General features: G+C 42.1%; 14 protein-coding genes and 1 long non-coding RNA gene across 34 annotated transcripts in view; 8 read left to right on the top strand and 7 right to left on the bottom strand.

Annotated features, from left to right (window-relative positions):
- plekhg4b (pleckstrin homology domain containing, family G (with RhoGef domain) member 4B) overlaps positions 1-20,957 on the bottom strand; it is a 21,391-nt gene extending 434 nt beyond the window's left edge. Inside the window, exons 1-22 of the mRNA XM_076109530.1 lie at positions 20,889-20,957; positions 15,687-15,884; positions 13,421-14,654; positions 9,473-9,652; positions 8,605-8,728; positions 8,103-8,196; positions 7,515-7,601; positions 7,198-7,314; positions 6,712-6,810; positions 6,322-6,464; positions 6,058-6,196; positions 5,846-5,968; positions 5,571-5,735; positions 4,519-5,390; positions 4,047-4,296; positions 3,642-3,731; positions 2,725-2,949; positions 2,332-2,502; positions 2,067-2,244; positions 1,837-1,953; positions 1,147-1,425; positions 751-974 (exon numbers count right to left, since the gene is read on the bottom strand). Of these exons, the coding sequence (XP_075965645.1) occupies positions 751-974; positions 1,147-1,425; positions 1,837-1,953; positions 2,067-2,244; positions 2,332-2,502; positions 2,725-2,949; positions 3,642-3,731; positions 4,047-4,296; positions 4,519-5,390; positions 5,571-5,735; positions 5,846-5,968; positions 6,058-6,196; positions 6,322-6,464; positions 6,712-6,810; positions 7,198-7,314; positions 7,515-7,601; positions 8,103-8,196; positions 8,605-8,728; positions 9,473-9,652; positions 13,421-14,654; positions 15,687-15,884; positions 20,889-20,957 (5,178 nt within the window). The remainder of the gene's footprint in view (positions 1-750; positions 975-1,146; positions 1,426-1,836; positions 1,954-2,066; positions 2,245-2,331; positions 2,503-2,724; positions 2,950-3,641; positions 3,732-4,046; positions 4,297-4,518; positions 5,391-5,570; positions 5,736-5,845; positions 5,969-6,057; positions 6,197-6,321; positions 6,465-6,711; positions 6,811-7,197; positions 7,315-7,514; positions 7,602-8,102; positions 8,197-8,604; positions 8,729-9,472; positions 9,653-13,420; positions 14,655-15,686; positions 15,885-20,888) is intronic.
- A 13,701-nt stretch (positions 20,958-34,658) lies between these two features.
- nkd2b (NKD inhibitor of WNT signaling pathway 2b) lies at positions 34,659-55,926 on the bottom strand. Its single transcript, XM_076109514.1, has 10 exons — positions 55,902-55,926; positions 55,757-55,783; positions 55,549-55,640; positions 38,204-38,264; positions 37,609-37,736; positions 36,286-36,381; positions 36,060-36,201; positions 35,669-35,726; positions 35,441-35,565; positions 34,659-35,281 (listed from the first exon to the last, which is right to left on the bottom strand). The coding sequence occupies exons 1-10, from the start codon at positions 55,924-55,926 to the stop codon at positions 34,659-34,661; spliced, it is 1,377 nt and encodes a 458-aa protein (XP_075965629.1).
- A 4,180-nt stretch (positions 55,927-60,106) lies between these two features.
- On the bottom strand, positions 60,107-64,929 carry trip13 (thyroid hormone receptor interactor 13). Its single transcript, XM_076108912.1, has 14 exons — positions 64,796-64,929; positions 64,539-64,622; positions 64,132-64,291; positions 63,877-64,003; positions 62,982-63,037; positions 62,806-62,896; positions 62,627-62,699; positions 62,476-62,539; positions 62,298-62,384; positions 61,993-62,099; positions 61,663-61,816; positions 61,088-61,200; positions 60,889-60,958; positions 60,107-60,808 (listed from the first exon to the last, which is right to left on the bottom strand). The coding sequence occupies exons 1-14, from the start codon at positions 64,798-64,800 to the stop codon at positions 60,713-60,715; spliced, it is 1,287 nt and encodes a 428-aa protein (XP_075965027.1). The 5' UTR covers positions 64,801-64,929; the 3' UTR covers positions 60,107-60,712.
- A 22-nt stretch (positions 64,930-64,951) lies between these two features.
- On the top strand, positions 64,952-70,522 carry brd9 (bromodomain containing 9). Of its 8 annotated transcripts, none has more exons than XM_076108903.1 (17): positions 64,952-65,117; positions 65,753-65,973; positions 66,062-66,190; positions 66,273-66,447; positions 66,552-66,609; positions 67,310-67,454; positions 67,568-67,678; positions 67,848-68,029; positions 68,126-68,258; positions 68,437-68,512; positions 68,588-68,683; positions 68,799-68,931; positions 69,018-69,129; positions 69,244-69,300; positions 69,388-69,493; positions 69,850-70,035; positions 70,233-70,522. In XM_076108903.1, the coding sequence occupies exons 1-17, from the start codon at positions 65,069-65,071 to the stop codon at positions 70,322-70,324; spliced, it is 2,061 nt and encodes a 686-aa protein (XP_075965018.1). In that variant the 5' UTR covers positions 64,952-65,068; the 3' UTR covers positions 70,325-70,522. The 8 variants fall into 8 exon arrangements, with proteins under 8 accessions (XP_075965018.1, XP_075965020.1, XP_075965019.1 ...); XM_076108905.1 differs by having other exon boundaries at positions 69,850-70,020; XM_076108904.1 differs by having other exon boundaries at positions 68,591-68,683.
- A 144-nt stretch (positions 70,523-70,666) lies between these two features.
- zdhhc11 (zDHHC palmitoyltransferase 11) lies at positions 70,667-77,780 on the top strand. 3 transcript variants are annotated; one of them, XM_076108914.1, is made up of 11 exons: positions 70,667-72,542; positions 73,015-73,193; positions 73,304-73,405; positions 73,514-73,638; positions 73,751-73,906; positions 73,998-74,110; positions 74,196-74,245; positions 74,330-74,393; positions 74,481-74,553; positions 75,254-75,290; positions 75,464-77,780. In XM_076108914.1, exons 1-11 carry the CDS (start codon positions 72,324-72,326, stop codon positions 75,507-75,509), a joined length of 1,164 nt encoding a protein of 387 aa, XP_075965029.1. In that variant the 5' UTR covers positions 70,667-72,323; the 3' UTR covers positions 75,510-77,780. The 3 variants fall into 3 exon arrangements, with proteins under 3 accessions (XP_075965029.1, XP_075965030.1, XP_075965028.1); XM_076108915.1 differs by having other exon boundaries at positions 75,201-75,290; positions 75,464-75,486; XM_076108913.1 differs by lacking the exon at positions 75,254-75,290.
- A 1,270-nt stretch (positions 77,781-79,050) lies between these two features.
- tppp (tubulin polymerization promoting protein) lies at positions 79,051-92,288 on the top strand. 2 transcript variants are annotated; one of them, XM_076109068.1, is made up of 6 exons: positions 79,068-79,187; positions 79,280-79,321; positions 84,935-85,015; positions 85,612-85,947; positions 89,969-90,122; positions 90,207-92,288. In XM_076109068.1, the coding sequence occupies exons 3-6, from the start codon at positions 85,002-85,004 to the stop codon at positions 90,414-90,416; spliced, it is 714 nt and encodes a 237-aa protein (XP_075965183.1). In that variant the 5' UTR covers positions 79,068-79,187; positions 79,280-79,321; positions 84,935-85,001; the 3' UTR covers positions 90,417-92,288. The 2 variants fall into 2 exon arrangements, with proteins under 2 accessions (XP_075965184.1, XP_075965183.1); XM_076109069.1 differs by lacking the exon at positions 79,280-79,321 and having other exon boundaries at positions 79,051-79,187.
- A 229-nt stretch (positions 92,289-92,517) lies between these two features.
- cep72 (centrosomal protein 72) lies at positions 92,518-97,304 on the bottom strand. 2 transcript variants are annotated; one of them, XM_076109066.1, is made up of 14 exons: positions 97,205-97,304; positions 96,824-96,951; positions 96,457-96,649; positions 96,265-96,373; positions 95,473-95,624; positions 95,329-95,378; positions 95,193-95,235; positions 94,561-94,761; positions 94,283-94,464; positions 94,072-94,165; positions 93,808-93,986; positions 93,584-93,710; positions 93,157-93,268; positions 92,518-93,031 (listed from the first exon to the last, which is right to left on the bottom strand). In XM_076109066.1, exons 1-14 carry the CDS (start codon positions 97,278-97,280, stop codon positions 92,971-92,973), a joined length of 1,707 nt encoding a protein of 568 aa, XP_075965181.1. In that variant the 5' UTR covers positions 97,281-97,304; the 3' UTR covers positions 92,518-92,970. The 2 variants fall into 2 exon arrangements, with proteins under 2 accessions (XP_075965181.1, XP_075965180.1); XM_076109065.1 differs by having other exon boundaries at positions 94,561-94,653; positions 97,205-97,282.
- Positions 97,305-97,762: 458 nt separating this feature from the next.
- Positions 97,763-110,151, top strand: LOC142969229 (kinesin-like protein KIFC3). The gene is made up of 21 exons (XM_076109000.1): positions 97,763-97,913; positions 98,024-98,140; positions 98,660-101,428; positions 101,653-101,749; positions 101,919-102,073; positions 102,199-102,451; positions 104,451-104,623; positions 104,804-104,869; positions 105,101-105,238; positions 105,350-105,547; positions 105,657-105,830; positions 106,363-106,510; positions 106,758-106,888; positions 106,997-107,108; positions 107,185-107,366; positions 107,443-107,547; positions 107,677-107,807; positions 107,912-108,032; positions 108,139-108,268; positions 108,592-108,821; positions 108,916-110,151. Exons 3-21 carry the CDS (start codon positions 101,321-101,323, stop codon positions 109,039-109,041), a joined length of 2,778 nt encoding a protein of 925 aa, XP_075965115.1. The 5' UTR covers positions 97,763-97,913; positions 98,024-98,140; positions 98,660-101,320; the 3' UTR covers positions 109,042-110,151.
- On the bottom strand, positions 99,022-104,183 carry LOC142969231 (uncharacterized). Its single transcript, XR_012959103.1, has 3 exons — positions 101,882-104,183; positions 101,621-101,791; positions 99,022-101,466 (listed from the first exon to the last, which is right to left on the bottom strand). It is a non-coding gene; the product is annotated as an uncharacterized LOC142969231 (long non-coding RNA).
- Positions 110,152-110,342: 191 nt separating the features above from the next.
- ccdc12 (coiled-coil domain containing 12) lies at positions 110,343-116,375 on the bottom strand. Of its 2 annotated transcripts, none has more exons than XM_076109002.1 (7): positions 116,242-116,375; positions 114,552-114,625; positions 111,672-111,751; positions 111,458-111,519; positions 111,336-111,370; positions 111,149-111,225; positions 110,343-110,722 (listed from the first exon to the last, which is right to left on the bottom strand). In XM_076109002.1, exons 1-7 carry the CDS (start codon positions 116,323-116,325, stop codon positions 110,643-110,645), a joined length of 492 nt encoding a protein of 163 aa, XP_075965117.1. In that variant the 5' UTR covers positions 116,326-116,375; the 3' UTR covers positions 110,343-110,642. The 2 variants fall into 2 exon arrangements, with proteins under 2 accessions (XP_075965117.1, XP_075965116.1); XM_076109001.1 differs by lacking the exon at positions 116,242-116,375 and adding an exon at positions 115,389-115,427.
- A 1,808-nt stretch (positions 116,376-118,183) lies between these two features.
- nbeal2 (neurobeachin-like 2) lies at positions 118,184-148,636 on the top strand. Of its 4 annotated transcripts, XM_076109181.1 has the most exons (55): positions 118,184-118,747; positions 124,984-125,072; positions 125,277-125,441; positions 125,850-125,931; positions 126,279-126,391; positions 126,637-126,719; positions 127,408-127,493; positions 127,592-127,895; positions 128,031-128,137; positions 128,415-128,501; positions 129,392-129,475; positions 129,681-129,779; positions 129,951-130,585; positions 130,683-130,815; positions 131,190-131,309; positions 131,425-131,755; positions 131,953-132,035; positions 132,156-132,248; positions 132,421-132,592; positions 133,002-133,135; positions 134,207-134,366; positions 134,678-134,780; positions 134,968-135,118; positions 135,385-135,540; positions 135,687-135,846; positions 136,171-136,259; positions 136,399-137,109; positions 137,223-137,407; positions 137,604-137,760; positions 138,800-138,943; positions 139,416-139,739; positions 140,806-140,955; positions 141,072-141,229; positions 141,389-141,513; positions 141,602-141,716; positions 141,867-142,024; positions 142,118-142,251; positions 142,338-142,445; positions 142,532-142,627; positions 142,766-142,890; positions 143,030-143,170; positions 143,253-143,383; positions 143,485-143,594; positions 143,682-143,799; positions 143,957-144,054; positions 144,152-144,265; positions 144,346-144,432; positions 144,553-144,662; positions 145,156-145,328; positions 145,432-145,526; positions 145,630-145,746; positions 146,516-146,677; positions 146,778-146,926; positions 147,024-147,159; positions 147,380-148,636. In XM_076109181.1, exons 1-55 carry the CDS (start codon positions 118,673-118,675, stop codon positions 147,485-147,487), a joined length of 8,433 nt encoding a protein of 2,810 aa, XP_075965296.1. In that variant the 5' UTR covers positions 118,184-118,672; the 3' UTR covers positions 147,488-148,636. The 4 variants fall into 4 exon arrangements, with proteins under 4 accessions (XP_075965296.1, XP_075965293.1, XP_075965294.1 ...); XM_076109178.1 differs by lacking the exon at positions 128,415-128,501; XM_076109179.1 differs by lacking the exon at positions 128,415-128,501 and having other exon boundaries at positions 137,226-137,407.
- A 4,563-nt stretch (positions 148,637-153,199) lies between these two features.
- On the top strand, positions 153,200-162,343 carry nradd (neurotrophin receptor associated death domain). Its single transcript, XM_076109235.1, has 6 exons — positions 153,200-153,719; positions 157,617-157,749; positions 157,932-158,285; positions 159,328-159,535; positions 159,655-159,797; positions 160,510-162,343. The coding sequence occupies exons 1-6, from the start codon at positions 153,681-153,683 to the stop codon at positions 160,821-160,823; spliced, it is 1,191 nt and encodes a 396-aa protein (XP_075965350.1). The 5' UTR covers positions 153,200-153,680; the 3' UTR covers positions 160,824-162,343.
- A 1,630-nt stretch (positions 162,344-163,973) lies between these two features.
- Positions 163,974-183,044, bottom strand: setd2 (SET domain containing 2, histone lysine methyltransferase). 3 transcript variants are annotated; one of them, XM_076109119.1, is made up of 22 exons: positions 182,662-183,043; positions 181,154-181,275; positions 178,195-178,216; positions 174,087-178,105; positions 173,827-173,958; positions 173,356-173,484; positions 173,112-173,235; positions 172,923-173,000; positions 172,741-172,838; positions 172,446-172,578; positions 172,142-172,276; positions 171,923-172,051; positions 170,691-171,770; positions 170,512-170,560; positions 170,111-170,435; positions 169,165-169,999; positions 168,649-168,774; positions 167,931-168,067; positions 167,731-167,842; positions 166,584-166,658; positions 166,337-166,438; positions 163,974-165,697 (listed from the first exon to the last, which is right to left on the bottom strand). In XM_076109119.1, exons 2-22 carry the CDS (start codon positions 181,180-181,182, stop codon positions 165,536-165,538), a joined length of 8,031 nt encoding a protein of 2,676 aa, XP_075965234.1. In that variant the 5' UTR covers positions 181,183-181,275; positions 182,662-183,043; the 3' UTR covers positions 163,974-165,535. The 3 variants fall into 3 exon arrangements, 2 of the variants coding, with proteins under 2 accessions (XP_075965234.1, XP_075965233.1); XM_076109118.1 differs by lacking the exon at positions 181,154-181,275; XR_012959117.1 differs by lacking the exons at positions 163,974-165,697; positions 181,154-181,275 and adding an exon at positions 167,528-167,620 and having other exon boundaries at positions 166,374-166,438; positions 182,662-183,044.
- A 747-nt stretch (positions 183,045-183,791) lies between these two features.
- On the top strand, positions 183,792-189,932 carry rbm12bb (RNA binding motif protein 12Bb). 3 transcript variants are annotated; one of them, XM_076109122.1, is made up of 3 exons: positions 183,792-183,944; positions 185,460-185,588; positions 187,281-189,932. In XM_076109122.1, exon 3 carries the CDS (start codon positions 187,303-187,305, stop codon positions 189,175-189,177), a length of 1,875 nt encoding a protein of 624 aa, XP_075965237.1. In that variant the 5' UTR covers positions 183,792-183,944; positions 185,460-185,588; positions 187,281-187,302; the 3' UTR covers positions 189,178-189,932. The 3 variants fall into 3 exon arrangements, with proteins under 3 accessions (XP_075965237.1, XP_075965236.1, XP_075965235.1); XM_076109121.1 differs by lacking the exon at positions 185,460-185,588; XM_076109120.1 differs by lacking the exon at positions 183,792-183,944 and having other exon boundaries at positions 183,951-185,588.
- Positions 189,933-190,060: 128 nt separating this feature from the next.
- gra (granulito) lies at positions 190,061-193,176 on the top strand. The gene is made up of 7 exons (XM_076109123.1): positions 190,061-190,595; positions 191,249-191,388; positions 191,504-191,562; positions 191,705-191,762; positions 192,218-192,324; positions 192,418-192,491; positions 192,768-193,176. Exons 2-6 carry the CDS (start codon positions 191,307-191,309, stop codon positions 192,448-192,450), a joined length of 339 nt encoding a protein of 112 aa, XP_075965238.1. The 5' UTR covers positions 190,061-190,595; positions 191,249-191,306; the 3' UTR covers positions 192,451-192,491; positions 192,768-193,176.
- Positions 193,177-203,862: the final 10,686 nt, after the last annotated feature.

Here is a 203,862-nt window from a genome sequence, read left to right on the forward strand (position 1 = left end):
GCATCTTTAAGCAAATAATCAACATGGTGTTAAATTGTTTTCTAATCGCCCTTTCAAACCTCACTTTTGTTGCGTAAAAGTAAAACTACATTTAGAAAGCAAGAGCACCTCAGAACAATATGATGATATGCAGCTTCAATTTAACTCCAAAGAGAATAAAGAAGTACAATGAATAAAAATATATAAATGTATGTATTTAAACGAGATAAAATATACCAAAGGCCCCAGACTTGAATGCATTTTATCATGTACCAGTGGGAATACAGTACATTTTGGGCTGAATTATTATCCATACTAGTAGTTCACAGCTGGGCTTAAGGTGACTCACAAGATCAATAGTAAAAAATATATAATATTATGGAGTAAATTTGGGGAAGAGTTAAAGGTCTAGCATGTAGGATGTGGCACCATCTAGTGGTGAGGCTGCAGATTGAAACCAACTGAGTATCTTTTAAAGAAAGACGTCTTGTAAGTACTTCATGTAGTTAATGAAGTACTTTCCCTGAACCAAAAAATATGCAAATGTTCTGGGATGAAGTGTTCACACCTCTATATAGACCTTAAATAAATAATACATTTACTTGACTTGAGAGGGAGCAACGAAATATAAATGGGTGTCACCCCAGTTGTGGTTTATCTGAGCTGTACTTCTCATTATACACTCTCATGAAACAACGTGATGTTAGCAGAGGTGTGACTTTAGTTAATCTTAGTACAAACAGATAACAAGGAAGATAATCAAGCACTCACTGCTGTGATGAACTTGGTGCCCTGGGGTTGGAGCTCTTCCTCTTTCTGGAATATCGAAGGAGATGCGATGGAGGAGGAAGTCGGGGAGGAGCACAGGAAAGTAGGAGACTCGTTGTTGTAGGAGTCCATGACGATGCTGGCGTGCCCGGGTATAGTGAGGGTACTCAGGCCTGTTACACTGTCACTGGAGGTACACTGGGAGGACGTCTCTGAGCTCTCAGTGACTGCAACACAAAGAGAAAGTTACATCAATACTGTAATACTGAATAAAGCAACAAATGACTCCATTAATGTCCTATTGAGGCAAGAGTTCAAGGAATTTAAACAGTCTTTTATGTATTTTTATGCAATTTAAAAATTGCCTTGGGTTCTACAGAAGATATAGTAGCCACTCACTCATGGAGGGCTGGCTCCCGGTGTCCTGCTCCAGCTCATCTTCCTCTATGCAGTCATAGGGCCACTGGGCAAAGGAGGGAACACTGGTCACTAGGTATGGATGTGTGTGCGGGTGAGAGGGTGAGGAGTAAAGGTGAAGATTGAGCGAGCCCAGCAGGGAGGAGGAGGACTGGCTGCTGGAGGAGGAGGTGCTGCTGTTGGAGATTGTGGAGTGAGGTCTCTTGAACGAAGTGGTGTGATCAAACGAAGACACCGCAATGGACGCCCTGGTCCTAGCCTCTGTCGGCAGAGACAAACACAGTGAGCTGTGAGATCATGGGAGGGATGAAAAGTGACAAGAATGTTTGAACATTCCTGTGGTTGTTAATGATGATAATTGAGGCATGAATCAGCATCTCCGGTGAGCCATGAAAGAGGGGTAATGTAAAATAGCTTACTGCGGTTGTAATGACTTCAAATCAGTATGTTTAAGATTACAGCTGGTGGGTTAACTTCACAAAACTGTCATTATACTACTGGCATTAAAACACTTGAACGCAAGAGCCAAGTTTTTGTGGTTTCAGCCAATTTTGTGCATAATTACAACGTGAATCATGAAGAAGCAACAAACTGTAGAGAAGGAGAAAAAGGGATAAGAATAATAAAAGTATACTGAGGCTCAAATACATGAAGTGTACAAGGACAGCTCACCTGTCCCCTTCATGATATAGTCAATGGCTCTGTCACTGATAGCTGCATCACTTGGCTTAATGTCCATAAAAGGCTTGCTTCCAATCCCCATGGACACCATCTCCTGCATGCGCAACTCTGGAATCCAGAAAAGGAAATCTTTAATGACAAAACCTTAGTCTTACATGGGATAAAGGGCCTGAATGTCACATATACATATATATTCAGATCAAAATCACAATTAAATACACCTCTGTTTCTGAGCGCCTGTCTCCACAGAATCTTCCCTATGATGGCTGTCCACACAGCCTTGACCTCTGCGGAGCTGGCTTGGAGTATAAACGTGTCCTGTGACTTCCTCCGACGGAACCAAATCTCAAAGCGTAGGCCGCTGTCGCCGACATTTTCAGTCATACCTATTTCTGCTGTCTAAATAGAACAGAATGGAAAAGAAACATTAACTCAACCATCCTTATTCAAGGGACCAAAAGTGATCCTCAAACAATAAACTCTTACTTTGAAGGACTGTTTATAGATGTAAAAGTCATATCCTCCTTCTATCTTCTTGGTCTTGCTGAAGAGGATGAGGTCTTCAAACAAGAAGACGTGGCGGAGGTATTTCCTCCGTCCGCACCAGACTATGAATTCATCCTGGCAGCGGAGATGACCCTGCTCTTTTAGGTTCACCTGGAGAGGAAACATGGCCGTTCACATGCGTCAGAGAGAACAATACAATTCCTGGTGGGACTCTGACCCCAATCTGCTGTATACATAACAAGATGACCTCAAATTCCAAAATAGTTTAATGTCTTGCCAGAAAATAATGTTAGGTAGCATTTGGTTTTCATGCTGACATCAAAATATTCATCACAGCAGCACATGGCTCTGGGCTCATGTATTTCTTCTTACATCACAGGCCCGAATGGCATCCATAGCCAGCAGGTCATTGCCATGGCGAAGCTGAAACTTGACCATCTCCTCTGCAGTGCGGAGGTCGCTCAGCTCCTGCTCCTGGGACTGACTGCACTCCTTGATCAGGTCTTTCAGCAACAGCGCATATTTACTCATCCTCTGGATGGGCTTCAGCAAGTAGGACGCCAAGTCCATCTTGTCTTCGAGCTCCATCTGCTTATTCTGGGGAGAGACACAGCGGGGATTATTATTGTGTAATGTGTCTTTTGAATATAGGGATGCAAATGTTGTGAGTGAGTCGAACAAATGTCAATTCTGTTTATTAGCCTTTAGCTAATTGATGTTGATTTAATGCAGCCATGTTGATTGTTGGACATGTATTAATTAGATTATAATCAATGCTACATTTTTTTGGCCCATGTTTAAAATTCGAGTTTTAAAAAGCAACATTTCAGCCAATATTAATTTTTCAACATAAACTAGTAAACAAAGAATCCTTTAAACATGATTATTAAATAAATGTGTCGAAAACTTGAACTGTGTGGCACAGTTTACATTAGAAAAAATAAACGTTTCAGTGCTCACTGGTGGGCAAACACTGACATTGTATCTACATTAAGTCAAACATCGGTCACGCCTATCATCTCCATGAAAACTGAGCAGCTCCCCCTGCTGACGAAGGCCATGAGATGTGAACAAAACACTCAAAATCATGGAAGTTGGACCTCGTGTTGAGAATTTTTAATATCATGTCATTATAATTCAGCCCAGTAATATATTCCGATACTAATTTATCTGTGATTAGCTATTGCTCAGAATCTAATATGTTTACATTTATTTAGTGTACAACCAACATTCAATGCCATGTGACCTGCCACTCTATGAGGAATGTTATGGTGAGTTTCCAGACGCACCTTAAAGAATTCGTTCCCATGGCTGCTGAGCAGAGCGTCGGACTGGGGCTTATTCTTGCTGTACAGGGCATACATTCCAAACTGATCCTCCTGCACACAAGATGAACAAGTTACGACACTGACTACAGTAAGAAGTAAGCATTTCAGTATGCTTTGCAAAACACAATCATTTCATGGGTTCATTATGCTGCTGATGAGTGACTATATGGGTATTGGAACAACAACAGTGTGACAGTGAAACCCTGACACTTTGCATTTCGTTGTTTTGAAAAACGTCAGTAACTACAGGTCAACACATCATTACAGTCCCTGCTGTTGGGAGCCACTAGACCTAAGTGCTGTGTTTAGGCTGCCCGCGTGCCGCCTCGGGACACTCTGACTGACTTACTGACTGTCTGGACTCACGTGTCTAAGAAAACAGCTACTGATGGACAGCGGGGAGTGGGCGCATGACTCCAGCTCTTTCAGGAAGTACTGACTGTGGAAGTCCCACAGTTTCTCAACATTCCCGAAAATGATGCTGCGCTTCCCCCGCAGGTCCTGTGGCAAGTCCAGGCGCTCCATCTCGGCGAAATAGTGCTCAATGATGTAGCTGAGAGAGCGAACGTACTCCCTCTCTGTGGAGATCATCTCATCCATTATGTGCTGTACTTTACTGGACAACAAAAAGACACGATAAGCTGTAAGAGTACTCATGATGCACTGGTAAAATGATTAATACAATACTAAACTTTAGATAATAAACCCAAAAATGATTTCATAGTATTTGTTTTTTCTGGTATTCTGTCCACGCTCTCTTCATAAATTATATACACTTTTTAATATGTGTAAAGCAACATCCCAGGTCTTGTTTAGTATCAGTGGTTCATTTCCTCACCTGCTCTGTTTCTTGCCCTCTCCGTCACTGCGTCTGTTGTTGATCCTGGAGGGCGTAGACATGCTGCGGCTGCGTCCTAATGCAGGGCTCATTAAGTCAGGTCTCTGCAGCTTCTTCTCTGCAGACACGTTATTAGCCACCTCCAAGCCCTTGATGTACACACCCGTGTAGCCATTAATGTGGCTGACGTCTGAGTGACCACTGTCCCTCGGGCTCAGCTCATAGCTCATGGTCTTCTTCATGATCTTCTTCATTGGCTGCTTGCGGAGGCGGGCTGCACCGGAGTAGACGGGCTCCGAGTGGCATGAGATGGTCGAGTCGATGGTGCAGTCGCTGTCTGTGTCCTCAAACATGGATGGACTCTGCCTCAGTTTGCTGTCGCATTCGGGGGGAAAGGTGAAGTGTGAGGAAGAGGAGATTGAACTGGTTGGGCTCTTGGAGAAAGGCCCAGCAGAGTGAGGCTTGTTGTCCTCAAAAGTTAATGGTGTAATTATCGCAGGTAACAGCACACGCGGTTTCGCTCCATGCTGTTCTGGAGTGGCGGTCTGGCTTTCTGCAGTCTTTAAAGAAGCCGCCGTGTCATCAGCCGTGGAGTTAGGGGCTGCTGTCATGGCTCTGGCCAAAGTCTCTTCCAACTGCTGTTTGGTCCGCTGGCATTTGTGCCACACGGTGTTCCACTGCTGCAGCTGCTGAGGACTCTCCAGGGAGAGCACCATGTTGTTGAGAGTGCTGAAGTTGTCCACGGAGAACTTGGAGGCCTCGGTGTAGTAATCCTGGAGGATCTGCACCACAGATGGCAAAAGTCCAACAGCTGAAGTGTCTGGACTCAGGTGGCCAAAATAATCCTGGCAGTGCTCCATCCACTGGTTTGCCTACAGATTTGAAAGAGTGTTTAATCTTTATAATATAGTTAAGAGACGCAGCGTGGTTAATCCTGAAAAATGCCTGGCATAGGTTTCAGATGTAAAGGAGATTTTAAGATTTTAAGTATATGCTAACCTTAAATGCTCATAACTTCTGACAGCATATCCACATTAGGTTTAAATACTTACTGAGTCATAGAATTCATACAGGTTGGTTAGGATGTCAAGCTGGGTCTTCCTCCTCTCCACTCTGCTTAAGATGGAGCCCAGATGTTGCTTAAAGTCAAGGAGAACCGAACCTGGAAGGGACTCTGGAGACTCTTTCACCAGCTGCAGGCCGTGTCTTTGCTGGTGCTGTCAGGAAACGGACAAAACTGATCAATTTAGCACGGATTGTCTTCCCAAAATTACACAAAGGAGGTGGTCCAACGAGGAATGTATTTAAAAAGTGTGTCCATATTTACCACTGACTCCTCAAGAAACTGGCCCAAGCTCTCTCGCATCTCCTTAACTTTGGCCACAGACAGCGTTAGCGATTCCAACGGTGTGAGCTGCTTCTCTCCTTCGACGCTGAACCACAGTTTGATCTGGAAAGAGAACAAGAATATCCCGATTGTTGAACGAGAAAAACTGCAGCACAGATAACAATGTCAAGAGTGAAATAGTTGAAGCTCACCTGTTGGGTTTGCTCCTCAAACGAGCACACCTCCAGCAGGCTCTCCAACTGTTTCTGAGACTTGTTTGAGAGGATCACAAGCTTATGGACTTCTTCGTCTACTTGGTTGTACAGTGCATTCAACATGTCGACAGCATCTCTAAATGCACAAAGAAAACAATAACAGGACAGAGCGGGTTATGAAAAGTCTGTTTTATTATCACCACAGGTTTCACTCATGTTGGCTCGTGTGGTTGAGAGTCTAACCCTTTTTTTCTTCAGTACCTGTAGTTTTCATTCTCACAGGCCTCTTCCTTCCTGATGCGGGCGAGGACAGTTCCTCCTTCGAGACGCAGTCTGTTTAGACGGGTGTCCTCTAACACGCACTTCATGAGATGCCTCTGCTGTTCCAATACCTCAGACACCTCCTGAATCAAACATGCACAGTGGTGAACAAAATCAAATGAAGAAAGGATGTAAAAACGAATGAAGTGAAATACCTGCTTCATTTAAAACTCAAAAGAAAAGCACAAAGATCATGGAAGGTAACCATAAAACAAACTCCTGAACTGTTTACTCCAGTTAAGAGGCCAGAGGCCGGCAGAGAGCTATTGTGAATCAGTGGAGACACATAAATCAGTAGGAAAGAGTGTCCGCGGGGGGGTCGGGTCTGACCTTCGAGGTCTTCAGGTTGCCGCTGCCGCTCAGTGTGCTGATAGACTCCTGGAGGGAGGAGATAGATGCGCTACAACTGCTGGCAAACGGGTCAATTTTCTGTGAGAGAGATAGAGAGAAAGAGATTGAGGGAGATTATTAGCACTAGCAGTGTCAAAACATCATAAATGACTGGAGCCCGTCACCATTCTTAAAATTGACAGGATGTTTTGGAGAAAAGTCAAAGATTGGTCCTCGTCCCTGCCTGAAATGCAAGGGATCAATTCAAGAATGGCCAAAGCTGGCCCAGAGAAGCCATTTCTTGTCACTACACATAACTTTTGGCAAAACACAAGTATTATAATTTAAATTTTTTTCTTAGGAACAACAAACACCCAACAACTGAATTTTCTTTTCTTTTTTTCGAAAGGTACATCCACGCTCACCAAGCTCTTGAGTAAGTTTACAGATATGTTTAAAACGCCCAGCCACCTCCGTCACACCCACCTGTCTGAAGTGGATCCAGTGCTTGTGGTCGTATTGGAAGGTGCCCTCCATGTCTCGTGTGAGCTGGGTGTGGTCGATGTGCTTCAGCAGGGCTTTTAGAGACGACATTGTTTCAGTCTGTGGCAAGAAAAGCACGAACACGCACTCAGTTTGATAATCTGTTTCATCACAGCCTACAGCGACAACATTAGATAGGAATTCATCAAGTCTCAATCGAGTAACAACTAATTTAATTATTGCAAATCCCTTATCAGATCTAAATACATCACTTAATAGAAATACCTCTCATCAATCTGATGATGAGAGTCTTTATCTACCTGTACATCGATGTCTCTCTCAGATTTGGCTGCGGTCTCCTTGTCCACCAGGAAGAGAACAGTGTAAAGTGCATTTGGTGCTAACACCTGAGAAAAACATGCACAAACATTTGCATAAGTGAATAAGATAAAGAATTTGTACAGCTAAACTGACTTACAGCTAAACTGACTTACAGTGCATGTGTTGTGGTTTACGAGATTATCATCCCGACATCAGTAAGAAAACTCATCATCATAGCATGATGATATGTCTCTTGTAAGTCGGCTGCAGCCGGCCCGCTCCCAGTGTGCGGTTAAAAACAGACAAGTAAGCACAGGCTTCTCGACTAGAGCCCTGAGGCCAGCCTTTTCTTAAGAAACATGTCTTGGAACTGCAGTCAATACGAATTTAAAGGTGTGTTACTTTTAAAAAACAAACTGAGTCAGAGACTGAGAGGTAGAACAATAAGATATGTGTAAGGAATGCCATAGTGTTATCACCTTGAGACATAGCAATACAGTTCAGAAGACAACGGAGATTTAGCAGGGCCTGAAAACTCTTTGAGTGTGTGTTGGAGGGTAATTACGTGTTTTCCACTGCGGGCTCACCTGCAATTCAGACAGAGATGACAACAGAGCTGGAACAGGCTGCTGCCTCCTGCTGTCTATTACAACAGTTAAGCCGTGATCACGCCTTTCTTTCCTGAAACCAAAGTATTACCGTTAGTGTATTGTCTTTGTCAAGCGCATGACTGCATAAAATACAACATATTTATAGATTGGGTCAGAGACATTTTTAAATACAATAATTCCAATTACACTTGAAAGACAAATATCTAAGAACAGCTACTAGAGAGACCCTGTGAGACTGACAACTGACCCCTTTTTTCATTCTCTAGTTTACTGATAATGCTCTATTTAAAAATACTGACTTTTTCATTCATCTACAAGCTCTGAATAACAACTACACTGTTGAGGAACATTGGAAACATGCTAAATGCATTAATAAAGACTGCAAGCAGCCGCATTCACCTCAGGTGTAAAAAGACAGGTGTGGAAGTTACTGGAGTTATTCTTAACATACACAAAACCCAGAGTATGCGTGACTTACCGCAGTGTGGAATAGTAGTAGCCCAATAAACAGGTGAGGTCACTGACAGTGCAACTCTCACCTGCCCACACCTGAGCCCTTGTGCACACCTGTAGCACTGCCCTCCCACTGCGATCTCTGTTTCCTGGAAGAGTAAATGCCAGCAGGGGGTCAACACTTTTTATGTCAGGAATGTTTAAGCTTTAAGGAGCTCAGTGTTATCACTCGTTAAAATACTTTGACATCAATATTACGTAGTCATATGTTATGTTTATTCATTTTGTGTTCTCTATAATATTGTGAAATTTTGACATTATTTAGGTGGAGGCTTCAAATAAGCCCAGTGGGTTTCCTGCCTCTTCCTGCACTGTAATAATATGTATCTCTGTTATGTTTGTGTATTCTTTAAATTGTGCAAATAAATAAACTAAAACTAAACTAAATCACGTTAATGTTATTCTCTATGTCTAGATTAGAATCTAAAGTTACTTCGAAAGAAAGTGCTTTCTAAGTTTCTTAAATATCTGTTAAATTAAAAATGAAGGGGCAAAAAATAATGGCCCGAAAAAGAATACCCAGTTCTGCATTTCTGCCTTTTACCACAGTCCAAACAGTCCAGAAATAAACAACTATTGCTCAAAATTCCCACAAAAGATCATGAACTAATTTGAGGAAAATGGCAGTGTATGTCAAGGCCTGCTGCTATTTACCAGCAGCGGAGAAGACGTGGGGTACATCAGGAATTAAAAGCAACTTTTACAAAGTGATTAGAAGGTAATAAGCAATGGAAATGTCGTATTTCATTGTAAAGTGAATGAACTGAAATGCATAAAAAGAAATGTATCAAGATGAATGAAAGCATCAGCCGTGTCCGCATCGCTAACCCTACCTGGCAGGATCACGGCACCCGATGAGAGTAGCTCTTCATTGACCTCTGACACCAGTTTGGGGAAGGCTGATGCTGAAGCCAGCCTGATGGCCGTCCCATTGGCAGCTTTTGGACTGTATGGCTCTTCTCCACTGTGCCTGTGCCGTCTGCTCTCACTGCTGATGGTGTCATCGCGCTGTCCTGAGGAAATAAGTATAAATAGTGGGCACACTTTGTCTAAGTGATACTTACTATGCCACAACTGTACAAAAATACAGAGCAATCAATATAAATGAGAAGCTTTCTTCCACCTGAGTACTAATCGTAATACGTCATGAAGCAAGTGTTTGTTAGTGTTGACACAAGTGTGCTCTAGTAGTGAGTTCACCCTGACTCATCACAGAGACCAGGTGTTCAGTCAGCCTGAGTCACGGGTAACTCACTCTTCACATCATCCTCGCCAGTCTTCTACCTCGAGGCTCTGTTTATAGGAATGCCCCTGACACAGATCCTATTCCTGAGGCAGCGAAACATAGTATCACTGTATACCCAATGGGATACGTCACTGTGCCTTGGCTAAGTACTGAAGGAATGTCAAAATGGATAGCACAGTATGCACAGTACACGGTAAAGCTGCAACAGTGATTTAGTTAATCGACAATTTGATCGTCAGAACATTAATCAGCAACAAATTAGATAATTTATCAATCATATCAGTCATTTCACAAGCTCATTTTAAGAATCTCTGGTTTTAGCTTCCAAGCAAGACATCTGATTATTTTACTTTTGACTAGAACTGTAATTTGCATTTTTAACAATTCTCTCAAACCTCTTGGCAAAACGATTCATCAATAAAAATAACTGGAAATAATAGTCATATTATTTGTTAATAAAAATAAACAAACATGATTTGCAGCCCCACTATGAAAGCAGAAAAAGACAGCTCCAGGTATTTGATTTGTAGTAAAAAAGTGCCACAGTCCGTCTGTTTTGGTTGCCATGTTTGCTGTTTTCCTGTTTGCAGGGGTTGCGACATGGTACACACCTGGGCCCGTAGTGCCCCATGTTTAGTAGACCAGAGAACAGCAGAAGATCTCCTCTACCAACACACCCCTGAGTTGTGGCTTCTTTGTTGGGTTTTAATTCATAGTTTGTTTCTTTTAACTGTTTTGTGGTCTTACTTTTTTATTCAATGCTTATTATTGTGGATTAAACACTTTGGGATCTTGCTCTGTGAAAACTGCTGTACTAAATAAAGTTGACTTACTTACTTACTTGTTTTGGCAAGACAAAGCAAATCTTTGGTCATCTACTTTCTACCCTACCGATATCGCAGACCTGATCTACTCATTCATTTCAACTCATTTTTAGTAAATACTTTGATTTCACTATGAAGTATACTCTTATGTGTGCCATCCTTCTTAGAGTCTACAAACTGGGCTGTGACAACCTTATATTTACAAGAACATCTAAAATCCCATATAATAAGACCTGCTTGTGGCTTTATATCAGGCTATAAAAGCTTCAAAGCTAGTACCAGCATGCTAACATGCTGATGTTTAGCTGGTGTAATATGTTCTGGGTTCACCGTCCTAGTTAAGCATGTTAGCATGCCAGAATTTTCTATTAAGCTCTAACACAAAGTGAAGCTGAGGCTGATGGGAATTTTAATAGCTATGCCAGTATTTGGTCATAAACCAAAGTACTATACAATGAGAAAATTTGACCTGGTGGTGTTGGGATCACCAAAAGGTATAAGGATTCATCCTCTAGGGACCATGAATATGGATTTGTCCTTTAGGGACCTTGAATGTCTGTTGCACGCTAATCCCTTCAATGGTTTTTGAGATGTTTCAGTCTGGACCAAAACGGTGGACTGAACAGCTGACCAACAGAGACATTCCTGTTCCTAGAGCCACAGTAAGCAACTAGGTCCTTTCTAAACATCAGACATCGAAGAATGAATAGCCTTGGAAAATAAACATAAATCCTTGATAGGCCATTGCTCAACCAGCTCTGCCGATATATCTGTGTCTGACGGACACCTGTTGTGTGTTGTCTTTTTAAAGAGTTCGAGGCCTCTTGTATTGTCCTGCTCTGTTCTGTGACAGTAAACCCTCCCAGCTCAGACTCTATTGTCTTCAAACAGTCAGTGCATTTCCTGTGCGACTGTGTGGCCAGGATTGTGTTTGCTGCATGTTTCCTAAATAGCTTTGTTTTCAGAGGAAGTGACAAACGTAGAGTAAAGCCTCTTGAGTATTGTCCTGTGTGAAAGTCTGTTTTTCGTGTAGTCTGCGGGACACGTTTGTAGGCCGTCAAAGAGGCTAAATCTGCACTGGTTGCTGGAGCTTTAAGTTACTGATCACATAAATCACGCAGGAGGTTTTTTGATACTGCAGAGTTTACTGGCTCATATAATGAGTAATCTAAGCCGTCTGGAGTATTTTTTCAGAGTGGTGTGAGTCAGCGCAGGTTAGGTCTTGTGTTTCTGGACTGAATGGTCTCTCCAAAGACACAGGTGTAGTTTGAAAGGCCTATTTTCGTGAACCCCCAGTGGCTGATTTGATTCACAAAGGACACTTTTGTAAATGAGGCAACCCATCTGGGATCAGTACAGCCCCCAGCCCCAATAACACTGTAGGGTCATCTCATTGTGGGATGCTGGGGTCCCTGTGGTTGGTTTACAGGGTTTACAGGATCCTTTGTTGCCTTTGAAATGTCGTTGTGGGAAACCTGCTTTACAACAGCTGAAACACAATCCCCTCTGAGGTAATCTCAGGAATGCAACAAACAGTGATGTGATTTAACTACTATATTTTTGCTGCAAGGTGTGTATTTAACATATTTAAATGAACGTATAATCAACTTTATTTATAAAGTCAGTACTAACTATGGTCTAGCATTGTCCAAAGTTAGGATTGAGAGATTTGAAATAACTCTTCACCGCACATTTCAATTCACGGAAGAATCTGTGTTTTGAAAAAACAGCATGATTCCCTAGGTGGTACTCTCACGTCGCCGCTTTCCTGAGCTACCCTGTATGAACCAACCCAAAAACAAAGACTGACAGTAGCAAAGAAAACACAGGGTTGTGAGTAAGTTCTGTTTCCAGGGGAGGGCTGTACCTGTACACTGAACGTGCCAAAAAATACACAGTGGGCTTTGAATAGCAATCTGGCACGAATGGCAGCGCCAATGCTTCAGAGTTATGTGTTGTCTCAACTTAGACTCCAACTGCAGCCACCTGATGAATAACCGCTCCTGCTGCGGGGTATAATTACACACCCTCATGAGAAACCTCCATTATCTGGCTATTACGGGTGATAGAGTGGTTAAGAGTGGTTTTAACACCCTCAGGTGAGATTATTTGATAAGCAAGAAATGATGAGTCATGGACTGTTATTATGATTCAACCACTGTTGGAGAAAAAAAACATATATTTCCATAATATATACAACACTCATTCCTACTGAAGATTTAAATCTTGAAAGAATCTTAAATGTATAGTTTCATTTCCCAAAAAAAGCCAACCAATCTCCCAAAATAGCCTTTAGTTTTTAGACGTTTATTGGGGACTATTTCAGCCATGGGTGTTAGTGAGTTTTTATGGAAGCACCATCCTGTATATCGGATAGACTTTTAAAAAAACCACAGTGCCCATGTTCATTGTGATGAAGGAACATGCCCCCCCCCCCCCATACATCAGTGTTGTAATACATGTTATTGCTAGCTAAAGCTGTGAAATAAATGCAGTGGAATAAAAAATATTACTTGAAATGCAGTCTGAAATGTAAAGTACAAGTATCACAAAACTGTGCAGTACTTGGGTAAATGTACTTTTGTACTTTCTACTGCTGGTGAAGCCAACAGACAAAGTATTTGCATGTAATATTAGCAACTTAAATGGGATTTTTGTACAATGAGACATTAAGAAAGCAAAAGGTGAAACATCAGTGCAGCATCACATACCTGACTCCTCTTTGCTGTTTCTCCTCTCAGAGCCAGGAAAAGCCGCCTCCAAATCGAGCTTCCCAAAACGCAGAGCGTAGCCGTTGATAAGCTTTTTGGGGGAGGGGCTAGCTGAGCCTCCAGAAGAGGATCGTTCCCGGTGGCCTTTAACCTGGCCTGCCTTGTTAGTCCTCTCCAGTGACTTTGAGCGTCTTTCCGCCCGTCTCTCTGCGCTCCTCAACCCCCTCTGTAAGTAAAGTAAAGGTGTGCTGGGTCTGGAGTCATCCCCACTGAGCCAGCTCCGGCTACCCAACCTCCGAGATAAATGTTCTCTGGAGGAAGACCGGGTGTCGGGGCTGCTCCCCGGTGTCACCGAGCTCTCTCTTAGACCAGCACCGTGCTCTGGGCTTTCCTCCAGAATGGATTCAGAGCTGGACCCGAGGCTCATGGGGTTCTGCAGGGCCTCCATGTAAGATTTCCTGAAAAGTCTCCTGCTCTCAAATGCAACAGAGTCCCTTGGGAGGCGTCGTCGAGGGCCAGGGTTACTGAGGTCCGTACTAAAAGATAGCATCTTGGACCCTGGCCTGCTCTCTCTCCCACCACTATCCTCACTTCCTATTCCACACTCTTCAGTGGATCTTTCAATTGTAATGATAGGTATAGTAGTGTCCGGTGAATTAACACTGTGGTTCTCACTGCTGGGGTCCAAGTGGTGTCTGTTTGGGGAGGTGCGCTCAGAGAAGATTGAGTCAGCTCCCTGAGAGTGCAGAGACTCTCTGGAGCTGCGGTGGCTGTCCAGAGTGCCTGTGGATCCGCTGGTGCTGCAGGTGCTGAGATGGCCGCGGAAGCCACCTCTGCTGCAGTGTGCTTGCATGATGGCGTCCGCCGTGCTGCTGACAAACAGTGGGTTGACCACGTTCTTCCACGGCGTCCTGTACACAGCCGTACCAGTGGTAAGCAGACAGTTCTGTAGTGGGTGCAGGTTACGGTCACGTGTTACATTCTGCAAGAACTCAGCTGTGAAGACACTGCCATACATGCTCTCTGCGACGGTGACTTCTGTGATGGCCTGCCCACTGACCGACAGACATTTTATGACTAGCTTAGCAGTCTTGCGGCCTAAAGGAACAATCTGTAGGTAGAAGTCTCCTTGCTTTAGTCGCACTTTGTGCAGAGGGGCGAGCTGCAGGACGACTTTCTCGTGGATGCAGAGAGGCCACCCCTCATGATAGAACAGCAATCCTCTGAACCTCACCTGAGAGAAAACAGAGAAATCAATCACTCCCACAAAAGATTATCATCTGTGCGTCGTGGCTTAGCTGTGGTATGACTGACATCTGCACAGCTGTGTTCAAACACATGTTTAACTTTAGTGGAGCGGCAAGATGTTTTCATGGGACGCACTGGATGAATCACCGTCAGCGATCACTCGACGAAGGAGGAAAACCTGTCTGATCAGGCCTGGTTTCGCAGCATCCACAACACAAATCTTTACTGTGACAGAATAAAAAACAGAACCTAAGAGCTAAGACACTGTGCTCAAGGGTTGACTTTTTTCATCTCGTGTCAAAGACTGAGGATGTGATCTTCCTCTGAAGCCTCTCATATTGCCTGCAATACAAAGACTCTCAAGCACTGCAAGCTGTTCTCAGGGGCTAGGCTTAGGTGAAACTATTGCTATGGCTATCGTCACAGTGTAATCACAGCGGAGATGAATACAGAGGAATAAAGTTACAGTGCTTTGGTTGTAGAGCCCTAACCCACAGCAATCAAAGCTTGTGAGAGAGAATATTGAATTTCACTTTGGGCCCAAGAGTCCAAGGCAGCCTCTCAAACAGACCACAGTTTCCCTCTGTTTCCCTATTCAGAGAAAGATGGCTGCTTTTCAGCTTGTTTTCAGAACAATAATCAACTCTGTCTCAGTCTGATGCTCCCCCTTCCCACTCAAAAAATATATTCCCACTCAGCAGCACTGTTCTCACATTCTTTTATCACAAACATGTTGTCTTATCACTTCAGCTGCTTATCTATCAAGATATTTATAATTGAATGTTTGAAGTGTTTCCGGAAGGACATGAGTTGACATGTCCTGACACACGGATACATGTTTTAGTGGGACTATTGGTTTTATTTTTTATTGTTGAGTCCTTCAACATTTGATTTCCAACAGTCCTGCAGGAAATCACTAAGGTTAGTACCTGGTAAATCAGTTTGAAATGAAATCTGAAATAAATCACAGAAGGTTATATCGATTTAACCTGAGGTGACACATCTAGCAACAACTCACACAGGTTTCTTGTTGGATGACCTGCAGGATTCTTTTGGCAGGGAGCAGGAAGTCAATGAGGCAGCGGAGGCCGTCTCCTCGGTACTGCCTTTCCACCACACTGAAGAGCTGCCACAGGACCGTGGCAGCGGTGGCACTGAAGGGGCTGTACAGGGCCGACAAGGTGCTCTGGATACAGCTGTCCAAAGACTCAGTGTCCTGAGTAAAAGAATATCTGGATTAGGTTGGACGTCTTTCTTCAGATGACGTTTGTGCGAAATGTGTCATGGTAACAGAAAGGCCAAAAGCCCCATCAAAGGCCATTTTTTCAAGATTTAGCAAAACACTAAAACACTTTCTACATGGACATGGAAGTCAACCAGTGGTCTCCCACCTTTTTGGCTTGTGATCCTCGACAAAGTCTATCTCGACACAGGTTATGGCCTTGGTGTGAACATGGGCTGTGTGCAGGCCGATCAAAGAATTATATTTCCCACTCAGGGTTTCATTCTAGGCGTGAAGTGGTGAAAGTATCCAGCGTTTCAAACACACACACACACACACACACACACACACACACACACACACACACACACACACACACACACACACACATACACACACACACACACACACACGCACACAAACACAAACACACACACACACAAAAACAATAGAGAAAGTCAGAAAATATAACATTAATTCTGACAGATTTTCTTTCCCGCATGTATTTAATCTTCCTGTGATCCTGTGTAAAGAGTCTTTACCCATGCTAGTGACTCAGTGAGGCTGTACTTTCGGGGCTTAGATCTTAGTTTAATGCTAAAGTTCTGCATGCTAACATGCTCACAATAACATATTAACATGCTGATATTTAGCACTTATAATGCTTACCACATACATCATTGTAGTTTGGTACGTTAGCATGCTAGCATTTGCTAATTAGCAGTAAACACAAATTCCATGGTAATCCATCGAATAAATATTTCAATAAATGACAACTTTTTGATGGCCTTTGAGGAAAAGTCAGAGCATCACAAACATTGTTATGATTCATCCTCTGGAGACCATGAATGTCTGTACCAAATTTCACATTGATCCATTCAATAGTTGTTATTGCAGTAGTGGACCGATCAAACAACAGGCGGACCATCACAAGAGCCATGCCACTGGCATGGTTAAAAATATCATACAAAGGCTGCACAACTATAACCAAATAACAAGGCATCTGCCTACTGTGCATGATTTCAACCAGATAAACATGCAGTTGCATATGCCCATGAGTTACTGAGCAAGATCCCACTTAGCCAGACAGTCAGGAAGTTTGAACATGACAGGAAATGTCGGCCATGATGGTTTTTCCATCAGCAAGAGGGGAAACACCCGGTGGGAGTGACGTCACTGTCAGCGGACACAAACAGCAAAACTGGAAAGTACAGACTGGACTCCAGTTGAGGCCGGGACGGTGCAATGCTACCCATTAATAACAACCATGTCATCGCTGACTTTTATCTGACCCATACACGACCTGGCCCACCACCACCTGTTCCCACCAGAAGAGATGACATGTCGGACACTGTTAGTTACAACTTGTCCGGGGGATGAGAAGGGACATTTGGGATTACAGCAGTCCTGGATGAGGTTGACCTGGTCTTGTAGTTATGCTCACGGTTCAGGCTATGACCTTCCTCTCAGCAGTCGGAGCCAAGGCCAACATCCCTCGGCTATCTGGCCTTTTCCGAATGGAACACAACAGTGGAATAGAGACATCTGCCTCCAATGATAACCACACAGATAGATAGCAATGCCAGGCAAAGTCCCACACTATGACAACTGTGTACCATGCTGAGGAACGCAGGGGTTGAGGACGCAGCTCCTAACTTTCACTTGAATGTCTTCGCTGCATTTACATGACAATAAAAGTGTGTTAAAAAAAAAGGATGCTTAGAAATCAAGAGATCGCCTGTGCTCCGGTGAATTTAGCCTGTCAGACTGCCCATGTTTCACCCTTTGTAGGATCTGTCCTGTTGATCTAAGCAGCTCAGCACCATCAATTAGAGGAGAGAGAGTACAGTTCAGTGCATTGGTACACATGCCACGACTCTACTACAAGGCGCTCATTGTGTACTCCGCCTCTCTAAGTGGTATGTGCCGTACAGTGTTTGGTGCCCTGAAACAAAACGCCCACCTCCATTAGCAGTCAGCCTGCTTTCAGTGAGACAAAAATGTCTCTGGGCATTAGTCACTGTTGCACCCGGGAGGAGAAGAATAACATGGTGTTTTATTGGAGGAAAGCTAACAATGGGAGGAAAGCCCTCACTACATAGTTAGGACACACCAGTTTCTCTTGAGGTTCCCGAGACAGAAAAAAAAACAGTGGTAGTGACATGAGTAGTGTTTTGATGAACGATTACTCAACATAGCAGAGACCTGTGCTCAATGATCAATCAAATGCTATTCAGCCTGCTGCACAAGAGTGGCTGTCCATGTAATCCGATGCTACAATATGGACAAAAAAAACTGCACTTATCTGAACAATAACACCATGTTTACATTGAGAGTCGTGGGAAATAAACATTACATCGTCACCCTGTAGATAACATCTTAGATAAGGTACAACATGTATCGCTTTCTATTGTCCGTAAGCATTTGAAGCTTTTCAAAAAGTGTCACCTGGCTAGTGGGAGACATATCTGCAAGTCTCAGCAGAACTACTGAGCTTATAGCCACCAGAGCTGAGCTTCCCATCCGCTCTGAGCCACAGAGGAATGCAGTGTGTATGGTTGTGTGTCTCTAGCCTCAGACCCTCAGCCAGGACAGGAACAGATTGGGAAGTCCCACCCTTTGTGATGCCAGGTCTTTGTAAGAGGCCGCCTGTGTGATGGAGGACTGAGGTGGTAATTAATGGCTTCAAGCTCCAGGTGGGACACCTTTGTCTGCACCGTCAGTAAACCAGCTGTTCAGAAGGTGCACAGAGCGAGTAAGCGAGCTGAACGATGTGGATTTTGTCTCTGAATGAAATTCACTCTTTATTATTTCGAAATATTGCAATGTAAGTAAACGTTTGTGAGCCACTATAAGTAAATTATATAAGAGACATTAAATATACCATGTGAAAATGTTATATTAGCTAGTAACTCTAAAAGTACAGCACCTTTTAAAGCATGTGTCAGACTATAAAGTGGAAGAAGAAATGAATCAAGGTCAGAGATAAGGGGTGCATCACGGAGAAAGAAAGAGCGAGAAACCTTAAGAGACAGAGAGAGAGAGAGCGGGTGAGAGGTGGTCACTGACACATTTAGTGGGTCAGGGACACAAAAGGCGCTGCCTACCAGGCCTCCAGTGGAGCATGAAGCCACCAGGGGAGTGTAACAAGAGAGCCCTGGAGCCCCCATACAGACTGCTCACTAACCAACCTGCTAACAGCCTCAAAGGCCGCAGGCTGACAAAGACCACAGGTTGCTCAGACCTGCCTCGCTGCCAGGTGCCAGGACGTCAACAAAAGAGCCTAGTGAGACCTCACCACTGAACCTACAATTTGATTCAGCATTTGATCCGGAGCAATAGAAATCCTATCTTATGAGAGGAGGAGAGGAGAGGTGAGGAGAGGGGCTGTGGTATAAAGTCAGAAAAAAGACCTAAACATTATGTAAACAACTCCCAACAATTCAAGACGTAACATTACTAATAATGCCTGACAAAGATCTGAAATAAAAAATATTGTTCTATTAAATTGAACTCTGTCTCTTCCTGTATGAACACTACAGAACACGATCTTCAGTGGACAATGTCACAATATTAGAATGTTGTAAAAAGACACTTTAGTAAATGTTACAATGCTATCTCAGCAGATGAACTTTAACCCGGAGAGGCCAACACTGATTGTGTTGCAAACACAGCTGGGTCTGTGGGGTGACAGCGGGATCAACAACGATGGAAGTCTGGAGGTGATAAACTGGCCCAACATTCTCAGCAAACGTTGCTATATATAATTTCCCTAATTCACATAAGAGAAAGATGTCTGCTAATCATCAGGCTATATAATAAGATGTTAAGTGTACAGCCTACATATTTCTTCAAGCTGGATCATTAAATAATACTGCACAAAACAAGATGCAAATGTTCCTTTTTAATTAAGACAAAGAGAAAACTGAACCCTAATGAAGTAGAGGGAAAGATTCCCACGTTGGTTATCAGAAAGACTTGATTTATGTATAGTCAACTAATGACTTTGTCCTACAGGATGCAAAAACACTGGCAGGATATTGTTCCTCAGCAGCACTGACAGACCCTCTAGATAGATGTTGCACTTTATACAACAAACGTGGATTCTCACGTTTGATTAGGCCTTTGCATAAAGGAAACCCCAACAAAAAGAAGACAAAAAGTGAATGGAGGTCCTTCAGCCAATCAGAGTGGTGATGAGCAGTGACAGGAGAGACAAAGGAGACTAACAAAAGTCTGTTGATACCTCTGCAGAGTAAATATAGCATGGCTGCATACCAAAACAAGTGGGAGGATGATAAAAGAACCTGACTTATCAGAAAGGATACAAACTTGTGTATTTCACTGACCCCATTCTTTTGTTGTTTGCAGATAAAAGCCCACCATTGCTGATGATGGCACACAGGTTAAAAACATTAATGTCTGTATCTACTGAAAATAGAAATTCAAGATTTAAAATATATGTTACTTATCTGGTCTTCAATTCCAGTGTTTAGCTCCCTGTCAAGACTGCACACCTAATGTGTCTTTAATCACGCAGAGAGTCACAACATTCAGTTTGTAATTGTTGTGCAACCCTTGGAGAACATGTTGAGGGGCCATCAATGAAGAATTACACTGCCAATGTCCTTCGAAGTGAACACAGATGACTACAAACAGGCAAGTATCTGAGAGCAGCAGACGAAATGCAAACATTTACACACAGTGTGACTTGTGAAATTCTGTTGCTGAAGCAAACAAGAAAATAAAGGCATAATATAATTGAAACTAAAAGAAAATTAACTGATACAAAATATAATACCCGCTATGTTTTGGCTACATAGCAAGAAGTCAAAATATCAGCCAAGTACAAGCTGAGCCATTAAAAAACGTCCCCTGAATGTGCACAATAACACACAAGATTACAGAAGAGTTCAAACACATAAATGCACAGAAAGAAACAGAAACTTCTAAGAAGTCTCAGTAAAACTGTAATGAAGACATATTTAAAGCTCGTACCTTAATACTCAGGTAGTTGTCACAACTCCGGGACTTTGCTCTGGAGTGCATTTTGCCCAGTGACAGCATTTAGGCACCAGACGAAATACCAAACTTCAATGAATAAATAAGTGTCATCAACTCCAAGCGCCAAAATCCAGTGTACAATCCACTGTGTAAGTGCTGTAAGTCATTGCTGGTGATATCAACAGGTCCCGTGCCTTTTTCTCTCTCCAGCTCTCTCTGTGTGCTGTGGTGAAGGCAGCTGGAGCAGAATAAACTCCTGTCCGGAGCGTGAGAGAGGCAGTGCGCTGGCTTCCCCATCACTCACCCTCTCTCCCTCCCTCCCTCCAAACATAACCTCCCCCGCCCCGCTGCTGCTCTGCTACCGAAGCCTCTTCCAGCTGGATAAATGCACACTGCTGCAACTTCAGGCTCATCATTCAGATAGAGAGAGAAAAGAAAAAAAAACACGCTACCTGACCTGCACACCCCCACCCCCAACACTCCACCCAGCATGGGTCAGACTCTGACTAACTCCTCTCTGCCCCCCCTGACCCCTTGCACCCCTACCTCCACCGGCAGCTCCCCTCCACCCCTCCTGCCACAATGGTCTCTCTTTGTCCTGGCAATACAAATGGACTAGGGTTTCAGCTTATTCTGCTGCTTTTCAAAAGGAAAAAGAAAGGAAGACATCAGCATAGGCTTGGTGGCTCAGGTCACTCACTACAATGGCGTTCCCCTTAAATATTATAAGGGGAATACCCAAACCTTAAACTGGCTCCTACAAACCACTGACATATGCGGGATATCTCGACTCGAAAACAATATATAAACTGTTCTTTTCCGAGCAGAGTGTTTTTAAGTTCAAGACACACACGTAAACTCAATTATATCATTAGTTAACATTCCTTGACAATGACATCTGATAGGCATCAAAAGAAAACCCTCATGAGACACAAAAACATAGGAGAGGTGAGCATGTTTTTACCGCTGGAATGCAGCAACGTGACAGTTTGTTAGCTCCTTCCCATCTCTTCCAAAACACAGGAAACCGTTGTCGCTCGGTGAGAATGCACACTTTGTGTGAAAATGTGAAGATCGTATTAAGCCGGCTTGTGTACACAGAGACAGTAGTGAGCATCGGTAATTGGGTTTAGTTTATATTTGGAGAGAGGCACTACTTGGTTCACAATGACCCCGACGGAGACAAGAAGACACGCCGTCGCTGGCTGCAGTCTCACAGCACACGTGTGCTCACACAAACACACTGCGGTTACTCTCATGTTGACAGAAATATCCAGAGACATTTACACTTGTCACAAAAAACGTTACTGTAAAATAGGTAAGACCATAAACCAGTGACAACACCTATTGTTATATATACAGTAGATCTACATTTAGTCTTGTATATATATCTACAGTATAATCTGCTATATAAACAGACACACACGTGCCTCGCGTATGCACTATGCAAATATACAATCCTCTCGCTCCAAGTCCCATAATGTTGGTGCCATGTCTGACCCTATAATTTCTGTCAGTGAGGGCAGATCTCCTCCCTTTATTTCTTCTCCATTCCTTCTGTTTTTCTCCTTTTCCTTCTTTTTAATTCATACTTATCGCATTGGGTTGAAATTACGGCACATGAGCAACAAATGTGTGTATATATATATATATATATATATATACACACTTTTTTTTTGGAGATATATATATATTTATACTTATATTGTATGTAGCTGTTAAATGTTTATACCTACATCTGTTCTACTTTTTTGCTGCCCTTTTTTATTCTTTATATATTTTTCTTGTTTATTGTAAAATAGTGTATGTACATTGAGAGCGGAGTGGAAACCGGAGGCAAATTCCATGTATGTGTACGCATACATGGCCAATAAAGCTGATTCTGAAAACGGTTCAAGTTGAAGTCAACAAAGGTCTCGGGTCGGCACATGTCCAAGATGCAGGCGCGTCAGCCAACTGAGCCAGCAGGATGCCCACTTTTAGTCAGCCCTGTGTAATTTTGGCCAAGGGAAGTGAGGCTGCAGCCCTTTCTGTCATGGCCACATGGTGAATAGTTATGTTTCATAGATTTTGAAGTAAGTTAAATTAAGCTGAGAGTAGAGAGAGGACAGGAAGTGAGGGAGAATAACATGCAGCAAAGGTCCCCCGAGGCTCTCGTACTGGCTCTCGAACGTTGTGTTCCATGGCCGGCGCTGAAAACCCCCTACAGTCCACATGGCCATCCTGATTATAAACTAAACTGTGCTCCAAAGTGAGCTCAAACTTCATGACGAGTGTGTTTTTTTGAGATTATTGAACAATATTTAGATTTTTTAAGTAAAAGTAAGGCCTCTAAATGAGTGTACTACTGCCATGTTAGATGTACACTGTATGTTACTTAAAGGCAAGAATGAATTCAAGACAATTGGCATAGTCAGCTGTTTCAAAATCCTTATGATTGTGATGAAACTATATACTTAGAGAAAAGCTATGGATACAAAATGTATGTATTTGTCTAAGTGTAAATTGCAATATCAGTTCATATCAGATGTGACATTGTTTGAAGGATCAGACAAGCACCAACTCCTTCCATCTATGTTTTCCCCTCTTTATGTAAACGTCCTGTTTGAGAATGCAGACATGTGGTTCCTCTTTGGCCACTAGAGGAGGCATCAGCGTGTGTTTTATATTGCTGGTGATGTCAGGATCAAGCCCTGCTGCACTGAGATAAACAGTAAACAACGTGTATTTATGGAGCCGACACCTGTTTAAATGTGTGGTGATTTTGTCCACAGTGCTGATGTCCCTGCGCTGAAGACAAAAATAAATCCATGTGTGGGCTTCATACGCTCGTATCTACTGCATGTTCTGATTCAAATCAAGGCAGCAGTAAAGTTGTGGACAGTAAAACCTCAGCTCCTTTTAAATTAATATGTTTGTACAACTACAACAATTTAACTTTTCTTGCTGTTTTTCAATGAGCAGCCACAAGGTTTAAAATAGCCTTGCTTACGCAGACTGCTGGTAAACAATATTTATGTGATCTGTAAAAGCAGATAGGGCGGTCCCAGGGGTGGTATGCCATCTGATAAAGCAATCAGGGGAACAAATTAGTCAGATGACAGGAGAGCTGCAGTTTCATCATTTTTCATCGTCATATCTTACCGTAACTCTACAGATAAAAATACGAGACAGATTTAAGGGGGGAGGATGGACCCAGTAGTTGTTTGTTTGGACTAAGATTGAAAGATTTTGCACTCCATTTCAGATGCACACACACACACACACACACACACACACACTTTCAACCAAACTTTAGCCAGAATAGATAGGGATTCAGTTGAGGTTTAACTATATTTCAAATTTCACTAAGATTAGATCAAGTGCATGCACAGTTGTGAGTAGATGGGTGGTCATTTGTGATGAACACACACACACACACACACACCAAACTGTGGAATGTGACACCTTGGTTCTACCTCACTTCGTACCAACCTCACAGTGCCACACAGGCCACCCAACAACAGCTGTTATAAAAACCTCAAACGTCACCCCTTCTCTTCCTTTTAGACTCTAGCAGGATATTTGAAACTGGGACAGTTGTGGCAATATGTTGTCAGTAATCACAGCATTATAGAGTCATTTAAATTGACATGTGTGTCTTGTTTTGTCTGATCAACAGCAATAACTAACCATTATCAATTTACTAAAATGCTAGACAAAGAAAAGCAGTAATTTCTCACATTTGATAAACTGAAAACATTCAATTTTAACATTTTTGCTTGTGACTAAAACTCAAACGACTAATCAATCATTAAATAGGTCGCTAATAAATACATACACTCGCTCTAACTCTCAGTGCATGAGAAATGAAATATTACACAATTCCAACAATTCCCATATCCAATTCTTCTAAAAGGATAAAGCAGAAAGTCACAGTTTAACCTGTAAATAAGACAGAGGAACTGTGGGCACCTGCATACAAAATGAAAAGAAAAACTTTTTGTAAGAAGTTTTATACTTACAGGTCAGACTGTAAAGCAGCTGAGTCCATACGGAGGACAGAGTTAACGAGTCATCACTCTCCCTCTGACTGCCTCACACAGCCATGGGAACTCACATCACATCACCATCCAGGTTCACAGAGGCTGAGCTACTGTCCCCTCTGCCCCTTCTCCAGTCGTCCCAGCAGGCGGGTAAAAACAGTAACTGGGGGCCCTGACTAAACCGTTCCTCCTCTCACAGACGAACACAGTGGTGCTGTGGCACACTTTAGGCTCCGGGATTCAGATTGGTTACCTCTCTACACAAATGCACACAGCTACACAAACACAAACACCCACATGACACCTTAACCCCCAGCCTCCCACTGCCATGCAAAGAGAGACCCTAGATCTGTATAGAGGCATGCATACATTGCACTGACAAAAGAAATGTGTCTTAAGTTAAATTTAAAGATCCTGTCTTTTTCTGATGTCTTTGTCAGGAGAGAGATTCCCCCCCCCCCACCTTCAGAGCAGTGTGGTGCAGCTGTTCCACCAACAGCCCGACCATATCAATGCTCTTTACTGCGGGGAAGCACCGGAAGAGTATGCCACCTGTCATAGCCGCCTAATGTACCTTAGCCCCCCTGCTGTGTGGACGTCTCACTCCAACACAAAAGCCAGTGTTTTCTCTGAGCACGCGAGCACAGGTGGCTGGAGGAGGCAAGGTCGAGTTACAGCAGCGGCTCCCACAGTTGAAATGAAGGAGTCAAGGAGAGGACAAGCTCAGTCCGACCCAAGTATACACTGCAATATGTACTGTGGACATACAGTACAGTATGAGTCACCTTCATTATTTAAAGAACAAGTTTTATATGTTTAAATAAGTAATTGTTGTTATAAAACTATAGAAATGCAAGCTTTCTTCCTCTTTGATGTCAAATTGCAGGAAATCAAATCTGATCCGTGCTGTCGGGCTGAAGAACAGACCGTGAACAAAATCTTTCTTTTATTAAACACACTGATGTTAGATTGAACTATCCTTGATGACTTGCATGAGCACCCACGGACCCGTAAATCTGTTTCAAGATTTGTATTTGTATACAAGAATGTAATACACATATCATCTACACACTGCAGACTGACTTACTATGTCATATAAAGCATGTAACTTGGCTGTATCCTGTATTTCTTTTAAATATCACTATTATATTGACAATAGAGTAGTCGTGTATAGAGTAGATGGCAGGTCAGAAGACGTTTGAAACGATTACATTTCTATCGATTCATGTGGTCATATGGTTATCAAACTAACCCAAAGGGCCAGCAATACCCTCATTAGCAGCTAAGCATAACTTCTGATTTAATATATTTTAAATCCCCTTTGAATATTTCAACACGGTCACATACACGGTCATAAAATACTGTGCAGCTGCTCAACTTCTCCCTTTAAGAAAAAAGGTTATTTCTTAGAACAATGAACACACATGCCAAGACTGAACACTGTCCCAAAGATCACTTAACACAAGTAGACTCAACAGCCCGACACAGAATCCAAATTAATCCCAGCTAAAACTGTTCAATTGTTTTTTTCAAACTCACCTCGCTCTGCTCTCCTGATCTGAAGTCTCCAACAACACATGGAGGAGTCTCTGGTTCTCTCGGCTCTGACCGACTGACAGCTGTCTAACCAGAGGAGAAGACCAGCCCCCAAGTCATAGAGGAACCTGACATGTTCCATCAAACGCACTGCTTTGTTGACTGAGGAGATTCACAATATTAAGGCTAGCCAAGCAGAAAGTTTCCCAGCCCCCCAGGCATCACAATTCCTCGGTGGGGCGTAACCCAGTTGTTTTATCTGCACCCATCTCCCTCCCGTGTGTGCACTGTGAGGGCAACCGAGAGCAATGCAACTCAACTGACCTGCCGTGTCAACAAAGTCTAGACAACTGCGCTTTACCTGTGCTTTATGTCGTGGTGTCTTTACAAAAGTTTTGATTTGAGGGAAATATAATTGTTTTTGACACATCAGTTCCATAATTTTATCCTGTTTTCTGTCAATTTTAAAAAGACGCATCATCTTAGATGTGGACTTTATTGTGCTGTCAGTAATAAAAAAATAAAGGATGAAAGATAAATGCCACAATAAAGAGGTCAACAGCATCACAGCCACACTGATCCGTAGGGACAATGCAGCGCCTGTCAGAGCAAACTGCCTCGAGTGCTCCTGATGGCACCAGATGTCAGCTTGCATTGTTATATGGATTACTAGAGCCACTCAGCAAACACCTCCAGGTGTGCATTCCACACCAGGAAGGGGAAAGGTGGGAGCCGCTCCTTTGAATCAATAAAATTGGCTGACTGTTCTCTCTCTTGAACGCTGCGTGTCTGTGCAGATGGAGAGACTGTTGGAACTGGGTTAAGTGCTTGTGTGCCTATTTTAATGGACAGTAAAGAGAAGCTTCCCTGCTCTAAAAATATAATCTACGCACCCTCACCGAGGCAGAGTACGGTGCACGAGCAAGTCGTTTTTTGTGGTCGAAGATGAGAGGGAAGGGCGATGGGGCGCTAATCTTTGGTCTGAACTGTACACCTGGTCTCCGCAAGGTCTGTAATCTTTGGAGGAAGGAACAGAAATTAGAGGCCCCTCTCCTACATCCCTCACATTGGGTTAAACTACCAAGGGCGTGTAAATATCCACCACAAATGAATGGTAGTCAAAGCCAAAGCATTGTGATACAAGTCGAGCTGAGGAGTGTGGGATGAGTGAGGTTCAGACAGCCTGAAATTGCAGTAATTGTCATATTAGTGACGGACATCATCAGGACTCGGAAAATGATATATTTGCCACAGCATGGCAACTAATGCTCACACAAGTAGTCAATTATTCGATTGGTCGACCAACATTTACAGTGATTTATCAACTCATAATACCAAACAATTGGTAGTAAAAGCTTCTAACATGTGAGATTTGGTTGTTTTTCAGGGTTTCATATCTCTGTAAACTGAAGGTTCTTTTGGGCAGTTAGTTATAAGGTAACACTTCAATAATGGCACTTGTTTTTGACAATAGAAAAAAACAATTCTACTATTTAATCTGTAAAAACATAACTGGGTTTTCCTTCAAACAGGCATATAGGTGAGAGCAAAAAAAGTCTGTTTTGCTAAATTGTCCAAACTGAATCTACAGCTTGTAAATTGCTTTGTGTAAGAAAGAAAAAAAAAAACAGGCACAAGCCTTGCCCTCATTTCCAGTAAAACCAAGGACGTAAGACATACTGATAACCATCACAGGACTCATTATGGGCCTTACTCTACATGTCTGCACCTGATAATTTGTACAAATAAATGCACATCTGAGAGGAGGGAGAGAGAGAAAAAGGGGGTAGAGAGAGGAGGGAGAAGACGATAGGGAGGGCGAGGTGTTTCCTGTTTCCATAGCTCTAATTATACCTGTCTCTTGAGGATATGGCCTATCAGGAAGAGGAATTCTGTCATTGAACAACCCCTCAATGACAAAATGATGAGTTTCTATACTTTACTATATCTATGTTTACATATCTGGTTTGGATAAAGAATTACACAAATGAGCATAACATGGAAAACACGAAGACCCCAAAGGAAATCCATATTATTTTAAAATCCACGTGTGCAAGAGAATATTATAACTATACGATTTAAAACTTTCTTGTGCGAATTCATATGGAGAAATTATTTACTTTGAGAGAAAAAAGTTTCTGAGTCCACCAGGTCTATAAAATACCAGCGAGCTGCTTTAATCCTCATTTAAACAAGGACTAATAAAACAAACAGCAAATGCCTATGCTCACTAAACATACATGGTATTACGCTAACTGTTGGTGTCTTGGTCTCCCTTTGCAATTGAAAGCTCCTGTTTTTATATTAGCTAAACACATCAACTCCATCTGTTTGTGAGTTGTTGTCAGAATAATGATCCCTTCCTGTTTAAAGATGCGGAAGAGATAGTCCCTTCTGAAATATTGCTGAGTCGGGGCAAAGTGTTTGTAGCTCCCAAAGACGTTTCACCAACATGTTATCAGAGCACATCACAGCAAAAACAGTTTAAAGTAGGTCTACTACTCTACTGGGTTTACTGCTTCTCAACAGGACTGAAACACTGCCGTCCTCTGGTGGACAACATCAAGATGTAAAAACTCTCCTGCAGAATACTAGCACATGCACCTGACAGTCACTGCCTACTGGTAGACGTTCTGTCTACTGTAGTTAGTGAAAACCATAAATATAACAAGTAAGAATAGAGGAAGTTCCCATAAATTTCTGTCCCTGTAAACCGACCACAAAGCCAAAGAATATTAATAATCAGTTTGACAGCCATGGTTTGTAATCAGCTTTTTGTCCAGCTATTAGTATGCAGAAGAGGAGAGGCAAGCTGAGAGGAGAGGTGGGGGGTTGCGAGACAGAAAGAGATGGAGAGAGCAGCCTGGGGGAGAAAAAAAAAGACCCGTCTGAACAGCCTTGATCCAGCAGCTCACATTGCCTGGCAACCTCACCACCGGACAGAGAATGTGTACAGTGGTCTGCAGGCTGCTCCTGCGTACTCTCACCATTAGAGATAATTGGTTGCAAATACGGGCGAATTAATAGCGAGGAATGGATTTCAACTGCGCTGCTGGTATCTGAGCTTACAGTCCATATCTAAATAACATGTAGATTGTCCATGCATTCTTTATGGATTGTTACACATGCATGATAATGTAGTATGCTTGATAATAAACATCTGATGTAGTTGCAAACGTTCTGCTTTTGGTGTAAAACACAACCAAAATAGCAATGCTCACATGTTGATGCTGTCGTTAACTTACAATCAGGTGCACTGGTTTCACGACACAACGGGTGCATTTCTGCTTTAATTGATACAGTATTTGCATTTGTGCATCTGGAACAATAAAGCAGGAGCTGATGATTAACCTGAAAATATGAAAAAAATATGGCTTGCTTCCAGTCATCTGTGACGTCTTCTTCGTGCGTCTATATTTGTACAACAATATGGTTTTTCAACCCTGCAGGGAAAATTATTGTCAACTTATTGAATCAAAGCTGAAATTAGAACAGAGAGCACAGTCTTCCTTCTATTGTGTCAGAACTTGTGAGTCAGAATTAGTGAACCATTTTCCCTCCAGATTCAACTCTGCTCAGTTTAGGGCTTAATCAAGTGGAAATTGGGAATAGGGGGTTGTGTCTGTGTGTGTGTGTCTGTGTGTGTGTGTGTGTGTGTGGTGGGGTGGGGGTGCAGGGTAGAATGGAGCAATTGTTCAGATAAAGGCCTCATGTTGAGTCCGCTTTGATGTTTCTTCTGGGGGATATATGCTGGGATTTTACAGTAGCATTTCACTCCATTACTTTTTGCACACCACTGGCAACAAGTGCAGGCTGCAGCAGAGATGATGCATAATGGGGCTTAGAGTTGACTTTTTTTTTTTTTTTTTACCAAATGCTCACATTTAATAAACGCCAGAGGGTCAATTTAATATTTTGCATGAAATGCTTCTGGAAAAAAAAAAAATGTGTTTTCTGTTTTACACCCACAAATATCAACATTCAAGTGAGATCCCCCTCTATTCGCCCCACGTCTACACAAGCAGACAGGCTCCCACTGATCTATTATGTTGCAAAGCCTTTCTCATGCATGTCTTGAATGAAAGCCAGCGTATCGATGGTATGGGGATAATCACGTTTTCCTGAGACAGGCTTAGCTGCACTAAATAAGCCGAACAGAGGGGAGAAAAAAGGTGGGTCGAACAAGACTGTTGTATATTGGGAGAAAAAGCCCAAAAAGTTTTCCACTGAAAGATTCGTACAGATAAATGAAAAGTAGCCAAGCTCGTGCTGAGGAATGCGAAAAAAAAGGGGGGAAATGACTAGTATGTTGAAACTACGGAAAGGAAATGGAGGTAGTGGAAGTACTTATACAGTAAAGTAGACTACTACATCGGGATGCTGCACTTGCATTTGGAGACTATTCGTTTCCTACCTCTCTGGTTCGTCCTTCAGCAGGTGCACTTTGCACATTTCAGAGATGCTGCAGCGTCCTGTCTCCAGAAACCGTCTCCACTCCGCTCTCCCACTTGTTGCTGCACCAAAGACGCCTTCATGTAGAAAAAAACTTGGTCCGTAAATTGTATGCAAAATAGAGCGAGAAATACCCAGTTTTACAGTCAGTGTCTGTAGTACCTAGGATACTTCCACTTTGAGTGGAAGTTGGTAGTTGTCACTGTTTAGTGCAGGTTCTCCAGGGCGCACAAAGTGGACATTTGCATTAGGCCGACCCTCCCCTCGCCTTTCATAGCTGCCATTGTTTGTCTCAGTCGGGGCTCGGATTCAGTCCTTCCCTAAATCCCTGACGACCGGAGCAGGGAATGCTGCTTTCGCTGAGCTGGGCTGGCAATTAACAAAAGCGCGTTGATATGAAGCGACACAAAGAAACTATTATGCCAACAGTTTTTAAATTATAATACATTAAATAATCTGGCCGGCAGGAAAACACGAGTGATAAATAGCTGAGAATTAGCTCACATTTTGCTGTAGGTGGCTGGACTACGTTTTATTTTCGTCTGTTTTTGCTTGAACGACAGGTACACACTGTTACATCGGTGGTCACGTGAAGCAGGCATGTTCAGGAAGGTGACAGCTCGAGTTGACCCGGGAAGAAAAGATAATCTTTGTAATTAAAAGCCCAATTTATGTTGACACCATACATTTTAATTATATTCACTAATACAATTGAGTTTCTATAAACTATTTACAATGTGTTTTAGGTCTGTTTAAATAGTGTGTTGTTTACAAACATTACTGATGTAAACAAACGGGTTCAGAAAACGTTATTAATACCGAGTTGAGGTTCAAAGTGAACTCTTGACCCTTGGACACAGGAGTTGACAAAATAATATTATTTGGTATTGAAGCTTCTTCCTTTTCATCCGCTGATGAAGATCATGTTATGTGATTAAAAAAAACTCCAGAACAGCTACTAAACAGACCTTAAGGTGATATTGTTTTGTCAACTGTCAAGAATGAATACTGAACCTCAACTTTTATTCCAAAATCAAGTCCTTATAGTGCCCAGAAAGATTACATTTAAACTTCTACCATGACAACTTTGCGAATTATATCAGCTGATCAAGATGTGATATGATTGAAAGCTCCAGAACAGCTACTAAATGGACCTTGAGGGGAGATCGTTCCATCAATTAATAACAAGATTTCACTTTTGTCAGGTCAATTTGAGAGAGCCAGCAGAGCACGTTCCTGTATTTTGCTGGTGGAGCAACTCTTTCGTTTACATGTGAATCAGACACTGACTCCGTTTACATGCACACTCATATTCCACTAGTATTCCACTATGTGTCCTCTTTAGCTTTATTTAAATAAGGACATAGTTTGACTGAGCATGTATCCTCCCCCACGGTGATAAACTCTTTATACTCACTTCATGGATTCAGCAGATCTACAACTGACCCACTGAATGTCACAGTATCAGTAAGGAACACTTCGCTGATTACTTCCTACAGTGTATTGTATGTATCATTGATGGCTATTTGTTGCCACCTAGTGGCTGACACAGAGACAGACCTGGTGACCATTGATTATTCAAAACAAAGCAAAAACAGTTGTATTTAGATGGAATTAAAAGGCCAACTGCATGACTTGTAAACTAAATTAAATTATCAATTTGAAATACCAAATTAAATCTTTCATTTATGTTCCATCTTAATTTAGTCTCACCCCGTCACATAGGGATGCGTAGACCTCTGCAGAAATTTCACAAGTGTTACCTTCCAAGATTATTCAAATAGACCTTGGAGTTGCAGAGATTCACTCTACTTATTTTGGGCGTGTCATTCTTGAGCAGGGGCCTGAGCCGGAGGCCTGGGGTTTAAGAGGTTTTAAATGTCTTGAATCAAGGTTGCTGATTTCAGTTTGTACTGTCCTTACACGGTGCATATTGCTAAATTAATCTGCGGTTAATCAAATTGCCACACACTAATTGACATACAAGTGGCCAGATGCAGCAGATTGTAGGCACCTCCATGTGGCATAAGACTATTCCCGAGGCATCCCTGTACTAATACAGAACCACCAGGGGGAACGTTTTTAGTCTACAGTATAAACCCTGTAGGGAAATCATATCATATATTTGTCAAATATTAAAGCTCTCTTCAAATCACCCAACTTTGTGTTATGACCTCGTACTGACTGACTTTTCACTCTGTGGAAAGGATCGACCAAAACAGCCAGTGCTCTGTTTTCTCAGAGAACGAGAGGGAAGTGCAAACAGAAAGAGACATGAGACACTTTGACACACTGTTTTCATTGATAAGACCTTTTTCTTATGATCACATTTGCGATAATACAAATTTAGTGCTTTTACAGTAACCAGATGGTGTGTGATTGTCTGGCAACAAAGGTGACTAAAACAAAAATGCCTTATTTCTCAAAGCAGAAGTGTCTCATGCCTCTTTCTGTTTGCACTTCCCTCTCAATCATACACAGCCGGGTAACTGTTAAAGCACTACATTTGTATTATAGGTAGACAGTTACTGCTGTTCCCATATATTTATGTAGCTGATAATAATTTTAAACTTTTCAGTTGCTGATGATGACAAAGAACAGCTGTCTGTCTCTAACCTTTAAATAACTTGAAAGCTGGTTATTCATCTCCTTGTGATAATTACCATCACATGAGGTTAATCAACCTGATCAAATAACTTTAAACCACAAATCACTGACAGGACATTGTTCTAATTTAATTAATTATCTGAAAAACATCAGCCTTGATTCCAAATTGTTCCCATTAATAAAAAAATACTTGTTTTTTAAATCTACTCTCAAACCACAATTATGTTTTAATTAGAATATTATAATTTAATGGTAAATCACAATAAATAACATCATACTGATTGATTTTGTGCTATTTCTATGCACACAGTGGTGGGCAGCAGACAACATAATCGAGGGTGTATGAGCAGAAATAAACGAACTGTTGTTGCAATAATTTAAATGAACTATATAACGTTTATTAAAATATATAAAAGACAAAATACATATATGCATAATTATATCCATGATGAGATATGCATATACGGTATAATAATTATACAGTAAAATGTGTTGACATATATAGATTTTTTATACATATAGCAAGATATTTTTGCATTAAAACTGGCAGTGGTGATTTCATAATCCCCCCCCCCCCCCCCCCCCCCCCCCCCCCAAACAGGAAACCCCTCAGTCCACAACAGGCCTTCCGGAGGAAAAAGCCTGTGTGAAAAGCTCGAGAGCAGCAGCACCTTTACACCTGAGATCCATGTTTTGGAAAGGTCTCACACAGAACAACACAGCTACTCTGACATATAGCTTACAGGGACTTCAACCCACAGCATCAGGAGGGAAAGGATGTCACATCAAAAGTCCTCTGATCTGTTCCTTTCTGGCATCTGTACCTTTACTGAACATGGGTAACGATCACAGCAGTCCCAGCAGAACATCTACAAAAACTTCAAAAACTGTGCCGCACATCTTCTGTTATTACATAATAACCTCAGAAAAAGCATCCTTCTGGTCTAATATCATCAACCATCGCAGTACACGATTCCCCAGTACATCTAATCTCAGGATATATCTGTATAGCTTGCAAGAGAAGAGTAAAAAGATCCTGGACAGAGCGTGATACACTCCTGCGGGATGACGTTAAGTCCTTCAGACTGGTGTGGTTGGTTGTGGTTGGTCCTGTACAGTTTCAGTCACTGCACGTTGAAGGCGGTCATGTCTGATGGTAATGGTGGTAGTGGTGGTGGTGGTGGTGTTCATGGTGGTGGTGGTGCTCGTGACGCTGGACCACAGGAACCACAAACCCTGGGCTCCCAGGTGGGCCAGATGCCTGCTCTCTCTCCAGGCTTGGCAGTACAGAGGGCACAGGGGGCTGTTGCTGGGGGTGGGACTGAGGGGACAGCGGGGTTTTGGATGGAGACATGGCCTCTCGGGCTTTTGCCCTAAGGCGTTTGCTGTGGCTGTATTGCAAAGGGTGCTGGTGGTGGCCAGAGGATTGGGCTTGGTGGGGCAAGTGGTACACATCCTGACCCCCGTGTCCTGCTGCGCTGCCACTGTGCAGCATGCTTTGCATAGGCGGGTGGTGGCCGTGACATTTAGTGGATTTGCCGCCTCCGCTGCCCCCGTTATTCCCTCCGCCTCCCTTGTAGGTTCCTTTGGGAGATTTGACGAACTGTGTGCCCTTGCTTCGAGACTCAGTGGGGTTGTAGCTATCGCTGATGACCTGTGAGCGACGCTGGTGAACAACTTGGGCTTCTGGTTCATGGGAGCGTGAGCGACTCTGGCTCTGGGAGCTTCGAACATGAGCCTCTTCTGGAGGGAAGGCAGGGGTGGTTCCTAAAGGACAGGCACAGGGTCAGTGGTTAGTACAAATATGATGTATAACACTGTACTTTGAACTGCTGTTACACCTCAGCTTCCTCATAGTCAACGTTCAACCTGTCATTGTAATAGAATAATACAAATTTGAGGGTACAACAACCAGCAGGCTGTTACCTTCAAATCTGGAGGTGTAGTTCTCAATACCAGCCAGGTCCAGGTAGTGATTCCTCCTCTCTGTGTTCTCGTCCACACAGTAATGCTGACCGTCTGTGGGCGGCGCCTCATTGCTCTGCCCTTTGCTGCAAACAATGAGTAAAATGAGTAACTCTCAATTATTTACACAAATAAACTAGAAGAAATATTAAAACACACACAGACCAGCCTTCAAAGCAGAGGACTGACCTGACGTAGGAGGACAGTCGCTTGTCAGCTGAACGTCCCTCTTCTTGGTGACAGCGATCTGAAGAGGTCAAATACAAGAACTCAGACCAGGAAAAGTGTCCAGTGACATTCATGCTTACAGACATAAATACTAGGCAGGGTTTTTTTTCCCATTCAATTCATGCCTTCAGAGAAAATGTCAAGTTATCAAGTTATGATATTAACAATTCAAATTATTTTGTTTGTATTTTATAGAATAACCAGGTCAGACATTGCAGTAATGGCTACAGTGCTTCTACAAAAACACCACAGCATCTAAACTCTACAAATATACAGGCAATGCTGAGTTGGCTCACAACATACTGGGATAGTAAATAATGTGAGGTATGATGCTGTTTTTGTTGTCATGTACCTGTTCCTGTTTCTCTTCTGTTGCACTTGGGCTCTGGAGTGACAGTCAGTTTGACACGTAGAGTCTTGCTCTTTTTATGGCAGGAGTGATTCACAGAGGCATCCACCACATCGTAGATGGTGTGCATCAGACTAGACATGTCCTATAGTGAGAGATAAAACACAGTTAGGACGGTTTGTAGTCTGACCTTTGACCAAAAAACAGCTGAAAGGTAAGAAACACGCACATCTTTTGTAACTTTCCCACTGTTGTCAAAGTCATAAAGCGTGAAGATCCACTCCTGACGGTTGTCATCCTCCACAGAAACGGCACACTCCAAGTCCTGTGGAGACAAACATTATCATACTTGATATACATTAACATTTGAAAGGTTTCAATCTACATATTTATTTAGATAATGAGCAAATTGATAGTAGTTCTACAGTGTGTCAAAGATGGCGTTTATGACAGCTGGGGGCAGCAAAGTACGTCCAATTTAATCGTCACAGGCGCCGTCTTCAGTGGGATTCATGAACATTGTTCAAAAGGAAATTTGTGATGTTTTCATTCTTTCTGCACAAGAATATACTGTTAACAAAAGGGGGTATATTTAAAGACTGCCTTCCTGTGCATAAGAAAGTGTTGGTTAAAAAAAATAATTTAAAGCAATAGAACAGAGGCCAACTGAAAGTCTGGTTTTCAACATGTAAACAGATCACTTCTCTGCTGCCTTTACCTTGTGTGGGGAACTAAGTCAGCATGGTGGGCCCTACCACTCTGACCTTTTCTTTCTACTTTCTTCCAGGAAAAATGAGCACAACCTCAATTCTCAGTTACAACTTTTTGGCAGTAACTTTGATTCAGATGTATCTAGTAACATGGCCATAATTGGAAAAATAAACATCTGGAGTATAGGCCCTGCTGCAGGCATGGTGGAGAGCTGACACTGTGTGAAAGGCGGTGTGCACTTACAAGGGAGGAGTCCCCTGGGAGAGAAGCAGCCCTTTATGGTTCTATATTATCTCCTCAGCTCACATAACCAGGAGTGATCACCAAAGAGCAGATCCAAGCAGTTCTTTAAAACATAGAAGTCTAAACACTGCAATCTATTTATTCTATTTATTGGTCCCTAAATTCAATCAGGATATGGTCTGGAGCAGGGTCAACATACAGACAGATGTTCTGTGCACAGGAGTGAAGGCATACAGCTGCGGCTAGGATAGAGGTTACCCACCATGCATTTATTTTCTAACCTAAGCTGAAATCATTTCTCACTCACTGGAACACAAGACTATTGCAACACTCAGGTCTCTTGACCTTTTTCTGACCCAGGTCCTCAGACCACCAAAGGCCTAACACAGATAGAACTCCCTTTAATAATTATGAGCAGTTTAGAGTCCCAATCTACCTGAGCTGTATGTTTTTGGAATAACTTTGACAACATTGGCTGGACATGCACCTTCCAGCATGCCGAACAGGCCTGGTTCAGAACCCCGTGCCACCACTTTGTTGCATATTCATGTTAAACGTGTGACTTTAACACATTACAGAATTGCACATAACTGCTTACATCCAGACTGATGCGTTTTTTCCCGGGAGCTTTGGTCGAATCTCGAAGTATCTCCCGCACTCCATCCTCAGAGTGCAGGTACTGCAGGTAGCTTTCACAGCCCTCAGCTTTCTCTGGAGGAAGAGCCACTGTCAACACAGAAGGACACATTCAAGTTTAGACACATACAAACATTGGGCAACATTATGTGTGGTTTGGTAGCTACACTTTCAAAGAAAATCTCAAAGATCATACACTTTACTTTATATGTTGAATGTGTTTAGCATTACAGCCTATTCATTCCAATGAAAACTGCTCACCAAACACATACATCCCTTTTTATGCTTTTGTGTCAATATAACATGCATTTGTGTTCTCAAAAATGAAACCGGAATATCTCAATATTGAACTTAGCTGCTTTTGCAAATTCTACATGAAAGTATCTTGAAATAATAAATGCATATGATTATATCTTACAGAGCTGTTTTATTTAATAGATCATACATACTAATTGCAGATACATACAACCATACTACGTTAGATCTGTTTTCTGCCTCATAAAGCATGGTTTCAGCATAAAAGCTTATCAATGAGTGAGACATCCTTCTCAACCTACCCTCTAGGGGACAGTGTTGATCTGTGAATTGTCTTTCCTTCAGCTCACGGTTTGGAAACCCCTGGGACAAGGAAAGAAATGAGGAGAGAGGGAGGAGGGGGAGGGGGGGGGGGGGGGGGGGGCAGAGATGTAAGTGAATCTACAGTTCAGACCACAGACACAGAGAAAACAAACAGTTCCAGCTAAAGCATTTCCTACTCAGATGAGAGGAGAGGGCTGGAGGCTCCAGCGCGGCCAAACCCTTTGAACATCTGCACGCTTATTGTGTTTGACTGTCTGGGACACGACGAGTGCGGCCAAAGCCAAGCTTTCAAGATTCCTCCAAGCCCTTCAGATGGACCCCTCTTGTCCATCAAAAAACCCATAATGCACTTCATCGCCTGAGCTCTCTCTCTGAACCGACCTGTTTATTATCATCCTGCTTGACATGAAACCCAGCATGGAGAGTTTGATGGAAGAAGTTTAAGGAAAAGATTTGCTGTATTTCCCATTGCAAAACGTGATTCCGAGAAGTTTGGTTTATGTTTCACAAACCTCGCAATAAACTCACAGTAACATGTGTATTTATTTTGAATGGAGAATAATTGCCAGATGGAAATTTCCATGCAGATAGGATGGGACTGATTAAATACACAATTCCATAGCCATAAAGCAAAAGCATGACAAAGGGGTGTAAGGGGGAAAACGCTCTGCTGTCATATGTGACTAATCTATATCCTGCATAAAACAGAACCACAATGTATTCATAACCATCCCATCCACACATGTGCTAATGCAAAGGCGCACTGAGGCAAAGGCAAAAGGGTCTCAATGCACACAGAGCCATTCTTTAATTACGACTGGATTGTGGAAACACAGCCCCTAAACCACAAGTATTTAAACAACAAATGATTCATCTTATTTACGTCATCTCAGTCCTCTAAGCTGCTCCACACACACTTTGAAATAAAACCCCACCAGATTGATTCAAGGAGACCCAGTGAAACGAGACAAATAAAAAACAGATAGATGCTAGAAAACAAAAGAACTCCGTGTACCTTCAACAGAACCGAGGCTCAAGCGAGAGTCTGAACATCTGCATGCGTTTAGGTGAACAAGCCCCCCTTCCCCTTCCCCTCTTTCTCAGAGTAATGACAGCGCCAGGGCCCGTGGTTGTATTTAACAATCTCAGAGCCCGTGATTATTCCTCACTTCAGAGGATGATACCTCCAGCCTGTAATCTGGCCCTGACCTTCACCGCTGAAAGGGGGGAGCCGGTTGAGTCTCAGGGTCAAGGCTCGGACACCCCCTGCAAATTGGCCACCGGAGACATTGAGAGAAAACAGCAAAAATAATGGGAGTTGAGCCTTGGGGAGAGGAGGAGATGGGAAACAGGAGAGGTGCAGGAAATAAGCGGGAGGAATAAAGAGGAAAGAAAGGAGCAGAGGAAAGAGGGCACAAAGGGGGGGGGGGGGGGAGAGATGAAAGATAAGAGGAACAAAGATGAGAGAGTGGAGAAGCAGATAAGAGTAAAGCAGAGGAGTATGTGGTTTGTTAAAGGGGAGATAAGGCCTATCTATTGCTTACTCCAGACCCAGTGGGAGAGGTGGAGGTGGGTTTTTAACAGACTCTGGAAGGCTTCTTGGGAAAGGTGGAGACAACTGGTACAAGCTGCAGTCTTTAATCACCAAATATACACACAAGTTACCAGACGAGCATATGTGCATCCCTACACAAAATCACACAGTTTCCGTCTTTGTGGTTTCTGCTGCCAAGTTGTTGTTTCCTTTCTGCACTGGATGCTTTTATCTCCCCTCTTTGTAGGGCAGCCCCTTAATGAAGGGCAGTATGTAAGGAAGAGGCAGTTCACACAGACACACTGTTCTGCAGCTCAGAGGAACATCAAAGACAACCATTGACTCCCCTTATCCTCGTTCCCATGAGGATGCAGAGCAAGGTATGAGCACCTCTAAATGAAAGACTCAGGATTCAGCATTAAATATAATGAAACAAATCAATCAACCAACTGGCAAAAGTGAACCTTGTCTCTAATTAAAATTCTGATATCAGGAGACGTCTTGCTGCATGCAAAAGGAGGGGACCAGCAGGGCTCGTGTTGAACACATGGCTCCCCCTCACCACCACCACCTCCATGCTCATTACATCCATCGGGGGAGCTAATGAGAGAGCAGGCTAGATCCGACCGCAGTCTGCAGTTTAACGTCTAAACACATGGCATCTCCTTCCACATCGCCCACGGTGTCGGGCTCAAATCTGCCCACCACATGTGTAATTAACTGCTTTCTGGCATCTGGCTGTGCTCATTCTTTCACTATCAGATCACAAACTGCTCTGTAGGCTACGCAAATGTGTTTTTGGTGCAAAGTGTTCCTTCTATTCCACCAGTGGCGTACACCTGAAAGCCCATGATAAACACATCCACACTGTGTGTGATATTAGGTATGAGGGAGACAGATGGAAAACTGCATGTGTGGGACGGGCGCTTCGACAAGAATGACAAGAAGATGATAAGGTATTAGATCTGTTGTCTTGAAGAGAAAAAAAGTGCATTGAAAGTATGCACTGACAGTGTTCTTCCATGTAAACAGGTTCTGTCTCCCAGACGCCTGGACATAAGAGACAGACAGCGAGGTGTGTGATGTTTGTTCCTGTTTAATGCAGCAGTTCTGCCAAGCTTACCTAAAGCCTCAGCCTACCGGCAGACGTTTATATGGGATACGGTAACCAGGGGACGCTTTCATAGCTCCCTACCAGGTGACATCAGACAGACAGACAGACAGAGAGAGAGAGAGAGAGAGAGAGAGAGAGAGAGAGAGAGAGAGAGAGAGAGAGAGAGAGAGAGAGAGAGAGATCCTCCTGCTGGAAAACACTGCACATCTTTGTTCTCACACCCCCCTCTTCTAGCTCACCCCCCTAAATATAAGTGTACACATTTTTAATATCACATCTTCAAAAACAAGGAGGCTAACGGGAAGATTGTTTACAGAGTTCCTCTAGCCTCAGGGTATGAAATACGGCAATGTGATCAGATGTCTGGATGCGTATCCAAGTACATACATATGCTGGAAAAAACACAAACACAGGATACTGTCTGGACGCTTCCTCGTATAATTTAAAGCAATGTGGTTTTCTTAAATAGTTCAGTTAGCTTACTTTTTAAAATAAAGTGTAATTAGTTTTGAAACAACTTTTACATTAGGTGCTACAACAGCACATTACATTGTGTTTGTGTCTGTGCAGTTCTTTGTTCAAACCACACCAACAATCTCAGTTATTTCCTTAATTTCTCCAGGATGTACACAGTTTCTAGAAATACAAAGTCACATGGAACTGACACTAAGGAGGGCGCCACAGTAAAGCTTTGACGACCACCAGTCGACCAACATTCCCGCTGCCATTGGCCAATAATAGGAGATGAATGTGGGGTTCCCCCATGATGGAAATGAGGATTGAGTAGAATCAATATAAAGAAAGGAACACCACTTCGTAAACAAACTGCATACTCTTCACCGCAGAATGAAACTGGAGATGGAGTAGGGCCATTGAGAAATAAAAGCCCTCCATTCCAGAAGAAACCAACCTGGCCTCGACTCAAAACCAGATGTGAACTGTTACACTGAGGAAAGGCAAAGTAGAAGAAAGGGAGATGAGGGGGGAGAGAGGGGGGAAGGGGCTGGGGCTGAAAATACGGAGAGCTAAAGAGAGAAGGCCAATTGCACAAATTCTGTCTCTTCTCTTGCAAGACAGTAAAAGAACAATATGTTGGTTTCTTGACGGCTGCACAGAGACCTCTCTCTCCCTCTGGTTCATCAGGCATCAGCTTTCAGTCACAGGCAGGGTAATTATGGTGCTCAGAGTCAACAGAGCAGATTGGCCTCAGCCTGTACTGAGCAGCAATATGAAAACAAACAGCACTGCAAATACTGCTGGGTTTGAGCTAGCCTGCCTAATAATGTCCATCACAATATAAACACAAGCTAAAAGCATGTTATTATGATTCAATTTCTAACCGTGCACCGTTATGACATAAGTCTGGAGCATTTTCAAGTTCAGCCTTGCCGTATTGATCCTTGCCATTACTAAAATGTGCCTTTGTCCACTAATTGGGGTATTTTATCTATGTAGTATGTGCCCTGACATCTCTTTCTATGAATGGCAATGAGATCAGAGCAGAATGCCATCCTGTCATCTGGACTGGACCCATGTGGCCAAGATGGCCCAGATATGGCCCTTTCAGGGTAGCGGGACTCTCTTGGAGGTCAAACAGGAGGCAAAACCTCTCCCTTGGCAGGACATGAATCACTGAGGGCGAAGCCTCTTCGTTCTTAATATAACAACAGCTGTGGGGAGCGATGAGCATGCATGCCTGTCTATGTAAGAGCAGCACGTAAACCACTGAAAGTCACCCGCTCATATTCAATCAGGAGAGACTATCTCCTAAACTCTGCACGCCCCTCCAGTCTCCTCCTCACCCTCTCACTGATCTTTCTCTCACTTAAATTGTGACCTGCTGGATGGCATAAACAAAGATTAGCATCACTGGCTGACCACCCTGCATCTGTCACCGATGCTGTAATCAGCTTGCCTTCATTAAAGTGGGCTTTGATAGGAGTCTGATGTAATGGAGTGTCCTCCTCTCAGCTGTCACACAAGCAGCTACTGTAGGGACTTGGAAACCATGTGCTTCATACCAGTGACTGGAATCACACTCATGAATCTGGGTTCGGCAAATGTATTAAATTATACAGAGGCAGTCGATCATAACACTATTTGATCAGTTACTGGAAAGAGAAAAACACAAAGTGGCTGTCATGGTTCACTTTATGTGAAACACAAAACACTGAAATAAAGTTTAAAATGCGGTGCCACACATATAATGACTGCACCACAGAGAGCATGTTGCTTTAATTCAGAGGTAACAGGTCTTGGTGGTGTAATGCAATAGTCTCTGAGTGGACTTATATATATGACCAATGCCATATGTTATATGCACTCACACATTTAACGATCTCCTCAAACAAAAGTTGAGTGAAATGGGTTCTTTTAGCAGTCAGAACTGAAGCTGCATGTCTTTTTCTTTTATTTTGTTCTGGGATTTTAGGTGCAAACTCAAGACTTGAATGTTTTTGTTCAAAGTTTTGACTCAAATCTTTAGAAATTCCTCAGTCCACGTGTCTTGTGATGATGCATACTGGTTAGGTATTAAGATTTAAAGCTTAACTTACTATGAATAACCAAATTATTGATCAAGTTATTAATCATTTCAGCACAAGACGTAAAAGAAAAAATACACAGAAACTAGACAGGATATAAACAGTCAGGATTTCAAACATGCACACCCACCCTGACAAACAAGAGAGAAGCGAGTGCACAAGGCGATGGCATATCAAAGCCAGTGTGAGACAGGCGGTTAGACTCAAACAGGATGTTCCTCTGTTTCTGGCCTCCATGTGAAATTCTGTAAGCTCCCGCGCAGGCCCCTGGCTCTTAAGTCCAGCCAATGGGGAGCGTGCCCGGGCCGATAAAGCTGAGGGGATTTGTTCCACATTCCTCAGGCCCTTTAAACAACACAGTGGATATAAGAATGCCAGGTTGTGGGTGAAGTGGCTGCAATGCCAATCCCATTACTGCCTAAAGCAACTCCACCTCTCACAGTTAGGTGCTCTCCACAAGTTTCCAGCTGAGCAGGGTTTGAAACTGATCAGCTGCAATGACCTCATATAATCAGGGGTTTAGGATAGATTAACTCTTCAAACTGGTTGTATGTCAGTTACCTGTCCGACTTGCCTGCTTCTGCTGGGTGAAAACCATTTCAACACAATCACTCCCACCCGTAAAGGACACTTTTTGTGAAGTTAGCGTCAAGTTTCCAGCCGTCAGTCTAGTATTGAGATGTCAGTTATAATTGCTCTCACCTGTGAGATAACCACCGACGCCACTGTTTTCACTGCTCGTTTTTGTTAAGCTACAAGGGATTTGAGTCACAGCTTTGAAAACCAGGCCTGGCAGTTCATAGGGGCGAGGCTCTGTGGTTGGAGGCTGGTGAAACTACAGGCATTGCAGTGCTCCTGTGGGTGACTGAGAAATGTAAACAAACCCTGTTGGGGACGGACAGCTGCACGTCAACCGTTTTTTGTCTGATGTACCCCAACGGCCCGACATGAGCTGAAGTACCTCTTAATCAACACCACCCGTCATGTTACAAATATATTCTTACGGATGGATTATAAATTGGTTGCTCAATGGATATTGTTACAATATTTTTTGTCAGTGTGTAGGTTGCTTTGGTAAAGTTCACATTTCTACTGCTAGTTGCAGAGGCTCAACCATGTATCCATTACTTTTAACTGTTGAGTTTTAGCTAATGATTCTAGTTTATCCACACATTTAAATAAAAATCCACTATTTTAAAAATATATCTATTTTAACTATTTCCTTTATCCATTACTTGTTGCGTGTTTCCTCACTCTCAACTGCAACACGTTGTGACAGCTGGCTCAGGTTATTGTGCAGCTTAAACACTAAAATTACTGAAGATCAGAGCCATAATCATTTATAATCCTTGTTGGCTGTTTATTTTCCTCCTTAACATAACATGTGGATATATTTCTTCATCGAAATTACAATTTCTATTTTTATTTGAGTGAGTTGAGTTTCTTTGAGCTTTCCATGTACCCATCGGAGCCCACACTTGAATGATGCTGTTAATCTAATCCACGATGACTTCTCTGCTCACTCCTGCTGGACTCCTGCTGTTGAGGGCTTGTGAGCTGGTGGATGAGCTGCCTGCTGGTTTCCTGAACACGTCTTCAGGCAGGAAAACAACAGGTTCAGGGTCAAAACCACAGCTCTACCGTCCACTAGTTACGGCTCCCTATGGGTAATTTACACAGAGAAGTAAAGATCCATATGACTGACCACGATAAGAGGAGCTTTTGCAGCCGTGACCAATCAGCCGGTAATGTAGCATGAACTCTCAACACATCCATCTGTGAGGCATTCTGGGCAAACAGAGACGGGCGGCTGTTGCGCTGAACTATTATTGCATTCAGCCCTCGGGGAGAATTGGGCTTGCCGGTCACAGACTGCCAAAATACAGAGTTCAGTGCAGTAGGATGCAACAAATAACCAAGGTAGACAGGCAAGCACACAAGCAGAGCCCATGATAACTCATCTGCGATTCTCAATGACACTTGCCAAACCTCAAGTCCCAGGAGACACCGCTTGTTTGCATAATTGGTACTGATCCTCCTTACTATGAAATATTTAAGACTCTTGGCTTTGTCTTGGCTATGCAGACTGCTGCACAGTTTTTTTAAGCCACATATCTTGAATCTGATATACAGAAAAAAAAATACCCTGCATATTTAAAGTGGCTGCACCTCTTTTATCTCCTGTCTTTCTCTGTGTTTTTGTGTAACTCTCTTTGACTGTCTCCTCCAGCCGGTAGGGATTGCCAGTTTCGAAGACCACGAGAATTCTTGACACTGCAAGACCCGTCTTAATTCCAAGCTGTGAAGTTCCTTACAGTCCTGGAACTGGACAGGGGGTCATCCCTGGGTTAACACCAAGTGTTTTCCTGAGGAGTCCTAAAAATACACACCTGCTGGGCACAGGAAGCGGAGGAGACTCCACGATATTCAGATGATGTGAAGGAAGCCTGGACATGTAAAATGGACCATTGCCAAAGGGCCACAGGCTGTAATGCTTTGGCATATGAGACGCAACTTCCCATGAAAAAAGGGGACAAAGTTGAAAGCTGAAGAGGAACAGATGAAAAAAAAAAAAAAAAGTAGCACATGGGCCAATTACTGATGCACCAATATCATGCAAAGCTCATTCATATATCTGTTGACTTATTCTCAAAGAAAATTACTGGTCGAAAAACTAAAAAGGATATGAGGATATGATGAATTACTTTTGAAAACGTCATGGTGCAAACCAGGAATTATAATTTTCATTTGTGACACATCACAGAAACATGCCAAGTGGAGATTTTGAGGCCGCAGTCAGCGAGACTGTAACATCTGTGCTTCTTGCTTTTGGACTGAAGCTGCCATGTGTGCACTTTAGTGACCTGACAGACTAGCTGTGTGTGTCTGAAGCACAGTTCCCCAGTGTGAAATTCTGGAACGTAATTCATCCATGGCACAAGCAGAGATCAAAAGGCTATGGTGCAGAGGGCAGCTCAGCAAAGCGCACAGAGAGCTGCTGCTTTCACAGCCATAATTAGTGGAAACCAGGGCCGTGAGGCAATATGAAAGAGCACTTAAACATGAGCCAAGTTAGCTTAGCGTAGCTGCTCGTATATTCTTATCTTATCTCAGTATAAAGCTACAAGTCGGATGGAGTCTTGTTCTCTGTCACACAGCACGTCCGGAGGCAGTCCACTTGAAAGCGCTAAGTGTGACACTTAATGTTTGATAAAAGTTCTTGAAAGATGAATTATGCTTCAAAATGCCGAAGGTGCTGATGTGCAATAACACCTTAAAAGCTATGAGATGCTGCCAGGATAGAGCAGTTCTCAAAGCTGAGCACATGACACTGGGGGTAAAAGTTCAGATATTCTGATACACTGGCATTCTTTAAGTGATAGGATCAGTCAGCCCCTATCAACATGTAGAAGTGGGAACTTCCAGAGCTGGTATATCTGAGAACTTTCCTGTATTCATTTATAGGCAGATCTACTACCAGAAAACTGTTACTGTTTGGACCACAAACTTTTAAATGCAGATATTCTATAAGCTAGTGGTGTTTTTTCTGACTTTTTAACACAGCTTTTAACACATTTTGGTCCACTATACGCTTTTTTTGTAAAGCCACATGCCACAAAAGTCACTCAGCAGAAATATCATGAAATAAAAATCCTGTTTAGAAGAGTGCGTTTTCTCAGTAAAGCACCTACAAGCAGATGGTGTCTCTGAAAGGCTCTCAGTGAGGGGGGCAGGCATCTCAAGGAGAACCGCTGTTTATTTGAAATGAGCCTTTAGGTAAACAAGTTACACGGCGCACACACAGGGCCAGGTCAGCTTTTGAAGTGGACGGGGCTCAGGAAAGAAATGGGTGGGGGAAGAAAAGAAAGCGACCTTCAGAGGAAATGAGAACAGTGGCCTCTTTCAGCACTGTTTCATCCTCTCCCTCTCTTCTTGTCACATATAGGAAAAGCACAAAAGGTGTTTCAGTACATAAATACACCAGCACATAATGTGAGTAAAATCATTCCGCAGTCATTCTTTCCCAATTTAAATTCCCCTGAAAAATTACCACCTATGACAAAAATAAACCACTTCCTTTTAATGGAGACCCATTGAGGGTTTTGATGATGGGAACAGGTTTGCAGCCATTCCCCAATGGAGAAGAATGTGATGTGCAGAAGGGAGGCCAGGCCTGTGCTGTCTGCAGAGCCTGGATCCAAGCTTTGAAGCTGCTCGTGTGTTTCAACAGCTAACCACTTTCAGATGGGACTGTGGCGTTTTATGAGCTGAGTAATAGCGATACCTACACATGTGCAGGCTCGGGGTCCCAAAGAGGGGGAGGCTGAGAGAAAGATGCCTAGCTCCTCAGGGGTCTGGGTTTTGGGTGTGTTGATAAATCTTGTGCTATGGCATTCTGTATATGAAACTGGAAGACAGGAAGATGGATGTTGTGTAAAGTCTGTTCACCTATGAACACAGTTCTGCTATAAATTCCACGTTTTTTTTCAAGGTTCTTGAACATCAAATAAACTGAAGGTATTGACTCCTTGTATGGAATAAACATTCAAAATCATGGCAGTACTCCTAAATCTCACAAGGGACACCTGGTGTGCATACTATAAGCATGACAACCTTGCAGAATGCTTGATCTATATGTAGAAAATACTTCAAGCAAAGGTTTTAAATAGTGCCGCATCACAACAATGACAGACAATGCCAGCAGTGGCAGGAGTACCCACCGCTGGGCTTTTTTTTCTTTCTTAAGCATAGAGGAAGCCAGGATTTGTGGTGTTTCACTCTCAAACCTAGCAGGGCGTCGGGTTCAGGAATGTGGAGCAAGAATGGGGTTCCGAAGCGTTCAGGGCTGACTCTGAGAGCATTTTGTGCTTTAACAATACAGAAAGCGAATGTAATCTGCCAAATGGCCAAAGGAGATGCATATGACATCACAACATGAGGAGTGTCGATGAGTAGCTTAAAACATAAAGGTTCAAATTAATTTTACACACATTTTAGAAATGATATTTCTTCTGGCAGTGTTGTCCTTATCATGTTCTACCTATTCAATTCTGTTTTGCACTGACAACAAAATTTGAAAAGCCAAAGATGTATCTTCTAAGTTACTCATATCTATCAGTGCATTGTGCTGCACAATGCTATTTAGTTTCCCTGGGCTTGCATTGTGAAATATATGTCAGGTCAGCATCTGACCTTTGTGGAGGCAATCTCAAGTTTCCATTTGTTGAATTTCATAACATAACAAACTTGTGTCCAAAAGAGGAATCTCCTGTCCTCTTTAAACAAACAAGCTAATCTTCCGTCTCCCTTTCAATCTGCAAATATTCAAAGCAAGAAAATATTGAACAAACATAGATCTGCTTTGGCTCCTCTGAAGATATAGTCTGAAGCTTTCTGTCTCCTCCCTGAGCTCCACACAGGCACTACGCTCACTGAAGATGTCATTTCAACAATTAAATCAATTAACAATGGCTATACTGACAGCATATAATAACACTATCAACAACCATAACTGAAAAAATATGATATTCCCCTGGCTGCTCTGAGGCTTGCGAAATGAAGTCCACTTGGAAAAGAGCTAAAGCTTTCTAAGGGGGAACAGGGGTTTTATGTGGAAACATACCTTACACACTAAAATGTAATAACCTTTGAGTCTCCCGGTGTTTTACTTGGCTGGGAGAAGCATAAGATCAAACACAGACTTGGATCCAGCATCCTTTGCCAAAAATGTCAGCGCTAAGCACTGGGCTCCAGCTTCAGGTATTTTCTTTCCCCTGGCAGGCAGCGATCGAGAGCAAAGACACAGACCAGTGTTAACCCTAGGCGGGGCTGCCCCAAGCAGCCACCAGCACACTAACCATGAAGGGGAAGTGAGGTCTCCCTGCTGTCATCACTGAAAACGCACGTCTAGGTCATGTAGTGTCACTGAAAACCTGGGATGGGCTCCATTCAGGAAGTTGAGATATTCACATACAATTGCATGCTGCAATCCGGTCCTGTAAAGCTACACTATTCCCTCTGAAGCACTCAATCAGATATCTCATAAATATCATGAAAAGCAGTGACAAGAAGTGACTTCAAAGCGGCGCTGATGGGACTGAGAGATAGCTCCAAAGGCTACAGAGCTTCATTCCATATGTCTGCAGATAAGAGCTCCAATAATGAACGACGCGACTGTCATCTCTCTTGTCTAAATATATACGATTCTCTCTTGAGCTGTAAGCTGTAAATTCAAATAATTATTTATGCCATCAATAAGTGGATGAAATGTGGATGTGTTATAGCTATTTTTACTATAACCTTGGCAAAAAATAGGCATTAAGACATTACATGCTTATATTATTGACTGATGCGACTCTCATGTCTATTCAGTGTACAGTAAATATGAAGCTACAGCCAGGAGAAATGGTTAGCTTACTGTAGCTTAGCACAAAGATTTCAAACAGGAGGAAACAGCTAGCCTGGCTCTGTCCAACAAGAACAAAAATCTGTGTACCAGCACCTCTAACGCTCAATAACTAACACGTCATATCTGGTTTATCTGGATTATTGGTGAGCAGGAAACAGTGTCTTCCTGAACAAAACAAGATAACGTGTTGATTAATGACCTTAGGCGTTGGTAGGGGCATGTTGTGTTAGGTATTGGTGAGATATGAAACCAGTACCTGCTTTTCATACACAAAAACACTGCACGGTTTGTAATACTCTGCCAGAGGTAAACTGTAGAAATACAGTGTTCACGTAACAAAGTAATCCATCAGAAATGTAATTTTGTGTGTATGTGGTTGGCCAAGTCAGCGCTGTGCTACATCAAAAGTTGAGCCATAGGTTTAGTCTGTCTGCGGCCTTAAGGTGCTTTCGGACAGTGGCAGCCACTCACTGTCCGAAAGCACCTTTAAAGGGGCTCGTAGGAAATTTGTAGATTTTCTTATCTTTGGAAAGTCAGGCTAGCTGTTTCCCCCCGTTTCCTGTCTTTATGCTAAGCTAAGCAGCTTACTGTAACGTCATATATTTAAACCAACTTAAACCAAAGGGGTGGGAGGGTCAATAGCTCATTTGTTACTTGACACACAGGTTTGTACTGAAGGATTGTGAACCAATGTGTGATGGCTCTTTGATTCCTCCTGATGGCCAGAGAGAGGCCTGCTCCCTTCACGAGTTCAGGTCACAGAGGAATTGCGCAAACTGCTTCAAAGTACTTCAGACCGTATAAATATCCTCAGAAAAATAAACATTTAATCTTCCTGCAGTGTTTCTGATGTCTTTCTCTATTAGGCACAAACCACACAAACCACTCTTTGCCTCTCACTCAGCCATTCACTCACAAACACACAGACAGAGAGGGGGAGAGGGACTCGACCTCTGACTCACAGGCGAAGCCATGTGGTGAAACACACTTAAACACTCCAACACGAAAGAATGGCTAAAACAAGCATCTCACACTTGTGATGAGTGTCTGAGCCGACCAGGTGATGATGTTTACACTGACAGAGAGGTGAATGTTTGTTCTGGACAAATGGCAACCAACATAGAGAAAAACAAAAACGCCCAAGAGAGCGGTGTGATTTGGTAAAGTGAGGTCAATGATCAGCTCCCGCCCCCCAATACGATGCAGTAGACCAGGCGGATGAGACTCTCCATTACTCCCCTTACCCCACTACCTTTAAAACCCCTGAAATATCTCCTCCATGAAAAAAACCCCACCTTTAAACCCCCCACTCCTCCTCCTCCTCTCTTCCTTTCCCCACCACCCTCTCTCTCCCTCCTTCCCACCACAGCCCCTCTCCCTGCTCCAGGATTTTGCTGTACAAACCAGGAACAGATGTCTGCTGGGGCCGTGCTGAAAGACCCCGCTGTTCTGGATGCCAGCCACATGCTTTTCATTCAGAGATGAAGGCTCACAGCTCGCTTCTTGTGAAGCCAATTTCCCCCCAAAAAAAGAAGGGTTGGAAAAAAAAAAACTCTCCAAATGCCTTCAAGTCCCTTCAAAAGCAGTACATATTTGTGCACACCTTTTTGTCTCCTCTCCACCATGTATTGCTCCCTGGTGGTGTCGCGTCAGGGACAGGCTTTTTTTTTTTTATCGTTTGTGTTTGTATAAGAGAGGCGGAAGGGAAAAGTCACGAGACGTTGCTGGCGAGAATAACTTCTTAAGGGAAGTTTTCAAGCACTCAAAGACTTCAGGAGGTACAGGATTGTATCCAGTGCACACAACTCAAAAGCAAAAAAAGAGCTGACCTCAGTTTTAAACTTAAAAAATAAAATGTCATTCATGGCCAGTCTTAAGATTACACAGATATCCCAGCCTCAGATCCAAATCAAATACTGCAAACTCAAAATGAACATGGTGACTAGAAGATATACCCAAATGCCCAGCGGCAAAATTGTCCAAACATAACATCCATTGTGAGGAGGATCACCAAATGAGGATTTGTATATAAGGGGAAAGTCTTATTCACAGACTCCAAATGAATGTTAAAAAAACACTAGTTTATAATTAGTTGAGTGAGCTGCTTGGGAACTCTGCTCTTAAACGAAATGTATTATTGAGGAGTGCAGTGCTATGTAACTCTCCACAAGTCAAAATAAATGTCTTGGAGCTTTTGGCACATCATTACATCCAACTGAATCCCTAACCAAGCCCTTTTAACTTCAAGTGTGATATTATTAACCTTTCAAAGTGGAATAATAAAGGTCATTGTTGTGGAATTTAAAATGTTGACACACTCCCTCTTCACGGGCCAAGTCTGTGGGGAGTTCCGAGACAAAAGATGGTGCTGAAAGGCTGAATTAGCCTGTCATTATTTGGGCATCCAAGCATATCTGTTTGAAGCTCCAAAATGAAGCCGTGTGGTTGTGTATGTGAGGGTCTGGACTGTTGATGCTTCCAGAGGTGAAACACAGTGAACCTTCACAGAGCTCTTCCACTAATGAACGCAGGTTTGGATAAGTACAGGGTAACGAGTATTCTGCATATTACATATTCAATAACCGACTAGACTCGTTTTTTGAGGGTGGGGTGGGCGATTATACGTTGGACAGCCTCTTCTGATCTCACCTGTTATATCTTTACATTACACCAGGTGTTTGAACAGGTACGATTTGTCTTGAGCACCTGCAAAGAGGTGTCAACATCTTGATGACTTTAGCCTGGATGAGCCAAGTCATCCTGCTGAATCACGCTCTCTTTGTCCACTAATACCATCCTTTAAGGAGACTATAGGGTTACAGACTGAGGGCAACTCGCCAGCTGCAACCTTGAATCATGGTTTGCGGCAATGTCAATATTTAAACAGGCCCTTGCATCCTTTGATCTTTTGTAATATCTTGCTAAAGTGCGACAATTCATTCACAATCTGCTGAATAGATATGACAGGTTTCACAGGTTTACACAAACTGATGTTGGGCACTGGCTATCGTAGCGCTTGCTTCTTTTCCCCCGCCTGGCTATACTCCATCCCTCAGCCCATCCCCCAGGACAGGGCAGGGGGAAAGAGGGGTGAGGGTTCGGAGGCTCCACTGATATCAGAGCCCTTTTATAACTCCCAGCTCTGCGCTTTGAAGTCACAGCCAGACAGCTCAGGAATCCTACTCCCCCATTTGACAATGAGGAGGGGGATGGTCAGAGCTAAACAGTGTGTTCGGCCAATCTTCTCCTGTACAAAATCATAAGCAATTTATACTGTCCCTGCTGCTCATCAACCAGGACTAAGTGATGTAACTACTGTCTGGTGTGAGCTAGATGTCAAAATAAAATGTGGCTGAGATCCATCTAAAAACGTCAAATTCCCTTATCCCCTTATATATATACACATACATATATATGTATATATATATATGTATATACACATACATATATATGTATGTGTATATATGTATGTAATTGCTATTTTTTATTTGACTTGGACTTGTTTAATCACGGTCTAAACCCCAGAGATCTAACAACTCATAATCCAATAATTACATCTGGATGTGTGACAATGTAATCCAATCCTGGTGAAGAATTAATTAAAGGCGGGATCAAAAGAGGAAATGGCGCATCGTCCTACAGCAGAGATAAATGTGTTGAAAGTCACTCTGTTTGATAGGAAACTATACGGCATAAGAGGTGTCCCTGAGGACATCATCTATCTTTACATTAACACAGACACAGGCTCAATTCAAACACCGTGAGTAGAGCTGTCACTGCATACGAGCAGGCAGTCACATATTGCCTCTGCGATGCAATAGTGAACATAAATGCAATGCATCGTCAAAGTATCAATAGTACATTCATGCTACTGGATCATTTGGCATTTGATACTTTGCATCAGGGCTGCATTAACCAATATTTTCATTGTTGGTTAATCTGCAAACTGTTTCACATGAATCAATTAATTGACTAATTGCAAATGTCCCCGCTGTGGAACTAATAAAGGATTATCTTATATTATCTCATTGTTTCAGCTTTACTTTGCATCATGCTTTGGGTTATCACAGCTTAAAACATTGATAAAAAGTGATGTAGAAATGTTACCTGGCTTAAAAATAACACTTTGCACCTACATTATTTTCTCCAATTGAAAAACCAATGCTATATAATACTTTTTTTATTTTCCTTTTTTACTGATGTCTCACTGTTATTAAGAAAAATGTCTGTAGTAGGCCTAGAAATGATTGCCCGAATGATATAGCAAACAGTGAGTTACATGAGTAAATGGAAATGCAAGTCAAATATAATTATCATGTTATTTTCTGCCTCAAAAGCATTACTTGCTATTTACTTAGCAATATTTTGCCATAAATACATATCAGGACCACATGCCATAACAGACATGACTGCATTGTGGTTTGTCTCCTCTCAACCAATTCCTAAATTAGTCTCAAAGAAAGCAGGAAAAGTAATAGGCTGGTTAGTTGTGGCCTGAACGAGCCTCTAATATAACCAACTAATGACACAAAATAAATCAGAGGCCTGACTTTGAAAGAAGTGAGGGTGGGATCAACCTATACTAATAAGTGCCAAGCTTATGCCTTTGGCGGTTTTCCTTGAGGGGAGTGTGAACTCAAGACTCGTCTGAAGCAGAGTAAGTTCTCTTTTAATTTGCCATAAGTGGGCGGTTTATAGCCCGATATAATCCATAGCTCGTCCACTATTACAACCACCCACCTCACAGACTGTCAGTACCTCTATGTGAACTTCTTGCAGTTCATGTCTGAGAGCTTGAGACTCTTGTGCCCCTCAAAACGACACACTAATTGAAGTGATGTAATGTTATGCCACAGAGGGCTGCCCACTGGGAGCCGCACTAGAAAGGGAGGCATTGAGGGAAAAGACACGGTCCTGACTCATGATGCCAGCAGCCACAAGAGCAAACGTTATATATCCCTCAGTCTGAGAAACGACTACCTTTCCATCCAGTCTATGTGTGTGTGTGTGTGTGTGTGTGTGTGTGTGTGTGTGTGTGTGTGTGTGTGTGTGCGGCTTTGCCAAGCCGCTTAACACACATGGCTCATGGCTGTCATAACTCGCCCAGTGATGCTAGCAGGGGAATGAACGCTGTATGGTGTTGTGCCGGAGCCAGACATGACAACCATACAACCTACAACTTCAGCGTGTCCTCACACATGCGTATGAATACAATTTGCCTTCCCCTCAAGTTCTCAGCTCTTCTTTCAAGAAGAGGGAATGTAACAGCTTCAACCTGACAACTTTGAAGTGCTTGACAGGCCCATCCCATCGGGAAACACACATACAAACACACACACACACACACACACACACACACACACACACACACACACACACACACACACACACACACCTGGCATACTTCTTTTTTTTTTTTCCAGTAATGAATTTTGTTTATGAAAAACTCAACATGAATGTCGCCCATGCAGCATTACAAGATAATTATTTCTGAGAGTAACAGTCACCAATTTACCATTTAGACAGAACAGGATTAAAGAATCATATTAGAGAATCGTTTTCATTTTTATTGGATGCTAACTTTTTGTTTTACTCTTGGAAATACTCAGTCAGTATTCAAACTTATTTCCACACAGTCTTAGTCATTAAAGGGGACTTAAACAGACGTTTCATTTCATTTCAATTAGGTCTAGTGAGAAAAAAGAGGGAAAGGTGCCCGATACCTGCATGTTCTTCAGCTTGTGATCCGTCGCGCTGTACCGCTCACATTCCTCCATCCCTCTCCGGAGGAAGGCGTTCACAACAAAACTGTCTCCTGTAACATTGAGAAAGTACACCGATCAGCAAGAATACATCTCAAGCTCAACTTACTTCATTAGATTACCATAGTTTATCAACCTTCATTATACAAAATAATCGGTTTATCCTCACCTTCAGGGTTTTCTCTGCGCTTGCACGCTTCAGATCAACAGAGACAGGGATGCAAAAACAGACAATCGTTAGTTTGTGTGAGACTTTAATCGAAATATTTTAACATTTTTGTTATTCAGTGGTGCAAAACGTCAACATTTCTTACCATGTTTTGACTGATGTTTCCCCATTCTTAAGCCCCTCTTCCCCTGGATCAATAAAGGTACTCCGATATCGGAACAAGGACAACACAGTCACTGCTTCAACATGGTCACATTGTGTTTGTTCTGCAAGAAGAAAACTCCAACTTCATCCAAAGGCAGGTAATTAAGTCGCATGTTCATTGAAGCATCAGCTGTATGTGTGCAGAAACGAGATACATCTGTGAAAGTGATCTGTGGAGGAGACGGGGGCAACACTCGCTGTCTGTCCACGGACCTCCCTTCAGTGCAACTGAATGTGGAAGCGCTTTGAACACAGCAGAGATCACGGAGTGTCAAGACACATAGAGCAGGTACAGTGGTTCCGGTTGGTGCTTTTACAAAATAAAATATTACCTTTGACGAAAATGTTTCAACCACTGAAGTAATAAAACATCAAGCAAATGTGGAGAGAAATGTATTTATGGAATAAAAAACAAAAAGAAAGAGCTCGATAGCTTGATCTAGCCTACTTAACCATAGTTAGCGATGTCTACCTTGTTTTCTTTATTTCATGAGGGTTGCAACAATAATTCTGTGGTGATTAATCTGGGACAATAACTTTTTAACAATTGATTCTTTAAAGGGTGTCTTAAATGATAACAAGTAGCCTAACTAAAAAATCTTACAGATAAGCCAAAGTTAAGGCTTAAAATTAAGTAAGAGTATGGTCATTGATTTGTAGTCCTTTATAAAGTGCATGTTTTTATTGTTTTTTTGTTAAATTATAGTGCAAACACAATATTATCATAATTAAAGATTGCAAATCAGTAGATGTGCTCGAGCTTTTAAAGTTTGTCCTTCATCTGAGAGGTGAGTAATACAGCGGCACGCAGATTCTAAAATTCATTACGTACGCTCGCTTTAAAGTGGTTTTATTTCCTCTTATCATTAAACAAAAGAGAAAAACAGGAAAAAATGTACTTAAAAAAGTACAAAAAAAGACCCTACTGAAAGATGTGTGGAAAAACCCCAAAGTCTTCAGTTTGATTTGCAATCAATACAGTTTGTGTTTACCATCTAACTATTTATTTTCTTTAGACAATATGTTGTTTACTCTAACCATGTGAAATTGGATCTCTGAACAGACTATGTTAATCATTATTTGTTCCTACACCCAGTTATATTTTCATTTCTAGTTTTTCCAAACGTAGGCTACTACTATTTTCAAAAGCACCTTAATTGGTTTCCGGTTTTGTTCAGCTTGACGCACTGAACTCTGGTTTGGCAGCTCATGTGACGTTGAATGTGAAACCGCGTCCTCTGTTGGTGTGATATTTCGAACAGCTCCATTCATAGTTTTCATTGTAGATATGTATTCATGAAGAGGACACTTTTATTATTTTGTAAATTATTCAATATCCTATTAGGCACATTAGTTTGTAGGTCACGTTTCTCTCAATCAAACAATGTAAAGGTGTACCATTAAAGTTATTAAGTTTAAAACACGGCTAATTAAATCTGCCTCCAAATAGTGCTGTGATATTAACCAGGATTGGCAAAACATCATTTTTGGTGGACTACTTAAACCCAAATGAGATTCTAAAGAACTGAGCTTTCACATTCTTTCTGGCGCGTAAAGATAAACACAAAAGGTGCAATTAATAACATTATTATTCAGTAAATGATTATTCTACTTGTCTGTTTGCTAACCATACACTGATAAGCTTCCCATAAAAATGTCCGTTATTTGTTTTAGTAATGTACACAACAGATACTAAAGATAAACTCTTGTTTATAAAAGAAAACCAGGAAGAACATGCTGTACTTTGACCCACCAGACATCAAAAGCTCTTCAGCAGTTTTACAGTTTGTGTCCTTTGGCAGGGCTTTAAAACGGAGCCGCCCGCAGGACACATGCCAAGAATTATGACTATTCACCTTTAGCTCAGTGTGAAAACAGGAATGTTATGTTAGTGTTTAGTAAATATCCCACTCCTGTGCAAATCATATTCAAAACAAGGGTAGATGTTACTTTGAACTTTATCGTGTTATAAGGCATAAACTGTTATTATGTGCTTAGTGTCAGACGCTCACTCGCTCACTGCTCCAAAGTGCTGCAGCCATATGAGAAATCCCGAAACCTTGTCCTTTATTACCTAAACAAAGCAGCTCTGCCTGGAGGAACATAAGAGACATGTATTCATACATCATATTTTCTGTCAAAATGGTACTTTATCATAGTATCCCAGTTACCCTACCGTATCTTGATGAATGTAGCGTGAAGCCTCATTGCTCTTCCTGTCAATTTGTCTGCCATTTGACTTTTCACAGACTTCTCTGTGGATGACAGGATGAGCCGAGATTTGCATAGCTCATTGATGGCGGCTTCCTTTGATCCTACTAGCCGTGCCTAATTATCACCATTTCTTCATGCAGCCTGGATCCCAGGATTCTGCCTCTTTACAAGGTATCTCTCTCCCTCATCCTCTTTCTTCCACTCCCTCTAGCGTCCCACTCAAACGAATGACATACATACAGGATGCAAAAACATCTCAAGCAGAAACAACTGTTTCTGTTTGGATTGGGAACAGACATAGGGGTAGTTGAGGTTGTCTTATACTCACTTGGATACAAGTCCTGGTTTATCAGCAAAGGCTGTCATGTCGATGAAGAATTGAGAAGCCCTGACACGGCGTACGTTTTATGGGCTGTTACGTATGTGCACAAAGGATGTGGATCACTATACTTGTGCAGGGTTTTTTCTAAACGTGCTTCAATCAATCAACTTTAAAATCCTCCAAAATATCATATCTATGTAAATCATAACCTCTTTAAAACTCAATCTGTGATTTTTACGAAGACATGAGTGAAAGTTTCCATGGTTTGGTGTGCAGCTCTGTTCAGTTTCTTCTTAACTTGCCTATAAGCATGTGTGTAAGTTAATTCCCTCACGATGTGAATCACCATTGGCACATGCAGCGATATTCCATTGCTTTCAGCCATACCTGAACAACGGTTGAGAGGATAAACATCAGGCTTGTTTGTTTTGTTTGGAGTTTTGTGACATTTTGAAGCTGCTTGAAACGGTGATAAAACTCTGTAACAATAAGGCTTTTGACTTTTCTTCACGCTGCGTCTTGATTGCTCTTTAACAGCTGCCTGGTTTTGGAGCAACTACAGTCAAAAGAAGAAGGAAAATGCCTCCAGACAGAGCAATTATGGTTTTATTTACCATGCCCGTTCCTACAGCTCTCCCTTTCTCTATCTTGCCTTTTTCTATTTTCTTTGTGATCACTGATGAAAAGCTTGAGCTTCATTGTGTGACTCGTCTCACATAAAAACTTGAATGACATGCCGTGTAAAAATAGTGGGCGCCTAACAATTAGGTGTAAAAGATAGAGGCATTAAAGGGATAATTCACACAAACAAAAGTTACGTTTCTTGAATGAAATGAAGGCTTTGAGGGGAAATCCATTCTGGGTTTCTTGTAAAACTCGATACTTAAGGATACAATGTTGTTCCAGGTCTTGATTACAGTAGAAGTCTTTGGCTTGATCTTAACGGCAGACAGTAAAATCGAGTGGGAATGAAGATGAACTTGTGTGAACTGTTTCTTATCCTTTTACAGTCAGGAACAGCCTACAGAATCAACCTTTGAAGTGGAGTGAAAAAGCTGTTGCTCAACAACAAACAAAGGGCACATTGTCTGAACCCGGCAGCTGACACGCAAAGCAGCGGAGCATTCACAGAATGCAAAACATGTTCATACGAACAATGGAGCCCCTGATCTGTTCGTGTAAACTGTGCATATGATACGTTTCAGAACTGAATCCTCTTTCAACTGTTTTACTTGTAGGTCAAATTTGTGGCAACCAGTCGTGTTTCCTGTACAGAACCCCGGGATCAGCTGTTTTTACTACCAGATGTGCAAATGTACATTTTATATCTGTGAAGGTTTATTACTCAATAAAGATATTTAGATAACCAACATGAGACAGGCTCAATGTCCACTGTAATCTGTTTTTTTTTTCTGGTATTGTGGGCTTTTTCACTTACTGCCTTTATTGTATTTATCACGTGTCTCATAAAAGAAACTATATAAAATCAGTCTTTCCCTGTTTAAGACTGTGTGACAGTATCTGTGCGCCACCTAGTGGTGGCCTAAAGGCTTTGTTAAAATCTCCAAAATGAATCTGCAGCATTTCAACAACACACAAGAGCATAAACGATACTGTTTATTACAATGCTATATACACAAAGTAACTTCGTAATGAACACATGCACCCAGAGAGTTTGAAGACGATTTGATGTTAACATAAATATAGAACTGACAAAGATAAAGATCCAAATGAGATATCCTCAATAAAATCCATACACTGAGCTAATGTGTACAGAGGGATTTGAATTAAAGTTCAAATAACTGATGGCGATACAAATGTGAGCCATCCCTTTAACATGAATACCAAAAGAAGCCGGCACTGTTAAGGTTAAAGCTGAACATTACATAAAACTACCACTTTGAAACTAAGAACAGAGTAAACACAGAGAATTCAAGCTTCGGGTTCTCCATCCTAAACCAAACTGCCTGTACTGAAACCGACTTGGTGGTTTAAGGTGGTAGCACCAACAGAATTTACCTGAACAAAGACTTATAATATAGATAGCATTTGTTAAAACAATGTTACTTGCCAATATGACGTTGCTGCCAAATGAAACGATTAACCTTTATAAAAAAAGATGTAAGGGTTGTAGTTTTCCATACTACAAACGAACAAGGCATGGGATTGAGAGCTCACAAACAATCATGTGTCAGCCTTTGGGCATTGTAATAAGTTCAGACATCATTGACCAGGTTAGCCTTTTCCTCCATCTGTTTATCCACTGCTTGGTCCATCGCCTCCAGAAACCTCTCAAGAGTTACCATCGGTGTCTGCAGGCGAACAAACTACATTAAAAAAACAATACGAGTCTTTTCCTCCTTCAATCCGTAGGACAAAATCAAATACTTACCTTTACAAACAGTGCGTGGGCTAGAAATGGTAACTTCCTGAGAGCCCGTCCACTCAAACCTTTGCTCTTTCTGGAAATGAAAAGAAAAACGAAACATGAGCCCCTGGCTGTTTCAGCTCTCACTGGCACTCAGTGTTTAGACTACAGCACGGAGACGGTGTGATTTGGGTTCTATTGCATTATGGGAGGCTTTACTCACACGGCAATGTTCCTCAGGTTCAGGCTGTGTTCGGACACCTCACTCTTTGCAAAGCCCATCGTCTCCAGCTCAAACATGGTAAACAGCTGCTGCCGGGGGTAGATGATCTGGCACTGCACGTATCGGAGAGATATGGGAAATCTATCAACTCACCATATTAAAATAAAGTGTTGCTTTTTGAAGCATGTTGATAATAAAGTTAAATATTATAAGCATCTTTTATATACAACCGCCAACCTTTTAATTAGTGGACAACCTGCTCTACCCGCTGAGCCTTGCTCCCCAAGGCCATCATTCCCAAAACAAAGATAATCCCCCAATAAACTAGTAAAACTATCATACCCACTGGCGCCTAAGTATTTTGGTTTTTTTAAGATGAATACGTTTGAAATTGTTACAGCAGATGTGTTTTGCAAATAATTGCAAAATATTTTTTTCATTTTTTATGCATCTATTTTTCTATTCGTTTCTAATTATGTCATTTTTGTTATCGATTTCCAATGCATGTCCTGAATATCAATAGAAATGTGATCCCAAAAAAGAAAAGGAAAACGGTTGCTCGATTGTTGGGTCACCTTCATCAGCTCCTCCAGGCAGGAGAGGTAGATGTTGTAGATGCCCTTCTCAGACGGAGGTCCGATGTACTGCTTGATGTCCGCTCTGTCCACAAACGCCAAGTCGATCTTTTCTGTCACATTGGAGGTCGTCAGGATCACCACGTTGGAATGACTGAAACATGAGACCGAAAGTCAAAAGAAAACAAACTTGTGTAAATAAGACAAAAAAAGAAAATCAGATGGATAGATTTCAATTAAGCGATCGTAAGGGGAAGAAACGAAGGCTTCCAGTGTCATGTGCTATCAGAGAGGTTTTAAAACAGAACATAGACCGATTTGCTTCCTGACCGTTTGATCTGGTCCAGTTGAGTGAGAACGGAGTTGACCACTCGGATGGCGTCAGAGGGCTCGGTTCCCGCCTGGCAGGCACTCCGGGCTGCTGTCAGACTCTCCACCTGCCAAAACACATGTTCACAGAAGGAGCAGTATTAGTCACAGCAAAGACACTCTTGAACATGAAATGACTTGAACAAAGCTTTCCGTTTTATCTCAAGCTAATCAATGAAGGAATGTCATGAATACATTAATTGTAGGGGCTCAGATAAAACAGATTCCAAGAATCAAGTTCATTTCCCTGAAGCAGATTTTTTTACCTCATCAATCAGAACAAACACGAGAGCATCTTTGTCGTCTATCAGTTGTTGGATCTTTTGAAACATCTTGGTGACCAGCTTACCGCTCTGTAACAAAGAGGCATGGCGGGAATACTTTCAGCTCCATCTGAAACATGCTTCAATCTAACAATGGAGCATAAAAAGAAGCCAGGTGTACCTCTGAGAACCACTTTGAGAACAAACTGTGGCTGTTTATCTCGACAAATTGCCCATACGAATACCTGCAGGGAGAAGAGGTGTCTTTTGAAATGAAAAGAGCAGGTGCACTTCCTGCTAAAGCGGTTTCACAGAAATGAGGATTGACTTACCGACTCGACAGTCTGATTGACAGCTTCTGCGCCAGAGCTTTGCACAGTGACGTCTTCCCTGTGCCCGGGGGGCCTGAATGTAGGCGCACACACAAAGTGATGAATCGGTTGTATTACGCACATCCTCCCTGGGATGACCTCAACTGATAAAAATGACTGATTTCTCACTAGTTATTTACCGTGAAGCAGCACAACACGGTTCCACGAAATCAGGTTACTGTCGACCTTTTTGTCTGAGAAGAAAATGGTGGTTGTGATGTAATCCAGGAGCTGCAGGAAAATGAAAACAATTGGAAGTTTAGCAGTGATGGGTGATGAAGTTATGCCATCATTTTCTCTAAACTGCTATTTTCACCTGGGTTTTGACTCGACTGTCGTACACCAGACTCTCCCAAATCCCATGGAATTCAGCTGTTAAACAGAGATTAAGTCATTTAAGGGGAATATTCAGCCAAGATTGAATTATAGCAAACCAAAGTTAATAGATAGATGCACATTAACATAATGAAACATAAAATATAACTCACTTATTATTATTACTTTAACTGTGCCTTTACATTGACGCTTGAGCTAGCCTTTATCTCGCTTAAAGCTTTAAATGATGAAAACGTATCCCGTATAAGCTTAAAAGAACGTTATAAAACAATTGCAGTTTTTGTCACAACAGGGAAAGAAGGCTTTGGTCAGGTTGGATTCATGTTGATTAGAATGGATTCCAGTGACATCAGCATATGCCAGATACATAGCGGAGGCAGTCTGTAAGAAATTACAGAAAATAAATGCCAAAATAGGTTGGGGGTCATTTAGAAACATTGTTCTGTTTATGTTATCAGATGTTTAAACTCTCAAATATCAACTGCAGTATGAGATGTGATAAGAAAATTAAATTTAAAAAAAACTTTATAAATAGAGAACGTAAAAGAAATAAATAGTAAGAAAGTGTTGAGAGAGCTGCTGCAACAGGCTGCCTACCACTCTGTGCCCACAAGCAGGGCGGGCAATAATTCATATTCTTATGTTTCACACACTATTGTTTTTATCAAAGGCGCCTCCATTCAAGCTCTGTTGAAAATATAACAGTTTGTGACATACTGAGGATATGGACAGCATGAATCCAAGCTGACCACAGCCACAACAAACGTTCTACAGCCACCTTTGAAGCCTACAGGGAGTGTAAATCCAGTTCAACTGGAAATAAATCAAACTAAGAAAGCATGAATTTCTCAACGCGTGTTATTGTGCAGCATCACCTGCTGGCAGCAACCAGTGATTGGCTGCTGAAAGCTCCTCATCCTCCTCCAAGCTGAGCGTGCTGGGTCCATCCTCATTCAGAGTGAAGATGTGAACGGAGACAGAGCAGCTCTTCAAGTCGAGGGGCTGAGTGGGTGAGAAAAACAGTTAATGAAAAAAGAATAAAACAACTGGAAAGCAGGATTACTTCTGAAAAAAAGAAATAATAATATAGATGGTGGAAAACATTCACAAAGCAAACCAAAATAACAGACCTGTGTTACCAGCTCCTCTTGATCAACTATAGCCACAGCTTCCACGTGTTTCTGCAGGAAGTCCTCATCAAACTCTGCCCATCTGTAGTTCCCAAAAACCATGCTGTGGCGATTCAGCAGACCCAGAACATGCGTCCTCACCTCAGACAGTTTAGCTGTGCTGAAATGTGAACAAGAATGGGAGAAAAAGTCTTGCATTTACATAATTTCCCCACATGTGATTACTGATACCATACCAACACCAATACGAATATTGGTTTAGAAAAATAAGACTTCAGGGATTTCCCAATGTAATTGTTTGGAAAATGTATTCAGTTGTTAAATAGTCGAATAACCCAAAACATGATTTCTCAGCGTCTATCTTTTCATACACGTATTCACTGTTTTGAACTACTCCGCGAACCCACCTGTGAGATTTAACATGGACCTCCACATGAATGTTTTGTTCCTGGTTTCCAAACTCCATGCTGTCACCGTCCATCCCTGTAAAACTGTGGACAAACGGGAAACATTCAGAACTTTAAAAGCATTTATATTTCGTTAAGCTAAGCTAAGTGTAAGTTGGCGATGTTGTAGCTAGCTACGCAGCTGGCTAACGTTAACAGCCTTCAAATAGTGACGGTAAACACTTCGCTACGTCGACAAAACGGAAACCATAACTTACACCATTTACGTTATCAATATGAGGACTTGCATCAACACAATTTCTGCTACTCGAGAAACTATCGACAGTTCGCTGTACTGTCAGAAAGCCGACAGTCACTCAAAATCAGCGCGCTGATTTCTTCCACCGGAAATACGTCATTTGTTTTGGGTTATCACTTCCGTCTGTCGCGAGCTTTCTTGTTGCAAAGGTTTGTTAGGTCTGGACCGACGCTAGCGACCATTAGCAACGTAACTGGAGTAAACAAGATTATTCTTCTATAAACACGGAGAGATGGGGAAAAAACACAAGAAACATAAACCGGAGTGGAGAACAGTTGATGGTACATAAATGTATATTTTACTGTCAGTTATCGCACCGCTTTTGTTCCAGCTAGTTAGCTTTATGTTAGCTAGCTTAGCTGGCTAGCTCAACTGGATAAGACAGCAGATTTGCTTTGTTGTTGTTGTTGTTTGTGTGAAGGTCTTCTCTACCACCACGATGCACATGCCACATCTATCTGGTTAAATGTCCTGCTAAGATCCCGAGTTAATCAGTTCTTTGTAATCAATATATTATATAACTTACCATTTATATATATATATATATTTTGCTGTGCCAGTAATTAATAACTTAGGTAAGACAGCAAGTTACTTAAGATATGAAATTATATTTATTTTTAAAATAAATTTACTTTGGTCTTTAAGTATTATGGAATTACTTCCAGCAACACAATGCAGTTAAATGCAAAACAACCCAGTCACACAATACACAGCAGGGTTTTTTCTTCAGATAGAAAAGCTACAAGTTAATATAACGTTAGCTACTCTTTTACAATACACAACCTATTTGGCAAGTAATAGCAGACTTGACTTACAGTATTCCTACCATACTAATGGCAACATCATTCTACAAGCTCACCTACTCCTCCCACACATTTCATCTTTTCTATCTCTTCTATCCCCTGTTTGGTTGTAGACAATGAGGACAAGACTCTCGAGAAGCCCCTGAAGCTCGTGCTCAAAGTTGGAGGAAGTGAGGTGACCGAGCTCTCGGGTTCGGGCCACGACTCCAGTTACTACGATGACAGATCAGACCACGAGCGAGAACGCCACAAAGACAAGAAGAAGAAGAAGAAGAAAAAGTCTGAAAAGGATAAAGACAAATATGTGGATGATGAGGAGAGAAGACGGCGTAAGGTTAGTTTACAAAATAACCTTTTAACTTATGAATCTGTGTTTCGTGCCACTATAAGTTAAAACAAATGATTTTAATCTCATCCTATAGGAGGAAAAGAGGAAGAAGAGAGAGCGAGAGCAGAATGAATCGGAGGCAGCAGCTTCTACTGCTGCCAGCGCCGGTGTACCTGTTGAGCCTTTCACTTTGCCAAAAAGTATAATAAGTATTGGATTGGAGGTGAGTAAAGTTAACTTAAGCCTGAGAATATGATCAATACATTCTTAATGTTGTTGCTGACATCATGACCATATCTCATCAGCCGGAAGAGAAGAAAAAGAAGAAAGAGAGAGAGAGAGAAAGAGAGAGAGAGAGAGAGAGAGAGTTTGAGCTGGAGCCGGAGCCGGAGCCTGAAGTGGATGAGTTTCACCACAGTGTGAAGTTTGATTTAGACCAACAAGGAGACAGGCCGGTCCGAGCTTGCAGGACACAACAAGGTAAGAATGGCTGTCTATGAGGACAAGATAACATTTTTCATTTGTAAATGTGTTTATAAATATCTGTATTTTTTTTTTTTTTTTTTACGTTTGCCCAAATGCAGAAAGTGAATCCACTCCTCGTCAACAACTGCTGGAGCACTTTCTGAGGCAGTTGCAGAGGTGAGGAACACTGATTCAGTCTAATGTCTGCATCCACCGGTGATGCAGACCTTCTTATGCTCCTTAAGACACCGCCCCACACAAGTAGACAAGAAATATCATACATTAATTAGAATATTCCCGTGAGATTTACTGAAAAATATAAAATCTTTCCATTTTTCGACACACTCTAAGCGTTTCCTTTTTACATGACTCTCAGTCCAAAGTTTCACTTTTGCATACAGCACGGTCAAATTGACAAACATTAAATAACCTGAGCACACACATTGTCCTCGGGGCACAAACACATTTGGTTTTCATGGCAGTCCTCTAGTCTAGAACAATAGCATTTGTTGTTTTTTCCATGCAGCACCCACATATAAAATGTTGTAGGGTGCAATAAACATTGCTGCCTTTATGGGCTGTAGGCGTTCAGTCTTTAGTCTATTTGAGCATTTATTATTGTGAGTGGAGGGGGGGGGGGGGGGGAGTCCTGTTGCTATCAACACTTGTAAAACATCACGCTAAATGTAAATCAGGCCACATTATGATGTGGACCGGTTCATCAAATCACAGCACAAGCAAGATCCATTCATATTGATCGTGTTGACCCGACAGATAACGCGCGCTGACATGATCAGAACACTCAACAAGACAACTCTCAACTAATGTTAAGGTCGGTGCTGTATTGAATAACATCATGATTGTCTTGTCTGTACAGGAAAGACCCCCATGGATTCTTCTCCTTTCCGGTAACAGATGCGATTGCCCCTGGTTACTCAATGATCATCAAACATCCCATGGACTTCAGCACCATGAAAGACAAGATTATGAACAATGACTATAACACGGTTACAGAATTCAAGGTGAGGATACTTTTCAACACAAAGGGAGAGTTTGTGTGTATTATAAATGGTAAGAAAGTGTGTGCAAACCAAGTTTGCCTTCATACCGGTTTGAACACTGTTTTTGCCTTCAGGCGGACTTTAAACTGATGTGTGACAATGCCATGGTGTACAACCGACCAGAGACTGTCTATTACAAGGCTGCCAAGAAACTGCTACATACAGGATTTAAGATGATGAGCAAGGTAAAGCGGGAGAGAGGGTTTTAGGGTGAATTTCTCCATGAAAACATCACCGCCATCATCAACGTCCCGCTGTCCCTTTCTATTTTCTTCATCATACCCTTATATCCATACATTTCCAATTAAGTAGTCGCAATTAAGTGGCCACTTGTTTCCTCCGCCTTGTGCTCAGGAGCGGCTGTTGGCTTTGAAACGCAGCATGTCTTTCATGCAGGAAATGGATTTCACCCAGCAGGCAGCCATTTTGGGAGATGAAGACCTTGCAGCTGATTTACCTCCTCCAGAGATCATCCACAGCCCAGTGGAATCAGCTAAAAAGTCCAAGAAACAGCCAGTTAAAGAGGAAGTCATCAGGTATTCTTTCTTTGTAATATCTGGAATAAATGTGGGCTTTGTGTATGTAGTATCAGTGTAATGATCTGGTAACGTTGTCTCTTGTGTGGTCTTCAGTTACCTGTTTGAACCAGAAGGAAACGCTTGCAGCTTGACTGACAGTACAGCAGAGGAGCACGTCCTGGCACTGGTTGAGCATTCTGCAGATGAAGCTCGAGATCGGATCAACAGATACATGCCCAACTCCAAGGTTTTCCTCTTTAACTTATTGTGTAAACATTGCCGCTCATACACACTGTTTCTACAAGCTATAGCTATATTTTCTTCCATAAAATGACAACGTGTTAGTGAGGCTTCCACGCTTCAAGGAGATTCTTCTTCAGTGCAGTTAGTAGTGACAATATATTTTCTCTCGTGTGTGTTTTCAGATGGGCTACTTGCGTAAAGAGAAAGACAGTTCTCTTCTATACACTGTTGTCAATCAGCAGGAAACTGATGCAGAAGGTTTGTTGTCATAGTTTTTTAAAACATCTTTCAAATATTCACTACATTAGTGTAATTATTCTGAATGTATTGCAGAAGATGAGACTCATAAAGTGGACCTAAGTTCTCTGTCAAACAAGCTTCTACCTGGATTAACCACCTTGGGTTTCAAAGATGACAGGAGACACAAAGGTATGCAGTAACGTGACCTGTTGTTGATTGAATTCATATAAATAACAATGACTAAAGTTTGCCACAAAGTCTATGACTTCAGATGGATAATGCTTTTTCTTCTTGCTCTGTGTAGTGACGTTTCTGAGCAGTGCCTACAACGTTCAGACCCTTCAGAAGAACTCCATCTTTCCAGACCTGCTACCCGATGAGGTGGACACGCTCTATTCAGCCTATGGCGATGACACGGGGGTACAATGTGCTCTCAGGTAGGGGGGACTTCTCTGTCATCGGTTAAACTCTGATCTGAAATGATCTAGTGAAAATAATGTGTCCCCCTGTTTTCACCCCGAAGCATACAGGAGTTTGTCAAGGGCTGCGGAGATGTCACGAAGTGTTGGGTCGACAAGCTTCTGGACAAGATGACCGCGGACGATCACACTAAAGCTGTCAGTCAAATCCGACAGGTATCTGACTTCTACCTAATGCGCAGTATTACACACACATTACTTCCATAATTTTCTCAGTCTCCAGGCTGGTCTCCCGCCTGTTATCTATGTGATGCTTCATTTATGTTTCAGAAAAGAAACATCACGCTCAAACCCGATGAAAGCAAATCCAACATCTGTGACATGCAGGTATGCTGTAGTTTTTTGAAAACAGTGATGCTACGTTTAAGTAGTTGGCCCGGCTGTCTGATTGACGCTGTGTGTGTGTTTGTTTAGATGGTAGATGGCACCGGCCTGGGAGAGAGTGGCTCAGTCCTGGACTTCATGTCAATGAAGAACTATCCTGATATGTCTCTGGAGTTATCCATGCTCAACTCATTAGGTGATTATCCCCATCAACACTCGGAGTGGCTGCATGTACATGTACACTTAAAGTCTTTCATAACATAATCATAGTAGAAATAGGATTATGGCGGACTTGCATTAATGGGATAAGGCCCTTTGTCGCATTAAGCGTATGTCATGTGTGGAGTCGCAGTATTAGTGGGCATTATAGCCACGTAATCACCAATCCTATTAAAATTCTTAGGCCGAGTTTTTACTACATTTTGAAACACAGCAGTCAAAGTACTTGAAGGATACATAACATAAATATTGGGTAGGATGCTCCACTCGGAGGTAGTTGCATTTATTTGTTCACTTGCTGTCCTACAATGATCTTCCCTCTTTCTTTTTCAGGTAAAACTGTGAAAAAAGAGCCGGGCAACGAGGAGGGCCAGCAGCAGTTTGACGATGCAGACAAACTCCTGCAGGAGTTCCAGGAGGCTCAAGTGGACAGAGTCGGCTCCAGGCCCTCGTCCAACCTGTCCTCCCTCTCTAACGCCTCAGAGAGGGATCAGCACCACTTAGGTATCTGCAATAGGAGTAAGACTAAAAAAAACTAGGTGGACTGCTAATGCTTCTTAGCTATAATTTAAACATATTGTCATTTGCATGCTAACGCGTCATAATACCGTGTTGCTAGATATCAACTAAACCTCCACTTTTCTGCAAAATTGTCATTGCTAGTAGTAGTAACACCAGTGCAACAACGTAAGAGCCATGTCTTCTTTATTTCACAGGGAGCCCACCACACTTGGACCAGTCTGAAATGGTTCATGATCCCTACGAGTTCCTGCAGTCTCCGGAGCCAGAGAGCGCAGCCAACAGCTGACCACACACACACACACACACTGCCATGTTGTTGTCTCGGTGTTAACAGCACCGGGTACTCGCTCTCGGACTGTTTAAGCACTGTGGAGACGGCAGGAGCCTCTGACCTGTTTTAAAGACTGAATGTGATTGCACCGAGTGTTTGTAGTGTAATTGTATGGTTTTGTATGAGTGCAACAAATAAACGCTTGCACCTGTATACATGTGTGTGGTTCAATAAGCATATGAAAAACTATTATATTATGTCAACAAAGGACCTGTGAACCAGTAATAGTCATCCAAACTTAGTGCATTAAAAGCATGTTTTAAGATCGTCCAGCTGTGGTAAAGATGCACTGCTGAGTCCTCAGATTTGTGCAGCAGTAAACTCCCATGAATGGGCTTTCATTGAGCAACGTTTGCTATTGTTTCAGTACGAGAGAAACAATAGGGAAGTGAAAAGAAAGCAACATGCATGCAGTGTACATTGACACTCATATAGACATTTGAGATGAGATTCCGCTGTGAAAGAATTGGGCTTTATTTTTGAAAGCAGAAGTGTCGTGTTGATATATCTGTGGTTGCAGTTCGCTATTGTTCTCATGGGAATTCTCCAGATTGAGTTTGATCTGCACGCTAGATGCGCAGACACTCGGTGACAGAGTCAGTGGAGGGCCACAGTCAAAACAAAGAAAGCTCGGTATCTTGAGCAGAGCTGTAGTGCACATGCGCAGTAGGGCCGTTTCCATAGCGCCGCTCCGACCTGCTGAGTTGATTCTTCAACTTCTGATTCACGTCCTTCGGTGACACAAATCAAAGGACGTCGGAGCATTTTAATCGTCTTTACGGGTGTTTTTTAAGCGCTTTTGTCCGCGCGATGTGTTTTGCATATTCGAGCACGTGCTCTACTGATAAACTAATCATTTGGTATCAAGCGATGGTTCTCCGTCTGTAATTGAACAGGAGCATATTATTTTAACCTGATGGTCGCTTTCTTTCAACGGCAAAAGTAAGTGATTCAACATTGCTTAAAACTCTTTATAGACTGTGCTATTGTGATATGAAACCCGTACAGGTTATTGTTGGCATGACTATTTAGATTTTCAAGCCGTAAAAAAGATTTGAATAGTGAATTTGACACAATGCAGAGTGAGCTAAAGCACACCACCTTTAACTCAACATCAACGTTAGTTACTTCATAAAACAAACATCCGGACCTTTATTAGCTAACATAAATTTCACTAAGTAGTCTTATTCAGTAATAAAATTAAAACATTAATTGCTAAAAAGTCCACAAATTATAGTTTATTTCCAGGTTTTGTGGATGACTTGGTGAACTTTGATCATAGTGTTGTGTCAGGCATAAGGCCAGGAGCAAAACATATGAGTACAAGACCTTTTACAAAGAAAGAAAGAAAGGAATGTAGCACTTTGTGTGACTCTTTTACTCTGGATCAGCTGTTTTCTTTAGGCTATGTGACAATATCCTCCTTGGTGTACATGTGTATATATATATATTTATGCACTGATGCCTTTGCCATTTGTAAAGATGGATAAGGCACGGCCTCTGCCAGTATATTAAGTAAAGTTATCTAAAACTAATGCAATACAACAGTTTGGTATTTAGTCCAACTGTACCTTCATGAAGTTTACGATGTTCAGTTTTTGTTGCAACCGTTTGTTGGTTAAACTTTATGTTCATGTACTTTTGTTGACTAATATTCCTGATATGTTGTCCACCTCATATATACCAATGAGGTTAAACTATGACTGTTGACATATTTGCCAGTGTATTAGGCATACCTAGCTAAATGCAGTCTGAGTGTAGGTCCATAATGGCTGAACAGTCACTGTATCATTATGCTCAACTCATTTTCCTAACTCATTTCCCCAGCAAATACAGCCACGCTCTGCTGGAGCTAGACTTGCGTGTAATGTGTGGACTTGCGTGTAATGTGTGGATGGATGTGTGAAGGCGCCGGGAAGAAGCTCCTTCTCATCTGACTGTGTTTATTCTCTAGATGAACTGCTTCAGCCAAAAGCTGAGACGCACATCTCCCGTGCGTGGCAGCAGTAGAAACGAGCTGGTCCCCTCGAAGCCTCCCAGGATGAACGGATGGTCATGGCCCCCTCAGGCTTTCCAAGTGGTTGGCTGGCTGGTGTTCGGCTACCTCACCATAGTCAGCTTTGGCATCTATATCCCTCTTCTGCCTCTGCCGTGGAACCATGTGCTCTATGCTGTATCCTTAACACGCAGCTGAAATGTTGTTGTTGTAGTAGTAGCTGGCTGTTAAGTGTGCATCAATGGGTATTTAACATTAGTCTCTGCTACGCTTTTTGTTTGGACTGCAGGACAAGACAAGGATGTTGTTGTGTGGCCTGTCTGTATGGGCTGCAGTCACACCAGACGTGACTCTGTCTCTGTTACTGTGGTCTCTATTAAGCCCAAAATACACAATCAGTGGTGTTTTTGTCACATGTTGAATGCTGCATGATGTCAACACTGGTTTGTTTAACTGAGGCTTCACTCAGCCATAGGAACAGTTGATTTCTTCAGAACGGACTTCATTTCTCACACAAAAGATCCACTTGTTTGCAACAGATTGCAGTTTCTTTTACACTTGGGCCAATTACTATTCTGCACTGTATTGTCACATATTGCAGTATCTTTCTAATGTTATTGCTGTTTTCCTCGACTCTTGTTGTGTGCAGCTGACTGGCATAGCATTTATCGTACACTTTTTGGCCCATATTGCTACTGCGACAATAGACCCGGCGGATGTCAATGTGAGGGCCAAACGGAGCTATTCCAGTCCAATGGCGCTTTTTGACAGGACTAAGCAACCGCATGTCATCCAGGACCTACACTGTTATCTATGTGATATCAAGGTGTACGTATTCTCTAATGGGATTTAGCTTTCTCTAAATTAGAAGCAATATAGTTTGGCAATCGTGCAAAAGTTGTGTATTATGACGTTTAACATAATCAATCTTCACGTAGTGGGCCCAAAGCAAAACACTGTGGCGTTTGCAACAAGTGCGTGGAGGACTTTGATCACCATTGCAAATGGCTGAACACCTGTGTGGGTGGCAGAAACTACCGGTAAGAGAAGGTTGTGGATGGACTTTGTGTATCTGACCTCATGTCTGATGTTTAAATGAAAGGTGGAATGCTTTATGAACTAACATCAGCGTTTGTGTGTGCCTACAGGTGCTTCTTTGTGGCACTGTCCTCTGCTATGCTCGGCGTCTTCCTGCTCGTTGTTGTGATTTTTTTCATATTTATTCAGCATTACCTGGATCCAAACAGCCTGCGGACCGCCCCACAGTATGATAGTGAGTCACCATAATATTGAGCTTTTTTAAAAACAGCTTTGATCACATTTTGGTAATTGCATAATCAAAAGCTGTTTGAGTGTTACTCTTCTTTTTGTCCTTCTTTCTGTAGGTATGCTGGGGAATGGTACCTGGCTGGTGTTTTTACCCTTAGCACCCATAAAGACGAGTTCGGCTGGTCTCCTTATATTAGCGTTCACAACAGCCATGCTGAGCATCGCCTGCATGCTGCTACTCGGTCATCTGCTGGGCTTCCACTTCTTCCTCTGTGAGTCACAATCTTCAAGACACACATTTTATAGGGCTCTTTTCACCTCAGCCAGTCATTATTCCTCACTATTCTCCTCTCGGCTTTACAGTTTATAAAGGCATAAGCACATACGATTATGTGAAGAGGCAGCGCCAAAAAGAAGCCAGAAACATCGAAGCAGGAAATCCACAAGATGCGAAAATCAATAGCAAGGCCCCACAGGTGAGACCTGTCCTTTGCTTCTCACGGACAGTAGTTTGTTCATTGTGCCATGTGTGTAAAAATGTTTCCTTTTTTCTTTTTAAAGATTGAAGAGAGCTCAATCGACTGTGAGCCAGCATTATCACATAGTTCAGGGTAAACATCCTTAAAGTTCTTATTATACTATTTGTAAGGCTAGTTTTGTTTAGAAAAAATAATGCCATTCTGGTTTTCCTGCAGTACCTGCAAATTTGACGATAAAGGCCCGCTCACAAGCCGACTTTCAGAGTCTATATGCACTGAGGTAAGCATGTCTACTTATATCTCACTTTAATTATTTTACATGCATCGAATGGGTAATGCTACATTAATATTCTGTTTTGTTTTCTAGGTGGAGAACTTTAGGAAATCAGCAGATAAAGAGAATAGCTATGGCACAGAAAATCCCACAAAGAACACAGCAAGTAAGTATTTGACTTTCACTATAGAGTGCTGCAGGAATGAGTGCATTTTTGCCCTTCTGGTCCCCTTGTCTATAAAGTCATTGTTCTTTTGAATGGGTTTTTGGTTAGATGCCTGAAATAATGTCTGTGATTAACACAAGCTTGAGAGATTCATGTTCTTTGATATAAAATACGTCAGTAGATACCCCTCTCGTGAATTTTTGAGAAAAAGGTGGTTGCTAAGACGTGGCTAAATGAGACTACTACATATCATCACACTGAGTAGTCGGCCGTCACAGCCTCGTTGTGTATACTCGCGCTCGTGCGACCGTGGTGTGGTCCGTTTATAACCCAATGTTAGGACTAAGTCTGGGACTATAGCTGAAAAATAGCCTCTTGGCTACAGCAATGTTTTATAAATGTGCACTGTCCCTAACCAAATAAACCAATAAATAAATGTTAGCTTGTTATTTCTGCCGATAGCATTCACTCTTCAAAAACCATAACAGTGGTGTTAATTTGTGAAAATGATCTTGCTCAACAAAACATGTAGATTACAAACTTGTGTTTGCCACAGAGCTGCAATATTCCAAAATCCAATAGAAAACTCCCATTGGCTTTTTGTCAGGGGAACCAGTGCAATGCTAACATCTGTAGTTGGCCTACAGGAATACAACATCCCTGCAGCACTCGTGTTATTGTTCTGACCTCATTTATAAAGTTCTAGGAGGAAATAAATACACCACCACAAACTACAGGTAGGAAAAGTTTCATATTATATATGTAAGAGGGTTACTTGACTGCATTGTAGTGTAAATTAAATGGAAACATAGGATGCATGCAAATTCATTGCACACAGATAATTTTTTCTGTCACGTTTATTGCAGTTTGTAATTAATACTTGTCTCCTTTTGTTTCCTGTGTCTGTAAGGGGAACTGTCTGTGAGCGGCAACAAAAGCTGGAGGCCCGACACTAAAGAGGCTCAGAGTGCGAGTGAGAAGTCTGTTCACCGTGTTCCTGGAGTGCAGGACCCTCTGGGAAGCTCAGTTATGACTCCACATGATACTTAGCAGTAACAAATGTTTGCATGGTGGTGCATCAGGATATGCTGCTCTGAGAAATTAGGAAACAGAGGACGCATTGGACTTGAAACCACAGTTTGAACATGGAACAGTTATTTCATCCAGAGGACATTTTGTATGCAGTCTGAATAGCTGTGGACCCGTCATGTTTTTAAAAAAGCCGACACTGTTTTTTTATAACGGTTGAATTATTTAAAGCATTGTTTTATCTCACTTACGTGTATAGAGAGTCAAAGTCCAGCCCCAGTTTCATGTTAGCCTTTGTTCCACTAGCCTGATTCAGATAGCTGGATGTACTCTGGCATCTTCCTGAAAGGCTGGAACATGATACTGGATGTTACAATTCATATTGTGAGCCAAATGGGTATCAAATAATGTAGACAGTAACTTTTAGCATCTTGTCATTTTATCCGATGGCCAAAGAGAGAGCCTTTTATAGCTAAATACATTGTCATTTGTGAGCCACCATATTGTTTTATAAATGTACGCATCTATTTTATTCAAGAATTTGAAGAAGGGACAGTAGCAGGTAAATCAAATGTTGTCTAATAGTGTTGTAGTTTTTGTCCATTTGTAAGCTGTCACATATTGTTACCACTACAGGGCTGTGTTGCAACCTGCACTTGATGTTCAGGGGAACACAAGGAGTAACCTTTGAGGAAAGCAAAAGATGGGGCCGACACAGAAAGTAAAAGGCTACTACCTACTTTATTAACAAATGAAGAGAGCAACAAACAGAAGTAAAAAAGCTGTTCGGGTCTCCAAGAGCAAAACAACAAACAAAAGAAAGCAAACTAGCTAGAAAACAAAAACTCAATGATTCTACTGAAAACAAAACGACTACTAAACTCCCTTACTAGCCACGAACCAGGAAACAAACTAGTGCCAAAGAAATGGCAGAGAACCCCTACAAGGCTTCTTTAAACAAAGTCACCACAACTTTTTAAAACAAAGTATCAGGATTTTAGCAGAGCTGTGTCAAGATGCAATCAGTTAAACTCCAACACAGAGCAGCAACAACAGACAGCTCAAGGGCCAAAAGGGGACAAGACCTCTGACTCTGGGATTAGATATGCAGATTCACTGATTGTTGAACAAGATGCAGGTGTGAACAGGCACTGAGAAAGGGGCTCGGCAGACCTGAAACACAAAGAGAGAGCTCTCTCCCAACAAGAGCCCAGAAAAGAATCTGTGGACACAACAGGCTGGTTTTTAAAATGATAGGGGAACAGTTTGAGTGGAAATGAAAACATTTTGTTTTAATCTATATCGTTTCAGAGTGGGCTGCCTGTGATGTGACCGATATAGGAGAGAATATTCTTTAATATCATTTATTATATGGCTTTAATAAAATATTGCTCTTCAAATTGTGAGAGTCGTATACATCATGTCTTTACTTGTTATTTTTATGTGATAGAAAAGTGAGCATGTGTAGTTCATGAACGTTGTACTTTTTTGTTTCTCATTCATTTTATTTAAGTATGATTTTGCTGGTTTTGCAACAAAAGGGAACATAATACACTCTTTCCAGATTCATTTTATAGTCATTTACAACACATGTAAAACATGTGTGAAAGGGAAAAGTCCTCTCAAAATCTCTAAGACCTGAATGACTGTATGAGAGAGAGACACACAGAGAAAGATAGAGAGAGACTGAGTGAATGAGTGTGAGTGAGAAAGACAGACAGATGGACTGAGTGGGAGAGAGACAGGCAGACAACAGAGACAGATTGAATTGTTGTTGCTGTTCTTTATTCGTGGTATTGTTCTGAAACAGGATGCGTGTTGCAGTTCCTCGAGCCTTGTGATTCAGAAAATGTCAGTCTTTAAACATAAAACATTTGATATACATGCTTTAAAACAAGTTCTCTTGATGACTACAGGACAGCTTCTCGTACAAGGCTCTGTTACAAAACCATAATGGTTTTCCATGTTTAAACCGGAAAATGGTTTTACAAAAAGTTCATTAATTGTAACGGATGTAAATTGAATAAAGCAAAAAGTGTTTCTTTGCAAGCATATTGTACAATGCAACAAGTGACTACATTGACATCTGCTGTAAAAAACAAAATATATTTTAGAGAATTAAGAGATTAAGAGTGTTTACCATTTCTACCACTAGATGGCAGTATACGTGTATTTAAACCATAGATTTGTTATATTTACCTGTGTCTTTGTTGTGTTATTGATACAGATGTATTTAATGCAGGTTATTTCATCTGATATTTGATGTTGATGGTTAATTTGCAACATTTCCGTTATCAAATCCTACATAATAGTGTAAAGTGTGACACTGGGCAAATGTATGGGAGGTGTACTGTGTGTATTTTGGTCAACACTGAGGCAATAGTCCAGAGCTTTCTTTTGGGCATTAGTTGTAATATAAATGCAAGAATCCTTTTTTATTATTTGCAATGTCTGAAAGGAAGAACATATCTGCAAGCAATATCAAAAGCCTGAAACCTCAAACAGTAACATTTACATGTATGAGCTTACAAAATAAGACCATTAATACAAACAACTACACCCGTTATTAATTATTTTCCCTTCCAATTATTTATTTTCCATTAAAGGGGAAATTATTGAGAAACACCAAATGGGGTGAGGACTGCTATTAACCACAAGGTGGCGCACTCGAAGCAGCTTTAGATAGACTATTAAGTCATCAAGTGATTTCTCCCAGTTCAGGTTGTTTTTTATCATGATCTTTTGCTCATAGAGATGCATGTTTTTGCCACTTGCCCCTGTCTTTGAATAGTATATCCGAGAGCTTGGAATTACTGTATTATTTGGACCATCAGTAAGGCTAGAGGTTACATAATGTCCATCCATGTCCAACCATTGGGCTACTGGTTATGTAACACATTTGCACACTGGACATCAGATGAGTAAGATTCAGAGGGCAGTCTTGGCAAGATAAGCATCCTGTTTGCCGACAGAGAATTTCCCATCTTGATATAAAGTGAAGTCCTGCGAGTCAATTCCCTCGAGCCAACTGACCAACCGGAACATTCAAAACTCCTGTGCTTGAACAAGTCATGATCAAAGTGCACTAATCTTAAAAATATTTGTATTGCTTGTATGTGACCCTTGGCCTCTCATTTCCTCCCTCTGTGGCTCATGGTCTCACACACACACACACACACACACACACACACACACACACACACACACACACACACACACACACACACACACAGGGGCTTCATACTGGTTGTTTATTAATAATGAATGCATCAACATAAAACCATCCACGTCCAGTGTGTACATCTTCCTTCTCCACCTCTCTAAGCACCAAAAAGTTGCGCCGAGCTCCGACCACTTGTTTATGAGCGCTCCACTGAGCACTGTGGCACCATCACAGGCAACAACACCGAGGCAAGAAGAAAACAGCTCGTCGCGCACGGCGGGCAGCCAATCAGCGCGCTGGTTTCTCTTCAGCATCTCGGAGAGAATCAAACCGTCGAGCAGACTTGAGTTCAGGCAGCGCGGACGAAAGAGACTTCAGGACTCCGCGACGCGCAATTATGGTTTTGTGAATTTGACAAGAAGGGGGAGGATTACATCACCAGGTGATTATAACTTTATTTGCCATCATTTCTCAAATTGTTGCTTGTTTTGGCTCATGCTACACCTGCATGTTTTCACATTATGACAAATGCAGATTTCGATGACAACCCACACACAATTCAGCTGATTCCTGAAGGTGCTCTTTGTTTTGTTTTCATGTCTTCGCATGCTTCCTGTTCATGCTACTGCATTCGCAACATAAGATGCCTTTAAATCTGCAAGGGTGTGTGGCAGCATGCTCTGCCCAAACTTGAATCAAATTTGAAAGGGTATTTTCCTAAAATGCCATGTTCTGCATTGGCAGACACCCATCAGGGTCTGACAATATATCAACCTGATCACGTGGACTCAGTGTGAATCTGGCATTTGCAAGTTTATGTAACATGTTTCGCACTGACACAGCTGCCGCCATGTCTGGAAACATAAACACGAGCTTTTTCTCCTCTGTTTATCTTTTTTAAAGCGGGCTCGATGAGAGCCAGAGTGAAGGCTTCTGCAATAAGCATCGTTACTTGTCAGAAAGAATGCCAATGTATTTGGCATGTTGCTGCAGCTTTCATGCCAAGCTGCTGGCTTACATGTGTAGTTACATAATTATGCATGAAAAAAAAAAAAATGACGCCCTCTTTTATTAGCATCCTGATCTACTGTGAATTGCTCTTAGGGATAATAAATAGGATATTAGGAGGCCCTTCAAATACAGTACATCTAAGGAAGGTATGTTCATTTTTTTCTCAGTAAATGGTTTTGTAGCAGCATTCCCCATAGGTTAAATTAGGTATGCATGAGAAGAAAAAACAGTCACTGACTTTGTCCCATATTTCACTGTCCTAGGTTTCATTGCATTGGTCCAAGAGCCTTTGGGTTCTGTCACAAACAATTCATCTCAGAGTGTAAATTACCCTATTTTGTTTATGGTGACTCAAATTCAGGTCAGGTTTCCAAAATAAAAGGGATGCTTCTGGGCAAAATGAGGTGTTGCAGTCCGACAGCATTTTCTTTACTACACGAAAGGGCACATTTTGTTTTTCTGTGTGTGTGTGTGTGTGGCTGCAGGAGAAGATAACAAAGACACTACATGGCATTTCTTTGTCATTACAAAGACTTAAAAATGACTTATCTTGATTGACTAAGAGAGACATTAAACAACACAGTCTGGCTTCAAAAAAAATTAAACTGGACTCAGAGCTAATTTGCTGCTGGATCAACAGACCTCTCTCCATCTGAGTCATGTCAGGGACACTTATGCTGTTTATGGCATAATGTATTCCTCACAAATGCGGGGGTTGCATAAGGACCCCACGGCTGACTTTACACTGCCTTATACCTCTATTTGGCTTGCTGCTGCTGCTGCCAACAATAACCACTGTAGCTGCTTGTTTCAAACATCTTGTTTTTCTACTGCACACAATGCTTGCCAAGATCTTTGACTCACCGAGCAGTGAAAGGGCTTAGGGAGGCGAGGACTGAATAGAGACGGCGTGGTGGTGACCTCAGACCCGGTCTGCAGCATGCTGATGTCATACTCGCTCTCCTTATGTCTTTGGGGGAACAGTGAGGGTGGGGGACTGTGGCCAAACTGGGAAATGGTTTAGAGGTTCTATTTAGTGGTGTCAGTGCCTGAAACAGACCATGTCGAAGGATAAGGCTTCCGTATGTTTGCCATGCTGTCTGGCACTCACTTATTGCTTTCTGCATGCAGATGTAGATATTAAAAAAGGGTCACAATATCTTGTTTTATTTTTATAAAGAGACAAATATTTTCTTTAAACAGCTGGGCACTGTAGTTTTAAGTATACGTTTGTTGGGATCTATTTTCTGCAGAGGAGTAATGCACCTTAGGTGCACTAGAAACTAGTTATATTATGTGTATATATATAAATAATACATACACACACAGACACACATAATTATGTCAAAATAAACCACAACACACACCTTCATTGTAATGAAGGAACTTGTTTTGTCTCAAAAAATATCAAATTTATTATAAATTCTCAATTTTGAGGAGCTGGAACCATCAAATGTTTGCTCGTTTTGCTTGAATGATGACGTTAACAGTTAATCGATGATGAAAATAGTTAGCAATTCATTTTCTGGTGATCTAATAGAATAATCCACTAATCGTTGCAGCTCTATGGCTCACTAATGTGTTTTATTAGTTTTAGGTTAATAATGGAGGTACGGCACAGAGGAGTAGTCACTAGTATACATAGCAGAAAACTGGTAGATATGGTGGACTATGGATGGAGATACGTTTTGAGGACACTGGGGGCTTCAGTGTAGTAACGATGGTCTCTGTTTTACATTTTGATTGACTGACACGTCACATTCCTGAGCAGCTGCCTGGAAAGGACACTGATCTAGATAGAAAGCAGATGGGATCTCTGCATGCCCACTCACCACGTTGGAGGAGTAGGCCTCGGTCAAACTCTCATCTCACACACACACTCACATCACACTGACAACAGTGTCATCATTTTGTGGGTGAAACGCCATTTGCCAAACTGAAAAACAGTTTCGTTTTTTGGTATTTCAGCCTGCATGTTATCTACCGGCTGATCTCCTCCCTTGAGAATGAATAGAATGTTCCAGCCATGGCTGCGTATTGTTGCTATGAATAGATGCAGTTAAAAATGGGTCAATTTATGGTTAAAGCACTCATCTGTGCAGTGTATTGCCAGAAGGCGAGTGTATGTAAGCATGCTGTCATCCAGTTACAGATTTGTCTCTGGAGATCGGCCCTTAACCAAATGGCTTCTCGTGAGTATGTGGCAAAGTGGGGCAGGAAAAAAAAGACACAGGACAAAACCACTACCACGATGGTCGTACTGGTCTCATTTTTAAAATACACAGAGTAGGAATTTGGCCCAAAACACCGTATTGGTAAAGTACAGCTTTACAGCACCAAATAATCTGTACTCCATACTATACAGTTTATAATGGGTTTATAGTCTATCAGAGCACTACATTTCCTTTCATCTCTGTTTGTGTTCTACTTCAGGCCACTGAACTGTGTTAATGACCTCTCCTTCATGTATTGAACATGATGTGGTTTGAGGAGGCTTGTTGTACTGAGGACTTGGACTCTTGAAACTACTGACTATAAATTAGAGGAGGAGGAGAGGCAGTAAAAAGATTCCTTTGTTTCTCACAAAGATGTGTCTGCTGTCATTTAAGCACAAAGGAAAACACACAGCAAGTAGTTACTCTATTTGAAAGGATGTGGATCTCCACTAAATGACTGTTTCGTTAGTATTAGATGGAACCTCAGTATCATATTATTTTTATGAATATTAGTTGAAATAATATAATTTCCTTTTTGGAATTACAGTGAAATTCTATTGATTATAAGTCAGTAAATCTCCCACATAAAAAACCCAATGTGTGTGTGTGATGACCTAAAGGGACTTATTTGATTTGTCCAATAGAAAATGAATTGCCAACAATTTTGATAATTGATTAATTGTCTTTTAATAAGTCTTCTATCATATAATATTTGGTCTCTGGTTCCAGCATCACATGTGACAATTTTCTGGTGGATTGAATATTGTTTGTAAATTGAATTTATTTTGGGTATTGGGCTGTTTGTTGTACAAAACATGTACGTTAAAGATATTACCTTGTGGACATTATTTTCTGACATTTTATAGACTAAATGATTGAGCGAAAAGAAAATGATTAATTAGATTTGATGCTTGAATATTTATTCAGATATATTTAAGTTTTTTTTTAAGTTATTTTTTCTTATTCCACATGTAAGCAATGTTGTTGTTTTCTTTAAATATTAAAATGGTTAAAGTGCAAATTCTGGGCTAAATTGTAAATTTAATTTACTGTTATAAAATGATTGACCTAAACAGACAAATAGTGGTAACATCCCATTTATAACCCCAGCATTCCCATAACATTGAGTGCAAATGTACACATATTCACTGAAAATAGGCACAGCTACAAAGATCGATCATAGGATGTTAAAAACGATATGTAACCATGTTTTACGTGTACTTTGTTAATGGTATGTATACTAGATAAATAAAACCTTGAGGCATCAACAACCTCAATAACTATTTGGATTGTCTTGGCCTGAGCCCTCGATGACATATGACTACAAAACCCCTTCCATCAATCGTGGTACTCTGCGATGTCACCATGCGTGTATGTGTGAATAAATGGGCATGGGTCAGACAGAGAAGCCACTAGCATTGGACAATGGGTTCCCAGTGTCTGTTGCTCTGAATGCCATTATTCATAGACATTAATAATCTCCTTTTTTGTCCCTCTAAGAATTGACATCGTGATTATAATGGCTTTATGCAGTGTCAATCTTGGACCTTTTGTACCCATTCAAGTGTCAGCTGTACTTAGCAAGGTCACATTCGTAATTGTTGGCCACAGGGTCCACAACCCTTCGCTTTACACGGGGCCACTGGGGGTGAGTGAAAGTCTTTATTGGCGACTTGAGGGACTTGCTTGAAACCTTGGTAGCTGGAGCAGACGGTTAGGTCCACAGGACACGACATCTCTCTCTAGTTGGCATCTTGTTAGCATCTAGTTTAAATTGAAGCAAGTGCAGTTACTGGTTTTAGAGACTTTGTTGAGGACGGTGTACTTTGCCATGGCAACACAGGTCCTTTAAGGATGCTGAGCTAAGTATGGGGACAGCTGAAAGGTGAGCAGAGCACCATCACTTGGATTACATTTTCTTATTAATAATAGCAGAGGGGCTTTTTGATATTTTGTATGGCAGTAAAGTTACCTTAATGACTAATGCAAGCACTTCAGTTGTGGTTTAAGTGTGAGGCTGAGTTGATGGTGAGATGCTGCTGCTCTATACAAAGAGATGCAAGTCAGGACGATGATGTGTTTAGAGAGGAATCCCTAAAGTCAGACTGAATGAAATCATCTTAAGCTGGAGAGGAAAGCGACAATGCTGCTCAGTGTGCAAATGCAACCTTTGAGGATCTGTCACAACGAAGAATAGCTTACAGACAGACGTTATCTGGGGTTAATTTGGAGTTAATGATGATTTTGTTCCTTTTCTGTGGTTATTATTCACTTCATTCTGAATGTGTCACACCCGAGGGGCAGATCGGAGACTCAAACGCAGACACAGACACTGGAGACGAGGTGAAGTTTAAACTTAGGAATCTTTACTGGTCCAAAAGGTCATAAACAAACTTAAAGCACCTCCAACGGAGCGGGGGAAAAGATCCAAAAACACAGAAGAAAGGCAAAAGGATAAATCAGGAGCAAACGCTAGAGCAACGAGCAAACACGAGGGAGACACAATACTGGGACAGACAGGGGAACGAACAAGGACGATCTGACAACCAGAACAGGGAAAGCAGGGGAGTATATATGTGTGGGGTGATGAGAAGATTGAAGGCAGCTGGGTGGACTGGGCAGGTGAGTAGGATGAGTGCAATCAGGGGACACAGACACAGAGACAGAGACACAGGAACACAGGGGGCAAAGCCTAAACCGTGACAGAATGTTTTCCTTAAATATAGTCCTGTCTGTGTGCCAGACTGGATTAGACATTATGTCGTAAATAATTGTGTTTTTATTGGAGCGCGATTAAAGAGTGACAAGTATATATGACGAGCATATATGTGGAATGTACCTTTTGTTGTGCTGTGTTTATTGCTTTGGTTTAATTTGTTTCATCCCTTCCACTCTCTGGCACTCGCATATGTGCAGACACATCCTCTCGCAGTATTCACCTCCATTCTCATCTTTTTCACAGCACAAAGAGAAAACCAAAGTCAGCTAATTCAAGCACTGCACAGAAGGAACCAAATTCCCGCACAAGCATGGCAGACCAGAAGTAAGTTTTTGTTTTTTTAGAAGTCATGTTATGAGCCTTCACCTCACATTTTCGTGTGTTTGTTCAAATGTCCATCTGCTCTCTTGGTTCTTGATTTGTGCGCCTTTTGAATTCCACAGAGATCTATTTATATCCTTCACCTCTTTACTAGAACAAGCAAGACATCTGCCTCATTCAGAGGCAGTGTGAGCACAAAAACAAACTAATTGTACCAGAAGTAGCTTGCTGACGAGCTGTGTCTTGACCTTCAGGCATCGTCATCACACACTGTTATCGTTCTGCCGAAGAGTTTTTCCGTTAGATCTCATGTTCTTTCTACTTGCTGTACAGACTGTGATTAATTGTCCCTTTTCTCTTGAATCTGTTGATTGTGATCAACTCCATTAACTTTTCCTGTAAATCTTGATAAGAATTATTTAATGCTGTTACTTGATGTGAAGCCAATAGGACCTCTTGTGTTCTGAATACTTAGTTGTGTGGTTCGAAAGAGTAGCTTCAGTGCGTGTACTACATTTTCCAATATATCACCTCAACTGAAAACTGCCACGTACAGCTCTTACATCATGTGGATGATGTATTTTTTCCCCCCCCTTCAGAGACAACATAGACGACTTTAAAGTCCAGACAGCCAAACATCCTAACATGGGCTCGGCCCCTTTACAGCCGCACAGTGAACAGTCTAGAGACCGGCTGTCCAAAAGGCTTTCAACTGAGTCTAATGGGACCAGTGACGGAGGCGCGGGCTCGTCCACACCAGTGGAGGTGACCGCTTTGGAAGAGTCGTTTCGCCGCTTCGCCATCCACGGTGACACTCGCGCCACCGGCAAAGACTTGCACGGCAAGAACTGGTCCAAGCTCTGCAAGGACTGTGGCGTGATTGACGGCAAGAACATCACCCTCACTGACGTTGACATCGTCTTCAGCAAAGTCAAGTAAGAAAGACAATATTGTTTATTTGAGCCTATTTAAGCTACCTTTCACTGCTTAAATGTCTTTTGCTTTCACTTAATCTGCCAACATCTGAACCAGCTAAGATCTTGTAACAGGCATGCCACTACAGGATTCTTTTACTTCAGTGTTACTTCACGGGTGCAGCGGCTGAGATGACTACAGGCTTAGTCACCCAGATCAGCATGCCCAAGAGGCCACTAAAGTGGTGCAAACAGGGTACCATTATGGTTGTTAGGAACACAGAAGTGGAGAGGAAAACTGTCTCTGGACTGCACTGTAGCAATGTTTCTACTCTATTTCATTAGTGTTCAGAGAATTGAATCTGTGGTATCGTCTTCACACACACAGTCAAGTAAAACAGGCCCCGACCTTATTAATAATACCTAATTAAGATGTCAACTGTTTCATTAGGGCCTGCTCCAAGGAAACATTAAGCAAACACTATTTGACTTTGTCAAACTGAAATTGGCACAAGCATGATAGAAACAGCTCTGAGGCAGATCTTTCATAGTTACTGAATTCCATGTTTTCGGGCTTTGTTTTGGAAGATGCCTTTGTTTCTTATTTATCAAGTTGGCTCGGCTGTAAATCAGAAGCAGCAGCCAGAGCAAGAGGCCATGATGGCTCATCCTGTATCTCCTTAGGCCAGCTTGATTCATCCTCTACTGCTTTATTTACGTGAAGTAGAATCTAATAATAAGCTGTGACCTCAATATCACTTCATCAAAGAAGAAACACTTTTCATCTGTACAGCTGTGCTTACATTGACCAACTGTACTGAATGTATTTGGGCTGATAACATATTGACAGACGTGTGTAGATATCTTCCCCACCACATCCAGGCTGGCTCACACCAACTCCTTTAAATCACGGTTTACCTTTCAAACTAGCTAAAAAAATTAAGAAATATAAAATTCAAACCTCTCTTTAAACGTCAAGTTAAGTTTTTACTCAAAAACCTAGATTAAATATAATCAAGTTCCTCAAAGAAAGTTAACAGGCAGTGTTATGGTGCTGCTGCTGAACTACTCTCAGGATACCGGTTCAGCAAGCAAACTGTAACCGCTGAACAGAAAGATTGAACCAACAGGCAGGTCTTACTTGGTGAAAAGGTTTTTTCCTTATTATGCTGTTGTCTATTCATCATGAGTCATGTCAGGCTACTTAACGGACTTTTATTGTAGCTGGCAAACAGAGTAATGTTTTGTAAAGGAAAGCAGAGCGGCCAAAAGTTAGCCACATACAGTAAGGTGACGCATAATAAAGCTGGTGTAGGAAAGGGCAGGGCTTTTACAATGTGGGTTTGTACATTTATTTTGCGCATGATTATTTATTTTCTCTTCATTCATACACAAAGCAGCTTTTTATTAATCTTTTTTTTATTCTGGTTGGATGTTATGAACCAGGATAGAAGAGTGTAGCCACTCGTCATCAAGTCATCAGGAGTGTGAATCTCACACTGATTTAATATATTTTCCATCTCCTGCTGGTGTGTAACCGTAGCTCAATCTCAGTCACTTTGTGTACATACTTATATACAGGAGATTCCAAAGTGGTTTTAGTGGGATTTTTCAATTTGAAACTGTTTATTCCTGTCTTTATAAAAAAACAACTGTGTACAGGTAAAATACAATATTTCAAAAAGCAGCACCAGGAGCTCCTGAAAATTTAACTCTACAAAACTAGGACCTACTTACCACTACTGTTACAGACATAGAGTACAGCAGAAACTAAAATTGCTTAAAGTGTATCATGTAGAAAGATATTTCAAGGTATTGAAAATGAATTGTTCCTCCTATGAAATGGATTTGATAATGCATGTTGGTTTCCGAAATTCAAAACTTACAAAACATGTTAAAGGAGATACACAAGAAGGCAGTGGCAGGATTCAGGCCTCAGCTATAGCCAAACATGCATGTGGCTTCAGATACTCGAGACTTACACTGACTCACATATTTGAATTTATTTGATGCCTTTATCATACATTTCCTCTGCTGAAAGATAATAAGCAACGTAATTACTTCAGCCATGACGTCTTACAGTAAACTTGACAAATCTTTCTCCATTTGTAAAGCAAAAGGAGCACCCTTGTTTTCCAGGACCGTGAGTCACCCACATCAGCACTTTCACACAGTTGGCATGGCAGTGGGCGTTCATGTTTGCTGCTGTGAACATTTTCCTTGGCAATACTAGAGAGTGATCTTAAAGCTAACTGCAGGATTTACGCCTGATAACATCCCACTCCATTGGTGAGCAATGCTTAGAAATGTGGTCAATTTGAGCAACGTTGTATACATTAGATGCTCAGATGTGACGCTTGCATATTAAACCACAGCTGTGTCGAGGAGGATTGTACAGTGGAATCCGAACAAAACGTGTGGCGTGCGAACACTTCAGTCAGCCACAGGATAAAAAGAGGTACATACTGGGGGGGGGGGGGGGGGGGGGCTCGTTTTCATGTGGTTTCTGACTCCAGGCATGACTGAGCCTGGCAGGGCTGCCATGCCAAAGATCTCCATGCAGATCTCCATGCAGATCTCCACTTTCCCTTTAATCAGTGTCAAAGCTCTTTGCTTGCACACGAGAAATTAAACATCTTAATGAGCACTGGCTAATCACAGTACGGCCGAATGAATCCATATTTATTGTGGGTATATGGAGGTCTGTTGCAGCACATCGAGTCTCTGCTGTGCTGTCTGCCTGCTTGGAGCCAGAACACCACAGCGTAAACTATGGATGAGGTAGAAATCTGGTGTGGACTAATTGGTTACTAGCATGGTCTTATGGCGGCTTCGGTTGCGTTTCCTTATCACTGAACACAGACGTAGGCGGTGAAGGAGCATCTTGGCATGAAACGGATTCAGACAACTACTGTTGTGTCAGATGCACATGGATCATGTACTGCAGATGGTTGAACTATAATAAACAGTAAGTCAGCTACCGCAGTATCCCGGACTGAAGCAAAGCTCAACTCGCCCTCTAAACCTTTGTCCTTCTCAACCTTATCGCAGCCTCCTCAGAATTTGATTTGCTGTTTATTTACACAGCTTAACCCTTAATACTTTGGAGAATCAAATGACTCAGTATGGGGAGATGTGCACAGAGAGCACAGTTAACTGCCCCGGACAGAAACGGCAGCTGGAAATCCAGTTTCCCTTCTGACAATAGACAGCATGGAACAGGCGCAAAGGAATTGGAGCTCTCAAATGTTCAACAATGATGGATCGCCCAAACAAAACCTCTCAATGGATGAGTCAAATTAATAATAAACCCAAACATCCCTGTTTACTGTAGCTTGTTGCTATGACAGCAGGTTGCCCAGGAAGACTGCAGGCTTTACAGTCTGTTGTTTAGGTGATTCATCACCACGGCAATGGCTGTTTGTGTTTGTGTTACTATGCACTTTTTTACATGGAAGTGCAAATGGCCAGTTAAACAGCTGGAGCACTCTCAGAAGGAGAATAATTGATGATGATGATGATGATGATCTGTGGTGTAGTATTGTCAGCTGTTTCAACAGTTTGATCTTATAAATGAGAATACAGGTCTAAGGGTCCCTAGCTTGAATTAAAACCATCAGGGCTCTGGGTGCTGACTACTGCAGCTGGACACAATATGATACATGATATGAAGACACACTCACATATACAGCCCACAGGTGCGTGTGTATAAGTCTGTCCGGTTGCTCAGACAACAGTGAAGTACAGGGAGACGAGATCCAAACAGTGAACGGTTTCTCACTGTTTATCTCAGCAGGATACCATCTCCATGCTGTGTCTTACATCTGCTATGTTGAAGTGATCACACATGGCTCTGTGTACACTACCGTCCGCTCTCATTTTAAGCTTTCAAACTCCGACAGGCTGTAGAGAAGTTGATACAGCGAGCCTAAATACAGCGTTTCTTTCCCCGGAGACACAGTTGAGATCATTTCTTTGCGGGGGTTTTATGTGCTATTAGGTGTTATCCCATACTTAAGCTACTTTTCCACCTTCATTTCAGGAAGAAATCCTGTCGCACCATCACATACGACGAGTTCAAGGTTGCACTCGGAGATCTGGCCAGGAAGAAATATAAAGAAAAGGCTGGAGACGAGGCTGAGGCCGAGGTCTTCAAGCTGATTGAGGGGAAAACACCCGTCATCGCAGGAGTCACGGTAAGACTCAAAGCGTAAATATTACTGACTTTTCATACCAGCAATCGCAGAATTTACTCAAATGTTTTCTTCACTTCCTCGTAGAGAGCCGTGGCTTCCCCGACAGTGAGCCGTCTGACAGACCCCACTAAGTTTACAGGGTCACACAAGGAGCGTTTCGACAACACCGGCCGCGGGAAGGGTAAGGCGGGACGAGTGGACATGGTTGACACTTCGGGATACGTCTCGGGGTACAAACATCGAGGGTCATACGAAAAGAAAGTGAATAAACCTACCGAGGGCAAACCCATGTGAGGGCGAGCATAAGGAAATAAACATTCGATCAACTACTAGGATAATTTTCTATTAAATGAATAATCAAAGAAAGCACAAAATAATAGGATTTCATATATTTTCCCACCCATCTATGTTGTGTCTGTGTGTGTGTCTGTGTGTGTGTGTGAGAGAGAGATGTTTTTAAGTTCCTCTCTTTGAGAAGTGTGAGAACTGGAAAACTGTTTACATCTATTTTTACCAAGTCGTCACCAGCTGGTACATTCCTGTCTGAATGCAAGTTACTGCCAAACACGGAAGAGTACAAGAGAGAAAACTGCTATGCTATGAACATTGAAGCTTTGTTCTTACGATAGGGCCTTCTATTTATTGAGCACAATGAACATGCCAAGAAAAACAAAAGTGGGACAACAGTTTGAGTAATTAACAACATTGCACTTTCTAATGGAACTTCTTTTCCAATCCCATACTTAGCTGAAGAAATGCATTTTTAATGTGTTGAGTTTAAGTAAGAATTGGCACATTTGTGACAGAGATACTGTATTATCAATGTTTATTTCTTTTGAAAACTTAAAATTGTCCATCTTCCGTGTTCATTGTCTGTCTGCCATCCCTTCTAGTGACTTTAAGTCTTCATACATTTCTGCGGTTCATTTTATTTTATAAGCTCGCACTGTCATTTGAATAATTTGCCTTCAGCTCAAACCAAGAAAATATAAGGGTTTTATCAACTTTTTAAAAAATGTTTGCAAAGACACAATGTAGTTAACTGTGACTGAAGATTTTTGCCGTATCATTTTACTTTTGTGAATATGTAACACAAAAAAGCCCCTACCATGTACACCTTTTAAATATGCCTGCTTACAACACTTCAACTAAAAATACAATAGAATCCATTTTCTCTTTCGATGTCTTTATTCAGACTACAAACCATTTTGCCAACATGCATTTAAATTTTTTTAATTGGTGTATTTAGTTGAAGAAGGAAGCTCTAACCACAATATACGAGCTCAGTTGTACAAGATTGTATTTTTAACATTTTACTTATATTTCCTCATCGGATTTCTACAGTAGTTCTAATATATTTGTGGTAAGATTGTGTATATTCTGAAAAAGTTATAGCCACACGGCTTAATTTATAACACTGGCTTCCTATGTTGTGTTTTCTGTATTGCTGTACTTTGTGCATGTTTATGTATATTGCATTTGATTCAGAAGCATACAGATGACAGGAGTGTGTCATATCTGAACTGCTGTGAGTACAGACTACTGGACAGACTTAAATAATTTATTGCTAAAAAACAGTGAGTGATGAAATTGTGGGATCATGATTAAAATCTTGTTTTGCTTGAAATCAATATGTATCAACTTGTACATACAAAGTCAGCTACGCTGCAATGCTATTATATTTGTCTGTTGGTAAAGATTCAGAGTACCTTTTAAGCGCGGTACTCTCATCCAAGGCACAAATTCAACTGAAAACAAACGCAGGTTTTTTACGGTCGTATTCTGTATGAGATAAAAGGGAAAATTGCAAACAATACTTTTGTAGAATATTTTTCCAACATAGTGACAGAGTTTGTGTCACACACTACCTGTAGCCTCAGCTGATGAAGAATCATGCATCAATGCAAATCTAGCAGCTATTGAGTTTTTGTCTGCTGCAGTAGCGTGATCTGTTTTCTGTGCTTAATGCCAAATACTGTGCACCTTCAATGTGGAGGAACAATATTGTCTTATTTTTTAATAACTTTTAATGTACTATTGTGCCCCGGTGCATGCAGTGTGTTTTTGTTCTATAGATCTCTTAACGTGTGTTCATGATTTGTAATGCATTACTTAAAATAAAAAACCCTCCGCTTAGTCGGTTACCGGGTGTCAGTCAAAAGACAATGTTTTATATTCTTATGGCTTTTTCGGGAACACATCAGAACTCCCTACTAGCAGCGACGGCCATTGAGCCGAGCATTCACATAAAAACAATAGCTACACTCAGTACATGCAGGGGCACCAACGTTTGCCAGGTCTTGCATTAGTGTTTGTGAGAGGGAAGTGTGTGTGTGTGTGTGTGTGTAGCTCTCCAGCCCTGAAGGCAGAGGTATAAATAAAGTCACAGTGCAGCTGGAATCTAGAAGCATTCATTCCACTGCAGCGTACAAAGCAGATGGAGACACAAGTGACCTAAAAAAAAAACGTGAAAGCAGCCAAGAGAGACACAATCTTGCCACTGATCCAGAAAATACATTATGACCTCCTCACTGACATTCTCCCCCCCTTACATTCATTTAACATAACAGCCTTGTCACACACTTATACACAAACCTCCTTGAATTAATTGCCTTTCCCCGTTACGGTTTACATCAACCAAACGCTGGCTTTTTTTTTGGTTTTTTTTAAATAATGAAACATTTTCAAAAGGGCAAGGAACACACAAATGACATGTACACTGCAGTGATATAAAGTAAAAAATGATAAAAAAAAAACAGTCTGTAGCTGCTGGGCCTCGTGCAGCGAAAGCAATGTTAATATGACGTTCAGCATATTCTTGCTTTGATATTTTCATTCAAATTCCTCTTCAAAGTTCCCCACTTCCCTTCAGCTCAGCTAGCAAACACTCGTTGGTAGCCACCAGGGACCTGCAGTACATACGCAGACACAAACAACACAGTAGGGCTGGTTTAGGTGTGAGAACTTCACGGGTTGTGGTTGTGGTTGATACAGCAAAACAAAGTGCCAACACTAAAATGGCCTGATTTCTTACCTGTGGCTTTCTTGCAGCATATTTGACAAATCCTTGACATTCTCAGCTTCCTGCACCTTCACCCTCAACCCCTCGATCTCTTTCCTCAGCTCCTCCACTTCAGTCTGAGCCTCTGAGAATGTGCAAGCACAAAATGTGAGTTTGTAAGGAAAACAGCAAAATGATCACTCGTTCAGTGCATTGCAAAAGTATTATTTATTCATCCATTACAGCCTGGAATTTAAATGATTTGTTTATTTGGATTTTAAGTTAATGGGCCTACACAAAATGGTCAAAATTGGTTAAGTGAAATGAGAAAAACTCTAAAAATAAAGAAACTGGAATGTGATACGTGCATATATTCACTCACTTTAATATGAAGCCCCAACTAAATTGGAAAAACAGCAAGGAGGCACTCTACATGTCTCCCATTGGCCTTCACACTCACCTTTGATCTGAGTAACAGGTGAACTTTTCATCATAGACTTGAGATACTGTCGTTCTAACTTGATGAGCTGTTTCTGTAGAGCGACATTTTCCCCCAAGACAATCCTCAGCTGCTCATTTAGTTTGCCCTGTGTTAGAGAAAAGACAATAAATACAGTGCGCTCTTCCAAAACCATCAAGGCCACCTGAAGATCAACATCGTTTTCTCGTGCTGAATCCACTCACAACACCACTGCCGGCTACCTCCAGCTGAGCGGACAGGCTACGGACTTCACTTTGGTGCTCTTCCTCTCGTGCAGCCGCTTGAAAGCTTAGTGCGGCAGCTTCCCGTCGTAAGGTCCTGACCTCGGCCTCCCGACTGGAAATATCATTTTCCATCATAGAGAGGATCTGGACCGCCCGAGCTAGAGCCACAAATAGAAATGATGATGACAGACATTATCTTCAAGCTTCTGTAATCAGATACCACATTCCCCAAACCAAACTCACACAGGAAGTTGTTGTTATGATGCAATGACCTCTCTCCGGTCCAGTGTTTGTCCACGAGGTTGAGGAGCATCTCCAGGGGTTTCCGATAACTACCCTGGGAGATGAGATAAGAGACGAGTTCGTGAGAGAGAAAACAACCTCAAATATGATGTGTACAATTAGTAGGAACAAAATAATAATGATTCAGTTTCAGACTGAATTCACTTCCCACCCTTTTTTTCTTGTCCCCTTGATGCGGCTGGCTGGAGCCCCCCTCAGTCCCGTTTACGCTGGAGTAGGTCAGTCTTGGAGGATGTAAGATGGGGTTTGAGAGGTCAGACACATTCAAACCAGGACGACGTGGACTGGGAGGCCGGATGTTAGCTAATGAGGAACTATGACCGTGACTTTGATCTGCATTCAAATATTGAAAACACACATTCAACAACATGTATTTGTGGATGTTGAAGTCTGACAGAGGATTTTATGAAGTACAGACACTGTTCTTACCAGGATTGGGGGTGTAATGTCCCTTGGCTGCATGTCTGCTTTGATTGGGGAAGTCCTTTTGCTTTTGTTTTCCAGGCACAGGTCTGCGTGTCTCTACATAGGGGCCAAAGGACACCTTTGGTCTTTCAGTGACTTTTAATGAGGTAGAGCTTCGCTTATGAGATGCTTCTTTCATGTGTGGCACTTTGGACCTTGCGATATCTGGTCAAATTACAAATGACATAATAAATCACTAATATTAATTCACCCTAGATGTGCATGTTAAAAAAAAGAAATAATTGGCTTCTGTCTCCACCTGGTGGAAAAGACAGGACAGTGGTCGGGGTACAACTTATTTAGTCTCCGTTATTATTTCCATTTCTGAATAAAGTATTGTATCCTGTGTTCACCCAGCTCTGATTACCTATTCAAATCCACAGATAAAAAGTACAGATCTTTTGATTAATTGCTTGTGGAACATGATATCGTTGATCCACATAAAGTTGGGACAAAAGAGGAGACAATGATCATTGAACCACAAACTGTTATCCCCGTCATTACAACAGTCTTCATCCTCTTAATAAACCACTAACATGCACTTTCCCAACTCTATATCTCCATGACTCTCTGTGAAGAGAGCTGCAAAAACTTACCGTATTTTGTAGGAGGATACCTGAGGATGGATTTAGCGGTTTCCTTAAAAAAGAACAAGAGGGCACATTCAGTATATATGATAATGTAAATGTATAACTGATAATATTGTTTGACCTACAGTGAAATAAAAATCACCTGTTTTGGAGTAGAACACCTCTGTTCTGTAAAGTCTTTTGATTCCTCCTCTTTGGGTTGTGAGACAGAATGAATAGAAGTTTGAAAAGAACACAAATACTACTAGTTTGGTTTTGACTTAGCTTTTACACTTTGACATCTTACCTTTGGCCTCCTTGAGAACTGAGTGGGCCTGGGTTGCACTTTGGTCTCCATGATTCGTCGCAGCAAAATTCAACACAATATCATCGGTGTCAGTCAGGAGAGAGAGCCTCCTGGTCAAGCGGTCAACTAAAGCCAGTCTCTGATCACTGCTTCTGGGAACCACAAGCAAGACGGTAAAGATACAACTCCAGAACATGTCTGAAAGGAGTTCATTGTGATAACGGTGATTCTTAGTGGGTGTTTTTGGCACCCGAGGTTTTAACCTGCAGACTGTATATGATAAGTGGACGTAGTCACAGTGACGTCACCCATTGGTTTGTGGACTACGGGTTTGAAGCATAGAGTTTGCCATCTTGTTTTTTTTTTGCAACCAGAAGTGACAAATAAAAGGTGTCGCTATGTACAATTTGAACACTGAGTAAGACATTTTTGGGGCGACCCAAATATTACAATTAACTTTCAGAAGCTGAAAACACACTGAAAAGGGTTAAAGTTGTAAGATGAAAACACAGACGACAGCCACACCGGACAACGCCGAGGCTTTAAAACTCTACACTGATCCACATGAGACTGCTTTCTTTATAATTAAGCAGGTGAGTCACTCCCTTTTTTAGGGGGGAAAACTTCAATCAAACATCCCCAAAGATTATATGTCCTTTTTTATACGATTCATGAAAAACATTAAAATCAGTTGTGTTTGTTTCCCGTGTTCTCAGGGTCCTTGGTGGGGCCCTCTATCAACTCAACGTTGAGCTGAAACACCTAAACCGAAGCATCTGACAATCAGCGTACCTCTGGTCAGCAACCTGAGTCAAAGACGAGCTCTTCTGCAGAGGTAGCAGGTCAGAGGAGAACTGCATTATGGCAGCTTTGCGCTCGGTGTCTCTGACTGAACAACCATCTAGAAGGCAAGAGGAGGACACTTAGTTATGATCAAAGCTTACCTGTGGTTAGCACAACCTGGGCGACGTGGCTATATCTTACCTAGCTTGCGTAGGTTGGGCATGGCGTGCACCAGACAAGGACGGTATCGTGGGTAACTTTTGGCCAGAGGGTTGAGCCTGAGGTCAAGCTCTCTCAAACCTGGCAGCTCGAACAGCACTTTCACCTCTTCAAGGGAAGGTATGCAGTTATAGTACAGGATCAGCCTCTCCAGCACTTTCACATGTTGAACCCCCTGGGGAGGAAACCATACAGTATTAAAAGGGCTTATTAACACCACGTGTTGTCAGAAACGTGCATACAAATGTATAATAAGGAAATAAAAAGGGGATAACTGGACTTTAAATGGTCGACCTTTTTCCCAGCATTCATCTTGAGGATGTGGTAGAGCGTTTAAACCCAACGTTACCTCAATGGAGACCAGCGCATTGCAGGAGAGGTCCAGAGACTTCAGACGGACAAAGTTATTCAGTGCGTTTCCCAGAAGTCTTATCTTCTCCTCGTACGTCCCCGGGAGGCTCAGTGAGCGGACATCACCTGTTTAAAGAGTTTAATGTATACATGAGACTGCGCTCAGTTATTTGCTTCTGGTGCTGTGGTTTGCAGCAGGTGACAGTTAATTGCTAGAGGCTATGTTAGCTTCCGTTAGCTTAGCCGCAGATGCTAAGGCTTGGGAAAGTAACTGGCTAATTGAGTTTTAGTGACAAAAGCTAAACTGCACGACTTAACCCGTAATTCAACTGACATTTACTCCGACACAACTACTTGTATTAGCATGACATAATGTTACCTAGACATGGATGTTTTAGTTGTAATCTCTCTCGTATCCATTGCTCTGTTATGGTTGTCAAACACACCGCCGCCATACTTTTCGAACTTAAGCTGCCTTCAGGTAACGTTACTGTCGTAGGAAATCAAACACCTCTTCCTGCATTACTGCTGCGTACAACCAGTAGGCTGGAACTCATACTAACAATGGTTATTATTTTTTACACACCATTGAAAAAATCCTGTTTGCCATAGTGCTAGATATGAATGTGCCTTTAATTCACATAACCTAATAAGGCAGTCTTATCAAAATCCGAATACACTTTTTTAAAGAGTGAAAACAGTAATGATTTTGAATAAGTTTGGCTGATCATCGTTTGTTGGCTACAGCACTATTTAAAATGTTAGTTGTGTAATACAGATATATATAATAATAATACAGATGGGTTGTAAACGTATTTTAAGTTCGAATTTATTTGCAGAGCACAGTCTCATATAAAACAAGGAAAATCGCTTTAGAAAATAATTAAAACTTAGAAATGAATACTGAAGTAATTCACTAAACTCCATTAATTCGCTTTGGCCCGTGGTACATTTTACGCGTATTACAGCTGGTGCAGTGGCAGTGTTTACGAGGAGCTATGAAGGCATCTCTTGGAGCATGCGCACTGGCCATATCCGGACTTGTCACGTGTCAAAACAAACCTGCAAGTGTTCCTGCGCAAAGTTTGGTTTGTTTGTGCTCTGTGTTTATTAGCTGACTTTATAAAATACTATCCGATATTCAGATACATGCAACAGTTTTAGTAACTAAAGTTGCAAAAATCGTGGATGTTTACAGGAGTGTCACTCGTCCTCAGGATCAATGGCGGCCTGTGTAACAGAGTGGGTAACAACATCTTGTTCCAACATCATTTTGTCTGCCACAGCATTGTACTCTTCTTACAGACTCTTTAAGGTACGTGTCATTCACCATACTGCCAATGTAGATGATGTTAAAACTTACTAACAAAGTTTTAGAAACCATAGTCGATTCAGCAATTAACGCTAGTCGATCTACAGAAAAAATATAATAATTTAGATAAAGTAGTGCTCTTTCAAGTCTTTTTTTTTTTTTCAAGCAAAATTGCCAAACATTCTCTGGTTCCAGCTTCTTAAAAATGTTATACATTTTCTCATTAATGCTTATCCTTTGATTTTGAACTTCTTTTTAGCAAAACACGTGATGGATATTTTTCACTACTTTCTGACATTTTAGTATCAATTTTATTTACTGGTAACGGAACATAATTAGTAAGCTAAGTTTTGTTTTAATCTGTTGAGTATTTTGCAGCTCAACTGCTTATTTGTAATATGTAATGAATGTGTATTCTGGTCACCCCATTGTTGAGATCTGTTATTTTTAGTTAGAAAATAGATGATCAATAAATCTATGTGTAGAATGTCTCACTCTTTCATTTTGCTCCTGTCTGTGCAGGATCACAGGGCTCCTTCAGTAGGCCTCTTCCTGCTTGGACTCTCTGCAGCACTTTGCATCCTGCTTCCCTCCAGCTCATACCTCGCCTCCATCCAGAGAGAAGCAGAGTGGGCCGGCGAGGTTTTGGCTCCAGCGCTGTTCGCCTTTGAGTTCCTTTGGCTCAGTGAAGACCACAACACGGCACACATCCTCCTTTGTGGCTCCTGTCTGCTGCTGGGATTGAGTGACTGGCTCTCAGCAGACGCTCTCACGCTTATGACACGCTGCCTCGGTTTGTCTTCCCTGTCCTGCTGCCTGACGGTGTGTCTGTTTGCCGGTAATGCTTTAGGGGCCTTTGGCGGTGTGGCCCTCAGCCTCCCGTTGCTTGTGGCTCAGAGGGTCGGAACAAACACTTTTGCTCTGCTCATTTCTCCGGCTGCAACTGAGGGTCTCACCAAGAGTCTGTTAAAGGGCTCCATGTCTGTTGGCTGTTGGGCCTCCACACAGGCCCTCAGCAGGTTTCTGTTGGATGTGACTGACCGATGTAACATAGGCCTTTAATAAACCAGTAGAGATATTGGCTGTGGGACAGAGTGACGAAATGGACCTAGGCACATTCATTTTTGCATAACTTAAAAGCATTTCAGGACATTTGTGAAGAAGATTTGAGTTGTATTAATTGTATTTCCGTTGCCATTTGAACTCATAGTGCAACAGAACTGTTTAGACGAGCTATCTGAAGATTTCCCTTTTGGAAATCACTGGCATTGTTAACACTCTCTGAATGCCTTGTAGATGCCTTGATTCATTTGTGAATCAAAACAAATTATCAACAGAGTAATCAAAAAAAGAAAAAAAATGTTAGTCGCAGTACTAGTTCCTGAATTTGAGTCCACATGCACTACAGAATAACATGCTTTTACATATGAATGTTTAATATATGTAAAAACTAATACGATGATAACTGCTTTTCAAACGGGATCTTGCTTTGTGTTTTAAAGTCGTCTGCATGGTAATGAAAAGTCTTTACAACCGGTAGCCCACGGGGACATTCTGCGTCACTGGGACGCAGCAATAACCTTTTTAGACATAATGAGAGCCCTGATGACACTAATTATGCATTTCAATTTCAACATTATGTGGGCATTTTAATTAGCTTTGTGATCATTTCCAAGGATGTCTAGCAGGCACTGCTCCTCTTTAGGCTATCGACACCCTCCACATCATGTCTCTCGAGCAGTTTTAGTGTTGTAAATTCCAAAAACATCCAGCTGCCTCAGAGTACGGGTCCTATTTGTTCTGCAGCCTCAGCGCTATCGCTGTTTATATATCTGCAGTGGTCTAAGCTCTGGGCTCTGCTCTTACCTCATCCTCGTTTGATACTTATTAAGACACTTTTTTATTACTTACTTGGTTTTTAGGGGTGACAATGTTATAACATAAATTACCTCATCCGTTTAACTCTTTGTCCATAGTGTTGTCCTTGCAAGATATTAATATTCCTTACAGATATGTGTAGGGTATGTACACTGCAGATTCTCTCTCTCAGGATTTCAGAGCTGTGATTGGCTGCCTCAGCAGTTTTACTGCAGTGTAACAACAAGCATTCATGGCTGTGTTCCTGTCTGTGGGACGGACAGGGGACCAGGAACATTTCATCATGTACTCCTTTGTAAGTTTGAGGTGCCATGATAATGATAATCATGCTGCCTGTGCTTTTTTTTTTTTTTTTTTTTTATGATTCATCGAGTTCATGTATTTTTTGGCAATGTGGAAGTATTTAAAAGTTTAGAAATGTCTCATGTAATTTTTATTTAATTGCTTTTGGTTGATACAAAATGTAAATGTACACTCAAGGAAGATTACATCGACATAACATCTAAATATATATTATAATAAATGATGTAAATGTTTATCAAAATATCACTCCAGTAATGTCATTTTACATTGCATTTGAAAGTTCTCTTGGCTCATGTTCAAGTGTCCAATTGTTGTACCGTTTACAGTCCTTGCAAACATCTCAATATTTAGTGCATTATGTTGTAGTTTATGATTTGTATGAGCACCTGGCACATCTCATCCACCGCTGTCTCTGGCTGCTGGTATCAGCGTCAACCCCCTCCTGGCTCAATTAGTCTCCATACCGACTCCGTCACCCCTCCACTGCAGCGGATGAAGAGACTGCACTGAGCATGCTCGCTGCAGATGCAGCCTGTAGTGGAGATGGAACAAAGTGGAGGGGAGGAGAAAGGGGAGGAGAGAGAACGGCAGAGAGGGAGTCTCACACACACACAACACTGGGATGCTGTTGCAGCTCTGAGAACAAGGGCTGCATGGGAAGACACAGATGGAGTGTGAAGGGGGAATACAAATGACTTGGAGGTCAGATTGTCATCATCAAAGAGGAAAAGATATGTAATAAGGTAAAATAAAAAAAGAAATATTTCAGCATGTTTGAGCGGGATGACGGTTAAAATAGAAAATAATGTAGTCTCTTGAGAAGTCCTGATGTGTCGAGACCAGTTTTTACATTCATGCATCCTTTGATTATAGTCAAGCCTTGAGTGTTATTATCAGGGTGAGAAATATAATATTTTGTCTGCTTTTCTGCTGCAAGATCTAGAGATGTATGTGATTATTTAGTGAATCTGTCATTTACAGGGGGACTTGGACGGTGTAGAGATGTACGCCTTCTACTCCCTCTTAGTCTACATCTTCTACACTGTCTTTAAGAAGGAGGAGGAGGAGGAGGATGAAGCTTTGGAGGGGGCGCAGGGATCTTCCTCAGACGTAGGTCTAGCCCCATCATGTCCATCATTGGGGTTCCTCTGTCAGAAAAAAAATCATTAATTTTCTGGGAACATGCATGCGTCATCTACCACCTGACTGGACAAAAAGGCTCTGTTTTAAAGGACGAGGACATTGGTGGTGTCATTGTTCTGCCTTTCTATGTGTGCAATGTGTAAATATTATGCCTATTACCGTCTGACCCTTATGGATGTTGCTTTGTTCAGCAGCCAAGACCTGTTTCCATGGAAACAGGGACCAGGAGGAAAAATGGCCGCACCTCCAAAATGGGAAAAAAGGCTTGTGTTCGGCTTGGTGAATCCAGTGAGTGCTCAAATAGCTTTTATTTATAGTCCAACATAAAGGCTGTGATATGATATAGAAGGATGATATAACATTCATTATAGGGATAGTTTCTACTTATTGATTATTCAGTACATACATCCCTTTACTCACTTATGATTTTATGTTTATGTGATTTGTTGTCATCCAGGCAGTAGCAGTGACAGCGATGAAATGTCTCTGAGTGACGAAGGTGAGGTACAAGGCCCGGACATCCCAGCATGCACTCCTCTGGCTGCTTTTCTGTCCTTTAAGCAGGAGGCTGAGAAGAGGAGGGCCTCGCAGGTTCAGCTGGAAACAGCAAAGGTAGCAAAACTATGTCATCACCTTGACTGAGCCGCTCACCTGATACATTAATGAGCAGTTCCCCAAATAGGAGCTTCTGCTATGTTAAACTTATGTATGTGTGTGTGTGCTTCGGTACTGCCCAGTTGACGGAGTCTCCCCTGGTGGCGGTGATGTCCCACTTGCTGAGTTTTCTGGAGCAGTACTCCCACTTCCAGCAGCTGCAGCAGCAGGCCGACCAGTACCGGGTCCAGCTGAAGAGGCACCGCGTCCAGCACCGCCGCCAGATGAAGGCCCTGCGAGCGTCATACCGCCAGCGCCTCAGGGACAAGAGCAGCATCATCAGCAGCCTGGAGGAGGCCTTCAGCCAGCAACAGACGCCCAGTCCGCTGAGCGAGGGTGAGGGAGAGAAAGGGAAGGAGGCGGAGAGAAGAGGGACGGGGATGGGGGGGAGGGGGTTAGGGTTTACATTCCCATGTGGTGGGTGTGAGGATGATGAAAAAGAGGGAGGTATAGGTCATAACCACACACATAAGTAGATTGGTTTGTGTGAAAGGAGAAGCAGAAAATGGTATTGCGGACTACAGGTAGATTTAAAACGATATGAGACTTCAGAGTGGATGAGATCATCTGATGGATGGAGAAAGATGGATTACAAGGACAATAAAGAAAGAAAGACAATTTCACACGCTCGCCATAATAGCTGTATATTTACCGGGTTACATAATATATATTTTGTGCTGTCAAATCCAGTCATTTTCCATGACTGTTTCCATGACTAGGAGCCATTGATTCTTAAAACAGTGTCCTGGTTTGTCCATTGTTGGTTCACCCTAGATTAGATTTTTCTTCAACCAGCAACACACTGTATACCTTTTTATAGAAGAATACAGTCATCAGCAGAGGAGCAGGCTGATTAGATTTATGTGGCTGTTGGTCAAGAGACCAGACAAACACTGTACAGCTGTGATTGACCTGAAGGCTTTAGATGTGGGTATCTGCCGTGTTTCAGATTTGACCAGATGGTTCTTTGACCAGAAGGGTAGCGATGCCAACTGCACTATCCTACATCACTTTTCTGTGCATGAAGCTGTAGACAGATCAGATTCCTGTCCTGAGGCTGAGGGATCCAGCCTCAGAGAAATACGTCATTATGTATGATAATGTGTGTGATAGCCAGATAGGGTTATATGAATCTCAGTGTGTAGGTGTGTTTAAGGAGAGGACCTCATGTGTACTGACTCTCATTAGTCACAGGACATAGATACAGTATTCTGGGGCGCAGGTCTTTGATACTTGTCTATTGACTCTAGTGTGGCTCTCTGTCATGAATTAAACATGGCTTAGAGTGCTGTTTTAGTTCCTGCAAAAGCCCTTGCACATGGCAGGCATCACGTGTACTTGTGCTGGCCTAAAAATAGCCTGAAGTTCATGTCCCAACTGTTACGAGGCTGTTTGGCTTGTTTGTTTACTGTAATGCAACTTGCAGGCATAAGTGATGCCTCTTGGATGTGCAGTATTTCAAGCAATAGTGCATTTTGTCTGTGTTGTGATCTGTTATTCGGTATATGATTCTAGTGAATGACTGCTTCTCCATTCAGTTGTCATTTATCAAAAATGTAACAAGAAATCCCATTTTTTTAAATCTTTATCATCTGTTTTTGAGTTGGAGGAAGTAAGTTTTTCATCTTTTCAAGCTGTTGTTTTAAAACGTACAAAGCTATCTCAGTGCCTCTGCAGACTTTTCTTGCAAGCATGTTTCTTCCAACACCCCTGATGCTCAGCTGTATCCACTTCTCCATGTTTTTTTTGTTTTTTTTAAATCTTCCTTGCACCACCACCTTTCCCTGCACCATTGTGACACAGCAAACTTGACATGGCGTGTTGATAGAATTAGAATAAGGCCTTGCCATGAAAATCAGACGATAAATAATTGAGGATGAAGAAAGTATAAACGATGCTATTCAGGTCCCTGATGAACAATAGAGCAGTTTTAGCAGGTTGTTTTGTTTTAACACTCCTCCTCGCTCCAGGCTCCACGTGGGAAGCTGCCGTAATCTGTTACGGTGCCCAGGAGACGTGAGAGTGGGAACACACGGCAACGATAATGTTAACTTCACTGCAATGCACGGTGACTGCATGGTGTGTAAAAGAGCTCTAATGTCCATTAATATTACGCACGCACAAGCATCAACCGGAAACATATAGAAAACCGGTCAGAAGAAGTTCAAAGGATATTGGCTGGTTCTATTTCTCAGTGGCGTAATATGAACATGGGTCAGAAGGTGACAGAATATGATTATGGTTATTTTCTTCTGTTAGTTATGGGTCAGTATTCAGGCTGATGGTGATGATATGCAGAGGCTGATTATAGTCTTGCTTATTTAATGTCCCCCAGGCGAGTCCAGCAGCGATGCAGGGACACAAGCTGGGGTTCACAGGCTGGTTGAGTCTCTGTACGGTCTGCAGGGTGAAAGGAGTAAGCTGAGAGGAGAACTCCGTCTGCTGCACTCACAGCTGGAGCTGAACGAAAAGGACAGACACTCGCGTATACAGGCCTTTCAACAGCAGGTAAGCGTCATATTGGTTGAATCCCAAATGCTACATCCATTTAGGAAAAATGCGCAACCTGAAGTCCAAAAATAATTGATCAAAAAGTAGAATTTATTGTGTTGAAATTTAATTTAATGGAACAAAATCTTCAACAAGCATCCTCCATTAGACTTTTAACCTTTCTCATTTCTTGCACAGATCGATGAGCTCAAGAGTTGCATAGAGGAGCGCGAGGAGGAGCTGTCTAGACTGAGAACAGCCACCGTAAGCATTGTTAACTATTGATTTAATCATTTGTCAAGTCTTTGTCACTTTACACGTCATCAGCAAAGCTGCAACCGCTGCCCACATACACCCTATGAAATGCCATGCTGTACAAATGCCACACATACTTTGTGTAAGATTATAAATCCATCTCATCCACAAGGACATACGTATGTCTGGTTTTGATGCATCTCTCATTGTTATGCTGAACCTCATGTTCAATTTCCTCAGGGGGCAACAGACTCAGAGAAGCGGGTTCTGTGTCTGTCAGCAGAGAACGACAGTCTGAAGCAGAACCTGAGCGTAACCCAAGGCCTCCTGCAGCAGCTGTCAACCATCCCCTCCCAGTCCAGCACCATGCTCATCAAGGTGAGGCGCACCAACACAGCCGAGAGCTCGCTGACGCGCTCCCGAGGCAGCCATCAGTAACCGCCAACACAAATATTTTAAGATGTGCTTTTGTTTTATGTGCTCGGCTAGGAGAATGAAAACCTCCGCAGCAGAGTGCAGCAGCTTGAGATGTCCCTACAGCAGCGTGCTGAGCAGCTGTCACAACTGGAGCGACAGAGCGAACAAAGCGAGTGGAGGAGAGGAGAGGAGCTGAGGAAACGAGAGGACCGAGTGAGGGAGCTGCAGCTGGAATTGGACAGAGAGAGAGGCAAGGAGCCAGTGGTGAAGGTAAATCTTACCTTCGACTCAGAGTGAGATTTGTTAACTGGAAACATAACAATGTTTAATATGAACTAATACGAACTAGTACCCTAATCAGATGTTTTCTCTCTCTCAGTATGTCACCCAGACTGTGGAGGTGGAATCACCGACCACATTAAAGCAGCTGACCAAAGCCAGACAGAAGAATGAGCTGCTGTCCGCTAAGCTGTCCAATCAGAATGAGCGGTGCAAACAGCTGGAGGAACACATCAGGAAGTCCGATGAATACAGCTGCAATCTGCAGCACAAGGTAACAAACAGAGGCCATTGAATTAATGTTCAACCAGTTTGGTGTGAGTTTTCACACACAGATTAAACAGATTTTAACATGCAGTATAACACTGTAGACTTGGGTAAATAATTGTTCCACACCATTTTTGAAAGTGTCTCAAGCAGCAACAAGTTGGATATAAATTGCAAGGTGGGCTTTTGACAATAATGCTCCATCATAATGCTAAATAACCATCAGCACATGTGTTATTGCTGTTGGCTGGCAACAAATCCCAAATGGTCCTCCTGATGTCATCAACTCTGATTCAATAAAATTAAAGAGACAGAATTGGAGAAGTCCAGAAGGGTAAATAAACCACATGCTGTTTTGAGAACAGATGATGAAAGGAGAGAAAATGAAAGGCAGAAGGAGGAAGTTTACACTTAGCTGCCGGAAATTCACAACCTGGATCAATTTCATTGACAGATGAACTCATTACAGAGCTGAGCCTGCACAGATTGGACCAGTCGAGCTGACAGATTGACAAATTGCTGCGCTGAACCTTTTACAGATCGCAGCGTATGAGCGAGAAATCAGTAAACTGAGAGAGGACCTGCTGAAAGAGATTGGCCACTTGGAGGAGAAGAAGGAGGAGGCTGTGAAGGCTGCAGCCACCTGCTCAGCAGAACACTTTCAGAACCTGCAGGAGCAGTTTTTCAGTAAGTTACACCAAATAATCAAACCTCCAAAGAGAGAGAAGAAAGAAACAATAACCGTAGTCTTTAAAGAGATAGTTCAACATTTTGGGAAATAGATACCACTCTCTATGAGGACAGTAATACCAATCTTCTCATTTACCTCACAGCAGGAAAGCAAATAACTAAATTCCCCAACATTCCTTTAAACTTTTCCTTTACTATTTCTTTCCTCTATGTGAGTTTGATTCTTACAATTAATTTTTGTCAGGCTTGCAGAAGCGTCTGACTGCACTCCCTCCAACTTTACGCTCCATGAAAACAGACTACACCAGTCTGCGGAGCCAGGTTCGAAACTTCTCAGACTTTTACGGAGCAGCTATCAGTGACGCAAAAAAACAGGTATACGTACATGATATCACACCATGATGTCAACGCAGTGCGTTTAGGCGAGTGATAAATCAACAAGCCTAGTAAAGAACTTCTTTTGCTGTATTTTGTCTTTTTCAGATTTCAGCAGCTATTAGTGAAATGTCTGAGGCCAACAAAGATCTCCTGGAGAAATATAGGAAGGAGGTGGCACTGCGCAGGAAGTACCACGAGCAGCTGGTGGAGCTTAAGGGTACGCAGAGAAGACGTAAGAAAAAACCGCTGCAGAAAATAAAACCTGTATCCTGAACGTGACCTTCTGTTTTTAGGCAACATCCGCGTGCTGTGTCGTGTGAAGCCTGTGCTGAAGGAGGACCAGCACGAGGAGGGCCAGTCTGTGGTGGTGACGACGGACTCCAACAATGAGTCCTCACTCAATGTGCTGAACAAAGGAAAGAGTCGCATTTTTGAACTGGACAAGGTCTTCCACCCACAGGCCACACAGGAAGAGGTATGGAAGCGAACAGCAGCACATGCAGGAAATACAATCACAACGAGAACTCTAACACTTTGTTTGTTTTCTTCAGGTCTTTCAGGAGATTGAGCCTCTTGTGACGTCCTGCATCGATGGCTACCAGGTCTGCATATTTGCCTACGGACAAACTGGCTCTGGAAAAACCCACACAATGGAGGTAAACTCTCTAGTTTTACAGCATTATTGGAGCCAAAGAGTAATAACAGATATTGGAGTCACTGAACATACCAGCACAAGTATCGGGTCCATAATGTAGGCTGCAGGCTAAGTATCATTTGATTTTCAGGGCAGTGTGGAGAACCCAGGCATCAACCAGCGAGCCCTGAAACATCTCTTCAGTGAGATTGAGGAGAGGAAGGACATGTGGTCTTACACGGTCACTGTCAGCTCTGTGGAGATCTACAACGAGGTGCTAAGGTACAGTATGCTGCGCCTTCCTTCGCATGTCTGTTTAGTCTGCAATATATTAGACCGACTAATAGTCACTTGTTTTATTGTTGTCCTCATATTGTGTTTCTCAGAGACCTGCTGAGTAAGGATGGAGATAAACTGGACATTAAGATCAACCCGGATGGAACAGGACAGCTGCATGTGCCGGGCCTCAGGGTCATCGAAGTTAAGAGCTTTCAGCACATCAAGAAGGTGACACAGTGTGTTTTAAACGATCTGTACTGATAGGATACTGAATTACCAATGACTATAACAATATATTGTTATATTTATGCTAATTATTCTTGTGTTTGTTAAGATTTTGGCGACAGCCCGAAGGAACAGGATCACCTTCGGCACTCAGATGAACCAGCATAGCTCCCGCTCCCATGCTCTGCTCTGCACCACCGTTCAGGGAACTGACCTCGCCACCGGCTCCAAAACCACCGGTCAGTCACACGTGTGTTTCTCCCGCTACAGGGACAGTGTTTAAAAGGCTCTGAATTAATAGTTGCTATAGATCTGAATCAGACTTTGGCGTTCCTCCTTGAATTCCTCTTTTTTTATTTAGGCGGTCTAGCTACTGCATAAAGCTAAATCAAAAATAAAATATTCCAAGGGCTGTCCTTGTGAATCTCTTTTTAGCAAAAGGAATGCTGAGAAAGAGAATGAAGAGGAAAAAGTACAAAAGAGAAGCTTCTGATCAGGATTCAGTCAGACACGGGATTTTCTCCATTCCACCTTTACTATGATTCAACTTTTCTTTCCTCAGGCAAGTTGAACCTGGTGGACCTGGCTGGCTCGGAAAGGGTATGGAAGTCTGGTGCCGAGGGAGAGAGGCTGAAAGAGGCCCAGAATATCAACCGCTCCCTTCTGTCACTGGGGGACGTCATACAGGCACTGAGAGCTCGCCAGACTCATATCCCTTTCAGGAACTCCCGCCTTACCTACTTATTACAAGACTCCCTGGGCAAAGGCAGCAAGACTGTCATGGTGGTGCAGGTGAGATTACTGCTCTAAATGTATATATATATGTGACACATTTGCAGTTAATTACATGTTTATGTTATGAGCCTTTATTTTGTTTCTACTAAAGGTGTCTGCTCTGGAGAGTAATGTGGGAGAGACATTGTGCTCACTGAAGTTTGCCCAGAGGGTGTGCAAGGTGGAACTGGGTCCTGCAGCCAGGAAGATAGAATCTGGTGGAGGACATTGCGACTGATAGCCTTGAATCAGCCACTTCCTGGTCTCAGTGATCACCATGGTAGCCATGAATGCACCCGTCAGATTGTCGCCCACCCGACCAACCAATCGTAACGCTGCAGCATCAACAAGATCAACAGCAATCCTGCTCACGGGCTAAATCTGTGGAGGTCTGCGTGCCATCCAAATGCCAACTTCTTGAGGTTAGGTATCGAGGCCTCCTCGTTGCCATTTTCTGCTTCTGACAAGTGATAACCCTTTATCATCAGCTAATCTGCATGCAGGAGTATTTATTCTTCCACTCTAAATGTGCCAAAACAACCTCTGACTCCCGCACGGTCTAAGATTTGACACTTCCTTGAACTACAATATCTCTGTTTCCTTTTATTAAATACCAAAATCCAGGATTTCATCTGATCAGCTTTTCTCGCTGATCACAAAAGTATTTAGAGCAGCATCGCGTTCAAACGGCTTCAACAAGCTTCCAGAGCCACAATATCAACAACTTCCGTTTTTACAGTATTAATCATCTTGCTATAAATGTCTGTACTTTGTAAGCTTCATCTCCAATCTTGTATATTTTTGAAGATTGTCGTGTGTAGGAGAATCTGTTTTGTAGTCAAAGTATGGGCTATTAATCATTTCAACGACACTCAAGTCACACATTCGTGTAGTTTTTGTGAATTTCAGAAGAGCGGTGTTGGAATGCTTCATTTCTCTTTAGTCTTGATAATTTGCCTTTTGAGAACAGAGGAAAGCATTTGAAGAAGCAGTTGGCCTTGGTGTTAAGAGTGGTAATATAACGAACTGTGCAATACCCTGCTTATTGAGGGGACAGCTTGGGCCTACATAGACAGACGATGCACTTTATTGTGAAAGATTAGGAACGTTTCAGTTCATGACAGGTATTTAGGTGCTTGCAATAGATATCACTAGTGAATGTCATACCAAAAAACATCTTATCTGTTCATTGTTCTTCTATTTATCACCCATTGGATCGAAACTAACTTGATTCAACAGTAGCAAGACATCAATGTTGCAGTAACTATCATGAGTGCATAGGGGTCACTTGATGATGTTTAGAGAGTGAATTTTCAGATCATTTTCTGAATAAATATGTATTTAAAAAGTGTCTTCTATTATTGGATGCTGAGCAACAAAACATTTAAAAAATCTTAAGTAATTTAATTACTTTAAATAATATTTTGGCATCAGTGTGATTAGGTGTTTTCCATACTGTACTATAGCACAATATATGATCACATATTGCTCCACCCCTACTTCCAAATAAAGGCAAAATGCATGAAAATAACAATCAGCCATTTGAAAAACTCATTTTACTTGAAAATGTAAAACTTACAGCAAAATATTGATGTTGCATTACCAATGTACATCAATAAGCCACATACACAGAATGTACTATTACATATTAATATGGAATACTGCAATGATACGAGGCAGGACTCACAAGGGGAAATGAAGACCTGACTGAAAACATTACTTTACTCCCTGCAGCGATGAAAGTAGCCGTCTCTTAACAAGACAGATGTGACGGTACAGTCCCAGTAAACCGAGGCAAGCCCTCTGCAGGCTCCTGTTTCTATCGGTCACATCTGGGATTCAGTCCGAGTCTCCCTCTTCCAATCCTACTGCTCCCACCACTCCGGCCAACTCGTCCTCGCTGCCTCGTAGACGATCCCCTGAACACACAAACACTCAGTCAATTTATTTATTCACTGAATTCTCCGATCACTAGTTACATTCATGTGTAATTGCTGCATATTGACCATAGCTCTGGTTAGGGTCTTATTCAGGTTGAGTGCACCGGTGACTTCCTGTAACCAAACATTCCTGTTGTCCCATCAACAGACGCAACTATAAACATACTAATTGGGTTATTGTGAGTACACATAACATGGCTACCTGCGCTCTCAATGTCGCACATTAAAATGAGGGGGAAAAAACCTTTACATTTAGGAATCGCACCATTGATGCTATCAGATGGCTTCAAGGCTCTGTGGAATCGCAAAGCAAATTGCCTAATAATTCACACCTAGCTCAGACATGCTTGTCTCTGTGGTGTCAGGAAAAGTTGGTGATAAAACGCAGAAACAGGAAATACTAACGGATGAGCTCGGCGATCGCTCTCTGTGTTCTCCTCTCCAACTTCTCCAGTTTCTTTGCAACGTCACGCTTTAGATCCCTAGATTCAGAATCACAATAAAAAGACAATGTCAGAAACAAATTATCTTTAATCATACCAAGATTGTATGTGCCATACAGGTTGTTGAATCATTTTCAAAAACCTCTTACCAGTCTGGTTTTCTCGGGGCGAGGTTGGCCAAATCCTGAGGAAAGAAAACAGCCGAATAAGGCAAAACTACAACTACTATGCTTCTTCAGCAAAACACATCAATACAGAAAGGGGTACTCACCACTTCTTCAATGATGGGCTCTGGATTAGCTGCCTCCAACTGGTCTTTTACTTTATCCTCCACTGCAAACAAAGAATATTCATTATCATTCATAAATTATATGTGATATTAGCAGCAGGAGTCGAGCCGCTCACCATGTGCTATGACCTTCCTTGAGGCAGTGTGATATTTACAAAAGCTTTACAAAGCTTGTCTGTGATTGAAGAGTTCTCACCTGATACAGGTTTTGCTTTGGGCACCTGCCTCTCCTTCAGCTCTTTATCCTCTGGAGTGTAATTCCTCAGCTTCAGCTCTCTGAGGACAGAAATCGAGACGCATTATCAGTCATCGACGCTCCCTTTCTTTCTCGCCGCACTAATGTGACCGTCCAGGAGGTGGCAGTGTAGACAAATATAATTTGTCCAGAGATTAAGGAGCATAGAAGAGCATCTGCAAACCCTTCACAGCTGCACACATGTCTAGAGGAGGCCGGGCATAATGTCCCTCTTTATTCCTATGAGCACGTCTGATCAACACGTTCCACCTGCTCCTAAGGACAGACTTGCGGAGAGCAGCAAACAGCTGAGGAATGCTGTCCTTGATGTTAAATTACGCAGTCTTTCATCACATCTCTGCACGGAGGAATTCTTGGCAAGACTCCCCGACATCCCTGCAGATTATACACATGTACATCTAGAGGCAGAGGTAAACTATTGTCTGACCAAGAGAGCTATCAGCTGCTCTGAGCTTAACATGGATTTGTGATGAGGCTCGAGGGAACACTCTTGATACGTTCATCAAACCTTTGCTGCCAACACAGACCGATGCCTTGTAAGGGTATGGGCAGGAATGCTAGTCTTTGTCGGCCTTTGGCCGACTGAGGGCCACTCTTACTACATCTCTTCCTACGAGGAATAAGTCTTTCTATCCATCTCATCCTTAAATTGAATTCTCCTACTGAAGTCACAATTAATTAAATAATAAAATGTGGGATTTTTAGACAAGTTATTACATTTATTTGAAGTAAAACCAAATATGAATATGATATAAACTCAGTCTATATAACTGTAATAAAATGAATTAAATAAACAGAAGGAAAGTGCATCAATTGTTGTCAAACAAGGCCTGAAAATAATCATTTTGCCAACCTAAGCTCCACAGCATTACAAAGTCCAGACGTGCTGACAGCTTAAAGTAGCCAGAAGGCATCCATCCAGGACTAACTACAGGCTGTCATTCATCAGCCTTCAATAGAGCATAATGTGATGAAATAAAACAGAAATAAATAAAGTTGTCACAAATTCAATCGACACATTTAAAGGGTTCTTCTTCCAGGAAGCATGAATGTGCCCAGAACAGTCTTAGCTATTATTTACTATTGCTTCATTGCAATTAAGCTGCATTATTCAATATATGGCACGAGTGCAAAGGCCAGAGAATCACCACAATCAACAAGTTTCATCCTCTGAGAGCAATGTCTATCAAATTTATTGAATTCTTGAAGTAATTTTTTGTAAAACTAAAAAACATTTCGCCTTCAAGATTGTGCTGGATGAAAGAGCAACTACATCAAATAGACAACGGTCCTCTTGAGAGCAAGTTGTTGTGCAAACCTAGTGATCATGTGTTCTTTAGATTTTAACATTTTGTGTGGAAATTATGTCACGAAACAGAAGGTCAAGGGGTCACCAACCACAACATTAATAAACATCATTTGAGGACTGTGAGTTTAATGGACACTGTGGCCTATTTGTTAGGATCCCTTATCACGGATAAGTAGGGTGTCAAAATGAATCTTTGACCTGATGGCGACCATTATTGCTCAACAGCCCAACAAAACTACTGGATACACAGACTGTACATAACTCCTTCTTTTCTTAACTGTGTCTTAGTTTGGTGTGTCCAAACCTTTAAAGTGTGTTTACACATTTCCACTTCAAGCACACGGTGGCATCAAAGAGAGCCGGTGATGAATTCAGAGCACAGACCCAAGTGTGGCTCTCTCACCATGTTCACAGTGAACTGTGGCTGAGGAGCAGGTGCAGCAGTGTTCAAACGCTCACACCGATATCAAGCAACCTGCTCCATTCACCAGAGCACAAAAACAATCAGCCTTTTATATTTACACATGCGCCACAGACATTGTTAAAACTAGCGTGTAATTAGTCATATCGATATTTTAGAGGCTTTTGAACTTCTTTGAATGTAATTTGCCATTTCCAAGAATTTAAAAATCGACTTGCCTGTCGGTCTATCTTAAAATAAAATAAACAGCAGCCCTGACGACACCTAACAAGACGGAACAGGAAAAGCTGCATGGTACCCATTGGTGCCTTTTGTGGGATATGCTTGCAGGAATGTATGATAACACTCAGGAAGTTGAAAAACTCTCTGGCCAAGTTCCACTGTCTCCTTCATTTGAGTCGCAATAACTTTAGAAGTTGATCGTTGTGTTCTTTCATGCCTGGGTTTGGCAATTGGATCTCCCATGAAATATTAATACAAGATACTCACACTCACACTCTGCTACAAACGTGTATCTTGATTTAGCAAAGCATTGATTAAATAAAAACAGAGTACATTCAACAGTGAACTTTTCGCTTCCCTGACAAATGTCAAAATCAAGCATTTCAGGTCCGCAGCTATTTTTATGCTCATAAGAGATCTGTCCTGTTGGACTGGAGGAAATACAGCAGCACTCCTTCAGTACAGTCATTAAATATAAACAATGGAAAGAAGAAAAAAGAAGGTCCTGTAGGACAGGAAAGATGGCTGCTGCTCCTTCAAACCAGCCAACATACAAAGTTGAGTAAGCTGCAGGATATTTGAGCAGCAAATAGCAGGAAGCTGTGATCCAGCCCAGTGTAAACACTGCATCTCATGACCTGCACTGAGACATGCAATACAGTGTTACAAGAAGATGGTGATCAGATAAAAGGGCAGATAAATGGTCTGATGGTGTGCTGCCGTATCAGTTTCACTTCCGTTTGTGCAGCTTTAAAAAAATTCAGCTGAAGGGGCGAGCAAGCGAGAGCAAAATGGAAGAAATAATGATAAATTGGATTAAAAAACAACAACAACATTTACATTTGTGTGTGTAGTGTGGTGAACCAACCTGTGCCTTTCTTCAGTAGCCTCCTCTAGTGAAGCCTTTTTGTTCTCTGGCTCCCCATCTTCCTGCTCTTGCCCCTGTTAAAAATCATCATGCCATCGTTAAAATAACCCACACATAAATAACGGGTAAATAAATGATAACAGACTTGCAGGAATACAGAAAAAATGATATCGACCCCGAGTGAAAAGTGATAACAAAGGAGATTGAACCCCTCCCGTCTTTCATTTTCCTGAAGAGGCTTCCTGTCTACCTGCTAGAACAATTCAGGGGACCGACTCATTCTTGAAGTGTAGTACAAAAGGAAACCAACCCCCAGCTTCAGGAATGTCAACTGTCATTTATCAGACATTGCTAGTCAAGTCCAGCATGCCACGGCCAAACTCAAGCTCAGTGAAACACACTCCGGTCTAACTGGAGAAACAGTGGCTTGCACACGGTTTCCTGTTGCAAGAAGAATTCATATCCAGAACTGAACGATCACCACAGCAGAGCCACAGAATAACTGTGTAATGCTGAGTTTGATTCCTACTTTAAAACGTTGTCCCCACAGATTCTACAGATAAACAGTTTTTCACCTTTTGTGCAACTGAGTTTTCTCCGTACTTTATTCTAATCCTCTTTTAAAGAAGTAAAAGTTCAGTCTTCCGACTAAGGTTGCTCCATCTTTCACCATATGTGTGTTTTTACTGCCACCGTGTCCAGTTTATAACTGTGTGGCACAGGAGAGCCTTTCTCAATGGTTAGGCATGTATGGAAAGCTGTTAAAAACAGCTTGATGTAATGCAATACCTTTAAGAAAGAAATTGAAAAAGAGACGTTATATTCTTCAGAAACTACCTTACAGTGGAAATTCCCTGACATCTTCAGACTTTGATTATTATGACGTATTCCCCAATGTCCCCACCTGAAAAATATTTCTCTGTGGTCCATTATATACTAAGACCTTTACAGTGAGACGCTGACCTATATTTATGATGCATTCCAGAAAAACTGTGCTTTTGTCATTAAATACTTAACAGACACTTTCCCTTTTATTCAAATGATTCCTATCCCTTTAAGGAAGCAGATATCATTCCACATACAGAGTGTCAGTGCTCTCTTCCCTGCAGCCACCTTCTATCCTTCACCTCTGCCTGTCAGCAAGATATTGAGGCCCCATCTATTACATGTATTGCTGAACATCAACCAAAATACAAGGAATACATCTGCTACTTCAGCTCTGGTTTCACCAGTCTGTAGAGAAGCATACGATTTAAAATATGAAATACTATCAAGTGCATTGGTGAGAGAATAATTTTATAAGATGTAGCTATGATATTACATCATCGCTAGAGACGCGAGTAGAGCTTCAATCACTTTGTTATTGTCTTTCTGAGAAAATATACAAACTTAGTTCGCTTCGGAAATTAGCTGCACAGGCAAACCAGACCTACATATGCAAATGCACTATAATAATTACATATTGAAGTTAAATACATTACATTTGAAATAAATATCCAAACTACATTCTCCAACAGGACGACAAAAAAGCCAAGAACCAAAGTTACGATTGATTTGCTAACTACATACATGTGCTAACGGTGTTAGCTACAAGCTAAGTCGGCTAATGCTACCTCACCAACACAACTGGCTGTGATATATAACATGTTGCATTTATCAGAAACCAGACATCAGCAGACAATACACTTACGTGAAGTTGTTTATCTCTTAGTGCTTTCAGCCTCTCCTTTCTCTTCAGGGCCTGCTCCTGCAGTGACCCAACATTTCGCTCCATGTTTATCTCTACCGCTAACGCTACACGCCGCTCAACGCTCTCTGAAATCCATTAACGGTCCTGACTGAGGATGTAACGACGACCGTCGAGCACATCGATTGCAGTGGCCCACTGCCTATTCGTGTGATATTGTTTTGTTTTGTTGACAAATCTCTTCAAAATCATGAATTAGATTACATTTGAATATTTACAAAATCAAATCCCTATTTAGGGATAATGGGATTTTCCAAATTTTGATTTAAACACAGACCAATTATGTTGGGGTCTATATAGATAAAATAGATAGATAGATAGATAGATACTTTATTCATCCCGCAAGGGGGAATTTGTTTGCTACAGCAGCAAAAATATACTTCAGCAATTAAAGTAAAATATAAAAATATTAAGTATAAAAATGCACAGTATATACAATAAAAATAGCTCAGTAAAACATATTAAATATAAAAAAATGCACAGTATATACAATGAAATAGAATAGCATGAAATAAACTAACTAAATAGTAGTGCAAAGATTAACCAACAAACAGCAAACAAACAACAGTGCAGCAGTGTTATAGTCTATGTTGGATGTATTGGCACAAGGAATAGGTCTACTATCCTGCTTGAATTGATTTAACTGTCAGCAGCTTATATGCTATTTTGAATAGTATTTAAACATACATGTGGACTATTAGCAGACCTATAGATTATAGGAATACATAGGATAGACTGGCACACTGTGCCGCCTGTTGATGGTCACACTGTCAGGTCCTGTTTAGGTATGTAGGCCATCTCCATGGTAATACAGCTGCCTTCACTGTGTCCATCCTTCTACTGACCGAGTGTGTGACAACACAAACCTGATTGTGTTAAAGGTCCTAACAAAGTTTAAGAGGTTAACACTAATAAATCAATACCTTACCCATGTATTCTTACATGTTAGTAATTCATCAAGAGACACATTAACTCCTGTTATAGATTACATACAGTCTACTATAGCAGATAGGAAAAAGTTGCCTGTACTTTAAAGTCAGTACAACAGACACACCACTTGTTTTGCATTTCTCTGGTTTAGTACAATTTAATCCAACTGATAAGGTGGTTTACATATGAAAATATATGCTGAAAATATAATGCTTTGTTAGACTAAGAGATAAATCCCTCGACTGCACACAATAAACCTGACTCCTCTTTCAAGAAGTGTCAATTCCAATCAACTTTGTTTAATAAAAAAAAGGTTTGTATTCAGTATATCTTATATCATAATACGTTTTTTTAGGTAATCAAAGTTTCTCTAGTAGCTTTCAGATAAATGGGTGAGCTGTTGTCAGACCATGCATGTTTACATGGAGTGAGGCCAAACAACATTAAAATACTTCTTACTTACTAAGTTAATGCATTTCCAAACAAAATTCAGGGGGTGGGGGGCATTCTTCAAAATGAGCACTTTTAATTATTTTAATACTTGTGTATATTTATACTGCACATCATTTTACACTTTTACTGTATAGTTCGATTATATTCCTGCATTTTACTTTCAGAATCGATCAACTGTACCAATGTAGGCCTCTCAGTGTTTACAGGATCATTGATTAACAGTCTGGAATGCAATACAACTGTGCAATAATTATTTATTACAGCACCTGAAGATATCACGAGTAGTCGATACAGTTTGAATTGCAGTTGTGTGTGTGTGTGTGTGTGTGTGTGTGTGTGTGTGTGTGTGTGTGTTTTAATGTTATCAGTACTCAGTGTTGCTTACTCTTTAGTCAGTTCGTTAGAGGAGTCCTGCAGGAGGCTGTCACTGTGTGTTTACGTGTGTGCGTGTGTCTTTAAGAATACCAGCCTACCTGTGAGCATGATCTACAGTCAACTCTTCCCTGTATGTCTTGTTACAGAGACACTAGTTGACAATAATGAGCTGCTGCTCATCCCACAGGACTGTCCATCTCTGCTGACTGAATCCACATGGGCAGCACAGTCGTCTCTTGGTCTTGAGCTGATGGCATCGGTCGCTTCCGTGGGAAACTCTCTCCAATAGGAATCATTTACCAACCAAGCTCGCTGTAAATGCGGACATGGGTGTTCCTCCAGACATGCATTTCCACGCAATTTTGTTCCTGGTTTGATCATTTCGACAGCGATCGCACCGTGGCCCACACTCGCACCGTCATGTTTTGCTTTTTTTTGCCACTCTGAGAACTTTGCGTGACAGAAAGCACTTTTGCGTGGATTATTGTGCCTGGATTTCGCAGGAATGGTTCCCAGGAGCGTGCCGCGTCCTCCTGCATTTAGGAAACAACTTCAAACAGCCCCAGCTTTGACCAAGCTCACCCGTTTCATTATTTAACTAAAACAAAAGGGAGATATGAGCAACCACAAGAGCGGCGGGATGGCATCGAAGGAAAGGCTGTATGAGCTGTGGATGTTATATTACACAAAGGTGAGTGTGGAAGAACCTGACGGTGACACCTGTTGCAGCCAGCAGGTCCTCTGGCTAAAGTTTGTAACAAGACCCGATGAAACGCATGACCGTAGTGTGTGTGTGTGTGTGTGTAACGTTACTTCAGCCATGTCTCTGTCGTTTGTGGTAAACGGTTACACGAGGAAGTCGCTTCTGTTTGTACAGCAGCTCTTATTTTACCGAGTGGTTGGGCTACTAGAGCTATTGTAGCATATCATCAGTGCCACTTGGTCATTTAAGTTGTTGAAAGCAGTAGCGCAAGCCATGATGGTAGGCTATTTGAAGCATATTGGCCCAATTCATGAAGTGTGTTTTAATTCTGCAGCCTACCTGCGATGCAGGTGTCACTGAGGCTACTTCCGGTTAAGCATGTCACATGGAAACCATAATGTTGTTATGGAGCCTGTTTTATTGTTCAGGAACCAACTGAAACATGTGTTTTTGACTGGGTGCCAGCAGCACAATGCCTGTTACTCTATAGGCCGACCAATATTAAATACATATCTAATATACATAACAAAAACAGTGAAAACTATTTTGGCAATATCTGAAAAGGAGTGTCAAATTGTTTTATGTTATATTTAGGTCTCAGATGGTGCCCTCTGTGGGTGTGACTGCACCTCATTCCATTAGTTGTGCAACATCTAAGTTATAACGATGCAACAAATTCATAGTCAAAGTATATTGCACATGCTTTCATGTCATTTGTCCTCTTGAAGGAGAAAGTCAGTTTGGCAGTGAATGAATTAAGGATTACTATTTAATGTGTTTGCAATCTGCTCCCATGCCTGAGGACAGAGAAAACAAGATTATTTCCAAGATTGCATGCACTGTATCTTCACTGTGGGGCATAAAGACTGATCTCTTGTTATCACAGTGGATCTAAGGGGCAGGTTTCTTGACTAGAATAATGTCTAGTCCTAGACTAGGATCCTTTTCCTTACACGTCTCTATTGGATGTTGCTTTAATTAAGGCTTACTTTCAATCTAGTAAAATGAAATGCTCTCAACAGGACAGAAGTCAAAGCTGGAATAACTACTCTAAATGCATCAGTGACACACCTCTTGCAGCATCTACTATTAAAGAGGTCATTTGGTGTCTTTCTGATCCGCCCTGTTACTTCTCTGGAAACAAAAGCAAGTTGAAAAGAACTGTCACACATAAACCATGCGAGACAATCATAGTTATGTGTATGTGTGCCTTTGAATCTGACTGACAGCTGTCTAGCAGCTCTATTTGCAAGACCACTTCCTTATTTAGCCGTTTCTTGGCTCTCAATTAGTTTTGATTAGTTGCCCCGAAGGATAACGGAACAAAGTTTACAATATGTTCTTTACACATTTCCCACCAGTGAATGACACGAAGATATCCAAGCGTTCTTGTGGATTTTGCATGTGTACAAATGACCTGCCCTTATTGACAAACTGCGATGAAAGATGGCGGAGGCTAGGGATTTAACTGAGCCTGGCAAGTATTTAACGCCACCACCTTATGTGACTCAGAGGAACACAATAGGCTGCAGAAAGGCAGCAGAACCACTTCAGAGAGCAATCACCTGCCTCTCCTATAGAAATCTACATTATGTTGTTGTTGTCGGCCTGTTTGTCAATTTGGCAGGGACATATCTTCTTTTAACTGGACACATCCCATCTCACACATCAAGGAATGTTTTGACCTTTGCAAATGAGCCAAAGTGGTCAAGAGATCTTAGCTCTGTTTATTAGGCTTTTTGTTAGTGTTGTAAACAAGCCTTTTCTTATAGTGGCAATGACCTGACACTGTTTGAGGGACAACAGACACACCCTGGCAGCTGTAAATATCTCAGACTTGTATGTCTCTGTTGATAACAGGTTTTCCTCAGATGTCTTCATATATTGTTTTAGTTTTTTCCTGCATTCATCAGCCTCTGTATCCCGCCAGCATCTTCATTCAAGTAGCAAACTCATTATAAAATGTAGATGATGGGAGTTACAGAATATAATAAAGCTGCAATGAATCCTAACAGTTAATTCCAACATGTTTGAGTACATTCAGTATCTCAGCCATTGCTCTGTATTTGCAATAAAAAGCCAAACGTGCTCAGGCTTGTCGGTGATAAAGGAGCTCTGCTTCCTCCAATTGTGCAAGAAATCACACACCCCTTGCAAGATTTTTAGATCAAGTCATTGTGCTATAGAAGCATCTTTTTACTTCAGTATTTCCAACATTTTCTGCAGAAATGACCAAACAAACAGGCAGGCAATGATAGGTACATTCATAGTTTTCTGGATAAGAGCTTCTGTTATTGATCAGAGTTGATTATTTGCTATAGTCGAGACAACACTGTATGGATACATTATATCCCCGTCGACATCGTTTATCCTAGACCGGTGAGAGCGATGCTCCGTGCACATCAAGACTCTCATACAATGACACCTTACTGGCACAATTTCAGAGCTCCATATCTCATATCTGAGACTTCTACTCAGACCATCATGAATGCTCGTTCCTGAGAGGTAGGGACATACCCAGAAGAGTGTGATAATCACTGAGGGAGTAACTTAACTTGTCAGATCGTGTCTGACGACAAACCAGAGGGTATTGTTTTTGGATAAATACTGTAAGACTGTACTTTGACAACTTTGTGGAGGACTTAAGCAATTCATTTAATAGGTTATTAATCCCACGTTGCAGATTTTCATTTTCATTCGGGGGTAAGTTAACTTGGGCTGTTTGGACATTTTTCACAATTTTTAAGTAAGCAGGATATATGACTCGGTGATGCAGTGAGAAAGCCTTTATGTTTAATAAGCTCTGGCTAGAGATAAGTGACCCAAGACACACTGAGGTAAAGTACAGACCCTTTAGACATCATTATTCTGGATGAAAGTGAGTGATGAAGCAGCATGTTTGTGTTGATACAGTGAGCTGTACGGCTGGTACAGAGATAGTGTGTGATTATTAGCTTGAGAGACTGTTAGAGGGACTAATTGAAGCCTGTAGCGGTAGAGATGGACCACAGTAACAACCCGACTGTCCCCCATCCACACAGCTGTGAAATCACCTCCTCTGCTCGCTATGAAGAGAAGTCACATTTCCTGGCTTTTGTCGTCATGCTGTCAGTCACCTTGCTGTTTATTTGTCCTAGTTCCTGATCACATATGATTCACATCCATACGAGAGATACAACAACAACAACAGCCACCCCTGCAGCTCCCTTTGACCATCCTGTGAGCCTTGTAATTGAGTTCCCTTGTGTGCCGCGATCTCCCCTGTTTACCAACAGAAGGGCCAACCAGGAAAATCAAAGTGCTCTTTGCTTTCCCTTGTGCAGGAAGCCGGAGCGAAGCAGAATGCCAAGCAGCAGAGAGCGGCACAGCTGCTTGGCCATGTGCAGAGAAAACAGAGATAAATGGCACAGTTTATAGGGGTCGGTACCTCATGGTTGGTTTGTGACATCAGTTCTAATTGCGTCTTTATTGAATAAATCCTTGAGCTAGTTGCTCTGGGCAATGTTTAGGGAAAGAAGTTAATGCAACTGAGAGCAAAGAGTGTGTATTTCTTCTGAGGTGTTGATCAATTTTGTAAGGGAGGATTTCTAGGTCAAGGGCGCAGACATGAAGAAGGGCTCTAACTGGTTTTACTTCTCATTAGCAAACCAGATTCACTTCCTTTCTGTGATCTAATCTTTTTATTATTCTCATACATTTAAATCCAGCGGTGCCAGTCACACCATGCAGCTTGAGTGTACCGCTACAAAGAAAAGGCTACTTTTATCGACAGGGAACAGAAAAAAATGATACTTCCTTTTTACCTGGAACTAGAAAGCAAATCTAACTTGCTACATTTATTTGTACTAAGTGTAAAAACTTAGGGAACATCTCCCACTGTCGGAGGCTGTCCTGCCCACCCTCAGCAGGCAGTTGGCAGGGTCGTTAGCTTGATTGAGCTCACCTGGGCTTTCTAGGCTGTAAAAGCCGTCTCTCTCTTTCCCTTTCTATAGCTACACCTTCAACACTGCCACAGCACATATGCCACCCATCAATGCAGTGCTTTTATTTGCTGACATTGCTGATCTCCAGACTCCGTTGTGCGAGTTAACCGTAGCTTAATAAATTATGTTTGACTTTAGGTTACAACCCCATATTCCCAGAGCCATTTTGTGACAATAAACACCAAATAAACACCAAACACCAAAGTAAATTCCAAATTGTGTGTCACTTAATTGACCCGTATTATTGTGTGTTCTTGTACATTGTGATTTCCAGTAGCCAGAATTAGAATTAATGACATATCATCAACAGCGCTGGATGATTAAGAGTCCTTAAAAATACTAGTTGTTGCATGGTGAGTAATGTTAGGGAGGATTCAGTCATTCAGCTACTGAATCTTTTATTGTAAAGTAAAACGAAGCTGAAGGAGTGTTGCAAATATGTCCTTTCCTCTCCTAGTCAAGTCTCCCGTACCTGATTGTCCAGATGTTGCAGGCAGAAAACAATATGTTCAGTTAGGTTTCCTGTTTTCACAGAGAAAGTACATGCAGAGATTTTATTCAGTATGTCTGTTTTATGTCATTTTGTTATTTTTTCAATAGCTGGCTAATCAGATTTTGAATTTACAGCGTTTGATGACGTGGTAAAGGCAATTGGACTGGTTTTTCTCCAACTAGAAATACAGTATTCTGTAAATTATGACATTCACTGCTTCAACTTGTCACATTTCATTGGCTCAGTCACTATTCCAACTGAGAGAGCTGAATTTCAGTGTTTCTCCTGCAACATATTTTTGCTGTGTCAAATTTAGAAAGCGTAAACAAAGTTTCAGTGCTTAGTTGTTGCTGTGGGAAGTTTTTTTTTTTTCATAGGGGCTTTCTTCATATCTTCTCACAACTATAGTAAAAGCAAAAGAGGAAGGGGTTTGATGAGGAGGCTGCGAATGAAGGAAATAAGCTACGGTTAGAGTGACATGTCATTTCCTGGTTGCTCGTTTGACGTTTGGAAGACCAGAAAGCGAGTCTGACGGAGCGGTGTGCAGCTTCTGAGCTGCTGGCTGGAGACGACACTGAAGGCTCATCTGAGACAGGGTTCCACAAGAACCTGGCACCCTGCTCAGCCACATGCAATGAGAGATGGACTGGCTCATAACTCAGTGCCAGTTGGTAATGTACATTTGACATTAATGCAGCATTAGAAACTAGTTCAGGGTCAACTGCATTAGATTTCCATTTTATTAAACATGCAATGAGCTACAGTTACAGGAGGAGCACTAATACTGCAGCAGCTTTTAAAGTAACCTGCATCAATGGCAGCAACATTTTTGACTTATTTGCCTGTTGGCTTAGGGGAAGTACCGGATTTATTGTTGTGCTTTTTGCTGTTCTGTATGTTATTTGTGTACAATGAGTCAGTCAGTCTGAGACAACTCATGTCTTCCAGCATGCTCTACAAAGGCTGCCTCAAATGTGAGCAACTCTGACTTTGTGCATACTCAGCGAATCAAAATGTTCCGGCGGTTCCATGACACGGTACATCAAGGAACATTTTGAGGTGTCTCAGGTTTTTGTAATTTGATTTTGAAACACTGGGTTCCCATGAGCAGCACGGCTTGTCTGAATCGCCAGGAATTTTGAATCTGGCTTTATATAAAAAGTAAAAAACTAATTCAGTTTAAAGTTGACCCGTGTTACATTTGTGTTGCGCACAGCGGGAGAGTGATGTAAGGAGGGAACAGTGGCAGGATATGTTGCACTGCAGAGGCTGATTAAAGCTGTGATAATGACTGTTTGTATGTAAACATACCTGCATAATTGAAACCATCTTTTATTAAACTATAAGGACGCAATAATGCAGGAATGTTTATGACAATGACATGCATATAAGAAGTTGTTATTGTATGTACTGAGTGTTTGGAACTTATGACTGAAATTTGAACCTCCCTGTTTTGGAAAGCATTGGCTCATGTGTTCCTCTCTGTGAATTACATCTCTTTGCAACATCCTGTTACAAAAACAGGTCATAAGCTTTAGTCAGTGACATGTTTTCCGCCACAGTGTGTCACAGTTAAACGCTCAACCCTTTCAGAGGAAGCAAAGAACATATTCCATTGATATTTATTGTGAAACCGTGCACATGTTTCACACGCACTATTATTTACTAACACTGCATGCTGCATATAATGTGCCTGGAGGCGTGAAGGCCCCTTTCTTCGCTCAATTCTTCTCTCCTCCCTCCTGCAGAAAGACGTGGGCTATCTGCACCAGTGGTTGGAGGCGTTCGTGGCGTCCTTTGAGAGGCTCATTGATGTGCATTCACTGGAGCCTCGGAGGTGAGTAGTAGTAACAAACTACACTGCCAGAAGCTCCCACCGGGTTTTATTCCCCAAAGCAAGATGAACTCTGACCTTCTGTAGAGATGCCGCTTTGACATGTTTATGTTATGTGTAAACGCTGCCCCTGTTACGACGCCCTTTGCTGCTATGCTACTGCCTCCCATCCCCTCTCTACCCACATCTTCCTCTCACATCTTCCAGGCCGGAGGAGTGCAGCTCCGAGGTGCCCTTGCTCCCCAGGGAGGTCCTGGTGTTCCTCGGCACTCAGCTATGGCAGAGTGCCGAGCACCTCTCCGACACTGCTGAGCCCAACAGCACCACCCCTCACCCCCTGCTCCTCATCAAGTTCTTCATCATTATCTGCAGGTGAGGGCCCAGCCTGCTGTGTATATGCCTTGTGGCAGTACTATTTATAGTAAAACTATATTCAGGCAGGTACTAGAGACCAATGGGACTACTGTTTTTTAAGTAAATTAAAGTGTACCTGACTTGAGGTAATGTACAAAATTAGGTATCAATTTCCTTTTATTTAAAATGAAATCTTTACTTATAAAAAAAGAAGCAATGGTAGAAAAGGGAACCAAATGAACTACAGTTTGAATTACATTAATTAAATTGCAATGCAGGTTGTGCAAAGGGGCTGCAACTCCATCACAGGAAGTTGTACCTCACATGTACATTCTGTGTATTTTTTGTGCCTAAAATGGTCATATTGGGCAAACATCAGGCAGATTTTCTTAACACTCAATTGCACAAGTTTCTCTCTACTTCTAGGAATATGGAGAACATCGACCCAGAGAAGACCCCTGATTTTGTTTTCGAAGCCATCAAGCTTTTGAATTTCTGTTTGGACCAGGTAAGGCCTTTATAAGCGTTAGCTCAACCAGGACACAGATTTCAGTGATTTATATCAGGGCTTGGCTCCACTGCATGCTCAGTATATCAAGCGTCCAAAGATTATTTAGTGCCCTTAAAGCCAAACTGTGCAGAAGTGTGATACACAGCAGAGAGACAGTGAACAGTAACATCCTCACACAGAAATAACATAACTAGTTTACACTTAAAAGAGAAATGGGTGTGTTGTCGAACGTCTATTCAATGTACTGGAATGTGTTGTATGAGGAATGTCAAAGACAGGTGTATCTGTGCTGGTCATGCGTTACACATGTGTCAATGTGAGTCCAAACTTTTTATTTTGGACAGCTTAAGAAGGGACAAGGGGAGCAGTCTTCTCTGCAGACGGTTGTGCAGTATGGACTCGTGCTGTGTGAAAGCCTGTTTGACCCTTATCAGACATGGAGGAGACGCCTGGCAGGGTGAGTGTGTGCTGCGTCACCCTGGAGATACACTGCGTGGGAGGTGGGATTCAGTCACAATACCCTTACACTATCGTGTGCATTTAACATCTTGCCCAACCGTTGTGTGATGTGTAACCACCCTTGCTTGTTGCCTCCAAGCCTTGAAGTCAAACCTCATTAGTGCCGGCAGTATTGGTGGCAGCCCTTGACTGACTAGGCGTGATATGAGTCGGTGCGGTAACTCGAGGCTTTGTGTGTTACAGGGAGGCGGTGAGCTCGCTGGAGAGGAACAAGTATAAGTTCTCCCCGCTGGCCTTGCCAGAGGAGTTGCCTGCTCTTTTTCATGGTGAGACGCTCCCTTTTGTCTGCTCTTTCACTGTGATCTCTGTCAGACCTCACATACCACAAGAATCCCACTGTTCCCACCGCTGCCTAAACACAGCTTAGTTCTGTCATCTTTAACATGAAATACCAGGACCTTTTTATTTGCTCCAAATCGCCTAGTTAATCATTCTTTGCCATGTTGCTTATAATGGAAAATAACTGGTCAGTCCGGTCAGTAAGAGCTTTAGGTTTTGGCTAAAAACTTAAATTGTTCAGCATCTAATTATCAGGTTTCAATCACCAGAGTCCAAACAATTCTAATTATAGAAGCCCATTTGATTAGCGAGCACTAATCTATAAGCCATGGGGGAAATCACAGCCTGGGCAAGTTTCAGTATGTCCAAATTTTAGGAGGATTAAACTGTAATAGTATGCTTAGAAATGTTAAGTGCTAATTGTGTAATACCTAGCCAATTAGCAAGGCTTTGGCAATTCTTTTTTCACGTAACTCTTAATGATAGACGTGGCTTGCAGGGGAAGCTTTTGCTCAGCCATTATACTGTGAACATTTTACATTTATTCTTATTTTTCTTAATTTTAACAAACCAAAATGATATATTGATAGCACTGTGTTACTGTTTTCTGTATTGTGGCTAAGTGAAAGCTGGTTTTGCATGACATTGTTCCTTGGCTTGAATACATGTTCACAGAAAGTCTCCAGGAAAGCGAGCAGATCCCAGAGCTCCTCACACTCAGATTCGTTCTTCTCCAGGGTGCTGTCATCAGTGGAGGAAAGGTCTGCTGTCCTCTTCGTCATTAATTACTGTGAAAACACTACACATGCAGATTAGAACTAATTACAGTGGGGTGACTGTGTCCATATTCTTTTTCCAGAAGAATGGCCTTCTTTCCATCACCCCTCACTCTGTTGATGACCTGTTGTCCGTTCTGCGAGCTTGGTGCAACCGGACCTCCCCTGAACCCAAGAGCACAGGGCTCTCACGGCTGACCCTGCAGTGCTTGACCGCGATGATCCACCTCCTGCACTCCAGCAGCCCTGCGGAGCGGCAGGTGGAGATCAAGACGATCCTGGAGAGCTACTTCCAGCTCCTCAACTGGAACCGTCCACTGATCAGTGAGCAGCTAGAGAGGCAGAGCTGGGAGGACAGCCTGATCTCCCTCCAGAGACAAATGCTAAGTAAGAGCATGTCCACTAGCTCTCAAATCTCGCTTAACGTACAGCATTCCATTTTATTTATCTCTCTCAATCAGTATGAAGGCCAAATTATCGATTTTCCCAGCATGTCAACATCCTCTTTGTTGTCAATTTTAGCTGCTGTTCCTGAGATCCTGCAGTGCTCTGACAGGCCAGTCCTGCAGGCCGTGTTCCTCAACAACAACTGCTTTGAACACATACTCAGGCTTGTTCAGAACAGCAAGGTCAGACCCCTGTCCATTTAAAATGTGTCCGTCTGCTCTGTCACCGGTTTATATTTCTGTAATTTCTATTTCTCCACACATCTGCTGTTCAATGTGAAATATCACAAAAAAATGTATGCTTATGTTTTCCACACATGGCTACAACATATGTATCCCGCTGCTTTTTTGTCTAATTGTCTGTCTTTTTGTGTTGTGTGTATGCGTGTGTATATGTATGTGTGTGTGCCTGTGTGTGTGTGTGCGCGTGTGCGTGTGTGTGTGTCTGTGTGTCCTGCAGCTCTTTCAGAGCAACATGCATAGCCCGGAGCGTGAGGTTGTTTCTGACCCCACTACATGTTTACTCTCAGAGGTCGAAGTGGACCAGGTACATTCCCCTACTTGGTGTTGATATTGGTCTGTCAGCAGGAAACTCAGCCTTCTCTCTACTCGTTAGCTGCTCTGAGCTATTTAAACAGGAAGCTTTGGGCAGGAAGTCTGGCTTACACTCATTTGTAAATAAAGCAGGTAGTGATATGTGATAATTGTCGTCTGGAGTTCCCTTTTTAATCTCTCTCTTCTGTCCATCTGAAGTATCCACTTACAGCCTGTGTTGTATGTGATTTACTGTTATTTTGGGGCGACTTGAATCCGTCTTGAAATAAAAGAAAGTACAAGCTGGTGCTAGCTTTGTGCACGTTGAAAAGTCAAGATTCAAATTATCAGCGAGAGGATTAATCTTTGCTTGTGTGGGAGTGTTGATTTATATCACATTCGTAATTAGAGGCTGAATTCCCTGTTGACAACACGAGGCAAGAAGAGCATGTTGTGTTTTTCATACTGCATGAAATGGTTGTTTTTGAAATGCATGTCTTTCCTTCTTTTCCTGGTATTTTGGCTGCTTTGTCGTGTGACCGGTTGTGGCTCGTGTCCTGGGGTTTTGATGTTGTCTAATTTCCAGCAATAGCTGCACTTTTTTTTTTTTTTTTTTTTTTTTTTTTTTTTTTTTTTTTTTTCTGGGTGTTGGCTTTGGTTTTTGCATGCTGGGATCTATCAGTAATTAACAAAGAGGCGATTGTTTAGTGACTGATCCAGCGGTGCGCTTACTTCGACCCAGTGTGCTCCAATAATTGTGGTGTGGAATAATCGTTCATTCACTTGGTGAGAGACTTCCTCAGCATTGATTTGTTTTCATTTTTGGTCCTGTGCAGTTAGAATGTTCAACTTTTTTTGGGGCTGTGGTTACATTATTTTAACACAATCATTATTTTGATGTAGGTTCTGGTGAAAGGATCAGACAGTATTACAGTTCATGCGCTGGGAGTCCTCACAGCTATAATGAGTAACTCACCCTCTGCTAAGGTAAGGCCCTTTGTGATCCACTATGGTTAAATCATGCATCCTTCATTCTTCTGTACATGTATTATAAAGCATATCATACTATGATGACTACAACGCCAGCAAAAATTCATTTCGGAAATTTAATTGTAATTCTTCCAAATGTGTGCCAACTAGCTATCCCTTGTGGAGCCGCTCTTCAGCCTATTTCTGTCTCCTTCCCCCTCAGGAGGTTTTCAAGGAGAGGATTGGCTACTCTCAGCTGTTTGATGTGCTGAAGAGTCAAGGTCAACCCACCAAAAGGCTTCTGCAGGAGCTGATGAACATGGTGAAACACTAATTTCCTCTTTATCCCCACTGAGTGCAGAGACAGTAGAAGTCAATGAGCACTTATTGATGACCTTGTTCCTATTTGAATTGGGGTGCAAGTTATTGACCATGTGGCCTCGTCTTAACCTTATTTTCTGTTCTCACTGTTTTTATTCCTCTCTGTCTTCAGGCAGTGGAGGGCGAGCATGCCCACGCCCATCACCTTGGCATTAGTAACGAGCAGCCTTTGCTGCTGCTCCTGCAGTGGCTGCCTGACCTGTCGGGTCAGAGGGACCTTCAGCTGCTGGTGGCCCAATGGCTGGCTACGGTCTGTGGTGGCTCCTTATCCTGTCGCACCGTGGCTGTGGAGGCGGACATGGTGGGGGCTCTGCTGCAGGTGCTCTCACAGCCCCAGAATCTTGACCGGCAGTGTGCAGACACCCTGCTGGGCCTCCTGCAGGACCTGGGCTCCATGTGTCTGAGACCAGAGGAGCTGAAGAGCCTGCTCAGACTGCTCAGGGTGGATCAGGACAATGGCGCAGTGGTGGGGAAAGTGCACCCTTACTGCGCTCGCGTCATTCAAGTGCTCTCGGCCATAGCGGCCAGAGAAGGCCAGGGCAGTGCCCTGCAGTACTTTGATCTTACGCCCCCCATGGCTGGTATTATGGTGCCCACGGTCCAACGCTGGCCAGGCAGCGGTTTTGCCTTTCACGCCTGGCTCTGCCTCAACATGGAGTTCACCAACAACCGTAAACCCTCTGCCACCTCTAGTACAGGGGCTCAGCATGACATGGGAAAGGGACCACGCAGGAAGCAGCTCTACAGGTACATTTGCGAGAAGTGAAGTTGCAAACTTTCATATGTATATGATTGTACTGCGTTGTACACTTTTCTGTGACAGAATGTGTTTTTTTGTGTGAAGTTTCTTCACAGCAAGTGGAACTGGGTTGGAGGCTTTCTTCACCATGGAGGGAGTGCTGGTGGTGGCTGTTTGCACAAAGAAAGACTACATGGCTGTCGCGCTGCCAGAGCACCCACTAACTGACTCATGCTGGGTGAGTGGGGACACACATAGTACAACTAGAATTTTGGCCAACATTTGTCTTCGTTTAGCCTGTCCGATATAAAAAATAGATTTGATCAAGGATAAAATCACACATCAATGTACTGAGGGGCGCTGTCTGGGCATGTAACCTTGGAGCATAATTACTGTAAGAAATTGAAGAGTGTACCTCTTAAAGAGATAAGTAGCTAGCGGTCTACCAATATAGGATAAATTAAAGCTGTCAACTGTGAGACTGTGTTGCTCTTGTTCCTCAATACAAAGATGTATCTTTGTAAGCGCCAAACGTTTAGCACCAAATTTGCTTTTTTTTAGTTTTGTCACCAGAAGAAATTAGTGTGCTCTTTCATGTCTCACTCATCACAGCACTCCGTGGCTATAGTCCACATCCCAGGCCGTCGTCCGTTTGGTCAGAACCTGGTCACCATCTACATCGACGGAGAGCAGCTTAAAACTGCTCAGCTTCGCTTTCCATCTTTCAGTGAGGTAACTGAAACTAGTATCTAATGTGACCTGGCCATGGATGTATTCTAGCTGAGTAGTTCCCCTTTATTAATCTAACTTCCTCTTTCTCTCCCCCGCCTGAACCTGACTCCTGAAGCCTTTTACCTCCTGCTGCATTGGATCTGCAGGCCATCGGACCACTACCACCACCACCTCCCCCAACCTGCCCATGTCCTCGTACTCCAACCCATCGCCTGAGTTTGCCTTCCCCTCCTATGGCCCTTCCCTCATGCGTTCCCAGTCCTTCCCAGCCACCTTTGCCGGAGGCCGCGGGGGGGCTTTGGGAGACTCCCCAGTGCACACCATCCCAGCAGGACTGCAAGACACAGAGTGGGGAACACCCACGTCTCTGGATGGGCTCCTGGGCACCGCCTTCATCTGTCACGAGGCTCTGCAGCAGACACAGACAAGAGCTCTGCATGCTGCAGGTAAGTCACCCTCTGCTACAAAGCAAATGTTGGTTATTCTACACATTACCCAGTTTTTTGCAGAGTTCACCCAACAATCAAATGTAAAGGAACCGTAATAAACAAAAACACAGAATACTCCTAAGAGTATTTTTTTTTCATGTAAACCAAGTAATGTTTGCATAATGGCCGACATTGTTTTCTGCTCTCCATCACAGGCCCCAATCACGTGTCCCTATTCAAAGCAGAGGGAGAGTTGTCTGATCTCAACAGCAAGCTTCTGCTCTACTACACTCCACAGGTGACCCCACTGAAACACAAAAAAACTTGCACATTTTATTACACTGCTTTCATTAAGTGAATAAACCAACAACACCAGTAAAATATTTGCTGTTTACATTTGTGCATATGTTTTCTACAGGCCTTCAAGGGCCAAATATGTCTGGACCTGTCGCCCAATCACCAATATGATGGCAGGTTTACAGGACACAGGGTAGTGAACTGGGACATCAAGGTTAGATATGACAAGTGTCAGATCAGTATAACATCAGTCATGTTGTATGCTGTCATACTGCTTCCTTTTTGGGCAGGTGCTCGTTGTTGACTCTATTTCTGATCTAAATAGGACTAATGTGGAAGGTTACAAAAATATAGTTTTTTTTTTTTTTTTTTTGTCCCCCCTGCAGGATGTTGTAAACGTGGTGGGAGGTATAGGGGTTTTGCTGCCCCTGCTTGAGCAGGTATGTGAGACTGAGCAGCTTTGCAACGGCAGTCAGGAGATCGCAGACCTGCTGGGACTAGAGCTCACCTCCCCCAGAAGCCCTGCTGCTATGCTGCTGCCACTGAACAAGTCTGCAGGTCAGCTTTTTTTGTAATTTTGGTATATCAAAATTCAAGTATCATAAATCCATTATCTCCTGCATTGTGAGGGCTAACTGTGTTGTTGTTCCTGGTTATTTTTGCAGTGCTAAATGCTAAATATTTGTTTCAGTGCAGTTCAGAGTCAGAAGACGTTATGAATGGTAGCGAGTCAGAGTTTACACGCAATGCATGATGCAAGGACAGACAGGATGTGCTAGACAGTCACACGTCTAATGTGAACAAAATGAGATAAATGGAACAAACAGCATAACAAAAGTGAGACAAATACCCTGGCTCATCCTGTGATATGATAATCTCAGTAAAATGCTTGGTAATGCATAAATACGTCTGTGGGTTACACAGGAAATCTTAACAGTTGTTTTGCCCTATTTTTTTTTTCTTTCAGAGGTAAGACTAGAGAGAAACAGCATCGCAGCCTTCCTGCTGATGGTGAAGAACCTGATTCGTCATCACTCTGTCAATCAAGAGAGCCTGCTGCACTGCCATGGGCCGAGCACAATAGGAGCCATGCTCAGCAAAGTAAGCGCCCTGCACGGCGGTTCGCTCTAGCAAGTGGGAACTAATTGCGAGAAGAACGGATTAGCATATGAGAGTGAATATTTGACCTTTTTCCATTGTAGTTCTGCTGTGTAATTGCAGTGTAATGAGTGGGTATGGTGTTGTAGAAATATATGTGGCTCTTTTAAAAATGACTGTATCACATGCTTGTGTGGGGAAATTTATGCAGAGTTTGCCCAGCTTGCTCGCTCTCACTGCGAACAAAGAATATCAGCTTTAAAATCTGTTGCCTGAAATTTAAAATCTAGGAAAATGATATGGAGATTAAAACCAAATTGGAAAATGACAGACATGGAATTCACAATGAACTGTTCTCAGTTCTTGGTGTAATATTTAGCAGATAAATCTCAGTTTCTAAACTGCTTAGTGGGTCTCACACAGGCATAACGAGCCATCTTGTTCGCTTTTTGCTGCTTATATAGTAGCAATAGTAATGTTGGGAATTAAGGAGAAACCTGTATAAAGTAGGCACAGTGATGGCCGTACAATGATAGCTGTGTTTGATGCTGAGCCATGTCATAGACAAACCTCCATTGCTTTGAAATGGGCAACACAGTTTATCTGATTTGCTGATTTATCTGTAGGCCTAGTTCAGTATGACAGCGATGATTTCTTCAAAATTGGTGACATGTGTTTGAGTTCAGAGGTTTACATTGTCACACAGTGTTAATGTGAATCTCTGATGGTAGCAGCCAATCGGATACGTTGGTGCAGCACAGACATGCTTTCAGTCTGACAGGATATTTTGAAATACGTGACGTTAAGGTGGAGCATCCTGTAAGGAAACTATGTCACAATAGTCACACGAGGTTTCCATGTTTGAGAGCGGCAAAGACAGAAACCCACATATACTGTAGGCATACACTCAACACAAACACTTGTACTGAATATGCACTCAACTGAGTGCAACACTTCTCCAGCCTCAAGTGTTAATAAAAATAGTATGCTACACAAACCCTTGTGCACAGATAAATCCAAATAAATGAAAACAAACTTAAACACAATCCCTCCTCCTTGCTTCCTCTCCTGCAGGTTCCTGACAGTATGATGGACATGAACGTTTTAACGGCCTGTCAGCTGCTGCTGGAGCAGGTTTTCAACGAGGGCAACAGCACACTTCTACAGCAACTCTACCACCACCTTCTATTTGATTTCCGCATCTGGACTAAAAGCCATTTTACTGTTTGTCTGGGTAAGGCACAAGCAGCCCTAATGTTGTGGAGTATTGCACCTGTGGACCTTTTCATGTCTGCCGAAGCTGTTTGTGTCCCTTTTTATATGTGTGACTGAAAGGAGCAAGAGGAGGCTGAAAGCAGAGATAGAATACATTAATGTTTTGAGTTCAGGCAGTGGCAAAGATTAAAAGAGGATTTGTGCCTCAAGCTACACTTTGATACCCTGTTTTGTAAATGAATGCACTTCTTTGGTGCAACTTCGAATATTGGTTTGACATTTCTGAAAAACGGGAGAGAGATGACAAAAGTGTTTTTCTTTCTTCCAAAGCCCACGTGCAGTACCTGGCGTCTGTGATAAACGAAGGCAAGCAGCGCATGAAGAGGAAGTACGGGGTCCAGTATGTTCTGGATACCATTCGCACATTCTACAGGTGAACCTTTCACAATCACAATATGGTTGCAAAATAAGACACATATATTTATATATTAAGAGTTGAATAGTTCAAAGGTTAGTCCAAACATACTTATTGCTATATTATTCATTTCTTTTAAACCATGATTTTCACTGTTCACAAGAAGATAATTGATTTATGTCTTTACTAACACCTTTGGCCATAGTGTGGAGAGAGATGGCAGCAGTCTGTCTGAAGAAAAGCAGATGATTCAAAACTCTCTGTTCGCCTTGCTGAAAGACTTTCTCAAGTCTCCTACACCAGAAGACCTTCACAGTGTCCTCGCCTACATTCTGACTGTCGGAGAAGAGAAGCAGGTAGTGCTCGTATGTTTCATCTGTGTTTCTTTAGCGAGTTTAATTTTGTTATCATTTGACCTTTTTAGCATGATATTTTACTTCCATCGCCAAATGAACCCTGATCCTCCACCTATTTTACTCTCATGTTTTGGCATCTGCGTACTTTCAAACTCCTCTTGTGACCACTTAAAACTTAAACCCTCCCTAAATCCATATTTCTTGGCATTTCATCGTCCTCATTCACTTCTCTCCTCGTTCCTCATGACTTCTCCTCTCTTTATCAGGCTGTGAGGGCCTCGGATGTGCTCTACGAACTCTTGAAGAGCAGCCCTCCTCGTGAGCAGGTGCAGGCCGTGCTGCTGGACTGGGGCGTGGAGCAGCTGTACTGCTTGCTGCTCACTCCAAGTTTCGGAGACGAGGCCAGAGAGCGGGTCTTCAGGGTGAGAGCGAAAGACTTAACCTCTCCTTAGAATGCTTCAGCTTATCACTTGACACATTTTTGCCTTTCACCGCAAACTCCCATGTGATGTATCATCAAAACAGATTAAAAAAAAACGTCTTACATAATTTCCCTTCGATGTTGCAGGTTTTATACAAAATCCTCAAAAGCGAGCGTGTTTCTGAGCGCAACAAGCAGCGCATCAAACTGAAGGATTTCGGATATCTTGGCCTGGTTTGTCTCCTTGATGAAATTCCGGTAACCATGACCACCGTGCGATGTCTGTACGAGCAGGTCCTTGCTACAGGTAACGTCTCTCGGGTCTAGTGAACTGGAAATGTTGAGTGTTTCTCAATAACGTCAGAAGTCAAGCGAGCAGTTTTAACGTTCAAAAACTCATCTGCTTCATCAGGACTTTTCTGAGAATCTACAGCTGCTTATAAACTCATCACAACAACTAAACTGATAAGAATAAGAGACTCGTAACTTTGTCTTGAGTTTACTGTTGTTACATATTTATACTACATAGTTCTTGAGTTTATAAAGGACACATAATCTATACCAGAAAGCTGATTAAGAGATAGGCTCCAAAGGACTTTAAAATGCAATCAAATTTGCTGCCACCCCACAGATGCGACCCTCAACTTCCGAGATCTCCTGGCTGTGGTCTGTCTATCCCATCGAGCTGAGCTCACTGTCCGCTTGGACGTCTGCCGCAAGGTCAGTCTGCTCACCTTATTTACATTTCTGCTAGAACAACCATAGTCAACTTGTGAGTGTGAAGTTACAGCCTAAGCATATTTATCATCCTTGTAATGAAAACAACCTCTTCCTCTGTTCCTCTCTGATATTTCCGCAGCTCTTTCATCTGATCTACTCCAACGAAGATTATGTGAAGCAGCTTGCAAGGCAGCCCGGCTGGCAGGATGTTTTGACCAAGCTCTATGTCAAAGAGTTTTACGAGTCCCATGCTGCCAGCATCGCAGGCTCCAGCACCCACAGCTCCTTCGAGCCAAACAACCGGCCACCGCTGTGCAGGGATCAGGCTCTGGTAATAGAAGACGCGCACTCGGACGTCTTCCTGAGCTACCGCACCTCGCAGGACATCGAGGATGAGGTGGATGTAGGTGGCCGGCGGCACATCTCTGATGGATTCTCTGATTTATCCCAGTCGCCTCCAAGTGGAGGCGGAGGTGGCGGTACGCCTAAAACCTTCACCGGCTCCCTCCATTTGAAGTATTTTGATTCGGTGTACCAAGGAAGTCACTCGTCCTCCACCTCCAACGTGGTTGATGTCCCCACATCTGGCCCGGACGAGGAGGGGAGAGACTACCAGCCCCAATCCCCCTTTTGCAACCCGTTTGATATGGAGCTAGGGAGCATGGGAGACACTGGCACACACACTCCTGCAGGTAGTCTGACAAACACACCATCTCCTCTTGAGCACTGCAAACCCTTTCCACCTGCCAGACCCAGGAAGAGCTCCAGTCTGTCCAACGTGCTGGATGATACCAGCTATGGGACAGACCCTCCAACTGGAGACACAATCTCCAATACGTCCAACCCACAGGTATGGCTGCTTCCTCAGCTTAGCCAATAACTGGTAATCAAGCCCATTATTTGAGAGTTTAATGTCTAAGATTTGTTTCTGGGATGTGGGACTGAGTCTTGTTTGCTTTACAGCAGACCCCTGAGGAAGAGCTGTGCAACCTGCTAACCAACATTGTCTTCTCCGTGCTGTGGAGCGGCAGCGGGGCGGAGACGACGGAGGACGTGGTGTGGCGAGAGAGAGGACAGGTCTTTTCTGTTCTCACCAAACTGGGCTCCTCCTGCCAACTGGTCCGCCCTCCCGATGACATCAAACGCAGGTCAGTGACGGTGATTTCAAATGTACTTGCCCTCAGCTAACAAGCACATTGAACTGACAATGAAGCCGTCTGGCAATGGAAAAACAAATTGAGCCACACCTACAGCTGTGGCACGTTTTTGTCTGAACATTCAGATATGTTATTGTGTCACACTGGGGCGATGTATTCATAGTCTGTTTGCCACTCTGTGTGCCAGTCTGTTGGAGATGATGCTGGAGTCGTCTCTGTCCGACCTGAGGGACGCCCAGGGAGTGTCTCTGCCTTTCTGTCCCAGTTTGGTTCGGCTCCTCAGGCTGCTGCAGGACTTCCTGTTTGCTGAGGGTACAGACAACCACACGCTGTGGAGTGAAAAGGTATATCACATATTATCCCATCTAAAACATATGGACCACTGACATATTCTATTTGGGTAATTTCATGATTATGGAGCGCCTCCATCTTGATAAAGGTTGGGTCGACTTTGAATTCACGAGGGACAATGAAGTAAATATGCCCTTAATTCCTGACAAAGCCTGATATTATATCTTACAACTATATAAGAACATTGTTAATAAACCAACCAGAACTATTGGATGATATTCCAGCAGCATGGACTTAACACCTACCGAGTTGTAGCCCAAATTGAATCCTAAAATATCACATTTCAAGTGGCTGATCACAAACCTCCACCATGCTTGGCATTAGGCTTTGAAAATTGCTTACGGTAGTGAGACAGAAGCAGTCGTGAGACTTCTCTGTCAGTGCAGTACAGGCAGTAGGAGTTTACTATGTTCCAGTGCAAGGCAGGCCGCATGTTTGCTTTCTATAAATAGATCTATTGAACACACGTGGAATTTAGATTGCTGATGAATTATAAGTGTTCTCCTGCCAAAAAGCAATGCAGCAGGTTCCTGCTGACGGCACACACTGTGTGCAGAACAATCGAGGGTGTTGTCTTTAAAGTGATTGTGTCATTTGACTTTATTATTTAAAGAAGCCATAATAATTTGTGCTGGGGCTACAAAATACAATGATTAAGATACAAAATAAATCTTTGAATGTCGGACTACATTGTCATGATGATAGAATGTTGATGGTTACATTGGATAACTAAATAATAATAAGTAATATTAACCCTTGATTGTCAAACATTAAACACAAAGTGTGGACAGCTGGGTGTGGTCGTTGGCAGTTACTATGTTTAATGTCAGAGAAGATGTTCCCGTCATGTCTTACTGAAGGGTGGAGAGTCATGGTTGGGTGTAGGTAGCATCTGATTCATCTTTTTAAATGCGGGTTAAGCTGTATATGATGTCCTAAATGGGTTTAGGTTGTCGTAGATGCTGCAAGGTGTGGAAACAGGTCTAGCCTTTTTGTTCAATCCTTTTGTTGACGCTTTTTGTTGTATTTCAGATATTTGAGGGGGTGGTAAACCTGCTGGACAAGTTGAAGGCCTGGCATAGCACCCCTGGTAGCCCTGGGAACACAGAACTGAAGGAAATGGCCCAGATTGGCCTGCGTATCATCACTGGATATATCAAACAGCAGCACTCACAGGTCAGCTGCACATTCAACTTGTCCATCACCGAGCCAGTACACCAACCATTACTGTTTCTCACTGTACATGTCTTTCACAACCCGAACACCTGTGCGATTGAATTTAGCTGGAAATAAATTAAAAAGGGGGGTACAGTATTTATTTAACTTGATAAGAGAACTCTGATAAAGCCAGTTTAGAAATACCATTCCTTCTATGGGTTTCTTTTCAAAGATATTGCAGTCACTCATATTAGGGAGTGTTCTGTATGAAAGGGCAGCTCCTCTCAGAGTTATGGCTGCTGTTGCTCTCTCTGTAGGATTGTGAGAGCGGTCATAAAGGAACTGACCATAAGGCATTCCAGTACATACTGCTGGTTGAGTTCATCTCCAAAGTTGCACAGTACTCTTTTCGGCATATTTCTTTATAAACTGCATGGACAGGCTCTGAGTTAGAAGCATAGCAAGTGATTTGCCTCTTTCCCCTCTTCAGGTGTGCGTGATGGCCTACGTGAAGCTCCACAGCCTCCTCCAGACGGTGCTGTGTCTGAGCTGGGAGGAGGTGTGCTTCCTGCTGGGGCAGCTGGGCGCCCCCCTGTGGCCCGGAGGCGTAGTGGACAGCACCAGCTGTGGACAGGCAGAGACTTTCTCCCAGATTGTGCCCGTCGTGCGCACACTGCTCGACCAGCATGCCGACCCCGTCACTCTCCAAAACCTACTCCCCAACCTGCCCGTCACTAACGGCAGCACCACCTTCGCCCAGGACCTGAAGGCCTACTGTCACACACTGGAGTGGCAAGGGTTTTACCAGCAGCAGGTCAGTGTTTTGGCTGTGCATTTAAAAATAGATGCTTAGGGAGTCTGTGGAGTCTTTTGTGTGACTAGGCAGGTATAATCAACAACCCTCTCTGAGATACTGCTGGCTCTGTTCCTTGTCACATTAGTGTACATTCAGGATTTTCGCAATCTTGCCTCCTGGTCTTAGGCTGAGGAATCTAATCCACATTTTTAGAACTGCTATCACAACTTTAGAAAGTAGAAAAAAACAACCCTAAACTCCCTAAATTGCTTTCTAGCTGCCCCCTCAATGTATTTTAAGCAGAGACCAGTTTATGCTCACACTTGAAACTGATGCCAGACTCGCTCACATCCAGCTGAGAGGTGGATTTTTCACTGCTCTGTGTGACAGTGGACGTTCATAAATCTGTTTCGTTTAGATTACTTTAGTATACAGGTCCTGCAATACATTAGTCAGTGTGGCATAACTTTGGCTGCCTTGACTGTTTTGAAACTTGGCCCGGACTGATTTCTCAAGCATGCATGTCTAAGTGTCTGTTTGCAATTTACAATTTGTTTTAATGTTTGGGGTAGTTCTATAGGTTTTTGTATGTGTATCCGACTTCATGGTTTTAGCATGAAGTGGTACAGCAGTAGGGAGGAAGAAGAAAACAGCAGGTGACTTTAAACTGTGTGGTAGTTGTAGAAAATATCTCCTCTTAATACAATAAATAGATAAGGGGAAACTGTTAAAGAAATGGGGAAGTGTATTTCCAGTCCTGTCTCTCATTTGAACAAAGAGAATCATCCCGTTCCATGCATCTAACATGCGTGTTCTTCCTTTAGGAATTTGTAAGTTATCATATTAAAAAATTTAAATGTAAAATCATGGCTTATGGGAAACGTAACAGAAATGAAAGCTTGTCATTCGTATCAAGTTGTAGTGGCATATTATCTTAGTTATATTTCGTAATTTTTTGTTTTATTTGTTTTTACTTAGTACATCATTTTTTTTCTACGTTAAATGTGTTTTTATTTATTTTTTGCCTGATTCTTGCGTGAAGGTTTTTGACTTTCTTGACTTGTCCACTTCTGCCCACCTCTAGGTTCAGCCCACCATGGAGCAGTACGAGCTGGACACGTTTGGGAGGAGCCATGACATCATGTCCAATTTCTGGAATTCGTGCTTCGATGACCTGATGAATACAGCCTTTAAAAGGGACAAGGACAGATCAGACAGCAAGTCCAAGTTTCAGGTTATAAAACTTTCACGCTTCATGCAACAGCCATCATGTCACAGCTTGCTAAGAATACAGAGTTAAACCTTTCACTTTCACTGATCTCACATTTCTGTGCGTTTGTGTGAAAGCAGGAAGTGATCGTGGACCCCCACCTGAAGCGAGTCAGAATTGAGAACAACAGGTACCATAGTTGTCAGAAGCAGAGCTCCAGTCACCAGGGGGTGGTGTGGCAGCACTGGAGAGCTCTCCGCAGGCTTTTGACTAGTGAGAGAGGAGCTTGGGCCAACAAGTAAGCTTTTAAAAAGAAAATAAAAAAAATAATCTCTCTGACCAAGATTTAATTCACTATGAGAGTAAAACAGTTATCTGAAAACATAATGTCCTTTTGCATTTCATAGCTGTCCAGAATGTGCTGAATTCTACTTTTTCTTTTGCCGTCTTTTGCCAGAGTTCAACCAGAGGTGAAGCTGAAATTGTCCAATGCAGAGACTTATTCAAAGATGCGTCTCAAACTTGTGCCCAACTACAACTATGATCCTCACAGTGAGGCCAGTGCCCTGAGGGACAACATGGGTATGTCACTGGTTAGAAACATATTGTCTCCGCTCTTTTTTTAATCTAAGCAAAATGCACTGAAGATGTTTTTTTTTGTGATCTTCAGGAGCTGACAGCCCTCGCTCTGAACCCCTCCTATTGGCTGTTGCAAAGGAAGCAAAAGTAAGCGACATGGAGGATGATCAGTTAGGAGAAGAAGACCTCGTCTTTTTGGATAACAAGTGAGACTTTCATTTGCGTAACTTTTAATGCCGGTGTCAACAGCTTACAGCTTGTCTGTGGGCCATAAAATAATTTCTCCAAACAGGCCTTGAAGACATTTTGAAAGCCCTTGAATATGCAAAGGTTTAACCTTTCTCCCGTGCTGTCAGGGTGGAGGGAGAGGACGAGAGCCAGAAAGAAAAACTGGTTCTGTCAGAAGACTGTGAGCTCATCACTATCGTGGCGGTTGTTCCGGGTCGTCTGGAGGTTACCACCCACCATCTGTACTTCTATGATGGCAGCAGTGAGAAAGAAGAGACGGAGGAAGGTAAGAAAATATGCGCTCGTCAACATCACACCCATCTTCTTTTACTGTTCTTCAAAAGGTTCTTACGGAAGTGAATGATGCCTGTGTCATTAGGAATCGGGTTTGATTTCAAGAGACCTCTGTCTCAGCTCAGAGAAGTGCATTTGAGGCGCTACAACCTGCGACGATCTGCCCTGGAGCTGTTCTTCATCGACCAGTCTCACTACTTCATTAACTTCAAGAAGAAGGTGATGCTCAGATCAAATTGAACTCCTTCCGCACTGTGATTAGAATCAAATAGATGTTTTTAAATTCTTAATGTGTGCCCTCACAGGTACGAAACAAAGTGTACTCCAGGATCCTGGGACTGCGGCCCCCCAACCTGTTTTACTTCGGCTCTCGCTCCCCCCAAGAGCTACTGAAGGCATCTGGACTTACACAGGTAGTTACTAAAGTCAGTTGCTCTGTGAAGTTGATCTGAATGTTGCTGATTGTGTTGGACCAATCTGATGTTGATGTGTTGAACAGAAATGGGTATTCAGAGAAATCTCCAATTTTGAGTACTTGATGCAACTGAACACCATTTCTGGACGCACTTACAACGACCTGTCTCAGTATCCTGTGGTGAGTACACTCCAGCTCCCCTCACAGTGTGCACTGCTTATATTTATGTATATATATTTACTTTCTTATCATTTTATGACAAAAGGATTAATAATAACAAAGGCATCATGTTGCAATTGTTGTGTTTTCTCTCTTCAGTTCCCCTGGATCTTGTGTGACTATACCTCGCCCATTCTGGATCTGGAGGACCCGTCAGTTTTCAGAGACTTGTCCAAACCCATAGGTGTGGTCAACCCCCGCCATGCACAGAATGTCAGAGAAAAGTAAGCGCTTATATGACAGTGGGATTTTGGTTGTACTAAAAGGGTTGGAGATCAACCGAGGTTGCATCATTTTATAGATAAGGAGGTAAAAATGCTAAACCCTCCGTATCTTAAATCAATTCTTTCTGTCTGTCACTAGATATGAGAGCTTTGAGGACTCAACAGGCACCATTGACAAGTTCCACTATGGCACACACTACTCTAATGCAGCAGGAGTCATGCACTACATGATCCGCATGGAGCCGTTCACAACTCTGCATATCCAGCTGCAGAGCGGCAGGTGGGGACGCTGGCTCGTGCATTATATTTTATAAAATGTATACTGCGGTCTCATGTTGATACGTTTCGTCGCCGTTGTTTAGGTTTGACTGCGCAGACAGACAGTTCCACTCGGTGGCAGCAGCCTGGCAGGCTCGCATGGAGAGTCCGGCTGACGTCAAAGAGCTCATCCCGGAGTTCTTCTACTACCCAGAATTCCTGCAGAACATAAACGGTGAGGAAGACTGAATCTTTGGGCAAATCGACAGCTTGAAAGCAGCTTCGACTTCCAAATATTCTTTTATGAAAGAACCTAATGCAGCGTTTTTTGTTTAGGCTTTGACCTGGGACATTTGCAGATATCTCAGGACCCAGTGGCGGATGTTCTGCTGCCTCGCTGGGCGTCATCAAGAGAAGACTTCATCAAGCAACACAGGAAGGCCCTGGTGAGTCTGCACATACATTGTACAGTCTTCAAACTTTGCTTGTCAATCGTGCACTTGTTTTCCAACAACTTGTATGTTAAACTCTAGGAGTGCGAGCATGTGTCCAGTCACCTCCATGAGTGGATTGACCTGATCTTCGGTTTCAAGCAGAGAGGCGATGAGGCAGTGAACGCCCTCAATGTCTTCTACTACTGCACTTATGAGGGTAAGGCAGAAGTGAATACTCTTTCTAACTAGCCGATGGATGGATTGTTCTTTTGTCTTCAGCTCCTGATGTCTCATATTTCACTTCCGTCTTTACACATGAGCAGTGTTTCTTTGTGTTCTTATATGAGACTCACTCTTGTTTGGCGCTCCTGTAGGTGCAGTAGATTTGGATGCGATTGCCAATGAGACCGAGCGCAAGGCCCTGGAAGGCATCATCAGCAACTTTGGACAGACTCCGTGTCAGCTCCTTAAGGTACAACTCCCAGACTAATTCTTGATTATCGACAAAATGCTGTTACGTTCTGTTTAAAAAGTAGCAGTTTTATACCACTTTCCTATCTCGGAACCAGGAGCCTCATCCTCCTCGGATGTCGGCTCAGAACGCATCTAGGCGGCTGGCCCGCCTGGACACTATGCCTCCGAATATCTTCGAGCAGCTCGACAAACTCCGGCCATTTGTGGAGGTGGGTTCATTATTCCTCTAAATAAATAACTAGTATTGTGTTGACTTGTATGTATGTGTTAACTTGTGTGTTTGTCTCAGGTGGTAAGCGATGGCCTTCCTCTGGTCCAGGCAGTGGTACCAAAGAGCCAGAATCGCTCCTTCATCATCCAGGGCTCAGATATGCTGGTACGGTTCAGTTAAACACTTTCACAAGGGCCGCATGTAAAACTCAACACAATCATTACAACTATAAAACATTGGATTTAAATAGTTGAGGTTTTGTTTGATGGCACTTTTTCTCTCCAGGTGACTGTGAGTTCAAACGGGTTGATAGGGACACACAGCTGGCTGCCCTACGACAAAAACATCGCCAACTACTTCACCTTCACTAAGGACCCCACCATGACTAATCCCAAGTGAGAGTCCTCAGAAAACATATTTACGTTTTTCTGGTTTATGATATATACTGATGATATTTTTTACCGAGGAATGTCATAAGCTGTCTCTAAAACAACAGTAACAACTTTCTCAGTACTTTCACTTTTCTGATGGATATTATTTTTTTACTCAACTGAGTCAGAGATAACTTGCTTACCTCACATCATATCCAAAGATCCATAAAACTTCCCTGACAGCTGGATGGAAGCACGATCCCTCTTTGTCTGTGGAGCTTCAAAGACTGTTTTAACTAATTTAATTTCGGCTCTTATTCTAAACTGACCTTGAACGTGGATCCCATAAAGGCAACATAAATCAGGATAAGAGGGATTTGAACACTGGATGGTTGTAATTTGCAGATGTCATGACAGTTTAATGTGCCGATTATAAATCTCCTCCACATTTAGGCCACAGCTCACTCTCATTTATTGTTTCTGACTTTGATCTTTCCAACCCCGCTTTGTGGTGCAGAACGCAGCGGTTCTTGAGCGGCCCGTTCTCTCCCGGGGTGGAGATCAGCGCTCAGGTGCTGGTGGTGTCCAACGACGGCCGCCTGCTGTTCAGTGGAGGACACTGGGACTGCAGTCTCCGTGTCACCCAGCTGGGGAAGGGCAAGCTGGTGGGCAGGATCTGCCGGCACATTGGTGAGTTCTCAGTTACATATGTTTGACTTGTGTATATATATATACTGTATATTCTTTGTTTCCATGTCACATATTTATTTACATTTGTATGTGTTCCACAAAGACGTCGTTACTTGCTTGGCTCTGGATCTCTGTGGCATCTACCTCATCTCTGGTTCAAGGGACACATCCTGTATAGTGTGGCAGGTTCTACAGGAGGTACACATCTTCAAATCGCTTGCACACGTGTGCGTGATTAGAGGCTGCGCTCAAAGCTGTGGCTTCACATATGGATTTTGCTTTTTTTTTTTTTGTCTTTCAGGGCGGCTTCTCCAGCGGTCTGTCTCCTCGGCCAGTGCAGATCCTCTGTGGACATGACCAGGAGGTCACCTGTGTGGCCATCAGCACTGAACTGGACATGGCTGTCTCAGGGTCAAAGGTCAGCAAATTCGCATGCTATGAACAGTTATAAGCTTGATACAAATACGCTGAATTTGCACAAAAAGTAATAATGTCAACTGATTATTGTTTTCATTATTCATGAATCGGACGTTTATGTTATAAATACAACAATAAAAGGCACATATCGTATTATTTTATAATTCTTGAATTCTACTAACCTTTTCCGCTCTGTAGTAAACTATTATATAAGAAGTATTTTTTAAATGTTCTCTCAAATGGCTTGAGGTCTGCAGGGTTGTGCGGGTGTGAAATAGACGCAAATAGCCTCAAAATGGTTGAAAACACTACTTGGATGTTCTCCAAGCAAACTGTGATGTTGCTCATTAGAAGTGAGAATGTAATCTCTACCAGATACAACCCCAGATGAGACAGATGTTGCTATCCTATAGCCAGCAGTTGTTCAAAACTGAAAAGCATGACGTAACCAAATTAAGCAAGGGCAAACTCTCAGCTGACTCTCATTTTGAGCTTTTTTTTTTCATGAGTTCCTAACTGGTTAAACCGGTTAAATTAGAAAAGAGTCTTGGAACATACGAGTCCATTATGCCTAGCTGTAGTTTTAGGGGCTTTACATTGATCTATTAAAGACTCTGTTGACGGGCTGCCAAGACTCCAATAAACTAGCAACTTGTGGTCCATGTGGCTTTGGTTCGCATTGGGAAACTAAAAAGAAACGTGCACAAAAAGTAGAGAACGGTTTACATGGCACCTTCACTGACCCTCCCTTGCTGTTCACTGTGTGCCAGGATGGGACTGTGATAGTGCACACTGTTCGGCGAGGCCAGTTCCTGCGAACGCTGCGGCCTCCTGGTGATAGCTGTGTACCTGCCATAATCTCCGAGCTCCAGGTGGGCATGGAGGGCCACATTGTGGTACAAACCTCGCTGGAGGAACGCTCTCATAGAAAGGTACTTTAATGCGTACGGTACAGTGTATGGACCAACACACACGCAAACAAGTTTCTCAACCTGCTTACGCCATTTAACAAAATACTGCTTTATTCTACAGGGCAAGTACTCCATTCATGTTTACTCAGTAAACTGCTGTCTGCTGTCCTCCCTCACCATGGAGGAGGAGGTGACCGCTCTCCACCTGGTGTCTGAACACATCATCATTGGGACCGTGGGGGGCAGTCTCCACATACGAGAGTTATGCAGGTAAAGACATTGAGAACATAGCTGCATAAGTGCAGCATGTATAGCAACTTTAAGTCTAAAGTTTAGCTCCTCATTCTAACTCTTCTCTGATTGACAGTCTGGACGCTCCGGTAGCGCCCCTGGCCTTGAAAGTTCCTGTGAGGAGTGTGTCCGTCACCAAAGAGTGCAGCCACATCCTAGTGGGACTAGAGGACGGGAAGTTGATTGTGGTGGGGGCAGGGAAGCCAGAGGAGGTGAGAAGCAAGACTTCAAGTGATTGTGAGATGTGGCAATTGGGTGGCAGTGTATGTGTGTATGTGTGAGTGTGTGAGGAGAAGGGGAGGGGGGGGCTAATCATATGCTAAGTGCTTGTTGAAAACCAGGTTTTTCAAATGATAATTGAGCGTCTTTAGTCTAACGTCTCCGTTTTAGCCCTCAAGTGAAGATTAACATGCTTCCCGCTCCTGTTCTCAGGTTCGCTCGGGACAACTCTCCCGTCGCATTTGGGGCTCAACACGCCGCATCTCTCTGGTGTCGGCGGGTGAAACGGAGTATAATCCCACTGGGAATGCTGGTCAATGAGATGAGCAACGGTGGAGGACTTTGCAGGCTGCAGATACCTGCACAACCAAGACGCTCGGCAGACTCAACAAGGCCTTCGTTCCCTTCACAAGCTGGGAAACTATCCTCCTCAGCCACTGATTTCTCTGAGAGAACACCTATACACTGTGCACTTTTTTTTTTTATTCTTAAACGGTTTTATATTTGATTGTGTATTTCATTTACTGTTGTGTACTGTTTTTAATCAGCATCATTCCAAAGAGTGGCCTTGTTTTTGTGGACGGAGAAGAGCTCAGTGTTTGAGGCTGTGAACCGCTGTTGAACAGTGAGTCACATTTCAGGGATGTGACTCATGCTGATGCACATGCAGCATCAGACACAGAGAGAAGCAACGCTGTGAACTCTCCAGGCTCCGTGTTCTTTGGCTTCTTTCTTGTCAGAGGAACAGCTGTGATCTCTGTCCTGTCTGTTGTCCCAAACCCATTGTCTTGGCAATGGCACCTTTTTTACAAAACTCCTGGAAACTTGAAACTGCTGTAGGTGTTGCTTGAGATTTCCACATTGCAATACTGTTATATACCACATGGGGGTTGACTTTGTAAAAGAAAGATACAGGGGGGGGTAACTGGTCACTGAATTGAACCAATGCTGTGTTGTGATCTTCAGCGGTCGTGGTAAAGATTTGCTGATCCTGGCAGCAGAAGTGCACCGCAATACCGCAGTGTGTAATCGTGCATTCCTTCAGGCTCTGCGCAATGCAAAACTGTTACAATTAAAGCAATAACGGCTTTAATGGTCAAGTATGTGAAACATATTCACTTTTTGTATCATAACTGTGGAGTTTGAATGCAATGAAACTCATGAGTGCCTTCTGCTTTCTTAAACACAACGGAGTGAAGACCTTTACATAATGCGTTTGTAAGAGTTTTGTTATTATTCTGTTCATCACACGACTATATCCCTGTTTAATTCATCTGAAAGTGCCTTTTTTTTTAGCTTGTGTCTTGAGCCATTTTTAAACACTGAATTCCGATCATCTATTTCTATGTGAGATCACTGTATCAGACTGTACCCCTGCTGATTTGATTTAAACACACCGTACTACTCTATATGACTCGGATGTGGATAAGATGTTGTTAATGAACACATAAACTGTTTGTTGGAAGCACATACTTGCCTGTACTGGTATTGTACTGTTTTATGAAGCGCTGGAACATCTGAAGACAATGATGACTCTTGAACCATGTGAGCGTAAGTCTGTGAGTGAGTTGCAGAGGAATTCACTTCCTGCCAGCTTCTTTTGCTGCGGTTGGAACAAATTGGTTGTTATGCAGTGTCATGACGGGACAGAGACAAAGGGAACTATTTGGGAGAATACATTTCCCATAACATGGCGCGCACATACAAATGACCTAGTCTTTGTAAGTGATGCTCAAAATACCTTAAGTGTAAGCAAGAGGAGACTATTTAAAATGTTTACTTATCAATTCATCTGCTTTTCACTCTGGAAATACACAAAGTCAGGACATTGAGGCTGTCTAAAATCACATTTTATTCCAATCGTACAACTAGAAGATGAGATACCGTCTGTGAATCTAAAGGTTTGTTTGAATAAGCAGCTCAAGCACACATTTGATAATTTGCTATTGTGCATAATGATATCGATTCATAACGCTGCTCCAGTTTACACTAGTTGTTAATGTAATATATCACTTAATTATGCAGTAATAGTCTTTATTTTAATAAATTAAGCATTGGGTCTTAAATACAATCGCAGTCCTCTATCAAAACAATAAGTTGAAGTTGTGATGTTTTTAGTAATATTTTTTGTTCAAATGTCCTGATTTAGATTCAAAGTGATCCGACAAAAAGGCTGCTGAAGGTCAGCACTGCCTTGAATTTGGATTGTAATTTAGCTTTTGTGTTCTCTAAAGATGTTGAAAATACACTTTGCTTTTTAAAAATCAAGCAGTCTGTGCCTTTAACATGACAGTGGGAATCGTGATTGTTTGTGCTAATGCTCCTTCTTGAAATGATCCTAATATGGCCAATAATTGTCCCTGCTCACTTAAATTCAGGAATCCTCTTTTCTATGAACCGCTGCCCATATCCTGAGTATGGTCGCCCATTACTGAAAAATGAGCCATGATTCTTGTTTGTGAACCACAACGGGAAGGAAACTGATCCGCTGCTGCAATGTAGATCATCCAGCTCCTCTACTGTAATCCCAGTCTCACATGCATCTGTGACGTTAACTCTATTACAGTTGAAAAGGTCACGGTGAGCAACAGCACATTTACTTGAAGAGGAGACTTTGATCTCCTGGTGGGCCGAACATCCTGTCGGCCTCCCCATAAACACCTCTGGGGATACAATTCAGAGGGGTGGGGAGGGGTGAGGCGGGTGATAAAACCAACCTGAAGACCCCCAGTCAAATACAAACCACAGAATAGTGAATAAGGGAAGTGGAGTGGGAGGGTGAAGAGGGATGCAGTCACTCTGATGTGGCTCCATTGACAATGGTGGGAGGGGTTGACACCTTGCTCTTGCTTATTGGCAGTATCTCCCTCTGACCTCTGCAGACTGAGGGGATGGATGTCGTGAAATGCTGCAATTTTGGTGTCGCTCAAGTTGTTCCTGCCAAGAACCGCAGCAACCCTCAAACAGGCCTCCGTCAACGACCTCAACCCTCCCCCCCTCTCGTCCTCTCCCCCTCTGGTTGATTCCTCCTCTGCCTGTGAACAGCATAATCATGTTTTTTTTTTGTAGCTGCCTTATCGTTGCCATGAATGTATGACCACAGAGGAACTCGGGCCTCAGATAAAGAGTCTGCGGCCCCACAGCGAGATGACGTAGCCAAGCAACGAATAAAGAAGGGAGGGGAACTGTTTACTTGTCTGATTGCTTTTTCTCTTAAAACAAGTGAAAAGTTAACCAGTGTCATAAGATTAATACAACATGTTGCCATTAAAAGAAATCTACCAATATTTCGAAACAGAAGAAGGCAGATTGCGGCACTAGAATAAAAAATATATACACCTGATTAAAAATAAAATCTTGAAGCAAGTTGATTTGTATTGGAAACATGTCAAAATATAACATTTCAAAACCCATAATAGACTAAAACTACTTGGCAAGATGGACATTTTTACAGTTCATTGGTGAAAACATCTAATAAATGATCAAATAAATATATCAAATTAAAACAGTAACAGTTTTTCTCTCACTTGTTTTAGCAAAGTAAGACTTCTAACGACACTTGGCAAGTCTCAGGATGGCACTTAAGCCATGCATACTTACTATTAAGGGAGTATAAACTGACAATCTATATTAAGTAAGTAGGAGTTTTTTGCCCGTCTGTGTGTATGAACGAGAGAAAAGAGAATTCCATGTGACTGAATTAAGGCTTGGCGTTTAATCAGAACAGGAACATCCTGTCTGTCTCCTCTCATCCCCCAGTCGGCTTTGAAGTGCAAGTAGTATTGTGTCTGAGAGATCTCTCCATTTGTTTTCCTCTGAAGTCTCCAGCCCCCCCTGCGATGCATTCACTAGAATTTACAAGGTGTGTAATTTACCCTGCGTTGGTTTTCTAATCTTTTGAATTGCTGAGATCAAACATATGCTTCTTCTTCAGAGCATCTTGTTTGATTCACATGCTCTCTTTTGTTTCTGATAACAACTGATCACAGCTCTATGTAAGTATCCCTGTAGGATTGTAAAATGGTGTCATTTCACAGAGCTCAATTTAATGAGGTTTTTGTTGATATATTATAAAATCATTCCAATTCTTTATTATATATCTGAACTCGTGGATCCTCCAACAGGAGAGGTCCCAGCAACCTGTGGTGGAAGAAGTACTCAGACCTTTTACTCAAGTAGAGTAATATCACAGTGTATAAATACTTTGTTACACATACAAGCCATTCATTTATTATATTTTTAATTAATATTCTGAATCTGCAAAGTAACCTGTCAGATAAATGTAGTGGAGTGAAAAGAACAACATTGCCTCCTAAATGTAGTGGAGAGAAGTAGCTTAACATGTAAAGTAAAGTATAAGTACCTAAATATTTTACTTAAGTGCAATACTTGAGTAAACACTGCCAGCAACCATGATGCCATAAGTGTTAAATATTACATAAATAAATAAATGAGACACAACAAAACAAATAATCAGATTGAGACAAAATACAATTGTTATTGTGAAAGCAAGCAGTATAAAATAGCACTTTTAAAATACATCATATGGTTCGTTTATATATATTTGCCGTGGTGGAGAGATCCTTAAATAAAAGTATGACAATAAAAAAAATTACAACTAAAAATCCAGCATTAAAAAAGTGTTATTTAAGTTAAGGTACATTAATGAGCAACATGTATCAAAAGTAGCAGTAAAATGGTCAATGTTAGTGTTACTGATGCATTTATGTTTAAGTAGTATTTTAACTATTTTATACATGGTTAGATAGTTTAATATATTACAATGCAATATACTTGTATAATAACGTTTTGTATGTAAAGTAACTTTACAAATTAGGATAAGGATAAGGATGTTTATTGTCATTGTACGAACATACAACGAAATTGAGTTGGCGACTCATCAGTCAGTACAGCAGCAACAGTTAAAAGGTGTATAAAAACATTAAGACAAGACGATTTAAAAACAAGACATTAAATAAATATATACAAGATAAAACAAGATAAAGCACAGGCGTCAATGGCTTCAAAGTGAAAAATGTGCTTGGTTACAGTGTCGTGTTATTGACTATATTTGTTTCAGCACTGTCCGGTGTGAGCTGGGTGGGGTGGTGGGTGGCGGTGGGGGGGTGATGGAGGAAACCGCTCTGGGGAAGAAGCTGTTCCTCAGCCTGTTGGTCCGGGTTGTGATGGTCCTGTATCTCCTTCCTGATTGTAATGGAATAAACAGAGTGACCCGGGTGTGTGATGTCTGTGCAGATGTTTCTGGCCTTCTTCTGGAGGCGGCCAGCATACACAGTGTCCGGCAGGGTAACTCCCACAATCCTCTGTGCTGTGCTAACCACACGGGCCAGGTCCCTCCTGTTCTCTGCTGTGCAGCTGGCATACCACACAGTAAAGCACATACACAGGATGCTTTCGATCACACTTCTGTAGAAGTTAACCAGAAGTCCAGGGGGCAGGCCAGCTTGTTTTAGCTTCCTCAGAAAGAAGAACCTCTGCTGGGCTTTCTTCACCAGGTGTGATGTGTTCAGGGACCAAGTGAGGTCTTTAGTAATGTGGAGCCCCAGGAATTTGATACTGTCCACCCTCTCCACCTCCTCCCCACTTATGTAGAGTGGAGAGGGTGTGGTCTTCCTGGATCTCCTGAAGTCCACTATGACTTCTTTGGTCTTGGCGGTGTTCAGGACCAGGTTGTTGTCCGAGCACCACTCAGCCAATTAATGTATAATAAGAATAAAAGTGGCATCAAATAGTAATACTCAAGTAAAGTACCAAGATATATTGTACTCGTGTACCGTAGACTACTTAAGTAAATGTACTTACATTCCACCACTGATATTTTGTCTGTATTTATTTTTGTATTTGTTTTTATTTCATTATGTCCCGTTCATTCATTCAGTGTTGAATGTATTATCTTCCTGCTTGGTAATATGTTCACATATTTGTTGATTCCACTAGCAGCTACGAGTGTATAACAGTCGTATGAATACATAATCACACACACTTGCAGTAATAATGTAAGACTTGATCGCAGTTCTTACATTACATTGCTGTAAACCAGCAGCGCGTCGCAGGGATGCAGCCAATCACGAAGCCACGTTGAAAGATGAGGAGATGGGAGGAGAAAAGGCCCAGGAGAGCTTCCAGGAGCTTTTTTTCCTGTCTCATCTGTTTCAAAGCTGCGGGAGAGGTGGCAGACCGTGCATCCTGCCTGCTGAAACAGAGGAAACTTTGTGTTAACTTACACGGTATCAGCAGGGAATGCGTTGAAAGAAGCAACTGGGAGAATCTACGGATTACACCGCCTGCGTTTTGAAGCCGCTTTCTCGTGCGTAAAAACTTCTGATCACTGGACTATGAGCAAACTTTTCCCGTCTGCGGAACCAACGCATTTCAGATTTAAAGAAGTGGACGTTTCGATGACACTTTTTCTGCGATTGCTGAAGGTTGCAGACTGAAAGAGACGAACCAAACTGTTCGCTTTAGATCGAGGAGGATTTTGGAGACTGCCGACATGAGACCGTTTGTCATCTGCGCGCTTGTGCTCTTAAAAGTAAGCAATTGTTAATTACTGCTTTACAAACACACATACCTCTACTACTCCACAGCCTCCATAATCTGTCGAGTCTCATTTCTCACTCTCATCATCATAGCGTCACACTAGCAGCCATAAGCTTCATCACCGAGTTCAGTCTTGCACCATTGTTCCCAAAGGAAATGTGTTTTACACCACAGCGCCCTATTTCACTAAGGCTGTGTCACACGGCCCCTGTTGGCGACTAAGTTTGTTGCCATTCTATAGTTGGCAAATACCAGTGGAAAGAGTGAGAGCACAAATCAGATTACATCTCATCCTGTCTTTCTTTTAAAGTCTCTCATGACTAAAGAAGAGTGAAGGCTTATTTTTTGCTTTAATGCTGCTTACCTTGGACTGTGGCCTACCCACTGCACATCTGGCTGATGCAGACTTTCACAAAACATCCTGGAAGTCTGTGCAGACTCTATAGACGAGAATGAGCCAAACCATTTAGAATAGCAGAGAGAACAAAACACTGTAGCACACGATTAACCACGATTATGCACCTACACAGTGATAAATGAGGTATTTTATCAACAAATTATAGTTTCAGCGGCGTTTGATAGCATATTATTAAGCCGGGATCCGTGTGAGAAGAAGGCTCCTGCCTCTACAGTTGCAGACAATAATTTGACACTCATCTACCTCAAAAAGCCCATGGGGCTTGTAGTCCTGTCTGGGCATGCTCCTCAGAGTCAAACACTTTTGTTAGATCAAAGTACTTAGCTCTTAAAAAGATGTGTATCTCTCTCTCATTATAAGGGTGTGCAATCCAAAAAGGTGTCCTTTTGAAATCTAAGATGCTGTTTCCCAAACTAACACAGTGACTTCAAGTTTGTTTCTGTAGCCCACTGAAAAGTATTTATGCTGGCAAAATTATTCTCTTATTACTCACTGGATGATTTAGTGAAGAAGTCAAGACAATATGTGAGCACAGTCTTCATGAATGTCTACTCGTCTCATATTGCCTGTACTTTACTTTACATGTTGCCATGTTTGTTGCTTACGACAATTCCTGGCGAAAATCTGGCCTCGCTTTCAGTATAGAGTTTGAATATCCGGAGCGAAGCAATTATCACAATTTACTCCCAGTTTGTGGTGTGTGTGTGTGTGTGTGTGTGTGTGTGTGTGTGTGTGTGTGTGTGTGTGTGTGTGGGGGGGGGGGGGTAGTTTAGTTTATTACCACAGTCATTTGAATTTCCATAGACTAGTTAGGCAGATCTCCGTGGGGGCCAGACTTCAGGATCATTTAGGAATTTAAACTGCCTCTTAACTCTGTGGTGTGTTGTTGAAAATCAGTAGATTAAAGGTTAACATATCACTGTGTGCTGTCTTGTTTGATTCAGGATCATAGTTTCGGGTAAGCTTTCTGTCTGAAAAAAAGAAAGACACCCATGTCCTTTAATTTGTCCCTTATGCTCCCTGTATACTAATGACAGTAATCAGTGCAGATGGGGTGCAGCTTTGACAACTTTCCCTCAGCTCAGGCTGTCTCTGCTGAAAGACCTCTATCTGTTGCCGTCACAGCCAGATCAAGAAGGCTCATGAGGGTCGCTGTCTTCTCAGGGAGAGAGAGCATCCCTTTGTGTGTTTATTTTCACGCAGATTCGCTTAACTGTGGAAACTTCAGCCTATACGCTTCCAAAGTGGTCTCACTTCAAAAGGGCACAGAAAATGTTTCAGACTGAAATGAAGTGTGTGTGTGTGTGGGTGGGTGTGTGTGTGTGTGTGATCCACGATGACTGAGTGACTCCAGCAGCCGTGGAGTTGAGAGCCCCATTGAAAGCATGCTGAGCAGTGCTGCTCGGTGGTCCGTCTGTTCTCACTGGGGAATCCCTTCAGATTGCAGCTTCTTACCTAAATGGAAAAAGCAACTGCAGCCCCCTCCCCTTCAGACTCTCTGAAGACTGAATACTCTTAGGTAAATACATCTTTGCTTGAGAATTGGATACAACAGCAAAGTAGGATATTGTTGATTTATGTACCACTAAAGTTTGATTTTGTCTTCTGGTGCTACAAAAACTAAAAGAAAAGCATAAAAGTAAGGAAGCATAACACATTTTTGTGATGAGGCAGATTTATTGTAATGATAATTTAGTAATGATAATTTAGTTTAAAATCAGACAGTCTAAACTTTATCGATTCATTACAGTATTAAGTGTTTTAGATATGAATTGCACACTGACATATTTTCTCATACCAACAAACATTAAGTGGTACCCAAAGTACTATTTTGTATACTGTATATAGTAGATAATGACTTAGTCATACCTCTACTGAGTAGATCACTGTTCCCACTCGTCTCTAGTGGGGCACGGACTAAATATTTTATTGCACACCGTGCACCAGTGGCTGGAGTGCCAAGCATTTGGCAGTTCCTGCCCTCCAGGCAGGCTTACAGAGCTACCCTGACTCACACCAGGCCCTGTGAGATGACAGAAATCCAAGCTGGAGGTAAAAATAAAACAGAGCCACTGTCACCAAATATTTACCAAAGCATAGATTGAGGGCTAAAAGGTTAGCTAGTGTTAGCAGGGCAGCTCCATCTTTCACACGGAGTGGACCAACCAGTTACCGGGGAGCTTTCGTGCTACAAGTCCAGACTCGGTCACAGTCTACTGAGTCCAAACACCCTGCTGGTTCCTGCCTGCTGGATCCTACCACCCTGACACCCTAATACCTCTGATCTGGTTCTGTGGCTGCTGCTTAGATATCATCAGGCTCCTCTAAGTGCTGCAGTAAATCTGGCTGTTGTTTTTGGAACGAGGCGATCGAGCGCCGTTTCAAAGCTGTTTCTCCTGTAGTATCAGCATGGAACATTTCAGTGTTTTCCATACCAGGGGCATGGTGTGTGTGTGTGTGTGTGTGTGTTTCTGGTGGGCTTTTTGTTGGAGGCTCAACAGGTTCACACACGTTGCCTGTGTTTGTTGGCAGACTTCAGAGACAAAGAGAGACATCAGTGGATTGTTTAGCTGTTACTTTTCCCCTTTGCAGGAGGTTAGTTGTTAGACATCTGTTTGCTCTTGTTAGCCCTCAGGCCGAGTAGGGCAATCTCCCTTAAATGTGTGCATGTTTTAGATGCCGCTGTGCAGAGTGAGTTAGCGAAATATTGACCTCCGTATAGACACACCTGCAACTTCAAAGGACCCCTCTCACCCATACAGACACTTGCATGCTGGGCAGCCTTGGTTAACTGACACCCTTGCCTGGGGCTGGAACCGTCTCCATTATATTACCCCCCCCCCCCCCTTTCTGATGTCAAGAAATAAACACACACATACACTGTATTCACACACACAGTTACACAATGTCACTCACGATGATTTGGAATGAGTGGGAGGGCGGAAGCTCTTTTTACTTCTTCCTTCCTCCTTTTCTGAGTGTTTTTCTTCACCCCTTCATGTCTTATTCTTTCCACTGGTCTAAAGCCATCTGATTAAAGCCAGCCACTCCTGACAGGCACCAGCCCCGCTGCACAGGCCGTTAGGAATGTCTGATTTATCCCTCATGTCATAACTCAAGCTGGGCTCTCCATTACCCACTTGCAGATAAGGACTCGGAGCACTTTAATGGTGAAAACTGAGGCTGATAGAAAGATAAGAAAAAGGCAATTTACAGTTCGCCCTGTTCCCTGCTTCTTCAATTGCACAGGGATGTGGGTTGTGTGTTTTTGATTTTCTGCATGTTGTTTAAGCAACAAAATGTCTTTGCAAAGAAAAAAAAAAACGATTGTTTGGTTTTATTTTTTGGCGACTACCTAAATTGAATATGAACCCGGTGACTGATGATTCTTAACGGCCTGAGAGGTGAAATAGTATTTGTTGAGCCACACAGTGGTGGTATTTTTTTCTAACTGTCGTTTATTTGCTGTAGATTGCTCTTGGAGATGCCTGTGCCAGTGGCCAGTTCACTGAATCAGGGCAGTGTTGCAGTCTGTGTCCTGCTGGCTTCGGATTGAAGGAGGGTTGTTTGAAAGAGGATACCAAGTGCACACCATGCCCACAGGGTAAGCTATTGAAATCTAATGTTACTGCACCAATGTGGAATATGTTTTACCTGCCTTATCATTATCTCTGTCATCTGTTCAAGAGGCTGGAAGATTTAAATGGCACCACGTATCATCATTGCAGCTGATATTTGTGAGAGAAAGACTCCAGACTGACACTGATTTTGTTATCTGTTTCCCAGGAACGTTTTCCTCATCTGAAGATCTCGGTCCTTGCCTTCCCTGTGCGAAGTGCCCACTCAGTGTTCCCATGGTGGCCTCTTGCTCTGCCACTCAAAACACACAATGTGAATGTGACAACGGCTTCTTCTTTTTGAGCAACCACAACCTGTGCGCGCCTTGCTCCAAATGCACTCGTAGTGAGGGAGTTATCCGGGAGTGTGGTCCCCAGGGAGACACGCAGTGCCAGATCTGTGGCCCGGGAACATTTTCTGAGGAGCGTATTAGCACCAAACCCTGCCAGACCTGCACCCAGTGCTCCGACAGTGAAGTGGAAATCCGGCACTGCATGCCCAACTCTGACTCACTGTGCATGGGTGAGTTGTAATGAAGAGTGAGAAAATACATTGAATTTGTAAATCCAAGTCTGTATGAAAACACACAAAACATCAATAATACGTTGATCCTACAAACAAACAAGTGTTCTCTGTGTAGCCAAACCTGATAGTTCATGCCTTTGTGCCATACACCTACAATGTTGTCCAAAAACTACACGGGCACTGTAGTAAATTTGAATCAATTCTACAGTCATTGTCCTGCTGCTGTGAATTCTTACCAGCGCTCCAAATATGCAGCTGAAAATTGTCTCCAACAAACAATGTTCTCCTGTTTGAGTAATGTTTTCTAAAATGGGCTGTTTGAGTAAATTACTGGACGGACTAAGGCATTGTTGGTTTTGTTTTTTTAATGGAATTTTCCAGTAGAAGTGCCAGGCTTATCCCTTACAGATCTTATGCATGGGAAAGCAGCAATGGTTAAAGATAAAAAGATAAAAGAATGAGCCAAAGGGAGGGGGACAGGGAGTGGGAGGGTCTCTGAGAATACAAGGACATGTGGCCAACACCTGCATCCACTCCTCATCTCAACTCTCTGAGCTGAGAAACATGAGCAGTGAAAAAAGAGCCCACTTAAGTGCTGTAATCCAATTGGTATGAGCTTGACAGGTCTTTAGGTTAACTGCCCCCAAGAACCTGAAGGCCAAGGGAGGCTGCTGACCCTGACAACTAGTCCGCCTCCTCCCAAATGGCTACACTCGCTCTCCAGGAGTAAGGTCGTCTGTACACACTCTGGGTCCATATGTCATGACCCTTTGACCCCCGAGAGGTCAGCACAGTACCGTGTAGTGTTTGATCCTAAAATAGTCAGACCGCAGGAGGGAGAACGAGGCTGAAAACAGGGACAATGAAAGGTTTCAAAACCCCCAGGGGACCAGGATGACTGAGGCTATCATTACTTCAGGCGTACAGGCTTCTATGGAATTATTTCAGGCCCCTAATTTATGCAGCCCAAATGTGTTTCTGATGTGCAGATGCAATGACACTGTCCCTGACATGTCTCTCCCTTTCTCATTCTCAATAGATAAGAAGCTGCACATTCTGTCTCGTCCTCCTCTGGGTGGGTCTGATGCTCCTCGCTGGCCAGGTGTTGAGGAGGGGGAGACCAGTCCGGCCCCGGGAACGGATACGTTTACACCGCAGGATGAGGGAGGCAGCAACAACATTCTGGCCTACGTTTCTGTTCTGGCTGCCGTGGTGCTGGGTCTGATTCTCTATGTGGCTTATAAATGGTGAGTTTTCACTAGGCAATGGGTCCTGATCCTTAAATGGATGTAATGAAAATAACAAGATTAAAAAAAGCTCACTCTGTGTAGCTTTACTGACATTTGTCTTTTCCGGCTCTGCTCAGCTGGAGATCCTGTAAACAGAAGAGGGCTCTTTCTAAGGCCCGTGCAGCTGAGTTGGGAGCATCTCCGGAGGGAGAAAAGCTCCAAAGTGACAGTGGTGTATTTCTGGACTCTCAAAGCCTACAGGACAACCAGCCCAGCAAAGGTGAGGCAGACACAGCCCTTGTCTAATAAACTTCAAATGACTGGTACTTTCTAATAGAAAGGCTTTGTAGCCTATTAGAAAAAGGAAAATTCAGTTCCAGACAGAGCACTATTCTTCTCCACTTTCTTTTAAAGGTACCCTGTGGAGTATTTGCCCACTAGCAGGGCTATTGAGCAGTGTGTTTGTGAGTGGGTCACCCATTTGTTTCTTGTATATTATGCAAACCCACAAAAACGTCTATGTATGTGCTTGCCAGGTACCAGCTTCAGGCTATCCCAGCACAGATCAACAGTCAGTGGCAGTAATGTACCAAGAAACATAGCAATGTGCCAGTGAAAAGCATAATTTTTATTTCAAAAATTGGCTTTGGAAATGATTTATGAGGAAGTAACTTTGTTAGGCCTCAAAGATACACACCAAGGGTTTTGGAAAGACACACTGAATCTAAATATAAGTTTGTTTATTTACAAGAAAACTCCACAGGGCACCTTTATTTTCCCGATGTTCCCCACAAGGATAATGACACAGAAGCTTTCTATTCACACCGATGCAATTTAGAATTCTAAAGTATCGTTAGACCTATGCTTTTAATTTGCCATGTCATTTGGAGTTTAATATCCATTAATTATATAATTATTATTATTATTATTATTGAAAAGCAGTTTCTATCGTTTTTAAGTACAAGCACAATTGTGTTTTTGTGTTTCCACAGGTACTAAGAGGGACAGCAAACAGGACAACCGTTTGTACATCAACCTACCCCCCCACAGACAGGAAGAGGTGGAGCGCCTGCTGCAGGAGGGAGGGGGCCGAGGGTGGAGGCAGCTGGGCGCAGCGCTGGGCTATGAGCCTGAACAGCTGGACCTGTTTGAGCATGGAGAGGCTCCTGCTCACACACTCCTCTCTAACTGGGCCCAGAAAGAAGGTTCCACTCTGGGACTGCTGTGTTCTGCACTGGCCCGCATTGAGAGGCCCGATGTGGTCACAGCTCTTAACTGCCCCACGCAGGGCGTTTCTTTGGTCTGAAGGCTCCTCAAACACACGTATGACACTAACAGACTCAAGTGAAGAACTTTCATTGAAATGACAAGGAAGGCCCTCTGACATTAACACCTCTGTCACTGTTGGAGGATGTCACTAATGGTTCATGATTGCTTTGTTGGACACTTGTGATTTAGTTTTTTTAACTAAGAGAGCAAAACATATTGTTGTATCACTTTCCTTTGCCCCAGTTTATGTCACCATTTGATTTTACATTGATCCAACTGCATGAAAGAATCTCCTGGGATGTGTCGGTTATCGCTACTGAGCAAATCACCATTTTACCAGCGGCAATGAAAACTCTCAATATACAGTATGTTACGACCTCTCATTGCCACTACTGAGGGAACAACGTTTTCAGTTCTGGTCAAGCCTTATGCCTTGCTCAATGGACAGTGCAGAAACTTGGTCATGTTGGATTAGAACTACAATGACTGTTGGTATTCGTATTGACAAGAAACAGAATGATGTGTTTACATGTGTTGCACAAGTGTGATTATTCTAAAAACCACTGTTTACATGTTATTTGGACAGAAATCAGATTTATCCTCCACTGCCTCTAAAAAATACCAGCCTTCCTCGTGCTATTGTAAACCAATACGGCTCAGATCATAACATTTATCATTTTTAAATTGCCTTGTTTCATGAATTACAACATCAGCAATCTCTTTGGTATGGCAGTTGATTTTTGCCAGAATGAGACGGTCCAACAACACTGCTTTCCGCCATGATGTGACTCTCCTCGTTTGGGATCATTTCCATGCAAAGTGCCCGCCTAAAAAGAGAAGGAAACCCAAGAAACCAAACTAAGGGTTATCAATCTTTCCAACGATGCTTTCAGTTGCTAAGAAGACTTTTTTAAATGTGTAGATGGGAACTACTCATTTGATTGTTCAAGTTTTTTTGCCTTGTACTGTTGTTGTTTTTTTCCTTCTTTTTCTGCTGCAGTCACTACGTAGCCTTGGTAGTTATGTACACTGAGGATATATTCTGCACCAGTGATGTTTTAAATCTCATTAGAAGACACAAAAATGAAGCATTCTGTGAAATATAAAAACACCAATCTTAGCTCTTCCTAATAACCATCTTTGATTGTAAATATCTTAAATATTGATTGTTTTGATAAGTAATGGCTGTGAAGACTGAATGAAAGGAATAGACAATGTATTCTCCTTGCATTTATATTACACAGCTCCATTTTTGTCACCTTGTTTTTTCATATTAGACACACACAAAAATAAATCCAAAGACACTGTTAACATCAATGCTGGTGTCCTAAGTTATCTTGCTTTTGTATTTATTTCATCACTATTTTAAGAATAAAACTTGTTTAAAGTCTATGAGAACATCTGCAGTGTGCTAGTTACACTACGTGATGGCCTCAGATGGTTTGATATTTTTTTTATGACAGCCATGTATGGTTTTGTGTATATATTTCCTCTCTGTATGGCTCAATGTGTTTTCGTATGAGTTTTATTCATATAATAAATAACTTTGATAAGTCAGTGCTCTTTTGTTGTAACAGAAGGACCTGAGATTATACTTCTTTTTGCTGTAGATGAGTGATTCTCCCCATGCGTACTTGTGAAGTTGCTTGTGGTGTGATTGTAGACTGTAGAGTAACGTTAGCTAGAAAGAAAAAAGACACGTGTCTGAATAGGTCTACTGGTTAGCAAGCGTGATGGCTGAGTAATAATGATTAAAAAAGCTAAAACTAATGGATCAACTGTTCAAATAGTTACCTTAAAGTATAAACAGTTGACAGAGTTGGATACTGGCTCGATACTGAACTACCTCAAATGAATGGTTAAATGTTATAACTAAAAGTAATGGATAAACATTTCTAATATCTATAACTACAGTTGAAATGATTAGCTTAAACTAATGGGTGGTGAGCTTGCTAAACTAGTGGATACATGGTGATAGTACAAAGTAATGGATAAGTGGTTAAAATACACGTTAGCCAAAAGTAACAGTTGAAATAGTTCACGTTAGCGAAACACAATGGATAGGCTAAATGGTAAAATAGGTTTAAGTAATGGATGGCTAAACTAGACAGCTAGCCAATAGTTATCGTTAGCTAAAAGCAGGATAGCTCAGCTAAAATAAAATGAATATATAGGTTTAAAATAGCTTGCTATAACATCAGTTTGATGCTTAGATAGTTCTACTTTCAGATACCTGTGTCATAACTCCCAAGGGCCCTAAACAATTAGCAGTTTAGCATAAAATCAGGCATTGCTCATGTCATTTGGATATTATATGCCTTTGTGATTAAAGCAACAGAAACATAATTTTTCCACCAAATGGCAACAACCTTTTTTTAATGTATATGAAAATGACTACCACAACCACAGTCCTGAAGACATTTCTGTCACTTACAGTAAAATATAAAACCCACTTGATGAATTACACAGTGAGGAAGTTTGGGCATATTTGGAATATACTACCCCTTAACAAGGGATTTAGTGTTTAAGAACATTTCCTATCCAAAACCCTGAGGTAAATCAGTTAGGAGGTATCTGGTAATTTGAGGGTGAAATGAAAATGATAGCTTCATCCAAAATGTTCAGGAGGAAAGTTTCCTCTCTCTCTCTCGGAGGCACAATCGGATCCCTGCTCCCCTCTGCTAACTCAAATCTGTTTATGATCTTTTTGCATTCAGTTCTAAGTGGGAGCAGGCATCTTGCATGGCCTAGGGCAGCGTTAGATGCCGTCACACACTCCAGACGGGACTGCTTAACTGCGGTCTGGAGCACACAAGCATGGGGCTGCGGAATGTGCATAATGCTGGGAGGGGGGGTTGGTTGGGACCAAAGAGAGAGGGGAAGCACAGCAGCGCCTCTCTTCACTCGTATCCATATTTAGAGCACAGTGAACGTCTCTAATGAAGGCAGCCGATCACTTGGATTCCCTTTACTGGGGCCAAACATCTGGCTCAACACTGTGCCTGTGCGCTGTAGTGCCATTCATGCCATGTGCACCCCTTATTAGAGGAGGTAGACAATCTAAAAAAGGATTGGCACTCAGCAGTTAATCACGTATCAGAGATCTCACTCACATTTCCTCGGATCCGTCTCGAGTCTCTCTAACAGACACAGAACTCAATTCAATTGCACAGCTGGGAAACGGATATCATTTTACAAAATGTTTTATTATCTTTTAAAATGTTTGTACACTCGGTATGACAATGTGCTTCCACAATACTTACAGGGTGAAACTTCCTCTGTACATAGAAAAATAATAACAAAAAAAAAAAAAAGGAAACACTTGAAAATCTCCCCCACCTCTGAAATAAAATAGAGGACTGTGAGTGAGTGGGGTCTTCAGTTTGACAGACTGATGTGGGAGCTGCATCAGGAGGGCTGAGCTGGTGAGGATGAGTGGGTGGGCTCCCTGTGCTCCCCGACCCTACTTTCCTGCATACAGCGTTTGTAATTTTACACATTATTTACACTTTCAATCACGAAATGATAGTCCTCTTACAAAGTGTCTGCTTAAACATTCCCAAATCTATTATTCAATATATTCACATATAAAGCAATATACATCATGTTGAAACTTTGCTTAATGCAATTTAATAGGCTGCAACAAATCGGTGACCTAATGCTAATGAAACTACGTTGACAAACGTAAAAATCTTGGAAATTAATGAGCGAGTTTGTGGAGCAAGGTCGGCCTAAGTGTTGCTTAACTAAGAATAACTGATAAAAAAAAGAACCAGAACACACAAGATGTTTAGAAACCGTTAAAACTGCAATGCTACAACCTTCGTTTTCAGTAGAATTCCTGTAAGAAGACAAATCCGGGTAGAACAAGATGGGATAGGGGTTGGACTGGAAGCAGCACATCAAACATGGCATTTAAACCCTGCACCCGTTATAATACATAAATTCATAAAAGACATACTGATCACCTTGCCAACCTGCTGGTTTATTGGCTGATCCCTAAGTGTGTTGTGAGTAAAAGCTCATCCCAGGGAGGGCATATTACACAAAGCAGGAGACATGAAAAATGTAAGAATGTCCATCAGGATACCACTCAAACCTCAGCCTACATCATGCATTCATAAAACAACAGAGGCTCCAAAGTCTTGTGGTTAAGAAGGCAGGGTTTGAGGAGCGGAAGCTTGGATCTCCACAGCCCAGTTAAAAGCAGCACCAGATAGAGTCAGTGTCTGGGGGTTGAAGCGTGCACATGAAAAAGGAAGTGGGAGGGGAGAAGCACTCGACTGTTCTGTCATTGATCCATTTTTAACAGTGGAAAGTAACAAAGAGACTGATAAATATCATACCGAAGCGAACATTGAGTTATCCTCATTCAGGGCTAGAAGAGTTTAAAAAGTGGAATTGAGGTGATCGTCTCGGGAACATTTAAGAGCCACAAATGAAAAACAAATATGCTTAAAATCAAAACAGTCAGTGAACATATTAGTCTCTGTAGCACCCCGCAGTGTCATCCCGTTGAGGCCACTGCACCTGGAGTTTTCGAGTCTCCGTCAGTCTCGAGAAAGAGGGGCTCCTTCGTCATCCACGGGGCCCGGAGAGCTTCTTGGGCAGCAGTGCAATTCTTAGTCAAAAATATGCGTAAGAAACTACTTCACGGCTCAGGCTGGCCAGTACATACATGAAGGAGTGAATGGAAAGGCAAATCTGTGCTTCTCCTGTGTTAGAGCAGGACAAGTGTAACATCCGAGGCTAGTCCACCTCCGTGTCCTCTTTGGGCCTGTACACGGTGCCAAATCGCTGCATGTACTTCTTGATGTACTCCTTGGTCTTGTGCTTCACGTTCTCGTTACACTCGAGGTCCTCGGGATTATTGCAAGCTTTCAACTCCTTATTCATAACTCCGTGAGTTAGCTAGAGGAACGGTGAGAGGCGAGGAAAGAGTTAGACATGTTTCTTGTAACAAGACTACAGTACGTTATATAATTACAATGTGTACGAGTTGTGGTAGAGCAGCTGGTTGGTTAATTCTCTTATAGAGACTTTGTCCTTTATAATGGTAGACAATAAAATGCAATCTCTAAATGAGCAAAGCCCAACTCGTCCTTCCGTTTATTGTGCCCGTGTCCTCAGAGTCCTGGTATGTCCGAGTGGCACTCAAACCACTTCCTACATACAGAATCCATGGACACACCAGGAGCCATGGGGAAAAGAAAAGAATGCTGCCCTTTGAAGAAACACTGGTTGAAAAGAGGTTTTAGAAAGGAATGAGTAAAACAAAAGAGAGGAGATAATGGTTTACATTTACAATGTGTTCTCGGTCTCCTCCAGAAGCAAAGTACAAAAACATTTGGCTGGAAAAAGAATTCGTGGGAGTTTTAACAATTTAGTTCTGGTTTGAAGGAAACTTTGAAAACGTTTCCTTTAAAGTTAAACACTGACCGATACTTTCATTGTGCTCCGACTACGTAGAGGCCGAGGAAAGGTTTACCACTTCTCTGCATTAATGGAAGCTCTAACAAGAAGCGTAAACACCTTATTGTTTCATTTTACCTTTCTGGCCAGGTGTTTGAAATCTTCTGTGTTGCTGATGTGTCCAAGTTTGCAGTCTGGTTTCCGAAAAGGATTTAGACATTGCACTATGAACTGGGACATCTGAGTCACACACACGCACACACACACACACAGGAAAAAGAAACGAGTTACAAAGAGAAGAATATGTCCAAACAAATGACAAATTGCATGGGTGGCTAGAAGAGGTTTGGAAATTTAAAACATGTTTACAAAGACTCTGGCTTACCTCTTTGCGAAATGTCTCTTTACTCTTCTTAGCCAGCTCACTGGAAGTGTCTGCTTCAGCTGTCTTTGTGGAAAACTGTAAGGACATCAAAGACGAGATGGATGAGATGATTAAAACACGTTCTTCGCTATAGTGGAAAATAGTAAAACCATATTAAAGTGACGTAACCTAGCAGAGTCATGTTCTCCAATTAAAATCACAAGTGAGGCCACACCTGTGCATCAGCTCAATCAAACACGACAACTGGCTGCGAAACAGTAGCTATCAAGGCCAGTGGGGCATCAAACAGCACCTGCTCACCAGCTACTTGACACAAAGCAGGGATATCCTGGCAGGGCGCAGCCTCTCCGGCCCCGGCCTTCAACAACAAAAGGCAAGCAGGCAACAGCTGACTGCCTCTACCCACAACAAAGTGGTGAGGATCAAAAGCAAGCACCAAGGATTCACACTAACGTAGTGCCAGGGCGAGGAATCCACAAACGGTTAACTTTGGGACGCTTTACAAGTGCGGAGCATGTGCCGTAGTGCTGAATGTGAACACCACCACGGTCTAAACACATGCTGCTGGGAAATGGTCCATGACCTTGTCGCTGTTGGCGGGAAAATGTTGCATGAAAAACATGGATCTCTCTATTTTAAAGCTTTTTTTCCCCCCAATTGCATCTTTTTTTTTTAAAAGACAAAAGGGACACTTACGTGGTTAAACTATTAAACAAAAAAACGCAAATAAATGAATGCTAGCTCTTCCAGATGGCTTCTATTATCTTCAAAGTCAGGATAGGAACAGAGGAGAAAACAAACGAGGCAGAGGAAGAAGAGACGAGCCACCCCTCCCCTGAGGGCCTTGAGGCTAAGGGACAGCTGAGCAGGGGGAGGAGTGAATGTCTCCATGAAGATTCTGATGAAGCCATTTTGCAAGTCATCAACGAGCACATAACACTCACTGAATATGGTGTCGTCCTGAGGTTTTTCTTTTATTTTTTTCCCCTTTTAAAACACAGCTGTAAGTAATCTCTCTTGTGCAGCATCTTCAATCACTTGAAGGAACAAACACTATAATCATGTTCTGCGTCAAAGCACATACTTTATGGGAACCAAACAAAAAAAGTGAAGCACACTTTGAAAACGATCCCTACAAACAGCATACCTTGGAAGGATTCTCATCATAGGTGGGTGTTCCCAGGTCCATCTCAGATTCATGGTCCACACTAGTGTTGTCACTACATCCGTCCCAGGTTGGAGGGTCCCACTGTGTTTGTCTAATGCACAGAGGGAAGTAATGTTAGATAGAAAAACACAATGCAGGGAGGCTCTAGATGCATAAACACACTTCACAGCGATGCCAACCTTGTGGCAATGTGGTAGTAGTAGATCTTGCCCTCAGGATCGCGGGCCACCTTCCAGGTGGGAGGTAGGACGATGGTTTTTGGTTTGGGGGGAGAGGGGGGAGGCAGGTCTATCACATTGTTGGGTACAATCATTTCCTGGAGATTAGAAGAAATGGAGAGTGAGTATCAGCAGCAAAATCCATGGAGCTTCTCTTTGAAGTACCTCTTTTGGGTTTTGCTAGGAGAAAGAACCCGATTCACTTTAGCTGCACATTTAAATGTAGTTTAAAGTCCTATGTGACTGCATTGCACTTAGATTCGTAGTTACAAATGGAGCCCTTTTCATTATTTGTTCCATCTTTACTCGCATCTTAAAAGTCACTTCATCATTACATGGACAGGACCCACATCTGTAGCTAGTAAGAGCTGAATAATTTAGATATATACTACCCTCTTGTGGCAACACTGAGACAATAAGTTTCCTTAGAATCACATACAGAATAATTCAGATTTCTAAAAATCCCAAAGCAGAGACCTAATAATAAACTGTTGCATCGCATCCCTCAAAACAGTGACTCTATAATGTGACCTCTCGCTGCTCAAGATAATATATCTTTCCTTCACTGATATCCATTTGGTTTGCAGTTGTGAATTATCAGCCAATGTGTTACGTCTGGCCCCATCGTCCCGTTTCAAGTATAAAACACCATTTTAGACACAGAGTGTGCATGAATTACCTGTTGGACAGTTTGGGATGTGACGATGGTGGTGACTGTGCCTCCCTGCTGCACCACCACTCCCTGCTGATGGCCAGGATACACAGGCTGGCCATGCAGGTAGCTCGCTGTGGGTTCAGTGTATGCCTTCAGAAACACAAAATCCAAATCAGATTACACAGTTACTATGGACATTCAGAAATCACGTTCAATAACAATTTATCATACACATGATGGATTAAAAGTTTGCAGCAATGCACGAGTTATATGATTGTTGTACCGAGATGACATCTTTCTTTTCCAAACCATATTTGATTACTTTGCTTCTGTTTGAAGCTTAACATACTGCTGAAAGACACTAAAGTAGTTTGGCAAATTATGTTACTATTAAAGTAACATATCACGATCGACCACAAACATTTTCACACGTTAATGGCAGAAATACATTTCAACACTGTGTACTATAGAGAGCAATTGGAAAATCCAAGTACAGCAAAATCCCCAGAGGATGTGAGCCCCAGGCAAAGAGCCCCCTACCTGTATGACGGGAGCGTTGGCTTGTGGGTAGGCGGTGGGGATGCTGTAGATGGTTTGGCATGGCTGACCCTGGTAATAGATGGCTGTCTGTGTCTGGGGCGGTGGTGGGGCTGTGGCGTACTGCTGTGCAGGCTGTGTCTGCACAGTCACTGCCTGCTGAGTTGTGGGATCCCAGAGAGTGGTGTAGCTCTGCTGGCTCTGTACCTGAGGAGCCACCTGGGCGGGTACAGAGAGGACAGCTACGCCTGCGTCCTGAGTTGCTACAGTGGGCTGGGAATACTGTTGGGGGTTGCCAGTGGCGAGGTCGGTGGTGGTAATGTGCTGAGAGAGATTAGAGACCGGAGTGGCCTGGGAAGTGGAGGATGGGGAGGACAGCCCCAGGTCTGAGACAAGACGCTGAGGAGGTGTCTCTTCATAGGTCAGGGTGAGGTCAACCGGAGGGGTAGGAAGCAGTACTTTGCCTGCATTGGGGTTAGTAGGATCCACAAAGGTCTGGATGGGATATCCAGGAGGGTAGGTAATGAAGCCAGGGCTGGAGGCATAGGCCAGAGCAGGGTCATAAGCCATAGTTTGGAGATGGAGCTGCTGTTGCTGCTGCTGAAGCTGTTGCTGCTGCTGAAGCTGTTGCTGCTGAAGCTCTTGCTGCTGCTGAAGCTCTTGCTGCTGCTGAAGCTGAAGCTGTTGCTGAAGCTGAAGCTGTTGCTGCTGCTGAAGCTGTTGCTGCTTCTGGGCTTCCCGCTGAGCAACCTCCTGCTCAAACAGCTTTCTGCGCTCCTCTGTGGATAGCTTGTTGCGCTCTTTGCCCCGTGTCTTGCTGCTGTTAGATGCGTCAAACCTTAAAAATCCAGAGAACAAGACCTCAGTTGAATGCGAAAAGTTTACTATGACATGACTAAGATTACAGTATGCTTTGAAAACCACTCGCCGCAAAGAAAATAATTCTTACCGTTCTTCAGTGCGTCGGCTGCTCCTCTCGTAGGATGAGGGTGGTGAAGCTGAGCGTCTCCTCCGTCTCTCGGTGCTGCGTTGTGGAGTTTTGTCAGAGACTCTATCACGGTCTCGATCACGATCCCGTTCTCGGTCGCGATCTCTGTCTCTGTCCCTTTCCCTGTCCCAGTCTCGATCCCTATCTCGATCCCTTTCTCGATCTCTGTCTCTGTCATAATCCCGGTCTCTGTCGCGTTCCCTCTCCTTTTCTCGCTCCCTTTCACGTTCTCGGCTACCAGAAGTTGTGCGTGGCGTCAAAGCTGCGTCTCGATCTCGGCTGCGATCTGTGAGAAAATCTAGTTAGCCAAAATCAAATGGAAAACAAACCGAGGCCAAAAGTTAGCTTTGGATTAAACTTACCATTTGCTTCCTTTTCCACCTGACTCTTCTTTGGTATTCTGTACACCTCCTGAAAGGGCAAGCACAACAAAGTTTAAACTTTGACTTCAAACTTCAGAAAACAATAGCATGCAAAGAGAAAATATTACTGTGCACGTTTCACAACGTCTTCCTTTAAAAGTGAATCGGTTTGAGCTCACCTTCAGATCCTTCCAGCTGTCCAGAAGCCTGGCAGCCATGCCACTAATGTCCAATGCACTGAGCTGGGGCTCCTGACTCCTCTCACTCTCCACATCTGAGACACCTTCCTCCTCATCCTGAGAAGGAGTTCCTATCACTGATGGGTCCACGGGGGTCGCAATGACCTCAGAGGGAACACTGGCCTCGGGGGTCTCAGAGCTTGGGGCTGTATCAGTGGGAGCTTCACCAGTTTGCGCCTCGCTGCCTGGAGGAGGTTTCTCAGCTTCTTGCGTCTCTGCCTGGGACTCCATATTCTCTGAAGGCTGCTCAGGTGGAAGCTCAGCAACCTCTGTTTGGATGGACTGACTCTCTGGCTCGAGAACTTCAACGGCGGGTTGGTCTCCTTCCAGTTCAGCCTTTTCTGTCACTGACTGACTGGTCTGCTCCTCCCCACTCTCCGGTTCTTCACTAGGTTCTTTTGGCCCCTCGAGTTCACCTGTTTGACCCTCACTCATGTCCGCCTTAATCTCAATCTCCTTCTCCAAATACAGCTCAATTTCTTCTTTTACCTCCTCAGTTTGAGGTTGTTGTTGACTGCTTAAACTCATCCCCGTCTCCTCCTCTTCCTCTCCTTTGATCGGATCCTCCTCTTTCACCGACTCTTCCGTCGTTCCTTTCGTTGGATCCGCAGCTTCGCAAACAGGCTCGGCCTTCAACTGTTTGCCGTCAGAAAGTCCTGAATGTGAGGATTCATCTTCTTCCTCATCCTCGTCCTCCTCCTCTTCTTCCTTCCCATCAGATGCTTTGCTGGCGTCAGAGAGTGCGCTGTCAAGACTGTTTTCACTGATGATTTTAAGGCGGCGGTACACAGCAGGTTTCGAGGTGTCACCATCCAATTCTGGTCCCAGTTTGGTGGAGGACCCATCAGGAGTGTTGAGGGGTGTCTGAGCACGGGAGGTGTTCTCGCTGGAGTAGCCATCCATCTCAGCAGGGTGAGGGAGTGTTTTTGTCTGGGCCCATCGCTGGATGAAGCTAAGGACTCTGCTCTCCTCCAACATGTTCTTAGTAGAGATAGGCAGCACAGCCAAGGTCTTCATAATCTGTAAGCAGAATCCTATATTATTAGCGATCAAACAGCAAAGGGCTGTGTATATGACCGTACAGGCTCTGAGGATTTTCAAAATCCTTATTACTTCAGTGAGATGTAACAACATTATTAATGTTTCAATGCAAACTCAATGGCATATGTCACCTGTAACTGCAGTTTGATGTTATTGGCACTGTTGCCTTTAGCTTCAGAAAGCTCCACCATGAAGATCCACAGCAAAGACAATCCATGATGGTCCAGGAACTGCTTCAGGCATGATGGATTTTGAGTATCCTATGCCACACAAACATATATATTAATTGATGCAAATGACAATAACAAATACCAACAATATAAAACAGGCATCAACCACTCAGGACATACCTGTATGAGCTTGAAACAGATGAGTTTCTGCTCCATGGTTTCCACTCGGACCATTAGCCTGCAGAGAGCCACCACCTGTTTCTCATCATATAGGCCTTCTCCATTCTCCAATAACGCCTCAAGCTCCTCATCAACCTGAGGAAGGACAAAGTGATGTCATCATCAAAAATAACACATTTCACTTGGAGAAATTGTCTTAGAGACGTTTCGGCAAGGGACGAACCTGCAACCACTTTAGCATTACTGGCAGCCAGATGTAAAGCAATGAGAAGACACACTATGAGATATGACTGAAAGCACTGACCGTGGTGAGGGCATTCTTTCGACTGCGGTCTTTCTTCATCTTCCCTCCAGCTGCCCGGACACTGACTCTGTTCTCCCCACCCAGGAAGCCTCTGCAGCTGGGTGCTCCACAGAAGCATTTCTGTGCTTCTTTGCTGTAGAAAAAGAGAAAACGAAAAGGTAAATAACCACTCTTTATTAATCCATTAATCTGAAGATATTTAATTATCACAAAATATCTGTTGTCAGACATGCAACACAAACATAGACAGCACAAAATACAAGTGTGGAGATAAACAACTGCAGAGGAAGAATACCCATATCTCTGGAACTGGTAGTCAAACGTCAGTTCAGTTCCTGCAGTCACCGTCTTGGAGGTGAAGAACCCGACTCTAAGCTGGCCATTCACAGTCCACTGGATTGGGATAAAAACGATCATCAGGCAAGTCAGCTTTCAGGAAGTTAACCTGAAAGAGTATTGTATATTTTGCCCCTGTACCTTCTGGGTCTCACAGTTGGGCTCGCAGCTATGGTTCATAAACCGAGAGCAATTCCCCTTCAGCGTTGCATCAATGATCTGAAGGGACATAAAGCAATGTCAACTATTACTACCACTTTACCTGAATCATTAAGCCAGATTGCAGTTTAAATATTAACATTAAATGCAATGTGTCACATCATCCCTTACCTCATTATTCTTCAGAGACATGAAGTAGTAGTGGATGTTCTTGTTGCGAGCATATTCTTTGACCCTTGTTTTGAACTCTTTGTGGTCCAATACCTCCCCGCAGTATTCCAGCACAAAGGTGTTTCTGAAATAGAATTAAAAATATAATAAAACAATAAAACCGGAGTAAGTCGCTCTACAATTACTACTATCTTTGTGAATATTGTAATGTTACAGGCAAGAAAAACACTTAAAAGTGGCTTACGGAACCAAGTCTCTAGCTGCCCGTAGACCCCAGCCCTTGTCTTCTGTGAGGATAACCTCGAAGTCTGCATGTTGTCTCATCTGAAAGCGTCGGTTGGAGCAGTAGGCTCCATTCAGGCACCGTGAGGAGCTGAAAAAAACAAAACAACCGAGTTCAAAACATATACTTTAACAGGATCAAAGTTTTGATTGCAAATCATCATATTTTAACAGGCTTAACTGAATTTGGATGTTAAACAGCATGATTTATACTGACTCCTATCCAGCTCTTACTAGGTACACTAGGTTTTACTGTTGCTAAAGCAACACATTTGTCAGGTAGTTGAAAATCAGATAAAGGCAGATTCTCTGCTCATTGTGCAATCACTTTACTACTAATTAAAAAAAAAAAAAAAAAAAGTATTTTGTAATTCCAGGCCATATCCTAACCTAGATTCTTAGGTGCTGTGTTTATGTATAATAATCTACTTACCACTCAATCATTAGCAGCCGGTTCAAACAGTCTTCCCCGCATGCAAACACTCCCCTTGAACGCTCCTCTCTGGGCAGCACCGGGCATTCACATTGCATCCTCTTGATATCTCGATGAGATTTGCTCTTCTTTCTGCAAAAATACATTAAAAAAAAAAAACAAGCTTTCAAAACTCAAGCCTGAAAGCACTTGAATATTTTTTGTAATGAGGTTATTCTTTGTATGAACAAAACAATTTGTCGGGCTGGACAACAACGTACCTCTCAGTCAGATACATGTTTTCCTCAATCAAGTCAAAGTAAGGCGGCATCTTCTTGGACCTGGAAAACTCTTTCCATCTACTGCCGTCTCGAAAGTCTCGCAGATTGAGTGTTGGACACTGCACCTCAGCTTTGACATGACTTTCCTTCGTGCCGTCAGCATCTCCGTGACGGTCCCTTTTGCCTGCCGGCCCAGCTTCCGCCTCATTGTCTGAATCAGACTCAATCTCTGGCCGCCTCTTCTTGGGAGGGCCCCGGCCTCTGTGGGGTCTAAAATTGTCTTCTCTAGGGGGGTCCGGCACAGCAGAGCCCCTGCTATTGCTGCTTATTTCATGCCCTTGTACGAAGCTTGATGACCCAGGAGCGTGAGGTCCACTGCATTCAACAGCTGTTTTACTGAGGTCAGATAGTTTATCCCCGCTGTATTCGTCGTGGTCATTAGTTAGAGAGTCAGGATGAATTTCACCTGCAAGATCCTGATAATGTTCATGCACATGGAGGTAGGGTTGTCTGCTAGTCTGTGTGTTTGGGGATTGGTGGTTCCAGGTGGCATTACTCTGCCTGTGCTCCTGTTCCTTCAGAGGGGTTTCAGTCAGTTTAGTGTTTTGTATCGGTGGCCCATGACTGCTATCAGGCTGCTGGTATGTACTACTGGGCTGCTCTGATTGCGAAAAATCCCAACCCAGGCTGAATCCGTTCCTGTCATTGATATTGTCAGCATTGGAGAAATCATCGTGTTGGTAATGGGAGTACATCCTTTCACCTCTGCTGCTTACAGTATGCTGTTTGTGCCCTTGCTCACACTGTCTGGAATTATCAAGGCTGTGGGCGTGATCTGTGGCACTGCCATGGGCACCAATAACACCGGCCGCGTAAGGCTGCACACGGACGGACCTGGAACCCTCCGAGTGACTGGTGCTATCGATCATATTACTCTGGGATTGACACAACATGCTGCGTTGGGATAATTCGTTTGCACCAGCACATGGAGCACCGGTCTCCGTGAATGCGGAGGGACTCCCCTGCATTTGCTGTGTGCCTTGATTTGGGATTTCATTGATGTTCATATTCTGCAGTTCTGAACTTCTCCTTAGACTGCATGCGGAAGCTCCAGTGTCACGTGACTCCATTGTTAGTGAAGAATTCTTTGGCACCACCACCACAGAGTGCAATCGTTTTAGCGCCTCGCCGCAATCGGAGTCATACTCCGAGTTGTCACTATCGCTGACCTCGCTCTGTTCTCCTAATGCATGCTGATTAAGTAATGCTCTCTTACTCAATCTGTTCTTGTGAGAGCTGCCCTTGGATTGGTCTTCGTGATCACCGCCATTCCAACTCTGCATCTTTGCAGCTCTGTCGACCTGTGACGTATCATTTAGGCGCAGAGGCTCGTCTCTGTTTGCTTTTTGATGAACACTCAGTTTTAAGTCACAGTGGTCATTGCTGGTGCTCGCTCGTGAAGGCTCACTTTGGTCTTTGTATTTATCGGTCATGGATCTGCTGTCTGAGCCAACTTTCTGCTGAGAGATCTCAGTCTGCTTAACCAGTATGGAATGTGTTTCAGCTTCTTGCTGAGCAGTATCTTTAATGTCTTGTTGGGTATTGTCTTTAGAAAACTCTATTTTTTTGACAGAGATCACTGTTTTTACACTAGGCGTACTCTCCGCACAAAGTGTCCTCTGTGAATTATCACTCTCCAAGGTGTCCTGCCCGACAATATCCCATCGGGACCTTTTGTTAGCACTGCTGCTCTTTTTAACAGTATTCATATTTTGCTGACCCTCAGATTCAAGACACGGTGAATCAAATATGAGCGCCAAGCTTGTTCCACACGGCTTGTCGACTGTCAAAACTTCAACAGTCTCTGGTTTAGTGTTCTGCTGGACATCGTGGGTGACAGGTATATCAGCTGTGTCAAGTAAGGACTTTGGCCCGAGCGAACAGTCAACAACCTTCTTGTCCTGGCTGCATATTATACCATCATCACTAATGCATGGATTTAAGACAGCTGCCTTTGAGTTCACATGTGGTTGAATATTAGAAGAGAGGCCATCCTTCACATTGGTCAAGTTTTCCAGGGATGCATTTACATGCCTTAGGCTTTCACTTAAGGTTATAGCTGAGGTCTCAACTTCAAGATCTGATTTAGCTTCTTCTGATCTCTTGGATGACGAGTCTTGCAAACTCTTATCAGTACATGAGACAATCTCCTTAACATCCTGACTACAATGTTCAGTTCCAACTTGTTGGGAAACTGATTTTTCTTTTTCACTCTGAGAACATGATCCTGTGATGTTTGTACATGGCGGTGCTTCGCCAGGGCTGTGAAATATGTCGTTTGATTGTCTATCATGTCCGCTGGTTTTCTGAGAAGATCTAGAAGGGGTCATCTGCTTCGAGTCAGGCCTGCTGGTTTTCTTTAGTGAGTTTTTACAGTTCTCCTCCAAGCCAGATCTTTTGTCAGAGGCCTGTGATTTTCCCTTATGATCTGCCTCAGTGTCGCTAGAGCTGCTTTTTTGCCGTTTTTCATATGTTTGAGAGTGGGTATGCATACTGGAAGAAGAGGGTTTGCTGTTGGTCTCTGACTTGTGATGGGTGCTAGATTTACGGTAACTGGAGTCCAGATCAGGAGAGCACTTGCGCTGGGAATCAGAGTCCGATAGTCGCTTTGAAGTCCTTTCAGACTTTGACAATTGTGTTCTTTTATCCAACTCTGAAGAGTGAGGAGAATCTGCAGATTTAGAGGCTTTCTCAGATTTGGAGTAGGAAGATGATTTAGACTCTTTATGTGAGCTCGAAGGGGCGGACAATCTACTGGAGTCACTTGTCCTTGTCCGTGTCTTCCTATGGTCATCCTCTGAGTCGGAGCTGTCCCGAGTTCTGTCGGTGCGAGAGCGAGAACGTCTTCTCTCTCTACGTGGAGAACTGCGGTGAGATCTTCGATCAGATTCATGATAGTAAGACCTTTCGGATCGTGATCCTCTGTCGCCTCGGGATCTCTCTGATCTAGAGTGAGATGAACTTGTCCGCGACCCTCTTGATCTAGAACGTGATCTAGACCTGGACTTTCTGCGATCTTTGTCTGATCGAGATGAACGTGAGGATGCGTGTCTGGAATCACGGTCTGATTTGGAGTAACTAGAAGACCTTTCATAATTCTCTGACCGCTTAGAGGAACTTTTTTCCTTTTCCTCCACATGTGAACCAGAGGAAGACTTTTTTACCTCCTTGCTTCTGCTGTCAGAGTTCCTTTTACTTTTAGAGTCAACTGATTTGCGGCAAGAAGACATCTGGCCTGAATCTCCATCAGATTCCGAGCCAGGGGGAGCACTATCAGATTGGGACCTGGTTTTCCTTTTGTCTACCTTACTATCCTGCTCAGCACTGGTGGAACTCTCTCCATCTTTTCCTGAGGAAGCAGGTGGCTTCTTGATGCTAGGAGTTACCTTTGTCTCAGGGGCTTCAATGTGAGAATTCTCAGAGGGGCAGACACTGACGACACTCTGAGGCTGGGGTACTGGAAATTCAGTTACACTTGTTGGTTTCTGCAGAACCTCCAATTGAGGAGAGAGAGGTTCTTCTGGCACAAAAGATGTTGGTTTCTCCTCAGTCACAGAGACACTGAGAATTTGCTTCTTGAAATGCATTTTAGGTAAGTCAGTTTTCAGTTTGGTGGCTGAGCAGACCGGTGTTTCAGGAGGCGTCTCTGCTATTGTTGGCACCATGGGTATCTGGTTTTGCTCAGTTTTGCTGTCCGTATTCTGCTCTTCTTTGTCTGAGGTTGACTGTGATGAGGCAGCGTTAGGCTCAGCGCCAGACTTGTCAGGACTGGCAGGGATGAAGAACGGGCTCTGCAGTGGCTTCTTGGTCGGTGCAAAGCTGAAGGACACTTTCTGACGATCCTGATCTTCTAAGTTGACCTTCATCTTGGTCCCTTTAGGCAAGAGATGGTTGGATAGCATGACTCTGGGAGACAGGCTTTTGATTAAAGCTGCCTTGGATAGGCCCTCCACCGTCACCTACAATAAAAGGGAAATCACTTGTAACTTGAGTTTTTTTGAAAATCGTGAAATTAGACATCGTGGTCATCAATTTTGTTTAAACTTACCGAGGCACCACTCCCCTCCTCTCTATAGTTACACAAGAGCATCATGGGAACATAGAAAGAGAGAGGAAAGACAGAAAACAATTTACGCAGTTCATGCAGCACAACAACCCCAACCCTCATCCTTCCAACATATTTAAAATATAAGGACTACTGACTGAGGTCCCCGAGAATAAACTACTGTCATCTGAAGAAAAAAAGAATAATTAGCTTATTAAAGTTAGTTAATTTGCACGTTGTCTAAAAAGAAAATAGACAGAGCACATGAGGAAATGCGTCTGCTGCATCTGTGCCCGTCTCCTTTAAAAATACTGATAGGGTGCCCCTACCCCCCTGATAGTATGTGATTCTTTAAATTAGGACACAGGGCACACAGTTTATCCATCTATTTGATTTTATCTATTAAAACTGCATAGACTGCATTTGCAATTGCGACTTTTGACTGGGGGCCCCAATACCTTGGTGTTCAAAATAATTATTTTAAAAGAATATATGGAAACAATGATATGAAGTCAGTAGGAACAGACTGATTGACTAAGTCATGAAAGATTGGAATGATAGAATAGAGACTAAACATATACCTCTAGGGCCTAGAGCCCAGTTGGTAGGATGAGGGTTAAGAACATCAGGATGGATACAAATCCAAAATTCTCAATGTAGCCTAAACGGATGTGAACATGCCCTTGAACATATAGTCTTTGCTCCAAATGGTTAATGACTTCGAAGCGCAACACCTGCTGCCCAATCTACAACCGTGTTAGGTCTTCTCTTTCCACCACCTGCTCCTGTAACTCTGTTTACATACACATACACATATACATATATATAGAATCATTTTTTTATTTCATCTTAACCACTTTTGGCATTTATAAATTATGGAGAGTGACAGCAAATAATTCATATACTGGATTATCCCAAACTTCACACGGAGAACAATCCAATGAAATAGCTGAAAAAGGCGAGAACGTGGCCATTGTAACTTGAATAAAAATAAAATCTAAAATTTGTTATTTATGTAAACAGAAGAATAACAGTGCTTTTTTCATTATGAATGTTTTTGGACAGCATTCTCCATGAAAATGTATCACTATTATGGGGTTTCTTCATCAACTGTACATAAGTACTCTATGGTGTTGATGTTCTTGAATATTTCATCCACCAAAACTTGAGGCCACGTGCTAAACTGCTTGTTCTGGGGACAGGAAGATAAAACAGCTCAGTTTAAAATAAAATATTAATTGAAGAACCAACTCCGGTTCTAAAGCCAACGCCTTGCTCAATAACAGGAGAATGACTTTGGTGTAGCAGAAAAATGATGCACCCCGATGCTCGCGTATGCGATTAAAAAACTGCCATTTTCAATTTACATAATATGATGAGAGATTAGCAAGGTGTGTGAGAACTGACACAAAAGGAAACGGTTAAATGCATTATTGCAACAAAATGAAATAGTTAGGTGCACCGGTTGAACGATTGTAAAAAGTAAAGCAGAGGTTAGGCTAAGTGTCCCTGACCAAAAATTAAGCATTATTATTTCTTCACAAATCCACTATGGCTGCTATGACTTGGGAGTGCTGCAATACTTGTATGGAAATACATTATTTTATTTTAAAAAGTAAAGGCCATATGAAATAATAATTGTTTGTATGACAGGCAGGACAGTCCGTCTTTAATCTTTGTATTGTCAGGCCCATGAGGTTTTCTGACAGAAAATAGTTTGTGTTTCGTTACTCATTAGAGAACACCGAGAAACTCTGTATTGATGGGATGAACAGGAATTTAACCATTTTTTGTGATTCTGTCATAATTACTGTATGTTTCCAAGACAAATTTCCTTCGGGACAATAAAGTCTATCTTATCTTACTGTTCTATCAATTTTCAAACTACTGTGGTATACTCCTAAGCCTGAACCTAAGTAAGCAGACCTCAAGGGGACCAAACTAAAGCCCTGAACAACTGTAAACAGCAGATATAGTAGGTTATAGTAGGTTGTTTCCAGGCTAAAACAAGCCTGGAAACAACCTCCAACTCACATCATATAGCTTAAATTGTCTACATTGCTGGGCTTGCAACTGGTGCAGCAAATAAATAAAAAACGCAGAGGCCAATAATTCACAAACAGAGATGCCAGTATTTAACATGTAAGAAACATGAATAGTTGGGTTTCTGCTCCTCCGTTTGCCCTATTATAGTGTGTGTGTTTTCCTTAGGGTAGGCTCAATGTGGGCGCTGAGCAACAATTGGGTCATTTAATCTTTTGAGATTTTATTTTTTCCTTTTCTCTCTGTGACCTTCAAAATGAGACACATCTGCTGTGACATTCTGTAACAAGCAGATCACAGTCAAATGATTAATGAACTGGGCCTACTAGGCCAAGAACTGTCCGTTTTAGCTTGATGTTGCAGCTGTATTTTACACCACATTCATAATGAAGAACAGTTTCATGTTTCAAGCTAATAAACATGAACATAACATCCAATAGCAAGCATTGCGGTCATCCATTGTTTGTATATTGTGACTTAAACTGATACCTGATCACAGGACCTGGAATAACTTCTCCAAACAATGTCTCCATTCCTACTAATGATGTAATTTTGTTCATGTGAGAAATATAAATTACATATCTCCACATTTTATTTAGAGGTGTATCATTGTATACTACCGTCACTGGCCCTGATGAATGGATAAAAGCAGATGAAAACAACGGACATTTTGCAGAGGATAGTCTTGTAGTTTTAATTGTAAAATAACTACCAGTGCATAAATAATGACAATGCCGTGAGCTTGGGATGACCTTCATATGAAGATGTTTTAATAGTAAATAAATGCCAAAAGTATCTGCACAGACCGCATCCAAAACAAAATACAGTTTGGAAACTACACTAAAATTATTTTAGATTTCATATCAAACTACTCTGAACAAGACATACACTGTGAGTTGCATTTTGTGCTGTCTAATACCTGATCTCTGATTTGAGCAGGGTGTCCATTGAGAAACTCGTCTAGGATTAGTAGGCCTGAAGAGGCTGCTGGCCAAGAATAATCCAAATCAGAGAAATGAGCCCTCCAAAGTGACGCCACACCTGACAAAAGAAAGATAGGGTTTCAATGAACCGAGTCTGGTTTGTCCACAACACTTTACAGCTACTCTGTCAGGAACTTTTGTAATTTTGGCATCGTCAAATAGAGGTTGACATATTAAATACAGCGCTTAGTAGTCAATGTGGCTGGTGCAAAACACAGGCTTCCCTCCCTGAGACTCCTGGTATCTGTCGTTGCAATGTGATAGAGATAACATTACCAGTTTCACCGTTTAAAATGATGTAATCGATAGAACAAGGATCCCTCCTTTTCTCAGCTTGGTGGGCTGCTAGTCTCCTCATATCTCGCTTTGGTTACAACAAAGTAACAACAATAGTAAAGCTCAGTAGTACTATCATGGTCGAAGATGAACAACATGGATGCAGGGTGAGCTCAGAACATGCATCTCATTATCAGACATGTAACGTTAAAGCAAGCGCAAGCCAATGGCCTACAGAAAACAAAGGCTGTATGTACAATGAAGCCTTATGTGTAGGAACACATCGACCCTTTTGTGAAAACAAACGGTGACTGTTTCGAGGCTAATTAAGAAACTAACTAAAGCATGGCCTGTGCGGGAGAATGTGATCCAGCCTAAATATGGCCTTTAAAAAGGATAGTTCTACCCACTATGAAAGCGAGTAACGTTAAGAGGATGTGTAGCAAACCTAGCAATACAGTGTACTATTATATCAAGATTTCCTAACTAGTCATACTACATCATACGTATATACAAGTAGTAATCTGGCAGGTAAGATGGCATGAAGTTGGCTGTTCGACTGATACGCTGATTTAGAATAAATATCAGAACCAGTTAAAGCTAAGCTACCGTGTGTGAGCTAACACTATCAGAGAGCTCTAGTGTGCCATCTTTAAAGATAGCATTAGCTCGTGTTGTGCTTAATGTATACTTCGTGTTGTTAACGCTGACTAGCAAACAAGTACATGCTTGGGAATGCAATCCGTGTGACTATTGGCAGGTTTTTCGGCTGCACAGCAGAGGTAACCAAATTTGTTTCTATAAAACGAAGACGGAACTCCACTAGCATTAGCAGCTAATGCAAGCTAGGTTAGGCTACTGTGCTAGCGGCCACTACGCTAACGTTACTGTTGTTAACTTGTGTTTTTACTATCGATCTATGATCGGTGGCGAAGGTGTAAAGTCAAAGTACGACATGTCTCGTGGAGAGCTCGTTACGTTTTAATTGAATAAACAAGCAAGAAAGGTTTGATTATTTGTTTCCGTTTAAGGATATGATGGACCCTCGAGTCTCTGCACCCGGCTTTACTAGCATGCTAGCTAGTGTTGTTTTGTCCGACTTGTGTGGAGTAACATGGCTAAACCACAACCTAATAATAAGTAAAACAGTCGTTCACGAGGTACTTACTTGACGAAGTGCTTAAGGTCACAAGGTTCCCCCATCGTCGAAATCACCGGTAATCGACCCTTTGAAAAACATCAAGCAACAATGTATGCCGACGTCAAATCCATACGGAGCTGTCGGCTAGAGGCTCCGCTGCTGCGCCCCAGCTTCAGCCTGGGTGAATGCTGGTACTATCGAGCTAGCATGAGCTCACATAGTTAGCCAAGAGTTGAGAGATCAAGAACACGAATCTCCAAGAAAACCAAGCCCCCAGAAAGTGTCTTAATTTTGGGTCAACCGGTTAATTACAATCAGAGGGACAACCCGATCTGCTTGAAGGATTGTGAACATATCTCTGAAATACCTTTTTATTCCACACACTGATCCTCACAGTGTCTGTTTGGCTGTGGCTGCTGTGTTCAACAACATCACATGATGTGGGAACGTAGCTGGCGCGAACCCTGGAGCGCACTGCGGGTCCGAGCCATCAACAACTACAGCGACCTACAGAATATAATATAGATATAGATATAGATATGGATATATATAGCCTACATATACATTTGAAAGCATTACACTACCTTGTTTGTGAACAAACGTCAGGTAAGGTGTCACAAAAATGCATTTCTCAAAATACAAACAACTTCATTTGGTCTGTATTTCGACCTAATAAAATAATATACACATATACAACTCTCACTTTGCCACAGGCAATTTCATGGTCTGACAAAATGAAATTATTTTGATATTTATTTTGTGCTTACCACACAACACTCGAGCAATTCTTACTTTGTCTTACAGCTATTCGTGAGAAGGTTCTCTGTATATCTCTAAATATAGTCAGAGTGAGGAATAAGGTAAATGTAGGATTAACCAGGATTAACTCGACTAGGACAAACAGGACCCAATGAAACATGATGTATTGTGAGGAGTGTGGGACTTGTTACTGCAAGGAAACAGTGGAAAACATGTTGATGGGTAGTAGCCTCTTGTAGAAAAAGACACACCGAATGACAGGAAAGGTCGGGTACACACAGTAGCAGGCAGGTGTACATATTTACATGTATATTTATATAGCCATACTTTAATAGCCAAAACAGACATTCTTCATGAAGTCATAATATTACTTCCCCCGATACAGTAGGTGGCGGCATCCATCTCTCACATTGGGTTACAGGGCTGCAGGAGGAAGAAGAACATTTCCCCCTCATGCACTCTGAGAAGAGAGCAACACGAAACCAAACTTGACTGATCTGAAAACCTATCGCTATCTCGCTTTTGCACCAGTCTCTGTGCTTGTCGTTTGTGTAAGTTTTTGTCGTTGGTTAGGTAGCAAGCTATTCTCTGGTATTATTTATAAAGATTGCATTCTCAGATCGTTGTTGGCCTTCAAATAAGTAAACGCTAAAGCTAGCGGCCTAGCTAGCTTCAATAGCTATCGTTAGCTACATCGACATTTCGTTGAGCTTTGTTTGAAAGGGAAGGACGTAAACACCACCTTCCTTGTTAACTGACACATTTAGCCTCGTGTAATTGCACACAACATTACAGTAGTTTCAGATGATGTATGTTTAGTGACGTAACGCGTCTGGGATGAAATGCTGGCGGTATTAATGGCGTCAAGCTAGCTAACGTTATGTGTGTTTGGTTTCGTAACGTTACTGTTTGACCTCGTTAACTAAGCTATGGCGGTACTTTCATTCAGTGAATGTTTAAGTTAATGCCTTCATATTTGATTTTACTACGCGGGTGGCCAATTTAGGCTGCTACATGTCACGCACTTAATTTGCTAACCGGCCATTGCTCGTTTTTCTTAGCGAGTAATGCTAACGTGTGACACGAACTACCAATAGGCTAACGCTAGTCTATGAGAGCTAACGTTAGCATACGTTAGCCTATGAGAGCTAACGTTAGCATACGTTAGCCTATGAGAGCTAACGTTAGCCTAGTAACGCTAGTAACCCGGAAGTTTCGATGCCAGTGGCGAGGTGCGGTGTTTATTAAAAGTTCGTATTGCGACAACAATAAGTGATATTAGTTGGTTTTGTGTCATTCAGGGTGCATTTCAAACACTATTTTGTCATCTCTCTGCTGCATTATGGTGTTGAATCTGATGGCTAAGAGTTAGAGTGAGCTACAGCCCGTTATTTAATCTAATTTGATATTTAATTTAATTTATTGTGGGCTTTGGTTCAGAGGTATGTAACAAAACAGCTTGCTGTATCAGTGGTGCTGGCAGGATTATATTTCATAATATGTACACGAACTACACGCCATCAGGTTAAAGGTCTTCACTGCCTCGAAGAAAGCGTTGGCGCAGCGCTAGCCAAGCGACAGTTCTGTTCTGCACTATTTACCTTCATTTAATTACCTGAAAAGTGTTTTCCTTGTGGCAGGTTGTATCGGAGAAGAAACTTCCACTTCCACTGTGTCTTTCGTGTTCTAATAGGGTGGAGCATCCGTTGCACACCCGGTTAAACAGATCACAGGATTTTTTTTTCACAATTATTATGAATTTTATTTTACTTATTCATGCAATTTAAAAATGCATTTTCCCAACCGTCCATGGGCACATTGCTGAGTAGTTTGTGAATTATAGCATTGCCTTCATAAGCTATGAGTTTTCAAAATTCCACAGGGCACACAAAGGATTATGAAACATGAATGTAGTAAAAATATGTTCACTTCTGGGTGGAGGACAGTTTTGGCTACGTGACAGCACATAAAATGCTCCCAACTGTAATGAATAGGAGCTCTGAAGAGAAGACGATTACTCTTTCTGCTGAACAACTGCTAGACTATACTCTCTCCGTTTGTGCCAGAGTATACAGAAGAGGAAATGTTGCTGAGGCGAGCAGAGCATGACAGGGGAAGGGCAACAAGAGGGGACACTGCCGCTATTGGATTAACCAGAACGCCAGCCTCTGGAATGAACAGACTGCAGCAGTGGTGTAGGTTGCCAAACAATGCAATCCGCAACATTGTTTGTTCTGCCATGAATGGGATATTTTGTTAGAGCAAGGTTGCGATGCAGTCGATGAACTTTTTGAGTGACAAGACATCCCGATTTCAGCGCTCTCCTGCAAATGTGCAGTAAAATTGAGTTGTGCGTCCCTTGTAGCTGGTATTTTTTGTTTAGTAACTGCCCAGAAGGAATGTGTGTTTGCCATGGAAATTATACCTAAGATAGAATATTGTTTTACCAGCAAAATCATAATTACTGTGATTTGCAAAGGCAGATTGTTTTGGCACCTAACGATTTATTCTGACAACACAACATGCAACAACCATACATTTCGATGCTGTTAACAGTTTTAATTCAATGTTTAAAGCTTGCTAACTCGTCTGTATGGCTGGGGCATATTTTTGATGACATTGGCTGTTAAAGGGTCTATAAGCAGATGGTATTTGTTTAGTTTGACCATGCAAAACTACTGATAGCGGGCTTTGGCACACTAATAGTAACATTTACTAAATTAGATTATGTACTAATGGTTTTAATTGTCAATTTTGGTGTTTTTTGGCTTGTGGTTCTGTTGAGTGACCGATTCGGAGCTGCTTTGGTTGGATCATAGTTTCTGCTAATGGTAACGGAGATATTTTTCTTGCTGGGTAGTAGCTGTGTCCCAATTGGAAGAACTGCCTTGTTTCAAGTCTGCGATTCAAGACCTCATTTTTGATGGATCAACAAGGCTGTCCCATTCTGAAGGACCCTCCAAATACATTGGAAAAATACCTGGTGGTGTTGATCATTTTGTTGGTTGAATAAGTGGAACTAATTGGTGGTAAACTTGAAAATCTCGGACCTACAATTGTGTTGCGCAACACCTGGATTTGGCACTAGGATCATAGGGAAGGATCATAGATGGGGAAATTGTGGTCATTGTGAGTCCTCTGGACTGTCTCATTCTGTGAGGTGACACATTTTCAGTCTATTAGCCTCCGCGGGCAACAACTTTATCAGCTATGTTGTTTTATTAAAAATGGATTTAATCATATTTCAATTACAAGATTAATATTTGTAAACCTGTTGAGCGAGTAGTGGTTCTCAGATCAACTTGAATTTTACCGCTTTAGTTGAATTGTAGATGATGAATTTGAATATTTAACCTATGGTGTTATTTCATAGGACTTGATGAGATTGATTTAGGACAATAGGGAAATGATTGTGCCAGATAGATTGTGTTGCCTTTTGTCCTTCTTAAGCCAGCGTTGGACCGCATTTTTGAATGTACTGGTGAAGGGTGTGCCATTGGTGTGTTCAAAACTATGAGTACGATTTAATGTGATAAAGCGTTGGAGTCTCGCGTGGAATTTAATTGAATATGAAGTGAATACAATTTGGGTTTGAGTTAGAAAATAAAGGGAAGATGCTCTGTGTTTATATTGTGGGTTGGGACTTAACACGCTTGAGCTACGGTATATGTACGATTGTTATGTCAATCTCACACATTTGAATTCCTTCTCAGTTGTAAAAGGGATTGTTGTGGACACTGATTGCACAGGTTTCCTTTGTCTCTGATGTCTTTTGTCTCACATTGCTATTCCAGTTCAGTGGCGTTATATTGGAATGCCAGGAAGTGGACGCTGAGCTAGAAAAGCTCTGTTGGCAATAATGCTGTTCTATACCCCTCTGTCCGCAGGTGCTGTTGTTTGTACTTCAGTATGGAGGTCGTCATCCGTTTACAGGGACTAAGGGTCTCAGCAGGTTCTGAGGATATTCGCAAGTTCTTCACTGGCCTCAAAATTCCTGATGGAGGGGTGCATATAATTGGTGGGGAGCGAGATGAAGCTTTCATTATCTTTGCTTCGGACGAAGACGCAAGAAGAGCCATGACGCGGTCAGGAGGTTGCATTAAGGGGTCACCTGTTGCGTTGCTACTAAGTAGTAAAGCAGAGATGCAGAACATGCTTGAAAAAAGTACATCAAACTTGGAGCTCGATCCAAAGACGCGACTTGAGGAGAACGCAAGACGCGCCAGAAGATCCGTGGACCCCGAGGTGGGCAGGAGATCAGTTAGCAGATCGGATTATTCTCCCCTCCGCCACCAGAAGGCTTCAGACAATAATGACTTTGTGCACGTGTTCCTGAAAGGAATGCCTTTCTCCGTGACCGAAAAGGAAGTCCATGACTTTTTCCTTGGTTTACTTATTGATGAAATTATCTTATTGAAAAATGGAAATGGTTATAAAAATGGGAAAGGTCTGGTCAAATTTGCAACAAGAGAGGATGCAAATGAAGCCATGAAGAGGGACCGGGGATACATTGGCTCCAGGTATGTGGAGATTACTCCAACAACAAAAGAAGATTGGCGCAGGGTTACAGATGGCTTAGAAAGGGACCGATCACCTATTCGCCCGCAAAGAAATCCACTTCCTCTGAGGCCACAATCAGCTTTCCAGAGTCCTGGTGGTGCTGCTTCTGATGACGAGTACTGCGTTGTGGTAGAAAATCTGTCGTATACCGCTGAAAAGGAAGACATAAAAAGGCTTTTTCATACTGCAAAGCTTGAGGATGACCAGATCCTGTACTTAATTGGCAGTGATGGGAGAAGAACTAGATCCACATTTGTGCTGTTCAAGAATCTGCGTGACTATTGTGATGCCTTATCTCCTGAAAAAAGGCCGTTTTTCAACCGACAGATCCTCACACGGCCAATCTCAAGAGAAAAAATGATCGCCCTTCTGGAATCTCAGAGCGTGGCTGCCGGACCTCCTGGAAACTCTGAAATGTGTCAAGATCAGCCGCCGTCGTATGACTCGGAGAAAGTGTGTCTGTTTGTGCGGAACCTACCATTTGATGTGCGGAAAGTTGAGATCATAGACTTCTTCCTTTGGTTTAATATCACGGAGGACAAGGTGTTTGTGCTGCGTGACCATGAAGGTGCTGGAGTTGGGAAGGCTTTGGTTCTCTTCGGGTCCGAGGCGGAGGCTATGAGTGCACTCTCGCTCAATAGACACCGGTTTCTTGGGTCAGAAGTCATACTGAAATGTATTTCACGTTCTCAGATGCGGCAGTTGGGTGTTGAGCCGCCGCTGGTGCAAGAGCCAGTTGTGCAAGAGCCGCTGCCAGGAGGAGAGCGATACTCGGGCAGAGGAAGCGAGGCATCCTACCGCCCCGGTGACACAGAAAATCCTGGCTTTAGGATTCCTCCGGATGGTAATATACCAATGGCTAATACACAGGCTCACGCCTATGGAGGCTGTGGTTATGAGCCCTATGCAGTCGGCCCTTACGCCCCACAAGACAGGGGTAATGGTGTTGGTGGTGGCTTCGCTCCCCCAGTGCAGCATTTTGACGGTACCGCCTGCGTTAAGCTGCTTAACTTACCATTTCAAATCAGAAGTGAAGAAATCTATGACTTTTGCTACGGATTTCGCATCATGCCTGGATCAGTCACACTCCAGTTTGACCAGACTGGAAAATCGACTGGCACCGCGACTGCAGTATTTGAGTCTCGTCAGGAGGCGGTAACAGCAGTTGAGGAACTGAGTGGAAGACCCATAGGTCCGAGAAAAATCCAGCTATTAATTGTGTGAAAGAGACTCATCTTTTCATGGCACCTTGCATGCCCTAGCAGTGTAGTTTGGACATATACCGAGTTGATTTAAGGGAAGAAATGGGCCTTTCTTTCTTTTTGATATGATCTTCATTTTGACTTTTTGTACGGCATGGCTTTGTGTGAGTTTAGCTATATATTTTTTCTTAGTGCTTTCTTTTCATTTTTTAAATTGTGTTCAGGTAATATAGTCTGACAATGGGTGTTGTATTCTATACTCATCCTAAAGTGAAGCACTAGATTTTTGTTTTTCTCATTTTCTCAATCGAGACATGTTTTTGTTTGATTCAACTTCCAACATAGTGTTGCAAACAATGTATGTGCATTGCATTTTACTCTTATGTGGCTGGTGTGAAAAGTATTGTTTTCATAAAAAATGCATACCTTTTGAATTGTCAATTTTTCTTCACAGATCTGTCACATACAATTTAAATTAAATTTTGTTTACCATGTTAACCGTATGTATATAACTTTCTGGTTAATCACCAATCAAAGACCATGAGTTACTGACAGCTGTTAAGATTAGGTTTAATGGGATACCCTTAAGTGGTTTTCTGTATTAGAATTAAGTTGGGGTGTACAGTGTTTGCCCTTTTTATAAAACTCATCAGTCCAATAGCAAGATTTGTAAAATACAATAATCACTTGCATGAGGGATCACGGTGATAATCTGTAATGTGTATTTCAAATATTTAAGTTATATTTCCCTCTAATAAAAGAGAGAAATGAACATGATTGAAGGAGATTTGTTTCCTCTTGCGTTTCCAGTTAGATGGACTTAACACACATGCATCGTTATGCATCTATACATATTTATCTTTGGGTGTAAAGCAAAGAAAATGTCATAAACCTAACAATATATTCAACTCATGTATAATCCAGTATATTAGATAATAGTGCAGCATGTGAGTTTCATTCCCAACCTTTTAGCAGTCTCTGAAAGAACAGGTGCCATATTCACTCCAGCAAGAATCTCAGCATCATATCCAAAAGGTAACTATAAACACATAGATATTGTAATACATTGCGGTTGGTGAATATTCTGACAATTTTAGAGTAGTTTCATATTTCCTACTGCAGCATTGCAAACACACTGACACAACCCTTATATACAGTCTATGGGTAAAACCTATCCAAGACGACCACATTTACAATGTTCAATATCAAAAACAAGCCACAAGTGCCGTGTGCTCATACGGGTTGATACACAAAGTGTTTCCTCTACTGTCTGACAATGTTGACAATGGGCTTATACGTACTTAAAAAAATAAAATTAAAAAAAACATTTTATTTTGAAAAACGTTAACCGGAAACTGGTTTTAACTTGACTACCATGACACCAGTGAGGTGATCACTGCAGGCGGACCACCACACCGAAGGAGCTGTTTAGAACTACAGGTGAACAATTTATCCTAAAATCTCCTCTATTTAAAGTGCAATGACTTCGTGGAGAACTCGTAACTTTCCGGTACGAGTTATTTGGCCCATGTTGCTGACTTGAATGATGGTTTCGCAGAGTTCAAACTTCTGCAGCATTGACGAGCTGCGTTTGTCATCACTCAACGTTAACTTTTTGAAAGTCTTATTTTGTGGCCTTAATGTTATTACAATCGTCAGTTACGACCGTTAAATATTCGTTGACTTGTGTTCATTAATTTATGTTGAATTAATTTGCAATTAACCTTACTTAAACGAGGTTAATTGCCAAGTTAGAAGCGATTGTGTTGAGTTGCTCACGTTAGCTGTTAAGCTACACTCCTGGTATTATTAGCCTGTTTCTAATCAGCATAGCTCATGGATACTCACATTAATTATGTAAGATACTTATGCACTAGCTAATTTATATATTTTTATGTTTTTTACACTTTATTTCATACTTCTCTAGTGAATTTGGTCAGATCAATTGAAATCTGTCATCTAAATAGTAATCCTAATACATTCTCAGACTTTAATTAAAGAGTTAACACCATAACGTTACAGGACCCCTAATGGTCTGCAAACTCCACTCTTCAAAGCACTGATTTCTAAAATATTGAAGTGTCTGCCCGTAGTCACTACAGCACTACTCGGTGTAGCCCTTGCAGAGTGTAGTAGATCACTGACACCAGGATGGAGGTATCCAGGAGAAGAATCTTCCAGAAACATCTGGAGCCTGCCAGACCCCTGCGCCGCTGCATCCCTTTTGGCATTGGTAAGCAGTCTGCACCACTTGGTTTAAACGTATCGGAATATCAAAGGTGTTGATTTTAAATGTATTGTGTCCATATAATGGCGCGCTTATATGAGAATTGTATCACTTCATTTAGAGCCCAAAATAAATGCTGCTACATGTGCCCAGGCACTGATCGAAGAAGAGTATCGAGAGGTAAGATACAATATTTTAGGGTTGCAACATTTTCAATTTCTTTCGACCAACAAATCATTTCAGCTCATCATCTGCTTGTTAAGCAGTGAAGATTTAGACAAATTTAGGTTTTCTAAAACTATTCTAACGTTGAACTTGATAGACCACAATTGGGATAGAGGAGTTCTACAAGATTGTCAACCTCTACAAACAGAAAAAAGGTAAGACACAAAGTGTTTTAATGACAAATGGGATCTATATGTTTCTGCTCATCTGGAAACTGGGGGCTTTTATTGTAATGCTTCTGTGTTTACTTTCAGCCGGGAGGTTATTGTTGGTTACAGTAGTGGCTTGGCAAATGGCCCATGCATTGACAGAATAACAACTACTTTCATTCAATGTATAGTCCTAGCCAAGATGTCGGCATATAAAGTTTCACACAAAAGAAATGTGCAACAGGCATAAAACAAAACAGCAAATTGCATCAAACACTGAATTAGCCGTGTTCAGTAACAGGACATGTTCACCGGTCACATAGTGCTTAATCCTGTTTTTATAACTTAAGTTTAATGTCGCACTAAGATAAAGGTGCAAAATACATTTAGTCTTTCTTTAGATTTTCCTGATTTGAACTCTTGTAATGTTGTTTAATATGTATATATATATGTTTTCATAGGCAGCATATCTTACACAAGAGATTTTTTAATTGGTCTGGCAAATTGTCCTGAGGCCAGGAAGAAGCCGGAATTCTTGCCCGATCACCCCATTGTCCTGATGGCGGCAGTAAGTATTGTTGCTATTCAGTTTTATGGTGACATCCTCTATACATGATAACTGCTGTTTACATTGAGTTGTGTTTGTATACTATCTTACCAGAGAGATCTTGGGCACCTTCATGAGATGAGATGAGGTGGAATGGGGGAAAAGAAGACAAGCGAGTTTGATATAATGTAAGTGCGTTGCATTATCAAACCTTTCTGACACTCTAGTAAATGAGACGATCTAGATTAGGGTTTGAATTGAATGCACATTACTATCTGAAGGCTAATTCACATTAGTATGAAACTATAGTTTAAAAAAAATGTACATTAGCCTCGACTCATTAGTGGTTGTCTGACTATCATTGTCTTACTGTATGCTTTACTGTTGGTATTGGGTTGAGTGTGGTATCTTGATCAAATTAACAGTTTATTCATTATTTGTTATTATTATTTTCTGTTTTTTAGGGCGGCAGAAAAGCTTCACTCACTTCAATAAATTTGAACTGGTGTTCACTACCCAAAAGAGTTTTTTGTTGTTTGTTTGTTTGCTTATTGCTTTTCTTGGTGAATTTAATTTAACTTGTTAAATTTTGCATGTTTCTTATTTGTGAATGTGACTCATAACAGTTTGAAGTGAAGTTGCACAAAGTTCTAATACTAAACACCGTTTTATTTGCTTAAGTGGTAGTATTGCTTTTTTGCTTACATTTATATTTACATTTTGAAAATACAGTTTGTTTCAAACATAAGACATTAATGGCTATTCGTCAGCTGTGGTATGTTTCGTTTAAAGAAACTGGGGACGGGGCATTGCCATTTAATGCAGACTCATCATATTAACGTGTCTCACTAAACATGTGAACTTCTTTTATAAAGGAATGTTTGGCTCAACAGCTGTGTGATGACATTTTCTTTCTTACATGAAATTTAAACTTAAGCTGCAATTATGAATATATGACCAATTCATCAAATGACTGTGTAATGAAAAAGATTTTGTTTAAAAAAAACACACATAGAAAGATAAAACAACTCTGCAGTACTCCTCAGTTCTTTGGAGTCTTTTATCGTCTTTCGGCTGATTGTTGCTTAGTTTTCTGGCACACAACTCTGCTCTCATCCTCATTACCAGCCACAGCTACCAGCTTGAGGAAGAATGCTCTATTAAAGCCACTGTACTCTACCTGACCAGCACCACATGGCCAGCAAGGTTTGTGAGTAGCGGGTGAAGATTTTCCCACAGGAATTAGTAGGGATCAAAACAGAGCTGACGTGAGACTGAATATTCAATATTCAAAATCCATCAGGTGAATATTAATTGTAAATAGACAGCTTTAATTGTACAGCATCAATCCTTGTATTTTACTTTATATATAGATTTTTCACATTATACATCATCACTACAAATTAATATTTCCACATGATCAAGCTGTTCCTTTCTTTCACCTTCTACGCAGCGAATGAGAAGGAGATAAACACTCTACACCGCAGGTATTTCAAAATGGAGCCACATAGGACCACTTTAAAATCTAGTTCTATTGAAGGCACTCGATATCAAGCACACTGATGTTATTCAAAGTCTTTTTTTAAGTAATTTAGTCGGTATCAGCCAGGTGTTTCATTTGTACGGACCCCAGAGAACAAAAAACAGCACTTAATGAATTAAAGTAAAGATCTTGAACACCATTCTTCAAAAGTAGCCTACTTGAATTCACCTGTAGTTTACAACAGTAAAAAAAAAAAAGTCTGATTCTTCACTCCAGAAACACGAATGGAGGGTTTGGTCACCACTGTCACCAAAACATAGACAAACAGACAATATGGTTGTCTGTACACAACCCGCTGTGGTTGTCTGTGCGGACATCAGTGCATTTAGTAACTGCACGTCTGCTTGTTCACTGCGGTCAAGTCAGCAGACGCTCAGATCTCCGTGGTCAACTTAGCAGACACTTAAATTGTAGTGCACCTATACGCTGAAACTTACGGTAAACGCAACCAAACGGCACAGGACGGGAGCGAGCGAAGGATTTTGCAAAGTTAGCGGAAAGATTAACGTGAAAACTTCCGGTTTTCTACAGACGAACATCCGGTTTTCAAAATAAGATGCCAACAAAGTAGACATATTGCATAATGAAATGAGATTAAATGAATTATATTCCAATAAGTATAAAAAATGATACCATCATCTCGTGAGTTAAAGGGAAAATACACCTAAATTGTGCGTAAAGTGTATTTATTCTTTGATTTGAGGGTTGCTGGAAATTAATAATACCTGACTGACGGTCAATTAAGATGTTTTACAAAGCAAAAACTCTGAACTGAATTTATATCTTCAAATGGCAAATTTTTAAGGTGTTTTTAAGGTGCTATGAAAATGTTTTTCACAATAATTCCCCACAATGACTAATGCATATATGTTCAGGACAAAAAAAGGCTAATATCACAATATTTGAGCTGCTACAAAAATATTTTTCTCAATAATTCCATACAATGACTGATATGTATGTGTTGAGGACATCGTTGACTCCACCCACACTGAAAATTAGACATTTTGACAGTACCAATTAAGAGATATTTCAAAGTAAAAGTCATACATTTGAAACGAGAAACTATCTAATAAATGAATATTTGAAGTGTAATAAAAACAGTTTTCTCAATAATTCCAGACAATGACTGATATGTATGTGTTGAGGACATCGTTGACTCCACCCACACTGAAAATTAGACATTGTTACTGTCCAAATTAAGAGATATTTCAAATTAAAACTCATACATTTGAATTGAGAAAATATCTAATAAATGAATATTTGAAGTGTAATAAAAAGTATTTTCTCAATAAGTCCAGACAATGACTGACATGTCTGTGTTGAGGACATCGTTGACTCCACCCATACTGAATATTCGACATTTTTACTGTCCTAATTAAGAGATATTTCAAATTAAAACTCATACATTTGAATTGAGAAAATATCTAATAAGTGGATATTTGAAGTGTAATAAAAAGTATTTTCTCAATAAGTCCAGACAATGACTGACATGTCTGTGTTGAGGACATCGTTGACTCCACCCATACTGAATATTAGACATTTTTACTGTACCAATTAGGAAATATTTCAAATTAAAACTCATACATTTGAATCGAGAAAATATCTAATAAATGAATATTTGAAGTGTAATAAAAAGTATTTTCTCAATAAGTCCAGACAATGACTGATATACATGTGTTGAGGACATCGTTGACTCCACCCATACTGAAAATTAGACATTTTTACTGTCTAATTAAGAGATATTTCAAATTAAAAGTCATACATTTGTACCAAGAAACGGGTACATTTCTGAATATTTGAGGTGCTATAAAAACTATTTTCTCAATAATTCCACACAATGACTAATGCATATAAGTTGAGGAAATCTCTGACCACACATATACAGAAAAATCTTTACTGTGGTAATGAAGAGATTTTTTAACCTCTTCTCACTCCTGCATAATTTGCCTAAAACGCCTATCAACCGCGTACCCAAAGTAAACTGACAGCTCTTATTGAACCATTGGGAGTACATGTATGGTTTTAGTCTCTATTGAACGGCAACACTGAAGTTTCTTCACAATCAGTCAGAATCACTGTAAGTGCTACTAGCATTGAGCTATGCAGTTTTCAGCAGACTGAGAAAGAAGGATTTTATTTCTGCATGGACTTGTTTTGGCCAACAGATGGCAGCAGTTATCTATGGCTGGGACTTATGACCCCGGAAACACAATCCTACATGAGCATGGGGTCATGGTACCTGGTATAAGTTATAATTTGAGTTTAAGTTAGAATCTATGGGGTATTGTCAAGAGGAAGATGAGAGACATCAGACCCAACAATACAGATGAGCTGAAGGCCCCTATCAAAGCAACCTGGGCTTCCATAACACCTCAGCAGGGCCACAGTCTCATCGCCTCCGTGCCATGCCGCATTGATGCAGTAATTCATGCAAAAGGTGCCCCGACCAAGTATTGAGTACATACTTTATACTGTACATAGACATACTTTTCAGTAGGCCAACATTTCTGTATTAAAAAAACTTTTTTAAATTGGTCTTATGTAATATTCAAATTTTCTGAGATACAGAATTTGGGGTTTTTATTAGCTGTAAGCCATAATCATCAACATTAAAAGAAATAAACACTCGAAATATATCACCTTGTGTGTAATGAATCTACAGTATATCATATATGAGTTTTACTTTTTGAATTGAATTACTGAAATAAATTAACTTTTCGATGATATTCTAATTCATTGAGATGCACCTGTATACATTAACCATTGTTTGGAATTATTGAGGAAACACTTCAAATATTCAGTTATTGGATATTTCTTGGAACAAATGTAGAACATTTACTTTAAAAAATCTCTTAATTACCACAGTCAAAATGTTTAATTTTCTGTATATGTGTAGTCAGAGATTTCCTCAACTTATATGCATCAGTCATTGTTTGGAATTATTGAGAAAATACTTTTTATAGCACCTCAAATATTCAGAAATGTACCCGTTTCTGGGTACAAATATATGACTTTTAATTTGAAATATCTCTTAATTGGGACAGTAAAAATATCTAATATTCATTATGGGTGGAGTCAACGATGTCCTCAACACATACATATCAGTCATTTTCTGGACTTATTGAGAAAATACTTTTTATTACACTTCAAATATCCATTTATTAGATATTTTCTCGATTCAAATGTATGAGTTTTAATTTGAAATATCTCATAATTAGGACAGTAAAAATATCTTATGTCTTAAATGAAGTATACTAAGGCTCGAAGGATGACCTGTTTTTATTTGTGTTCTCCTTTGTGTATTCTTGTTAGCTTACAGATAACAGGAAGCTGTCTGAGCATAAATGTCCATGCATTGACTGTTTAGGCAGAGCACTCTCACAGATCACTGCAATGTGTCTGTGAGACTGTTCTCTTTGCTTGCAAGCAAATAAATTGACTTTACAAACTTTGATCGTTCATCAAGACTCTGTTTACTTTATATTGATTGAAAACCTTCACTTTCTTCTCCCGACTAGTCATAAGAAATATTCCACAACAAACTTGGTGTTGTCGGCAGGGTTCGCTGACCGTCCATCATGCTCCAGGGGGACCGTCCGGAGAAAAGGCCTTTCCAGGTTCAATAACTGACGTTTCCTGTCTCAATACCTCCTTAGACAAGAGAAGAGAGAGCCGGCGGAAACCGAGGAGTTTCTGATTGACGGCACGCAAATTCAACGACAAAGAATTAATTTCTACAATATCGGGTAAGGAAGTTAAAATTCCAATTGTAAAAGTAATTGTAAAATTATACTAAGATCGTATAATTTAACAGACACAGATGAATGATCAAGTAGTCATTATTATTTGGGTAACACAATTGTTTTTGACGTTTGTGGTTTTGTTTTACGAATGGTTCATGTAAACTCCCTTTTCGTTTTCTGACGTATCACTATTACACGCTTTTACGTAGGAGACAGGATTGTGTTATATGGTGATGATTTAACTCAGAATAAAACCATTTTGAGATCGTAACACAGATCGCTTGACTACAATTGTTATATGTTTGATGTAAGATCGTTGTTAAATTATCCAATACGTGAATTCTACTAACGAAACTGATAGGATAAGAATCGTGATAAACTAACTTAACGTGAACTTCAAATAAGGTTTTTGCAATAGTTTTTTCCTTCGGTAAAGAAACTTACGCTTTGTAGTGACGACTATATTGTTTTTTAAGATAACGTTAACGTGTCCACGCCTGAAAGATGGGTGGTAAGCAGAGTAAAAGCACGGAACCCTCGGGTCTCATTTTGTCAATCAGGCCATTACAGAACTAAGCGCATACTTGGGTATCGACTTAAGAACACACTGTGCTTACCATCCAGCCAGTGGTGGCGCTGTGGAACGAGAAAATGGTACACTTAAGACCAAGTTAGTGAAATGTTGTGCTGACACAGGTCTGCCTTGGACAAAAGCTCTGCCTCTAGTTCTGATGTACATGGGAATGAGAAAACGAACACGAAGCAATCTGAGTCCTTTTGAGATACTGTTTGGTTTTCCTCCTCATGTAGGAACTGAAGCACCAGGGGCGCCACTTCCCTCAACCGCCTTATGCGAACATGAAATGTTAACATATTGTGCACAATTGTCCTCTGCTTTATCTAACATAAGACAACAGGTGATTGCCGCTCTCCCGAGGCCAGCTGAAGGACCTCTCCACAAGCTGAAACCTGGTGATTTCGTGGTGGTGAAAGACTTCAGAAGGAAGCACTGGAACTCACGACGCTGGCTGGGTCCATTTCAGGTCCTCATCGTCACTCAGACGGCTGTCAAAGTAGCTGAGAGGGCAACTTGGGTCCACGCGTCCCACTGCAAGAAGGTTCCAGAACCAGGAGACGCACCAACTGAAGCTACAGGTGAGCTCGCACCTACAACAAGTGTCAGCCAACAGGCACCACCGAGGGAGGAAGGACAGACGGAGCCACCAACAGAGGAGATGCAGTGATCACGGACGGAATCACAACGGGCAGTTGACCGACAGACGCTTGCGTGATCTGTGTTAACTGTCCCAACGCTGATGCCACGCAAGAAAGACGGCTGGAAGAGCCCCTCTCGACACGTGTTTATGCCAACAAACACAAGAAAAGGAGCACGGTCAGGTCCTCTACAAAAGGACGAAAAACGCATTTTTTTTCATTATAGCTATATTCATATTATTGCTTGTTTCGTTTTCATTTTATTTCTGTATTATTCAATCTGTCTGAGCGGACCAAAAAGAGTGGCAGGATAACAGTGACTCTGACAGTTTTGTGGAAACCTCAACGGTGTCAACACAAGCAGAACTGCTCACACAAACCAGTTGCTCGGGTGAACTCCATACTAACTTGGTTGGCTGTTTGCACTCTTTCACCATGGAACGACAACGCCCCTGGAGCCCACTGAGGAGAGTGGGGGGGACTCGTTTCACTTATTGTTTATTTGTGGTCATTGGGTTATGTTTTTTATTACCTTTTCTTTTATGGCACCACAAACAGATGAAGAGCGACCACGACCAGCACAATAACACGACTTTTGACCCAGACAATGACAACTCAACAACGCATAACCGTACCAGACGCACCGCAGTAAAAACCTTGAAACATGATTGGCTCGACAACAACCCAGATGCATTAATCCACGTCTATTATGCAAAATAGAATGGTTTTAGATCAACTGACTGCATCACAGGGTGGCGTTTGTGCTATTGTTGGGGAATACTGTTGTACTTTTATTCTAGAAAACGACGCTGATGGTCATATCATTGCACAAGCGATTCGCAACATCACTGAAATACAGGAAGCTATGGTTAAAGATGGTACTCCGCCTCCAGACTGGCTTACAGATTTATGGTACTCATGGAAGGGGATTTTGATACAAGCTGCCATTATCCTATGTGCTTTCTTTGTATTTGTACTTTGCGTAATCCCACTGCTCAGACACATGATCTCTCAGCTCTTCGACAAACGGATGACTATGTATACTCGTGTGGCAACTAACGACCAACTACTTGACCTGTTCCCTATTACTGACTGTGCGGACAACTTCGACAGCGACACTGTCGATGATGATTTTGATGCTCAGGTCTAAAGACAGTTCTTTTTGGTTTTTATCTTTTTATTCTTTTGTGTTTATTGTATTGTATTGCTGGCTTAAAACAACCAGAGATCCTTTATCTCACAAAAACAGTTTTTCTTCAGACATCTCACATGATGATGTATTTTAAAATCATATTTTGGGGTAATACTTCTGTTGTTATTGAAATGTCCTTATAACATATTTTTACTATATTGTGTGATTACTGTATAATCAAAAGAGTGGAATGTAATGGGAAAATATGTCATAGTCTCATGTGAAGGTTTAAAGAATGTAAGTCCTGAAAGTGCAGACACCAAACTGTAGTTTCAGTAGATGATTTTAATTAGTTTAGTATCCAGGTGTCTTGTTATCTGTTATCTTGTGCACTGTTTCTTTCTTCGTACAGAAAGAACAGAGAGGCCTTGACTAACAGAGATCCTCTGAAATACTTTTTACTTCCTTGATGACGCATTATCTGAAGTTGTAAAGGCATAACCTTTGCATGCATATATGATGTGTGAGGGTAATAAATATCTATTCTGTCTCTACAATAGTCATTTTAAAAATGTCACAGTGGCCTCAAAGGAAGCATCGGCTGTGTGTTTAAATGGTTTATTGTAAGGCAAACTGTGAACAAAGGGATCTGCAAACAGGAGATGAAGCGCCTTCATGTTGTCTTAAATGAAGTATACTAAGGCTCGAAGGATGACCTGTTTTTATTTGTGTTCTCCTTTGTGTATTCTTGTTAGCTAAGCAGATAACAGGAAGCTGTCTGAGCATAAATGTCCATGCATTGTGACTGTTTAGGCAGAGCACTCTCACAGATCACTGCAATGTGTCTGTGAGACTGTTCTCTTTGCTTGCAAGCAAATAAATTGACTTTACAAACTTTGATCGTTCATCAAGACTCTGTTTACTTTATATTGATTGAAAACCTTCACTTTCTTCTCCCGACTAGTCATAAGAAATATTCCACAACAAACTTGGTGTTGTCGGCAGGGTTCGCTGACCGTCCATCATGCTCCAGGGGGACCGTCCGGAGAAAAGGCCTTTCCAGGTTCAATAACTGACGTTTCCTGTCTCAATACCTCCTTAGACAAGAGAAGAGAGAGCCGGCGGAAACCGAGGAGTTTCTGATTGACGGCACGCAAATTCAACGACAAAGAATTAATTTCTACAATATCGGGTAAGGAAGTTAAAATTCCAATTGTAAAAGTAATTGTAAAATTATACTAAGATCGTATAATTTAACAGACACAGATGAATGATCAAGTAGTCATTATTATTTGGGTAACACAATTGTTTTTGACGTTTGTGGTTTTGTTTTACGAATGGTTCATGTAAACTCCCTTTTCGTTTTCTGACGTATCACTATTACACGCTTTTACGTAGGAGACAGGATTGTGTTATATGGTGATGATTTAACTCAGAATAAAACCATTTTGAGATCGTAACACAGATCGCTTGACTACAATTGTAATATGTTTGATGTAAGATCGTTGTTAAATTATCCAATACGTGAATTCTACTAACGAAACTGATAGGATAAGAATCGTGATAAACTAACTTAACGTGAACTTCAAATAAGGTTTTTGCAATAGTTTTTTCCTTCGGTAAAGAAACTTACGCTTTGTAGTGACGACTATATTGTTTTTTAAGATAACGTTAACGTGTCCACGCCTGAAAGATGGGTGGTAAGCAGAGTAAAAGCACGGAACCCTCGGGTCTCATTTTGTCAATCAGGCCATTACAGAACTAAGCGCATACTTGGGTATCGACTTAAGAACACACTGTGCTTACCATCCAGCCAGTGGTGGCGCTGTGGAACGAGAAAATGGTACACTTAAGACCAAGTTAGTGAAATGTTGTGCTGACACAGGTCTGCCTTGGACAAAAGCTCTGCCTCTAGTTCTGATGTACATGGGAATGAGAAAACGAACACGAAGCAATCTGAGTCCTTTTGAGATACTGTTTGGTTTTCCTCCTCATGTAGGAACTGAAGCACCAGGGGCGCCACTTCCCTCAACCGCCTTATGCGAACATGAAATGTTAACATATTGTGCACAATTGTCCTCTGCTTTATCTAACATAAGACAACAGGTGATTGCCGCTCTCCCGAGGCCAGCTGAAGGACCTCTCCACAAGCTGAAACCTGGTGATTTCGTGGTGGTGAAAGACTTCAGAAGGAAGCACTGGAACTCACGACGCTGGCTGGGTCCATTTCAGGTCCTCATCGTCACTCAGACGGCTGTCAAAGTAGCTGAGAGGGCAACTTGGGTCCACGCGTCCCACTGCAAGAAGGTTCCAGAACCAGGAGACGCACCAACTGAAGCTACAGGTGAGCTCGCACCTACAACAAGTGTCAGCCAACAGGCACCACCGAGGGAGGAAGGACAGACGGAGCCACCAACAGAGGAGATGCAGTGATCACGGACGGAATCACAACGGGCAGTTGACCGACAGACGCTTGCGTGATCTGTGTTAACTGTCCCAACGCTGATGCCACGCAAGAAAGACGGCTGGAAGAGCCCCTCTCGACACGTGTTTATGCCAACAAACACAAGAAAAGGAGCACGGTCAGGTCCTCTACAAAAGGACGAAAAACGCATTTTTTTTCATTATAGCTATATTCATATTATTGCTTGTTTCGTTTTCATTTTATTTCTGTATTATTCAATCTGTCTGAGCGGACCAAAAAGAGTGGCAGGATAACAGTGACTCTGACAGTTTTGTGGAAACCTCAACGGTGTCAACACAAGCAGAACTGCTCACACAAACCAGTTGCTCGGGTGAACTCCATACTAACTTGGTTGGCTGTTTGCACTCTTTCACCATGGAACGACAACGCCCCTGGAGCCCACTGAGGAGAGTGGGGGGGACTCGTTTCACTTATTGTTTATTTGTGGTCATTGGGTTATGTTTTTTATTACCTTTTCTTTTATGGCACCACAAACAGATGAAGAGCGACCACGACCAGCACAATAACACGACTTTTGACCCAGACAATGACAACTCAACAACGCATAACCGTACCAGACGCACCGCAGTAAAAACCTTGAAACATGATTGGCTTGACAACAACCCAGATGCATTAATCCACGTCTATTATGCAAAATAGAATGGTTTTAGATCAACTGACTGCATCACAGGGTGGCGTTTGTGCTATTGTTGGGGAATACTGTTGTACTTTTATTCTAGAAAACGACGCTGATGGTCATATCATTGCACAAGCGATTCGCAACATCACTGAAATACAGGAAGCTATGGTTAAAGATGGTACTCCGCCTCCAGACTGGCTTACAGATTTATGGTACTCATGGAAGGGGATTTTGATACAAGCTGCCATTATCCTATGTGCTTTCTTTGTATTTGTACTTTGCGTAATCCCACTGCTCAGACACATGATCTCTCAGCTCTTCGACAAACGGATGACTATGTATACTCGTGTGGCAACTAACGACCAACTACTTGACCTGTTCCCTATTACTGACTGTGCGGACAACTTCGACAGCGACACTGTCGATGATGATTTTGATGCTCAGGTCTAAAGACAGTTCTTTTTGGTTTTTATCTTTTTATTCTTTTGTGTTTATTGTATTGTATTGCTGGCTTAAAACAACCAGAGATCCTTTATCTCACAAAAACAGTTTTTCTTCAGACATCTCACATGATGATGTATTTTAAAATCATATTTTGGGGTAATACTTCTGTTGTTATTGAAATGTCCTTATAACATATTTTTACTATATTGTGTGATTACTGTATAATCAAAAGAGTGGAATGTAATGGGAAAATATGTCATAGTCTCATGTGAAGGTTTAAAGAATGTAAGTCCTGAAAGTGCAGACACCAAACTGTAGTTTCAGTAGATGATTTTAATTAGTTTAGTATCCAGGTGTCTTGTTATCTGTTATCTTGTG

Source organism: Anarhichas minor, unplaced genomic scaffold (assembly GCF_050575085.1).
Source record: "Anarhichas minor isolate MPS153535 unplaced genomic scaffold, ASM5057508v1 ptg000041l, whole genome shotgun sequence".
Lineage (NCBI taxonomy): Eukaryota > Metazoa > Chordata > Actinopteri > Perciformes > Anarhichadidae > Anarhichas > Anarhichas minor.

What these genes read in the sequence shown, in the direction of transcription:
- nkd2b (XM_076109514.1), bottom strand. Translation starts at nt 55,926, where the DNA reads ATGGGGAAACATCAGTCAAAACATG. An exon ending in TCAACACTGTCCCCTAGAGG is followed by an intron (nt 37,737 to 38,203) that starts GTAGGTTGAGAA and finishes CTGTGTTGACAG; the next exon opens with TGGCTCTTCCTCCAGAGAAA. An exon ending in CTACACCTCCAGATTTGAAG is followed by an intron (nt 35,282 to 35,440) that starts GTAACAGCCTGC and finishes CCTGTCCTTTAG; the next exon opens with GAACCACCCCTGCCTTCCCT.
- trip13 (XM_076108912.1), bottom strand. An exon ending in CCGTGTTGTGCTGCTTCACG is followed by an intron (nt 62,700 to 62,805) that starts GTAAATAACTAG and finishes GCCTACATTCAG; the next exon opens with GCCCCCCGGGCACAGGGAAG. An exon ending in TCTCAAAGTGGTTCTCAGAG is followed by an intron (nt 62,385 to 62,475) that starts GTACACCTGGCT and finishes TCTTTGTTACAG; the next exon opens with AGCGGTAAGCTGGTCACCAA.
- brd9 (XM_076108903.1), top strand. Translation starts at nt 65,069, where the DNA reads ATGGGGAAAAAACACAAGAAACATAAACCGGAGTGGAGAACAGTTGAT. An exon ending in GATACATGCCCAACTCCAAG is followed by an intron (nt 68,259 to 68,436) that starts GTTTTCCTCTTT and finishes GTGTGTTTTCAG; the next exon opens with ATGGGCTACTTGCGTAAAGA. An exon ending in CTTAGGTATCTGCAATAGGA is followed by an intron (nt 70,036 to 70,232) that starts GTAAGACTAAAA and finishes TTTATTTCACAG; the next exon opens with GGAGCCCACCACACTTGGAC.
- zdhhc11 (XM_076108913.1), top strand. Translation starts at nt 72,324, where the DNA reads ATGAACTGCTTCAGCCAAAAGCTGAGACGCACATCTCCCGTGCGTGGC. An exon ending in GTGGGTGGCAGAAACTACCG is followed by an intron (nt 73,406 to 73,513) that starts GTAAGAGAAGGT and finishes GTGTGCCTACAG; the next exon opens with GTGCTTCTTTGTGGCACTGT. An exon ending in GCATTATCACATAGTTCAGG is followed by an intron (nt 74,246 to 74,329) that starts GTAAACATCCTT and finishes GTTTTCCTGCAG; the next exon opens with TACCTGCAAATTTGACGATA.
- tppp (XM_076109069.1), top strand. An exon ending in ATCGTCTTCAGCAAAGTCAA is followed by an intron (nt 85,948 to 89,968) that starts GTAAGAAAGACA and finishes CCTTCATTTCAG; the next exon opens with GAAGAAATCCTGTCGCACCA. An exon ending in CCGTCATCGCAGGAGTCACG is followed by an intron (nt 90,123 to 90,206) that starts GTAAGACTCAAA and finishes ACTTCCTCGTAG; the next exon opens with AGAGCCGTGGCTTCCCCGAC.
- cep72 (XM_076109066.1), bottom strand. Translation starts at nt 97,280, where the DNA reads ATGGCGGCGGTGTGTTTGACAACCATAACAGAGCAATGGATACGAGAG. An exon ending in ACTCAGGTTGCTGACCAGAG is followed by an intron (nt 95,625 to 96,264) that starts GTACGCTGATTG and finishes TGTGGTTCCCAG; the next exon opens with AAGCAGTGATCAGAGACTGG. An exon ending in AGGTAGCCGGCAGTGGTGTT is followed by an intron (nt 93,711 to 93,807) that starts GTGAGTGGATTC and finishes TCTCTAACACAG; the next exon opens with GGCAAACTAAATGAGCAGCT.
- LOC142969229 (XM_076109000.1), top strand. Translation starts at nt 101,321, where the DNA reads ATGTACGCCTTCTACTCCCTCTTAGTCTACATCTTCTACACTGTCTTT. An exon ending in CGCAGGGATCTTCCTCAGAC is followed by an intron (nt 101,429 to 101,652) that starts GTAGGTCTAGCC and finishes TGCTTTGTTCAG; the next exon opens with CAGCCAAGACCTGTTTCCAT. An exon ending in GAAAAACCCACACAATGGAG is followed by an intron (nt 107,548 to 107,676) that starts GTAAACTCTCTA and finishes TTTGATTTTCAG; the next exon opens with GGCAGTGTGGAGAACCCAGG.
- ccdc12 (XM_076109002.1), bottom strand. Translation starts at nt 116,325, where the DNA reads ATGGAGCGAAATGTTGGGTCACTGCAGGAGCAGGCCCTGAAGAGAAAG. An exon ending in AGCCCATCATTGAAGAAGTG is followed by an intron (nt 111,371 to 111,457) that starts GTGAGTACCCCT and finishes TTCTTTCCTCAG; the next exon opens with GATTTGGCCAACCTCGCCCC. An exon ending in GCCCCGAGAAAACCAGACTG is followed by an intron (nt 111,226 to 111,335) that starts GTAAGAGGTTTT and finishes TTCTGAATCTAG; the next exon opens with GGATCTAAAGCGTGACGTTG.
- nbeal2 (XM_076109181.1), top strand. Translation starts at nt 118,673, where the DNA reads ATGAGCAACCACAAGAGCGGCGGGATGGCATCGAAGGAAAGGCTGTAT. An exon ending in CCATTTTACTGTTTGTCTGG is followed by an intron (nt 134,367 to 134,677) that starts GTAAGGCACAAG and finishes TTTCTTCCAAAG; the next exon opens with CCCACGTGCAGTACCTGGCG. An exon ending in CACATACGAGAGTTATGCAG is followed by an intron (nt 146,927 to 147,023) that starts GTAAAGACATTG and finishes TCTGATTGACAG; the next exon opens with TCTGGACGCTCCGGTAGCGC.
- nradd (XM_076109235.1), top strand. Translation starts at nt 153,681, where the DNA reads ATGAGACCGTTTGTCATCTGCGCGCTTGTGCTCTTAAAA. An exon ending in CTCTGACTCACTGTGCATGG is followed by an intron (nt 158,286 to 159,327) that starts GTGAGTTGTAAT and finishes CATTCTCAATAG; the next exon opens with ATAAGAAGCTGCACATTCTG. An exon ending in GGACAACCAGCCCAGCAAAG is followed by an intron (nt 159,798 to 160,509) that starts GTGAGGCAGACA and finishes GTGTTTCCACAG; the next exon opens with GTACTAAGAGGGACAGCAAA.
- setd2 (XM_076109118.1), bottom strand. Translation starts at nt 182,696, where the DNA reads ATGGGGGAACCTTGTGACCTTAAGCACTTCGTCAA. An exon ending in GACCTTAAGCACTTCGTCAA is followed by an intron (nt 178,217 to 182,661) that starts GTAAGTACCTCG and finishes GTGTAACTATAG; the next exon opens with AGAGGAGGGGAGTGGTGCCT. An exon ending in TACCAGTTCCAGAGATATGG is followed by an intron (nt 172,579 to 172,740) that starts GTATTCTTCCTC and finishes CTTTTTCTACAG; the next exon opens with CAAAGAAGCACAGAAATGCT.
- rbm12bb (XM_076109122.1), top strand. Translation starts at nt 187,303, where the DNA reads ATGGAGGTCGTCATCCGTTTACAGGGACTAAGGGTCTCAGCAGGTTCT.
- gra (XM_076109123.1), top strand. Translation starts at nt 191,307, where the DNA reads ATGGAGGTATCCAGGAGAAGAATCTTCCAGAAACATCTGGAGCCTGCC. An exon ending in CTGCATCCCTTTTGGCATTG is followed by an intron (nt 191,389 to 191,503) that starts GTAAGCAGTCTG and finishes CACTTCATTTAG; the next exon opens with AGCCCAAAATAAATGCTGCT. An exon ending in TCGAAGAAGAGTATCGAGAG is followed by an intron (nt 191,563 to 191,704) that starts GTAAGATACAAT and finishes TGAACTTGATAG; the next exon opens with ACCACAATTGGGATAGAGGA.